Source organism: Mastigoproctus giganteus, chromosome 10 (genome assembly GCF_048544385.1).
Source record: "Mastigoproctus giganteus isolate SK-2022 chromosome 10, ASM4854438v1, whole genome shotgun sequence".
Taxonomy (NCBI): Eukaryota; Metazoa; Arthropoda; class Arachnida; order Uropygi; family Thelyphonidae; genus Mastigoproctus; species Mastigoproctus giganteus.
In genome coordinates this window covers 210,216,747-210,505,104 of record NC_143584.1, presented here as the reverse complement: position 1 = coordinate 210,505,104, position 288,358 = coordinate 210,216,747, and the positions used below count along the sequence as shown (strand labels likewise).

The window sequence follows — 288,358 nt, the reverse complement described above, 5'->3', positions numbered from 1 at the left end:
TTATCCCACTGTGCATTTTGGTTGCAGCCATTCATCTGCTTGCCGTCGAATACACATTTGTCCATTGGCATGATGGAGCTGGAACCTTGATTCATCAAACCAGTCAATTATTTTTTCCAGTCGTCTAATGTCCAGGAACAGTGCTTCTCTGCCCACTGTAGGCAGAGGTGTCAGTTGATGACAGTCAACATGAGCACTCAAACAGTTCACCTACTCCATAAGCCTATCTGCAAAAGCACCTGCTGGATGGTGTGCTCAAAAATATTTCTCTCCTCCCTGGTTGCAGTCTGTCGTTAATTGAAGGATCATGAGCTGTCTGATGTCCCGAACAGTAAGTGCTAACTGCTGTTCACCTCATTTGTTAACCAATACTGCTCTCCCCATGCAGCACATTTGGTGGTTGTGTCCCTCTTTGGACCAACCATTCCTGCCACACCTTCACTAAGGCTGCTCCTTGAACAGCTAACAATGCCTGCAGTTGCTGAGATGTTGGCCCCACCTTCTTAGCATGGCAAATCATTCCTTGTTCCTTTGTCAGGTCCTTCCCTTTCTCCCATTGCACAGGCTTCATACTGACAGGCACTACCTGTGCCGTCATTATGTATGTTGTGCCAGTTGGTGACATACTCCCAGGTGCTGTGGGATGCAGCCACTTGTGGAGATAGGGGTGGTCATAACATTTTTGCTCATGAGTCTAAATTGGTGGAAAGTGTTTCCACGAAAACTGTGCTGTATTATAGGCCAGAGGTGGCTACCCTACTTAATAAAATCTTATCTGTAAACATCTTTTTCTTAGTGTCTCAGTACATTTGGTAACAGTATGGTTTTATTGATATCTGTAACATTTAAAATAATGTGTATAGTAAATTATATTTTAAATTGAATATCATAAGCTTACAATTATCAATTGCAGGACTGAAGAACAAAGAGCAGATATAGATGAGTTGCACAGGATTATTCACCAGCTGCAGTTGAAACTTTATGAAACTCAAGTTATCCGCAGTCAGGAACACAAAACATCGAGTAGAGTGAGCGTATCTCAACAGACTTCTCCAATTCGCATTTCACATCACCAGGTGCCAAAAGATGCAGACAGATATGCTGAAAATACTCCACCTCTTTTTACTCCTACATATTTACATCAAAGATTTACTCAGAAAAGGGACAGGAACGAAGCAGCAAAGTTCATTGCAGAAGCCAAGAAAAGAATTGATTATCTTCAAATTGAGGCAGATGCATTAGGGAAAAAATATGGAGATTGCCTGAAAGCTCATTCAAACCTTGATAGGAATCAAAGAAATATAACTATGTCCACTCACTATGTGCCATCATTGGTAAACAGCAGTCAAAAAACACATTCAGAGTATTTGAAAGACTTACAGAGCAGATCATTTGTGAAATCTAATTATTTTTTGGATCTTGAAATGAAAGCAAATGAATTACCTATATTTGATAAAACCACCGATATTAACAGTAGTAACTGGATGCAGAATGAGACTGCTGGTTTTACAGCTCATAGTTTTGCTAGTATGCCGATAATTTCTGCTGCTTATGAAGAACGTTACCCATTGAAAGGAAGAGTAATGGAACCTTTTCCACATACCAGCACTTTTGTAAATAACAGGCTGACAAGTCACATACTTACAACAATGGCTGAACGTAATGAAAAAGAGTTTAAAGAAAAAATGACGAATACTGATATCATCGTGGCACCAACTGTATGTGGTGGAGATAATCAACTTCTAAAAGAGAAAAATAGTTTTAAAAACAGAGATTCTTTTCTTTCACAGTTTGCAGAAAAAGAAACATTAACTCTCCCTAGTTTAATTGAAAATCTCCATCAACCTCCTGTACAGAACCAGTCCATAAAAGAATGCCCTGCTGAAGAAGAAGAGGAAGAAGAACAGCCTGTCAAGAAATTATTCCGAAAAGTGCCATTAAGTAATTCTGAAATGTTTCTTCCCAGGCCAAGTACGTCTGCAGAGAATCCTAATCCCAAAGTGTCTGTAGCATCAGCTGAAATAAATGATTCATCCAACATACAGAAACCAGTCAGAAGGCCTCTCTTCAACATTGATCTCGATGCCATGTGGAAACAATCTCATCCAAAATCTGCAGTGAGCAAAACCCCCATGAGCAACTTGCCAAAGAATGGGTATGACGAAATGAATCCAGACCCTCTTGTGAACCAAAATGGGATGAAAAGTGTTGAATCAAAATATTTTTTATATGAAATTGATAAAACTCCACCTCAAAAACAGGAAAGTTCACTGAATGCTCTTGATGAATATAAAGATTCTGATTTTATAATTCAGGCAGTAGAACAAAATCATGGTGATGATGAAAAAGCTACTAGAATTGAATCCGCACCTTTCTCAAGTGTATTCAGACAAGGACTGAATGAAGAGAGTTTAAGAAAAGACACCACTGGTAATCAGACAAAAAAAACGAAAACAGATCTTTCTAGGCCCGATAAAGTTTCCGACATCAACAATCCTAATATTGTGATTGATAATTTATCAACTGGTCAACGGGATATCAGACTGCAGACACACATATCTGAGACCATTTCTGTTTCAGGCGATTTAAATGCAGAAGCTGAATCACAAAAACCAGAAATAAATACAAACAATTTGGATATTGAGAAAACTTTGCCATCTGTGGTTCTGGCTTCAGAAATGGTAGTGTCAGAGTCTGATCATTTAAAATCGGGTCCTGGTCCTCTGCAAGTCCCTAATGAACCAGAGTTAGCCACACAATCTAGAACTGGGGAAAAGGACATGTCAGAATTATCCTCCAGTGCACATAATAAAAGTAAAATCACAGGTGAGAAAGACTTGGATGGTAGCAAGAATCAGCTAGAAAAAACTCATAACCAGCCTGGAATACTATTCGACATTATCCAAGAAGAGGTTAAGTACACAAATGAAAGTTACAAAAATCCCAAACTTCCAGATGCTACAGAAGATGAAATCAGTGAACTTAGTGACCTTCATATATCTGCTGGAGTGAGTGGTGTGTCATCATCTCAAAATGAATCAGACTGGTAGCAATTAAACTTTTTATATTTTATAACTATTTTTTAACCTTTTTTTTTGTAAAAAGATATTTAACAGGATAATCTATAAAGAATTTTTTCAGTGTGTAATAGTAAAACTAAAATGTATTTTTTTTTTTAAAGGTTTGAAATGTTTTAACTACAAACAAATTATGATATTTAAGCTAATTTATATGAACCGATTCAAAATTATAAAGATTTTGCTTTGTACATAATGTATTATTTCTGTTTTAGATGTCAATTAAAATTTTATTGTTTTTATATTATAAACGTACCAGACCTGCTTAAGTATATTTACAGCACAAAAATATGTATTAGTCAAATAATATAATATATCCTTCCTGTTTACGAGACACTGATATTTAGAACCTTTACAAATTTTAGTAATAGTAGCAGTGGCAAATGATGCAAGAAAACAAGCTTATATAGCATCGGCAAAAAGAAAAAAAAAAAAAAAACACACTACAAACTTCTCCCATCCATGCCCTCCAAGAATTTGTCTAGTTCTTCCTTGAATTTATTCAACTATCCACTTCTACGACAACAGATGGAAGCCTGTTCCAACAATCAACCACTTGTTTGCTGAAGACAAACTTCTGCACATCTATTCTGCAACCATCCTTTGTCAACTTAAATTTATACTCCCTTGTGTGAAGTCTCAGCAAGAGGAAGAATGCCATTCATATTCAGCTTACTCAATCCATTCAAGGCCTTAAACACCTAAATCAGACTGCACAGAAGCTGCAATTTGCAGAACTTGTTTGTTTATTTGGTTTTTAGGAGCATTAGCAACTAAGGCCATATTGCTCCGGTGATATGTGGTGGTCATTCCCTGACCTTTCCGCATCCTCCGTATTTGGTGGGCATGGGCTCGAACCCTGGTCTAATCAAGAAGAGTGTGCTACGCACTGCTGCGCCTACCCACCTGGCTACGGAGGTGCCTTTTGCAGAATTGAAGCCTTTCTAGTTAGGAGCACCCTTTTGTTCCCTTCACCAATCTGGTTGCCCTTCTCTGCACCCATTCCAGTAGATCTATATCCTTCCTGAAGTGAGGCCTCCAGACCTGTATACAGTACTCAAGATGCGGCCTAACCATGGCCTTGTACAAAAGGATAATCACCTCCTTATCCCTACTAGCAAAGTTTCTGTATATCTTTGACAAAACCCCATGAGCTGTCCTGGCAGCACATCTGCATTGCTCAGAGAATTTCATATCCGAATGCACAATTACCTCCCAGATCTTTTTAATTTTATGCCACCTTGAGTGTAGTACCACACAGTTGATAAGTTATTCTGGGATTACTGCTATGCAGTACTTTGTATTTGCCAATGTAAAACTTCAACTGCCATTTCTCAACTCATTGACCCAATTTTCCTAGATCACCCTAGATTCAGTAGCTCATCCTGATTGTCATTAAATACCTTGCCAACCTTTGTATCATCTGCAAACTTTTTGTCTTTTTTTAGAGCTGTTGCTTTAACAAAGTTATTGAAAACCACAGTAATGGATGTTTTTTTTTTATTAGTGGTAATGTTGGCAAAATGATGTGCAAAAGCAAAGCTTTTACAGCAACCAAAAAAAAAAAAAAAAAGAAACTTAACTTCATTGTGGTCTAATATTATTAGTGGAGTTCCCCAGTGTTTGGTCCATTGTTGTTTTCTGTATTCATTAATGAAGGTATATATCAGGCTTAATGTCTAAGTTTGCAGACAATACAAAGGGTGGCAGGGTTGTTAATGACACTATGCTACTGCAACAGGATCTAGAAAAGTTGAGCAAATGGGCTGCGAGGTGGCAACTGAAGTTTAATATTAATAAATGTAAAGTACTGCATATGGGTAGCAGTAACCCCAGAGTAAAGTATTAACTGTGTGGCTTCATCCTCTACTCAGGGTGGTAGAGAATGAAAAGGACCTGGGGGTAATTGTGCAGGCAGATATGAAGTTCTCTGAGCAGTGCAGACAGGCTGCAAGAGTAGCTCATGGTGTCTTGTCAATGATATACAGGAATTTTTCTAGCAGGGATAAGGAGGTGATCATTCCCTTGTATAAGGCAATGGTCAGGCCACACCTAGAGTACTGTATACAGGTCTGGAGGCCTCATTTTAGGAAGGATGTAGAGCTGCTGGAACAAGTACAGAGAAGGGCAACAAGATTAGTGAATGGAACAAAGGGTTGCTCTTACGAAGAAAGGCTTAAGTTTTGCAAATTACAGTGTCTGGAGCCTAGGCACCTGCAAGGTGATTTGATTGAAGTGCATAAGGCCTTGGTTTGAGCAAGATCAATGCTGATGGGATTTTTCTTGTCCAGATTAATCGCCTGAGGGGACATAAATTCAAATTGAGGAAAGACAATTGTAGAATAGATGTGAAGAATAGATGTGAGGAAATTTGCCTTTAGCCAGGGTGGTTGATTTCTGGAACAAACTTCCATCTGTCATTTTAGAAGTGGACAGCTTAAATAAAATAAAGGCAGAACTAGACAAACATTTGGAGCGAATGGATGGGTGAAATGGGTTTTTTTTTTTTTTGGCTGATTCTGTATAAGCTTGCTTTCTTGCATTATATGCCTCTTCTAATGTTAATCTGCCTATTCCTTCTAATTTATTCAAATTACCCACTTCCACAACATTAGATTCCACAAAAAACCCCTGGCTTGTAGCCGTGAAGGGTATTGTGTATGGCAGGGGTGGCCAAATTAATTTGTGATGCGATCTATTTTTTTTCTTCAAATGTGCCGTGATCTACAGTTTCAAGAACTTCATTACACGTGGTTAAAAAAGTTGATCAACACATCTAAAAATGTTGCTTATAAAAATTAAATACAATTCAGAATTCTTATTTTAAATTCATACGTTTTTAAATTTTTCATTTATGTGAAGTTTGTGTCTTCACGTCATCTGCCAACCTTTCAGAATCGGGGATGTACTGTGATAAGGCCAACAACAAAGAATCTTCTGTATGCAAGTCCATAAGAGTACAGTGATTCTTCGTCTTTGTTTGTTTCAAATAGGAAAAGGTCGATTCACATAGATATGTGGAACCAAAACAGGAATTTAAAAGTTCACTGCATTTTTTTACATTTGAGTACTTTTCTTGGCAAACATATTTCAAAAAGTATTTTTCTGGTGATCTGGCTTTTAGGCAGATGTAATAAAAATATAATTTTCAAGTAATATTTATTCCATGTGAAAAATCTCAGCGATTTTTTCTTCAATATGTTTCGTATCTAAGTCGACATTAAATGGATAAGAAATATATTTAACAATGTCTTCAATTGTTTTAAAATCATTGAATCTGATTTCCACAACTTTCTCAATTTCAGAAACATATTTTTGTCTATTAAATTCAAAAACAGGATATTTTTGCAAATGATTTTGCATATTTGCAAAATGGTCGAATTTTTTTTCTTTGATATCCTTAGCTATTTCCAAAAATTGATATTTATATGCAGAAATACTACTAATCATGTCACACTTTTATTTTTTCCTTATAATTCCAAATTCAGATCACTTAATTTACTGGTAAAATCTGCCAAAAAAAGCCAGATCATGCCACTCTACACACCGTATCTTGTTGCTGCTGATAATCATCTCCCCTTTGATCAACAAATTTTTTAATTTCATTCAGCAAATTTCAAAATCTGTAGAAACATACTCTGACTCAGCCACCTCACATTTGTGTGTAATATCAGATCTGGTTTATTTTCATCGAGTTGCATTTTGAAGTCTCCTTTGAAGAGATTGTCCTCTGATGAAATTCACGATTTTGAAAGCTATGTCCATAACACTTTTAGTATTTAATCTTTTTTTGGCTAACACTTGGTGGATGATACTGTATCATCCACCAACTTGGTAACTCAAAAAATCTGTGAATTCATCATCCTTTTGGGTCAATGTGATGAATCCTTTAAGATGCGCCGTCATTACTTTAGCTCCATCTGTTGTTATTGATACGAGCTTAAATAGTGGTAATTTAATTTTTTCAATAAAATTTTTAAATGCGTTAAATATATGAAGACCTCTAGTTCTTTCTTTTAATGAAACCATACCCAGCAGTTCTTCTCTAGTAGCAGAATCATCGAAAACCATACGAATAAAAGCGAGCAATTGAGCAGTATCACTGACATCTGTAGATTCATCCAGTTGTAAAAAGGACACATAATTAGCAATATGAGCATGCAATTGTTCACTCACATTTTTACTAATTTTTTCAATGCGTTGCATCACCAGTATTTCGAGATAATTGCAGATCTTGAAGAGCACTTCTGTTTTCATTTTTGTTCTTAAAATTTTCAAAAAGAGAATCTGTTATTTTTAAAAATGCATCTTTGATGAATTGACCATAAGAAAATGATTTGCAATTTTTTGCAAGATGACTCATAAATGATGCTACAGTTACTGCTTTAGGTTGTAAATTAGGTGTCATGAAGAAATTTTGTTGTGCGGATAATCTGGATTTAAGTTCTTTTAATTTATTTTTTCTGAGGTTAATTAAGTAGAGGTTAAGTTAATTAAGCAGAAAATCCGATTGATATTTTCCATGGAGTGCGTTGATGTGCCTGTCTAAATTTCCTTTTTTGGATATAGCCATGGAAGCATTGCAAAACAAACATTTTTCTTTTTCATCACAAAAAAGTATTCTAGTTCCCACTCTTCATGAAAATGATACGTTTTATTCTTTTTCGTAGTATTCATTTTAAATCAAAGGGTATTAAATTAACCGTATAAGTACTGTCCAGTTATTAATATTAAGTTAGCTAAATAAGAATTCGACACATGCACTATGCTCTCCACCACAGAGTAGTAGTATCTTACTACTCTGTGCTCTCCACGTGACTGCGTGAATTTTCCCTAGAAAAGCCTAGCGGCTGCGTGGCAACGAGTAGTCACGTGATTCCACGGATTTGTAATAAGCATATGCAGTGAGGTGCATAATAATAATAACATTTAGATTTTGACTAATCTATTTATTATATATATTTAAAATTCGTCATGACGTGATCGACTGAAATTAAAGCCGCGATCAACTTGTTGGTCACCCTGGTGTACGGCATGTGCCTTTTGTATGCAATAAAGAGTTCTTCTAGATGGAAGTATATTCCAACAGTCAGCTGAATGCAAATTTCCACTCTATTCTAAATAAATAAACCTTTAGTGTGAAATACAGAATTACATACAATACAATATTCCATCACAGCAACCAGTGCCAGGGGAAAAGCCTGAAGAAACAGATTACAAAGTACAGCATGCAAAGACAAAAAGCAGCACACAGAAACAAAATGCACCTTAGCAATGAACACATTGAGGAGTAAGAATAACGGAAGAGTAATAAATATCAGTTTGATTTATGTTCATGGAGCCTGGGGATAGGAAATGGGAGCTTCGTAATCATCTTTTAGATCAGAGATCAAAGGCGATGAAAGCCTTGATAAAGTTGAATCTGTCTTTCTTGTTCTTTATCAAGCTCTCAAAGTTAGTGTCTAAACAGTTCAGGATGGCAAGCATCTGCTTGGGGAGGAACCTGTCAGTGCGTACAAGCCTATTGTGGTGAGACATTGTAAGCCTAACAATGTAAGACATTGTAAGCCTAACATTCGTCGGTGAGGGCCACAAGCTTCTGGCGCCTCTGTAGCCAGGTGGGCAGAAGCAGCAGTGCGTAGCACACACTTCTTGATTAGACCAGGGTTCGAGCCCGTGACCACCAAATACGGAGGATGCAGGAAGGTCAGGGAATGACCACTGCATATCCCCGGAGCAATATGGCCTTAGTTGCTAATGCTCCTAAAAACCAAAATAACAATAACAGCCACAAGCTTCCATCTGTCACAGTCGATCACCAGCTTCTGAGCATGTAATATGTATTGGATTTGTTTTTGTGTATTCGTAAAGAAACTAATGTATGAGAATAACTTAAAATTTTTAACGATTATTTGATTGTATATGTTGGGGGATTTTTTTAGTACATCTTTAATTATATTTAATTAATAAGTTATATTTTGTTTGAGATTGGAATTATTTTAGGAATTTAATATCAGCCCTATACTCAGTATAGTATATTGAACAACATGGATAAGTGGGATCCATGTTCTTCAGTAAAAAAAACCAGGATTTTTGAAACGTCAACCCAATTCTAGTTTTTTCATAGATGTAAAGAAACCCTACCCGGTAGGCTGCAGTAAGTAAAGAATGCTTGAAGTGGTCCATGAATGATAAAAAGGTTGAGAAGCACTGATCTAGCAAATGCTTTATTCATATGGAACTGTTGTTGGATGTTCTCCACAGATCTTACACTAATTTGGAGCTTTGCAGCTAGTTTTTTGACACTAATACAGCAATCTTTCAGGAAAAATGCCTGTTTGTTTGTAGCACTCTCTTCTGTAACAGCAGTTGTGGGCATCCTGGGATTTCCACATTTGAATTGTTTCTACTGATGTGCAACAATGCTGTAACCTGGGCAGTCTTCTCCATAAGCTGCGACCATTTCTTCATGGATTGTTTTAGGTGTTTTCCTTTGCAGAAAGAACTGAATCACCAATTTGTATTCCATTTTATCCATTGTTACACTTCATTCATTGCTTCCGAGAAGAAAATGAATTGTCAGATTGAAACCAAAAGTTGTATGGTTGTTAAGATTTTCAGGTATGCAACAAAAATTTTTATCTATCACAACCATTTTTTGGTGAATACAAACCTTTCTTTGTACTCCTGCCCTCGTAGATGGGAGTTCAAACCACATGCTGGCTGAAGGCAAACTTCTACATGTCTGTTCTGCAACTATCCTTCCTCAGTTTGAGTTTATACCCCCCTCACATGGGTAATCTGAACAAAAGGAAGAATGCCATCAAAATTAAGCTTGCTCAATCCATCCAAAGCCTGAAATACACTGAGCAGATCACCTCGGATGTGCCTAGTATACAGATGTTACAATTCGTAGAACTGAAGCCTTTCTTTGGAAAACCACCCTTTTGTTCCCTTTATTAATCTCATTGCCCTTCTCTGCATTCATTCCAACAGATCTACATCCTTCCTAAAATGAAGCCTCCTGAATCCCAGTTCATCACAAATACTTATTTCATCCTATCAAGTTTTATGACATTTATCTGCTAGTTAAGTGCTGGTTCTGGTAAATGTCATTAAGCATTATTGTAAAATCATACATTTTCTCTGTCCAAGTATTGTTTCCTTATAACCATGTTTTCTCTATATCAATACTGTAGAATATAATCTCATATTTCCCGTTTTTTTTTTTTTTTTTTTTTTGACTATCTGTACTAATATAGATATTAAAAAAAGTTATGTAACTTCATCAGCATTAAGTCATTTTAAAGAAAGACAGACAAATAACAACATGATTTTTTTTTATTATTCTTACAAACTAAAATATAAAACACACATGGTCTTCCTGTACACTGTACTGAGCAAATTATTCTTACACATTTTATATTACAATATCTAAATGCAGACTAAAGAGAAACTGAAATGAACTAATAATAAACATCTTTGAGAACACTCTGAAGGCTTGAAATTATAAGCTATGAAACATTTGTGTTACAGTTTTCAATAATTATTCCATCAAAACTTGGATTTAAAATTTCTTGTCACAATTACTAATTTTTCAATTATAACTAAAAGAAAAGCTAAAAATTGGGCAAAAAATAATTATACAGGAGAAACAACTGTTCAGAGAAAGGTTTGGGGAATGCTAATTACCTTTGATTTTCATTACACATACCCAATAATAATTAATGTACTCTGTGTACTATAATTTCTGTAAGATTTTATAAACTAAGACTTCTTCCAAAATTATGTTAAATTAAAAATTTAATCCAAGTCACTTCTCTAGTTTGCAATGAAAATTTCATTTGCTTTAGTTCATCTACCTCAACTGTTTCAGCAATAAATATCAATGGAACATAAAGAAAAAAAAAAAAAATAGTAAACTATTTTAAGTGTAAAAAAAAATAGCTGTGCCAATTGTATCAGTAATGCAATTTGATCAATATTTAAATAAAATTTTATGAAACTTTATTATAAATGAGTTTGTCATAATTATATCCACATTTTCAACAATTTTGTAGCTCTATTTATTTCAACTACTCTAAAAATAATGGCACAAGTTCTGAAAGAGCTTATTGAAGTCAGACTTGCCACATTTTACTTATATTAGAATGCAACATATATTAGGATACATTATTTAACCATCTAGTGGGCACATTGTAGTATCCTGACAACAAAAAGTAAAAGCACTTAAAATATCTATTAAATATCTAATTTCTTGGGAGAAAGACATTATCTGTTACTAGAATATCTATTAAAGTTATGTGAGCATGAATTTTAGTAATTCTGCAGAATGGCCTTTGGTTTCAATTTGCATCACTAATATCTTTTTAATTGAAGAAGTATAGTTAAACAATTCTTTATGATTCCATGTTTGTGTAAAATGTGTACTGTGGCATTGATTTTCCATACAGTTTTGGTTTCTGTTCAATTTTGTCTGCTTTTGGATAACAAGACTGCTGGGACTAAAGATATTTTGTTGTTCTTATCCAATGTAACATCAAAACAAAGAATTTTATCATGCACCATTTTAAACTGTTTCTTGCCCCTCCCCACCAAAGGGATCGGTAAGTAGTAGGTACAATATTTCTGCACTTTTTTTTTATGTGCCTGCTAGATGGTTAATGTTAAAACTGACAAGTTTTCCTTGTAGATGAATACTACAAGTTAATTGGGTCTTAGATACACAGCATTTTCACTGTGACACTGACATTATAAGCCCTGCTGCAAAATAATTTACAGTCCATACTGTTAGCTATATTGTTTACAATAAAAAATAGTTTTGTATCCTATCAACAGTATGAAGCTAAACTGTACATCTCTTTCTGATCAAGTTATTATAATTACAGTATCTGAAGATTAATTAGGTATACATTTAAAAAGAAACCATGCACCAACTTTAAAGAAGGAATGGAAACAGATATACATGAAAAAAAATCTTAAAACTGAATGAAAGCACATTATACATCTAAGAGATCTATGAAATGCATTTAAACAGCAAGAATTTAGTTGTTAACCTAAGTTCTGAATTACGATAGCTATATTTAATAAAATTCTTCAAAATGGAGCAGAGTACTCTAAATTATGAAGACAATCTAAATAATATGGGCACACACTGGTACCTTAAAGATGAAAGTGTAGAACTGACTGCTAACTTCAGATTATATGGAAGCTAAACTAAATTGTATCAAGATCAGGGTTAACATCACATATTACTTAGATGATTAAAATTATTTCTAATTGTATAGAGTTCTATAGCATACCGAGTAAATATTAAGTTGGCACTCTCACACTTACTTTTATCAATCAAGACTACAACTTCAAAGCAAGTTTTCTGGAGCTCAATATCATTCATTGTTCAGGTATCTACAGTTCAAAACAATGCACTGCCTCACTAAATTATTCTGACCCACTTGTTTATACACACAGATGACAAATAATACTGTTTTTTGAGAAAACAAATTAATAATTATGCTTTTAGGCATCTTCATTACAGGCCAAGAGGATATTATGCACAAAACAACCCCGCTGATGATTTCGAATGGAATTAATTTAAAATCTTTCATTTAAAACAATACTTGGAATTTTTTTAATACTGGATCAGGATTCTTATGAACACATACAAAATTCTATACACATAGGTGTATATATAGTGCTTGTAACAATTTATTTTAATAACATCAACTATTTTGAGTGGGGTGGGTGAGGATGATAATACAGAAAAAATAATCTTAAACAAGTAAAAGCAAGCATAAATTGTAGTTTGGCTGAAGGTAATTTAGACTGAAATGCAAATAATTACTTCATGTTATTGCAAGACTATATTTAGATATTAGTTATGCTTCAACCTTTTCCAGTGTATACGGCTTTTATTAAAAATAAAAGGCTTTTTTGAAGAAATTTTCCTGAAAAGTTTCTTTTTATATTAACAAAAGTCAAAACAAGAAACTACTGGAAATCTTTCAGAGAATTTTGCTCACTTGTTTATTATTGTAAATATCCCTCCCTGGTAAAGAACATCTAGAATGAGTGGCAGCCATGTTTTTAATATCATGCTACCCATTCCCCTAACAATGTTTTGAATGCCACACTACAATGATTTAATGCCAAAAGTATATCTTTACAGAACAAAAATTTTATGAAAGTGGCCAGACACAAGATTTATATCACAGTTTAATGACAATATGCTTGTAATAACTTTAATCAGGTTGGAAAAAATGCCCTTGAACTATGATAAACAAAAAAATGTTTTTTTTTTTTTTAATTTTAAATAAAAATTAGAGATAAAATTTGTTTTGTAAGAAAACAAAGTTCAAGATTTTAATGTCATTTTCGAGAAAATAATTAATGAATTAAAAAAAAGTGGTCACACAAGCAAACAATACCATAAAAATTTTACCTATAGAGTATTTTTATAGAGTGCTGAAAAATTAAAAGAAATTACCATGAATCTTACTGGAAAAGTTACATGATGCAATTCTTACAAAATTCAGCCAAGTTAAGAACTGAATTTAAAAGATAATGAAAACTATCTCATTTTATTCTGGATCATGATGGAAATAATCAAAATGTACACATCTGTGGAAACATTGAATAATTTTGTTCTGAAACTGAACTTTGGTATAGATATGAAATAATTTTCTTCTAACTACAGGCACTAACTATGGTGAACAGCTGCCCTCCATGTTCTGCTAACTGAGGGGAAAGAGTGTGTTGTTTAATCCAGTTAGTTCTAAATATATTTTCACTCTGTTTCATCCTTTCCCTCATTAAAAATTCATAAATCTGCATCACAAATAAGCATTGCAAACTGCCATAAAAGCAAAAAAAATAAATAAATAAAAATAATGATAAAATAAAATTATTTTACAACCACCACAGAACAACACATTTTTAGCATTAGTTCTAATGACTCATTTTTTAATGTCAAAAAGAAAAAAAAAATGACTATTATGAATTTTCAATGTGACCTTTATGATTCAATAATCTGAAAGAATTCTCTCAGTGGAAACATCTTAAAAGTAGGTTTATGAATTCCCCTGTAGAATTCACATTCATCCAAACATCTTTCTGGAAGCTAATTTCAAGATATAAAGCTGAAGTTTTAAAATGACACTGTTTTTGACACCAACCATAGATAAATCATGGAAGTACAATAGAACCTCAAAAATCCAGAATGTTTTGAATATTTCTCTGCAGCTGGTCAACCATAAAAGAGCAAAGATAAAAATAGGCTGGCCAGATTTAAAAAGAAAAAGCACAAAATTTATTGCAGTACGTTCCATTAATAATTTCCAAACACCAATTTTTTCTCTGTTTTACATATTTTATAGACTGTAAGCCACTGTTATGTATTTACAACATATAAATTCATTAATTTTGTAAGATATGCAATACTAATTCATAGCATCACAAACTTAAATAATACAGTAGTATGTATTCAGTTTTTAATCATATCGCACGATTTACAGCTGATATTAAAAAAAATTGGCCAACTGAAACACCCATACCAGCAGTCAAATCTGTGACTCTTATTTCTTAGGTAAGCACATTACCCACTGCACAAATCCAGCAGTACAGGTTAACATTTTGGCATAATGCTGGCAACTACTGTTCCGTGTAGATAACAGGGATCAGAGCACTGTATTATATAATAAAAATAATAAATTGCCTCTGAATGTTTAGGTTTATGAGTAAACTTTAAAAAACCAGAATCCTCAAAAATCTGAAACATGCCATGTCCCTGAGGATGCCAAATTTATGAGGTTCTACTGTAACACTTGTTCAACCTAATCTATGCATGTTAAAGGTAACTTCAAAATTTCATGTGTATGATGACTGATATTTTCAATTGTAATGGCAAAAACTGGAACAATCTCGAAGGGAAACCTCATAACTATGGATGAAGCCTACTAACTCAGCTCAGGAAAATGCTGCAGCAAAAATTTCTATGAATGCAGTATGGAATCAAACATTCAACTTTCATCATCAATGGGTAAGATGCGAGAAGAGAGAGCACACTGATAACCATTATGAATATGCAGTCTAAGTTAGTAGATGATAATAACGTTACCTCTGAAGCAAAAATTTTTAAGTAAGGGTCCTCACATTATATTCTATGTTAAGGATGGGATTCTTTTGGATTATCACAAGGCAATTTATGCCACAAGACATTAGTGATGTCACTATTCTCAGAATTTGTAATCTCTTCTTAAAATCCCTTTTACAGCAAAAAAGTGCTATAAAAGGGTTTCAAAGGAAACTGAAATTGAAAAGCTGGAGATAATGATAAAGGAAATAAACACTGGTACAGAAAACTTAGGACTCGAGCATTAATTCCATGTAGAAATTCTAAGTACAAATTACTGAGTAAAAGATGCTTAACTCCATATAAATTGTGGGCTAAAATTGTTAGTCTACCGGGTATTCAACTGTGTCCCCATACACTTTAGTTGCACTGGTGAAATCAACCCTATACTCAACCACTAAACAATTCTGCTCTGTTCTGACAATATTTGAAGAATGTTGGAGTCAAAAAGTTGTTGGGACAGCACAAGATTATCTAATGGATGAGCATGGGGCTAATTTCAATAAAGTCAAAATTTCAGCTCAGGACTGAAATGGAGTTAAGCATCTTTTACTCAGTAATTCATATTTAACACATATAATTAACTGTATGTTCCCACATATCTTTTTCACAATATTTAAAGATTCCAGCTGTATTTTTTTGATCGTATGTCAGACCTTTGTTCACATGAACACTGCAACTAGTAACTAATTATTTGATAAGAAGTCTGTAATCAATTGACACTGTCAACCCTTCCTTTTTCAAGATTGCAAAACTTAGGACATACAGTTGATCACAGCATTGGGCATTTCTAATCTGGAAGTCATCATAGAATCCAGATTCCAGTTTCCATGTTGTATTTGTATTTTGTCGGTACACAATGCTGTGTTGTGTCGCTTCATAAATACAAGAAGCAACTCTGTAAAAATCATGAAAACTCAGAGATGACACTACTTCTGAAAACAGAAACCAGTACCTTTCAATAATCTCTCATAAGAAATTAGTGCCAACAAGGAATGTAAACTTTCATAGTTTGATCTAATGTAAATTAGACTTTTACAGGAAAGTACTGCAAGCGGCATCTGAACTGATCCAAAAAATTTACCAAATGAGCTCTACATGTCAGTCTTAAAAGCTTTATGGTCTCTTCCTTGAGAGCAGCTTATTATATTTCACCCACGTTTAAACTTAAAATATTCCCATATGATTCCATGTTACTGAAAAATGAACTGTGTAAATCTTGAATCAACAATTAATGCCATTAGGAAAAATTTGGTTGGGTCAAAGGCTGATTCAATTCACAAATTCCATTTCAGATCTAATTATTGCATGAAAAGATTATCCATTTCACTTTTTCTTACAATAAAAATTACAATTCACAAAGTTTCAATGATATCTTGTTTCTAAATCAAAAATCTTTAGTTCTATTGACTTGTCATCTAAACATAACAGAACCTTTTCCAGTTATGTGTAATTGCTTCACATTTAAATAATACACAGGTACAGGTTATTAATGAGATAAACTCAGTTATTGGAAAACTGATTCTGAGTTAAGCTATAAGTGTTGTAATAGTTTGCAGTGGCATATTTCAGTTGTTTAATGTTTCAACATAACTTCAATCCCTGTCGAGTAACTGCAGAAAATGTCATTCCTAGTTTTTCTTTTTAACTATATTTTAAAATTTTCTAAATTTAAGAAAAACTCAAAGTGATTAAGCCACATTACAAACTTTGTTTTGGTTCCAGTATACATGTAGCAAAACACATTTTTGCAACAAAGTTCACTGCAACCCACATCAATTACTTTTTCATCCTTCTGAAGTCTGTCTTGTAAAGATGTCATTTAATTCCACATAATATTCTACTTTGAAAAAAATGGTGGTCAAGATGCATCTCCCTCAGCATTTGGTGCCTCTTCTGAAGCAATGGCTGTAGACAGATGCTGAAGGGCTGACTGCAAGGCTGTAGATACTGTTGTTAACTGTTGACGTTTCTCTTTTTCAAGAACCTGCAGGTAAATTTGTCAACCTTTTCAATTTTATGATAGAAAAACAATATTTAAATGTATAAGTAAATTTTAAAATCCAGAAATTTCTTAGATGAAAGATTAACAACTTAATAATTAATCCTTAAAGGAAAAAACAGTGAATACAGAAAGAATCCAAAAGAAGTTACATGATTAATTTAGAAGTGGCTGATTGTTTCAAATTATGAACCAAAATCCTTTACAGTAAGCCAAGCTTATTTAGCACTGGCCTTAAAAAGGTGAGAAGGGAAGCCACCTAGTTTCACTCTACTATATAACTATTCCTTAAATTTATATAAGCTGTCTAAATTATACTGGACTGGACCTGACTAAAAACAAAGAAAAAAAACACTTACTCAAACCTTTTGAAACCTTGGTATAAATACCCCGTGAAGTCTTCAAATGCACGCATTTGTCTTAGACATAACAAAGATAATTATTAACATCATATTATACAGTAAGTGCAGAAAAACCTTGTATAGTCACAGTGTTTATGAGTAAATAAGCTAGAAAAAGTGCCTGTGAAATCTGTCTTGACTGTTTGCCAGAAGGTAGGCCTCAAGGCATGGAAAACAATGTGTAACGGGAACGAGAGAGAGAGAGAGAGAGAGAGAGAGAGAGAGGGAGGGAGAGAGAGAGGGAGGGGGAGGGGGAGAGAGAGAGAGAGAGAGAGAGGGAGGGAGGGAGGGAAGAGGTGAGACTCTCGAAACATTTCTCAGTGTATCACAAAGTACCAGAACAGTATTCAGTTCCTAATATGTGAGTGCACCATGAGTCCCTACAACTTATGCCACAACATATTAAGCAGGCCATAGATAAGTCCAAGGAAGTAGTTCATTGATTCCCAAGGAAGAACAGCCAGAATAGCAAGTTTCCCTTGTATTGAATTACTTTCAAACAAATGACATTGCCAATAGGTTACTCTGCCTTTTACTTAAAAGACTACATGTTGTCTAATGAGGGATCAGTAAATCCTGAATCAGGTTGTCATATTTGTATGTCATATTTTAAATAAATGGCATATTAACCTTTGGCAATGTTATTTGTTCGAAAGTAGTATAATACTAGGCAATTTTAATCCTGATGACCACAAAAACGAAAATATAAAAGGATAAACTAGTCCTCTTAAAAAAAAAGTAAAGTGCAGCCATTATCAACCCACTGCAGGATGGAAGCCTCCTCAACAATTCATGCTGAGGGAAAATGGACCATAATCTGCCACGCTGGTCCAGTGCGGGTTGGCAGATCGACCGTATTCAGCAGTCAGGGGCTTGAACCCCGGTCTACTCAAAGAGCGTGTACTACTGCACTCCCGCTCCTGCCCACTCGGCTACGGAGGTGCCTTAACTTCATATAATTTCAGTAAAGTCAAATAGCATTAGTTATTTCATAATTTTAAAGCTTAAACTCTATACAATTTTAAAATTAAAATGATTCTGTACCATATGATGTGATGCATTTGTATTTTATTATTTTATTGTATAAAATAATATGCTAGATGAAATATAAAATAAATAACATGCATTAAGATTTTTCATTTTCAGTACAACACATAATACAGCCTACAGATGATAGCCTTCCTGAATTTAGAAAGTAGCGAAAGGTTTAGCTAACACAAAGATTAATGAAAACTTAATAAAAATTAATACCAATAAATATTTATTTTCAAATAAAATAAATGTATGGAATCAAAACTGCTGTAACTTATATTGCTGCTACTCAGAGGTTTAGAAATACGAGGCAAAACATTGCTCTTCTGTCAGCAAGTTATCAAAATTTGGAAGACCATGGCAAATTAATTGCAGAAGTTGAAAGTCTGCTCACTGAAAAACATACAATTAGAGTGCAAGCTACCAAATGAGTTTTATTTAACTTAAATATAATTGTATTTGGAAAACTTATTACTCAAAGAACAAGTTTTGCATAAAATCAAGATGGTTTTACACACACCCACAAGCCAGGTGGGAAGGAGCAGTAGTGCTATGCACTACTGCTCCTTCTTGATTAGACCGGGGTTCGAGCCCGTCACCACCAAATATGGAGGATGCGGAAAGGTCAGGGAATGACCACCGCATTTCCCAGAGCAATATGGTCTTAGCTGCTAATGCTCCTAAAAACCAAAATAACAAACAAACAAACACACACCCACACATGGTTTTTAGAAAGCTAGATTTGGGACACTGTAGTGTATATTTACAGTTTAGTATGTTTCTAATGAAAAAAATAATAACATTTGCATATTTGAAAAATAAATTGAACTTGACTAAAAATGAAAAGAAAGCTAAACATATTGGAAAACCGAAAGACACCTGATTGTCAAAAAACTTGACTAAATCAGAAGAGTTGGCAGGTATGTAAGTGTGCATTTGAACTTTCCTATACAGTATATGGAAAGATATCATATAGTACAAATATAATTTTCTACCCCTCCCAAATATACTATAAGTCAAGGCTGGACATAGTACCTAGAGACTATGAAACAATTTTATACTCTAAAAAAATCTCATGATTCAAAAATCAAAATGCACTAAAACCAAACTTAATAATTTGCTCTAATTGAATTACTTTACAGAATGTTTTTATAACAATAATAGTACATTACAAATGTTGAACACATTTGAGTTGAACACATATATAGGCCCCATAATATTATTATGGGGCCTATATATTTCACAACAATGCAAATATATATCCCTTGACATACCTCTGAATGCTCAATCTTTTAACAACTATGAGTGTCCTAGGCCTACAAAGAATTTAACCCGGCATTGGCATAAATAAATGAACCAACACCAAAACCTTCGCAAACACTTCACTAAAGTCCTGCTGTCAAGTTTGTTTAACAATGAAACCTTTTCTATTAGATGACATATTTAATTAGGAATGGATAAAAGTTGCTGTATCTATGGATAAAAGTTGCTTCCAAGCATGACAATCTAAAAATTCAGTGTTCAATGAATGAGTTAATATCAGCCTAATGTTTCATGTAACAATTGTGAGATTGGGAAACTGAGCCACTGGTTTTTTTCATTGATAACACTAGTTTACAAATTTAAGTTTGTTCACTGGGGTTTGAATTTCAATAGGTCCTACTGCGAAATATGTTGCTGTGATTTCAAATATGACTTAGACTTTTTCTGTCACATCCAGATACATCACAATTTAAGAAATAAAAAGGTACTGTTTGTTATGAAAGTATATAACTTTATTGTATTTAGTAATGACAAACTGATAGGATTACATTTTCATATATCAAAAAATACGTAAATATTAACAAGCATTAATTAAAATTCTGAAACTTTCATTAATCAGACCTTCGTCTCTTTGTTTGAAAAGAACATTTAATCGTTTTTCTTTTATGTACAGTGCCAAGTTTCTCTCATTTTAAACACCAGCAGTAGTCAGCCATCATGCTTGTATTCCACGTTCTCTGGTACCTCTGCTCCATTTCCTTTATGTCCTGATGGAATCTCTCCCCTTGTTCTTTGCTCATCTGTGCAAGATTTTCGGGGAAAAAAATCAAGATGGGCATGCAAAAAGTGAATTTTGATGCTCATATTGCAACCCAAATTGCGAAGCTTTTCGAACATATTTTGAACAATTTTCTCATAATCCTGTGATTTATGATTTCCTAGAAAGTTTTCCATTACACTTTTAAAAGCAAATCCAGGCTTCCCTTTCAATGTCAGTCATAGTAGTTTCAAATTGACCATCTAAAACCAATTTTCTAATTTGGGGACCAATGAAGATACCCTCCTTAAGTTTTGGGTCAGATAAACCAGGAAATTTACTGTAAAGGTACTTAAAGCAGTTGCCATCCTTATTCCATGCTTTAACAAATTGCTTTATTATGCCTAACTTGATATGCAGTGGAGGTAAAAGTATTTTATCTGGCTTCACCAAACTTTCGTGCACAATATTTTTTGACCTCGGTGTAAGATTGTGCCTCCGAGGCCATTGCTTCTTTGTCCAATGCAGTGCTTTGGCTCTGCTATCCCATTCACAAATAAAGCATGCCATTTTAGTGTACCCACCCTGTTGCCCCAACAACATACATAACACTTTTAAGTCTCCACATAGTTGCCATTCGTGATCTTGATATTTAATTTTCTCCAGAAGCAACTTTAGATTGTCATAAGTTTCTTTTAAGTAGACTGAATAAGCAACTGGCACAGATGTGTACTTATCTCCATTATACAAGAGAACACCTTTTAAACTAGTCTTAGAAGAGTCTACAAATAGTCTCCATTCACTAGGAACATATGATGGAGCTCCTAAGGCACTTATTAAACCAGCGATATCACTGCAATATACGAGAGGACCTTCTTGTGAAAAATACTGTATAAACTCCCTGTCGTGATTTCTGTACTAGGAAAGTGATGTACCTGGAGCAAGTAAGTTCTTCGCTTGAAGTCTGGATCCCGAATTTCGGCATACTTTGGAAGACCTAAGTCCTTTACTAAATCGTTCAGTTCAACTTGCGTGAATTGCTGTGGCGTTAAAATATTTTCTGGTTGATAACATTCCTCTTCACTAACCTCTTTAGCTTCAGCTTCGGTAGAAGAAGATGTGGACTCCAAAGTTTCTGGTGGAGGTTTTACAGGCAGATTAGGTCCACGTGGAACCAGTCTTATGGCTGACAGTAGATCTGGATATTTGATGCCCCTTTTTATTTTTTGAATTGTAACCTTTAACGTCACATACACAAAAGTAACATTCGGCATGGCTTACTGGCTCGTGTCACACCATAGGAATAGCAAATGGCAAGCACACCTTTTTTCCTTGACTCCATTTTCTAAGATGTTCGACACATGGCATACTTTATGCGGTGCCCACGATTTATCCTGATTGCCTAGTTTTATCTCAAAGTATGCATAATACGATTTTTTTAAAAAATTTGGTAATATTTTGCCTCTGCTTTACAGGAACAAAACAACCACATATGCAACAAAATATGTCGGGACTGTTTATATGCTTTCTGGTTGCCATACTAAAAGAAAACTAACACACAATGAGAGAGCTCACGACGGTTTTTACAGGAGTACTGTGACCCCATAAGAGATGTGCCACTTATATAGGCTCTGTGGTTGGGTGGACTGTACAAACAAATGAGTGCATACTCAGAGAAGTTTAACCCGTAACTACACACAAGAGTCTCCCAGACTCCACTCAGAAAATAAAATTCTGGGAATCACAGATGGGCCGGAAGAGCGGAGTGGGGGCTGTCTACCTTCCTGGGTCAAGGTTGGCTACCTTGCAGTGTGTGTAGTTACGAGTTAATCATGCACAATCTGTTGTATGTGAGGCAAATATTTGATACTGATTACGAATATAGGGGTATAAAACTTGTAAACCATTGCAGAAACTATAGTTATGTACACATTTGCATATAATACCTAGGTAAAAATTTGTTAATGAATTGTGAAAAATCTTTACGTGATAGAAACAAACGGACTTCGGTTTAGTAATCAGTAAACATGCATAAATAACTGCCACATACTTTTACTCAAACCCCAGATACACTGTAAACCAGTGTAATTAATCAATGTTAATTGTCAATAAAAATATTTTAAAAGGTCAGGGAACTGTCTACTGCTGTTTGTGAACAATGGTAGACAATCCCCTGACACATTTTAACAAATATTTATGTGATGCAAGTAGGTGGACAGCAAAACCTTTATGGCTTTCACAGTTGAAATCTCCACACGGCACAATCTACTCTAATACTCTGCTTAGTGAATAACCTTGAGAACTAAATTACCAATTCTCAGGTGGTTTTCTGCATTTGTACATTTTCCTAAAAATAGCTGGTGCCAGATAATGGATTGCCAGAATTGGAAGGGTCAACTGTACAACAGTCCCAACATCAGTAATAAGTTTTATAAATGAAGGTTGTACAAAGAGGCTTCATTTCTATAATAGGCATAACAGAAGCCAATTATAAACAAATATACAAACTGAATACAGACATTTACTAATATGAACTACAGGAAAACCTTGTTAATACAATAGCAGATTTATACAAAGTACAGTTAATATGTATTACAAAGTTAATGTTTGCACCATGGACAGTATATTTATACTCCAGAATGACTACAGGCCAGAGGAGCTTGCACAACATAGAAAGAATACAAGAACACCACATTTTGTAGTCATGTGGGCTTGAACCATGGTCACCAGAAATGAGAGCATCAATACTGGTCACCCCCCCACTATAAAAAAAAAAACCTGATTTTTCACACTGAACCTTGGTAACAGTGATCTCAAGTGTAGCAATGGGTGGCTGCAGAGCTGACAAGGCTAAAACCCTAGATTGGCTGGAGTGTGTACAACCACTTGGCAAATATGAAACAAAAGACATTTTCAACATAGATGAGAAAAGAGCATTTTACAATTTTATTTCCAATAAAGCCTTGTTATTTGTGGTGAAACCTGCCAAGGGGGTTAAATTGAGAAGGAATTGACTGTGTTGTTGCGTATCAATGCAGATGGCAGCATAAAGTCCCCTAGTCATTGGCAAGTCTTTTCAGACAAGATGTTTTAAAGGAATGACCACTCTCCGTTTTGAGTACAAATCAAATAAAAAAGCTTGCCTTAAGGCTAAACTTTTTCAATCATAGAATTTTAAAATTGGATAGAAGAATGCTTCTGCAGAAAGAGAAAATTCTGATGTCCTCGATCACTGTGTTGCATCGTATTGGGCTGTAAAGCTGTCAAACATTAGAATGCTCTTTCTACCTCCAAACATCACAAGTTTCATGTAGCCACTGGATCAGAGTATCATTCATAATCTGAATGAAAGACTACAGATCCTGCCTAATGCATCATCTGATCTATTACCTTGAAAATAAAACAGCACATAAATGGATGTGTTAGGTGCCCTTTGAAACATCATGATTGCTTGGAATAGCATTTCACCTAATGCCATAATAAACTGCTTTGTCAAAAGTGGCTTTATCAAGAAGAATATAGACCCTTTTCCAGAAGATGAATCTGACCATCAAGTGAATGAAATGGGAGAAATTGAGAGTACACATGTACCTCTAGGAAGAATTTCAAGGCAATGTTCATGTGGATTACTCATTACCACTACAGTTATACGATCAGGAAATCCACTAAATGCTCAGTATGTTGACAGCAGTAAATACCATAATAATGAAAAGGTTATAAAGATGATGAAGAAGGACTAGTGCACACATTACCTAACAAATCCAATGCCCAAAATGCATTGAATGTAACTGAAACTGTACTGGCTTTCAGTGACATTAGCAGTGAGGTGCTATTATTAAGAACAATTATAAAACAAAGTGTTCAGAATTAGGTGGATTTTTTTTTAAAGACATTGTAAAATTCTTGAGTTAAGATAACTTAATGTTGAAGCACATAATTTAACCGGCATATTAACCCACGAACAAATACTGGTATGATTTTTTCGTTCATTTCTAAACTGATCTTTATTGTTTAAAATTCAAAATTATAAGAGTACCTTTTACTACTTGTTTAATCCTACATTTCTTATGATTCCTTAATTCTTACTGTACAAAAATTTGACTGTTTTAATTAATAATTGCCTTTAAAATTTTCTTTGATGCAATCTTTGTTAATTGTGAATATTAATTTTAATTTTTTCAAAATTAAGTAGTTTTTCTTCTATTTTTATATTCACGAGTATATTAATTTTATGTAAAAACATGTGTACAATGGCAAATTAAAGTTTAAAGTAAATTACAAAACAAAATTTTAAATTTATTTTGTTCATTTCACAAACCTCATTATTACAAAGTGAGAGAACTTAATTCCCCTTGAAGTTTTGTATTAATGACTTTTTCCTGTATTTTTAGGGGCAGAGTTATGACACAGACAAACAACCAGGTAATGATCCCCCTAACAACACAGAGTACCATAACACAATGGTAACTAATAATTAACTAATAATAACTAAATGGTAACCTAACCTCCCTAGACAACAGATGATCAGGAAGAATCACTACAAAACTCATTTACTTCCTAAGTATTCCAGAACTAGCAATGTCAGTCTCAATAGCACAATCACAAGACCTAATTGGACCATGATGATCTAACCACTTGGTATTAAGGTATTAACAAAAAAGCAAATATGCACATGAAGAAACTATGTTTACCATTTGGCAAAAAGTAGGTTTCATGGTGATGAAAGCACAAATAGTAAATGTGGAATTTCTTATGTAGCTTAACTCTTGGAACTTTTTAAAATAAACTTAATACCTTGTTTGTTTGTTGTTTGGTTTTTAGGAGCATTAGCAACTAAGGCCATATTGATCTGGGGATATGCGGTGGTCATTCCCCGACCTTTCCACACCCCCCGTATTTGGTGGTCACGGGCTCGAACCCCGTCTAATCAAGAAGCATGTGCTATGCACTGCTGCTCCTGCCCACCTGGCTATGGAGGCGCCACTTAATACCTTAATAAATGTTAAATAAAATAAGAGTACATCAAGTATGCTACAATGAACAAATGCTACAACAAACAGTGTTTATCAATAAAATCAGGATGCTACAATGAATGCAGAGGAATACTATCGGCTGATGTAGCATGTGCGTGTGCATGACGTGTTGATTAGAGTGCTTCCATTCTAATTTCCTGCTTTGATTAGAGCATCAGTTATCTTTTTTATCGTTTGTAAAGTTCAGTTATTAGTTTAGTTCAGTTATCTGCTTATTTGCCTTTTAGTATTGAAAATATATTTTTTAATTATTCTGCTAAATAATTTTACCACGAGCTAGCAAAATAAAGTGAGAAAGCTAATTAACTTAGACATTAAGAAAGAAATAATTTCCAAGCGAGAAAGTAGAAAAAGTGTAGGAGATCTAAGTGCTGAATATGGTATGGCTAAATCAACAATCAGTACAATTTTAAAAAACAAGGAAGAAATAAAAAGTGCACAGGTTGCGAAGGGAATCTCTAGGTTAAGCAGTTCACGTTGTAATATCACAGAAAAGATGGAAACTCTTCTATTAGTGTGGATTAATGAAATATAAATGGCAGGTGATAGTGTCAGTGAGGCAATTATTTGTGAAAAGGCCAAACAATTGTTTGAGGAACTTGGTGCTAAGGCTCCTAGTACAAGTACTGGTTCTGTGAAGGAGTTTTTTAGCACCAAGGGGTGGTTTACCGGATTTCGGAAAAGGACTGGATTACAAAGTGTTGTGCAGCATGGTGAGACTGCCAGTGAAGATAGGGGTGCTGCTGAGCAACATCGTGAGAAATTTAAGAAAATATCAATTGATAATGGAGGCTTTCTTTCACAGCAGGTGTTTAACTGCGATGGAACTGGCCTTTTCTGGAAGAGAAGGCCATGCAGAACATATATCACGGAGGAGACCACCTTGCCTGGCCATAAGACAATGAAAGACAGGCTAACATTGCTCTTTTGTGACAATGCTTCGGGTGACTGCAAGGTCAAACCACTGCTTGTGTACCATTCAGAGAACCCCAGAGCTTTTAAAACAATCAGGAAAAACTGCCTTGGAGTTTTGTGGCATTCCAACCACAAGGTTTGGGTGACCAGGAGCCTTTTCTCCGACTGGGTGACTGAGGTGTTTGGCCCCACTGTCCGTGACTACCTTAGGGAGAAGTATCTTCCATTGAAGATTCTTTTGGTCATGGACAATGCTCCAGCCCATCCGCCTAATTTGATGGAAAAATTACCAGATGAGTTCAGTTTTTATCAAGGTTCACTTCTTGCCACCTAATACGATGCCTCTCCTCCAGCCTATGGACCAGCTGTTAGTATTTGGTTTTTAGGAGCATTAGCAACTAAGGCCATATTGCTCCGGGGATATGTGGTGGTCATTCCCTGACCTTTCCACATCCTCCATATTTGGTGGTCACAGGATCGAACCCCGGTCTAATCAAGAAATGTGTGCTACGCACTGCTGCTCCTGCCCACCTGGCTACGATGTGCCCTATGGACCAGCAGGTGAGCACAAATTTTAAAAAACTCTACCCTAAGACAATGTTCAGGAAATGTTTAGAGGCCACTTCTTCCAGTGATGTGACTCTGAAGGACTTTTGGAAGGGTCACTTCAATATAGCGGATGCTATTTTCCTAATTGTAGTTGCTTGAATTCAGCTTGGGGGCCATTGTGGCCTGATGCTGTGGCTCAAAGGGACTTTGAAGGCATTCAACAGTTGGAAGAAAAGCCTGTTATGCAGGAAATTGTGTGTCTGGGCAGTTCCATGGGCCTGCAGATCAATGAGAAGGACGTGGAGGAATTGGTGGAGGACCACAGAAAGGAGCTATCATTTGAGGAGTTATGATAGATATAAGCTGGTCTGTAACCAAGTCACAAAGGAGGTTAGGTAGGCAAAGGCAGATGAGAAATCTTTGGCAAAGGATGCAAAGAAAACTTATGTAAACTCTTGATTTTTTAAGGAGTCCTTATGTGCTGTAATGTAATAACTAGATTGTATGTATAGCTTAGCTTAATTTTCAGCACTCACCTCATAGTAATCCGCTTAGCTGGTGGAGAGTTTTACCACATACATAGTGGTTATAGGATTCTAATAACTTACAGGGATTTTGGGTTTAAAACTAAGTTATGGGCTATAAAAGTTTTCTAAGAAAGGAAAGTGTACCTTCCATTCTATGGTTGCCTAATCAAATTAAATTAAATGAAGAAAAATAGAAGCTAATAGCCGCGCATGAGCGACTTTCGAAAATTCATCCTCAGTTAGCTATAGTGGGGGGGGGGGAAGAGAGCGCGTTTGTGTTAGATACGGGTTTGGTTTCCCGAAATGCTTTTCAGTGCACATGGAAACTTAATACGTGCTAAATTCTAAATGGGGGAGAAATTGGCGGGAATCGTTTTATTTAACACGTTGAGTGATGTATGGCGCTTAAACCATTCAATGACGAGGGCTTCATTTTCAAGGATTTTGTAGCTGGAATTTAATTTAACTACTGTGATGGCTCAATCGATGAGTGGGTTGTGATTTTGAGATTGGATGTGTTGTGTTAGTTCTGTACTAAAACTAACTCAGCAAGTACAGAACTAACATTGAATGGTCATTGAATGATTTAAGCGCCATACATCACTCAACGTGTTAAATAAAAAGATTCCCGGCAATTTCTCCCTCATTTGGAATTTAGCACGTATTAAGTTTCCACGTGCACTGAAATGCATTTCGGGAAACCCAACCCGTATATAACACAAGCGCGCTCTCTTTCCCCCCCACTATAGCTAACTGAGGACGAATTTTCGAAAGTCGCTTGTGCGCGGCTATTAGCTTCTATTTTTCTTCATTTAATTTAATTTAATTAGGCAACCATAGAATGGAAGGTACACTTTCCTTTCTTAGAAAACTTGTATAGCCCATAACTTAGTTTTAAACCCAAAATCCCTGTAAGTTATTAGAATCCTATAACCACTATGTATGTGGTAAAACTCTCCACCAGCTAAGCAGATTACTATGAGGTGAGTGCTGAAAATTAAGCTAAGCTATACATATGATCTAGTTATGTAAACTCTAGAAGGAAAGGGATGAATCAGATTGGTCCACTTGATATCAATGGTTCAACTGTTGATGAGCCTGCTCAGGTAGCTAACAAACTAAATGAGTATTTTGCATCTACATTCACACATGAGGAGTTATTCAGGCAGGAGAATGCCAGAGGTGGATTAAACTCTGGCAGTGAGTGAGATGATTTTGTAATAACTGAGAGCAAAGTGGACGAGAAATTGTTGAAGATAAACATAAGAAAGGCACCTGGGGTGGATGGGATCTATCCAGTTATATTAAAGGAAGCAGCAAAGGAAGTAAGCAAACCCTTAGCCATAATTATGAGAGCTTCCTTGGAATCAGGGGAGGTACCCATGGACTGGAGATATGCAAATGTGACCACAATTCACAAAGGAGGATCAAAGGGCAACACAAGTAATTACAGACCTGTTAGTTTAACTTCTGTTCCAGGGAAATTAATGGAAACACTGGTTAAAGAAGCACTGTAGACTCATCTAGACAAGACTTCAGGTATAGCTCGGACACAAAATGGGTTTGTTAAGGGAAAGTCTTGTCTGACTAATTTGATTGGATACTATGATGTGGTCACAAAGGAACTGGATGCAGGGAATAATTTTGATATCATATATTTGGACCTTAGAAAGGCTTTTGATACCATTGCACATGGAAGGTTGATGCACAAATTGGAGCAGCGTGGCAGTGGAGGCAAATTGCTGCTATGGATAAAGGGATGGTTGAGTAGGAGAAGACAGAGAATGGTAATCAATGGACACTGCTCTTCTTGGACTAATGTTATTAGTGGAGTCACCCAGGTTTCAGTGTTGGGTCCATTGTTGTTTTCTGTATTTATTAATGATATTGATCAGGCTTATCAGGCTTAATGTCCAAGTTTGCAGACGATACAAAGGTTGGCAGGGTTGTTAATGATAGTACGCTGCTGCAACAGGATCTAGAAAAGTTGAGCAGATGGGCTGAGAGGTGGCAACTGAAGTTTAACATTGACAAATGTAAAGTACTGCATATGGGAAGTAGTAACCCCAGAGTAACGTATCAACTCTGTGGTACTACACTGACAGTGGTAGATAATGAAAAGGATCTGGGGCTAAATTGTGCAGGCAAATATTAAACTTTTTGAGCAGTGCAGACAGTCTACAAGAGTAGCTCATGGTGTCTTGTCAATGATATACAGTAATTTTTTTAGCAGGGATAAGGAGGTGAATATCCCCTTGTATAAGGCAATGGTCAGGCCACACCTTGAGTACTGTATACAGGTCTGGAGGCCTCATTTTAAGGAGGATGTAGAGCTGCTGGAATGAGTACATAGAAGGGCAACAAGTTTAGTGAATGGAACAAAGGGTTGCTCTTACAAAGAAAGGCTTAAGTTTTGCAAATTACAGTGTCTGGAGATATAAGCACTTGCGAGGTGATCTGATTGAGGTGTATAGAGCCTTTAATGGTTTGAGCATGCTCAATGCGGATGGGATTCTTCCTCTTGCTCAGAATAATTGCCTGAGAGGGCATAACTTCAAATTAAGGAGAGATAGTTGTAGGATAGATGTGCAGAAGTTTGCCTTTAGCCAGTGGATGATTGATTGCTGGAACAAACTTCCATCTGTCATTGTAGAAGTTGATAGGTTAAATAGATTCAAGGCAGAACTAGACAAACATTTGGAGAGAGTGGATGGGTGAAATGAGTAGGGATTTTTTTTTTTTTTTTATTGGCTGATGCTATATAAGCATGCTTTCTTGCATCATGTGCCTTTACTAATGCTAATACCCCCAATCAAATCAGACCCTCAAAACATCTGATCGAAAACAATGAATATTATTGGTCTCCAACTGAGGCCATAAGGTTCTGTTTAGCAATAAATTTATATGTTAATTATATGCGGTGTTCCTCTAATTTTATTTAGTGTATCTGTGTGATTCAGTAATACCCTTTGAATCTAAGATTAGAAGCTAATAAATGTTTTATTATTTGTGAATAAGAATTACAAATTATTTTAAACCTGTATAATGTAATCAATATCCTAATGCTCACTAAAAAAAGTGATACAGCAAGAAATGTATCATGAAAAGTCTAATATACCAACCTGTTCAATTAATCTCTTTTTAAAAATAAAGGCAGCTTTCAACCTATGCAGGGAGAAGTGCTTCAATTTCTTCAATTATAAAAAGGGTACATTTGTATTTAAAGAAAACTGTAATTATTGAAATTGACTAGTTTCTTCAAATTGAATAATTTTAATACCATATTTTTTTACTTTTAATCAGCTAAATTCTGTGAACCTGCAGTTAATTTGAAGCAAGTGAATTACATTTTAAAGTAACTTTGCTTCCTATTTGGTCTCTACAAGAAGAAAATATCAATTACACACAGAAAAAGTTCCTAAAAGTTGTGAGACTGCTAGTTACCTTTTTTTGCTGAGCTTCATGCCTTTGTAGTTCTGCCCTAATAAGGTCTAATATGTTATCTGCAGGGTAACTATGACAATCGTTATTCTTCTTACAACCATCCTATAAGGAAAAAAATTTCCTCAGACAAGGTCACAATAAAAATTTGATATGAGAATCAACAAATTTTTATTTTAATTCTTCAAAATACATCAGAAAGAATTAACTGTTTATATTCTGAGAAAAACAACCAAAATATCTTTAGTTCATACACTGTTTTTACAAGTGTACTCAAAGTGACTAGTTGTGGAGACAGTCCATGGTTCACAACATGTGACCCACAGACTGTGCCTGACTCCACAGACTAGTTTTATAGTTCCTCCACACAAAACAATATTCTCACTAGTGACATGACAGGAATATTCCACCTGTCTAGTAAGAGACAGATGCATAAAATCATGAGAATAACTGTGTTACAACACAACATTTAGTCTCATGATTTTATGCAATACTGTATACTCATAAAGCAATCTACACAGCGAACCAATTTCTCTATTTCAGATAATGAAAACAGCTAATTCAGTTATGAATAGAGAGCTACTGGGGCCTATTTTATGCAGACAAGCAAAATCAGGCTATGATTCGTCACCAATATTGATGGAAGAAACTAAGTGTGGTTCAGCAGCACACTGAAACAGACCTGATGTAAGAGATATATCTGATATATCTCTTATACTACAAGTATAAGAGGTACTAATTTATTTTCATTTTGTTCTGATTTATGTCAGTTTTAATGCATCATTCTGATGTGCATTTGCTTGTATTTGTGAATGACTTCAAAATTTTTCCAAAGGAAAAAAGTAGTTAAATTCTGAATATTTACTTTTGCAACAAGGCTTAGATATTATGTAAGGCTGGTTATGCACATAATGATAGAATTAATTCATAAATATGTAAGCTGTGTCATTTGATTTTGTCATAATATTTAATAGGAGTCATTCCAGCTCAGTCCCTGAAAAGTCATCAACTTGATTTCCACTGGGAAATATTCAGTTATTATGCACCTGAAAGACATGCCCAACCTCAAATATTATTCAAGACTTTAATATGTCACATATTAATGTATGCCTGTGTGCATTAAAACTGTTTTACTCATATGCTATACTTCTTTGATCACTGCCAATCAATGTCCAAAAACTACAAGCAAGCACAAATTCCTTGAAGCTCACCTTCCTTGTTGTTTTCCCTAAACAGCATCACACAATTGCCACAGAATGGTTTTGCAATATTCCTGGTTCACTGTTTAAACATACAGGACAAATTCATAATGAGCAATGCCTCATAGTTAGAAAATACAACAAGCATGATCTTCAGATTTGATCAATATTTTCTTGTCTTTTTGGGCATTGGAAAAGATGGGTTCTGCCATTAAAAGGAAAGGGCTTTTGTTTCAGGATCACAGCCATATATCCATGATTCGTCACCAATAATGATGGAAGAAACAGTGTGGTTAAGGAGCACACCACAGAAGACCCTGATATAAGAGAACTCGCCACTCTGCAATCAGTGAGGCACAAACTGGGATGAAACAAGTCGCATTCCCAGACCTCATGTTAAAATTAATTGACAAGGTGCTAATGCTAAATTTATATAGATTTCTATGGGGTGGAGGACTAAGAAGTTGTAATTAATCTTAAAAGCTTCTTAGAGACCTGCAAAAACTTATGCTGAAAATTTGGTGTTGATTTAACTTTGGGTAATGCTCAAAAACCATTAACTACTATGAGGTTTCTGTAGTAATGGGCTGAAGATGGTATCAAATCCGAATTCATTCTAGACCCTTTCCAGGGACTGACAAAGGATACACTAAAAATCTAGTGACAATATGACAATCATCTGCTGATTAATGGTCAAACATGTAAAACACACTTCCATTTAAATATAAGAAATATTTCAAAATTTTATGCGGGAAGGGGAGATTAAAAAATTGTCAAATTTCTATCAGAGTCTAATGAAAATGGGATCACTTGATGAAATCTTTCTAAAAGACCCAACTATAAAATTTCACTGAAATCCATCCACTGGGAGTCAAGTTGTTACATTCTGATGGGTAGATATGGCCAAGCTTGTTTAAAATTCATCTATTTGTGAAATGTATAAATTTGAATAATTACCACTAAAAAAGAGAAAAAAAAACTTACTAATAATACACTCGAAACATTACCACACAACTGCTGACAGCACTGCTGCATAGCATTTTCTACGATTTGACCAATTTGATTGCATTCTTCACTTAATTTTTTAGATAATCTGTCTTCTAAATCACTATGCCGCTTTTCAACTTGTCCTTCTAGCCGTTGTACCTACAGAGATCAACCAATTATTAATAATATAATATTCATATAGTCAAATGTAACATCTATATTTAAAAATAGTAAGTAACATATACATTTTAAAAAAAAAAGGCTTAAACTTTATAGAGTTAACACTCTATTACCTTCCAAAAGGCAACAGCATCACTGGGGAATCCTAAATCTAGAAATGTTAAGACAGGCTATCAAGTTGAAGATACATGGGAAGCTATCCAAAGGTGTCCACCTGCTGGCTGACAATGCCAGCAGGTGGACACCTTTGGATAGCTTCCCATGTAAGTGGACTTTGGTGGAAATCTGTGGCAGCCACCTTTTTACTCCTTTAGACTTCTAGCTTTAGACTTCTTCCTCTTCTCTAAAATGAAGAAATCATTATAGAGTTGTCGATTTCACACTGATGCGAGTTATTAATAGTAATTAATGACATTAAAGCTCGGTTTTCTGCTTAAAGTGAGGAGTTCTATTCAAGAGGCCCGGAAGAGCTTATCCATGGAAACCTCTTGCCATTATCTACAGATAGGAAAAATGTGTTATGTTTTCTTATCATTCTGCCAAAATTAAACTTGTAACAAGGAAACACAATAGTTAGAAATATTTTATTATTTTCCCCTATGGTGCATTCTTTCTGGGACATCCTGTATATATATATAGTGTACATTAGTAAATAATATAAGGATTACCCTGATCTCTTTATAGGAAGGCTTCTTATCCAACTCTCCTAGTCCATCATGTAAATTAATTAAAATATAATAAAATTAATAGACTACATTTTAATATGTTCCTTAACGATAGCTACCAAACCGACTTAATAACCCAGAATCACCGCTGAGGCGCCAACCCAACTCCAAAACTATCAACCGAGACGCAACCATCAGTATAGGAAAACATTATGTCAGATTTACTCATAGTAGAAAGAACAAATAAATAAGAAATATGTGAAGACTTCTTCCTCCTTACGTTTGATGGAAACTTTTCGATACGCCATCTTCACAGGACAGAATGAAACTAAAAATGCGCTGATGCGTAAGTATTTTAAAAGAAATTTAGTCCTCGTCACACAAATTCAATTCTTCCTTTCAACAAACGCATGATCTCGTCTATAGCATTTTGTGTAAAGACTGCGACTCGGTTTATGTTGGATCTACTCGAGGGGGGGTTTGGATTTTCACGCTAAACAACATGAGGCTTCTGTACGCGTGTCAAGAGCAAACACTTTAGAGTTGCCATTCCATGCTGTGAATGAGGCACAATCTTTTCTTTTTAATGAAGCCAAAATAATTAATATTCAGCACAATTATAGTAAATTACTTACTGCTGAAACACTTAAAATGAAACTCCATAAAAACTCAATCAATATTCGCAGACCTTTTTTAACATCAGATGATTGGTCCTATAAACGTATGTATGATGAGGATTAAATTTCTTTTAAAATACTTATGAATCAGTGCATTTTTTAGTTTCATTCCGTCCTGTGAACACGAAGTATCGAAAAATTTCCGTCAAACTTAAGAAGGAAGAAATCTGTCTTCACGTATTTCTTATTTATTTGTTCTTTCTACTATAAGTAAATTTGACATAATGTTTTCTTATACTGATGGTTGCATCGCGGTTGATAGTTTTGGAGTTGGGTTGGGGCCTCAGTGGTAATTCCAGGTTATTAAGTTGGTGTTGTAGCTATCGCTATGGAACACATCAAAATGTAGTCTATTAATTTTATTGTATTTTAATTAATTTATGTGATGGACTAGGAGAGTTGGATAAGAAGCCTTCCTATAAAGAGATCAAAGTAATCTGTATTATTTACTAAAAGTAACAAAGAATATAGGAGATATTGAGCAGATAATAGCTCTTATTATACTAAATACAGTGTGCATGCAAGAATACAGACACAGGCAGACAGAAACACCTTCATATATTAAAATAATTAAGCAAGGACAACAAACAATTTTTGGAAATGTGTTATATAAATATATAATTTTTAAAATATCTTCAAAATTATGCTATGATTACTATAAACAGAGAACTATCTCTAGAGGCTTACAGAGTAAATAGACCCAAGTTTTCTACACAGTCATTTCCAAATATTTGGAAATTATACATAAGGCCAGATATTCAAAATTTCCACTACTACATGCACAGCATCTCTTCTCTGCTTGACATACAATGGCAGATATGTCAAATAAAATTTTATTTGTAATTCCTCCCATATTCTTTTCCAAAATTTGGCAGGTTCACAACTATGCACTTCAACTTTAAGTTATTGCCACATAACTAAGCCCAAGTTGTAGGCTCTAGAGACCTTGGAGGATATTTGTGAGTACTGCCCAATGGACTATCCATTGTTTTGGAAATTCAGTATTCAGATAGGCACAAACATTTGTACAAAAGCATGGTGGAGATGCACCATCCTACTGAAAATACACCTGTGAATAGAAACATGTTTCTGTTGCAGACTATATTATTCATAAACATTTCAAGATAACTTTGTCCTGTAATAGTATCACCAGAATTATAAGGTGATTATCCCAAAAGAGGAGATTCCTATTGACAAGAATTCCCAGCAGGTTTCCATCTTTCTGAAGAGAAGTACAGGGGTGTTCATTAGCTAAATAGACATAGCTGGATGATACAAGTGTCCAATTAGTCTTAATGTGTTTAATCCAACAACACAATTGCATTTTCAAAATTACCATCATTACCTTTCTTATAAACAGCCAATAACTGAATTCTATGCAAGAGCTAAAGTATGTAGGGCCCCCTGTCTTCATGACCTTTAAAATTTTAACATTCAACTAACTCATGTAATTTAAGGATACTGCCTTTTTTGACTTTTAAGGTGACTGTCTGTTGTGGGTATCTCTAACAAGCTTGAACATTGTTGGCACTTCTTGATATCCTACTCTTGATATACACATCTGCCTTTATTGATAATATTAATGGTCCTGTGCTCCTCAAAAATTGAGTTATCAGCTGTGTTTGCACATTTGTTCCATGAATGCTAGACACTTCTCAAACTTTTTTTTATACTTCCAGAATCATTTTAAAATTTTTTTCCTATGTGTTCAAATATCAGTCGTTCACTCTCCACTCTGTTCAAACGCTGGTTTACTTGAAATGCATAGGAACATTAAGTACATGACGGCTAGAAATTGCAAACGTTTTTATTCAAAATAATCATGGTATATAAAATGCACACCAATTTAAAAATACTTATACATAATTTTAAATCAACCTGAATACAATTTTTACCTTATTATCTATTTGTTCTTTAAGCTCTGTTACTTCTTGCCTTAAAATCTGTATACCAGCTACTTCAGCTGACCTTACTTCTCTCAGTGTTGTTATCTCTTCCTATTAAAACAGAGAGAGCTTTTATTAAATAACTTAAATATGAAATTTTGATAAATATTTAAAAGATGGAAGACAGAGAGATTTCTAATTTTGAACTATTCTGTACTTAACAGATTAAAAAGGATTTTTTTTCACTCTCTCTGTAATTTTTGAACTGCCACTTTATTATCAAAACTATAAGCAAAAAATTCACTGAATAACAAATAAAATCATTAAAAGGGGACACTTATTTTAATGTGAAGCTACGGCCAAATTGCATCCAGCCACATGGTTAAGATTTGGAATCTCCTCCTTAAGGCATGGGCAGATAAACATCTCTGAAGCTCTGCATTATGCCACTACAGATAGCCACAGATGAAAAAAATTAAATTTAATACAAATGAAAATACCATTAATTGACAGAAAATAGGAATACTGAATGCCTTTTGATAGATGTATCTGCCTTCAGTATTTTTGTGTATATATCACATAACATTCATCATCTGACATTTTCTTCTTTCACAATTTCTAACACTTACTGTTATGTTCCTTCCTATCTAAAAATTTTTCTTTAATGTTTCAAAATTAATTTTAAAAAAACTAAATAAATAAATAAATATCTCCCCAAATTTTGTAGTTAAGCAACCATACATTAGAACCTTTAGTGTCTCTGTTGAACAGAGACACTAAAGGTGTCAACACATCTTCACACTGACTGCATAACACACTCAAAATTAAAATGTTGTGTGATGGGCATACATGAAATACTCTAGATTACTCATTCTGTATATATCCTCAACTTTGTAGTTAGCCAAACCATATCTTGGATGCCTGTAGCTAGAATACTCTTCTTTTTTTTTTTCCAATCAGTCATATCCAATCCTAAGAATTTAAATAAATTTAAGTGTCATTCTTCCAATTCAAGTTTCAATTGGGTGGCTGCAGGACATGAGGCAGGGGGTTGCAGTTAATCATTACTCTTCGGATTCAGTTAACATTAGAAGAGGGTCCCCCAAAAATCAGTAAATGGATCAATGCTGTTTCTGATTTTTTTAAATGACTGATATCAGGCAGTGATATCAAGATTGGTAGACTGGTTAATGATCAACATTCAGCAGCACTCCCTCAGAATGACTTTCATGGGCTTTAAAGACAAACATAAAAGTGGCAGCTATTTTTTTAATGCAGCAAAACACAAGCCCTTACATTTGGGGAATTGCAATCCCAAAAGAACTTACTTGCTGTGGCTGAACTGAAAACAGTAAAGAAAGAGGTTTTTTTGTGGGGTGGCTTATAATAAGGGCAGACAAATTTCTCTGTGGCATAGACAGTTGACAAAAAAAGGCCCTTGGAATGTTGTGTCCAAGTATAGAGACTACACCTAAAAGAAGACACTGAGCATCGTGAAAATGTCCAAAGATTGGCAATGTGCCTGGTGAGCTCAGTAAAAGGCACTCATACAAGGAATGACTGAAGAACATGTGGGATACAAGCATGGTAACCATACAACTTAGAGAGGAGAAGTCAATGAGGTCATTAACGGAACAGCAAAATAAATGAAGATGGAACTCTTCAGTCATACCAAAATGAGTGGCCATAAATACAAATTATGGAGACGTGGTTTAGACCAGATTGTACACAGTTTTCTTTTACCCAGTGAGTTGTTAATTAATTGAATAAGTTACCACTGTGAGTAGCTAAGGCTTGGTGAGTTCAAAAGTCAGCATGACAAGTACCTACATTAGGGAAACACATCAATAAACACTATAAATAATTAAAATAAACTACCTATTTTATTTATTTAATATGCACGCACACTTTTTTTGGCTGGTCCAACAAAAGACTGACTTCATTGTACTGTATTGCTAATATTAATAATGCTTTACCCAAGATCTCTTCTATTCCCTATGGAATTTGAAACTTTTATATTTTAATCTCCCATATTGACTAACAATGGAAAACCATGACAGTCCAGAATTGCACTGGGATGAAATGTCTACAGAAAGCTACATACAGGTCAATATGAAAAAGTAACTTCTTTTTGCAACCCAGTTATATAGGCTGAAAAATAAGTATGGGAGAGTGGCTGCACAATCTTTATTCACTGTTGGAAAAACTTTGTCTACACAAGAATAATCTTTCATCCAGTTGTTTAAGTTGTAATATCACTGAAAGTTTATTAAGCATTGTTAGTTCAATTTTGTGGGTTTTATTTAAAAAAAATTGTGAATTAGGTATGTTTAGAATCAATTAATGTTAGAATAAATGGAATTTTCAAAACGTTTCAGACAGTGTGACAAGGTGAGATTAAAGGAGGTGTTCATCACAAGAGATTTCATACATTCAAACAGAAATATATTCAAGACTTTCAGGAAAGTTCTGTCACAAATAGCATAATAGGCACTGTCACTTGACAGTGCCGATGGTGCTATTTATTGTGACAGGCAACATAATGAAGACTATACTGTGCACAATAAAACTGCACAGGAGATATAATTTATATATATGATGTACACAATAATAGAGCTCCTAAAAAAGAAAGTAACAAATGAGTTTTAAGTGAATGCAGAACCATGGCCATATGGCTTTGTCAAAGATCTACAATTTTATGATGTAACTAGTGAGACTATTATTATTGAAGATACCAGCCCTGAAAGCAGTTGACAAAGTAGCTGTAATCCTCATCAGCAGCCTCTACCAAAAGTCCACTCAAAAAAAGAGGACCAGTTTATCCCCCCCTACCAAATATATATAAGGCTCTAAAAAGTTTTGCAATGGCTGCAACTACAAAGTACAAGACTATCCCTGATAGGGTATATCAGATTGTTTTTTTCATGGAAAAGAGAGTAGGAAAATGAGGGAAGAATAGTAACAAAAATATGTTTATCAAATTCAGAAAGGCAAGAGAAAACAGCATGTCATTACATTACTGACATTTGCAGAATGGCTAAAAAATGCTTCTCGAGGTGAAGTTTTGCTAAATTTTAAAGCACACCATATACATATAGAATCAAGCAAATGTTATTATGGAATATCAGCACAGAAAGTCACAAAGTTCATTTGAAGAAGACAAGTAAAAGTAATCACCATTAAAAAAAAAAAAAAAAAAAAGCTTGGTAATTTGCCCGCCAAATTCAGAATATTTCAAAGAAACCAATATCACTGAATCCTCTGTTTTCAACCCAGATCAGAGCTATTTTGAGTATGAACTCACTTTTAGGCAGACCTTGTTGCAACCTGGTGAGAAGACAACTGAAGCAGTGGTACAGTCTGTGGCTTCTGCTACACATTCTGTTGATATCTATGGATGGGAAACTTGGGAAGAAGTTGTACATTTGCTTTCAAGAATCTGAAAGGAAATTTGGAAAATGTGTTGAGCAATGTGTCATACAGAATGCCCTACCATACATAGTGTATGAATGTGGTCTAGTGATAAAATGTCTACCAACCTTGTTATCCATTTGATGCAACACATTCTTCAACCAGAACTGCAGGTAAGGTCTCTTCTCCTGGTCAATGCATGGTCTGGGAAGCAGAAAGATGCAAGTTTACCATCTACAGCCTTTCCTGAGGAAGACAGATCTTGAGATCAAAATTATACCATCCAAAACAAAATGATATTGTCAACCACTTGATGTATGTTTCTTTTGTCAATACAAATTATTTGCAAGATGTTTTGAAGAATACATTAGATAAGATGGGAGGGGGAGAGTAAAAGAGCACACCCAGAACTTCCACAAAAATCTGTTACACAAATGCATGCTCTTATTTAAAATCAATCAATTTCCCCAATACAATCTGATGCTCCATTATTTGCGATGAGCTTCTAGTTACTGCCAGGTGCAGACAATAGATTTGTGCAATATGTTGGAATTCGACATCCAACAAGTTCAGATTGCATAACCCCAAAATGTGAAGCAGAAACATTCAATAGCATGTTAATGGTGTGGTACTGATCTAGATTTTGAACAGTTTTTTTTATTTACAATGCTACACATTGCGGAATAAACTTACTAAATAAATTGACAGTTCAATATATTTCTTATTTAACCATCTAAAAAGTTTTACATTACCATAATAAAGAGCAAAACATTCTGCATCAACCAATACAGAACAAGTGTTCTGCTGCTTTTTAAAAACCTTTCAGTGACATCACAACTTGAAATACAAATGAACAAAATATTATTATTGTATATCATATTATTGCATAAACACAAAATACATCGCCCAACAATTTACGGTGCCTCTGTAGCCAGGTGGGAAGGAGCAGCAGTGCGTAGCACACGCTTTTTGATTAGACCGGGGTTCGAGCCCGTCACCACGAAATACGGAGGATGCGGAAAGGTCAGGGAATGACCACCGCATATCCCGGAGCAATATGGCCTTAGGCTTCTAAAAAAAAAAAAAAAAAAAAAAACCCAACAATTTACAAACCTCTTTGTAAACAGTGAATAATTAGGATAGTACAACCATTTTCCCATGATCCTGCTTTGACATGTATAACTCTGGTTGCAAATGATTATAAAACAAAGCCCATAACTTTTTCATATTTCTCTATTTGTAACTCATGTATATGTTCACATTGATCTGATTCCAGTCTGACATAGCCTTTCCTCAAATCACAGCACAATGAAAATCAAATCACTTTGCAAGTTGTTGCCCAGTACCTAAGAATCACTAAAGCAGAGAACAGATCATAGCAAAACACAGCTCTCCTTGGAACAAACAAACAGAAACTTACAGATAACAAATGAAACTGAAAATAATAATAATGAATATGGAATAAATAAAAAGATGTAAGGAAATAGATAATAGTTTAGAAAAAGTCAGGTAAGTAGAAGTGTTTGAGAATACAAGGAGAAAATTAGCAAAACTGAATACGGATGATATGGATGGAATCTTCTGAAAGTGGGGCAGGGGGGAAGAAGAGAAGAGACAAAGAGAGAGCACTAAACTGACATATATGCAGAGAGTAAAGTGATGAAGAATAATCTATGTAGTAAAACTTAGTTCGTCCATGGGATGAAAATGCCTAAAAAGAGTTCATCAACCACTGAAGGGCTAAACTTTTTCTCAAATATTAGAACATGGCAGCACACTTAATGAACAAGATGTGGCCTTCTCCATTATCATATACACTATCCTTTAACATATATTGGGACACTTCATTCCCAGGAAGTAATATTTAATTCCAGAGATCATATGACATGTAGATGGCAGTGCCAGTTAAAAGTTCTGATATGATAAAATTTCATAGTGTTGACATAAAAGACAACACTCAATAACAGGCAGATGAAATATAATGGGACAACAAAAGTCAAATGTGAGTCATGAAAAGTGTAATGTGAACATTCATCCCAAGACAGGTAGAGACCAGAGTATGCTGACAGTTGAAGTGGAAAAAAGAGAGGATATCGCAAAGGCACCCTTAATGAACTGACTCAAGAGACAACTGATAGAATAGGCATAAGAATAGGACTATCAGCAGAAAAACACTTTGTAGAGTGGACTGTCATGGTTGCAGAGAAAATGGAAGCACTGGACATTACAGCAGTGGCAGAATGCATTGCAATGTGTTGCAAGTAGCATAGGCCCAAAGAGCAGTTTCACTCAATCTATACTGCACCAGAATGATGTTCAGAGGAGGAGTATTTTGTGATAGCATGGGCCCATTTCACATAGATCAGACTTGGTCCACAGGTTGACATAAATGAAACTGTGAATGTAACTATTTACTTGACACAGCAAAATTCTGCCTTACCTACATTGTGACAATTCTTTGGCAAGAGGAGACATTTATATTAGAATAATACTGCTTCCTGACACAAATGCAGTCAATACAACTGGGAAAAATGTGATGAACATGCCATTTCCAGCCCATAGCCCAGATCTGAGTCCAAATGAACACCGGGATGATCTGGAAAAATAAATGAGCTAGAACAAGGTGTTCTAGTTCAAGCAGAGAATTAACTGCAGCCTTATGGGAAAAATTAAGCAACATTCCAGTCTCTACATACTAGAAACTTGTACAGAGCATCCCTCAGAGGAATATGGGTGTCAATAAAGCCAATGATGGACTCTACATTAAATTTTTTTTTTCTAGCCAGAAGTGTTTTCATTTCACGTTACAATATGCCTTAAGAATTGTGCATATGCTTCATCACACAACAACAAACATTAATAAAAAAAAAAAAACCATATGCACATATATCTGAAATGAAAGCAATTTCTTGTCCTATAAACACTTTCACAACAAGAATTTCTTTTCTTATTACTTACATATTTTACTTCCACAAGAAAAATCTTGTGAATTTTTTTTTCTTTTTTCCCTGAACAGACACTCAAGAATTATATAATGGTGTTTTTTTTTTTTTTTGGAGATAAAAAGCAATATTGATTATCGTTCTGAAATTATTTCTATTATTTTTTCTAGCCAGATGATTTTTCATTTCATGTTGCAATATGCCTTGAGAATTGTGTATGCCTCATTACATAACAACATTAATTTAAAAAAAAACAACATATGGACATAACAAATATTAGAAATGAAAGCAATTTTCTTGCCCTATAGACACCTTTCACAACAAGAATTTCTGTTCTTATTACTTACATATTTTATTTCCACAAGAAAAATCTTGTGAAAATTTTCCCCTGAACGACACTCAAGAATTATATACTGTTTTACCTTTGGAGATAAAAGAGCAATACTGATTGTCATTCTGCAATCACTGAAATTCTGTTTAAAATTAATTTAATATATTTTTTGTAAGTAACTTTATTAATAACAAATAAAGTAACTTCGGTGATTTTCATATAAACTTTAATAAATTTTTACTTTACCTGTAAAGAGTGCAGTATAGTGTTCCATTCCTGATAGTCTGCAGCCCTCATATTTGATATCCTCTCTTCTAAATTATCCTATTTTTTGATGATTTATTTAAGAAATTCAATAACATCTTATGTAATATCTTAAAAAAATTTTTTTTAACCTTTTCTGGTGTCAAGTTTTTGAACTTGTACATGCCTTGAACAGTGAGTTTTCACTAGCAGTGGGTTCTGTGGAGTGAGTTTCTTCAGGAAATTATAAAAATTCATAAAAATGAAAACTCTATGTAAATGCTTTTAAATATTAATCTATTTTTATTTGGATTTGATTGATCAATATTAAAGAGTGAGTTTATTTCAAAAATCAAATAAGAATTTAAAAAAAAAGGGGAAAAAATTGTCATTGCTTCTTTTTTGATGTAATACTATCTTCCGCATCTTTTATGTATCACTTTATTTAATTTCATCAACTTCTGAACCCGAATTTCAGAGAATTTTGGCTTTCATAAGCAAAAATTGGACAGTGACCAACGTGTACAATCTTCTCTAATTTAAATCTATTTTTGTAATGCTTTTTGAAGCAAATAATAATTTACAAAATTAATCATCATTATACCATGTTAAAGGAAATGTTACAACCTCCAATAAATAATACTGAAGAGCTGCTAACTGCTACCTTCATTCAAGAAAAAAAAACTTTAAAAATCAAACTGGCAAATAAAATAAATTAAAAATACAGAACAGATAAAGCAGGGGCCTGAGCTCATCCAGTAAAGCACAGAGACACAGCCTTCTGCTCAAAGAATGGTGCAACTGCTGCCAGAAACAAGCAAGGAAACCTCCTCCCCCAAATTCAATAGGCAAATACAAACACCCACTTAAGAATAAAAATGCAACAAAGTTTAAAGAACCACAGTGACCTCTTCAAGGAGGCATCAGCCCTGTGTAAATTCCCAAGATGCTTGCATTTGGTCATGGCTTGCTTACAACAAAAGAACTATGGATGCCCTATGTGAGTGATCGAGACAGACACAATATAAAATAAGTTCTTAAATATGGTTAACACAAACTAGGAAGCAACATGGAAATTTACATTCTGTCTTTTTGCTTTCTTTGAGTTACTTACTAGCAATTCAGTTAACCAAATATTTAAGATTTATTTCCCATCTATCTCTGTCTTGACTGCTCATAGGGGCATCCATGGTTCCTTTGCTGTTAGGCCATGACAGAAATGTGAATTTTTTTGGAATGTCCACAGGGCCAATACCTCCTTGAAAAAGTGATCACTGTGATTCTTCCAAACATTTTCTTATCAAGTGATGTGTCCACATTCACCTGTTGGGTTAGGTGCAATGTGATTGTTTTCAGCAACAATTTCACCATTTGCTGAGGAGAAGATTGTGTTTCTGTTAATGCTTTGAGTGCAGACCCCTGCTTATCCATTCTGTATTTTTAATTTTATTTATTTAGTAGTTTGATTTTTAATTTTTGCATGAAGGTGGTAGTTGGCACCTCTTCAGCATTACTTGCTGTGGTTTGCAACAATCCCTTTAATGTGATATAATAGTGTTTAGTTTTGCAAATCATTATTTGAAACTACCTTAAAATATATACACACTCCAGAAAAGGTTAATGAAAATAATAAACATGTCATCATAAATTCCATATACAACTCACTCATTACAAATAAATTTACAAGTAGTGAAAACATTTATTTAACAATTATTTCAATTAATCAATAAAATACATTTAAAATCTAGTAATAATAATTCAGTAATAACACTAAAGAAATTTTCAGGACTATATATAAAATTTAAAGGTAAGTGAAACAAAAATCTTCAAACGATTCCACCATTTTTCTCACATTTTCATGAAGTTTTTTGCAAAGAAGGCAATCAAATTGGCAACAATAGTTTAAAATCATGACATAGTCAAGATTCCAAATGTCAAATGCCAGCCAACTGCATTCTTATTATGTATGTAAATTGCTGACAAAAGTTGTTTTGTATCTTATGAAAGGCACACTTTAATTGGGAATCATGATGAAAACTTTAATGTATCACTTTAGGGTAAGGGCGAGTAAGCACTGGCCTACGGGTTTTAATTTTGAATTTAATATTGTTTGTTTTTAAAATGTTAAAAACAAACAATATTAAATTCAAAATTAAAACTTTTAGTAATTAGTTTTACATATTCTTAAACAATATTTCAAATATTGAAAAAAAAAGACAGCAACTTGGTAAGCTTCCTCATCCATTCAAGTAGATTCTATTAAATTTGTAAAAATCATTAACCCTAAAATCTAAAATTATTCAAATATTTATAAATTTTTAATAAATGTTATTTAATATTATTTCTTGTTTTCTTTTTATTTTATTTTTTTTCATTATTATTTTCATTTAATTTTTAGTTCATTTAAAAATTAATGAGATTAAAAAAATATTGGATGGAAATTGAACCTACCCTTCAAAAAGTGATCTTACATTGATTTCATTTTTTTCTAGTGTTGATTAATTACCCAAAAAATGTTTAGAAAAAAAGAAACTGTCTGGAGTAGAACATCAGAAGAGAAAAGTGGAAAACAATGCATTTATGGATAAATACAAAGGCAATCTCACAAATTTTTTTTAAAAAATCAAGTGATGATGAATACAAGCCATCAACAAAACAAGCAGAATTCAACCACGACACTGCAGTTTCTGAAGCTAACAAGCGTCATAAAAATTCTGTAGAAACCGCAAATCTAGAAAGTGAGAAAACAAATGAAAGCAGTGAGAGTTACTAAATAAGTCCAAATTCAAATATTGAAAGTTCAGATAAATTTGAACAAATTTCTATTCAGAAAGCTTCACAGGATTATGAAGATGTTGGAAAATGGCTTGAAAATACAAAATCCATGATGGACTTGCTAATAAGAATTAGTACAAAACAAATAAGAGATTATAGTTTTCACATAAATGTCAAATATGACAGAAACAGAAAATTCAATCTGGCTTACTACTATCAAACGTTTCTCAATGGCGAAAAACATCATCGTGATTGGTTGGTATAGTCCAAATCTAAGGACGCAGTTTACCGCTTTTGCTGAAATAAAAGTTGCACTAACATATGAAGTTCTGAATGACTGGAAAAATATAAACTATAGGTTAAATGCACATGAAACTAATAAAGAACACTTGAGGGCTTATAACACCTGGAAAGAGTTAATAAAAAAAATCGATAGCTCTGCAACAATTGATAGCACTGCAGAAAAAAGATTAATGAAAATACCAAACACTGGAGGTACATTTTAGAAAGGATTATTTCAATCATAAAATTGTATGGAACACAAAATTTAGTATTATGTGGAACATCCAATAGGCTGTATGAAGATAATAACAGAAATTTTTTAAAGACTGTCAAATTGTTAGCTAAATATGGCCCAGTAATGAAAGAACATTTAAGAAAGATAAGTAAAAAAACTCATCAACATTGGGTAAAAACATTCAAAATGAAATTATGGATCTCTCAAACATAGCTATTAAGGAAAGTGTTATAAAGAAGTTGAAAATATGCAAACATTATTCTATAATTGTCAACTGCATGCCTGATCTTTCGCACACTGAGCAAATGACAATAGTAGTGCACTTTGTAAATATACTACCTGCTACAAATCAAGAGGGAAGTTATGTAGAGATTTTTGAGCATTTTTTAAGATTCATAAATATTAACAGTAGCACTGGTAAAAGAATGACAGACAAATATTTGAAGTTTTACAAAATTATGATCTTTCATTGAGTGACTTAAGAGGTCAAGTATACGACAACGGCTCAAACGTGCGTGGAAAGCATATTGGTGTACAGAGTTGCATACTGTCCTCATACCCAAGGGCATTCGTTGTATCACTCTCTTTGCATTCCTTGAATTTAGTAATAAATGATACAAGTTGTTGCATTGAAGCCATCATTTTTTGATAGTGTACAGCATCTTTACACTTTTTTCTTGTGATCTCCACAATGGTGAAAATGTTTTAAAGAAATATGTTAAAGGGTTAATCTTATAAGCACTGCACTTAGTAATACAAGATAGGCCAGTAGTCTGGAAGGATTAAAACCACTGAGGTATCAACTGGAAGAAATAACTGAAGCTTTAGAAAATTTTTTTGAATGTGCAACAACCAATCGCAACATCAACAACAGCAAAAAATAAATCTGAAGGCAAGCACTTTATTAAAGAATATTGCAAATTTTAAATTTATTTGTTCATCAATTATTTGGTATAATGCATTAGTCAACATGAATATAACAAGTAAAGTTTTAGAATAAATCAGTTTAGATTTGACAAATGCAAATTTTCACATTACTAACTCATGATTACAAAGGTGATGAAAAGGTTGAAGATGTCATAAAGGAAGCAGAAAAAATTGCAACCAAATTTTCTATTCTCACAATCATCAGCTCCAGCAATTTGTTACCAAGTGCTCCTAGCCACAATAATTCAGTTCTTAGCTCTAAGTAATATGTTTAAATAATTGGTATTATTATGTGTGTAGGGAAGCAAATAAAATTTGTATTTTCTTATCTACTTGTTTTTTTTTTTTTTTTTTTTTTTAATTCAACACATGTTTTATTAATGCATTTTGTTCTATTTTCCTATACAGGGTGTTTCAAAAATGATGGTCAATAATTTAAAGGTAAAAAGTACAAACTAAAATAAGCAAAAAAGTCCCAGTGAACATCAGGCCGCAAATTAACTGTTTTTGAGATAATGCACATTTTCTGTTAAGATCCGCCACTGACTATAGAAGCACTCTGGGAGGGTAATCTGTATTGCTGACACTCGTACATGCTGAATATGGTAGGGGTACAGTAACTGGCAACCCTCAGAGCAACCGTCCTCGTTGAAATTCCTGGATTTTGTTCTATTCTTTCTAACACCCTTTCCTCAACATCAGGTGTCATGCTTCTGGGCCAACCTGCTTGTACTCCATGTGCAAAGCACCCATGTTCTCTAAGGCATTGATGTACCCTGATGAATGTGCACCTGTTGGGCGGGGAAATGCTTCTTGGGTACAAAAGTGCAGCCTCAAGTGCACTGCCATTGGCTTTACCATACATGAAGTGCACGTCTCCATACTCTTCGTTGCTGTAACCTCTTTCCATGGTGACTATTCTTTGACAAGTACAAGTATGCCTACTATGGCTCAGAGCATTGAGAAAGGGGAAAGGGAGAAAATGAGCATAACCTACCTAAACAAACAAGTCAGTGGCGGATTCCAACTAGAAATGAGCAATATCTCGAAAACAATTCACTTCAAGACCCATGTTTACTAGGCTTTTTTTGTATATTATAGTCTGTACAGTTCATCTTTAAATTATTGACCATCACTTTTGAAACACCCTGTATATCCTTTAGCCTTAGAGGGAAGCAAGGCAGCTCCTGAAATGTCACGTGAGTTTGCCTGACATTTTGGCAGCCACTCCCCCATTAGTACTTCATTAATAATATGAATGAATGACTTTAATAAATAAAGTCATGGTTTTCTGTTCTCTCTTTACACTCATATTAAATAATCCATTTTGATATAATGAAATTCTAAATTTGTGTGCTTTATTATGAAACCCTGCATTTCACTTCCCCCACCACCAACACTAGTCTTAATTCTCATATTTTCAAAATTTAAAACATTTTGTACACCAAACTATTACAGGGGCAGTGTGCAAATGTTTTTCTGAAAATGTTACTCTAAACAAAACCAATGCAATTTAAAATAAAATGATTCTTTAACTATTAAAAATACACACAAAGTATTAACATTCAGACCTGGTTTTCTTGTAATCTCATTGACAAGTCTTGGATCTGGCCCCGACTCTGGCTCAGTTCTAATTCTAGCTGTTCATTTCTTCTTCTTAAATGATCTAACTGTTGCTCAAGTGCCACTCTGTACTGCTGAGTATTCTCTAATTGGTGCATTATGGCAGCTTGAGATCCGCCTTGTCTGAATTCTAATGGTTGGTCTAAAACTGATTGTGCTTGTCCACTATGAGCTGCATCTGCAAAATAATGTATTATTAAAAATATTAAGTAATTAAAAAAGATAAAACATGACAACACAATGAGATTTTTTTTTAACACGAGGAGGATGGTTCAAAAAAGTCTGTGGAATAACTATGAAAAAAAAAATAATAATAATAAAAAAATACAGCTTCCAAAATTTGCAGATGATATCAAGATCAGAAAAGTTGTCAATTGACTAGCAACACGAAGTGTTCCTTTAAGGTAGTTCCAAAAGTGTATACTGCAAAACGTTAGGTCATGTAAGGGAAATAGCAACCATAAAGTAACTTATATATTTGAAGAGGCTGAATTAAGAATTACAATATAAAGTTCTCTGTTCGGTGTACAGACAAGGGGCATGGAAGGGCCCACAGTTTCCTATCCATGACTGATAGCTAACCATGGTGAACTAGGTGCCAAACATTGCTTGTTGAGATAGGAAAGTCATAATTCCAAAGCATAAGGCAACTATGAGACTACATTTGAAATACTGTGTTCAACTATGGAGACCACACCTAAAAAAAGACATGAAGCTTCTTGATGAGGTCTTCACCCCTCTTTAGAGGGATCTGACTGTAGTCTATAAGGTTCTGAGAAGGCTTAGTGGAGAGAGAAAGAAAAAAAAAAAAAAAAAGGTGAAATTTTGGTGGTTGTAAATTATATTAGAACAAGAAGTCAAAAAAAACTAAAATCATGGGGGGGAAGGGTTATATACACTGGGTACCTACATGAGTAGTGAAACAAAGAGTAGTTTTTTTTTTTTTTGTTTGGCTTGTGCGACAAAAGTCTCAAGCTTCCTTGTCCCATATGTTAATACTAATACTAAAATTGCTAGGTGGAAATATTTATAAATAAATGTCTACTAGCAAAATATACTACATTACAGAAAAATAAATTACATCAAAAGCAAAGTAATTTCTATAGTTTAACAGCTAACTTTCATAATATAATAAGAAACACCCTACAATTCCTAAAGTTTAAAATTGGTATATAAAATTCCTGCATATGTAGGAATTCTCTGCACCAATGATCCAAACATTATTTTTGATTACAGAACTTTCAACAGCTAACTATTCAGATAATTATATAAGTAGCTATAGTACAATAAAAGCAAGACAAGTTTTCCACATCTGCAGTGATCTCATACGTATAACATCACCATGACCTTCCTTAATTTACAAATGCCATATTTTTATAGACAATAGTTTCCAAGTTTTTAATTTTAGGAGAAAGTATGCTTTACTAAAGCAAACTTATTTACATTTAATTCAGCATAACAAATGAACATAACTGCTACTATCATTAATGATATTAAACTTTTCTAAGCTCAGCACTTCTTAAGTTGTTTATATTTATACTGTTGCCCCTATCTTTGCCCACAATTTAAAATAACTGAGGGTTGAATCTAATTAACCAGACTAAATTACAATTAACTCACACTTTCAATTTAAGAAACAAAACAAAAAAAACTTTTTAAAAACTGTACCATGCACATTATCTGGAGTAATCCTTCCTTCAGTTCCAAGTGATACATCAGGAGGATTTAATGTCCGAACTGGAACAGCCACCTGATTTACAGATGATTCTGAATGGTCTACATTTAGCCTCCTTGGAATAGCACCTGTTGGTTGCAGCCATAGTTCTCCTTCATGTGTAACAACTCTTCCTGAAGAAGCAGTTTCCGCCTCTTCTGCTGGTGTAGCTGGACTTGTCTGCACTGGAAGGAGATCTAAAATACCCATACATGGAATCAGTATGTGTGTGTGTGTGCGTATATATATATATATATATATATATATATATACACACAAATATGAGATTTATACTAGTATAATTAAAAATGAAACAGTTTTCTTAAATATTACTTAAATTCAAATTGCTTATGAAAATACAGAAAGTATACTTTAATAAGTATTAAAATATAAGCCAGTTGAGTATCCAAAATTTAATTGTCCGGGTGCAAAAAAGGTCCACCAAATGCTCCCCATCTCTGTGTTAGTAACATCCAGGTGTGCCTGTTATACATTTGGATGATATGCTCCTAGAAAATGCATTTTTATTTGATTCAAGAAACAGGAAAAACACTAACTCCATGAAACACTAACCTCTGAATCACTTTTATTTGCACAAATGTTAATTTGCCAGCTAAAGGGCATAATAAAGAGATCACACTTAAAGGAACACTCAGCTACTCCCAGAGGACTTGGAGTAGCTGCCTGAAAAAAGCCTAGATCATAGTATCAACCTAAACTGCTTCTGTAAAATGCTAAACAAGCTAAGCCTAAATGAAATGCAGTAAATAAAAAGGCTTAAATAACATAAATCTATGCTCATATTGAAATTCAGTAAAGGGATCACTGATCATACATAAAAGAAAATTTAATAAAAACAAAAAGAAAGTGATCAATAAACATTTACATTATCAAGAAAATTTTCGGCAGCAGGAATACCCTTCATCCTCTCAGTCAAGTTTAATTCTATCTTATCAGAGAAAGAACATGCAGAACAAATTCTGTCTGATATTCCCTTCCATTATTCTTTCCCTGGAAAAAAAAAACTGATGTAAGGCAGTAATATCCTGGAATAAATAACAGGAATAATACATAGTATCACTAAATTAAAAGTTCAGTTGAAACTTAACATTTTATTCAAGTCATATACTAGTAAACAGGATGTTACACAAAATTGGCCCAATACTCAAGTTTTGTTCACATTTATTCATAAATGCTTTCAAGAGTGATGCAGCACGCATTCCATCTGAAAGAAATCTCTTCCTTTACTATTCAGCACATCTTGACCAACATTTGTTAACTATATTCTACCTCCTTGCAGTTGCTCTAAAGACTGTAGCAAAGGAGGAATACAAACCTTGTCCTAGATGTAGCCCCAGAATTGAAAATCAAGGGTTGTAAGGTCAAGGGACCATGGTGGCCACCTGACTAGTCTACTGCAGCCAACCCACTTGGGGAAATATGTCAAGAAAAGATATCAACATCTTTTCTTGATGGCAGTTGGGTTACTTGTTTCTGGTTGGTTGCAGTTTAGTGGTTTCACCACTTGTCACTCGTTTGGAGAGGTCATGGTTTGATTCCTGTCTATGACTGGAGGAATTTCTAAAGTCCTCTTTGATCAAGGCTGTAGTTAACAGACTTTAGGCAGAGGGACCAGGTTTCTCCCACCCACCTATCTTGTGAGTTATTTTGATTTTTCTTGCCACACAACATGCAAGCTGGCCCCTGAACACACACTTGTACAGATATAACACACATTAGCACAATATGGTTAAATTTGCTGATGTGCCTAAACATAACAACAATCACTGTACTCCACCATAATGAATTAAACTCTCACGGCATCTCTTGTGGGAGAAATGAACTTCTGGCAGTACACTGGTAAATTTTAATGCTGGCACAGTTGTACAGCAATTCATTTGTCAATATATGACCAGAATAAAAAATTACAAGAATTTTCAATTGAACTTAAATTCAGAGACATCCTGTGCAAGACTGACTACTATCTACTTCACATTATTCTCCAATTCGTTAAGTAACAAGTTGTCCCCGCAAGTTACCCTAAATGTCCATTGTTCTGTTCTCAGGTGTCTCGTTAAGTGTGATGAAGTGTCTCTTATCTATTATGAGGCAGAAATGAAGACAGCAACAAACTTCACTTACCAGGAAATGTTGCCCACGGTGAAGGTGCGGCTTGGGCTTGTACTGGCTCAATTCCAGCACCCTACAGATAAAAAAAAAAAGAAAAAAAGAATGAATTAAAATGAATACAAAAAAGCCAAATGTATTAACATTACATAAGGATGCAATATTCCCGAGATAATTCTGTCTGAGATAAGAGATAATATAATATAATAATCACCATTTGTCTTAATATCAGTCAACTAATACATTATGCAGGATGACCAAAAATCAAACAGGCTTAAACTCAAAATCTACATTAATTACAGATATTGGCATTCATGTTCCATGTGCTCAATGTTAAGACTTGCTTAGGTTTTATTATATCATTAGGAACACAACCATATACATAATGAGCCCAGATGCATGATTCCTCCTCTGCTCATAATCAGAGGGAGGAAATATGTTGATCCAATCTCAGTGTTTTGAACACCTGCTAGGCACTTTAATGCATTATATGCTAGCATACTGCAGGTGGTGTAACACAGAGGTGTTAAAAGAAAGGCCAGTAACAGCTATGTTTCTGATACTCACTGCTGTTGTTGTCAGTGCTGCATGCAAAATGTACATAAGCAGTGACACAGTAATAACAAGCAGAGATAATCAGAAAGGAATCGAGACAAATTTCTTAAAAAAAAATAGGCAAAAGACTGTTCTTGAATCAAAAAATACTTTTAGCATTGTTATCAAGGAATATTTTGTTTATAAAATTGCTTGTAATGAACAGGTTGCTTTCCACAAAAATCTGTTAAAATTTTTGCTTGATTTGAAAGTTTTCCATTAATATCTATAACATCAGTTAGTTATATTACAGAGACAGCAATATGCCACTTTCAAGATTCCATGCTAACTATATTCAAGAGTATTTTAAGTATACTTTACATCTTTATTTATGGAGAAACAAAGCACCATGTACAAATGGTGGTGAAAACCATAATTACCCATCACAAATTAAGTTTTTAGTCTGTTCATAGCTTTATTATAGCAATATATAAAACTACATAATGTGTGAAATACACTTAGATAACGTATTTACTCATTGTTAAGTGAAATTGAATTGTATAACTTTACAATAAAGCACCATATATTCTAGCTTATAAGCTAACTGCTATATTTTTGCATTTAAAAGTTATGCTTAATCATATATCTGCCCACCCTTTTTTTTTACAGTTATCTTTTAACATCTTGTGTGGTAGTGTATCACGGTAAAATCTGTATTAAGTTTATCACAGTATTGTATTATGTTTTAATTCAATTATTTCTGCTCTTTCTTTTAACAAGTTTCATTGTGAGATTTTATTACTGCACAGCAAACTAAGAAAGCAGTATGCAGTACTGCTTTCTCTATAGTTGGTTAACAATATATATAGTATAGTACTTCCTTATGTAGAAAGTCAAGAACCAAACCTACAGATAGAGGAGATGACGAGGAATAACTCTTATTGATGGCATACGTGTACATGGTAAGCTTTGATTACATTACTTAGCCATTCTTTGCTGTTTGTTTAATTCTATAAAATTTAATTCCAAATTGGTTTCTCTGTAAATGATACCTCAATATGGAAACACGTCTATTATACAAAACTGAAAATTGTGAATGGTTACCTTTTGAGAATTCAAAAGGTAAACCTGAAAACAACTCCTGATGAAGTTCATGGAATTTCTTTTTGTCTGATGAAGATGAATAAATTATTGTATTTTAAAAAGCAAGAAACAATGTATATTTGTACAAAAATATATATTGTAAATATATATTTGTATTAATTCATGTCTTTCTAACATGCTTTTAATTAAAGGGAAAGATTTATTGTCATAATACCTGACATAAATTGATACTAGAATTTTAGATGATTTTTTGGTGTTTCTAAGGTTGACATATGCTGGAATATGGTATCTTCCTTTCCAGAAACATTATAGGTGCTGCTACTTTAAATAAAGAAACATATCATTAAAGTTAAAAATGAAAATTAAAGAAATTTTAGGGATAGGTGAATATACATCAATATGTTATAGTGCATTGGAGTCCACATAAAGGTTTTTCCCATTTACAATTTCGCTGCTTGTAATGACTCTAAAAACATAACGAGTGTGAAGTTATATATTCGATGTTATACAGATTTTAAAATTGTGTTTTGTGCATAAAATCAGAATATGTGACCTGGACTATGAAAAGTTGGTTAATGTGCGAAAAGAAGTTTTCGAGTAAACAGCCATTAAAGTAAACACAATTCCGTGCGAGGTAGACAACTCTCATGGGCCTCTGCTCGTGGTGGGCAACAACTTCCAGAAACCCCAGCGATATCTGCTTTATTTTATGACATTCACATCGGTCTCTTGTTCTAGCACAAGGAGTAAGACATAGGAAAAGGTCCAAAATGTGTGATGAGTTTGCTGCAACACTACCTGGAAACTTCTTAAGAAGCTGAGACCATTGTCCTATTTGCAGCCAGTTGTGTGGGAAAGAATAAAAATAACACAATGCTTCAATATCTAATGTGGAGAGTGGCAAAGGGATGCAGCAGTGTATTCTCCTCAATTTTCTCCTAACCGGTCATACTAAGTTTAGTCCTGATCGGATGTTTGGAATCTTTAAAGCAACGTATGCTGTCGGTAATATTGATACCCACAATGACTTGATAAATTGTGTTATCACCTCCTCTCCTGGCGATCATAATAAGGCTGTCTCTGCCAAACAAGTGACTTAGTATGAATGAGATGTATACTTGAAGAAATTTTTTAAACAGTTAGCTAGGAATTTGTATAACAACATCAGAAGCCTAGTAACAAATTCTTCCAAAGCAGTTGAAGTGGCCCCACAATCGAATAAAGAATTGAAGGAGAAGAGGGGTTAACGTCCAGAGTGAATGTGTGCTATTTGTTCTTAAACTTGATAATTTTGTATGAATACGTCTACCTTTTTTTACAGTAAAAATTAAGTATGTTCAATTTTTCATTTCTTAAGTTTTCCAGTTTTTATTCTCCATCATTAGGTACAAATTGTGAAGCACTGAATTGAACTTGAGACCTGGAATTGGTTTCATTGGAAAGAGCGTACTTTTTTCTACAAAAATCACCTAAAACCTGATAATTGATATCTTGACACATTAACCACCTTTTCGTAGTCCAGATCACATATGTTTCAAAAATGAATAACATTCAGTCAAATGAATAAAAATTCAGAGTAAATAAATTAACCTTGCATAAAATTACCTCAAAACCTTCAAAGTCCCCAAATTCATCATCATCTATTTCATTTTGTACTCCCTCTTGAAAATTGTTTGGTTCCTAAAATAAAAACAGTGGAATATTTCAACTAAATTTTATCTAATGCCATTTTATTAGTGATCAGCTGTGTTCAAAACAAACCATATTATTAGTAATCATTTGGCAATATGAAGATAAAGTGATCAGGATGGTTAATAGCAGTAATAATGGTATTCTATTTTAACAAGACATTATTTGGATAGACTGAGAGGTAAGCGATGACTGAGGTTTAACACTAAAACAATTTAATTTTTTAATAGTCAAACTGAAGCGAATTGATAATGAAAAGGACTTAGGAGTAACTATGAGTTCTCTGAACAGCATAACCAGGCTGACAGGACAACATGGGGTTCTGTAAATGATATACATGAACTTGAATGACAAATTGAATACATATTTTGCATCAACATTCACACACATGAGGAATTCTTTATGGGGAGGGGGGGATGTCAGAAGTTTATCAAACTCTATATGAGGAGCTAAATGAATTTGTAATAACTGAAAGAAAAGTGGAAGAGAAATTGTTAAAGCTGAACACAGAATGCAATTATACTGAAGTCACAGCATGGATTTATTAAGGGGGTGGTCATGTTTAACCAGTCTGAGTGGTTACTATAAGCAGTGACCAAGGAACTGGACGCAAAAAAATAATTTTGATATAATATGCTTAGATTTTAGGAACACTTTTGATACTGTTGTACAGAAAAGACTGCTGTATAAACTAGAGCAATGTGGCATTAAGGGCAAGTTACTGCTATGAATGTAGGGATGGTTGAGTAGTAAAGACAGTGTTAATCAATGGACATTGCTCTTCGGGGACTAATGTTATCAGTCAGTTCCCCAGGGTTCAGTGCTGTACCTATTGTTGTTTTCAATATTTATTAATAATACTGATGAATGTACACAGTACTGCCATAAATACTGTCACAAAAGTAAGACTCCCGTAAAAATAGAAAATGATATCACAGAGCTTTGGGTTTTGCATAATGTGTAGTACTAATGTATGGTTTTCTTTAACAGATATCAACTAGTAAAGGAAGTCAGTGAAACTGGAATGGGGAGATAAAGAAAGCAGGACTACTGCCATAGGTCTTCATAAGGTATGACGTGATGCACCTACAATTTTCAAACTTCTGAAACCACTTGGAATAAGCAGAAGATTTGTCTACAAGGTAATTGATAGGTACAATGAACAACTGAGAATTGATTACAGGCTCCAGTCCAGCCACCCATGAACTGTGAGGACCCCTGCAGCTATCAAAGCGGTGGAGAACAGAATTCATAGGAGTCCCCTACGAAAACAGAAAATCATACCCGGAGAAATGGGAATATCACCAAGATCGATGTCACACATAATCAAAAGTGATCTAGCACAGGAGAACAGGACAGTTCCTGACTCCAGCTCTGATGGAACGGAGGCGCAAAAGATCAGAGGCACTGCTGTCAGTACACGAATGGTAAGCATCGACAGATGCTCTTCACAGATGAAAAGATTTTTACTATTGAGGAGAGTTACAACCATCAAAATGACAAGGTGTATGCCCATAGCTCTGCAGAGGCATGTCAGGCCATTCAAAGGGTTGAAAGGGGTCATCATCCAGCATCAGTGATGGTTTCGTGGGGAGTCTCCTACGAAGGAGTAACAAAGATGTATTTTTGTATTCAGGGGGGTGAAAATCAGTGCAAGGGTGTACCTGAATGATATTCTGGAGCTGCATGTGAGACCCCTTAATCAGACTCTCTTCAATGTTCAGCACTGGATCTTCCAACAGGACTCCACCTGCCCACAAGGCAAAGATCACCCAAACATGGCTGACTGAGAATGTGCCAAAATTCATTAATCACGACGAATGGCCTCCTGCCAGCTCAGATCTTAATCCACTTGATTACTGTTTGTGAGCTATTTTGGAAGGGATGGTCTGTGGTGAAAGGCATGCCACAATGGAGAGCCTGAAGAGATCACTGGAGCATGCTGTGGCCAATTTCCCGATGGATGTTGTGCATACTTCTATTGATGAATGGCCAGACTGTTTGAGGTCTTGTGTAAAAAACAAGGGGGGCATTTTGAATGAGTGTTGTTTCATTATTTGAGTGTTCAAAAATAAACTCAGGGTTTTGAGTTCCTGTGTCTATTTATTTTGTGGCTACATGCAATAACTCATGTGACAGTATTTATGGCAGTACTATGTATATCAGGTTTAATGTCAAAGTTTGAGGATGATACAAAAGTTGGCAGGGTGGTTAACGACAGTAATGATGGTATGCTACTACAACAAGATTTAGAAAAATTAAGTCATTAGGCTAAGAAATGACAGTTGAAGTTTAACACTGACAAATGCAAGGTACTGCATACGGGTAGAAATAATCTCAGATGAAACATATCATTAAAGTGTGTGGTACTACACACAGGGTGGTATAAAATGAAAAAGATCTGGGGGGTAGTTGTGCATTCAGATATGAAATTCTCTGACAATGCAGATGTGCTGCCAGGACAGCTCACGGGGTTTCGTCAATAATATCCAGAAACTTTGCAAGTAGGGATAAGGAGGCGATTAACCTTTTGTACAAGGCCATGGTTTGGCCACATCCAGAGTACTGTACACAGGTATGGAGACCTCACTTTAGGAAAGACATAAATGTGACAGAACGGGTGCAGAGAAGGACAACCAGATTGGTGAAGGGAACAAACAGGTGCTCTTACCTAGAAAGGTTTCAGCTCTGCAAATTACAGCACCTGGAGACTAGGCACCTGGGGGTGATCTGACTGAGATGTTTAAGGCCTAAGTCTAGACACATGAGGGAGCATAAATTTAAGTTGAGGAAGGATGGTTGCAGGATAGATGTGCAGAAGTTTGCCTTCAGCAAATGAGTGGTTGATTGTTGGAACTTTGGTTGGTTATTTGTTGTTATTTGGTTTTTTTTTAAGGAGCATTAGCAACTAAGGCCATGTTATTCCAGGGATATTCCGTGGTCACGGGCTCGAACCCGGTCTAATCAAGAAGTATGTGCGATTGTTGGAACAGGCTTCCATCTGTTGTCATAGAAGTTGAATAAATTCAAGGAACTAGACAAATTCTTGGAAGGGAACGAGGTGTGTGTGTGTGTGTGTGTGTGTGTGTGTGTGTGTGTGTGTGTGTGTGTGTGTGTGTGTGTGTGTGTGTGTGTGTGTGTGTGTGTTCTTTTGGTTGATGCTATATAAGCTTGCTTTCTTACATCATTGCCAATACTACTACTATGGTTAGATTACATTCTGAATGTTGTTGCATAAAGGCTTTGGAAACCTCCACTCAATGAAAGATGTTGCTCTTCTTACAGAGAAGAGCAACAAAATTAGTTAAGGACACAAATTCATATCCCTTTGTGTCCTTAACCAATCTTGATTGAGAGAGATTTCAGTTCTAAAAGTTACAAGTTTGGAAAACAGGCATTCGTGGGATAACCTGTTCAAGATTTAAACACTTAAAATGGTTGAGTAAACTAAATGCTTAGTGCATCTTTACAATTAATCAGACACAAGGAAGCACAAATTTAAACTGAGTAGGTAACTGCAGAATGTAAGATAAATGTCCAACACTTTTAATTTAGTCAAAGAGTGACTGACTGCTGAAATAAACTTCCACATTCCCTTGAGGGTCTAAGTTTATCTAAACTCAGGAATGGTGGGCAAATACTATATTTTTTAGGCAAAGGCAAATATTAAGAAAAAAATATTTTATTGCATATACATGAAAAATTCACAAGTGCTTACTGAACAATATGTCCAAGTGGAATAAATGTTCTTTTCATAGGATCACAAAAAACCTTCACTGCTTAACTTGCTTAATTGATATCTCTCATTGTTACCAATCTGAACTTTCTTCAAAGGAGCATTATTTTCACTGCTATCAAGAAAGTTGCTGATTCCACATTCCTTGAAAGCCATGAAGTTTCTAGAAGAAAGCAGGATTTTACTGGAAATAAAAATTTTTTTGGAAACAAAGGATGTATTATAGTGTGTGATATATTCACAAAAGGGATTCAAAAGGTGACACAAGTAACTATACACCTGTTAGTTTAACTTGTGTTCCAGGGAAAATAATGGAATCACTGGTTAAAGAAGCATTGCAGGATTATCTAGATAAGACTGCAGTAATATTTAAGACACAGCATGGGTTTGTTAAAGGGAGGTCTTGTCTGACCAATTTGATTGGATACTATGATGTGGTCACAAAGGAACTGAATGTCAAATATAATTTTGATATCATATACTTGGATTTCTGGAAAGCTTTTGATACTGTTGCACATGGAAGATTGCTGTACAAATTGGAGAAGTATGGCATTAAGGGTAAGTTGCTACAATGGATAAAGGGATGGTTGAGTGGGAGATGACAGAGAGTGGTAACCAATGGACACTGCTCTTCATGGACAAATGTTATTAGTGGAGTTCCCCAGGGTTCGGTTTTGGGCCCATTGTTGTTTTCTATATTTATCAATGATATTGATAAATATACAAACTGGTTCCATAATAAGCCTATTTATTGTATCATTTTTCCAACATAGTGAAACCTCCCTTAACATATTCTCTGCTGCTTATATTTACAATGGTCCTTCATGTGTGCCTTGGGGTGCTGGAACAAGTAGGCACTGCTTTTTAGTAACTCTAGGTGTGGCTTGACCATTGCCTTGTACAACGGGATAATGTGTACAGGTCTGGAGGCTTCATTTTAGGAAGAATGTAGAGCTGCTAGAACGAGTACAAAGAAGTGCAACAAGATTGGTGAGGGGAACAAAGGGGTGCTCTTACTAAGAAAGGCTTAAGTTCTGCAAATTGCAGTGCCTGGAGAGTAGGCACCTGCGAGGTGATCTGATTGAGGTGTATAAGGCCTTGAATGGGTTGAGCAAGCTGAATGCTGATAGATGTGTGGAAGTTTGCCTTTAGCCAGCAGGTGGTTAATTGGTGGAACAGACTTCCATCTTTTGTTGTGGCAGTTGATAGCCTAAATAAATTTAATCTGAGCTGGACAGGCATTTGGAACGAATGGAGGGGTGAAATGGGAGGGTTTTTTTTTTTTTTTGGCTGATGCTGCATAAGCTTGCTTTCTTGCATCGCATGCCTCTACTAATGCTAATATCTAAAAAAATATACATCACTGCATACCCCTAGTACACCTTTTGAGCCATAAAGATGCAGAGGAATTTTAGGTAATATTTATAGTCAGAAAAGTACATCTTATGGTTTGGAAAACATGGCATTTACAAGGAAGTGTGTAAATGAAGTAAGGAAAGACGGCACTGATTACTATTTTTTTTTCAAACTGGTTCCATAATAAGCCTATTTATTGTATCATTTTGCCAACATAGTGAAACCTCCCTTAACATATTCTCTTAACATATTTTTTTTTTTTTATTTTGGTTTTTTTTTTAGGAGCATTAGCAACTAAGGCCATATTGCTCCGGGATATTAGCATTAGCATTAGTAGAGGCATTTGATGCAAGAAAGCAAGCTTATGCAGCATCAGCCAAAAAAAAAAAAAAAAGTAACATAAATAAATAAAAATAACCACTTCCACTTCACCCCTCTGTTCGTTCGAAATACCTGTCCAGCTGAGCCTTAAACTTATTTAGGCTATCAACTTCCACGACAAGGGATGGAAGTCTGTTCCACCCACCAACCACCCGCTGGCTAAAGGCAAATTTCCGCACATCTATCCTACATCTGTCTTTCCTCAATTTGAATTTATGCCCCCTCAGGTGATTTTTCTGAGCTAGAGGAAGAATCCCATCAGCATTGGGCATGCTCAAACCATTCAAGGCTTTGTACACCTCTATCAGATCACCCCGCTGGTGCCTAGTTTCCAGACACTGTAATTTGCAAAACTTAAGCCTTTCTTCATAAGAGAACCCCTTTGTCCCATTCACCAATCTAGTTGCCCTTCTCTGTACTCTTTCCAGCAGCTCTACATCCTTCCTGAAATGAGGCCTCCAGGCCTGTATACAGTACTCTAGGTGTGGCCTGACCATTGCCTTATACAAGGGAATAATCACCTCCTTATCCCTGCTAGAAAAATTCCTATATATCATTGACAATACACCATGAGCTACTCTTGCAGTGGTGGTCATTCCCTGACCTTTCCACATCCTCCGTATTTGGTGGTGACGGGCTCGAACCCCGGTCTAATCAAGAAGCGTGTGCTACGCACTGCTGCTCCTTCCCACCTGGCTACGGAGGCGCCCTCTTAACATATAGGGTCCTTCATGTGTGCCTTGGGGTGCTGGAACAAGTAGGCACTGCTTTTTAGTAACTGGATTTCATCTGTAAAGAATCATCACTCCAAGCAATGTTGGTATCTGTTGTTCATAGCATTTAACATCAACAGATGCATTGGAACAAGATTCAGAATCCACATCACTCGAACAGAATTTTATTTCAGTATCAGATGATAAAGAGCTGATTCAATGTCATCAGCTTCAACACACTGTCCATCCCTAATCCTTTTCAGGGTGGTTAACAACAACCACCCTGAAAAGGATTATAACAACCCTTTGGTATAAAATTTGATAGGAAAACACTTTTTACAGAAAACTTTATCAGTAGACACACATACTAAGGATGATGTTTTATTTTTCACAATGTAAAGAATTAAAATGCAGCATGCATAATCTTTTTCAAAAAAATTTTGATTTCTTCTTATAGAAAACACTAAACTAAATAAAATAATTTCAACATAAGCAAAGAACATATGAAACTGAACCAAGTATACAGCTTTTATAGCACTCCACTCTCTAGACAGTGCAATTAATGCTAAGTAAAATCCCAGCAATAGTACATAGTTCAATTAGTGTGCTGATATCACACAGTTATTCATTTCATGTGCCTTTTCTATTACAGTGCTCATTAATTGACCACAATTGAATGGATGCAAGTTTGCATTCTGGAAGTGAACATGTTAATGGACACCTCTTGTGGTGTCCATAAACACTCTGGCTTGGACTTCAACCAGAAGTATTAGAAATTACATGTTAAACTACCTCTCCTAAAACTCTTTAATGTCTTTTTTGTATTTTTGACCTCCACGGACCAGAAACTTGCATTCTCAAAAGGTATCATTTGAAATTAGGTTGGTCCACTGCTGGTGATAAGTGTTTTCATAGGTCAACAGGCATTTTCTATGATGGCAAGCAAAGGTCAAGGTCATTGCAGTAATAGCAGCACTAGTTAAACTTCTGATAGCTATGAATTACTTAAGGAGTAGATCACACAGCATGTCATTAATATGCTCACCACTGCTGATAAGGGCGCCTCCGTAGCCAGGTGGGAAGGAGCAGCAGTGCGTAACACACGCTTCTTGATTAGACCGGGATTCGAGCCTGTCACCACCAAATACGGAGGATGCGGAAAGGTCAGGGAATGATCACCGCATATTCCCGGAGCAATATGGCCTTAGTTGCTAATGCTCCTAAAAACCAAACAACAACAACAACAACTGCTGATAAAGAATGTTTATAAACTTAATTTGGGCTGTTCAATATAGTTCCACTGGCATGCATCATTTAGCAAGGCAACAAAATTGTCACACTGAGAAATGCTAGAATTGAGAGAGAGAGAAAAGAAAGTAATAATGTAGCGAGTAAGTATACATGATTCAATACAGCTGTAATATAATTCTTGCAAAAAAATTACTCTATAAATCACACCACAAAGGTAATTTTGATCAGTAGCTCATAGAATTTTCTGCATACACAAATAAATTTCTATCAAAAATGTTGTGTTGCATAATTACTTTCATAACTGCTTTAGCAACAGCTAAAGCATCCAGCTTTTGACTGAGTGATGAATATTTTCCAGTGTCAACATACCACTTTCACTTGCCAGTGAGAAATGGCAGCTGTCAGCTGCCTGATGTAGCCCATTGGTCATGGGAGTGCAGTAACACACATTTCAGTTGACTGTGGTTTAAGTCCATGTGAGTACTAAATATGGTAAGGATTTTATTCCCATTGAAATAGTTATAAATTCCTGACTTATGTAGTCATGCTGGAGTATAAACAGAACATCTTCAGCTACACACCAATGTTTTATCAAAGTCTGTTTATGCTTTCAGGCAGAACAGCACACAAAAATTTAAAAGAGAAGGATTTGAGCTAAGGGGAGGAAGGGAGGGGATTGTAAACTATTATATTAAAAGAATTCTGTGTGAGCACAAAGAATATAAACTAAAACTAGTGACTGATCTAATTATCCATAATGAAAATGAAATGCTCTGAACAGAGAAATTTATATTGATTTTTTTTTTTTTTTTTTACTAAAAGTTAAGTGTTAGTTAAAGTCAATTAATGAATATACAATAATAATCAATAAAAAAAACTGTTTAAAGCAACCAGTTATAGTGAATTTCATTCATCTGAATTATCAAAACTGGCTATACTGAACGTCTCTATATAGTTGATACTTTCTTCTCCTCCAGTGGTGTCAGCTTTAGAGAGGTTTCACAATACTAACTTTAAATTTTGTGTGAAGAATTACTTTAAAAATTACTAAAATCTCCAAGCATTACAGAAAAATAACTACTAATCAGCATGAAACAAATTAATACAATTAGATTTATGCTTGGCAAGGCAAAATTCTGCTGTCTGAGTACTATAAATATCCTAATATTTAAATTAAATCATGAATAGAAAAACAAAGCAACTTACTCTCAGCAATGCAAATGCATGGTTCCCCACCAAAGGAGATGCAGCCTCACACCCACCAAAGTGCAAGTGCCACTTTCATAAGAAAAATGGACTTAAATAAAGCTGTCCAGCCAAATATCAATAGATTCTTTTTCTATAATAGTATTGGAGACATAACTACATTTGTCTTCATAATTATAATTATTAAAACCTATTACAGTAATTCTGCAATTTATGAGCATTCAATTTTACAAACAAGAATTTCTGACACCACAAATTTGATTTATGAACACAGAGTTTGATCTTATAAACTTTTGCTCTATTTCAGGAACTGCATGGCATACAATTTGAAAGTAAAATCAATGAAAATGAAATACTTTCCAGATTAATGTATTTTAATTGATATGGTACAGATATGTACAACATGACAGACAAGTCTTGTAAAATTGTTTCATATAATATTTTCATATTATGCTACTATATTTTCATCACTCTTCTTAATCTAGCACTAGACATGGTGTGAACTTTTGTGAGATAAGGGCATAAAAATCTGAAAGGTCATAAATAATAATGATTTCAGTATTTATTCAATATTATTTAACAATGCGAGATGATCTGATTGAGATGTATACGGATTCTAATGGTTTGAGCAAGCTCAATGCTGATGGGATTCTTCCTCTAGCCCAGATTAATCGCCTGAGGGGACAAAGTCAAATTGAGGAAAGGCGGTTGTAGAATAGATGTGCAGAAATTTGCCTTTAGCCAGCAAGTGGTCAATTGCTGGAACAAACATCCATCTGTCGTTATAGAAGTTGACAGCTTAAATAAATTCAAGGCAGAACTAGACAAACATTTGGAATGAATGGATGGGTGAAATAGGAAGGTTTTTTTAAATTTTTTTTTTTTGCTGATGCTCTATAAGCTTGCTTTCTTGCATAATATGTCTCTAGTAGTGCTAATGTACACAATTATTTCATCACAAGGCTAGGGTGGGACAGCTGGCAGAATGACTCCATTTCTCAAGTTGTCCTACCAGCTGTCTAGCTCAGAATATGCTTTGTGTGGTATGGTACACCATTATTACAACCCAAACTTTCATCAAAGAAATAAATTTTAAATAAATAAATATAAGTATAAGCTCTTAAATCACACAACCTTTGGCCAGACAATTTTATATATCTTTATAAGAAACCCTATTGGCACTTATACCGCCCTACCTATTATAGCGTAACATAATATATCAATATACTGCACTCTGTTTTAACTGTGATATAATGCTCTACTTTATACAGAAAATAAAGTGCAATGCATGCATTAAATAAAAATTACATTAATTAATAACTTCCTTGCATCATTTATCCATTCACACTAACCATATTGTAACAAAAAAGAAAAAAAAATGTTTTCCCTTTATATCTATGGAAAAATTGCTGCAATTTATGAACTATTTTTTGGGAACATACATACTTAAAAAGCAACTGTGATATAGATTAATCTAGATTAATCTATATCACAGTTGCTATGACCATTAAATTTATTAACTATTAAAAACTATCAAATTGAGATTGATGGATTTTAGGTATCTAGGGCAGGTTTTTACACAGAACATTTCGTGTAAAACAGATTCAAACCAGAATTGCAATGGCAAAACAATCTTTCAAGAGTAAATTGTCATTGATAACACAAAAGATGTCCCAAGAAATCAGGAAGATAATGACATATATCTGGTCAGTGACACTATATGCAGCTGAGACATGGATTCTTACAAAGAGAGACAAAAAAGACTTGAGGCCTTTGATATGTGGTGCAAGATGGAAAAAATTAAATGAACTGTCAAATGAGAAAGTATTAAAATGTGTCACAAGAAAAGTGACATAAGTGCTGTCTCTCCCAAGAAGTTTTTCTCTGTTTCTTCATTTTAAATTCAAGAAATCTCCACTGTATAAGATCAAAATGAATCCTACATGTCCATGGGTTTTTGTGTGAGTACCACAAGGCAAAAACTAAAACCACAAAATGTGCACACCTGATTCATCCGAAAAATAAAATTAACGTGAGTAACACGACAAGAAAACTAATGCGTCCTCAAGTAAACCTATTTGTAAAAAAAATTAAGTACGCAAAAATAATAAAAAAGTCAGGAATAATGAAGAGAGAAATAAAAAGATGGAATTTCACATTATGGAACCTCAAGAACTTCATTTTTACATGCTTCTGTGAATAATCGATACCGTGGTTTAGTAGCAGGTCACTCACAGAAACACTATGACTTGTGGGCATATGATGGCCACAAGTCATAGTGGGCTGTGACAGCCTGTGTCGAGACTTATTAGTCTAGCAGCAGACAGCTAGTAGAATCGATCGGCAACTTTGTGCTGAAAGGTAAATAATGCATAGAGCCTAAACAAGCAGCCAAGCAGTAGTGTAGAAGAAACCTGATTAGTACAGCTAAAAAAAAATACACTCAACTTTCATTATGTATTTGAACAGATTTTTTTTTTTTGTTTTTACTGATTAATAATACTACAGATTTAATAAAAATGAAATAGCTTTATTCTCAATTATAGTAGTTTTTTAAATATATATTAAAAAAAATGTTCAAAATATTCATAACACAGTTGCTGTTAACATTTTCGATTAAATATTTTTAGAGAAAATTTCAATTACCAGCATATCTTAATTTTTTGTAAAATTAAATTTAGTTTTTAAAAAAATTCATTTATTAGACTCCCACAGAACACATTCTCTAGGCTGAGCAGCTATTATTCTATTTCTTGTTTATGGTCTATATAGGAAGTCGAGTACAGAAGATTCATATTACAGAAATCATTGTCCTCTCGAGGTGATGTGAGAAAAATAAATGCACATCACTGGAAATTAAACCATTTATTTAAAGGCCTTAAATTTCTTATTATGAATGTATATGGTTGACAAATAACTGTTCTGTGCAGATATAGCTTAAACTTGTCAGATCAGTAATGTACTCTCTTGTGTTAATTGCAAGAGTGTTGGTTGCAATCCTGGTGTAAAGTAAATAAACACTAGGCTGTTTATTTACTTTACACTTATACCACAAAAAAAAATGTGCATGAGCCATATTTTGGGGGGGGGGCATATTCCCCCTAACTATGCAGGCCATATTTGGGAGGCATATGCCCCCTAACTATGCGTATAAGTGTTCCTAGGTCTATCTAAAAAAAAAAAAAAACACTGAAAAACCTGATGGGCATGCTTCCCCTTACAATGGTAAGGGGAAGCATGCCCATCCTGGATACAATGCAGTGACTGACTGGCTGCAATAAAAGAACTACAGTTTAGTTATAAACTCCTTGCCAATAAATTTTCTTTTATACATTGTATAAAAGGAAATTTATTGTATCTTATTTAATAATGGTATGTCAGCAAAGGGCTAAGCATAAAAACAAAATGAAAAGGAAACAGCAGAGCAGGTAAAGTATTAGTCTTGCAAAACGTGGAAGCATGCTTAGTGAGAGGAGGAATTGGGGGGTGGGGGGAACACTACCAACTTCATTTGCTCATCCCAGGGTCTCACATCTGGTGAGTATGGGCTTGGCCCACCCAGGGTCCTGAGCTGGATATCATCATTTTTTTCTTTCTTGGTGATTCCCCCCCACTCTCTCTCTCTCTCTCAGGGTAACTGGGGAATTTTTTTTTTTTTTTTTGGCTGGTGCAGCATAAGCCTCAGGCTTCCTTGCACCATACAGCTAATAATAATAATCCCTTCTAATAATTTGAATTTGTCCAATCCTTTAAATTCATTAAAACTTCCATATAAACCCACTTCCACAACAGCAGATGCAAATTTGCTCCAACAATCAATTACAGTCCTGCTGAAAGCAAATTTTCACACATCTATTTTGCAACCATCGTTTTCAGATTTAAATGAAAACCTCAAACCTGAAAGGTATTAGAATCTATAGTACTTAGCACAGTGCACAGGTTGAAGGCTGGGAAGACAGCATTAGCATTAGTAGAGGCATTTGATGCAAGAAAGCAAGCTTATGCAGCATCAGCCAAAAAAAAAAAAAAAACCACTTCCACTTCACCCCTCTGGTCGTTCAAAATACCTGTCCAGCTGAGCCTTAAACTTATTTAGGCTATCAACTTCCAAGACAGAAGATACTTTGGACAGATTGAGATTTCCACAGAGTTTAGTAGCTGTTTAAAAGAAAAGTAATGCCAGGGTAGGAACCAGTTATTTTGATGCAGATGGAGCAATATTTCTAATATACTTATGCCAAGAGATATCATAAGTCATTAACATCCCTAATAAGTTATGTGACCGTGCCTAGAGATCTGTGTATTATCAAGGATAAGCATTAGGGGAGGGCAGTACTCATTTTACAAGAAACAGGACAGAGTTTTGGAGCGATTCAAGTTAACCAAGTTTTATTTCCATAAAAATTATCTAGAGATTAGAATTTAAGGAATTAGTGAAGGATATTCAAGAAGTTGAAGCTGTTTGCACAGTTGTTGTTGTTGTTATTTGATTTTTAGGAGCATTAGCAACTAAGGCCATATTGCTCCGGAATATGAGGTGGTCATTCCCTGACCTTTCCGCATCCTCCGTATTTGGTGGTGACGGGCTCGAATCCCGGTCTAATCAAGAAGCGTGTGCTACGCACTGCTGCTCCTTCCCACCTGGCTACGGAGGCGCCTTGTGTGTGTGTTTGTACAGTGCACAGTTTCACAAATCAAGTTTCTCAAAGTAGTATGTAGTGTGCAGTCATCAGCAAAACTATGGAGAGGATTTCCAGTCAGTAGAAGAAATCTTTAATATACAAGAGGAAAAGAGTGGGGGAGATTAGCATCTTGGGCAACACCAGCATTATTTAAGAAGTTAGAAGACCGAGAGCCATTGCCATCGTCTGTAACGAACAGCCAGACAGAAAACTGGCTAACAGTAGTCCATAAGATGGGGACTTGTGTAATAGACCTTTATGCCAAACACAATCAAAAACCTTGAAAATGTCAAGAGTAACTAATTCAGTCTGACCAAACATTTCCCTACAATTTGTCCACAGATGAGTAACACAAGCCAAAATATCACCAGAGATCTGATGAAATCCATACTGATGATCATTAATGAGATGGAAGATTTTAGGAGAGTTTAAGGTATAGCAGATAGAGTTCTCCATTACTTTGGAAAGAGTAGAGATAAGTGCAATGGGACACTAACTAGAAGGGAGGGATTTATTGCCCTTTTTTATGAACTGGCTGGATATGAGAAAATGCCAATACAAAAAAAAAAAAAAAAAAACCAGTGGAATGGTAAGTGAAAGGAGGGGCAATTGCAGGGATACAGGTTTTGGGAACAAGTGGAGAAATGCCATTAGGACTTGAAGTTTTATTGGCATCAGGATTGTTCGGAATTCTTCTAACATCCTTCTGTCAGAAGACCAGAGGAAGCACTGAGTGGAGTGTATTTCATATGGTTGGAGGTGATTTACCAAGATCCTCAATACAAAAATTTGAAGAAAATACTAGTAAACTAATGAGTGGGCTTTATCTTTAGCTTAAGATGCAATAGAGCCATCAGGTTATAATAGAGAAGTGAGAGTATAGATGCTCAAATGTTCTACCCAATAGCTTTGGCAAGAAACTAAAATTCTCAACTACCATTTTGACAAACAGCAAATTTTCTACTCTTAGCCCAATCAAAATGAAGTTTGGATTGATTGATAACCATTTTACGATTGTTGAGAGCTTAATGTAGGCAGAAAATGAAGCTGAAAATTTGGATACAAGCCAATTGCAATGTACTACACTCATTTCTTGAAAATCCTTAGAACATTTATTAAAAAAAACGGAGGTTTAGATAAAGAATGCAGTTGTAGGGTAGAATGTGGAAGAGGAGGATTTCATCGTTAATTTCGATGACATGATCTGAATGAACATTAGGTTTGGAAGATTTAAAATAGAAATTCGACCAAGAAAAAGGGAAATAGAAACCGTTCCTATCATCCCATTTCATATTCCTGAAATGCCAAATCAAAGCATTGGATTGTCTAGTATTCTGATAGGTTAATTAACAAGTTGTGTAAGGTCAAGTTGTGTAAGTAAGAGCAAAATACTTGAACTATAAGGAATACTGTATCTCACTGTGATGCCCATCATAACCTACAAAAAGATGCAATTCATACTGCACTGTAAAACAGAAAAGATGGGGAGATGCCAAGCTTTGCTCTGGAGATTAATCATGAGTTTTACCATTTCAAGGTTCCAATAAGCAAAGTATGCAAAGTGTGTTGTGTGTGATGAGAGTCATCTACCACCTTGTAAATTATTAAACCATTCAAGTAAATATTTAGGCAATGGGCTTACCATGGTCAACTCAAATGCATAAACTACTGTACTCTCACGCTTGACCACTCCATTACTTGGCACCTTAAATTTTCTATTTATCCTCTGAGATTGCCACATAAGGGCAGAGGAGTTCATACAATGTAGAGAATAAAAGAACATTGCCATATTTAGCAGTTATATGGGTGTAAACCAATGTACTCTTGTGGTTGACCATTAAGCAACAGCAGCCATGTTTGGAAGCATTTTTTTTTTCCCTTCTCTCCTGAACTGATTGAAATAATCTGATTAAGTCAGCATACTTAAACCTATTTGAAAGTTAGATTATTTAATTAATCTGTTATTTAATTAACATTTTTCATAAATGAGGCTGAATTTCCATACAGAAATGGAAGTCCTTTTGCATAAGGTGTAAGGTTAAGTTAGATAACTTTTAAGTTATTTAAGAAATTTTTAAGTTAAGTATTTTTGTTTTCTTATGACCACTGACGTAACTTGAAATACCATAAGTCATTTTTTACAGTTCCTATCCTTTCAAAGAAACTATAAACAAGCCATATTCACATACCATGGGGAAAGGGTCCAATTTAGAGAGTAAGTCATATATGTTGTTATTTGGTTTTTTAGGAGCATTAGCAACTAAGGCCCTATTGCTCCGGGGATATGAGGTGGTCATTCCCTGACCTTTCTGCATCCTCCGTTTGGTGGTCATGGGCTCGAACTCTGGTCTAATCAAGAAGCGTGTGCTACGCACTGCTGCTCCTGCCCACCTGGCTACAGAGGCGCCGAGTAAGTCATATATGGAAAATGAAAGCTTGCTCTTGGGTGCACTCAGCAATACTGAATGAATTACAATTCTGTAATTCATTTGGTGCTAGAAACAAGAAGCATGGTGTAAAGTTTTTCATTACAGTACTTTTATATAGTTTTCATCAGGTGCTGCAATTCAAAGCTTTGCATCTACATTTTTATTTTTCATAATGGCATCTAAGAAGAGTGGTGAGAAAAGAAAGCATGCAAATCTGACATTTTCTAATAAACTGAAGTCTAAACTTTTCAAGGTCATCTTCTCTACACAACTGGTAAGCACAATTTTTATTACACGTTGCAATACTAACTGCATTTTTGCAGTAGAGTACTGCAATGTGTAATGGTGTTTTATTTCAAAGTACAGCACTTTTTCCATAACATTCTGGCAATTATATATTTCTTTCAAGTTTAACAGGCCTTCCACTCCTATGCAGCCATTAAATTCATGTTTTACTATATTGCAAGCAGTCTGATTGATAATGAAGTGACTAATTAAATGCTAATGATAAACTGGCTACAGGAAACTTCCTGGAAGTTAAAAGGTAACAACTACCAAAAACAGAATAATCTGAATACATTAAACATGGAGCTTTGAAAGTTTTATAGCGTTTTTATTTTTATACTTCCATATGATAATCCACATTGCTCAAAAAGATTTTGAATAATTTCCTTTAACATTATAACAAACTTCATGAAGTATTCGGTGCTTTGCTACTCAACGCAAAAGCATAGTCAAAACGCTTCTTTATTCTGACAACATCTGTCACATAACAACACTGAACAAAATGACACTGCTAATTGATTCTGAAAGCAGCAGAAATTCTGGCCTAAATGCACTCTGGCAAGTCAGGCGCCTCCGTAGCCAGGTGGGAAGGAGCAGCAGTGCATAGCACACGCTTCTTGATTAGACCGGGATTCGAGCCCGTCACAACCAAATACGGAGGATGTTGAAAGGTCAGGGAATGACCACCGCATATCCCGGAGCAATATGGCCTTAGTTGCTAATGCTCCTAAAAACCAAATAACAACAACAACAATAACTCTGGCAGTCACAATATATATTGCACCAATAATATTCAACAAAAGATGTAAGGAAAAATAAAAAAAAGTCACTTGGATTACAAAAGCATTGGAAATTCTGAAATATGTCAATATTCCTAGTGGATCAACAGTAACGGTAATATCTGATTATGCCAATTATAAGTACGACCCATAAAACACATCAAACTACATTACTATTTCAAAGAGCAATTTTATTTTAACATAAAGCTACATATATAAAGATTAACATCCTAATCATCATAATGCTGTGCAGATAATTTAAACTGTACAAAATAAATTGGAACTATTTAAACATACTGAGTACATCAAAAATTGAGACTCAGAGGCAATCAGCACACCTCCTGACATAAAAATGTTGTAATTTGATGTCTGAACCAGTCAATTGCATTTTAAAAGACCATCAAGCACCTTTGCTCTCCACCTGTCAGTGATGTTAAAAGCCAGCAGGGACACAATGAAGCCTGTAGTAAACAATTTTACCACACAATTCTTCATAAACTTTAAATAATGGCTAAGACCTAGGTCCCTTACAATGCCTGCCCCCCCCCCCCCACCGCTACTGCTCATATACAATTAATATAGATTTTGATACTATATAACAGAGCTATGGTGCTCAATACGTTCTACATTAATATCAATATTTGTAGAAGAATATAGGTATGAAATACTTATGTTTGTTTGTTTGTTTGTTGTTTGGTTTTTAGGAGCATTAGCAACTAAGGCCATATTGCTCTGGGGATACGCGGTGGTCATTCCCTGACCTTTCCGCATCCTCCGTATTTGGTTAAAATATGGTAATGTGCATAAATTTAAGAAATAGCATACATTCATGATTTATATGGGACTGCATATACAGAATTTAATCTTTAGTACTTAATGAGGGGGATGTCAACTTTATGAGCTGCATATCTTATAGTCTGTGCATTTTTCAATAGGGAAACCACGTAATATCTAGAACATTTTCCATGTGAAAATTAGGAAGTTTGCAATGATGTTCCACTGGGACATGCTTGCTAGAAGCAATTTATCTAATATTTACAATTTAAAAAAAAAAATGAAAAAAGTACAAATATTTCTTACTGGATAAAGCTATGGCAGTGACATAACATTAGAACATATAAATAAGCTTAAACATTTATGACTTACAAAAGTATAATTACTGGTTCAACTAATATTCCGAAAGTGTTCATTTTCTCAAGAAGCTGGAATAAGATATATATAAAATATTGTGGACAACTCTACATAAAAGGAAGAAATAAAATGAAGCAATCTCAGATAAGAAATTTTTGTATATATTTATTACAGTGTCACACACAGGCAAATATATCTCACAAATATAATCAGAAATCATATAAACAGATCAAAATATTCACTAATAAATGACACAAAAGGATAGAATTAGGAGATCAAATCACAAAACTGCTTCTAACAACATTGTGATCTGTATAGTGCAACTGCGTAAATATCAACTTGAAAACACGCCTATTCAAAAAGTTTGATAACGCACAAAATGACAACTTACTTCGTTATTCCTACGGTCTGAACTCATCCTTCACCACCTCCACCGAAATTGGATATGAGAGTTTCAGATGTCTCTTTGTCTTTTTTCTTTTAACCACAAATTAGTTAAATATAAATGTTCAAATTTCTAATTACTCCTGCTTCTTTCCATACCTATTGCAGCAACGAGCCATACGATTAAACGCAGTGATAAACAGAAGACTTGCGCACAATTTGTACAAAGCGCCACCTACATTATCTCATGTTTAACATTTAAAAATACAGAATATGAGTACATACTGGATTTTTGTTTTCAGAGTTTAGGATTTATTGATGTTGTTTATATAGGTTTTGAAACTTTTCTGGATTTGATAACTTTAAATAAGGCAGCTGCTTAGTTTAAGACAAATTTTATTAAATAACAAACATAAAATTTCAATTTGCATTGAAACTGCGCTGATTGAGGTGTACTCTTCATGGACTAATGTTATTAGTGGAGTCCCACAGGGTTCGGTGTTGGGTCCACTGTTGTTTTGTGTATTTATCAATGATATTGATGAAGGTATATCAGGCTTAATGTCGAAGTTTGCAGATGACACAAAGGTTGGCAGGGTTGTTAATGACAGTAATGGCAGTGTGCTACTGCAACAGGATCTAGATAATTTGGGCAGATGGGCTAAGAAGTGGCAACTGAAGTTCAACCTTGACAAATGCAAAGTACTGCATATGGGTAGAAGTAACCCCAGAGAAACGTACCAACTGTGTGGTACTACACTTAAGGTGGTAGAAAATGAAAAAGACCTGGGAGTAATTGTGCAGTCAGATATGAAGTTTTCTGAGCAATGCAGACAGGCTGCTAGGGCAGGTCATGGGGTTTTGTCAATGATATATAGGAATTTTGCTAGCAGGGAAAAGGAGGTGATTGTCCCTCTGTATAAGGCAATGGTCAGGCCACGCCTTGAGTACTGCGTACAGGTCTGGAGGCCTCATTTTAGGAAGGATGTAGATTTGCTTGAGCGTGTACAGAGAAGAGCAACACGATTGGTGAGGGGAATGAAGGGATTCTCTTACCAAGAGAGGCTTAAGTTCTGCAAATTGCAGTGGCTGGAGACTAGGCACCTGCGCGGTGATCTGATTGAGGTCTATAAGGCCTTGAATGGGTTGAGCACGCTGAATTCTGATGGGATCCTTCCACTTGTTCAGATTACGAACCTACGGGGACATAAGTTCAAATTAAGAAAGGACAGATGTAGAATAGATGTGCGGAAATTTGCCTTTAGCCAGCGGGTGGTTAATTGCTGGAACAAACTTCCATCTGTTGTTGTGGAAGTTGATAGGTTAAATAAATTTAAGGAGGAACTGGACAGGCATTTGGAGGGAATGGTGTGATGATTTTTTTTTTTTTTTTTTTTTGGCTGATGCTGCATAAGCTCCTACACTTGCTTTCTTGCATCATGTGCCACTACTACTACTACTACTACTACTACCCATGGAAACCAGAGTCCCTAGAGCAAAGAAACCATAACTCTAAAGAAATTGATGAAGATAAACAGCAAACATCAGGGTAGTCTCAGCCTTTACGCGCCATGGTAAAAACTGGGTCGCAGAATTTAAGCGCGGATGAGGCAGTGTTGAATTTGCACTCTGCAGTGAAAGGTGCCTGTACCGCTTCGACACCGGAAATCCGGAAATGTGGAATGCCATTCATGACCTGATCATGCAAGATCGCAAAATAACATTGGAGCACATTGAGACAACATTCAACATCTTCACGATGTTGTGGTGCATTTTTTTATGAATGAAGAAGGTTTCTTCAAGGCATTTCCCTAAAACAGCAAAGAGTTCTTTATTTATGTAAACTCTAGAAGGAAGGGGATGAATCAAATTGGTCCACTTGATATCGATGGTTCAACTGTTGATGATCCTGCTGAGGCAGCTAACAAACTAAATGAGTATTTTGCATCTACATTAACAGATGAGAAGTTAATGAGGGAGGGAAATTGCAGCGGTGAATTAAACTCTGGCAGTGAGCTAGATGGTTTTGTAATAACTGAGAGCAAAGTGGAGGAGAAATTGTTGAAGATAAACATAAGAAAGGCACCTGGGGTATCTATCAGTTATATTAAAGGAGGTAGCAAATGAAGTAAGCAAACCCGTAGCCATAATTATGAGAGCTTGCTTGGACTCAGGGGAGGTACCCATGGACTGGAGATATACAAATGTGAACCCAATTCATAAAGGAGGAACACAAGTAATTACAGACCTGTTAGTTTAACTTCTGTTCCAGTGAAATTAATGGAGGCGCTGGTTAAAGAAGCACTATAGGATCGTCTAGACAAGACTTCATTTATAGTTCGGACACAGCATGGGTTTGTTAAGGGGAGGTCTTGTCTTACCAATTTGATTGGATACTATGATGTGGTCACAAAGGAACTAGATGCAAAGAATAATTTTGATATCATATATTTAGATCTTAGAAAGGCTTTTAATACTGTTGCACATGGAAGCCCTCTTCTCCTGTTCCTAAATAGTTTCGAGTTCAGAAGTCGGCAGTGAAAGCAATGGCATGCATCTTCCGAGATGCAGAGGGAGTGATCATGATTGATTTCCTGGAATAAGGTGCCATTATCAATGCTAAGTATTATTCTAATCCAATGAGATGTTTCCCTGAGGAATTGAAGCTCAAGATTTGATGTGATGAGATGTTTCCGTGTGGAACTGGAGCTCAAGAAGGGAATTGAAGCTTAAATTGGCCAAAAGAGTCGTCTTGAATCAAAACAAGATTGTCCTCTCAGCGTTTGTACCTTATTCTTGACAGTGGATTCGAGCTATTACAGCATCCTTCCTGCTCACCGGAATTGGCTCCATCAGACTATTTTCTATTTCTAAATCTCAAAAAGGGCTTGAAAGGAAGGACAAAAATTCGACATGATAATGTTGTGATGGATACAGTCAACAACGGGTTTTAGTCAAAATCTTCTGAATTTTATTTGAGTGGGTTATGAAATCTAGTGGACAGTGCAGGAACTCGGTTGAGTTGGGGGGGGGGGGGAATTATGTTGAAAAATAAGTGGGGTTTTACAACTTTCCAGCATTCCTTACATGAGAGAATAATAACAACTTCACAACCTCACTCGTATTTGGATTTCAGGAAAGCTTTTCATACTATTGACCATAAAAGACTGCTGTACAAATTGGAGCAGTGTGATATTAAGGGCAAGTTACTACTTGGGATAAAGAGATGGTTGAGTGGGAAATGATAGAGAATAGTTATTAATGAACACTGCTCTTTGTGGACTAGTGGTATTAGCAGAGCCACCAATAGTTCAGTGCTTAATGTCTAAGTTTGAATATAATACAAAGGTCCGAAGGGTGATTATTGACAGTAATCAAGGTAAGCAACAGCAACAATCTCTATAAAAATTAGGCAGATCGGCTGAGAAATGGCAGTTGAAGTTTAACATTAATAAATTTAAGATACTGCATATGCATATGAGCGTCAGTAATCTCAGATTAATGTACCAGCTGTGTGGTACTATTCTCAGGGTATTGAAAAATGAAAAGACCTTGAGGTAACTGTGCAGTCATGTATGAAGTTCTCCGAGCAGTGAAGACAGACTGCCAGGACGGTTCATAGGAATCTGTCAAAGATATATAGGAACTTTGCTAGCAGGGATAAGGAGCTGATTATTTCATTGAACAAGGCAGTGGTTAAATCTCATCTTGAGTACTGCATACAGTTCCGAAGGTCTCATTTTAGGAAGGATGTAGATTTGCTGGAATGAATGCAGAAAAGTAAAAGGAGACTGGTGAGGGAAAAAAAAGGCCTGCCTTTGATGTTTTGAGCAATTCATTGGTGCATTGGTGTATTGGTGTACACGCAAGTATACATGCACCTGTTCCTTTTCTTAGCTATCCTAACACAACCCATGTGTTTACTTGTACCGCAATGACTACCAGCAGTCTCTGAATTATCCTGAATCTTGTTTTTCAGGCTGCTGCTCATTCTAATAGCAGTGCAAGAATCACTTTCACCTCTGTCAATGGCTACTGTTAATCTATTAGTCCTTGTATCCCCCTAAGCTAGCAGTTTTCCGACACACCTAACACTGCCTCGATAGCATCAGCAAATATTCTTGCACCCTTTCTATTTAAGTGTGTCCCATCCCTATAGAAGCAGTCTCTCCTGTTAAGAAGTACAAACCAGGCTGAAAAAAATTCTACCCCTTGAGCCTTGCACAATCTTTCCAGGGCCCAATTGATCGACTGGGTAGAATTGCAGACACTTTCAAATTCAACCCTAATTTTAGCATTAGCATTAGCATTAGTAGAGGCATTTGATGCAAGAAAGCAAGCTTATGCAGCATCAGCCAAAAAAAAAAAAAAAAAAACCACTTCCACTTCACCCCTCTGTTCGTTCAAAATACCTGTCCAGCTGAGCCTTAAACTTATTTAGGCTATCAACCTCCACCACAAGGGATGGAAGTCTGTTCCACCAACCAACCACCCGCTGGCTAAAGGCAAATTTCCGCACGTCTATCCTACATCTGTCTTTCCTCAATTTGAATTTATGCCCTCTCAGGTGATTATTCTGAGCTAGAGGAAGAATCCCATCAGCATTGAGCATGCTTAAACCATTCAAGGCTTTATACACCTCTATCAGATCACCTCGCTGGTGCCTAGTCTCCAGACACTGTAATTTGCAAAACATAAGCCTTTCTTCGTAAGAGCACCCCTTTGTTCCATTCACTAATCTTGTTGCCCTTCTCTGTACTCGTTCCAGCAGCTCTACATCCTTCTTGAAATGAGGCCCCCAGACCTGTATACAGTACTCTAGGTGTGGCCTGACCATCGCCTTATACAATGGAATAATCACCTCCTTATCCCTGCTGGAAAAATTCCTGTATATCATTGACAATACTCCATGAGCTACTCTTGCAGCCCGTCTGCACTGCTCAGAGAACTTCATATCTGCCTGCACAACCACCCCCAAGTCCCTTTCATTCTCTACCACTGTCAGTGTTGTACCATAGAGTTGATACGTTGCTCTGGGGTTGCTGTTTCCCATGTGTAGTACTTTACATTTGTCAATGTTAAACTTCATTTGCCACCTCTCAGCCCATCTGCTCAACCTTTCCAGATCCTGTTGCAGAAGCATAGTGTCAGTAGTGTCCTTGACAACCCTGCCAACCTTTGTATCGTCTGCAAACTTGGACATTAATCCCGATATACCATCATCAATATCATTTATAAATACAGAAAACAATAATGGACCCAACACTGAGCCCTGAGGGACTCCACTAATAACATCAGTCCACGATGAGCAGTGTCCATTGATTACCACTCTCTGTCTCCTCCCCCTCAACCACCCCTTTATCCATAGCAGCAATTTGCCTCCAATGTCACACTGCTCCAATTTGTGTAGCAGTCTTGCATGTGCAACAGTATCAAAAGCCTTTCTAAGATCCAAGTATATAATATCAAAGTTATTCCCTGCATCCAGTTCTTTTGTGACTGCATCATAGTATCCAATCAAGTTGGTCAGGCAAGACTTCCCCTTAACAAAACCATGCTGTGTCTGAGCTATAACTGAAGTCTTGTCTAAATGATCCTGCAGTGCGTCTTTAACCAGTGCCTCCATTAATTTTCCTGGAACAGAAGTCAAGCTCACAGGTCTATAATTACTTGTGTCAGCCTTTGATCCTCCTTTGTGAATTGGGGTCACATTTGCACATTTCCAGTCTATGGGTACCTCCCCTGAGTCCAAGGAAGCTCTCATAATTATGGCTAAGGGTTTGCTTACTTCCTTTGCTGCCTCCTTTAATATAACTGGATAGATCCCATCCACCCCGGGTGCCTTTCTTGTGTTTATCTTCAACAGTTTCTCCTCCACTTTTCTCCCAGTTATTTCAAGATTCTGTAACTTACTGCTAGAGTTGAATACACCTCTGGCATTCCCCTCGCTGAATAACTCCTCATGTGTGAATGTCGATGCAAAATATTCATTTAGTTTGTTAGCCACCTGAGCAGGATCATCAACACTTGACCCATCAATATCAAGTGGACCAATCTGATTCATCCCTTTCCTTCTAGAGTTTACATAAGTAAATGGTGTTGTTTGTTGTTTGTTAGATTTATTGGTGCATCAGCAACTTAGGCTATAATGCACTACATAAGTACAGAACTCTTTGCTGTTTTTCTTTGCATCCCTTGCCAAGGATTTCTCGTAATCTGCCTTCGCCTGCCTAACCTCCTTTGTAACTTGGTTGCATATCAACTTGTATCTATCATAGGCTTCTGTGTCATGTGTTAATTTGTAAGTATCCCATGCATTTTTCTTCTGTGCCATATGCCTCATTAGTTCATCTGACATCCATTTTGGCCTAAACCTTGAACAATATTTCTTAGTTGGTATGTAAAGCCTAGTAGCTTCCAAGATAAGTTCTTTGAATGCTTCCCATTTTGAATTTGCTGTTGGTAACATCATCAGTTGGTCCCACTGTATAGAATTTAAATACTGTCTCAGTCCATCGTAGTCGCCTTTACGGAAGCAATAACCCTTCCCTTTACCCCTAATGGTAGTTACCTCTTTGAGTAAATCCCACTTCAGCACACTGTGATCACTGCCACCTAGTGGTTCATTTATCTGCAGATTCTTAATGCATGAAGAATCACTGCTGATAATCAAATCAAGAGTATTACTCCCTCTAGTTGCCTCCCGAACATGCTGATGTAGAAAACAATCATCCAATAAATCCACAAAAGCCCTGCTAGTGTGTGAGTATCCAGCCCCCAAATTCCAGTCAATATCTGGGAAATTAAAATCTCCCATTATAAGACACTCTGATTTACTGGCCCACTCTATTTCCCTGTACAGTTCCTTATTATACTCATCAGAGTCATTAGGCCTATAGCACACTCCTACTCTCAATTTTGATCTCCCAATGTTTATGTCACACCAAACTGACTCCACACTGCACTGTCCAGCGATGTCGACTGGCTTCACTTCCTTGGTTTTTATGTGTCTCTTAACTAATAGCATAACACCTCCCCCCTTCCTATCCTGTCTATCCTTTCTGTAGACGTTGTACTCCCCAAATTGCCATTCCGCATCCCTTATATCTGTGTGACACCACGTCTCTGATATCCCAACAATATCTGCCTTCGATGTTTTGAGCAATACCTCAAATTCATCAAATTTATTTACTAAACTCCTAGCATTGGTGTACACGCAAGTATACCTGCACCTGTTTCTTTCTCAGCTACCTAACACAACCCATGTGTTTACTTGTACCACAATGGCTCCCAGCAGTCTCTGAAATACCATGCATCTTGTTTTTCAGGCTTCTGCTCATTCTAATAGAAGCAGTGCAAGAATCTCTTTCACCTCTGCCAGTGGCTACTGTCAATCTATTGGTCTTTGTCTCCCCCCAAGCTAGCAGTTTTCCGACCCACCTAACACTGCCTCGATAGCATCAGCAAATATTCTTGCACCCTTTCTATTTAAGTGTATCCCATCCCTGTAGAAGCAATCTCTCCTGTTAACAAGTACAGTCCAGGCTGAAAAAAATTCTACCCCTTGAGCCTTGCACAATCTTTCCAGGGCCGAATTGATCGACAAGGCTCTCATCATATACTCCCTCCTATCGTGTCTGGGCAGAATTGCAGACACTTTCAAATTCAACCCTAATTCTCGGCTTTTGTTCAACAGTGACCTGTACTTGTTAAGTAATTCTGCCGGTCTCCTACTCTTAATATTATTAGTGCCAACGTGTACAACTATATCACCTTTTGTGCCCTTAAAAGATGATATTCGCTCTACAACGTCATCAACCTTTGCCCCTGGCAGACATACCCTTGTCCTGTTCCACCTATCTTTTTTACAAAGCATGTTCCCCGTTTCCCTGACAATAGAGTCACCAACAACTACTAGTTCCTTCGGGACCAGCGCATTCTGCCTTGGGGGTTGTCTCTGTGTCACGCGATGCCCAAGTGCAAGCTCTGGCGTTGATGTGGGCAGCTGAGAGCTTGATGGGCCCCTCAATTTAGTTTCTTCGAGGGCATCCACCCTGTCCTTCAAGCTCTCATATAGGCCCAAAAGAACGCCGAGTTGTTGCCTGATATCGATACACTCCTTGCATCGCGCACACACAAAGACATCCCCCTTGGCAGTATCATGTTCCGTACCCGATTGCTCTGCAAACATCAAGCAAACAGTGCATTTTATAAGGCTGTGAGTCAGAGGACAACTGCCCCCCTCAGTTCTGCTCTGAGCCACAGCACTTCCATTAGCTTGAGCCTTTTGCTTTGCTGCTCTGGTCTGAGTCATGATTCTATTAATTTATTAATTAATTATGTTATGTTATTAATTATATTACGTTTGTAATCTAAGTCGTTATATGTATTTATTTAAACGTACAATTTAACTGCTAACGAAGTTCAACTAACGCTATCTAGTACGGTATATAACCTACGGTATATCTAGTACGGTATCACAATGGCGGGAAAGTTAATAACGGTAGCGGTAGTTACGAACACGTGGAAACCCTTACCGATACCTTTACAAGGCCGAGTAAAGAATAAATACACCAAATTAATCAAAAAATCACAAAATAATGTTATACTACTCAATTTAAATCAAAAGTTTTAGAAAAACAATAATTTCAAATCAATAAATAAGAAAAATCCACTTAGCGGCTTGGAACACGACCGTCACTAGTAGCCTCGTCAGCAGCTTCCTCTTTCACGGGTTTTTTTCAACAGTGACCTGTACTTGTTAAATAATTCTACCGGTCTCCTACTGTTAATATCATTAGTGCCAACGTGTACAACAATATCACCTTTTGTGCCCTTAAAAGATGATATGCCCTACAACGTCATCAACCTTTAACCCTGGCAGACGTACTCTGGTCCTGTTCCACCTATCCTTTTTACAAAGCATGTTCCCCGTTTCCCTGACAATAGAGTCACCAACAACTACTAGTTCCTTTGGGACCAGCGCATTCTGCCTTGGTGGTTGCTGCTGTGTTGCGTGATGACCCAGTGCAAGCTCTGGAGTTGATGTGGGCAGCTGAGAGCTTGATGGGTCCCTCAATTTAGATCCTTCGAGGGCATCCACCCTGTCCTTCACGCTCTCATATAGGCCCATAACAACGCTGGGTTGTCGCCTGATTTCCTTACACTCCTTACATCGCGCACACCCAAAGACATCCCCCATGGCAATATCATATCCCGTACCCGATTGCTCCACAAACATCATGCAAGCAGTGCATTTTAAAAGGCTGTGATTCAGAATGCAACTGCCCTCCTCAGTTCTCTCCTGAGCCACAGCACTCACATTAGCTTTTAAACCCTTATTTAAATTTTGATGCCCTCTTCTTAACCATGGAAGAGGAGGGGGCATCCTCCCCAAGGTTGTAATCATATCTTCATGAATTTCCTTTGGCGTTAATTATGGCGGTAAATGTAATGCTTTAATTAAAGTGGAAATACAATACAATTACGAAAATACACCCTGTTCATTTTGAAAAAGAGGAAAAGCTTTAGTTATATTAATTTTCGAGTATTGTTAGTTTTTAACTCAGTTAATATTTTGATTGTTATAACATCTACCCATTTTCTGCTTGTATTGTTTATGCAAGCAATTAATACAGAATAAAATCAAAGACATCACAAACAGTATTGTTAGTGATTCTAATTTTAATAGAATTTTTTTTCTCCTTCATGATGGCGACTAAGCAAAGCTTGGTATTTAATGAGGGAAGAAATATCAGTTGGTTAGATATCGTTTTCACTGTGTTGCTTTTCAGTGTAGTGATTACATGTGCTAATTCGCCATGTAAGTGGTGTCGGCGTAAAAAGAAGGATCCTTCGGTAAGTTTTCTCTGTACAACTGTTTGATAACTGATGTAACGTATTTTAGTTATTCATACAATCAAGGAGAGAAAAATTGCCCTAAAAGTGTACATACACCAGCGTTTCCTAAACTTCAGTGACATAAGCGTGCCCTTCTAGTTAGAAAAATTTTACACCTACCCCCAGACTTGACAAAATTGTTTCTATGCTGTAAATTCTTCTAGCTTTTTAAATATTTATAAGAAATTTTGTACATAATTCGTAGACACCTGGTGTATCTCTACGGACATACCTTCCCTAGGGATTCTCGGACCATAGTTTGAGAAACGCTAGTGTAGACTGATTTCTGAGCAGGGTGAGGTATTCTCGAGAGGAGCTGAGTGGACATAATCACTGTCTTCCCCACACATGATGGAAAAGTCCAGGGTTCGAATCGCGTCAATAATTCGAGGGACTTTCTCGTCTCAGGCGAGAACAGCAAGTTCTTCCCCCGAAACTCGGGTTTCTTATCCAGCGAAACAAGCCAACCGACCAGAGAACACACGCAGTTTATGAACATAGTACAATAGGTGGATAAGATTGCTCTGTGATAACATAATATCATCATTTATTTTATTATTTTATTTTTTTTCTTTCTTTCTTTCTGCTTTTTTTATGGGCCCTCCCTGGGAAGCTCAGCCTATCCCTGGTGTTGGCCAGCCAGAGTTCTCTTTCTACTGCCCCTGTTCTTGCTTCTCGTGCCAGTGATGGTAACTATCGGTCTGCGATGCTCTAGGCTAAGTGGCCAGATAAACAACGTTACCTACACAAAGCAAACACGAATTTGCGAATATGTCCTTGACAGGCACTGTTGTAGTTATTATTGGACTAGGGTTTTAAGAGCATCGGCAACTAAGGCCATATTGCTCCGCGTATATTGTCTGTAAATTGCGTGTGTTCAGAGGGTGATTTTCTGTTTGCTGGACGAAAAACCCGAGTTTCCAGGTGGAAAAAACCATGCTACCCTCGCCTAAGACCGACTAACTCAGCCACGTTGTAAAAGAGGCCCATAAAAATTCCTCACATCATCGACGGGACTCGAATTCAGGTCTTTTTCGCCTGGTGTGGGAAGGACGGAGATCCTACCAACTGTGAGGGCAACAGAGTACTGTTTTGCTTCACAAGAGTCCAAACGCGGAGTTGTGGAAAACCACTGGTGCCTCTTGTCAAATAACACTACGTGACTATTACAATTGTTTTTTTTGGTATACAAACACATTATATTGCCATTATTGCCAAAGGTAACGGAACATTTGATGTTTCAAAAAACCTTTCATTTATAGAATATTTAATGAGATCTCGGCCCACCTTTCGACTTAAATTACACAATGTATCCTGGTATGTAGACTGCAAACCAATTTATTTTACAGGTCGGTGGTATTTTGGTCCGTTCTTCACAACGCTCAATTTAGCTATAATTACCAGCGTGTTGGCCACATTTCAGTTCATCTCAAAAGCGTTCAATAGCATAAAGGTGGAATATGGACATGCTAATGAAGCATTTGTATGCCTATGTCTTCAAATAAACTCACTACAGGCTGTGCAGTATGACGTAAGGCATTATGATGCTGAAACAGAAAAGGACTGCATTCCATTTCTTCCCTTCTACACTACTAACCATAATGCTGCCACAATGCAGGAAGAAGAGAATTGTCCAGCATGTCAAGTGCAGCATGGCATCTATTCTTCCAGGAACGACAACTAATGGTATAAATCCAAACCAACAGCAACAACTACAGATGATGACAGCACTGTTGCCAAACCCAGAATTGAGACATGTGGTCTACTAAATAGCGATTTCGGCGTGAATTCTACTACAAGTGCGAAAAAAAGATATGGAAGACAACATGGTGGAGTGCCTGTTCTATAATGATGTTTAAATAGACTCCAGGGTCGAGGTACTGATCCCCGGGAATCAAAGGAACTATAGAATGTCGTTAAACAGGACAAGCGATTTGGTTCCCAGATCGCTTGGCATGTCCGCTTGCAATGCTATGGTTATACAAAATGGTTACATGGCTCTATGCTCTTATAATAATAGCATTAGTAACAGCTATAGAGCGCAACAGGCATTTGCTGCAGTGGCCGAAAAAAAAAAAAAAAAACCAAGATATTTGATAAAAAGACTCCAAATATCTGTAGCCCAGATATTTGGAGTCTTCCCTCATATGGTCGCCAATTTGCCGTCACCATGCAAGTTGCTCGTCTTTGGACCCTTTCAAGAAGCTCAATGTCTTTTTTCAGATGAGGTCTCCATACTTGAACACAGTATTCCAAATGTGATCTTACAATTACCTTATACAGTGGGATAGTGATCTCCATATCTCTACAAGACAATATTCAATAAATCATCGATAGGACACAATGAGTTTTCCTGGCTGTCTGTGTACACTGCTCAGAATACTTTATATCTCCTCTTATAATTCCGAGATCCATTTCTTCCTCTACTCAACCCCATTAATGTTTGATGTCTAATTCGACTCCATTAATGTTTAATTTATTTTGTGGTTGCTATTCCCCAAGTGTAATACTTTGCATTTTACTGCATTAAAACATAGATGACTATATCCTAACTCTGTCATCATATCCTAACTCTGTCATTAAAAAACTCCTGTTAGAAGCATAGTTCATCGGATCAGTAGAACCTTTTGCAGTCCCACGTATCCATTTCTGATGTTTTGTAGCTAATTCTAGGCTTTTCTTATTCTCCTTGTTGTGTACACAAAGCGAGAAGCACAGGGAGTACACGACATATGTACTAATGCTGTGTTCCTGAAATGAAACTGGGAAACGAGTGCACAAGCTTTCATGTTCCAAGTATATAAACTTATGGGTGTTCTTGAACGGACTATGGACAATGTATGGACGACGGAAAATGTATAGTTCTAAATTTATTTTATAATTTAGGACAGATTAAAAGTTAATCCTTTATTTTATACATCGGCACTACTAAAATTATTGGATGATGATTTGACTCTTCTTGCTTAAAACTATAATTATTGACAATCTTGCTCAATATTATAATCTTAATTATGTTTATGCAGCACTTTCGCTTTTAAAATTTATCTCGATTTTTTTAATGTGGTATAAGAATTATTAGGGTATTGTTAAGGTTTTATTGTATATCTTTTTTAATTTTAAGCAGTATTCTTTAATGAATAAGTTTTCTTAATTGGGATAAAAACACATTTAACTGTATGCTATAAAAATACTGCTTTCTGCAGAATCCTTGTAATTCTTTTAATTTCAATCTTAAAAAAACGGACCATAATAAACTCTGGAATTTATAGAATTAAAATTTTAAAAATTAGAAAGAAACCAACATGGATTATTTTTTAAATAAAAAACGAACACCATGAAAACAGTGAAACGCGTGTTTTAGGAGACTAGGAGGTTCGAGGATCATGTGCTTTGCATCAATTATATTTCCTTTTTTTTGCACGTCCTTGTCAAATTCTTAAGAAGTATTGCCTGTCTGCAACCCTAGATCATAATAAAGCCACGACCGTTCTTGACTGAGCCACTAAACAACAAGCACCAATTTTTGTTCAGTTGATGGTCTCACATAAACTGTACGCTTATATCCAAAAATTTCAAATTTGGATTCATCTGTCCACCGTACGTTTTTCCACTCCTCAATTTTCCAATGCTGATGGTTCTTAGCCCAAGCCAACTGTTTCTTTCTATTTTACGGTTTTAATAAAGATTTTTGGACCGCTACACGATCATGAAGCCCTGCTTGTTTAAGACGAAGTTTTACAGTGGATCTAGACACAGGAGTTTCTCTGTTCTTATTAAACTCAGCTCGAATTTCAACACCCATTTCCTTATTTCTTGTCATGTTTATCACGAAACACACAAGACTTACACCAAACACTCTTTCCGAATGACGGGTGTTCGATTTTATAAGTTACAGCTCTTACTCCTCAATTTATATTATTGCAAAACACTCTAATAGAAAACATTTCAATAAAAATTGGTAAACAGTTTGGTCCTTTTTTAATAAACACTTTGATAATTAAGAAAAATGAAACGTGATTCCAACCTTTTAGGCAATTGTGTATGTTAGAATTGCACCCTTCTTCACATAGTATCCTATAAACCATAATATTAATAATAATTATTTGTTTATAAATAAGATTAAAACTAATACAACATTCCGTTACGAATTTGGAAATGATTAAAATCAAGGAGGAATGTATCCGGGAAAGCCTGAAAAGGATTGAAAAGCTTTATTTTCACTTGACTATAATCAGAACTTAAGGACCAACTACGATAATGGCATACCCAGAAATTTTGTTTGGGCCTTATTTTCCTCAGTGTATAATTTAAAGAAAAAAAATGTTTAAAATAACATAAACAGTAAAAATCTCGACATACTGTTTATTTTAAAAATAATTGCCTGTTGATAAATCAGTTTTACTGATTTATCAACAGGCAAATTGCAGAAATGACAATTTTTCTTCAAAACAGTTTCAGGAGATTCATATTTTTTTGTTGCTCTATTAACTGACATTTAATTGTACAAGTTAGATTAATTTTCAGGTGCAATAAAGAAGAAATCCATAAAAAATCACCAGAATAAAAAAAGATTTTCTTATTTTTAGCAGAAAGAAAAATCAGAGGACTCCGTGGAATCTCAAGAATCAGAGGAGGATGAAACATCATCTGACATTTCGTTAGATAGAGACCGGTCCATCAGTCCATTGAAATATCCAGTAACTTTCATCAGTTCCTCAATATCCTTCGAGAATGAAGACACCACCAAGGCGAAAGGGGATCAAAGTGATCCACAGAAAGGTGATACCGACGTGGTCAAATCAAGTCGACTGTCTAGCAGTTCTCAGCAGACATTGCCATTCGAAGTTACTAGAGGACCAGCTTTCACTATTTGGGACATCCTTGGGGAAAAATTTATCAATGAACCTTGTCGTGTATGCGATATGGACACGCTCATCTTTGATATCACAGCAAGAGCCAATTTGAGCTTCCAACTTGCCTTAGGAATGATCTACGGGATAGTAATGCAAAATAAGAAGACGGATCACACCTCGATATTGAAGCGAGACTTCCAAGGAAACAAAAGTATAATGAAAATGGAAGCTGTAGGTAATTACATAAGCATCATCCCTAGCAATGGAGAGGACATAGACGCAAAGGCCACAGAACTTTTTAATTCTCTGTATTTAGCAATGCAGAAAATTAAGTATTCTGATATCTGCCCATATTTGCTAGACAAAGCTATGTGGTCAAAGATCGCGAAGTCCTCTGACGAGCAGTTAACCTTAATTCCAAAACAGTATCAATGGCTTCAGATGATGAGTTGGTGGAAGGGAATTAACAACGAATTGTTTTATCTACTGGAAATGGTGAAGGAGTGGAAGCAAAAGATGCGAAATAGCAACACGTTCAATAAAGTCTCGTCAAAAGATGTTCAGACACTTTCTCAGTATGCTACCGAAATAAAATCTACACTGAAATCCCTCCAACTGCAGGACGATGAACTTCTAGAGTCCTTTTTTATCAAATATACGCACAAACAGCTTCCGACGCTCACATGTTACTCCTTGTCGAAAGAAAACAATGAATTAGAAAATAAGAAGCAGCAAAAGTTTGTGGGTGATATGGTACTCTTGTGTCAGTGCATTGTGTATCGAACAGTTGATGCAATGAAGAGAGAAACTATTCCAATAGACATGAAAAATGTGCGGTCATTCGTTCTGGAACAAGCCAAGAAAAACATCACATGGTACTCCAATACTCTACTAGAAGCGGGCTACGTTAATTGTACATTACAAAACTTTAGTGACAATATCGTAAATTCTATGATATCATGTATTTCAGAAACGATAATTGCTGCTTCAGACCTGCTGAAGACAAAATTGGACACCCAAAAATCTATAATCTCCTTAGTGTTTTCTGTGACAGAAAGGCTCTTAAAAAAATCAGCAAATATGGTTGCTACTGAAGTGTTAGAAGGTACGTCGGAGTTCATCAAAGAAACACAAATGTGTCAGATAGATGAACATCTGTCTTATGTGGTTAAAAATGCAATTAGTTATTTTCGTGAGATGTTGAAAGAAAGATTTGACATAATATCAAAGATAAAGGAAATTTTAGAAACGCGACCTTCATATATCGGGACTCATAGCGCTGGAATGGCACTTACCATGGTCACCATCTTGGAAATTCTAGTGAAATATGCGACATATATTCAGACAACTCACCAGATCTTTGTCTTCTATGACACTTTCACAGAATTCGTTCAGACTTTTGAAAGGCCAGACTCCGTGTGGAATGATCAGTTGGGCTACGATTACCGTTTACAACTGTCCACTTTCATGGAACGGATCAAAGCAGATCTGGAGAGTGAACTTGATGACGTTGTGAAAATAAGAGACGAGGCGAAAAATGTGGTAGCAAAAGTAGCAGAGGCCATCAATGACGATTAAAAGTTGCTTGATATTTTTATTTTCCCTCTGGACTAAAAATGGACCAAGCAATGGTTTCTAATCATATTTTAGGTATATTGAAGAGCATATTATAACAACTATCCTTCGAGATGATCTAAAAACTGATGAACCTCAAAATTAAAATTATTAGAATATAGATCTACCAATACTTATAGAAAAAGCTATTCTTATTATCTTAAAACAAATTCTTCTTCCTGCAGTTTTACTTAGATAAAAAGAATAAATCATTTTGAATAAAATAAATATTATATTTTCACAGAGAATAAAAATAAAAAAAGTAAATTTTGTGTGCATTATAAAAAGCTAATACAATTATGTATGTTTTTTTGGAAATAAATTTTTACTAGTGAAAGTAAACGCGACTTATTAACGTTTCTGAATTCCATATTGAATATAGTCATCAGGCCTAACCAGGAAGAATTTGGTGCCTGTTGTTAACTTTTCAGGATAGAAGGTCTACATATGTTCAAGTGGTCAGTACGAAAAAAGATTCAAGTAGGCGTTATTTCATGAGGGCTCTCTTGGTTGATGGGGGAAACCATTGGGTCCGCCACAACAACACATGAGGGCTCTCGTAACGCTATTGGCAGTGATGGAAATGTGCCGGCAACTCGATAGGTAATAATAAGAGAAAAGAAATATGCCTAAATTTTAATGAATAGTAACCAAATATGCCTACCCAAAAATGAGAACCCAGTCCTGTATAATTCAGAAATTTCATAGGGAGTACAATCACCTCTAACAGCCAAACAACTCTCAACACGGTTCATGATAAGGCTTTGCTAATAAATACCACTCCTCCGTAGCCGAGTGGGCAGGAGTGGGAGTGCAGTAGCACACGCTCTTTGAGTAGACCGGGGTTCAAGCCCCTGACTGCTGAATACGGTCGATCTGCCAACCCGCACTGGACCAGCGTGGCAGATTATGGTCCATTTCCCTCAGCATGAATTGTTGAGGAGGCTTCCATGCTGCAGTGGGTTGATAATGGCTGCACTTTACTTTTTTTTTTACAGAGTGTTTCACGTTCTCTTCAGAGGGAACACATTGAGAACAAGTCTCAGAACTGAATTGCTATTAAACAATAGGGAGAACAATAGACTGTTGGTCTTGATTCCAGAGACAGCGTTGTCTGCATCAACCCAAACTGAATTTCCTATCGCAAGGAAGTAAAGAAAACATGGAGCCCCTCTTTTTCTGAAGTTTTCTGTATAACTTTACTTTGAAACTATTGCTTTTAAGACCACAGAGAGGAACACTATATGGTTTTTAAGTGGTAACTCGCTGTACCAGTTTCTGCACCAATGTGAACTAGTGGCATATCAACTTATGATGCAGGCGTTTAGCTGAGTGGTAGGGCGAAAATGATTTTGATGGTCAATAAATAATGATGCACTAGGAATGGTGCAAACTTGTTATGATACGGCCCTGGGTGCACTTTTATATTTACCTGATTTGCATTTTTCAAAGCATGAAATCATACTCTGACATCTCAGCGGGAAGTCAATTTTCATATGAAATTACAAACTAGCTTTTTATTTTCGTATGAAAATAAATAAAGTAGATTCCAAGGGACAGAATAGACCTATTAGAGAGCTCATGGGCGTATTCAGGGGCGGGCAGAGGGGGCATATGTCCCCCTTAACCAAAAATTTTAAATTAAAGAAAAAGAACGCAGGAGGCATTAAAAAAAAACCCTCAAAAGCATGGTCGCCATGCACCCCTTACGATGATACCAAGACCTGGCTCCATGTCCCCCCCCCTTTACGATGTTACCAAGACCTGGTCTCCATGCCCCCCCCCCTTACGATGTTATCTGGTTACGCCACTGAGAGCATTAGCATTAGCATTAGCATTAGTAGAGGCATTTGATGCAAGAAAGCAAGCTTATGCAGCATCAGCCAAAAAAAAAAAAAGTGGTTATTTTTATCTGAAATAAAAATAACCACTTCCACTTCACCCCCCTGTTCGTTCAAAATACCTGTCCAGCTGAGCCTTAAACTTATTTAGGCTATCAACCTCCACCACAAGGGATGGAAGTCTGTTCCACCAACCAACCACCCGCTGGCTAAAGGCAAATTTCCGCACGTCTATCCTACATCTGTCTTACCTCAATTTGAATTTATGCCCTCTCAGGTGATTTTTCTGAGCTAGAGGAAGAATCCCATCAGCATTGAGCATGCTTAAACCATTCAAGGCTTTATACACCTCTATCAGATCACCTCGCTGGTGCCTAGTCTCCAGACACTGTAATTTGCAAAACTTAAGCCTTGCTTCGTAAGAGCACCCCTTCGTTCCATTCACTAATCTTGTTGCCCTTCTCTGTACTCGTTCCAGCAGCTCTACATCCTTCTTGAAATGGGGCCTCCAGACCTGTATACAGTACTCTAGGTGTGGCCTGACCATCGCCTTATACAATGGAATAATCACCTCCTTATCCCTGCTGGAAAAATTCCTGTATATCATTGACAATACTCCATGAGCTACTCTTGCAGCCCGTCTGCACTGCTCAGAGAACTTCATATCTGCCTGCACAACCACCCTCAAGTCCCTTTCATTCTCTACCACTGTCAGTGTTGTACCACAGAGTTGATACGTTGCTCTGGGGTTGCTGTTTCCCATGTGTAGTACTTTACATTTGTCAATGTTAAACTTCATTTGCCACCTCTCAGCCCATCTGCTCAACCTTTCCAGATCCTGTTGCAGCAGCATAGTGTCAGTAGTTTCCTTGACAACCCTGCCAACCTTTGTATCGTCTGCAGACTTGGACATTAAGCCCGATATACCATCATCAATATCATTTATAAATACAGAAAACAATAATGGACCCAACACTGAGCCCTGAGGGACTCCACTAATAACATCAGTCCACCACGATGAGCAGTGTCCATTGATTACCACTCTCTGTCTTCTCCCCCTCAGCCACCCCTTTATCCATAGCAGCAATTTGCCTCCAATGTCACACTGCTCCAATTTGTGTAGCAGTCTTCCATGTGCAACAGTATCAAAAGCCTTTCTAAGATCCAAGTATATAATATCAAAGTTATTCCCTGCATCCAGTTCTTTTGTGACTGCATCATAGTATCCAATCAAGTTGGTCAGGCAAGACTTCCCCTTAACAAAACCATGCTGTGTCTGAGCTATAACTGAAGTCTTGTCAAAATGATCCTGCAGTGCTTCTTTAACCAGTGCCTTCATTAATTTTCCTGGAACAGAAGTTAAGCTCACAGGTCTATAATTACTTGTGTCAGCCTTTGATCCTCCTTTGTGAATTGGGGTCACATTTGCACATTTCCAGTCTATGGGTACCTCCCCTGAGTCCAAGGAAGCTCTCATAATTATGGCTAAGGGTTTGCTTACTTCCTTTGCTGTCTCCTTTAATATAACTGGATAGATCCCGTCCACCCCGGGTGCCTTTCTTGTGTTTATCTTCAACAGTTTCTCCTCCACTTTACTCCCAGTTATTTCAAGATTCTGTAGCTTACTGCTAGAGTTGAATACACCTCTGGCATTCCCCTCGCTGAATACCTCCTCATGTGTGAATGTCGATGCAAAATATTCATTTAGTTTGTTAGCTACCTGAGCAGGATCATCAACACTTGACCCATCAATATCAAGTGGACCAATCTGATTCATCCCCTTCCTTCTAGAGTTTACATAAGTAAAGAACTCTTTGCTGTTTTTCTTTGCATCCCTTGCCAAGGATTTCTCGTAATCTGCCTTCGCCTGCCTAACCTCCTTTGTAACTTGGTTGCATATCAACTTGTATCTATCATAGGCTTCTGTGTGTCATGTGTTAATTTGTATGTATCCCATGCATTTTTCTTCTCTGCCATATGCCTCATTAGTTCATCTGACATCCATTTTGGCCTAAACCTTGAACAATATTTCTTAGTTGGTATGTAAAGCCTAGTAGCTTCCAAGATAAGTTCTTTGAATGCTTCCCATTTTGAATTTGCTGTTGGTAACATCATCAGTTGGTCCCACTGTATAGAATTTAAATACTGTCTCAGTCCATCGTAGTCGCCTTTACGGAAGCAATAACCCTTCCCTTTACCCCTAATGGTAGTTACCTCTTTGAGTAAATCCCACTTCAGCACACTGTGATCACTGCCACCTAGTGGTTCATTTATCTGCAGATTCTTAATGCATGAAGAATCACTGCTGATAATCAAATCAAGAGTATTACTCCCTCTAGTTGCCTCCCGAACATGCTGATGTAGAAAACAATCATCCAATAAATCCACAAAAGCCCTGCTAGTGTGTGAGTAACCAGCCCCCAAATTCCAGTCAATATCTGGGAAATTAAAATCTCCCATTATAAGACTGTCTGATTTACTGGCCCGCTCTATTTCCCTGTACAGTTCCTTATTATACTCATCAGAGTCATGAGGCCTATAGCACACTCCTACTCTCAATTTTGATCTCCCAATGTTTATGTCACACCAAACTGACTCCACACTGCACTGTCCAGCGATGTCGACTGGCTTCACTTCCTTGGTTTTTATGTGTTTCTTAACTAATAGCATAACACCTCCCCCCTTCCTATCCAGTCTATCCTTTCTGTAGACGTTGTACTCCCCAAATTGCAGTTCCGCATCCGTTATATCTGTGTGACACCACGTCTCTGATATCCCAACAATATCTGCGTTTGATGTTTTGAGCAATACCTCAAATTCATCAAATTTATTTACTAAACTCCTAGCATTGGTGTACACGCAAGTATACCTGCACCTGTTTCTATTCTTAGCTACCCTAACACAACCCATGTGTTTACTTGTACCGCAATGACTCCCAGCAGTCTCTGATATACCATGCATCTTGTTTTTTAGGCTTCTGCCCATTCTAATAGAAGCAGTGCAAGAATCTCTTTCACCTCTGCCAGTGGCTACTGTCAATCTATTGGTCTTTGTCTCCCCCCAAGCTAGCAGTTTTCCGACCCACCTAACACTGCCTCGATAGCATCAGCAAATATTCTTGCACCCTTTCTATTTAAGTGTATCCCATCCCTGTAGAAGCAATCTCTCCTGTTAACAAGTACAGTCCAGGCTGAAAAAAATTCTACCCCTTGAGCCTTGCACAATCTTACAAAGAGCGCTCATACAAACTTTGGAAGGACTTGCAAAACTCGTCTGCTGTGATGGTATTTAGTTCTGATCACATTCCTCTGAATGTCATAAACACTATCAAATCGGCTTCCTTTGAATCTTAATTTCAACTTGTTAACAGACAAAAGTCTGCTGGAGCTTAATTCTCTTTAGGAAACCAGGTTCACTATCTGCTGTTTGAACAAAATCTTTGCAAGCATCCAAACGTCAGAGTTTTTTTCTCATTAAGAAAACGGTGTGAAACAAACTTCGCGAAAATTTTTCTTTTTCCCAAGTTTGGTAATTATGGACCTTGTCGATTCCGTATTCACATTTAACTCATTCGCTAGCATTCTCAGTGTTAATCAGCGGTCTCCTCCAGAAACTGGGGTTTTTTCGTCCAGCAAAACAGACAAATCGACCATAGAACACACGCAATTAGCAGCACGGCAGATGAATTTAATTATTCGGGTGGCCTAAATATAATATAATAGTTTGTTAATCAGCGGCCATTTATTAGTAAATTGTGCATTTTGTCTACCGTTTCCGGCCTCTACTTCGAGGATCTGCTACATGTGCTCTGTCCTCATTAAAAGGCTAAAACCATTGAAATATTTATGCTCGGGATAGAGACTCCATATTCGTAACATTTCATGTATTTTAGTGGAACTTTCCCTCAACTTTACACAAAACATGATGCTGATCCGGTTCCATTCTTTGGTTTCTGAGCGTGGCGTTAAATACGATGCACATATATAAATAAATCTGCAGCCATGGTCAATCCATTGCAGGATGGAGGCCTCATCAACAAGTCATGTTGAGGTAAATTGACCATAATTTGATACGTTGGTCCAGTGCGGCTTGGCAAATCGACTGTATTTAGTAATCAGAGGCTTGAACCGCGACCTACTCAAAGGGCGTGTGCTATTGCACTCCCGCTCCTGACCACTCAACTGCACTGGCACACATACATATATAAATAAATATATGTATACATAGGTAGCTGGGATTACAGTGAGTTAGTTTCGCATTAGCAATACCCACTTGTATAGGAACAAAGTGATCTGTGACGCAAAATATAAGATTGTATTTTGCACACATGGCGATCAGTTTTTGAGTATCTCCGAGGACGAATGGATCGACGTTGTGATCTTTCCGACTTTAATGATTGTGGGAAAAGGCGTGCCAGTGCCAGTATGTCGACAACAGCCAACATAGTTAAGTGCTCCCCTTCTGTGGCGTCATGAGTCTGCGGTGACTGGCTCAACAGCGATAGAAGTACCAGTCAAAAGACATACGTGGGTCAGACACGTGTGGTAGTACTGGACACATTGTGCAACGCATGGGTAGCACTGTCACAGGACACCCCGCAATATCTTGTGGAGTCCATGCCAAGACGTGTACACGTGGGTCAGACACGTGTGGTCTATGCCCCTGATGAGCTTCTTGTGTCTCTTCTCGTAACACAGCAGCGACGCAGTACAGTGACTCAGCTAACTATCCCAGAACAACATAGGACTAGCAAGACCAATATCCACATGGACTATGTGCCGGACATTAACCAGTATAGGGTAGTCAGTCGATGGCCATCACTGGTACCTATGCTCACTGCGAGACACAAGAAACTGCACCTTGCTTGGGTATGTCAGCATTAACACTGAACCACCGACATTCGGAAATCTGTCGCCTGGTCTGATGAATCCCGTTTCCAAATCTATCATGCTGATGGGCGTATCTGCATTGGAAGAAAGCAACGTGAGGCCATGGCACCTGAATGCACTGTTTCTGTTCAGCAGGAGGGCTGGATACAATGACGTTATGTTTGGGTACTGTTGTTGTGGTATCGCCTTGGTCCTCTGATCACCGTTAATCAACGGCTCCATGGGAACGCCTACCTTTCTCTATTGTCGCCGACCAAGTACACCCCTTCATGATGATAGTGTATCCTAACAACTCCGGCGTCTATCAACAGCGCGCCATTTCACAATTACTAACTGGTTTCAGGAACACTATAGTGAATTCTCCCTCCTCCCAATACCTCCCAACTCAGCCGATTTCAACGCAAAGGTTGGCAAAGGACTTTTGACGATACGATCATCCCCCTGTCAATGCGCGGGCAGTACTGGACACATTGTGCAACGCATGTGTAGCACTATCACAGGGCACCCCGCAATACCTTGTGGAGTCCATGCCAAGACATGTACGTACTGTATTACGGGCCCCCAAATGGTACAAGGTAGGTGTTGCTAATGCAAAGCCAGCTCAAGTGTGTATTGAAGAAATACTCAGTTTACGTTATGGAATGCATTTTACTTCTTCGAACTTAACAGATAGTATCCAATAAAATAAAAATAATTATCAAAGTTATTCAAGCAAATAGTTCATTCGTGTAGCCATCTTGTTTTCATTACTTTTTTTCCATATCCGAATGGAATAATGGATGGATGTGTGTATTTTAAACATATATAATGAACACACCAAAGTTGCGAATCAAATATCTTTATTTTCACATAAAGGCGGGAAAAACAATTAATCCCCATGAATAATCTTTTTGTTTTTATATCTGTTCTATCACAAGACAAAACAGTGACTAAAGTATAAAAGTATGCGTACCTAAAGGATAGTAATTCACAGCACTATACATGAAACACATAAATCCCATATACATTTGTGCCAAACAGTAGAGTTTGTTCTGTGGTCTTTGTTCTGTAATGAGTTGAGCTTAGATTATATCCAGATATATTTACAGCAGGGTCTTGAGCTTATTGTGATCTTTAAGGCAAAAATAAGGCTATAGATACACGATCTGTTTATTAGTTAGCTAATACCTTGATTAGTGAATGAGCAATTAGTCTGGTGGTGGTATAGAAATGCAATTTAAGAGGTACTTATTTTATTTTTACACGCTAACTAGAAAAGAAATATTTCTTTTAAAATTTTATTTAATAATTAATAACATTAACGTCGACTTATTATTGAAAAAGAAATTCTAGGAGCCTTCTAGCTGGGTACCGTGCAGTTGATCTTTTTTTGTCAATTTGTATGAAATCGATATGCACCTTTAAAAAATGATTTCGATTTCTTTATCCAAACATAAACTTAAATAGAACAATTTTTGGGAATCTGTAAACACGTTTTATTTATTTTCTTTTTAAGCATTCTCATTCGGAACTATTTGTAGTAACACTTTGCTACCATGATCTTAAACTAAGTTATTTCTTAACTATTATATATATTAATACGATTCACTAATTCGGTAGCACACTTAACTGAACGAGAACGAATTGCACTATCTGATCGCATATTTCCAATTTCAGTAAAAGAAATCTCTGTTATCAGGAACTCTGTTCAACAGAAAACAGGAATAAGAGTTCGTAATATGGCAATACGAGTATATGTCTAAAAGGCCTTAGGCTTATTCATTTGCTTTAGATTGTGCCAAGGCAGATAAGGTCAAGAGGCGTCGTGTATGAAGTGTCTGTGCTCGGCATGCCTTTCTGCTAGATGAAAAACCTGAGTTTACGGAGGTGAAACCCTAAAACCATCCATCTAGAACCGCTAATTCAACCAAGATGTAAAAAACAGTTCATAAAATTTCTTCCTCTCATGACAGAACCCCAAACTTGGCCTTTTCCATACTAAAAGAACACAGAACTATCCGTTAGGGCAAACTTTAGACATCCATCTAAATCGATAATGGAAGAATTCACCTTGGCGGTGTGATTTTAATCAATAAATTCTTACCCTCCTATTCCAGTTATGTTTCTTCTGGACATTCTAGTGTGTTCTCGCGAATAGACTGGTGAATAGTGTTACTGTTTTCCTATAAAGAACCATGTGGATATGACCTGGATTTGATTCTCCTCTCAGTCATGATTTTTCCCGTATCTAAGGCTACAATCAAATTTATGGCCTTCTTCATAAGGGAAATTGTAAAAGATCCATAACTGCTTCATGAGATGAATTTTTATCGACTCCTGAAACACCACAACAGGTTAATGGATATCAGGAGAGGTTGGCCTTGATGTAAACTTGAGTTTTTCATCCTGAAAATAAGGGTATTAGTCACAGAATACAGACATGAACTACCAATGCCTGGTGACCTTGGTACAAAAATCTAAAAATCCCAAACTCTCTTTCCTATTTTCTCAGTAACCAACAGTTTCATCTTTAAATGGTAAAGACTGAAAAAAATTTAATTAATAAATAAAACGAACTTCAACATAAACTTTTCTATTACTCCATTACGTTATATTCATTAATTCAAATTACAAATGAACAGTTAATAGGAAAGACATGAACTTCAAAGTATCTATACACATTAAACAGTCTACTTCAAACTGTTTTATGGTCTTTTACAGATTTACTCGCTTAAGTTCAAAGTATTTTTTAAGAAATGTTTTCATGGACCGTATTCTAATAGAAATCACGCAGAACACGCAAAATATAATTCATAATGTGTTCATTATCGGCATTTAAATATACATATAAACAGTATTGCACTATAATAGACAAGGAAATGAAGTTTAGTACAGAATGCAGAGCCTACAGTTGCATGAGAATAATATAGAAGGTGGTTGTGTGCGGGTGTTATTGAGAGAGACTATTGCTAAGGGATAACAAATAAATCGCCATTTTATCTCGAGGAAAAATTTATTCTTACGATTTCATTAAACTAGATTCTACAAAAACAATTTTGAAACCTTTTAAGTGTTAGCAATATTCCTTTCAAAAATAGTGGGCCAAAAGTCGGGAAATATGTTTAAAGTTAAAAATAGAAATATTAAAAAAAAACATTTATAAATTTAGTGTATCTATTGTTTGTTCATTTCTTTTAAGTTTTCTGACAATAACCTCAGGGGCTCACATCTGGTGAGTATGGGTTTGGCACACACCCAGAGTCCTGAGCTGGATATCATCATTCTTCTCTCTTTCTTAGTGATTTCCTTTTACTTCTGACTCTTGTTTTCTCTCTCTCTCTCTCTCTCTCTCTCTCTCTCTCTCTCTCAGGGTACCTCAGAATTTTTTTTTTTTTTTTTTGGCTGGTGCAGCAAAAGCCTCAGCCTTCCTTGCACCATATGATTAATAATAATAATTATAATAACTGATTGACATAGCGATTCTCAACACTACCATGGAGTGATTTGCTTTTAATTGGTGGTCATTCTGGGGTAGCTGCTGTTTTGTAATTTTATTTTAATTGTGTTGATTCATAATTGGTGAATTTTTGCCTTATTGGTTTATGACTTTGCTGGGCTGGCTTCCAAACCGGACACTTCCTATTGCTAATTCAAATACAGTTATTCAGAATATGTAAAATTTGGATTATTAGGGCTTCTTACTATAATGTTTAACTAAATACATTGATAATCCTTTCAAGATCTTGATCCTTCCTGGAATCAGCTATTTCGGGGTCAACTTAAACAATTTTACCATGTGCTTATTTCTGATTTGGGAGCTTCGCTGCTTGTAAAATTTTAAACATTTATAATATAAATTTTACCTATTGTAGTTTTTTTTTTTTTTTTTTCCTTCTTCTGGGATATTAGTTCAATTTTTCCCCTTACTTTTGCTGCCTCCTCGTGGCTAGGGACGAGAGCGGGGGATCGGGGCGCCTCTTTGCCCTCGGTCCCCTGCTGCTAAAGCCAGGTGCCGGCAATACATACAACATTACCAACACATAACTCCACACTAGTAACATATTGCTATCTTATTTCTTTCTTCTTCTTTTTTTTTTTTTTTTTGACAAATTGCCTTATTAATACTGCGGATATAGGGGAAACCCTGGTGGCCGCAATTAACTTAACATGAACACTTGAACACACACTTGAACTACCAATGTACAGAACACACATGAGGAAAAAATTAGAAAGTACACGAACCTGAGACATGAGGTCAAGGAGATGTGGCATATGCAAGAAGTAACGACCATCCCGATCATCGTGTCAACCACCGGTATGGTGCCAAAGACCCTACATAGCAGCCTAGCAGCAATAGGTCTCCCAGAGAACACCTACAACGAATTCCAGCAAGTCTCAATCAGGACCTGAACACCTGTAGGATAGTCAGAGAGTTCCTCGACCAACAGTAACACCAGACATAACAACCACCCTGTGTACTTGGTAGCAGTACCCGTCACGGAGTGGAATTCTCCAATCAGGGAGAAATAATATAAGAGCAACAACAATAACAATAATAATAATGAGTTCCATAACCATGCTAGCAACCGAAGGAAAAAAATTCAAATAATTAAGTAGCGTGCAAAATTCTCATGAGATTAAAAAAGTTTTTAAAATTTAAAATTTAGCATCTCGAATTAATGATTGAGTTAATGGTACAAAAAAGAACGGTTATTAAATTTCACGAACAAATCTCAAAATTCAACCTTTAATTAACGAAGTTGTTCCTGACAACAGATTTGAATTTGAAGAAACATTCAAAGGAAGATGAAAAGAATAGCCTGGAGTGGTTGATCAAATTCGGTGGCTGGTAAATTTCAAATTGTGTACTCAAATTAAATGGGCGAGTGAACCGTAATAACTGTGTTTATTATGCTTTAGAGAATCCATACTAGCAATATCAAAGGAATTTAATGCACTAGGAATAACTGTGTAGGCAGGAATTTGGTAAGGAGTGTTGCTGGACCTCTCCATTCTGCTAACACTGGTGAGTTTTCTGGACGTATAAATAATGTCGCTCAGTAATTGCTAATATCACGAAAAGATTTTTAAATGAAACATCCCTAGATATTGGTCAATCTCCAGGTTCCCATCGAATGTCCACCATGTTTGTCTGCGAATACACACACACACACTGAAAAACCTACAATTTTTTCTTTGATGGATATCAAAATATAGTCTATCATGGTAAGCATGGGATCATGATCATTGCAGATTGTCAGCACGCAATTGTCACAGAATGTGAATCATTATCAGTGGACTTATAAGTGTCTGTTTGTCAAAATGCTGCGAAAAATGACGTCATCTATATCTATTTTTATATTGACACTTTATTTTATTTATTAAAATTTGTATTCTATGTAAACTACTTTATGTGCGATGTTCAAATAAACATGTTTCCTGACTTTTGGCCAAGCCTACTGTCAGAAGCACCAGTTTCTCTTGTTCAGAACCGGTTTTGCAAGCTACAAACGCAGACACAGTAATTGGATCTCGGATTGGAAAAAAAAAATTGAAGTTAACAAAATGAAAAGTAAATTTATCAGCAAAATTTAGCCTACATTTTATAGATTGTTGTACGTACAAACAAAATATATACTTTGTATTATATGTTGGACTTACCTCAATGACTCGCATGGTTGAAGGGACATTAATGTCCCTAGAATACTCTCTTTCGGGTGCGACGTTATAAATGAACTACTATATTTTCGGATTTATGCTCGTACACATTCTTGAGAGAAATAATGAATCGAACAGTCAGTTGGAAAAACTGTAATTGAGAATTGTTTTCGAAATTTTTTTCTCTCTAGATTATTGCGATTTTGTTGAGGGAAAAAAAATCTTACACAAAGCATTATTAGCAATCTGATTAAAAATAATATATATATATATTACACCTTCTTCATGATAGGAAATTTATTTCACTTGCACTATACTATTATATCTTTGACTTTTTACATAATTATTTCTGTAATTTATAAATGCAACTTTTTCTATATACAAATTCCCATTGTCTCTCTCTATATAACTACATAAACTAGGCAATAAATACTGAGGCAAATATATCGGCATCTGATAGTTGATATATCTGTAAATCTGTGTGATTAACAATCGAAAAATTTACATTAAAATATTGGAGAACGATACTTGAAGAATGGATATTAAAGATACTTACAAAAGACAAACACTTAAAAAAAATCTTGCCTTTGTTCTTTTAAGACAGGCGTGATATAGTCGATGATCCTGGTTCGGTCTATTCTAATGCGCGATTCTTTCCATGTCCGTACTTCATAATGGCTATGCACTACACTACTATCAGTTGAATAGTTGGAAAAACGGTAGTTTATTCACAAAGAATGAATTTTATTGTTCATTATAATACTGAAAATCAATGTTCCATAAATGGAAAGGCAACTCTCGCAAGCGAAAAATTCAAAGAAATTTCCTTGACTTTGAAGTCCTTACCACTAAGATTACAAGTAAGGCTAACATGTAAAGTCAGCAAAGGTCTTGTCTTTCAATATTCTTTGAATGATGGCGCTTTTCTTCTCAACTGTGGCCAGATTCACAATTAAGTACGTATTCTATGATTTTGTGTATTCCGAACAAACAAGTCTGAGAATGACACTATTAAGAGTTTCCTTATCTGGCCTAGTTTACAGAGTGATTCAAGGTTCGAAAGTAGCTACAACACCAGAAAATGATACCAAATAAAAAGTAATTTTTGTCTCGCTAAAAGTTACACGAATACTGGAGTACTTTCGAGAAGATTATTTAACTTAGAAGATATAAAATAGTCCTTAAATGCTATGACAAATATGACCTACAGTCATATATACGATATTATTTACCAAATCTGCGTTGGAAACAAAAAACGATTCTGTCGAAGTACACAAGATTTCTTAGTAATGTCAAGGTCTTGTGATTTTTTTTTTAATGATGAAATTAAATTTAATAGCTATGATAATCGAAAATGTGAGGAATTTCTCAATAGTGTTAAATATTCCTCTCTGAAGGCCGACTCATAAATATTAATTTCCTGTTACCAAACGACAATATTCTGGCCGACAGGTGTCTTGGTTGAGTAGTCATGTGGAAAAATAATTCGCTGTTAAAAATATTTTCAAGCAAGTCAGCCTATTAATTATTATTCGTTTGATAGTATGAACAGAATTCTGGTGCTAGTGATTTAAAATATAATTAAAATTAAAACTCTGTTATTCAATATAATTTTTATTATTTTAATTTTGATTTATATTTTTAAATTCGAGTAAATAGAAGAAAGAGGGCGCTACTGATCGTGACATTAATATTAATGGACGTCTGCCAATTTATCAGCAAGAAGATGAATAAAAAGTTTGTATAATAAATAAATGTATTTAATTAATAAGTTTGTATAATAAATAAACGTATTTAATTAATAAGTTTGTATTTATAATAATTGGCGAAATCGGATTCTACGAGTTCTGTAATCAAGGTATTTGGTTTTTAAATATAAATTATTTTTAAATTTACAAACCTTTCTCTAATGGCGATATTATTTTAGTAATTGCCTTACGCAATTTACTTTTCAGATTTGAATAGAATACAATTTCAGCTATTTGCTCAGTTTTATTTATTATTTTATTACTCAGTTTTACTCGTATGTTAAAACGTCAGGTGAAAAGAAAATAGTTTAAAAATACAATTATATTACCTAATTTATTGATGTGTGGCTTAAAGCGCTTTTAATTTGAAATTTAATTATTTTCGGTAAGATTACTCTCTGTGAGATATAAAATAGTGATATTGATAAACTATTTCAATATTTGTACTTTTTTAACATAATTTCCTTACATTTATTAATATGTAAGTAATTTTAGTTGGGCAACATCACGTTTACAAAAAAAACAAAAAAAAAAAAAAAAAGACAGTCTATCTTTGAGCAGTAATAATGGGGGGAAAGGGGGAAAGGATATGCCTAACTGGTTCTAAGATTCGAATTTGTTCGTTTATATTTAACTCTTATAACGATTTCTGCATGAAATACACGAAACAACAGCAACTAAAAAAAAATGAGAGATTATCAACATTTACACATTATGACACAAAAAAAATGAATCAATGATAAGCAGTTGACAGAATGCATGATGAAATATTTGTTCAGGATGTATAGAAAACTAATCCCTTCCCACTTCATAAGTGCTGGTAATGTACAAACTTTATATATATTTATATATATATATGACATGTATATATTGTAAGTGCCATGATTTCCGTTGCAATGAAAGCGAAAATTCAATGCAGACTCATTCTCACGATGCTCACAACCAACGGAATATCATACAATTAAAGCTACCAGCGAATCTTTTAAAGCTAAATTGGCAATTATAGTCTCATTAAGCTGTTAGAATTCATTTTACTGAATAACATACCACTACATGAAGGTCAGTTCCAGTGGGCTACACTAGTGACATCTGGTGAGGATGAAACAACTCATTCCAATTCAAGTTATTAAATAATGCTGTAATTTTACATAATGCTTTTCGTTAGCTTTCATACACATAAACTCTAGTTTCCTTTATATAAAGACGAATAAAATATTCTTAATTATTCAGTCTTAATGCATAATATTTTACGCAGTTTAAATCAAATTTTCCACAGTTCAATTTTCGGATACCAGATGTCACTAGCGTAGTGCATTCTTCACATTTGATTAATTTGGCTTTCTTGAACTAATCCGTTTTTGTTTTTTTTTTATCACAAAATACTGAATGCAATTTACGATCAAAGCTAGAATTCCACTAACAATAAATTATATCAGTCTAAAAAAAAATTTAGAGTATTGTAAATAAGATGTAGATAAAATGGACGGATTTTACAATGGACAAATACATATTTGGACGGTTGCACAATAGCTTTTTAACAGTTTTTTTTTGTTTTGTTTTTTTTTTTACGTCACATTTGCAGTAATAAAAGAGTGTTGGGGAAGCGGATGAATCACAGAGGGGAACATTGCAGCTCGAAATGATTGCACGATATAATGTTTATGTGTGTGTCAATGTGTGACGTGTGCGCGCGGGCCCTCGAAAACAGTGTCCCTGTTTGTTGCGGTATTTGCATACAAGGGAGGGTCACACCCGTTATATTTTTTGAATGTATTGAATAAATCAAATCGCGTCGAAGTTTCAATTGGTTCAAGAATACAACAGGGTGGTTTGGTTATCATCCTACAATAAATGTGCGAAGGCTGGACGGCACAGGCTTCGAAGTTCATCACAAAATCACACGCGAAAAAAAGTTTTTTCCTCCCCTCCCCTCCCCCCTCTACAAATGCATCTAGGCTGATGTGTGCATAATGCACGAACAGTTTCTGTTGCTGGTGTAGAGGATCGTGCCTTATTGGTGCACTTTGGAGTCCATAAATTCGGAACAATTTAGCCATCGCACTTTGCTTAGATTAAAGCCATTTTTTTTTTTTTTTTAGCAAAACAAAAGTAGGCAAACTTGGTCCAAGACACACCCAGAATTGGAGTGTTCATATATTAAAACGTTCAAAAGTCTCGTTCTTACAGATTCTTGTCACTAGAAGAAACTATCACAGTTCGAGGATGATGCAGCTTTGTACTAAACACACACACACACACACAGGTGGTTGCGAACACTTCATTGTAGGGCATTGCACTGGACGGAGAACACCAACCACTTCAAAAAAAGGGATCCTCATTTATCGCACTTCCGATAGAAATCCAGGATGTATTCGGTGACGTCATCAGTCCGCGAACAAAGCTGTAGAATAGATGGTGAAAAACAGATTAGAAACAATACATGTTTTAAAAATTTTATCACTAATGATTTCTTACGATACATTATGAAAAAGCTAATTATCTATTGTAAAGATTATAACTCTGAGCTTATGAGAAATTTTATTGACGTTATTTACACCGTGGCCGAGTTAGACATACTCTGGCGAGGTTGGTTTTTCATCCTGAAAAATATGTCTCATCCTTTGCTTCTATGCAAAACGACCAATTTAATTCTTGAATCTAATGGAAGATTTTCTTTATCAAATGACCTTTGGGAACAGGCAAAGGCAAATTACCAATACTAAACAAATAAAAGTTTATTTTCATAAACGAGTTGAAGTTTGCAATCTCAATATTCATACCAGGAATGAAAACAGCGATGTTCGTGACTATTTTCATTCCTGTTATGAATATTGAATTCCATAGAGGTGGGGCGAGCAAAGGGCCAACGGCCGGACTACAGTGAATACGAACAATTTAAAATGAACATTACCACATAGAGATCTTAAAGAAAGTTCACATCGACACCAAAAAAATCTGTAGAGAGCAAAGCATAGATTTTGCTAAATTAAGTCCTCGTGGGCAGGATCATAGGATCAGTGTCCTCCCACACCGGGTGAGAAAGACTTGATTTCTAGTCCCGTCCATGACGTTAGAAATTTTTAACGGTCATTTCCAAAACATGGCTGAGTTATTCGGTCTCAGGCTAGGGTAGCATGGTTTTTTTTCTCCCGGAAACTCGGGTTTTTCGTCCAGCAAACAGAAAATCGACCACAGAATACACGCAATTTATAGACAGCATATACGGAGTAATATGGCCTTAGCCACTGATGCTCCGAAAACCTAACAACAACAAAAACAACAAAAATGCTAAATTAAGGAAAAATAAGTGGACCGCGAGGTTCGGATAGATATGAAATATCGTTATTACACATAAGTTTGACTGTCCGTGCTGTAAGGGACTCAGGAATTTTTCTTAGATGCTTAATATAAATTTTTCGGTTATTTACACTTGCTAAGCAACTCTCACATTACAGCGGACCTACCGTTTGTGGTCTGGTACAAACATGAACATTTAGTTGTGAACCATCTGTCAGCACACAGTATTTGAACCGTTTTTTTTTTTTTGCTTTTAGAAACTATGGGAATGGATGCTTTTGAGGGTGAAATTACGAATAAAGTAGTGGATATAATTCTCTTTTGTATGCTACTTTCCAAAATCTGGCACTCTTGTTTTCATAGTCCATTGGACCTTCTCAGAAAAACAGTGACTCAGCCGGTATATAAGGAAGGCGTATGAGCCACAAAAGTTAGTTGTTCTCATGAGAAGACGTTACTATCGGATGTCACATTGTTGGTCTGTGTATTCGTTCTTTTGCTGACAATCGACATCGTCTATGCTATACTATAGCACAGTGGTTATAACCTCCTTCCTCTCCACACAGGATCAAAAAACCCAGAGTCGAATCGCGTTGATTACGCTAGGAACGTTTATCGGCCTTGTTCAATTCGTGGCTGAGTTAGTCGGTCTCAGACGTGTATAGTAAGTCCTCCCCCTCAGCCCGGAAACTCTTGCCTTTTTCGTCTATCAAAACAAGCAAATCGATCAGGAACAAACGCAATTTATGAACATAATGCACATGGATTTATCAGTTCAGTCCTAGGTGTTGATAACATGACAGTTTTTTTTTTTTTTGTCAGACAGCACCATCCGAAGTCAACCATCAATGATGTTATAGTGAAATGGAAGCCGTGTGATACTAGCACATCCATCAATGTAGAGGCTACAGATGCAGTTCACGAAACGCGAGGATACTTGGAAGAGTAGTATGAAAACCTTGTCAGACATCCCTGAAAACTGTCAGGATCAAAGTAAGGCGCTCCACAGCCTGGATTTTCGTGGGAGAAGGACCTCGTTGGTATAATCACCGTTCTCCTCCTCATAGCAGTTGGATAAGACCAGAGTTAGAGTCCCGTCAATAACTCGAGAAATGTTATGGGTATTTTTCACAACATGGCAGAGTTAATCGGTTTAAGGGGAGGGTAGAATGATTTCTTCTTCCGGATTCTTCTTCCAGCAAACAGAAAATCGATCACAGAATACACGCAATTTACATAACTACGCTGCAATATGGCCTAAGTAGCCGATGCACCTCAAACCCAACAACAACATGAGAGAGCGACGGAACATAAGCCAAACATCACCAATAGCAATCAGCAAACTCGCCTTGAATGGTGCAACAAACGCCGTAATTTGTTCATAGGTTTGCAAAATATTATTTGGAAAAAAACATCTTAAGGAATTATTTTGGTCTGTCTTGAATTTGTGCGTACAACTCAGGCCAATGTCTGAGTTGTACAGCACATCCTATTTAAAAATTTCAGAGTATAGTTTTTCAAAAAAGACAAATTTTCATGATCGACTTTCACTGTTGGTTAATAAAAAAGGTGAAAATCCTGTAGGAAGTTCGGGTGGTAACTGCTAAACAGAGCCCTGTTTAATGAAATAAACAGATTAGTGTTGTTGTCGTTGTTGTTGTTGTTGCAGGGTTTTAGGCGCAGCGACTTAGACGATATCGTGCCGTATATATTGTCTGTAGTTGCTCGAGTTCTCCAGTCGATTTGCCTCTTAGCTGGATGAAAAACTTGAGTTTCCAAGAGAAAAAGCCAGACTGTCCTCGTCTGAGACCACTAGCTCAGTCACATTGTGAAAAAAGCCTATAAAAATTCCTCGCACCAGAATGCCAACGTTGATTATATATAATAATGATAGCCATAGAAATTATAATTCTCGCAGAAGAGATGATGGACATAGTGCAATCCAATGGAACCACGGATCGTGTCATGAGTACATTTCTTTCAGCTGAAAAAAAAAAAAAAATGAAATCAGCTATGCTCCTGTGGACGCATATCGTGCTTTCAGAATTTACCAAAATCAGATAACTGAATCTGTATTCATAGCTCTGTATTCTTGTACGCTACACCTGATTTAGTGATAACAAAGCTAGTGGGCGGTAAAGAATGTCATTCAACTCTTGTTAGAAAATCTCAGAAAAAGATGAGCGATACTTGGATGGGAAAATCAACGCGGGATCTATAAACAGATGGTAGTTCGGTGTTGATAGCAAGCGCTTAAGGAAGGACTGCTGTTTGCCTCGCGCTATCTCTAGTACCAAGGTTATATACTCTAGACGTACGGGTTTTCCAGAGAAGGATGGCAACAGATTAGCATCTGACTTCATCAGTTACCCGCATGTCATCTAAGCAGATTGCCTTCGGTGATCCATCATGCAAGGAAGGTCAGAGATCTTTCTTGATTAATATATCCACTCTAATTGTGAATCTGCTAGAGAAAAAACATTACCAACTGTTTTATTTAATAGAATTACTTCTTGATTAGCTTGTATATTTAGTCAGAGTACTTTCGTACAAATTTGTCACATATTAGAATTTTTAGTGCTGATTAATGACGATTGGCTTGGTGTGCATTGCAATTGCTATCTGGTGCTTTCGTTGAATTTCAAGGGGATGGTCAAGGTGATGGATGGATCACTTCGCGTAGCCGAATAAAGAAGAGAACAATGCAAGAACCTCGGAATGTCAACAGCTAAGTCGAGGTTTTAATTAATTTGTATTCTCTTATTAATTCAATGTCAACTGAAAGGTGGTGTTTGTTTCGGGAAAAGAGAAAAAATCCACGCCTTGAGAAAGCAAATTATAGGACTGATGATTCACTAAAGTCCTAAATCTTTACTTGAGGTTGAAAAGGAAATCCCGACAAGAAATGTACGTATGCGCATTGTACGCACGCACAGAAATGCCCTTCCCGGTGTCCCCCTAAGACTTAGAGGAACTGTTGTATCACGTTCTAAGAACGTGATGCAATAGTTCAGGATGTCGATACATTCAAATCAAGCTTCTTTCGGACACTAGATGTCACTACTGAAGCGCTTCCTTTAGGACATAGAGTGCACTTTCGCATTTAATTAATTTGGTTTACTTGTACTTAACCGCTTTCATTTATTGTAAATTAGAAGGAACAGAATTCCTCATAAAAGCAGAATTGAGGAAAGAGTGTTAGCGATAACTTATATCCATCTACATTTTTCCTACAGGCATTTATATGCAGGAAACTTTCTTACTGTTATTTTTTCCTTTTCTTTCGTTTGAGTTCTACTGAAAGTGTCTACGCGGAAGAACGTGTTGCTTTGCATGAAAATTGTCTGAGTATGTGTAAAAGTGGTCGCACTTTTTTCCTATCTCAGGGTGTGGTTTGTAAGTTATCAGCAGACTAGGTTGGCAATTTTAATAAAGTGATGAAATGTTTTCACTGATGAAAATATCTATTGTTTCGATTCTGATTGTTCTCGCTGGTTGCACAGCTGAAAAGACTTCAGTTCGAATCCCATCAATGACGCGAGGAATTTTTATTTATTATTTTCACAACGTGGCCGAGTTAGTCGGTCTCAAACGTACGGAGTATAATTTCTTCTCCTGTAAATTTTGTTTTTTTTTTTCTTCTAGAAACAGAAAATTCGACCATTGTCTGTGCATTAAACTGTAAGGGATTTCGAAAACAAACAGATCACCTTTAAAACATCAGATAAAATACAACTGGTACGTACCTGCGTTGGACTGCTGAGATCGGCAGAACCCACACGGAATTGATAGGAACTATGGGAATACACACCTACAGGCAGTTTCCACATGCGGAGAGAATTCTAGAAAGAGTAACGAATTTAAATATAGTATAGATGAAGGTTGACCAATAAAAGTAATGAACAATAAAGCATGAATATCACAATTACCTCTGCAGTGGGGAGTTGGCTAACTTCTGATGACATCGTTGGATGATTACCAGAAGTCAATGGACAAGTCACTATTTGACTATGGGAGCCACAGTATACAATGGATACTGCTCTCTGCAGGCTAAAATAATAAAAACAAAAAAATAAGCATTAAAAATATATACCCCAAATTCAATATTTATTTTGATTTTACGATTTTCCCTAACAAATATTTTCAACTGCTTATTGCAACTTATTACGGCTATGTTCTGTGGCCAAACAAAATTATAAAATAGGAAATACGTACACAAATTCGAGAGTGACGTTTTCTAGGACCATGTACTTGGACAGAGGAACGGTACATGAGTATTGGTTATCATCCACTCGACAATAGCGATGGTCAATTGTGACGTTGAATTCTGTTATCCTTAAAGACTCTACCACACTAGATATATCTGCAATGGGAAAACGAAGAAATTACAGTATAAAATATGAAAAATTAAACGTGCTGTAGTCACTGTTGTATCCAGTTAAGATTACTCCATCAAGGAGGTGCCAACGGGTACCTTCCTACTAAGCAAATATTTAAAAAAAAATCAAACTTCCTGAAATAATTTTAATATTAGCAAAACACGAGCAATCACTTCGAGTTAATAAACGAAACTCAATAGCTCTTACAAAGAGCATATGCTGAACCGTACGATGGACAGAACGATTTACTTCTTGGACTAATATTATTAGCGGAGTCTCTCAGAGTTCACTGTAGGCTCCATGCTGTTATCTGTATTTATTAACGATATTGCTGAAGGCGTAAGCTTAAGTACAAGTTTGAAGAGAATACAAAGATGGGCGGGGTAATTAATGACACTGCAACAAGATCTAGGAAAATTAGGCAGAAGGGCTGAGAAGTGCCAGTTAAGTTTTATTCCAGCGGCAGTAATCCCAGAAAAACATCCCAATTGTGTGGTACCACATTTAGGGTAGTGGAGAATGAAAAATACCTGGGTGTAATTATACAGTCCAACATGAAGTTCCTGAGCGGTGCAAAAAAAGCTGCTAGGACAGCTCATGGGGTTCTGTCAATGATAGAGAAATTTTGTCAGCAGGGACAGGAGGCGAATATCCCGTTGTACAAGGCAGTTATCAGGCCACATCTTGAGTACTGCATGTGGGTCTGGAGGTCTCATTTTAGGAAGGATGTAGATTGTTGGAACGGATGCAGAGATGAGGAAGATTAGTCAAGGGGACCAAAGGGTACTCTACCAGATAAGGGCTTTAGTTCCGCAAATTGCTACGTCTGAAACTAATTAAGGTTTTGTAAGCTTGCTTTCATGCAATATTTGCCAGTAATAATATCAGTCCTCTATATTGCTGTCTAGATGGGGTACTTGGCTTGAAGCTGCTTCAATTCATCATTAGATGTTAACGAAACTGTTTTTCGTTAACATCTAATGATGAATTCTTTCATCATTATCTAATTCATCTAATGATGTTAACGAAATGGTTTTTCACTTTTATAGGATGATGCTGTTTGCATTGGCATGCTCAAACACAATACCAAATTCAAACGTCCACCAAAATCGAACTATTATTCATACTTCTTTTACCTGTTTAGACAATGGTATGAAAAGTCTTGAGGCATGTACTACTCCTCAATATGATCTACATGATCTGTTAGTTGCTATGGGCACTATTCACAACAATCTACGATCATCATCAGGCGAATCATCACCATCATCAGCAAGTGAATCATCATCAGCAGGTGAATCATCATCATCAGCCATTTTCAACCCACTGCAGGATGAGGGCCTCTCCAGTAACTTTCCAGTTCCTCTCCATTGAATGCATACAGCAGGTGAATATGGACTAAATTGCAAGAAAGGATTGTGGGGGGTGACTTCAAACAGTTGTTTCCAGAAAGTGTAGTTATCCAGTATAAGAAGGTCACGGATGGAGGTCTTCCTTTTGGTGTATCCTCCTGTGTTGGCGTCATGCTACAAATGCTATTAGATCATATCTATTAATATTGAGAGATGTTTCTTTGCTTACTATTTGCATCTCATCATTCTGAAAGATACAGACAACTTCTCTTGTGAAAACTTAAAAATTTGTGGTGTGTTACTGTGATGCTAACGTGCGAATCCATTTTAATAATTTTTGAAAAATAACTATTTTCTTGAAAAACACGCTAACTTATTAAATATATTTTGGCATTTTAATGCATATTTATCTCCTTTATGGAGCTTAGCTGCATACATAAGTCTTGATGTTTGATGGATATAAATCCTTTCTGTAGTTGTAATGGATTGAATGCATACAAGGAACTGCTAACTAGTGTTAATAAATGATTTCTCTCAAAGATTGGATTTATAGGTATAATCACCGATTCATTTCTGACAAAAAAAGGTCAGTCTTAGAAAATTCCACTTTAGGCGATTAGATTATCGAAGCGGGTGTCGTTTCTAAATAGTTTGTTCCTAATTAACTAAAATTTGAAAACTACTAGTCAAGTTTCAGTGAACAACATCCACGTTTCCCTACCTTTCTCGATTTGTGGCTTTGGTGATTGTCCTCTCTCAAAATCCTGTTCATCTAAAGCAGCCGATCTTTGAATTCTCTGAACGAACTTCTTTAACAAAGATGTCCTCCCTCTTACTTCTCCTGTTGGCGTATGGTTGGAATTTTGCTGTCCAGTAGAATGTTCTTTATGGCTACTGTTGTGCGTTGTTTGATCTGACGTTGAATTCATGGAGATGGTGGCGTCATCTCCACTGGTCGGGGACCTCACGTTTGAGCTGTAGTCATTGGCTTGTTCTGTTTCTACGAACGCTTTTAATTTCGTTACGTTTGTGCTGTCCGAAGCAGCATTCTCGGAGGACTGAGTCATGGGCTGAAAGACTTTCCTGCCTGCGGAAGGAGAGGAAGGGGAAATATTCTAAATTATTTTTTCCCTTTTCAAAATTCTGCAACTAAATATATTAAAGTTCTCTTTCTTATATCCAAACGCCCATAATATTTTTTCCAAAAAATTAATTTAATGCAAAAACACTGGGTTTTTCTATTACAGAAATCTTTTAAGTATCATTGAGAAAAACATGTATTTTATAATTTTACTCTCAGTTCAATAAATGTAGCAGAAGGACTATTTTAGCAATTTCCTTCTAAAACTCTGAACTTGTTTCGAGTTTTCCAAAGCTACAGGAGTGTTTGTATCCAGGACTGTAGGAGGCTTTATGAGAAGGGTCTCTGTGTACGACTAGCAGCTGTCTGTGTTCCCTTGACAAAGACGTTTGAGGTGCCAGCAGCATGCTAACTGAGCCCAGAAGGACCATGGTGTTTTTCACTAATGAGTTTGATTTTCAACGCACTTTCATTTAGAGGATTTAGAGAATTAAATTCCATCCTCTTAACATCGAGAAAAAGAGATAACATTTGAAAGTATTGGTTTAGCGAAAGGATCGGGATTTCTCTCAATTACTGATCATATATCGATGGGTTCGTGCACAAAACTTTCAGGCTGAAAGTTCTTCGAGATATCTAGATGAAATCTTTGTCCAAATATTAGTCCTTTGCAAGAGAGATTGGTTCAGACTTTTTTAATGGACGATAATGCATAATTTCTCAGAGCTCTCCTAATGAATCAGTCTCTTCAGTGGAAAAGTGAAGCCCGTATGAAATGGCCAACCATATTGCAGACTTCGATTTAGTAGAGCATACTGGGAGAGTTGCCAGTAACAGCCTAGCCACGCAGGAGAGTTGCCAGTAACAGCCTATCCCTTTCCCTACCTCCTGGAAGTTTCACTGAACTGTCATCAACCTCTCCTTAAGAATAAGAATTAATAACTACAGCAATAATTAACTTTATTACCTATCATTTGTTACGTTATAAAAAACTCGTTCCCAACGTGAGGAGTCGATGTCCCCTCCCCCCATAGACTCTATAAATTTATTGCTCTTCTCTTTTAATCGTTGCAAGCATCCTTAAAATTTCTCCAAAATGAACTAAATCTATAGGAGAGTTTGTATCCAGGTCTGTAAAAGGCTTCATAAGAATGAGTGGCCAGTATTCTTTTGGACGGTATGAAATAGTTTTCCCCCTAAAAAAGAAAGGAAAAGAAGTCAACCAGATCCAAATCTGTGAATAGGGATGGTTGAGCTCGATAACTCCTTGTTGAGAAAGCAATCTTCGAACAGTTAACGCGAAATGTGTAGGTGTATTGTCGTGCAATAAAAACAAGTTCTTCTTATAAAAGTTTGCTTCATTCGTCGAATTCTTTGCAAAAGAATTTTAAAAATTAATTTTTAAAATTAAATTTTTTTTAGTTTAAAAAAACTTTTAAAACTTTTTTGAATAGTTTGGTCTATTCAACATTAATTCATCAAAATATTTAGTTTAGTTTTTTTTTTCTTTAATTCAACTTTTTTTATTTAATAAACTAACGTGACATTTTATTAAAGAAAACCTCTTACCTTTAATTTTAACTGCGTTTCCACCCCTCTTGATGTCAGTATGGCGACCCTGGTCCTCTTCAGCATCTTCGGCCATTTCTAACATTCCTCTTGTTGCCTCTCTCGGCCTATGGCAACACGTGACACGGCACGTGTTCAGAGGAGGAACGCTGTCTGTGCACTCAGGAGGAGAACCAATATCCGGCGGTTCACTTTGGGAATCGATGTGCGCATCGCTGGTTGAAGATGGCGAAATACTTTGCACTATTCGCGTGCTAGTAGTGACATCTAACGGAAAAGTAAAAAAAAAAGAAGCACTATTTTTTTTAAATAGTTTTTTCTCAGTCAGAATTGATAAAAGATAAAATTAGCCACTATTATGATTTAATGCAGTAAAATAGTGTAGAAGATTCGTATCTCATAGATAATTATAGATACGTATGAAAAAAATTGCCAAAATTTTATTTGTTCCGATTTTAATGATACTTGGAATGTGGGTGTTTTGGGAAATCTTTCTAAAAGAACCTAATATCAAATATCATGAAATTTCGCTCACTGGGAGTTGAGTTAATATACGTGGACAGACGGACGGGCGTGCTAAAGACAAAAGGCTTTGCAAAAGCACATAAAATTCATTACAATCTAAAATTAAACATATTTTTAATATTAGTTTTACTATTTTAGGGAATAAAAGACCCAGGTGGCCCAAGTTATCAATCGAGAGCAGAAGAAACTGGCATTATTAACATATTTGCGTAAAAGGCCATAGGGAGATATGCAAATTATTCAACAAAAACACACTCTTTGTAATTAAAACGAAGTCGTTGATTCCTCAGAAAAATATTACAACTATAAAAATATCCTGGAAGTGTTGAAAATCTTTGTATCAGTTTTCCCTTGTTCCTTATTCAGATGGCACACACAAACTATGAAAATGTTTTTGAAGTGTGCAAAGCGCCTCCAAATATCAGTTGGAAGAGTTTTAAAAGAAAATCAATGGCACCCAAATAAGGTTACTTTTGTTCAAATTCTTCATGGAGAGGATGTGTATGAAATTTTGTGAGTATATGTTTAAATTTTTCAACAAACATTAATATCTGGCATAATTTTCAGCGATGAAGCACCATTCCACCAAAAAAGGAGAATGAACATCATAATTACGAATGCTAGTTGCAGTGAAATCCTAACTGGATAAAAAAACTCGTACCAAAACGATTTTGAAATCATGGAGGCATGTGCCATTCAGGTGAAGCGTTCTTGGCTTTTACGAAGATGTTATTGTGTAACTTTATTCAAGTATGGAGACCGTATCTGAAAAAAGACATTGAGCTTCTGGAAAGGGTCCAAAGACGGGCAACTCGAATGGTGATATCGGCAAAAGGATGCGTGTAAGAGGAAAGACTCCGATTATGTGGGCCACAGAACTTGGCAACTAGGCACCTCAGAGGTGATCTCATTGAGGGATGAAAGTGGAACTTTCACTGTTATAAAGAATTCCAGAACTAAGGGCCATAAATTCAAATTACAGGGATTGAGGTTTAGATTAGATTGTAGGAAGTTTTCTTTTAGCCAGCGAGACGTTGATTCCTGGAACAAGTCAAGGGTTTGGATAATCGCTTGGTTAATTCCTTGCTTGAAACATAATAAATACTCGATCCTCTCTGGAGTTAGAAAGATTTTTATTGAAACCCATATAAAAATAAAAAGTTAAAACGTAAATTGTGGTGTAAATTGATGAAAATTAAAAAAGTGAAATGTAAAAAATGTCCTCCCAAAGAGAGAGATTAGTTTGCAAAGTTGAATACCTTCATGATATCCTAAAGCAATCAGGTTAGTTAATGGGACGGCTCTTACGTATGCTGCGTTGTATCAGGAAATGTTAAAAGATATTGCCTTTTTAGAAACTTGTTAAATGATATCAGATTGTAGTTTTTAGGTCGTAGAGGTTTTCATTGCTAATTATAATCATTTTCGTGGCGTGCTAAGGAATTGCCTTGAGTTATATTTCCTTGGCGAATAATTTTCTGAAATTGCTATTATTCTGTCTTCATTTCTTACCTTCGCTGAATTCTCGATAACTTTCAGTCAGTAGAAGGGACAGAGTTTGAGGAACTTTAGTTGGCTCGGAATAGGTCATCACCTCGTTGCCATTGGTGATCGACTGTGTGCTGAAATTTTCAATCATTAAAAATTAGATTTTATAAATTGTAATTCACTCAAATAAAAAAAAAGAAAACTTAAAAATTACGATTTAAAAAAAAACAATAAAATAATATAAATATTTATAAAGTCATTTTAAAAATACTGTAATTTAAAATAATACAGTTAAAAAAGCACAAACAGAAGAAGAAAAATTTCAGGAATTTTTTTTCTCTATTTACAAGTGCATGTATTCGAGGTGTGATCAGAAAGTTCTGAGAATGAACTCATATTTGGAAAATGATTATTAGGTTTCTTTTGCAATTGCTAATAGTTCCTGTGTCGCATTGTGAATAATTTTATAAGCTTAAAAACCAAAAAATCAGAAGGCGATAAATCCAGTGAGTATGGTGGATGGGAGACCGCATTGAACGAGTGCTTCTCAAGAAATTCTTGAATGAAAAGCGCCATCTGTGTAGGGGCATTGTCATGGTTCTAGGGCTAATTCCTTGAAGTCCATTTTCCCGGCCATTTTCTGAGAATATTATGGCGTGGTCACCATAGAACTTTTTATAGTATTCCTGGTTTATTTTTTGATTATGCGACACAAATTCACAATGAACCATGCTTTGCAAGTTAAAAAAATACGAAAATTATGATCTTTGAATTTGATTGAGATTATCTTCTTTTCTGGACATTGGAGAAGACAGTCTGCATTGAGAGAATAGAGCCTTTTTTGCCGGGCCGAGGTCATTCACCCACGATTCGTAACCAGTAATGATTGAAGGAACAAAAGTTTGGGTCAGAAGTAGCCAATACAGTTTTGGCTGCTTTAGCTGCGTCTGACCCAAACTTTTGAATCAGAAGCAAACAATGAAATTCCAGCCGAAGCAGACTTTGGCTGGAATTTCATGGTAGAAATGTGGCAGCGTACCATCGTGCTGAAAACAAAGCATATTGTTTTTTCTCTAGCAGTTGAGGAAATCAGTCAGAATCCTTACTTATTGCACCATCTTAATGGTAACAGCACAAGAACACATTAACTTATATGATAAACAGAAGGTTAAACCAACTTTTTTTTTCATATGAAACTTTTAAAAGTACAAACAAATTCAGTACTTACACTATTTCGCTGTGGATTAGGTTTCCTGAGAATATGGCTGATCCGTATCTCTTGTGCCATTCCAAAATATACAAGGTGGCCATAGCGACCAGGCTAGAAAGGAATCATTTGATTAAGACGCATAGATTAACAGAAAGCATGAATTTTCTCTTATCACTATAAGAAATTTTTTCGATAAAATCATTACAATTGCATTTGGAAGCAGTTACTTACCAGAACGTCATGACGAGTATCAAGATGACTATGGTTGTTTGTAGAAAATAGTTGCTGAACAGAGTTGGAGTATTGTGATGACGGGGATAATTCGTGGATTTCTTACTAGTACTCGTTACCGTGCTACTCCGGCTGAAATAAAGGAAATATGAAATTAAAATATTATTAATATTATTAAAAAATCTCAGGAAAATGTGCTTACATGTATTTATGCTTTAATATTTGTTCCTTAGCTTTTGAGTACGAGTGTATATTATTTTTTCCTACTCTTTAGAATCAATAGCACCAAATTACTAAACATTTAGTACCACAAAGACAATATTTGAGAAATTTTTGTACTGAGAAATATGCATAATAAAGCGCATTTTATAAAAGAAATAATTTTAAAATTATTTTTAAATTTTTAATTTTTTAGTTTTAAAATACTTAAGTCTAAAAGGTCTTAAAAATGTATCGAAATGCATTCCTATGTTATTCATGTGTTTTGGTTGATAGATATCAGTTTCTCATGAAACATTAAATGAACCTACAATTTTCTCTAAAAGGTATTTAATTTAATTTAATTTAATTTTAAAATCGATTTGTAGCACAATTGGTGGCCTACTTTTCGGATGAAGGCATTGGTTGATTAACAAAGCAAAATTTATATTTAACAATAAATATTATTGTTAAATATAAATTCACAACTCCTTCACAACGAGTTTCCTTGATATTGCACTACCTCGAATAAGCAACGCCTTCCCAGTAGAAAAAACTAATGTTACTTATTCTAGGTGGATACCACCATCCAGACGGCACCGTTTCGCAGCTTGTTTGCCTCTCATCGGTGGGTGAGTAGATATCCCGGTGATACAATGTGTGACAACCCAGTTATGAAGTTATTAGGATGTCACTCATTGTATCACTGGATTAATTCCAAATATCCTGGAAATATTACGAGAAATTGGATGAATGATGGTGTTGACCAACTCACAGACTGACTTGTATGTAGAACGTGGAATTCATTCGAACTAGAAAATAAAAGCAAAAGAAATGTAGAATGGACTTAATATTAAAAAAATAATAATTGCATGTGCCTTAGATAAGTTCACATCACAGAACTGACAGCGAGTTAGTCGTTATTTTATGAGGAGAATTCAGTGTCATCTGGTATCTGGAACATACACTGAGTGATCACTGAATTATGACCACCCCTATGAAAACTGAATGCGACTCGTTTACCACGTGAGGTACGAGAGTGCGGAGTTAGTCGACCTACGTAGCATAGATAAGGTGTCAGTGGTTCAGTAGGTAGTAAAATTCCGAGCGTGATGGGTAAAAGGAAGGATATCGGACTTTGATAAAGGACAGATTGTGGGTGCTCGACAAGCTGGTGCCTCGATTTCCCAAACGGCTGAACTGGTGAGGTGTTCGAGAGCCGCCGTCGTTAAAGTGTACCAGGACTGGCGTCAAAATGGTCAAACAACGACCCGACGGAAAAACTGCAAAGGTCAGCGAAAGGTTGATGTTAGAAGTGAGCGCCGGATGCGACGACTCGTACAGGCGAACAGGCGGAGCACTGTTGAAGAGTTGACTATCCAATCGACCATGGGCCAACCCGGAACAATATCTGGCATGACCATGCGTCGCACGCTCGCACGTATGGGCTATACCTGCAGACGATCCCTACGGCATCCTCTCCTAACCAAGGTTCATCGGCGTAATAGACTCGCCTGGTGCAAAGAGCGTGCAGGTTGGACGTTAGAAGACTGGAAGAAGGTGTGCTGGTCGGATGAGTCACGTTATTTACTCCACACCGTAGATGATGGTGTACGGATTTGGCGTCAACAACATGAGGCTATTGATCCATCATGCATGGTATCAAAAGTGCAGGCTGGTGGGAGCGGTTTTATGGTGTGCAGCATGCGTCACTTGCAGGAACTTGGACCCCTGGTGCATGTGGAACAATGTATCAATGGTCTCCGCTATCGTCAACTGCTTGCTGACTGTGTACACCCCTCTATGTTACACTTTTCCCCGAATGGCGATGGTGTCTTCCAAGATGACAATGCGCCGAGCCATCGGGCACTTGTTGTGCAGGAATGGTTTGAGGAACACAGTTCTGGCTTCCAGCATATCGATTGGCCTCCGTACTCCACCGATATCAATCCCATAGAGCACTTGTGGGACACTATGGAAAGGCATATCAGGCGTCTGGATACACCAATCACCTCTATACCTGCATTGCTGACTGCATTACACACAGCTTGGTTGGCCATACCTCCCGAACGCTTCCGACATCTTGTTGAATCAATGCCACGTCGGATAGCTACTGTACTGAGGGCAAAGGGAGGACAAACGTAGTATTAGGTAGGTGGTCATAATTCAGTGATCACTTAGTGTATATTCTGAAGACAAATTGGGTTCAGTGATATGTTTCCAACTCATAAAGAACAGGGTGGCAGTCGAGGTTTTTTGCAAGCATTAATCTTCGAGCTGATCGGCCATAATAAGGATCTGTAGCTGCGGAGGTGTTGGTATTTGTGGATAGCCTTCTTCAGAAGCTAGAATTCACGTGCCAATAGTCAACTTACCGCATAGGTTGGTTAGTGTTGGATTTCAGGCGCATCAGCAACTTGGACTATATTGCTGTATACAACCTGTCTGTAAATTGAATGTGTTCTATCACCGATTTGCTGTTTGAAGGACGAAAAACCAGACTATGATACAATGGGGGACTTTCTCTAGAGTTACTAACTCTAATAACAATAAGAGCCACATAATATGTTATGAAATAAATTAACTAATTAAACGTTTCACCAGAAAGTTCTGATGTCCAAATAGCTAAAAGTCCATGTTGTGAACAATCGTTCCCAAAGTACACTTTTTGTAACCTGTACTTTTAGCCACTTGATTAAGCTCCTCAAGTAGGGCTGTCAGAAGGACAGAAACTATTTCCAGGACGTTACTGAAATCAAATTGCTTACTCTTTGACAACCTACGTACTGGAATTGACTATGAATCTGGTGGACTCGCTTTGAGTGAATGCGCGGGGAACTTATTTCATCTTGTTATTCATTAGGCGGGTGGAACAACTTTGTTTGGAATTTGCATTTCTTGGCCTTTATAAATAAAATGTCCCTCCAGAATTAGAAATTAATAACAGAACAGAAATTCATACGTTGTAAAAGACTAGATACGAACCTTGTGACTGTGGCGCCACTTGAAGTAGATTTTACACTGTCTAACCTCTTTAGATGACTGAGCTTTTTGTTAATCCTTTCTAGTTCGTCTATCCTAGTTTCAAGATTATCAGTAACTTTACACAATTCTTTTACCGCTCCTATATTCTCTAGAAAAATGCGATCCTGCAAAAGATTTAATGATAATTTTAGACGTGGTAGTCCTGATCTATAACAGTCAAAAAAATTTAAGTAGGTTCTATATCTACCATAATTTGGGGTGCTATTATGAAAAAAATTCTGCTGAAAGACAGAATTTTTTTTCATATCTAAATTTTTTGTTGGGAAGAACCTTAGACGGGGCGAATAAGCTGAAAGTAGCATTAATGTAAATAAAAAAGCAAACTATATTTTAAATCTAAATCTAATTTAATCGGTGTTTAGCTGTGTTCAAACCCTTCTCCAGTCCGTGTTATATTGGTACTTCTCTAGGTCAAAGGAACCTCTGCCGAGTCCAATGTTGCCCTCTTAATTAACCTTAATGGTTCGATGAACTCTCTCGCTGCATCCATCAAAATTACTAGCTATATGCCATAACTCCAAGAGTCTTACTTGCCTTAGGCTTCAAAGTTTCCCTAATAAACAGTTATCTGAAATTTCAATATCGCTAATGTCATTCTTCTCAGCCTCATTCTCATAATCTCTCCTGACTCGTCTCCAGATGAAATAACGTCTAGAATCCGTTTGTAGGTTAAAACGAGACTCATCAGAGAACAGGACTATACCCCGTTTGTCAGAGTTTCAAGTCACATGTTCATGGCGCCAGTTTCGACAAGCTCTGCTGTGGTTTGAGGTCAGTGGGATACAGATCACTACAGCAATACACATTGCGTAAGTCCACTTGTCCACTTGAATTGAGCCTTCTTAACTCAGTCCGGTTCGAAATGTTTTCACCTGTGGCTGCAGCAACCTCAAGAGACAGTTGATGACAGGACATCGTAGGGTTTCGTCTTGCTGTTAGAGCCTGATAGCGGTCTGTTCTGGTTGACGTAGCCCTCGGGCGACCTTGGCCAGCTCTTCTTGTAATGGTTCCTGTCTCTTGAAGCTGCTTCCATAGTGCCGAGACGATAGTGCGGGACACATTAGGCCAGCGTGTCACTTCTGCGTGCAACTCCCCGGCTTCAAGTCGTCCAAAGGCCCGCCACATCAAAAAGTCATCTAAAGAACGATGACTTAGCATCCTGAGTACTGGAGATGCGGCTTTCCCACTGAGCATGCCAAAAAACGGGAATGAAGTGATGTGGTCGCAACCCGTGTTTTTATAGGCAAGGATAATTTGTATAATGTGTTGCTCTTTAAGGTGATAGATCGATTTCTATCGGATACTCAGAAGTTGCATGCCAGGATGCCTATTACATCAAATATTCGCCTTCGGCGACACTGTTCACAATAAAATTATGAAAAACATTTTGTTCTATTAAATTTGTCGAGCAGTGTTTTACAGGCTTCAATACCTTTCATCACTCTGTAACTTTCTCATGCCACCTTTTTCTTCTCTATTGGACATGGCCATCTTTGTGTTCACCCCAGTATTCTTCTCCTATATGCATTCATAGCTTTTCTAAGTATTGCTTTAAAGATATTCCATAATTCTAATGTATTCACCCCTCCCCCTTCTATCTGCTCAGTTTATAGAGGCAATGTGGCCTTCTGAAATAGCCTTTCCTGAAATTAAAACCATGCATTTACCTTTAACAACTAAACCTGTTTCCTCTTCCAACTAAGGTCTGCGTGGTCACCTCCTGCTAATGGTTCCAGCGAGCCCTGTGATGTCATCTGGTTTGTGAATAATGATCCTAATAATGATCTAGAATATTCTTACACCTAGTATTTTCTCTAAGTTGCTGATGGAAATAATAAGCATCTATTTCATTTAAAAATGTTGCTTCCCACAAAGAGTTTCCTTCCCACTTACTTCAATCATTAAGAGATAAATTGAAGGCACCGATAATAAGGTTTGACATTTTTTAGGCCATTCCATCTGCACTTCATGAAAGACTTTCTCTTCATACTATTCACAATCACTCATTTTACCTTTAAAGGCATCCAACTATGTCACACTTCACAGGTTATACGCCAGCATGCGCAAGTCTTGAATCGGGGAAAGCTTTTGCCGTGTTCAGATCACTCATTTTATTGGCAACACTCCTGCATTACTGTAGACACAGTTAACACTAATTATTCTTATATAATTTATTACCCTAACACACCCCTTTGAAGTTATTTAAGCTTGTATTCCTAGCATTGTTTCTATTCGTTTCACATTTCAGCCCTTAAAATATTCTCAATGATATTGGCAAAGACCCTTGGACATCATTGTTTAAATGAATTCTGTCTCTACAAAATAGATTTCTTTTATCTACAGAGGTGGTCCACGGTCATTAAAAAAATCCCCACAAAACAGTTAAAGAGAAAGAGAAAAAAACAAGGAAAGGAGGAAAAAGAGAGAGAGAGAGAGAGAGAGAGAGAGAGAGAGAGAGAGAGAGAGAGAGATCCAATGTGAATTCGATGTGAAACTTTCTGTACCTTGTTGACCACGAGGAACTTCTCGATCATTTTGCCATCAGCAAGCACCACATTGCCAGTCTCCCTGACAGCATCTGGCAAAATCTGCTGCACCTCTTGAGCTATGACACCAGTGTCGGTAGCCTCATCTTTCGCTAGACCCGCATGGATGGCAAATTCCGGACGATATTCGTACCTCACTATTCGGATGTTGCTCACATTTCTAAGCTGGTCTTTGGTATCAATCTGAAAACGAATGCAGTAATGTATTAAACAAGTTTATTAATTCAGAAAGCAGTTCGTAGACCTTGCAGTTGTAATTTATCATACATTTACCATACCGTATATACCCGAATACGAGCCTGAGTCTATTTCCGATATTTTATAACCTCTCCCCGTATGGATATACCCTGTGTGGTCAATTTATTAGGTAAATACCTAATAAATTATAACTATATCTTCTTGTTTTTTTACTGATAGGATTGGAATCCAGTTCGGTCGTCGAGATTGGGCACTTCAATTAGTGCTACTAGGGTGGTCCATGCTGGATGAAAAATCTTAGCGAATCGAAACTACAAGTTCTTATTCCCGAGATGTTGCAGGACTTTTGAGTTATATGGTGTTTATGTATAAAAACGTAGAGCATGTTTCTAATGAATCTATACAAAGTACAAATAAAATGCTGCAAAATAAATATCTGTTAAAAAATTATGGGTTATTAAGATTGGAATGACTTTTGGGATCTCTAATTTGGCTCATATGCTGGTATATTCGGTAATGTGCAGTTTTCATTTTATGAGGAAAAGGTAAATATGTATGAGTACTATACATTAGCATAGTATTGGACTCACTTCTTCGATGTTAGTCTTTGCTCTGGAGTCTGAAGGCTGAACGATGTGACCCGTGACTTTGACGTTTCCGTGGACAACCAATGTATCTTCTGGCCGGTCAGTGTTGATACCAACTCGTCCCTGGAAGCGTCAGAAATTCTGATAAAATGCACAATTCCAAATGTTACAATATAAAAATAGATGGATACAATTTGTGTATTTGTGATGAAATTTTTTTGAGGCACTGGTACCACGAGAATAAACCATTCATTTATATATCAATAGGTCATATGAGAATTACAGCGATTGGTGAAAAGACAACGACTTACTTAAGTAAGGTCAGGACCGTGCAATGATATCTGGAGTACACGTGCCTGATAGGCGAGTCCCTTTCTTTTGTTGAACTATGTTATTACAATTTAAGAAACGTTTATGAGGTCCTCTTCTAAGTCTACGCCAGGTTGCCTCGCATCCAATACACCCGTCCCCCTTTTGTATAACCTTTAATACAGTTAAAATGAGTTTTGGCTAAGAGTAAATATTAGTTGTACATAGAGATTATCATAGTAACACAGAACAGGTCTTCGCTGTTAGCACAGTGGTTAAAATCATTGTCTTTCCCTACCGGGATGAACAGTCCTGAATTCGAATCCGATCAATTCTAAGAATAACTTTTATTGGTTTGTAACCATGCCTTCTTATTTTATGCTGATAGGTGTGGGATCCGGTTCGGTTTTCGTCTGCAGTACCCCAAGTATGACAAGGTACGAAGAGTAAATTCCTCTTTGGGGACTACTGTTGTACTGGGTTATTGGACTAACTGTAACATTTCCGTTACCCTACACAATTTTTGTCAGCTTCTCGTTTGGCGCTCGCATAAACGAGCTCTTTCCGACTGAAAGATTATTGGGCAACCTCAATCTTGTCTCAATCCTCTATTTCTTTAGTTAAATAATAACGATATGTTTATTAGTCCTTCGAAGTTTTTCTCAAACTAAGATAAAAGTGTATAAATACATTGGCCTATACATTTTTAATGTTCCTGGGTAAACTCTCCTCATTTGAAATGTATACTTCATCTTGTTACCTTCATGGGTGGCACAGTTAGTAGAATCGCCATCTTCCCCACACCGGGTGGACAAGACCAATGTTCGAGCCCGGCCGGTGACGTGAGGAATTTTTATGGGCCTTCTTCACAACGTGGCTGCGTTAGTCGGTCTCAGGGGGGGTAACACGGTTTATTCGTTCAGCAAACAGAAAATCGATCACAGAATACACGCAATTCACAACACACACTATACACGGTGCAATATGGCGTTAGTCGCTGATGCTCCTAAAACTCTACTTCAACAACACAACAACAACAACAACAATTTCGTTTTGTTAAAACCACAAAATAAAACCAATTTAAAACCAATAAAACCATATATTGCAAAGTATTAAAAAGACATAAATTCAACACATTTTAATGTCACGATCTTCGTTTATTTATCCTGTGAACCAAATAGTTCATTCCCTCCTTCAGGCATTGGGGATCTTGATGTTAAATAAGCTATCCTACAGGAATAATAACCCAGAAAATGAACGCCCCACCATGATGTTTGACGATAGTTTATCTTCGGATGTGTTCTTTATTAAAAAAAAAAAAGGAAAAGGTATGCGACAATTTGGTGAATTACAGTTGACAATTTGGTGAATCCCATTTAGCTGCATGTGACAATTTGGTTGACAGTTTGTAGCTACGACAATTCGGTGAGTACAGCACAAAATCCATTAGTCAGGAGCGTTGAGAACTGCCACGGGCCCTGCTGAAAACGATTCACTAATCCAGAACACTTTTCCATGTAGGGGATTTGAACTCCAATTCCCACCCCTACACAAGCTTCGGGAAAGCTTACCCACCTGTCCTTAACCTTTGCACGATACTAGCCTACTATTAGCTTCTTTCAATATATTATACAGTGGGTTGCAAACCGAATGTCAGAAGATACACATAACCCAGCCGGAGTCCACTAATGATCTCTAATTTTGGTTTCTGGAACAAATCCTCTCCCATGTGTTCCTAAAAAAATGCAACTTATAGAAGTGAAAGTAAAGTGCGAACAAGGTTCTCTTGTATTCCAATCTTTAACCTGTTCGTGGCACTTTTTTAATAGGATCTCGAGAAGAAGGTTATAGTGATCACTAAATTTACTATTTACAGCACGACATTTACAGCCGTCTAGCGTCTCTAGACGGCATTCCCTTCTCAGTGGTCGAGATGCATATAGACTTGGGAGTCGTCTTCGACTAAACTGAGCTTCAACCCCCACATTGACAAGCTCATAGAAAAATTCTGCCAAATGCGCTGGACCACAAAACAACAACTGCTCCACGTTAAGGATCTGGATGTGACTCGTCGGTACATATACATCTCAGTATACTCCGTCGTATTGTATGCTTCGGAAATTTGGGGTCAGCGGCCCCTACCAACATCAAGCGCGTGTACTCCGCCGAATACTGGCTCCTTCGTTGGATCACGCAAAAACATCGTCGTCCACCCCAGCAAAGGACAACTGCGATGGCGATGTCACTTAATTTTGCCCGACTTCCAGATCTTGTATTAGAAAAACGCCTTGTTCTCACTGTCAAGATGACAACCGGAATGGTGTCGGAGCCAAGCATCTGGGAACTGTGTGGCTGGAGGATCCCTCTACCCGGACTAAGGTCAGCTCCCACGCTCACAGCTCACTATAACAGACTAGTGCTCAGTGACCGCTTTCTCCCCAGGGAGATGCTCCCCACAATCCATTCAATTGACGGCGACCTCTGTAGGTTTGCGAAGGATCGGTGGTACCGAAGATAGATCCTTAAGAGCCTGACCTTGGCCAGGCAAAGTGCACATTGATAAGGGTAGCATAATATTGCCCAGTATATTGTAAATAATGTTCGAAGCACGATGTCTTTATGAATGTGTTGTAAATAAAGCCAAGAAATATCTTTATGAATATAAATATTAATATAAATGTAAATATGAATATCTTTATTAATTTATTGTAAATACTGTCAAAAGCATATATCCTGTAAACAATCTGACACTGATTCTATTTTATTGTTGGCTCTGGGGGATGAGCCTGAAGTTCGATGTGGGCCCCGTCTCCCCAAGGCCATACAGGTTTTACATTGGCTGTCCACCAGCCAATGTAAAACCCCTGGAATTGCTGCTGTGAAGAGTCTATTGTATATACCACGTTTGTATACACGTTTGTTTTACCATACACCGAATTCTCCCAAAGAATTCACCAAATGGTCGTACTCACCGAATTGTTGTTGAATTACGGTTTTAGGAACACCAGCGACTAAGGCCATCCTCCGTGTATACTGTCTGTAAATTAGGTGTGTTCTGAGGTCGATTTTCTGTTTGCTGGACGAAAAACTTCATTTCTTGGAGGAAAAAACCGTGCTACTCTCGCCTGAGACTGACAAACTTAGCCACGTTTTGAAAAAAGGCCCATAAAAATTCTTCCCTTCATCGACGGGACTCGAACTCAGGTCTTTTCCACCCAGTGTGGGGATGTCTGCAATCCTACTAACTGTAATACCCACGAGGGCCTCACCGATTTATCGTAGCCAACAATTGTTTTTCACCAAATTGTCGCCTACAGTGAATTGTCATGCACCAAATTGTCGTAAAACGAATTGTGTACAACGAATTGGCGTGATCCCGAATTCGTTATCATTAGTTATCGTAATTATAATAACCATGTAGTGCAAGAAAGCCACAGGCTTTTGCTGCACTGGCCAGGAAATAAAAAAAAAACAAAAAAAACTAGTAGATAAGAAAATGCAAATTATTTTCTTCCCTCATCACATAGGTAACTATCCAGTTGACCTTTGAATTAATTCAAACTGTCATCCTCAACTATCTGCGAAGGCAACCTGTTCCAGCAATCAATGACTCACTGGCCAAAAGAAAACCCCCTTCATCTAGTTTAAAATCTCTTCCCCTGTAATTTGAATTTATGCCCCCAATTTCTGGAATTTTTTATAACAGTGAAAATTCCGCCTTCGTTCATTTTACTAACTGCTCTCAGAGCCTTATAAACTCCAATCAGGTCACCCCGAGGTGCCTAGTTGCCAAGCTCTTTAGCTCACATAATCGGAGTCTTTCCCCATGTGGTCGCCGTTTTTCCGATCTCGTCATGCGAGTTGCCCGCCTTTGGACCATTTCAGGGAGTTTAATATCTTTTTTTCAGATGACGTGTCCATATTTGAACACAGTGTTCCAAATGTGGTCTTACAATTGCCTTGTACAGTGGAACTATGACATCTATATCTCTACAGGATGACGTTCGATAAATCATCGACAGGACACCATCGGCTTTCTTGGCTACCTGTTTACACTGCTCAGGAAAAGTCTTATCCGTCTACTTCGTAACCCCCAGATCCCTTTCTTCTTCTTCTTCTTCTTCTTCTTCTTCTTCTTCTTCTTCTCCTGTTTGTAATTCAACTCCACCAAGTGTATAATTTATTTTGGGACTGCTATTCCTCAAGTGTAAGACCTTGCATTTTGCTGCATTAAAACATAGCTTCTACTTTTTTGACTATTCTTGCAGTCTGTTCAAGTCATCTTGAAGGATGGCTTGGTACTGATCATTAATTACTAACCTAGTTAACAAAAATTAAAAAAAAAGAATGTCTGAAAGTTTCAAAATAGCATCGATATAAAGCCTCTGTTGTTTTTCGGTATTAAAATATATAATAATAAATATGAAAGTCAATTGTTAAATGTTCTCAAATGCAAGATTAACCAGTCTTTCTATAATGAAAATAATCATGTGCTTCTCCTTGAGGTCAGGTACAATGGTTACCCATCTAGATAGACTGTTTACACCATCTAGCGGATTAAAAATTAAGTAGAGTTTGATGGTAACAAGACGGTATTAATACAGATAATTCTTATCACGACTAATAGGATGTTAACGCCCCTACAGGGTTTCTAACCTGGGGCTAACTCCACTTGGCCATTTCACGCTACCGCTTGGAGCGTGAAACGTTGAGGGTGAGCCAGCGGCTAACTCTGTGCACTTCCTAATTTGGAAAGCTTCTTGAAAAGATTGTGCTGCGCGTTATCTATCATAGCACAATTTAATTATTTATCACGTCTTTGGAGTACCAAGGAGTGAATGATAAATTGCTTTAATTTAAAGACTGCAAAAAGGCTACTTACAGCATGGTATATGGAATCGGGAGTGTGCCCTTTTTGCCACGAAAGCTCCATGTCATTCTCAAATTGTCCTGGATTAGACGCCTATAAAAAATACAAAAAAAAAAAGATGATTAAGATTTATAGACCTACACCTATCTTTATGACACTTAAGAAAGGTTTAATTTCTTCCGTTGTATCTCTAACCATATAAACACGCTCGAACCCATATTAAATTCCTCCATTAACGCCATTAGATAGTTTATCATATGATCCAGGAAAGTGTCAACGCAAAAGTATTAAATCTCGAATTAGATTTTTAAATCTTTTCATTTTCTCCTAGTTACAAGCTCCACCCTACAATGATTTGAACAATTAGGTCTCCAGAATAAGCTCAAACACCATTTATGGCCAGCTGTTGTTATGTTTAACAATAGCTGGACACAAAAGGTTCGAACTTATTCTTCCACCATATATATTTTAAATCTTTAAAAAAATTAATCTTTTTTAAAGATTTCAACTAGATCAGTGCCACAGTTAGGGTCTTGTTACTTACCCTGACAATGATCTTCTCAGAGGCGTGGGCTACTATTGTGAAAATTTGATCTCCCACGTGTGCACAGAGGCTGATCACCAAATAGAAGTACCTCTGGTCCGGATTCGGTTTGCCTTTCTTTCTCATATTGTTGGATGTTGTTTCACTAAAATGTAGTCTTCCCACTGTGGTTTTTGTGACTTGGTCCGTTTGAAGCTCCACCCTATACGTAAAACATTTCATCAGTTGGTAGTCAAGTATTTTTAATATCTACAATCTTTACATGTAATAATTTACATCTTGACTAGGACATACACTTACATAACGGGGTGAAATGGTTTTTTACTCCTATCAGACTGTGATTGTTCCACTTTGATACATTGACTGGGCGACTCCACCTATTAAAAGAGAAAATAAATGCCACCTGTTAAGATTTTAACTATAACTCAATAACAACTGTCCAAGTTAATGATATTTACTTATGGAAGAGAAAAGAAACGTTTGTGCTTTCACTTTGTTAAACGTTTAAGATTTTAGTGTTTTCATCGGATAATTATAACAATTATCGTTTGCTATACTCATTATCAGGCCTCGACAAATTTGCTGAAAGATTTAGTTGCCACTTTCAAAAGTTATGTTGTTGTTGTTGTTGTCGTTCTTGTGGGGTTTTAGGAACAACGGCCATATTGCTCCGTGTATATTGTCTGTAAAATGCATGTGTTCTGTAGTCAATTTTTTTCTGGAGGAAAAACCCGAGTTTCCGCATGAAAAAACCATGCTACCCTCGTTTGAGACCGACTAACTCAGCTATATTATGAAAAAGGCCCGTAAAATTTCCTCGCGTTGACGGGATTCAAACTCAGGTCTTTTTCATCCGATGTGGGGAGCCATAGCTGTAGTAGGCATGGCAAAAACTAGTTTAATTATTATTCAGCTTCATGTGTTAACAGGAAGTCCCAAGTCCTTTCAAACGAAAGTGAAATCGGGCGAAATTTTTACTAGATGTAGAGCTCAGTATGATGATGAAGGTTTATTATAAGTATACAATATCTTCAGTGAAGATCCGGAAAATGTGGGCAAGTTAATGGTCAGTGTTTTCTGGATTTCAAAAGATATCATTGCATGATTTGACAGATGTCACTGCGTGTATACAACTAAGACCATATTGCTCCGTGTATACTGTCTGTAAATTGCGTGTGTTCCGAGGTCAATTTTCTGTTTGCTGGAAGAAAAACCCGAGTTTTCGGGAGGAAAAACCATCCCACCTTCGTCCGAGGCCGACAAACTCAGCCATGTTGTGAAAAAGACCCATAAAAATTCCTCACATCATCGACGGGTCTCGAACTCAGGTGTTTTCCACCGATGTGGGGAAGACGGCGATTCTACCAACTGTGCTACCCACGAGCATCCATGAGCAAGGTTTAAATTGAGGGTTGCTATCTCCACTCTCGCCGTTTATCTTGACTTGGTACCTTCTAATTTCCCATTTGTTTGGACCATTAAAACAGTTCTTAGACCGTAAAAAATGATTCAGAATTTTTTTTTTTTTTTTTTTTTTATGTGAACCCCAAACACGAGAGGTATTAGAACCTATAGTACTTAGTACCGTGCTTGGGTTGGAGGTTGAGAAGACGAAAGAAGATATTTGTTGACATTGGACTTGAACTTCTGTAGATTGTAATTTTCAGGAAATACGTATGAAGGAAGGTTGTTCCAGAAAACGGCAGTTCAATGAATAAATGAGGAAGATGAAAAGTTGGTTCTGTGGGTTTGAAGTTGGACAGTAAATGGATGTTGGCTGGTGGCGGCACGTGTTCGGACTGTTTTGAAAGAGAGAGCGGGAATTATAGAAGCCAATTCAGAACAGTGCCCATGGAAATATCTGTAGAAGAGGCATGCAGCAGAAACAGAAACAGTACGTCTATGAGAAAGCGAGTGGAGAGACTCTGTTAGAGATGAATTAATTAACCTAACTGCCCTCTTCTGAATGGAATCAAGAAGCCTGAGAGAGGTTTTGGGGGCACCACCCCAGATGTGGGAACAATATTCCATGGCAGGGCGGATTTGCGATTTACACAGAGTGAGCAGCTGTTTGGAAGAAAAGTAACGCCGAGAGCGAAAGAGAAAACCAAGTTTTTTAGATGCAGAGGAAGCAATATTTGTAATGTGCTTGTGCCAAGAGAGATTAGAAGTCAGGGTAATCCTCAAAAGAGATATATCCTTTTGCCTAGAAATTGGAGTGTCACTAAAGATAAGCATAGGAGCAGAAGAATCCTTTTTGCGAGATATAAGACAAGACTGAGTTTTAGAAGGGTTGAAATCAACTAAGTTGTCTTTGCCCCACTGGAGAATTACCTGAAGATCGGCATTTAAGGAATTGGTAGCAGATTTTCGAGAAGTTGAAGCTGATTGAGCAGGGCAAGGTTTCTCAAAATGGAAAGTTGAATGCAATGTGCTATCATCGGCAAAACTATGGATAGGATTTCCAGTCAATGGAAGAAGGTCATTGATATACAAGAGGAAAAGAGTGGGGGAAAGAACTGAACCTTGGGGGAAACCGGCATTAGTGGAGAAGTTAGAAGACAGAGAGCCATCTACCATCACCCTCAGTGAGCGATCAGAGAGAAAACTGGATAACCAATTACTAAAAACAGTTGGCAAACCATAAGATGGAAGCTTGTTTAGAAGACCTTTATGCCAAACACGATCGAAAGCCTTTGAGATGTCAAGAGCAACTGCTTGTGTTTCACCGAACCTTTCCATTGAAGTAGTCCATAAATGGGTAACATAAGCCAGAATATCACCAGTGGATCGACACCGACGGAATCCATACTGGCGATCGTTGATCAGACGGAAGGTTTCTAGGTAGTTTAAGAGTTGGCGGTTAATTGATTTCTCCATTACTTTAGAAAGAGTAGAAGTAATTGCAATGGGACGATAATTGGATGGGAGGGATTTGTCACCCTTTTTAGGAACTGGCTGGATATGAGCAAATTTCCAAGCAGAAGGAAAAACACCTTTGGAATAAGAAAGTGAAAAAAGGCGGCAAAGAATAGGAGTAAGTTCAGGAGCACAGATTTTGAGAACAAGTGGAGAAATACCATCAGGACCTGGAGCTTTCATAGCATCAAGATTCATCAAAATCCTTCTGATATCCTTTTGACGGAAGACCACAGGAGGCATTGAATGGACCGTGTTGGGAATGGTGGGAGGTGTTTTACCAAGTTCATTAATACATGAGCTGGAAGAAAAATGGGATGCTAGCAGGTCAGCTTTATCCTTGGCTGAAGTGACAACAGAACCATCTGGTTTGGACAGAGGTGGAAGCAGAGATGGGCAAAAGTTGCGGCCAATAGCTTTGGCAAGAGACCAGAATGCTCGGCTACCATTAGGGCAAGAAGCAAGTTTTCTACTCTTAGCCTGTTCAAACTCTAGTTTGGACTGATTAATAACTGCTTTACAATTGTTGCGCGCTTTGGTGTAGGCAGAAAATGAAACTGAAGAATTAGAAACAAGCCAATTACGATATGCAACATTCTTCTCTTGAACAGCCTTAGCACATTTATTGGAAAACCAAGGTTTAGATAAAGGACGAGATTTTAAAGTGGAGTGTGGGATAAAGGATTCCATTCCTGCAAGAATAATTTCACTGACACGATCTGAGCAAACGTTGACATCAGGAGTTTTGAAACAGTAATCCGACCAAGGAAAAGAAGAAAAGAAGTCTCGCAGGTCATCCCATTTTGCATTCTTGTAATGCCAAACAATACGAGGTTGGGAATAGCCATGAGATAAAGGTTCCATTGGAGAAGAGACAATCACCAAGTTGTGATCTGAAGTGCCTAAAGGACCTCTCACTTCGACCGTGTACTTAGAAGGGTTGTTTGTGAGAAAAAGATCAAGCGTATTGGCTGTATGATTAGGATTGTCCGGTATTCTTGTAGGTAAATGAACAATCTGTGCTAGGTCATTAGTAATTGCAAAAGCCTCAGCATCTCGACCTGCTGGGTCGGTGTGACTAGAAAACGGAAGCCAGCTGGAGTTGTGAACATTAAAATCACCAAGGAAAATTACCTCACTGTTAGGAAAGTTGGACTGGAGAAAGTCAAGTTGCAACGAGAGGAAGTCAAAGAGCTCCAAGTGATTAGGGGAGTTGGGAGAACGGTAGAGACAACAGATGAATTTGACACAATGAGGTAGAGAGATTTTGAGCCAGAGAAGATCAAAGAGAGGAGATTCCAAATTGCCAAGTCTCTGACAGGGAATATCAGAACGGACATATGCACAAGTACCACCTTTGAGGCGAAAGGAATCATACAGCGAATAATTTGGGCATCTGAGATGAACAGTAGTTGAATCAACCGATAACTGAGATTCTGTCAGAAAAAGTACATGGGGTTTGGCAGACTGCAAGTGGAAATGGACATCGTTGAGATTAGAATTGAGACCACGTATATTTGTGAAATGAATTAGGAAATCCTTGGGAGGTTTAGATCTTTTCGCAGATAAGCTTGTTCTATTAGTTTGACAATTCATGGTGTATTCAATAGTAAGAAAAAGTGAGTGGGACATGCTGTATGAAGTAATGAAATTTTTGGATATGGCGTACATGTGGGAAGAATATACCCAGATCCTTGACATAACGTGGCCTCGACAATGCTCCCCGCATACACACTACTCGGACTCCCTCCAGTCACTATCTGGCAGAGTAGAGGTAGCAAGATTATACACTAGCTGATCCGGAAGCCTCCTAGAGAGTTACCAATAGGTTCGGTCCGGTGTACTAACTAGCGGCCGGCCTGCGAAAACCGTTTTAGAGCTGTACCCTCGAAATGTAAGGAATATTGGATCTCGCCACAACGTTCATCATAACCTCAAAAGTCATCAATCATACTGCATGATGGAAGAGATAGGGAAGGGTTGACCGGAACTTAGCTCTAGAGACTAAACATGGGTTCCACCACTTCAAGCCTCCAATAAGCAAAGTGGTGGTATTTCACCGGTTGATGAGAGTCATCTACCACCTAGTACTGCCTGGTAACATAGAGGGGCGGCATTCCTCCATGTGGTGTGGGCGCCACACCTCGACCCCTGCTTACGTTGGTTCACACCTGGGTGGTCACCCACCATGTGCTTGTGCATGGAGGTTATACCCAGGATTACTAACAGTCCCACCATCATGAAGGTGCAAGCAGAGGATTTGGTTGTCACAGACCGTCCGGACTTCGCCGAAATTGGGTCCACTTGACTTGAGTGTCACCCGAATATCAGTTCCATCAGCGTTTTAGACTCCCAGGTAGCAAGTACAGCTTGTCTGGCATATCTGAGAGAATGTCTGTGACAACCTCAAGGACCAACCTCAAGAATGACCAGAAAGTCATCAAAACCATGGACGTTGTTATTGGATCTAAATAAAAATAAATAAGAACACGTAGAGATCAACTGCCTGACAAACAAATTGGAAATGACAATTACCAAAAATAAATCTGCAAAAAATTAAATCCTCAAAGTCAGCACGGATCTCTACAACCCATAATGCAAAAGTGAATGGATTAGCCATTCAAAGATTCATGTGGTAAATCCGTGTAGTGGGGCTCGTGATCGGAAGTTAGTCATATAAAATACAAGTACATCCAGAAATTTCTCATAAGATATCCTTTACGCATCGACGATATGGTCATCACCTAATCATATAACCAATCAAAACTGTTAGGACCGGAATTGTTGTTATTGGGTTTTAGGAACATCAACGACTAAGGCCATATTGATCCATTTATACTGTCTTTAAATTGCATGTCTTCTGTGGTCGATTTTCTGTTTGCTGGACGGAAAACCAGAGTTTCCGTGAGAAAAAACCATGCTGTTCTCTCCTGAGACCGACTAACTCAGCTACGTTGTGAAAAAGGCCCATAAAATTCCCCTCATCATCGATGGGACTCGAACCCAGGTCTTTTCCACCCGGTGTGGGAAGTATGGCAATTCTACCAACTGCTACCCACAAGGGCTAGGACTGGAATACTGGAAATCAAGATGGGTAAATCGTTCACGGATATAACTGATTACGCAACACAATTTGATTATTTCAACTACCAGAGAATTTTAAAACAATAAACGAACAGTGAGAGACCCTAGGCTTTTTCCAAGCCACCCTACAGACTCAAGATAACTCATGCGTAGCGCCCTTAAAAACATAGAGAAACTCAAACGAACCTATCCAACCAATATATTAAAAATCTATGATTCTTAAAATACTTATCTTTACAAAGTATGTAATTCCTTTTTCTGCCATATAACCTTCGCGAAGCTGGCTTTTCTACGATGGTATCAATCAAAAACAACGTCCAGGACTCACCTTGTAGTTGTAAGTCTGGCAAAGTTCCAACAAAACATTAAGCAGCTGTGCTGAGACAAGGAGGTGTATCCCTTTCACTAATAGGATACGCTTGATATTTCTTACATATCTTTTTTTGCAATTTCTTTTTAGAGGAAGTTCATTTACCGAATAACGTATCTGTACTTTTATTTTGCAATAGATTCTTAAAATTGGTGGGAAGTGAAGGAAGGTATTTCTATTTATTGAGGAAAAATTCAAATGATCTGAAATCTCATTACTCGTTGAGACCAATGAACTCAATTAATGCAGAAAGTAATGTAATGATTTTTTCCTTCTAGCAGCAGTGTTAAATTATCCGTGGTTCTGCAATAAAAGTGCTGCTTTAGCATTACATTAATGCTATTCGAAATATTTCAATTCAACTTGTCCGCGTGGCCTAATGGATAAGGCGTCTGACTTCGGATCAGAAGATTGCAGGTTCGAATCCTGTCGCGGACGAGGGATGAATTTTTGTTATTTGGATAATATGCAGTCGGACATGAAGTTCTCTGAGCAGTGCAGACATGATATGCAGGAATTTTTCCAGCAGGGATAAGAAGGTAACTATTTTAGGGTGGATATGTTGGAAGGTGCAGAGAAGAGTAACAAGATTATTGAGGGGAGTAGAAGTGTACTCTTACCAAGAAAGCCTTCACTTTCGCAAACTAGCGGCTGGAACCTAGGCACCTGCAAGGAGATTTGATTGAAGCGTTGGTTTTTTTTTTTTTTTTTAAACCTTAAACGCGAAAGGTATTAGAACCTATAGTACTTAGTACCATGCATGGGTTGAAGGTTGAGTAGGTGTAAGATTTGTTGACATTAGACTTGAATTTCTGTAGATTATAATTTTCAGGAAATATGATTGGAGGTTGTTCCAAAAAATGAAAGTTGAAGGAATAAATGAGATAGAAGAGAAGTTGGTTCTGTGAGTTTGAAGTTGGACAGTTAAAGGATATTGGCTGACAGGATGTTGATTCAGAACAATGCCCATGGTAGCATCTATAGGAAAGGCATACAGCAGAAACAGAACGCCTATAAGATACAGAGGCGACTCCGTAGCCAGGTGGGAAGGAGCAGCAGTGCATAGCACACGCTTCTTGATTAGACCGGGGTTCGAGCCCGTCACCACCAAATATGGAGGATGCGGAAAGGTCAGGGAATGACCACCGCATATCCCGGAGCAATATGGCCTTAGTTGCTAATGCTCCTAAAAACCACACAACAACATAAGATACAGAGTGGAGAGACGGAGTTAGTTAGGTCATTAATTAACCTAATTTACTCCTTTTGAATAGAATCTAGAAGCCTGAGAGAGGTTATTCGGGCACCATCCCAGATGTAAAAACAAGATTGCATGGCAGGACGGATTTGAAATTTGTACAGAGTGAATAGCTGCTTAGAAAAAGGAAAGCCGAGAGCAAATGAGAAAATCTAGTTTTTTAGATGCAGAGGAAGCAATATTTGTATTGACGAGAGATTTAGAAATCAGGGTAATCCCTAATAGAAATATGTAATGTCTAGAAATCCGAGTGTCATCGAAGATTAGCACAGGAGGCAGAAGAATTCTTTTTTCGAGATATAAGACAGGACTGAGTTTTAGAAGGATGGAAGGATGGGAATCAACAACGTTATCTTTGCCCCATTGGAGAATTACCTGGAGATCAGTTTAAATGGATTGAGTAAGCTAAATGTTGATGACATCTGTATTCTTGCACGGTCAACATACGATGGGACAACAATTCAAATTGAGGAAGGATGGTTTCGAGATATATATTTGGAAATTTGCTTTCAGTCAGAGGGTTGTTGATTGTTAGCATAAACTTCCATCTGGTGTTGTGGAAGTGGGTAGTTTAAATAAATTTAAGGAAGAATTAGACAAATTATTAGTGGGAAAGCGTATTTTGTTTATTTATTTTGGCCGATGCTATTTTAAGTTTGCTTCCGGATGTCAATATTAATACTAATAATAACATCAGAACGTCTTTATCATGCGTGCAAACATTGATGGAATTGATATTCTGGAAGGCCATTCACTGGTACAGCAGCATTGCCCTGAACCACTTGTCCGAAAACACTTCGACTTTTTCGATGAATGCACTGCTCGAAAATTTGAAGGTGGAATGTCTTGTTGCTGTAAGTAGATGAACAAAATTTTAATGAACAATTCCTTTGACACTGAGAAAGACCTTCATTGTTTTGATTTTCAGTTCATATACACTTATTTTGATCTTTCAGACCGTGCTGGCCACGGTAGCTGTTAGCTACCTTCAGTTTCAAGATATTCCTCCACCACTTGAGCTCTATGTGCAGTGGCATTGTCGTGCATGAAAAAAAAAAAAAAAAATCGGGGCCAACCGCACCCCTAAAAAGTCGCAATAGGGTTCGAGGATATATTCTCGGTACCTCTGTGCAGTTACGGTACTCCTATCAAAAATATGGAGGGATGCGGCTCCACACGAGTACACGGCCACCACCATAAGTGTCCCTTTCCCTAACGTTGGAGGGATGGTACTGAATTCCTCATTTTGTCTTCAGATGATATAACGTCTAGAATCTGTTTGTAGGCTAAAACGGGACTGATCAGAGAACAGAACTCACCCCATTTGTTAGGACTCCAAGTCAGTCACATGTTCATGGAACCAGTTTCGACGAGCTCTGTGGTGGTTTGGGGTTAATGGGATACAAACCACCGGCTTCCTTGCGTAGGGTCTACTTGAATTGAGCCTTCTTAACACAGTCCGGTTGAAAATGTGTGACCCTGTGTCACCTTTGGCTTCAGCAACTTCAAGAGACAGTTGATGACAGGACATCGTAGGGTTTCGTCTTTCTGTTAGAACCCGATAGCGATCTCTTCTTGTTGATGTAGCCCTTGGCCAGCTCTTCTTGTAATGGTTTCTGTCTCCTGAAACTGCTACCATAGTGCAGAGACGACACTGCGTGACACATTAAGCCAACGTGTCACCTCCACCTGCGACTGCTCGTCTTCAAGTCCTTCAATGGCTCGCCATCTCAAAGGACCATCTAAACGACGATGCCTTGCCGTCCTGAGTACTTGAGATGTGACTCTCCAACTGGGCCAGCCAAAAAACGGGAATGAAGTGGTTGCAACCCTTGTTTTTATAGGCTTGAATAATTTGCATATTGTGCGACTCTGTAAGGTGGTTAGCAAACTTATAGCATTTTGTAAATATTGGAATTTTTCTACAATTTGATGAAAAAATTCGGGTTCAACAATTTTCGCACTTTTAAGGGCAAGGAAAGAAACACTGCTACCACAAAACAAACTGAATCCAAAGAACTCATATCACAAAGCACTTCCATCCATGCTGTCACGAAATCCAAAAATCACCTTACCACTGTTCCCCAAAATCCGTCTGCTTACTTTATTATCCAACATCATAATATAACTCATTGTAATTAAAAGAAAAATATTACCGTATGGTTTAGAGCTTATGACGTACACGATGGTGGGCCAACCTTGCCATGTGACATTAATAAAGTCATTCTGTTTTTCTTAAGATCGTGCAGCTAACATATCCGTGTAGATAACTACCACTAAGGTATGTGACTCATTTTATTTTTTGGTATAAATGCGCCCTCTCGCTTTTAGGTAGTAAACTACTTAATTTCCATACTTTCTTCGCTACAGGTCATTCCCCCCTTTGTAAGAAATAGGCACTATCTTAATACCATACAACTGCTGGTGATCGTTACCATGATTTGTGCCATAATTGTAGGACAGAATATGGCTACTGTTGCAGTTTGAAATGAGTCCATTTCTAACCTTGTCAACATAAATAGGTATTAAGTTATCAAAGATAATACGTCATCGCTCGTTATCTGCGCTCCCGTATTGTGAGATCCTCTGTTTACGGTTTTGTGGCGAAACCCTTTCGGGATTTCGAACGGCGTCTTATGAAGTATACGAGGTGAAACGGCAGTCGGGGTCCAGTAACTAACCATTCGTGGAGTGTAATGGCAGGTCTGTGGTTTATGATAAGATCACAATTACACTTCCTGACTCCGCTTGAACGCTGGCGATAGGGATGGATACTTACGGGAACGCGTATCTAGATAGTCCCCTTTTTCAACAAGCGACTCTTTCAGAACGGTCAGTCGAACAGATACGACGTATGCTGACGATGCTTGAAGAAAGGGGAGAAATTTTTAGAGATAACTCCATAAAAAAATAACTTCCTTCTCAAAAGTTAACTTACCTTAACACCGTGGAAGTGGAGGTAAAAATGTTCAAGTTCTTTTGGTCCATCCGGTGTCCGTACATAGCGGGCAAGTCCTGATGGCTGGACGTGGACTGTCACCTGGAAGTGGTTTTTTTTCTGGCACACAAATGCGTCGTCTGCGTTACTAAAGTTGAAACCTTTGTCTGCATCCACCCGATAGCTAGGGGTAGGCCTGAAACGAGAAGAGTGGATGTAGCATCATCTCTAAATAATAACAAATTACCCTGGAACATTAGTCTATATACATAACCTTCAAAAACCTGGAATTTTCAATAATTCGGATTAACGAGATGCCGAATTTACGAGGTTCTACTGTTTACAGTTATAATAATTTTGGGAAGGCTCGACAAATTCTGAAAGCTCCAAAAAATTTCGTGTAAATCGTATACTGGGAATCGAGTTATTACGTGCGGACGGACGAATGGACAGAGGAATAATAATTAGTGGATTTCTGGTCGTTTTATGGTAATTAAATTTGGAATGGCTCGACAAATCATTTTAAAAGGTCCGCATATAAAATTTCATATTCTACTGGGAGTTGAGTTGTTACATGCGGACGGACGGACATGGTGAAAACAAAGGCGCATTACGCATATATGCTAACTCGCCTAAAAATATACGTGAAATCCCGAAAACAGCGCTTTTTTTTTTTTTCTGCCTTATGCAATGGAAAGTGTTATCTAGCTTTTAACTTAAAATCCTGATCATATTAATACTGATTAACATTTAGTCACTCATGTTAACACTTTATAAGGAGTAAAGAAAGTTGAAAAATTTTTAAGCGAGAGAGGAATAAGATAGCGAAAGACAGGAGAGAGGAATAAGAGAGAGAAATAAAAGACAGAAAAGGGAAATATGAGAGAGAGAGAGAGAGAGAGAGAGAGAGAGAGAAAGAGAGAGAGAGGACAAGAGAGAGAGATGATAAAGGGAAAATAGAGAAAATAGAAGAGCGAAATAAAGGAGAGAAATGAGGAAGAGAGAGATAGTAGACAAAAATGAGAAAGAAAGGAGAGAGAGAGAGAGAGAGAGAGAGAGAGAGAGAGAGAGAGGACAAAAGAGAGAGAAAGAAAAGAGAGATGAAAAAGGGAAAATAGAGAAAAGTGAAATAAAGGAGAGAAATGAGGAAGAGAGAAAGAGTAGACAAAAATAAGAAAGAAAGGAGAGAGAGAGAGAAAGGACGAAATGAGAGAGAAAACGAAATGAGAAATAAGAGAGACACGATAGAAATTAGAGAGCGAGAAAGAAAAGAGAGATAAGAGAAATAAGAGAGAAAATATGAATAAGAGGGAGAGTGAAGACGAAAATGCAAGAGAGAGAGAGAGAGAACGAAAAGAGAGAGATGAGAGAAATAAGAGGGAGAGTGAAGAAGAAAATGCAAGAGAGAGAGAGAGAGAGGGAGAGAGAGAAAGAAAGAAAAGAGAGATGAGAGAAATAAGAGAAATAAGAGGGAGAGTGAAGACGAAAATGCGAGAGAGAAAACAGAGAAATGAGAGAGAAATAAGAGAGAGAAGAGAAATGAGGTCGCGTGAAGACGAAAATGCAAGAGAGAGAGAGGGGGAGAGAAAAGAGCGAAGATAAAAAGAAGAAAAGAGAGAGAGAGTGAACGATGATAGAAAGAAGAAAAATAAGAGAAAAGAGCGAAGATAGAAAGAAGAAAAGAGAGAGAGAGAAGATGAATAAGATAAAGATAGAAGAGAGAAAGACAGAAGATAGGAATGTGAAAGAAGAGGAATAAAACAGAGAAAAGTGGGAAAGGAGAGAAATGAGAAAGAATAGACAAATGAGGAAGAGAGAAAGAATAGAGAGAAATGACAGAGAAGAGAGGGAAATGCGAAAAAGAGAGAAAAATGAGGGAGAGAAGATGAGAAAAGAGAGAAATGAGGGAGAGAATAGAAAAATACAAGAGTGAAAGAAGAAAAATAGGAGAGAGAAAAAAGAGAAATGACTGAGAGAGAAAGGCGAAATGAGCGAGAAAACGAAATGAGAAAAAAAGAGAGAAATTAGTGATAGAAAGAAAAGAGGAATGAAAGAGGAGAAATATGAGAGAATGAAAAAAGAGAGGAATAAGAGAGAGAGGAAAGTATAAGTGGGGGGGATAATAGGGGGAGAGAGAAGAGAGGGAAGAATGAAAGGGAGAGAGAGTGAGAAGAGAGGGAAGAATGAAAGGGAGAGAGAGAGAGAGAGAGAGAGAGAGAAGAGAGGGAGAATAAGAAAGAGAGAGTGAAGAGGAATAAGTGAAAAGAAGAATGAAACAGAGAGAGGAATAAGAGAGACATATGATGCAAAGTGTGAGGAAAAGTAAGAGAGGAAAATAAGAGAGACATATGATGCAAAGTGTGAGGAAAAGTAAGAGAGGAAAAAAAGAGAGACAGATGAGGAAAAGTAAGAGAAGAGGAATAAGAGAAGAATATGACGGTTGCGTGAGAGAGGGAAATGAGAGAGGGTTCTTACAAGTCCTTCATGTCCTTGTCACATAAAGTATGCCACGTGTTCTGCTGAAAGGGCTGGAACCTGATACACTGATAGGTAGCGTCGAGGAACATGCTGCTGTTCTCTGGTCCTCCAAAGTCGAAACTGTACTCGTCGTCGGTAGGTGGCAGCATCGTACCAGTGCTTCGCGGTTCGGGAGACAGACCTACTGGCAAGAGAAACGAAGTTAAAGCCAACCTTCTTTACAAAGAGGCAAGCCTCAATAGATTTCCAGTTCTTATTTTCATTTAATTAAATGTAAGGGAAGATGCAAAAATGAAATTGGAGTTATTCTAAAAAAGCAGACTTGCTCCAGTACCTGGTTCCTGTTTGATGTGCACCATGCCATTCAGGATGCTGCTGCTCACGTCTGACTTAGGGGAGTCTGACAGCTTCCTCTTTTTACTCGGGTTACTGCCAGGGCTGCTGAGTCCTTCGCACATAAAATCATCGCTGCTGGAAATAAAATAACAAATCCTTTAATAATTAATGCAATTTGTTGCTTTGTTTAAAAGTTCTGTTCATGAACAACCGTACTTCTTGCTATTTCTAGCTGAGCTGCGGAATTCAAGAACAAACCAAACTGTTTCACATAGCAACTGCGTAGTTGACTTGTTCACACGGTGTGGCCTTGGCTGTCGGTCAAATTTTCAGATGTCAACTCAAATATATTCCTCATTCGCCCTACAGCCCTGACCTTGCACCCTACGATTTTTTTTTTATTTCCAAAGTTAAAGAAGGAGCTGCGAGGAAAACCTTTGCAGGCGTCAGAAGTTGTAAAGACATCGGAGGCGATTCGCAAATGCATGTCGAAAAATGACTTCCAACATGTTTTTGAAGAATGGCAGAAACGTTGGAGTAAGTGCATTTCTTCAAATGGGGACTACTTTGAATCCGCATTGTCGGAACATATGACGGTTGCGTGTCCATACACCTCACTTCCCATTCCAAAAAGTTCAACAAGTATTCAACTGGATTGAGGTCAGACGAATTTGGAGGCCAATCATGATGGGAAATATCTTCACTGCATTCCTTGAACCATTCGTGCTCAGAGCGGGCCCAATTACACGTCCTGTTTCTGTCTGGGAAAAATAAACCAGGCAAGGTCCCCTAAGGTTTGAGGAATATATTTTGCCGGTAGGCCTCACCAGTGAAACGTTGGTCCATACGAATCAGGGGTCCTAGTTCTTGATGGGAAAATATACCCCATGTTAAGCAACCACCGCCTAGATAGTGGGCACCATGCACAATGGGTCCATGGACTCGTGTTGCTTGAGCCACACATGAAGGCATAAGTCATGTTGCGCTAGGCATTTGGGCTCATTCGACCAGCACACACGTTCCAGTCCTCCTCCAGCAGTGTCCAACCATCCTGTTGTTGACACCACAGCAATCACCATCGACGATGATCACTTTGACTTACACGACCAGATGGAAATTACCACTGCTCTAGCTTGCGAAGCTGTTCAATGTAGTTGAACAGCTTTGCAACATCCAACTACATTTATCTGTAGTTTTATATTTTTGTAATTAGTTGTTTATGGTAATTTTTTATCGTTAGATGTCGTTTCTGTCACTAGAGATTCTCATTCAGGCGTAAATTGAATGCCACGCCCTCAAACAGGTTGTTTAATATTGGTGGAGATTACCGGAAGTCAATCTTTATTACAAAGTTATTCAATGTTAATACATTATACCTGAGAAGAGATTCTACATTACGTTTAAGTGATTTGTCGTCTGCTCCTTTTCTTTCATATTTCTGCTTACATTTTTGAATTTGTCGTCTGCTCCTTTTCCTTCATATTTCTGCTTAAAGTTTTGAATTTGATGCTAAAATTGAAATAAATGTTGCCGTTTAGATTTTACTTTTCTAAATTTAAATTTTGCATAATCAACCATTTTTTTTTCTTTTTTTTTTTTTTTTGTAGCTCTCTCAATGGGAAAGTTGCTCCCCGTCCTCAGTTTAGTCTGAAATCGTCTTCGGTGAACTTTTCAAACAAATGTAAGCCGATTGAATATGAAATTAAAAAAATAAATTAATGTAATGGTGTTTAGCTTTAGAACATGGCTGTCTGTGCGTACTAGCGCAGTTCTGTTGCGTTGCTCACTCTACAACCACTGTTATTTTATTTTTATAATTTATTTATTATTATTGATGTGAAACATCCTTGGGGGATTCTTCAACGGAGTAAGTAAATCTGATTGTTCACGAAAAATGCGTCACGGAAGTTATTACATCATCGGCGGCTTATGCCAGAGGCGCTTCCCACACTCCCACCGCTAGTCTGTGCCGAGCACTCACTAACTATTATATTTAAGCCACGCGAAATGGAATGTTGGTGAGGGCCACACCAACAGGACCACATCGGTAGCTTAACTGGTCCTGTTTTGCAGGGAGAGGGAATGGAGGAGTATATCCACTGCAGCCTATTTTGCATTGGTGGAAAGCCTACCCAGGAGCGTGGAGTGTCAAAAAGGATCCAACACTTGAAGTCAATGTCTCCAGATAATTCTTGGAGAGTAGTATATACTGTATGTATTTCTTTTGATCTTAAGAGACAATTGATTTTAGCTGACTGTACCCTTGGGGTGACGAATCTCGCTGCACCCAATTCCGATCAGATGGGTGAGTGTGGAGGATTCTTGTAGTGCATTGGGTCAACAATGAATTTTAAAGGAGTAGTAATTATGGTGTGGCATTGCTTCTCATTGTATAACCATTGGTGCTTGTGCAGGGAACCATGAGCGACAGGGCTTACGTTAACATTGTATACAATTATATGCTCTCTACAATGTAGCAGTTCTTTGGTACAGACCCGTGTTTGTATCAAGAGGATTATACTTCATGCCACACCCCCGGTGTTGTTCGAGATTAGTTTATGGATATGAATGTACAAAAGTTAGAATGACCAGCGCAGAGGGCCGATTTGAACCCTATGGAACATGTATGGGATGAACTGGAACTTCGAATAAGGTCTGAACCAACACAATCCAAATCGGTAGCTACAATGGTCATTGTTTTTTGAGAAGATGGAAGACTACCACTACACTACACCCGTTGTAATTTATCGTTCGTTGGTGAAAAGCCTGCCAAGGAAGGTGGAGTGCGCCATAGCGACCAAAGAGGATTCAGGGGACGGTCCTAGAGGTTATTGAATTGAGAGGCAGTGACGCCATGAAAGTGATGTGTCCGGATACTTTTTGGAGAGTAGTGTATGTGATTTGAAATCAATTTCCTCAACCATTGAAATGTCTTATATTTTCAGAAGCCACAAAGGATATAATCTGTAGCAATTCATCGATCCTGTAGACGCCGTTTTATTCCCTTTTTTATCTTCAGTTCACATAAACTATTTTTAATGGTCATGGATACTCACGCTAGGAGTACTAAAAGAACAAACAGAAGCCTAATGCGATTTCATGAGGAAAGTGACTTAAGGAAAACTGTTGTTTGTACAAGGACATCTACATAAATTCTCAGGTGGAACAAGCTCCAGAAAGAGGGAGGAGGGAGCAAATAAGCTTTATTTATATTGAAGCGTAATCTCAGCTTGCTTAACATCTGGGGGAGGTCTGACCAGCCTCCTTAACCTTATCTTTTGATATCCATGGTTATATATGAGTTTTATACGCAAATGAGTTGAGCATTCATAAAAACTAGACCGATCTTCTTGACATAGAACCTGTAAGCCATTGACTTCCGCTGTCCTTGTTGTAAATTGCTTAAATCAATTAAGGGATCGGATCCGTTAAAACTGGTTTACCTTTGGAACCGATGAATTTATTATGATGGTATAAGGCATTAAATATTTGTAGCGCCCAACTTTATCTTTATTCATCGTACAAGATAAAACACTATGTCTAGCCTGGAGAGAGTGAAAAACAAAATTATCTAATATATCAGAAGGAACTTTAAACAGATTTGAAAAACCTGATCACAGGGATTACCAAAAATGTTAACAAGAAACTATAAGTATATCCAATATGATTGCGAAGTTCTTTACAGTTAAATAAATACTTACTTTCCATATAAGCTTCCTAGATGGCCGGTAGGTGTCACTAATGGCGTCGGCTGCTGTAAATTTCCAACTGTTAGCGGTGTGAGTATAGGTTGTGGTAGTTGACCCAATCCGGGAGAACCAGGAGTGCTCAAAGTAAGGAGATGATGTGCAGGAGGGTGACTTACTGAATGAGACGGCAAAGAATTTTGACCACCCTGATGAGGCTGCAAAATTGAAGAAGGTTAAGGACATTGAGTATTTAATACGTATAATATGTCTATTTATTTTCTTCATTTTAATGAAACAATAATCATAAAAAAACTGGAGTAGTTTCATTGTAAGGACTGGAATTTTCACAGCACAACAAACTTGCCTTTGCAACGAGTTGCAAATTTGCATTTGCAACAAATGGCATCTCTAAAATGTTAGTTGGACATTTTTTTAAAAGTTGAGACTACTATTACAGCCTGTTTCAGGACCAACTGGTCCCTCATTAGATACCTAGTGGTCTCTAGTGGGACACATAGAAAAAACAGTTGTAAAGAAATTGTTGGATGTGAGTAGCTATGAGGAATGCGAAATCAAATTTCAAAGTTGTAATATAGCTAAAGCGCTGTTGAATATAATGCAGTAATAGGGCAACTCGTTATAAAGGCAATTTTGTTCTGTTGTGAGAATTAAGACAAGCCCGAGACTTTTGCAACATCGGTCAAAAAATAAAAATAATAACCCACCTATTTGACTTCTTCCTTACGTAGGTATCTATTCAGCTAAGCTTTGAATTTCCCCAAGTTGTCAGACTCAAATACCCATGGAGGCAATTTATTCCAATAATTAACAACTCGATGGCTAAAAGAAAACTTCCTACATTTTCTAAACCTCTTCTCCCCGCATTTTAAATTGATGGCCCTAATTCTGGAATACGCTTTCTCAGAGTCTATTTCCTTCTCAATTTAGTCGCTTCCAAGGTGTCTGGTTTCCAAGCTCTGCAACCACCATATTCGAAGTCTTTTCTCATATGATCGCCTTCTTGCTGATCTTATTAAGTATGTGGCCAATCTCCAGACCCTTTCAAGAAGCCCTATGTTTTGTTTTGGAATTAGAGCCCTCTTGGGTAGCACAGTTCGCATAATCAGCATTCTCCGCACGCCGTTAATGATGAGAAGAATTTTTATGGGCCTTTTCCACAACGTAGTTGAGTTAGTCGGTCTCAGACAAGGGTAGCATGATCTTTTCTCCCAGAAACTCGTGTTTTTCATCCATCAAACAGACCTCGTGGGTAGCACAGTTGGTCGGATCAACGTCCTTCAAACACCGGGTGAAAAAATCCAAGTTCGAGTCGCGTCGATGACGGGAGGAATTTTTATGGACCTTTTTTCACAACGTGGCTGAGTTAGTCGGTCTCAGGAGAGGGTAGCATGGTTTTCCTCCCAGAAACTCGGGTTTTTCGTCCAGCAAACAGAAAATCGACCTCACAATGTACACGGACCAATATGGCCTTAGTCGCCGAAGCTCCTAAAATCCTACTACAACAATTTATTTTATATACACTCAGTGCCCAATGAAATATGACGATCCCTCTAATTATGTTGAGGACGGATGACTTGAACAAACGACGGAATGAGTTCCACCAGATTACGAAACACATCCTGAGAAAAAAATTAAAATATGGGTCTCGAAGGTAACTTTAAAATGTCCTACAATTGCACCACATTGGCTGGTGGAAGAATGTTTTATTAGGGTTGATTGTCCTATATATCCTCAACCGAAATAAATCATTTCCCAGACGATTACATTACTTCCATCAGCCTGGTGGCCATCAGTGTCTAAACTGTACATATTGGGTCCATGGTCCCATAATGTTTTTGCCTACGAGGGTCAATTGTAGGCATGATACAAATAAAAATGTTATTCTTCTGACCGGCACACCTTTTTCGCTTCTGCATTATGCAGTTGAAGTTCTGGATCATATAAGTCACAATTTTGAGTAAGGTAGAGAGTTATTTAAAAGTCTACGCCAACGTCTTTTCTTATATTTCAATAGATGGGAGGGAAGTATATGCCACATTGATTTGAAGGAAGTGAGTCTGGACTGATGACCCTCTTTGTATTCTGAGATGGGTGTCTCTACCATCATTGACCTATTGGTACACACACTAAACGTCCAACTCAACAGTTTGGAATGGTCTATTGTACACCATTGTGAAAGATGGACATATAAACAAGAAAAATAAGAATAAAAGGGAATTGAAGAAAATTGCAGCCCTGCCAAGAAACAGGATGAGGTCAAAGATGAAAGAAGGAATGTGGAACAGCTAGTTAAAAATCTAGATTGTTGTATGAAATTTATTATAGGAATAGCTACACAGTTTCGCACCTGGAGTAAATAAATCTGTTACTCCATAGTGGAGTGCTTTTCCTTCCTTACTACTGCGCAATTAAAGCGAGATTTATCACACCCATAACATAAACAGAAAACCTCCTCGGCCTCAGATCAACGGGAAGTATTTTCCAGACAAAGATTATAGAAAACGAGTCGTGATCAGAAACTTGATGTACTCTTATAACCCGATAGTTAAATTCGCTGAAGAAGGTGACATATGTAAATAAGCTGGAAAGGAGGTGTCGGTAGTCGTGCGTGACTAGAATTCGACCCCACGGCAAACACAGGGGCTAGAGATTAATTAACGCGATATCGTGCAAAAGTGATCTGTATCGGGCTGAGCCACACGGTTGCAAATAAACAGGTTTTTTCACAATTGCGGAATTAATTAAAAGTGAAATAGTGAGTTCCTGCTAAATATTTAGTCGACTATCTTGGTGATTAACTTTCCTTAAAGCTTCTTTTGTGGCATGCTTTCCGAAGACGGGAACTGTGCACACAAAGAGGGCATTCACAGTAGCTTTCAACACCTTCAAACAGCATAAAATGGAATTCGATCCAATTTGCACCTTCTGACATTTAAATATAAATCATCCTGCTGCCAGCGGTGACCTGCACACTTTATAAGAAAACGAAGGAGAAAAGAAATCGGAATATCTCCCTTGTTTCGTGAAACAAATCGAAAGTTATAACGCCCTTGCTTGAAAGCGAGTGTATGACCATCTTGTACCATTTTACCACTCATATAATAAAACATATTATTAAAACATGCTACCTTCGCTTGAGACCGATTAACTTGGCCACGTTGTGAAAAAGCTCTTAAAAATTCCTCACGTCACCGACGGGACTCAGACTAAAGTCATTTCCACTCAGTGGGGGGAGGACGGCGATCCTACCAACTGTGTTACCCACGCGGGCAGGTTTTGGAGCGTTAGGGACTAAGGCCATATTGCACCTTGTGTGTTCTATGGTGGATTTACTGTTTGATGGACGAAAAACCTGAGACCGATAACTCGGCCACGTTGTGAAAAGGGCCCATAAAAATTCCTCACATGATCGACGGTCTCAGGTCTTTCCCACCCGGTGTTGGTAAGATGGCGATTCTACCAACCCACGAGGGCGGTAAACGTATTGATTGTTCATCTGCAGAAATTTTGTAAATTGAAGAAGCAGGTTTTAAAAATTCTTGTTAAAACATATAAAACGGTTTAAGACATTTTCAAAAAAGGTTCTGCTTATCTGCGTTTCTTGATGTTTATGAATTCGGAAAAGCTGATTCTGAATATGATTAGTTTTTGAATGGTATCAATGGCTTGCCAAAAAATGAAAAAAATCTTTTTTGGGCAGCGTGATCATCCGGAATCAAGAACCGGATAGTCGCTCATTATAGCTAGGATCTTGCAGCGGTATCTAGAGGCTCAGGCGCGCGTGGTCGGTTCGTGGGCCCCTCCATTTAATTTTTTATAGCTATGTTATAACCATTTTAAAATAAAACATTACTGGCGAGTAGCGTAGTGGTTTTAATCGCCTTTTTCATATAAGACATAGAGAAAGCCTGAATTCGAAAAATCCTGGAAACGCAGATTCTTTGTCCAGAAAACGAACGGAAAATTATCAAAGAATACATTCAGTTATAGACAAAATATATTGACGCCTAATAGCCTTAGTCGCTTTGGTGCTTAACACACTTATTTAAAATGTTTTTTGAAAGCCTCTTCTGTATCGAGGTTCGGGTGTACTTCGTCCAGTTCACCTCATGGTAACTAAATATGCAAGAACTACCAAATTCTCTCCTATTTGTACGAAATGGACACGTGCTAGTCTCCAAGCCAAATGACCTCGCTTACTTACCGGACGGACCAAGATTACCAACCTGCATCTGCTTCTCATGGAGGCTCAAAGCACGACAAGGTTATTATGTCATTCAGATCCAACAGGATTTAACTAAATGTAACTTGCTATTGGAACCCTAGAGAACTGGCCCCATTCTTGGACTGGATACTTCTTCTACCTCTACCTGACCATCATTGGAGGATTATATGCCACCTGACTTGGTTGGGTAGGATGTTTGCTGACAATGCACCCTTGTATGGTGTTGCTATTTTGCCACAGTTTTCTTAATGGCGATCATACAGGGACCCCTTCTCCTCATAACTTTTCCTACCGGGCTTAACCCAACTACACAAACGACACATTACACGCACTTCTGGCATTCACAGAGTTCTGTTTTCTTAACAAGAGTATTGATGACGCAGTTGTGGGAACCACCAGTGGCGCCTAATCCTCAACACTATTCCACCATGCCCCGTTTTGTACTGCCCTTTTCTGGTCATAGATTCACCTCACATTCCTTGGTACCTCTTTGAAAAAATCTAGGTGAGAGTGCAAGTAATGGAGTTTGATTGAATTACTGCATTTAATTTTTCGATAATTTTCAATCATCTTGTCAATTAGTCCTCTGTAATTTTCACAGTTTATTTAGTTCCTAAGAATTCGCTACTGTCAGGAATTTGCGCACCTCATGGGTAGCACAGGTGGTAGAATCTCCTTCCTCCCCCACACTAGATGGAAAAGGCGCGAATTCGAGTCCCGTTGATTAACGAAGGAATTTTTCTGGACCTTTTCACAACGTGGTTGAGTTAGTCGGTCTAAGGCAAGGGTAGCATGGTTTTTTCCTCTGGGAAATCCGGGTTTTTCGTTCAGCAAACAGAAAATTGTACAGAGTATATAGGGAGCAATATGGCAATAATCGCTGATGCTCCTAAAACCCTACTGCAACAACAGTTTCAGTAGGGTTTTAGGAGCCGTGTTATGTTAGTTCAGTTGTCAACGTGCTGAACTGCTTTGAGGAAGCATTTCATCCTTGGGCAGAACAGTAGGAGTATGTTATAAACCAAATGACTGATTCGTATGATGAACAACTATAGAGGTAAACAGTGTGGACCAGTAAAGCAGCGTGTTTTTTAATGGGGATTTAATTTTCCATATATTTCGAGGAATTTGTACGAGAAGAAATGAGTGGAATTAGTATATTAAGGCACGGAGCCATAAAATAAAAAATAAATAAACAATAATAATAATAATAACTAGGGGGCTTTGCTCACCAATCCTCGCTAACGCTTTTCTATGTAAAATGTAGAGGTATGACAGAGTAAGTCAAATCTTTTCTACGTTAAAGACACACCTGTCGAAACGCACTGATGTTCTTCCTCCCTCTTTTTACTCCCATCCTTCAGCTATCACCCTCACTTGTGCTTTTTTTTTCTTTTGTTCTCTGTCAGGAAGCTCAGGCGACCCCTGATGGAGAGCAGCCAAAGTACTGTGGACAGCCTGACTCACCTCTCAGTGATGGTGGCGGGCAACGTGAAGTCCCACTAGGGGCCCTGTAGCCAAGAAGCCAGCACAAACAACAGAACCCAACACTAAGCTACACATGCAACACAACACTTTTCTGGCTTTTACAGAGGTTCTGTATTCATCACAAGAATACTGATTGTGCAGATGTGGGAAATCACAAGTTGCGCCTTACCCAAACGCTATGCCACTATGATCGATATCTAATCAGGAAATGACCTATGTAATTATTTACCTGTGTATTTGTAGTGATGCAAGTGCCACGCCCATTTGTACCACGTGACCCGCAACCCTCTTCTCCCATTGGCTACCCCACCACACGGCATTCTCAAGGTGGAATAAATATCACTATGTAATTATTTACCTGCGTTTACATAGGTCACTTAGGAAAAGGCCTTTTGCTTCGGGTTCCATAATGCACGAGGAATATTGTTGCATCCGAAAGAGCAGGATTAAATGTTTACAAAATACTACACTATTTACAAATATACAAACTATATCGGGTCCCTTTATCAGGTGACATTACAATAGAACATCAAATGATGTCGTGTGTGGTCATGTATTACAGAGTGAAGCAAGTGCACGAGGTTGGTGAACGTTATAGAGGCATTTATATTTCAATGGAAGACAATCTTTACCTGTGCATTTGTAGTGACGTAATTGTCCCGCCCTCTTCTCCCATTAGCTCGAATAAATATCACTAGGAGGAAAACCTTTTGAATATATAGAGAAATAATAATAATAATAATTTCCAGATTTCTGTTTGTCCGATTTTAAGAAAATTTTGAATGGCTCGACTTCATGAAAATCCATCCATTGGAAGTGAAATTATTACATGCAGACAGACATACAGGCAGACGGACATGGTAAAGACAAATAGGTGCTTTAGGCATATATACTAATGCACCTAAAAAATAGAATGCCCGCTTATTTATTTCATTGGCCAATATCTGTCCGAATCCATACTTCCATAATTGTTGGCAGATGGAGAAAAAGTCTTCTTCCATGCAGCATCTAGATATTGTAATACTAATACTAATAAGTGTTTGGATGTCTAGATGCTAAGACATATTTTAGAATTCTTTTTTTCTTTTTTTTTTTTTTTCAACCCACCGAATGTTGATGAGGAGGAGTGATGGTGAGACTGGTCTCCGGCAGGTGCTTGAGGGGTTGGGTGTTGCCGTAGGTGATAAAATGCTTCAGACTTTCAGCTTGTGACTGCATTATATCCTGGATGGGAGCTCCTCTAGGATTCAGCTTAGGGTCTAGACCAAAAAAGAAATAAAGAAAAAATGATAAAAAACACTTTATCACAAAGATGATATATAAAATACAAAACAAGAACCTAACAAATATTTAAAAAAAAAATGTCAGCAATATTTATTGACTTGCCTTCATCCGGAGGCGAAAATGGTGGTTCAGACCCGGAATCTGGAGGGCTGTCTGGGAGACTATGACTGAAAGATATACAGTGATAAATATCTTTAATATCGGAAAGCATTTCATAACTAGATGAAAAGATAAAATAAATGGACACATTTAGATATTATCATGATCACGATTTAGCCCAGCTTGCGATCATTAAGATCTTCAAAGATGTGATAAAATACCAATACGTAAAGAAGAAGCATATACTTTTATATCACCCTTAGGAAATTCCCATAAATCATGTTACCAGATATCTCCTTGCTGGAATAATTCCCTTCATGTTGAAAGCATGATCAATGTTCTTTTAACAGGCCATTATAATAAGTAATTGGTTGCGTACCAGGACTGAGTATTAATGCGTGGCTTATTGTTAAGTTGGACGTCCCACGGTGTACAGGGAAGATTGATGGAATTTGCGACTATAGAAGTCGTTAATTAATGTTGATAGCACATCCTGCTGGATGTTGGTCTTATTACGTTTTAGACAATCACAAAGGAGAGCTGGATCATATGACACGACCAGAATTCGATCCCCTTCACCCCTACTACTTTAAAAGAAAAATTTCTAATGCCTTTCGTGATTAATTGAGACGTAACAAAATGGACAGTAATGATGTCCATTTGAACAGAAGGGCACAGTAGACAATTTACTGTCTTAGGTGGAAGTCATTGATGCTCGTGCGTACATGGTTGAAAAGCGTGCTTACTGACGCCTCCTCCACAAATATGAATGGTGTATCGAATGGAGATTAATTATTCCAGTTTGTTACTAAGCTTTCCAATGCGAGATGACATGACTGTAAATAATTTGCAATTCTTTATATCTTTATATCTTTTAAGACAAAAAAAATATATTTTTATTCGAAAAGTTGCATGCCAGTACATCGTGATGAGATATGCAAATGATCAGACTATAAGCTGGAAGTGAAAGGAAACAGGATCAGGATATGGAGCGACTGGAAAGATAGGTGCAATGTCCTTGCAAGTAGCACAGTTGGCATAATTACCGTCCTCCCCACACCGGATGGAAAAGACCTGGGTTCGAATCCTGTTGACACGGGGAATTTTTATGGGCCTTTTTCACAACGAGACTGAGTTAGTCGGTCTCAGGAGGGAGTTGCATGGTTTTTCTTCTGGAAACTCGGATTTTTCGCTCTGCAAGTTGACCACAGAACACACTCAATTTACAGACATATTACACTGGGGTGCAAAATTTAAGGACCAGTCAGGTTTCCACCTGTAACTTCTTATAGGAGTGGCCTGGATATGGGAAAAGCATACCAAAGGAACCTCGTGAGGTACAGAAATGATGAAGGAAACAACACCAATATAACAACGGAAACAAAACGGTACAGAGGGACTTTATTCAAAAATAGCAACATAGCACGGCTGCCATGATGCAGATGAATCACTGCCAAAGATGGAACAAAGGGAAGAGGTGGTCCTCAGTAGGAATTATGGCTATCCCTAATGTCGATGCAGGCTTTGCATCGCTTGTCCATACTTGGGACAACTGTTGCTGATAAGTTCTTGCGGTAACATCGTCTGTTCCTCTGTCAGCGCCATCTTCAGCTGGTGAACATTTTCTGGTGGGTGTGGACGTGCCGCTAGGCGTCTCCCCAGAGCGTTCCATATGTGTTCGATGGGAATTAGATCGGCAGAACGGGCAGGCCAATCCATACGAACAATGTCCTCACTTCCCAAAAGCATATCAACAGCTGCAGTGCGATGGTGTGTGCCGTTATCATCCATAAACACGAACTCGGGGCCAACGGCACCTCGGAACAGACGTACACGGGGAAGGATTACCTCAGTACAGTAGCGTGCACCGGTTACAGTACCGCCTTCCAGTATCTGGAGTTGTGTACGTCCATCCAGATAACGCTTCTCCAGACGAGAACACCTCGACCGCCATATCGGTCCCTTTCAGTGATGTTTGCGGGGTGATACTGTGTGCCAACCTCTCGCCAGATTAGCTGGCGTCCAGAATCGTTGATGAGACTGAATCTACTCTCATCAGTCGGGAGTACCTTAAATAAAGATTTTGTGGTTGTAACCTTTAGAAATAGTGTTGGTCCTGAAGTTTTGCACACCAGTGTATATATAGCGAAATATGGCCTGACTTGCCTAAAACCTTTGAAGAACAACTTAACGATAAGTTAACATACTACACTGCTTGGCAAAATTAACAAAACACGTAAAAAACGTGGTGTTACTCGTGGTGTAGTTCTGTTCTCTGACGACTCCCGTTTTAGCCAACAAACAGATTATAAACGTTATTTCATCTGGAGACAACGAGGAATGCGGTACTATCTCTCCAACAGCAGAGGTAGAGACACTTACGTTCTCGTATGGGTTGAATAATGACCAACAGCCCATCACTCTTCATGTTTTTGAAAGGGGTACCATAACTGCGCAGAGGTATCGACAACAGATTCTCGAACCCTATTTGGGACTTTTAAGGTTTACAGTTAGCCCAGATTTTCTTTTCATGCATAACTCCACTGCAAATAGAGCTGAAGTGCTGCAGGAATGTCTTGAAACTGAAGATATTCAGCGACTGCCGTGGCCAGCACGATCAACAGACTTAAATCCGATAGAACATGTAGGACGCCCTTGGGCTTCGCATTGCACGCCGACATCTGGAATACTGTATCCAAAGTATGGAGACTGTACGTAAAAAAATACATCGAGCTTCTTGATAGGGTCCAAATACGGGAACGCACGTGGTGAGATCAGCAAATTGGTGTTTATATGAGGAAAGACTTCGAATATGTGGACTGCAGAACTTGGAAACTAGACACTTTAGAGAAGATCTGATTGAGATGTATCAGACTCTGAGAAGCGAAAGTAAAATGATCGAGGGGAAGATTTTCACTGTTATAAATGATTCCAAAAATATGGACCATGAATTGAAATTACAGAGGAATAAGTTTAGATTTGAGTGCAAGAAGTTTTCTTTAATCGAGCGAGTTGTTAATTATTATGTGTCCTCCATGAGTGTTGAGCCTGATTGTTTGAAGAAATTGAAATCTTAGTTGGATAGATACCTAAGTAAGGAAGAGGATGAGATAGATGGGTTATTATTATTATTATTTATTTATTTATTTATTCTTTTCTCTCTCTCTCTCTCTCTCTCTCTCTCTCTCTCTCTCTCTCTCTCTCTCTCTCTCTCTCTCTCTCTCTCTCTCTCTCTCTGACTGGTGCAACTAAATCGCAGGGCTTCCTTGCACCATCCAGTTGATATTAATGCTATTATGATCTGTTACCTAAAAGACATTCTTATTAAACTAAAGAACTAAAATGGTCTTGGGCAGGACACATAGCTCAAAGTCATGATGACAGATGGATTAAGAAAATAACAGAATGGTACCCAAGAGGAGCTAGAAGAAAACCTGGAAGCCAACGACGGAGATGGACAGATGAAATTCACGAGTTCGTAGGTAATAAATGGATGGCCATTGCACAAAACAGGAGGAACTGGAAAGTTGCTGGAGAGGTCATCATCCTGCAGTGGATTGAAAATGCCTGCTGCTTCTACTACTGATGATGATCCCTTTAAGAGTTCCCTGTTTTTATTCAGTTCCATTTTTTGATATGAATTTGTTTCGTGGTAATTAATATTCCTTTTCCTAAAATAGTCTTAAAAACATAACCGCGTTTGTCTATAATTATAAAAAAGCTTCTTTAAATTATATATACACAGTACAACATTTTGTTGGAGTGTAACTGCTTAAAGCCATCACATGGAGTTCGAATCCCTTCGATGAAGGGGGAATTTTTATGGGTCTTTTTCACGACGCGGCTGAGTTACTCGGTCTCAAGTGAGGTGCGCATTGTTTTTTCTCCCGGAAACTCGGGTTTTTCGTCCTTCTAACAGAAAATCGACCACAGAATAAATGCAATTTACAGACAGTATACATGGCCCTATTCGCTAATTCTCCTGAAACCTTACTACAACAACAACAACAACAAGCTGCGTAAAAAAAAAAAACTGCCTTTAGCAGATGGATCGAAAGTGGCGCTAAATGAGGCAGAATCCTCTCTGGGACTGATTGTAACCCATTATAAGTTCACTTCAATCACGCTATCCTTGGACTCCACATGTAACGATCATTATCTTTGGAACTTTATGTTATCAAATTCTTTAATTCTGTTTAATGAAGGAGAATAACTGACTACAAGAAGCATTTTGATGTTCGCAACTGCTGATTACCAATAACTATTGAAGATCGCACAGTGTTCATTCAGCGTAGAAATCCTTTGTCGATGCGGTTTAGAATAATAGCATTTTTTGAGAATAGAAGCCATGAAGAACAAAACTATAATTTAGCGAATTAATAGTTATCTTTCAGCATTCATTAGAAGAGGCCAAAAACTGCATATCGGCCATGATTAATAGTTCCGGTTACCATGGACACTATCGATTTTCATTGTAGAAAACACTATTTCGCTGATTATGGTACAGTCTGCATAATGATGGCACGAACTACAACATCTGGTATTCTGACGTCACGATGGACAAGCATTCTACCTCTTACGGTCAGAGAAAATCATCCTTGTAGATACGGCAGTCAACAAAGGTCCGAAATAAGGAATTTTAAAAATGTACGAATTAAAATAATTGTTTATTTTTCATTAACCTCGGAGGTAAATAAGACCATGAGAAGATTGTATGATGTCACACCATGGTGCGTATTCTACGTTCGGTTTTCCAGACCAAATAGGGAAAAATAGAGCCCAGAAAAATTTATTCAATTCACATGGAGTTTGAATCTAGGTCTTTTCCACGCAGTGTACTAGAACAGCAATCGTAGTCACTGTGCTAACAGCAAGGGCTTGAAAATAATTGTCAGGTGTTAAGTTGACGCGCGTTATGTTAATTGTTTTTCAACTTTATTCTTGATTTCAAATAGAATATAGTGGTAAAAGTGGCCTCTGCACCCGAGTGGTCAGTAGTGCGAGTGCAATAACATATGCATTTGAGTAGACCGTGATTCAAGCCCTTCACTGCTAAATATGGTCGATCTGCCAACGACGCACTGATACATATCTTATTGCTCTCATATATATCTCCAAGTTTTCTATTTCTAGAATCAAGTTCCATTTAATGATTAACCCAGTCCCTCTGTTGTGAATTCTGAGAGTAGCTTTTTCAGAGAGTATGGCCAGCCATGATCGCTTTAGATTCTTTACCTTTAAAATAAAATGTTTTAGTTGCCTTCACTTCCATCCATCTATTTCTTTTCCTATCCAAGTTTTTAATCCCAAGAATAATTCCATCCAGTCCTTTTACTCTCAACTTTCTTTTCTTTCATAAGTTTCACTTCTGTAGTTCACAAAAATAGGCAAAATAAGCTGATTCATTGTATTATATTTCAAGTATTGTAGTAGATTACTTTTTTTGGAAGACGCTGCACTTTGTGAAGGCCATGCATTATACATTAATCCTTTTCGTAGTTCCTTCTTCATTTTTATACATTTTATTTTTTTATCCACTTTCTATCCATTTGTAGAAGTTAGTATTGTATATTGTTTGTTTGTTTGTTGTAGGGGTTTTGGTACTTCAGTGACTTAGGCCATATTGGGTGTTCGATTTGCCGGTTTGCTGGATGAAAACCCTAAAACTCTGGTTTTTCTTCCAGCAAATAGCCAATTCGGTCATGTTGTGGGATCCGAGCTCATGTCTTCTCCTCCCGTGTGGGAGGGTGGCTAGTCTGCTAAATATGCTACCTCGGGGGCGGTTATATGTAATTATTGTCTTGCAAAATTTGAGTATCCAGTTTCTTGAATGGGTTTCAGCTTTCCAAAGGCACGATGGAAATTGAAATGCATTCGTGTTTTCAGTTATTTGCTTTATGAGTGTTCTGTAATGCAAGAGGTACTCCTAATTCCAGCTTTTCTTGTTGGTCGTTGATTATTCAGAGCCCTCCTTCAGTCTTTTTGTGAAAATATCAAGGAAAAATTTGCACACTTTGGAGAAGAGGCAGATTCGGTAAATCTGGCCAGTAACACTGATATTCACTTTTCTTCCTTTTTGGGCAATAGAACGATGAAGTAGATCTCTGCTCTGATCTGATGAAATTCAAGTAAACAAAATTCTTTAGAACATATTTAAAGGCTATTCAAAAAATTAATTAAAAAACGTATACTTAGTACAGCTATGTGATATACAAATATTTAGTTAACCAGATCAACGTGTGACTTTTCAAAGTCCATATCGGATTGCAGCACTGCACCTCAAGGTAGTGTATTCACCATCTTGAAATACAGTATTGAAACCCCTTCTCTTGTCTCATAATTGAAGAACATGTTCAAAATATGAAGTATTTCTAGTGAATCTGGTCCACCAAAAACACCACCACCGTGTTTGACCTATTGAAGATATGTTCAAAATACTGGTATTTGTTCATTTAAGTTTCTGTATCTATTTCAGTTTATCCATCATTCAATTCGATGTCTTGATAACACTTTTATTAAGCTTGAACCTTTTATAAATAACATTTAATGTCAAATAATTTACTCCCACTAGTGAAAAGGTAAAAAATATACACACATACGCACTTACGGCTTGGTAAATGTGGCCGAGTGGAGGATACCCTTGAACCTTGTTGTTTTACCAGCATCGGGAACGCAACCAGCTGTAATTACGGGGGAATATCCATCTGGTGACGAGATCGCTCCCTGTGCCAGGGAGGTGGAGTCGGGCAAACAGCTAACAATAGGAATACTTGGCGATGTGGAAATGGATGCTGGATGATGATTAGAAGTACCTCCGCGAGAAGATCCTGATATGAGGCTGTATGTACTAGGTGAAAATGTCGTGTCTTTACCTTCGAGTTTCAATTCCCCGCTGACTAAAGCCTCGTGGAAATAACTATTAAAAAGATAGAGAAAAAAACATTAAAATCAATTCAGACTGCTGGGCTGGGCGTTGTGTCATGTTTAGACTGGTGACGCGTATTTAATGACAAGCAGACATAATAAAATAGATGACCTACAAAGATAGCAACGCTTAATTCTATCAACAGGGTTTTTTCGTAGTTTTTTTGAAACTAAAATCGATGCGAAGTGACCTTTGTCGGTGTCGAAAGAAAATAATCTAAAATCTAGCAAACATGAAATGCAAACAGATTGGGGACGAACCTGTTTATTCAGGAATTGAGTACGAAATTTTCAAAAGCGAAAAGTCGAGAGAGAGAGAGAGAGAGAAAGATTAAGAATAGTTCTGAAAAGACCTTGAAAAGTTGAATATTAAACAGAAACATCATCAGACACATGTTTTCAGTTCAACCGGAGAACAGAATGCGTACCTGGCCACTGTAGAGTTGAGACGCAGGTCTAGATAACAGGTCACATGAGCAGTGATGGCCTTAGTATAAAGCCATGAACTCAACAACCTAATCTAATGTGTTCTGACAACCATACATGCGATTATTATCGACTTGAAGAATGACCAGGTCAACGACAGAATTCAAAATGTTTCTAGATTGCAATTGCTTCTTTCAAAATGAGCTAATTTCAGGGAGTAAATCAAGATTTATTAAGCTACAAGAATGCAAAAACTTAGAGTTGGTTAAACCAGGGTAGGGCAATCCGAAGCTCACAGCAAGTGCGATACGGAGTATCTATTATCTCGATTTGAGCCATACTCCAATTAACAATTTCTCCCATTTTAGGGCTTACAATACATTAAAATCGCAGACTAATTGGGAGAAAGTACTATGATTTTTAATAATATTATAAATATGATTAAACAAATCTAGCAACACACGCTAATTTAGATGGTAAAAAGTTACACTGCAGCCATTATCAATTCATTTCAGGATGGAAGACTCCTCAACGATTCATGTTGAGGGAAATTGATCATAATCTACCATCTTGTCCAGTGCAGGTTGGCAGATAGACCGTATTTAGCAGTCAAGGGCTTGAACCCCGGTCTCCTCAAAGAACTGTGCTTCTGCACCCACGCAATTTAGATGGTTTTAGGACACAAATATGACGAAAGGAAAAATAAACCTTTACGACAACCTTTTTAAATCTTTAAATAAACATAAATAAACCTTCATTCAAATTCAAAATTGGATACAGAGTTCAAATGAAATAGAATATGAATAATACAATTTTTTAAACGATAAGTTTTACCTATTGTTTTTGTTTTTTTGAAAGAGTACGACTGTACTAGTTACCTCATTTAAAAGTTTCAAATACCACTTTTTATGTAATAATTTTTAAAATCTGCCACTACTGCTGTGAAAAAAAAAGTATTTAAATAAAATAAATCTGTTCTACATAAATAAAATACATATACAAAAACGCTCACAGAAGTATAGGTTACAATTAGTAAGGTTTCGCCTTAAAGCGCTTTAATTTTGCAGAATAATGAGCATTACTCTAATACACTGCTCAACAAAATTAACAGAACCCGTATGAAACTTGGTGTAACTCGTGCAGCCTGCAATGCAACGGGACAAAATTGGGTACAGTTCTCTTCTCCGATGAATTCCATTTTAGACTACAAATAGAATATAGACGGTATTTTATCTGGTGACAAAGAGAAATGCGGTACCATCCCTCCAACATCAGAGTAAGGAACACTTACGATGGAGGTGGTGTTCTAGAGTTGGGCAGAATAATGATCAACGGGCGCACCTCTCTTCATATTTTTGAGAGGAGGTACTGTAACTGCGCAGAGGTTGCGAGAACAGATCCTTGAACCCTATATGCGACTTTTTAGAGGTGCAGTTGGCCCAGATTTTCTTTATATGCACGACAAAGCCACTGCACGTAGAGCTCAAGTGGTGGAGGAATATCTTGAAATTGAAAATATCCAACGAATGCCGTGGCCAGCACGATTACAAACTTGATCCAATTGAATGTGTGAGACGTCCTTAGGCGTCTCATTGCTTGGTGAGCTAAGGTCTGCACTGGTGGAAGAATGGGATTTGTTGCCACAGAACGTTATAGACATCCTTATATCGAGCATGGGTCACCGTTGTCAGACCTGTTTAACCGTTGGAGGGGATCATACGCCGTGTTGATGTCATGTGACCATATTTTCGAGCATCTTGTATCGACTTCTAATGTGAACTTTTTGGTAATTCTTATATAACCCCTACAAATGTGCCTTATATCTTTTTTTTTTTTTTTTTTTTTTTTATGAAAACCCCAAACACGAAAGGTATCAAAACCTATAGTGCTTAGTACCGTGCATGGGTTGAAAGAGAAGTATGGGGGGAGTTGCCGGAAACTTTGCTCTAGAGACTAAACATGGGTTTCACCACTTCAAGCTTCCAATAAGCAAAGTGGTGGTATTGCACCGGTTGATGAGAGTCATCTACCACCTTAAGACGGAAGTTCCTCGCTGTCTCTTCATTTCATCGTTATTCTATGGTACACCACCATTACAAATTTTGTTCTGCTTCATCTCATCTGCAACAATATTTATTAACAATATTTCACTTCTGTAGAGAACAGTATTTCTGCAAATAAACGACCTAAAAAAATCAAAAATTATAAAAACTGAAAATCTTCTTCAGATTAATCAAAAAAATTCTTATAAATATACATTTGAATATTTTTTAAAGTATTATCAATTAGTTCTTTGTAGTTTTCACTCTTAACATTATCAAGAAAGCCATTCATTACAAGGCGAAGCGATTTCCAGTCTTGGCATCGGTCAATTTGGCTTCCATTTCTTGTGAAACCACATGCGCTTAACTTGTGGACCAATAAAAATATCTACCTTTCACTTTTGTATCAGATAATTTTGAGACCATAGATTGTATATGCTTGAAGGTGCCACCTGGGTGATCCAATACTTCAACAAATTGTCTGACCAGATGATTTTGTTTCTTGGAACTAAGGGATTGTTTACTACACTGTGTGTATGTGCCAGAATTCAACTCAAACCTGGCAAACCATTCCCTTCTCCTGTACGGTGTCTGATGCGGACTCCATACCATAGGGATCCCTATCCCTATGTTCTTTCATTCCTGCCATCTGGAGTGGTTGTGCGTTTCCTTCTCCCACCCTGGATAGCCCCTATTCCATTTTCGCCTGGTGGCTGACCTCACCATCGCACTTTCCCCCTGGACCAGGATGGGCTTCTTGTTCCAGGGAACACTTTACTATCACCCCTTTTCAACCAGGCATGCTCCTTTACCCCCTCTCCTTTTTCGCCCTCTGGTTGAAATTCTCTCCTACTGTCCTGGTCCGCCTCCCCGGTGCGATGACGAAAACTGGGTGTTAGTGGCTCTCCACAGGCGCCCAGGCTAAGTAGTCAGAAGAACACAACCCACACTAATACCTCACAAAACACACCCTGGCCTTATACAAGTATTATATTCTACGCAGAATAACAACGCAGAGTTGGGGGGAACCACCGGTGCTGTCAGACAAAAACACTATGTCACTATGTTCCTTCTCCTGCAGTGTTGATATATTGCTGTGCTCTCCCACTGGTAGAGAAAGCAAAGGAACTTAGTGCAACCACTAAGTTGCTGGGATTCCTACAATGTAGACCCAGAAGGAATCCCAGGGTCTTGACCCCACAGATATACCAACATCGTCTTATCTTATTATTTAGATTTACTCTATATAATATTCAGAAACATAGCAGAACAAGTCTGGAGATAACTTACACCATTGTTTGGTAAGCATCAGAAACTTATTATACGAATACAATAGAGTCATCAATTACTGTCAAAATATTGACACTAGAGAAATCCCAATGAAATCGTTGGATTCAACTCACAAAATCCATGTAAGAAACTATTAAAAATATAAACATAAACATTTTTTTGTACCTAGTGTTATTTAGTTCTTTAGTGTTTTATGCGAATAGCAACTTCTCGGGCTTGAATCAATCATTTCGTTGTACTGAACTTTTGTTCTAATGAATACCACTGGAAATTATTTCAAAGGAATCATTATTTGCATAAAATTTGGATGGATGGCAAGCATTTGGAACGCTTCATTATAGTCTTCAAGCCAATTTGTCTCAAACTAAAAGTTTTTGATCAACATATCCTCCCTCTCCTAACATATGATTGTGAAACTTGGACATTGAATGCCAAAGCTTTACAAAGACTGAGGGTCACACAAAGCGGTATGGAGCACCGAATTTTGAACATAACCAAAAGAGATGGAATTAAAAAACATGTGCATGGATTCGCCAACAAATCAAGGTCTGTGACATCATTGAAAGAACAAAATGCTTAAAAGGGAAATCAGCAGGCCACACATCAAGAACTGACGATAGATGGACCAAACGAATTTTGGAACGGATACTGCTTGAATCTAAACGCCCAAGAAAAAGACAAAAGATGAGGTGGATCGATGAAATCGTGAAATTTTCTGGTGTACAATGGCAACAGAAAGCACAGGACCACAGTTGTTGGAAAATTATTGAGGAGGCCTTCATCCTGGAGTGGATCAACAATGGCTGATGATCATGATGATATTCAGATATATAGTAGCTATAACTTATTATTATATTAGTTTTGGTATTAATTTTTAACCTTTTTCCCCGCATTACCACAAAACAGCCCGCGTGGGTAGCACAGTTGAAGTGGGCTGGAAAAGACCTGAGTTCGAAGGATTTTTATAGGCCTTTTCACAACATGGCTGAGTTAGTCGGTGTCAGGCGAGGGTATCATGGCTTTTTTCTCCAGGAAACCCTGGTTTTTAATTCAGCAAAGAGAAAATCGACCATAGAATACACACAATTTACAGACAGTATACAGAAGCCAGTGCCTTTTTATTTTATTTATTTTTATAGCAGCTGTATTGATTATTGTTTTTTTTATTTATTTTTATTGGTACAATAAATATTACTGAGGAATAAAATCTTCCATATGCATGCTTATAAAAACTAAAAATATACGAAATTAAGATTATAATTTCAGATAAAATTTTCCTTTGTCATAAAAGTGAAAACATGAGAAAAGGGTACGACTGAACAAGAGGTACTCTAAAATTGCTAGTAATCAAGTAAGGAAAAACTAAAAAATGTGGTAATTGGCTTGCACGTGCCCTAATTTCTTTTTATAACTTGTATGTAAAAAGGTTATCGCAGTCTGGCGACATAGGTAGGAAATCAAAACTCGGTCTTGGACAATAATAGAGAGTTGTCGAACTGATTATTAATTATTTTATATTTTATATAAGAATAAAATTCGCTTATGTCTGGTAGGTTGTAAAGAAGGCCATTTTGGAGCAAAATGAGTTCATTCGAACTGATTCAATAAGTGAATTATGATTATAGGAAACTAGGCGATGACCACATCATCCAAAAAAAGGGACAAAAAATGAAGCACAACCAGTCATTAGTATAACTTTTTGCTTGTCCCTTAATAATACCCGACTTAAATGATTCAATACTCATGTCAAACTTACAGATATTTGTAAAAATCGCTTTTGGGTCTTTAAACTTGTACCTGCTATTTCCGCAGTAAGCTTTTACATTTTTATTTTATTATTACAAAAACGAAAGGAACAGGGTATGAAAAACCTCCAAATAAGCTGTTGTTGAAGTAGGGTTTAAGGAGCATCAGTGGCTGAGGCCATATTATTCCGTGTATTGTCTGTAAATTGGGTGTGTTCTGTGGTCGATTTTCTGTTTGCTGGACGAAAAACCCGAACTTCCGGGAGGAAAAAACCATTCTAAAAATTGAGGTCTTTTCCACCCGGTGTAGGGAGGACAGCGATTCTACCAACCATGCTATCCCCGAGGTCTTCCAAATATGCATGCAAACGTTATTTCATGGTTGCATCTCTTAATTATAAATCAGTGAAGCAAATGTAGAGCCATTATAATATAAAATTGTTTATTTGAATGAGATAGAGTTGAATATTAGAGCTATCATCGTTTGTATAATTTATTTTTAACAACATTCGTTGATCAAAAAGTTTTTTTCCAAAAGACTTGATGGAACTTAAAAGTAGTATTAATATTAGCCATATGGTGCAAGGTAGCCCTGGGCTATTATTGCACTGGCCAGCAAAAGAAAAGAAAAAAACTATAAACCACTAATTTCACTTCCTTCGCATGTAGGTCTATCCACCTAAGCTTTGAATTTCCCTAAGCTATCAGCCTCAATGATCTGTACTTGATTGCAAAAAATTTCCTGCAATCCAGTTTAAACCTTTTCCCCCGTAATTTCAATTTTACTGAAATATTTTACTTTCTCCTCTGAGGTGCTTATACACCTCAATCAAATCTACTCTAACTCATCTAATTTTCATGCTCTGCATCCCACATATTCGAAGTCTTGTTTCATATGGGCACCAAGTTCCCTGTCCCTCTTGGGTAGCACAGTTGGTAGAATTTCTGTCCTCTTCACACAGGATGGAAAAGACTCGAGTTCGAATCGCGTCGATGATGTGAGGAATTTCTATAGGTTTTTTCACAATGTGGCTAAGTTAGCTGGGTCTCAGGCGAGATAGCACAGTTTTTTCTCCAGTTTTTCGTCCAGCATATCGACCACAAAACACACACAATTAACAGACAATATATACGGCGCAATATGGCCTAAGTCACTGTATGCTTCTAAAATCTAGCAATCCCAAATATCTTGCTTTCTCTACTGTTTTTAGTTCAATCCCTCACCAATTATTTAAGTTATTTTGGAGTTTCTATTCCCAAAATGTAAGATCTTGCATTTTTCTGCATAAAAAGGTATCTGCCACTTTCCTGACCATCTCTGAAGTTTTAAGTCGTCCTAAAGAAGTTGTGCTTGGCAGTGATCATTAAGTACTCTACCGATCTTGATGTAAACTGAAAATATTGGCATCACGCTCTGTCCCTTCGTCGATGTCAAATAGAACCAAAGGATTCATTACCTGTGATTTATTCCAAGGTTTCCTTTAAAATTTAGCAGCTTTTCCTAAACGATTAAGAAACCGTTTCAGAACCAAATGCAATGAAGAACAATATTTGCAATAATAATAATAATATGTTCATATATTGCAGACCCTTCATACAGTTACCATCAGGGTCTTATAAACAAACAAACAAAAAAAAAACCCAGCAAACACCATACTACAGGATCTTGAGTCTCTTAAAATATAAAATTATCTTCTAATACTACAATGTAAGGTTTGTCATGATTGAGTCAGGACACTCCAGTATCGAGAGCAAAATATTGTTGTCGATACAGAAGTATATTCGAGTAGTCCAGCCACTTCTAATATCTCAGCATATGCCAAGGCCTTAAACTCTTCATCACCACCAAATCAGGACAGGGCATTCTCAGGATTATCATGAGACAAGTAATTTAATGGTAACTATAGTCACCAACCTGCATTCACTTATCTGGCTATAAATGTAAATCGATCAATTAAAATCATTTACTCCTTACATAATAACCCTATTCAAATTTTCATAAGCATCCAGGAACATACAAATCCCAAACGTGGACGCTCACAGAGTTCTTGGTATTGTATTCGACAAGAACTTCTCTTTCAACGACCACTGTATGATTTTTTTCTCAGAAAATCCAAAATGCCAGATGAGTCTCAAGCTGAAAAATGACTGCATCTAAAACAAATCAGCTATCAAAAAACATGTTCAAAGATGCAGATTACCCCAACAGAGAATATGGAGCCGCAATTTGGATGAATCCACTTCATGAGTCCGTTTAAAAACTCCAGGACCCAAAAATGTCCGATAACCTAAAACTTAAACCCTTTGATCTCAAGATAAAATAGGCAAATTTTATATTCGTGTACCAAACTAATTTATGACTGTTGTAAGATCAAGTGACTCAATGATGTAGCACTCAGTTGCTTGATCTTGCAAGTCACAAATGCAGCACCAGCCAGGACAAGTTATGAAGCAAATATCTCTGTGCATCCAAGCTTAGCATGTTACACCAAATGGAGAGAGACTACGTATGTTCTAACAATGCTCTACAATTGAACCACTGTGGTACAGACTCTCAGTGGTACATATCCAGTAAAGCCCACAGGGAAGAATTTGGCAGGCAGCTGTCATTGTGTTTCTTTTCGAAAGTATTCCTAGCGTTAAAAACATCGAGGTCTCTAAGAGATGTCCGCAGGACACTGGGTGGGAATCATTCCGGTCATAAGGGGTATTATTATTATTATTATTAATTATCAAATATATATTATCCCACTAATAATACGAGTTAAAATATAAGAGAGCGCTATGATCGACTGAGCAAAACACAGCAACAGACTAATTAAATTGTTCAATTGGTGAGTTGTGGGGTTTTGAATGAACTCGTGCCAATTTGTGTAATCCAGAATAAAAACTATTTAGACTTCAAACGTTAATTCGTTATCATGTTTTATCCTCATGAAATTATTAATAAATGAATTGAATTATTTTTCGAAATATGGTAAAAACTTCGTGATGGCGTTTAGGCCTAGCGATATCCAGTGCTCTCTTATATTGAACTGTAGAGATTTGATAATTACTTTCTAGCTCTTTAAATGAATTGATGTTAATTAATTTAATCCAGGGGAAAACGTGGGAAGGGATTGTACAGGGGGAAGGGGCTGACGATTTGAAAATCTTGTAACTTTTTTATTCTTGATAAATACTTATTGCAGAACATTTCTTCAGATGTGACGTTTACGAGTAATGTGAAACACATCCCATCTAAAAGAAATTTCATCCCAAACAGTGACATTGATATTGTCCCAAAAATGAAACTAAGGGGTGTAGTGTCAGATGAACAAAGAAGACAACGTACAAGTCCACTTCAGCTAACGCGCATCAGGTAAGTGGTAGAAAAATTTATAGCATGTCCAGTGACTAACACCAAGAGCTCAGGTACTAGTTCAACTTAAATAATTTAGTGTTGCATCTAACTCTCTTTTCCTTTTACAGCTCGATCCTGAGCTCAGGGTTCTGATGGAACTGCACCACCTGCTCCATATGATAATACACCACTGAGCATATTTACATATGACATACTCGTCACCTTTGTGTCCCAAAAAGAGGAATGGTCGATAAAGAGATTTCTCTATGCTTGCCACATAGAGAAATCTCTCACCCTGTCTCGGTTAACTGTGAATGCATTATAATAATTGCCGATCTTCTAGGAGAGACTTCAGCAAACCTCTTTTGAAAACGGTGCTGCACAGCTGTTGCGGAACACGTTCCCTCAAAAGCGAAACTTCAAAATGCTTCACTGCCGCTGAAATCCAGCATTATTATTCTCCCGATCACCACAACTCTAGGAGACTTATGAACCTCCAACGCTAGGGCTGAAAACTTAAGTATTGGGCCATTACTTGCAGTAAATCTTTGTTCGGATGTTTCATGAAAAAAAAATTACATGCTCTTCAAATCGCAAATGATCTTGTCCAAGTACAGAGTTGCCACATTGCATGTTTCAACATGCGATACCACAAAATATGAACTCGAGCATGTGGCGTGTGTAACTTTGTATCTTAGCTGTCCCGACATTTATTCCAAACAGTCGTAACCACCACTTAATTTAGCGTTCCATCATTATTAACGAGTTACAACCCTCCGACCACACAAGAAAATTACTACCGTAATTCACATTTTAGTTTCCTGCCACTGTCAATTCAGTCTTCTGGGTCAGAGATACAAGGTCGGAGAGGTCACCACTCCCAAGCTTCATCCGCTTTTAACTTGCTTAGACAAGGTCAGCTCTCTTAACTTTTGTCATAACAGAGAGCATGCGTTGTAAACCACTTCTTTCTTTAAAATTCAGAGTACAGTCACCCCTTTTCTCAAATAAATAAATAACTTTCGATAGACTGTACGCACTAGATAATCAAAGACAAAATAATATTTAAAAAATGTTCTAAAACAAAATAGAGGGAACATCAGATCAGCCTGCATACAGAAACAAGCCATAAGAAACATTGCCTAGAGCAAACTAATCCGTTATTCATCGCACAAGGTAGGGACAGTTTCTTCTTACCTTTTCCCATCTCCATCAGGGTCATCCGGGAGATGTCCAGGATACCATCGCCATAATTCCTATCATCCTCGTAGTGGTGGTAACTGCCGTATGACCCTGTCTTCGACTGGGACATCCCCCCTGTGGTAACGCGGCACAACGCAAGCTGCCACGAGGAAGCTCGCCTACTGCACACACGGCTTTGCCGTCATTTTTCCCCAAGGATTTTTCGAGCCTCGTCGGAATCAGGCCATTCAGAAGTATCTGGCTTAAAACGCGTCTTGCCACAACTTTTTGGCGGAGGCGCTGGACCGTGTCTGTTACCGGTTCGCCTCCGATTCCCAACCACTTCCGTTTTAAGCTGCCCCAATAATGATAGCGTTAAATACTCAGCAGTGTTCGACAAGTCGTTTTCTCCTTTTTTGGTTTATGAGTAGACATGGAATGGTTACTCACGAAGCTAAAAAAAAAGCAGTTAAGGGACGGATGATATGGAATAAAAGGGGAGGGAGAGAAGGTAGATTATACATACACACGGTGACCTTAATTCGCTTCTTGGAACAAATCTTATATAGGACGAATTCGTTTAACGCGTTGATTAGAGGGTGAACCCTACGCACTTGAGAACACTGAATTTTTTTGTATCCTTCGTAATGCGAGTTTTATGAGTTAAATCGACTCCCCCCCCCCTCCCCGAAGCAAGTTAAAAGTAATGACTGTAGGTTAATGCAAATGAAAGATGCATATTTTAACATGCTTGCCACATAACTCACAATTTAAAATTTTTTAACAGACAAAGGAATTCCAATTCATATTTTCCTTTTTCCTGTCTAATTAACACAGCAAAGACGTTTTTGTTTTATTATTTGCCCTGGTAACTTTTTTTTTACATCTTTCCCAGTTGTCATAGTATAAACTTTTCTTGTCTATTTCTAATTACCATAGTAACTATTTTTATTGTCTATTTCTAATTACCATAGTAACTATTTTTATTGTCTATTTCTAGTCACCATAGCAACTATTTTTTTTTTATTATTTTTTAAAATATCTTTCCTAGTTGCCCTGGTAATTAATCTTTTCTTGTCTATTTCTGCTTACCATAGTAACTATTTTTATCGTCTGTTTCTAGTAACCGTGGCAACTATTTTTATTGTCTGTTTCCAGTTACCATGGCAACTATTTTTATTGTCTATTTCTAGTTACTATAGCAACTATTTTTATTGTCTATTTCTAGTTACCATAGCAACTATTTTATTGTCTTATTCTAGTCACTATAGCAACTATTTTATTTTATTTTAAGTTTTTTTTTTTTTAAATATCTTTCCTAGTTATCATCATAATTAAACTTTTCATGTCTATTTCTGCTTAAAATACTAATTATTTTATTTTAAAATAGTAATTATTTTATTTTTATTGTCTGTTTCCAGTTATCGAGCAATATTTTTTATTAACTGTTTCTAGTTACCACAGCAACTGTTTTATTGTTTATTTCTAGTTACTGTAGCAGCTATTTTATTTTTTTTTTTAATTTGTTTTTTTTAAATATCTATCTTGTTGTCATGTTAATTAAACTTTTCTTGTCTATTTCTGCTTACCATAGTAACTATTTTTATTGTCTGTTTCCAGTTACCGAGCAATATATTTTTATTAACTATTTCTAGTTACCATAGCAACTATTTTTATTGTCTTTTTTCTAGTTACCACAGCAACTATTTTATTGTTTATTTCTAGTCACTATAGCAACTATTTTAACTCTTTTCAGGCACCATATAATGAACTTTATCAGTAACAGTAAATTCTTTACGTTAGATTTAAAATAGAATGAATTGAAATTAGAAGATTTCAATAATCTCAATTAATTTAATAAATGTGAAAGTCTAAGTAAGAAAACTTTATCTTTCTACTGGAAGCCCTGCTAATCAGTTGGTTATGCTTTAATGGAAATTTATTTAGCAATTTAATATTTTATCGAGTGCCAAATCTGTTTATCACCATATCGTGCTGAAGATGCTTTTATCTATTAAATCAACAATAACCTTCAGTTCCGTTATTTCGGTTCCACCATCTCTGGAGAGCAGTAGGAGTTCATATTGTAATGATAGATAGATAACATCTTCAGTTCTCCTTCAACACCTGGAAACAAAATAAGATTAACGCCATCGCCACAAACGAAGTAAGGAGCTGTGGTTTCCTATGCCCGTTGAGGCGTCACACTCCGATTGGAACTATCTTATCTGCAATCGATCATATGAAACTGGTTCTTCTGTAAATGCCTTTGGCATACGTGTATTTTTGTTGTCTCTGATACTCCTGTCCTTGTTTGCTGAATTTTAGTGTTTTTTTTTGACTGCTTCCACCAGTGAAGAAATTTCTGCTCCAATAACCAAACCTGTCCATAGTTTTCGTTGTTCACATAGCATCGCACTGCAAACACGGTTAAAGTTCGTCACATTCGCGTGCCATTTCCTTAATGAGCAACTAATCACAGCATTGGTTTTAAGCTACACTCCAAGCTTCAAACAAAGAGGAAAGGATCATTGAAAAAAAAAAAGACGGGGTTGTTGAAACTGTGCGGTCACTCTTTATGCGGGCAAGGTTTGCATATCTGCTTCTCCATGGGAAAGAGATCTTCTCGCCTCCTCCTCCTTCTTCCCCCGAAAGCAAATGGGATGCGTGTGTGGCTCTTTCTAGATTAGGGCCCGCACGTGACCAGGGCAGGTTCAAAAAAAAAAGGGCTGATGGAAGGATGGTTGATTCCGGCATAGATTGCCCAAAACTTATGATATGAATGGATCACACGACATGTCCTCGTTTATGCTCGTAACATCACGGTTTCAGACGCCGGGTGCGAGAACGTGAGGCTGATTATCACTCGGATCTGTTATTTATCTCTCCCCTCAGCTGAATGCGTGGGTTGTCACGTGAACGCCGTTTCTCCGTTACGCAGCGAGCATGACTGTGAGATGCACTGAGAGACAACAAGAATTTCTTTTCCTTGCTCGTTCTCTCCGTTTTATTTTTTCCTTCTTTTTTTCATATTTTGTACCAAGTTCTTTTCGCTTATCGCTTTATTTTTCTCTTTTCCTTTCTTTTTTTTAATCCCCTTCTCTCTTTGTACGTTTTCTTTTTTATTATTCGTATACCTATTTGGCTTTGCTGAAGCATATCATCGATGAAGGAAAAGTTCCTTTCGAATTCTTGAAATTTGGATTTTAATTGGTTAGTTGTTAACTGCTAAAGCAATTAAGGCTATGAGGTGCTAGTATATTCTGTCTATAATTCCGTGATTCTTCGATCGGTTTGCTTTTTACTCGACGAAAAACCGAAGTTTCCGGTGATTATAACCACTATGCAACTGCGACTGCCTGAAATTTAACTTCCCTACGCGTCACTGATGTATTATAATGCCAAACTTCCCTTTTTAATTATTTAAAAATTTTAAAATTTATTTCTTAAAACTGCTCTTATCAATAATAGTTGTTTAAAATGATAATTTTCGCCAAAATATGGTTATAATTCTCTACATGCTGTTACTGACTGCTTTCCATGTGGTCAGTGGGTTCGAAATGAAGGACGCAAAACCAGATCTCCAAGGTTAATGGTCCAACCAATTTAGCCCCTTGCATAACATACTCCAATACTAATCTAATCCTCATTGTAATTTTGAACGTATCTTATCAGAAGAGTAAATCTGTTTCCTTACAACCAATGAGAATGGCTCAGTTAAAAAAAAAGCTGAAATACTAGTTCAAAGGGAAAAATCATCCGTTTCCCAATTTTCATCTTTATAGCTGAAAGCAGGAAACTGTCTTTAAAAATCTACCAAATGCGTATCTGGATGGTTCTTATTTTAAAGACTTTCCACTTCTTTTAAGAGAGCTTAGACATACATGGTTGGCTTCCACACTCCAGATATTATGTAAGTCTTTGAAAAATAAAAAAAATAAGAAAAAATGCTCCCAATGTACAATAAGTGAGCTTACAGAGACATCTACTGGTAAACAATTTAAAAGCAGCGTTTTCTGCAATTTAGATTGTCTTTGATTTGTATTATTGTAATTACTAGAAATGATAGTTAAAAGATAGCGTGTAATATTTGACATTACAAGTACAATCATACACATTAATATTTTTGGCGATCAGCCATTCCCTTCGGTTGAATTCCAACCCAAACTGCTTTGGGTTGGAATTCAATTCGCCACTGGTAATATACACTGTTTTATCAAACGTTTTGGCACAGAAAGGCATGCCTCTATTTTATGCAAATTGTTAGTTAGGCATAATTATAGAGGGTGGTGCTAGGGCGCAAAGGGTATAAATATAACTTCAGGAAGTAGGCGTTTCAGGAAGTCATATGAGTGGTATTCGAAACCAACTCAATGAATTTGAACGTAGGATGCCATAGAGTATGACGGTGTACCACAAATTTCAAAGCTTCTTCAAAAATGCGCTGATTACTCCAAAAAACAGAATGATAATGAGAAACAATATGTAAATATTAAAAGCTAAAACACATACTCATTAGAGCGTTCCCGACATACTCATCATAAAAATTAATTAAAATGATAGACTAATAAGAATAAAATCATATATACATGAACATGCACCACAATAAACCTTAAATAAAAGAAATGGTAATCAGAAAAGTGAAAAAAGTAACTTTCTGAAAACAAATAATCTATTCGTTATTAAGGTGGGGTAAAGTTTAAGTTAGTATCTTTTTGGGAAATGCCGAAGGAAAAAAACTAACTTAATCTCATTATAAAAAGAGCAAATGTAGCATTTATCTTTGGGGGACATCACAGCACAAGAAGATTCACCTATTCACATAATTAGGCAACATCAGAACATGCTTTTTCTGGGCGGGTGTAATTACGCCATTATCCTGTGGATCTATCGATACATTCTATCGATCCATTCTTCGTTATAAATGGGTTATTTACTAAGCAGATGACTCACAGCGTGTAACTTAACTGTCAGACCATTAATAAAATAAAACACACCAAGGATTTAGAGTTATCTGGGACGATCAGCTTTTCTTCATCCAGCATTTTTTTATGAAAAACAAAAATAAAATCTTAGGTACACTCTGGTATGCTAGAACTTCTCGATGTTAACGATCTGGAACCCATGACCGAATAATATTCGCCTCTGTTGTTTAAAGCCCTTTAAAAGCTTCTTAAGCGTTGAATATTAAACACTTATTATCCAACCAGAGAGGTAGAAAATCTAATGGAAAAAACTTACTAATTTTGGAAAACCTGGACTTCAACTGAATCTATTCAACATTATCATATATCCTCGTAATACACAACCAATGTGTACCATTCCATATAATCTGGATAGACTCAGAAATTTTTGCAGAATACTTCTGTTCACTAACATCTATTAAGAACCTAAGACGACGTTTTAAATAGACTCCAAGGTGAGTGAAGAATTCTGCTCTGGAAGGGCCTATATAACTAGCATCCGCACGAAATTAGTATTTTAGTGAAATATGGACTCTTTTCCCCCTCATTAAAAACTCATCAAACCTTTCCTGCAATATCTTTCAAATTACCTGTTGTTTTTTCTCCTCTACGTTATTCGCTTACCCTGAGGAACCATAAAATTTTTATTAATACCCCTAATTATCAAATTCTTGGGAACATAACGAAATATCATCCGATTAGTGATGTTAATAGTACTTTTAACTTGTAGGATTTTAGGTGCATCAGCAACTTAGGCCATATTGAGCCATACATAATATGTCTGTAAATTGCGTGTATTCTGTGGGCGATCTACTGTTTGCCGGAGGAGGAGAAACCCGAGTTTCCAGGAGAAAAACCATGCTACCCTTGCTTGATATCGACTAAGGCAGCTACTTTCTGAAAAAGACCCATAAAAATTCCTCCCATCGTTGAAGGGATTCGAACTCAGGTCTTTTCCACCCGGTATGGGGAGGATGGTAATTATACCGTCTGTATTACCCACGAGGGCACATTGTGTGGAAGAACAGTGATCAGGACAGTGATCCCAGGGTTGGACTTGTGTGAGGTGTAATACTAGATGATATTAAGTTAATCAATAATTACCAGTTATAAATTATTAATTATTATTCTTATGATAGAGAACCTTCTATGTTTTTTTTAAGATTAAATTATAAGAATTCTTTATTAATCGAAAATATTTCATCGGATATTTTAGCATCAACCCTAGAAAAAGGTTTCCACCACTACAATATACAAGGATGCGTAATCAGTCTTTATTCTTTAATGAAGTGGCATATTACAACATGCTTCTGTCCGTGTGAGTTTATGTCGCTTTGACTCGATCGACCAGTCCTCCAGCGAATGCTAGGAAACCACAACAGACAACAGCGAACACAACAAACAATAAGATACTTTATAAAAAAATCAATGCCAATTACAGCCTGAACTTGCCATTAGCATGACAGAAGGGGCAACTTCAATCATGTTGGATGGTTTCAAATCGATATTGGCTCGTCAAATGAATGATGGCTGTAGGGATGTTCGTGTCCTCAAAATATTACCTGGGGTTCGTGTAAATAGTAGGTCGATTCCAAAAACATGGTAGGCGGAATTAAAGTTTCCTTGGGACAGAAACTGTAAGGGTGTAGGGAACACGCACGAGCGCACACACTACTAAAAAACCGTTTCATTCCCCCTCGTCTATATTATTCATATACAGTAATATCCTCTTGAGACAAGATAGAAAGCTCAGTTATAGTAACACCTTATAGGGCAAAATGTCTTGGCTTAACCCTCTGTTTACTTTGGGCTACACCAATGTATATGATATTAATTTGCATACGAATCAGCCTTTTGCTATTCACTAATACATGATACCATAACTACTGTTGTTTTGTGTCGTGTCACTCATAGGATGGGACTTTGCTGAATTGGCCCACCATATTGGAGTGTTCACAATAGAAGGAGAAAAATCGTAATTTTCTCTTGCATGGATTACAATTAGACGGTTCTCAATTTCCATATTGGTACGGAATAAAACAGCAATATGCAAAATATGCTTCCTCTCACTAGGATGAAAGTGAGGACAGTTATTTGTAGCTGCACATGCACAGTATACAAAATATACGAGGGGTTTCCGAAAAGTAAGGTAACGCATTTTATTTTCTTAATAATGGTGAAAGGGAATGAGATGAAAGGCGGTGGACAGAAAAAACCCGTTAATAACGTTCAAAAAGACTGCCAGTGCAGTGTAGTGTTGCGGTACTGTCACCTCACAGAAGATTCCAGTTGCAAAATGGCGGCTACCGTGCGAGTGTAGTCCAAAACAGGTTTTCCTGAAGTGATTCGCTTTTTGCAAGCAAAAGGATCTTCACCAAGTGATATTCGCCGTGAACTGGTTGCTGTGTATGGCGAAAAGGTAATGACAAAGAAACAGGTGTGTTTTAGTGCAACGAATTTAAAGCGGGCCGTGTTGAAATTGAAGATCAACATCATGGCCACAGTGTTCTGGGATCGCCAAGGCGTTCTCTTGGTGGATTTCTTGCCGAAGGGAGGAACAACCAACGCACAGCTTTACTGTGCAACGTTGGAAAAACTGAAAGCCAACATTCAACGCAAACGACCAGGACTCCTGACAAGCGGCGTGATTTTGTTGCACGACAACACAACTCCACACACACTGCCCACACCACTCGTGAGTGGTTGCGCCGTAATCGTTGGGAAACTCTGTCACATCCCTCCTACAGCCCAGACTTAGCGCCTTCAGACGTCTATTTGTTCGGCCCTCTGAAAAAACACCTTTCAGGAAAGCATTGCACCACGGATGAGGAAGTTTATCAGACGGTGCGATGTTGGTTACTGCATGTGGGCACGGACTTCTTCAGTACTGGTATTGATAAACTGATCCATCGTTGGGACAAGTTCATCAATAAAAACTGGAGACTTTGTGGAGAAGTAGTGCATGTTCACTTATTTCTTGGTGCGTAATTTCAAATTCGTATTATTAAACATCATCGAGAGAAAAAATGTGTTACCTTACTTTTCGGAAACCTCTCGTATATATATATATATATATAGGAACTTTTATAGGCTTTTTTCTTCACTCCATGGCTGAATTAGTCGGTCTCAGGCGTGGACAGCAAAGTTTCACTACTGAAACTCAGGGTTTTCGTTCAGCAAAATAGGTATATCAACCAGAGAATAAATACACGCAAATGCAAATTAAGGACATTTTTACATGAGTAGATGATTTAGTTTTTCGGGTCTCCCTAATATGACAGTTTTTGACCATCAAAAATTTTAACCAGGAGACGACCAGCAATGTCTCCAACGATCCTTCCTCTGTATGAGCCAACTGGAGTAGGCACTTAGTCAAGGTATCCATAATTACTGCCACCCATTGCCAACATCGTCTAAAGTTTTCATCTGAAAAACATTAGACCATTCACGACTGGAAAATAGTTGCCTTTACCGATGAAATTATTCCTGCTATGCCGTGTGGATGGTAGCTGGAGCGTATGGAGAAAAACCTGCTGAGATAAATTGCTCCGATGTCCTGGTCCAACAGAAAGAGGCAAGTGGCGACAGAGTTTTGGGAGATGTTTTCCTAGGAATCTCTTGGAGTCCTCATATCCCTAGACAGCACTCTGAATTTTAAAAACTATCTATCCATTTTTGGCTGATCAGGTACCCCTTCATGGTGACTGCCTTCCCGGATGGCACAGGTGTGCTGCAGACGATAATGCCTTCTGCACGTTCGAGAGCGGTTCGCTGAACACGAAAGTGACTTCCAGGTGCTACCTCGGCAGCCTGATTCGCCAGATATGGATCCCGTATAACATATCTGAGATTACTTGGATCGACAGATCTGGCGGTTGGATCTTCCGCCATCACGATTTCTACGGGACCCAGTACTGGCGATGATACAACATACCGCCTGCAACCTTCAGAGGCCTTGTAAAGTCTATGCCTCACCTTGTGCCGGCAGTACTGGTGGCAAAAGGAGGATATCACCACAATTAGGTATGTGGTCATAATGTTTTCACTGGACAGTGTATATCCAGTATATATATATCCCGGCTGTATGATTATGGTCCATTTCCCTCAACATGAATCACTGAGGAGACTTCTGTCCTGTAGTGGGTTGGTTGATAATGGCTACAATTTATCTTTTTTTTTTGTTTAGTAGTAGTAGTAGTAGTAGTAGTAGTGGCATGTGATGCAATAAAGCAAGTGTATGAGCTTATGCAGCATCAGCCAAAAAAAAAAAATCACACCATTCCCTCCAAATGCCTGTCCAGTTCCTCCTTAAATTTATTTAACCTATCAACTTCCACAACGACAGATGGAAGTTTGTTGCAGCAATTAAACACCCGCTGGCTAAAGGCAAATTTCCGCACATCTATTCTACATCTGTCCTTTCTTAATTTGAATTTATGCCTTCTTAGGTTCGTAATCTGAACAAGTGGAACGATCCCTTCAGAATTTAGCGTGCTCAACCCATTCAAGGCCTTATACACCTCAATCAGATCACCGCGCAGGTGCCTAGTCTCCAGCCACTGCAATTTGCAGAACTTAAGCCTCTCTTGGTAAGAGGATCCCTTCATTCGCCTCACCAATCTTGTTGCCCTTCTCTGTACACGCTCAAGCAAATCTATATCCTTCCTAAAATGAGGCCTCCAGACCTGTACGCAGTACTCAAGGCGTGGCCTGACCATTGCCTTATACAGATGGACAATCACCTCCTTTTCCCTGCTAGCAAAATTCCTATATATCATTGACAAAACCCCATGACCTGCCCTGACAGCCTGTCTGCATTGCTCAGAAAACTTCATATCTGACTGCACAATTACTCCCAGGTCTTTTTCATTTTCTACCACCTTAAGTGTAGTACCACACAGTTGGTACGTTTCTCTGGGGTTACTTCTACCCATATGCAGTACTTTGCATTTGTCAAGGTTAAACTTCAGTTGCCACTTCTTAGCCCATCTGCCCAAATTATCTTGATCCTGTTGCAGTAGCACACTGCCATTACTGTCATTAACAACCCTGCCAACCTTTGTATCATCTGCAAACTTCAACACTAAGCCTGATATACCTTCATCAGTATCATTGATAAATATACAAAACAACAGTGGACCCAACACCGAACCCTGTGGGACTCCACTAATAACATTAGTCCACGAAGAGCAGCCCCAATTGATTACCACCCTCTATCTTCTCCCACTCAACCATCCTTTTATCCATTGTAGCAACTTACCCTTAATACTATTCTGCTCCAATTTGTACAATAGTCTTCCATGCGCAACAGTGTCAAAAGCTTTCCTGAAATCCAAATATAGGATATCAAAATTATTTTTTGCATCCAGTTCCTTTGTAACCACATCATAATATCCTATCAAAATTTTCAGACAAGACTTTTCCTTAACAAACCCATGCTGTGTCTGAATTATTGCTGCAGTCTTGTCTAGATGATCGTGCAATGCATCTTTAACCAGTGACTCCATTATTTTACTCGGAACAGAAGTTAAACTAACTGGTCTGTAATTACTCGTGTCACCCTTCGATCCCCCTTTGTGAATTGGGGATACATTTGCACATCTCCAATCCGTGGGGTCCTCCCCTGAGTTCAAGCATGCTCTCATAATTATGGCTGAGGGTTTGCTTGGTTGCTTTGTCGCCTCCTTTAATATAACTGGATAGATCCCATCCACCCCAGGTGCCTTTCTTATGTTTAACTTCAACAATTTCTCCTCCACTTTGCTCTCAGTTATTACAAAATCATTAAGCACCCTGCTATAATTTTATAACCTTCTGCCATTTTCAAACCTTAATAACTCATCATGTGTGAATGTAGATGCAAAATACTCATTCAGTTTGTTTGCTATCTGAGCAGGATCATCAACAGTCAAACCATTGATATCAAGTGGACCAATCAGATTCATCCCCTTCCTTTTAGAGTTTATATAAGTAAAGAAATCCTTGCAGTTTTTCTTAGCATCTTTTTCCAAAGATTTCTCGTAATCTGCCTTCGCCTGCCTAACCTCCTTTGTGACCTGATTACAGACTAGCCTATATCTGCCATAGGCTTCTGAGTCGCTTAATAATTTATATGCATCCCATGCATTTTTCCTCTCTGTTACGAGTCTCATTAGTTCATTTGATAACCATTTAGGCCTAAACCTTGAACAATATTTCTTAATAGGTATGAAACTTTTAGTAGCATCCACGATTAATTCCTTGAATGCTTCCCACTTAGAATTTACTGTTGGTAACATCGTCAGTTGATCCCACTGTACAGAATTTAAAAACTGTCTGAGACCACTGTACTTACCTTTACGGAAGAAAAACCCTTTCCTTTACCCCTGATGGTAATTATATCTTTAAGTAAATCCCACATCAGTACACTGTGGTCACTGCCACCTAGTGATTCCTTTATCTGCAAATTCTTAATACACGAATGATCACTGCTGATAACCAGATCAAGAGTATTACCCTCTCTGGTTGCCTCTCGAACATGCTGCTGCAGAAAACAATCATCCAATAAATCCAAAAAAGTCTTACTAGTGTGTGAGTGACCAACCCACAGGTTCCAGTCAATATCTGGGAAGTTAAAATCCCCCATTTAAGACATTCTGATTTACTAGCCCACTCTATTTCTCTGTACAATTGTTCATTGTACTCATTCGAGTCATTAGGCCTATAATACACTCCTACTCTTATTTTTCCTTTCGCAGTGCTTATGTCACACCAAACTGATTCAACAGTGCACTGTTCATCTATATGAACTGGATGCACTTGTTTTGATTTTATGTTTTTCTTAATTAACAGCATAACACCTCCTCCCTTCCTATCCTTTCTATACACATTGTACTCCCCAAATTCCAGTTCTGCATTCCTTATATCTGTGTGACACCACGTCTCTGCTGCTATTCCAACAATATCCGCCTTTGATGTCTTGACCAACACTTAAAATTAATCATATTTATTTACTATACTTCAAGCATTAGTATAAATGCAAGTATACATGTACCTATTCTTATTATTAGTTACCCTAACACATCCCATATACCCACCTGTTTCACGATGACTGCCATCCGTCCCTGAAACCCCCAGCACCCCTCGCTCCAGGTCGCTACTTATTCTAATAAAGTTGTGCAAGAATCACCTTCACCTCTGCCTGCGGCTACTTTTAAACTTTTAGTCTGTGAATCCCCCCAAGCTAGCTGTTTTCCGACCCACCTAACACTGCCTCGATGGCATCAGCAAATATTCTTGCACCCTTTCTATTTAAGTGTATCCCATCCCTGTAGAAGCAGTCTCTCCTGTTAACAAGCACAGACCACGCTGAAAAAAATTCTACCCCTTGAGCCTTGCACATTCCCTCCAGGGCCGAATTGATTGACAAGGCTCTCATCATGAATTCCCTCCTATCGTGTCTGGGCAGAATTGCAGACACTTTCAAATTTAAACCTGACTCACGACCGACTTTTTTTGCAACATTGACCTGTACTTAAGTAAATCTGCAGATTCTCTACTCTTAATGTCATTGGTGCCAACGTGTACAACACTATCATCTTTATGTCATAAAACATATATCATCTTTATTTCATAAAACATATGTTATATGTTTTATGAAATAAAACATATAACATATAAATAAAATAGTTTTATGAAAAGTTTTCCCTTTCAAGCTCACACATGGAATTTGTTCCAATACAAAATAATATTGATCTACTTCCATGGAAGTGACTGGGCTATATTTAAAAATGTGAACTTTGGAAGTCTCTACTTGAAATGAAAGTTCATTTCCTTTCCCATTTATAAATTCATGTATTTTCCTTAAGGTTCTTTTATAAAGATTATTGTATGTTTTTTGTTTTTTGTTATTGTATGTTTTTTCATTTATTGTATGAGTTCTTTTATGAAAGATTATTGTATGTTTTTCTTATTTCTTTTCCTATGCCTCCAGGTACGATTGAAATTTGCAATTCAACTTTTTCCATCTCTCCAATTGCGCTGCTCAAAGAAAGTCCACACATTTGAAATTCTGTTATACAACTACGGTAACCAGCTGAAATGGGTGATCTAGCCAAAGAATCAGAAAGCATTTCCTTAGCACTACCAATAGCTCCCGAATGCATACTATCCAAGGAATCAACAAATTCTTTTATAGAATCAAAATATTTAGCATAAACCGATGCTACTTGTAACTATGTTCCCCATCTTGTGAGAACAGGATCAGGTGGGAGGAAGAGTAGGTAGTATATTACGAGTATGTAGTTCAAAGATCAACATTTGAAGAAAATTATCAAATTAATAATATGCAGTATTACTTGTAACATTTGTGTTATATGCTTTTCTTATTTCTTTTCCTATGCCTCCAGGCACGATTGAAATTTGTAATTCAACTTTTTCCATCTCTCCAATTGCGCTGCTCAAAGAAAGTCCACACATTTGAAATTCTGTTATACAACTACGGTAACCAGCTGAAAGTGCATTTGCATATGCACTAACATAGTTAGTGCATTTGCATATGCACTAACGACTACAATGTCCACAATATGCATTTGCATATGCACATATACAATTGCATATAATCCGAAGTCGAGTAATCAGAGTCTCTGTGCTAGCAACATAAGCTCCAGAAATGATGGTGGAGCGTGTGTGTAAAGTGCGAAGGTAGCTAAGGCCGTGAAACGTCACTATCCTAAAGGAGATAAGCCATGCAATGCTCGCCAAAGACCGACTAACTCAGCTCAGCCGCGTTACAAAATAAAAGCCAATAAATGTCCCCCCCCCCACGTCTAAACGGGGTTTGATCCAAAGCTTTTTCCATGTGATGTGGAAAGACGGTGTTCGTAATCACTGTGCTAATTGTAACGACCCCAGAATTAAGGAATGAAATGTATTGACTGACTCCTTAATGAAACCACAATTCTTTCTATTACGTGCCAATAGTGAAAATCTCATATTAATCAAAATAAACAGATTACATTTGAGAAAGTCAAAAGCACCAACAAGGAGAAACATTAAGGCTTAGAGAACCTCAATAATGGAGGAAAAATTATAATCCTATGAGTGGTACGTTAAAAACAATAGAGAGCTAACACAATGAATAAAAATACGCATTAAGATAAAATTCACTTTTACCCTGTACCCAAACTATGTCGCTGTAAGCATATAATTGACGTTGGTAATAGTGAGCTCCCAGTAACCAAATATCTTCCTTGATTTTCTTTTTCCTTATTACTTTCTTATCTTATTCGTCGTACAATTGCTTTTCCGCAACAAGATTAAAATTTTATTACTTTAGGACATTCGTGTTCTAAATATTAGGGTTAAAGCTGCTGTTATTTTGGAGAAAGCGACTAACTTATCATTCTAACCATTTAAAAATATCTTAGAAAGCTTTAAAGTAATTTCGAACAATTAGTTTATTGCTTTACGATCCGCTCTATCGACTTATTTTCTTGAAGCTATGAAATTCCACCACAATTTGATAAAAACCAGCAATTATCCAATATTTTAAACCACTTTTACCTGTCGCTTTCTAAATATTTGACCAAATAATTAGTCACTTCTTACATTAACGGTCTGAAATGCTCCAGATATGGTTGCATAGTTTCGAGGTGACGTTAGTTATGCACTGAAAAAAATATCCGTTTTCCCATTGGCCAAAATGATGTTCGAATTTTAGCTCACCAAACACCAAACTACCAGAGAATCGCAAATTATTGCCTATTATGCGAAAGGATAAATAAAGTAATTTAAAATACAACAGTATATATATATATCAAACACACAACACTTGCTGAATTTATTTATTTTTAGAAAGGAATTTATGCCATTCAACTATTTTCTATGTGCTGATTATCTGAGGGGGCGCTCACATCAACTATACTGCATGAACTGCATAAATTTAAATCGACATTTACTGTGACAATAAACTACAAAACAATCGTTAATTTAGATTTATACTAAATTATAACTAAAGAAATTTAAAATACAAGTGTAAATTCATTTATTTCTTTTATTTTTCGTAAAAAATAATATTATTGAATTAATTTTCATAATGGAACTGTCATTAAATGCACATCAGCATTTAATGACGCACTAAGAAGAAATCTGCAAATAGTTGTTTTATATCAAAACACTTGTTGAATTTATTTATTTATTTTCTATGTGCTGATTTCATGAGGGGGCGCTCACATCAACAATAATACCTGAATTGCGTAAATTTAAATCGACATTTATTTATTCTGACAACAAACTACAAAGATCGGTAATTTACTTTTATGTTAAATCATAACTAAAAACATTTAAAATACAATCCCAAATTTATTTATTTTATTTTCTTAGAAAATAATGTATTATTGAATTAATTTTCAGAACGGAACTGAAATATCGAACTATTTTAAGATTATGTGAGAGGGCGCGCGCATCGGCATTCAATGACGCGTGAACTAAGAAGAAATCTGCATTTAAAACACTCGTTGAATTTATTTATTTTATTTTAACAATTTCCATCTGCTGATTGCATGAGGGGGCGCTCACATCAACAATAATTCATGAACTGCATAAAAATTTAAATCGACATTTATTGTGACAACAAATTACAAAGATCGTTAATTTATGCTAAATTATAAATAAGAAATTTAAAATACAAGCTCAGATATATTTATTTCTTTCATTTTTGTAGAAAATAATATGTTATTGAATAAATTTTCAGAACGGAACTGAAATATTGACTATTTTCAGATTATGTGAGGGGGGGGGGTGCGCTCATCAGCATTCAATCACGCGTGAACTGCAAAGAAATCTCGTTGTTTCACATAAATATATTTACAGGTTTGTTAAATTAATTATCGTACTTAAATCACAGAGAAGGGTGAGGAATGAGAGTGGTTTTTTCTTATAAAAGTTGGATGCACAGAATAATACTAAGTTGAGGACTTGAACATATAGTTATCTTGCCACGCAGAATGCTTAACGAGATCAAGACGCTGTGGTAGCGTTCCTAACCCACTAGTTTCCGAAATCACGTCGCAAGTAAGAAACTCGGTGAAGTGTAAAACTAATTAAAAGTTTAATTCTTTTTTTGTTTTTTTTTTTCTCTCACTCTCTGTGGCGTCTTAGTAATGGGGATGCATTGAACCACAACCTGGTATTACCGTGGGCCAACACCCGAACTTAATGTGGCCGACAAAAATTTACAAGCCCACGAGCCAAAAGAAAAATAAATGTTTAGAAGGTGGGAAAAGTGAGGTGTATGGTTACTGGGGTTGTTTCCAGTAAGTGTGACTGGGATCATTGACTGTGATACAGAATGCGTTCATACGTAACACTTCAGTAAAAAAACAAAAATGGAATATCCGCGACATGCCATATGCTGATAAAGATCTTTACTGTTAAACTGTACTCTATAAATTAATTTTAACAGTTGTGGGAGTTTAATATTTCGTTATAATAAAATTGAATTCGTTTTTCAACGTTTTCAAATAAATGCCCACAAAAAATTAAATATTATTTTGACCTACCGATAGGAGAATTAATCGCAATAACAGACGTTGTTTTTGTGCGTTGCTCTTCGGTTCGGTTATTACAGCATGCTGCAGTTGCTAGACGTTTGAAAGTCCTGTATAGAATTCTGTCTCCAAAATGGAAAGCTAATTCGTTGGGGATTTAACAACATTTTAAAGATAGTGGAAGCGCTGTAGACATCGGACATCCACAGGAGATACAAATGCATCAGCTGTTTTTGCTAACTCATACGAGAAACCTGTATCGATCTTCGAAAAGTCACTTTCGAAAGATGATTTTATCCCTACACATTATGCGTAGTGTCAGAACTTCATGGAGCTGACAATGAAAGAAAAGAAATTTTGAGAGTTGATGTTGTCAATGCAAATACAAACCCCCACTGTTCTTTCAGACATTGTCTCAGTAATGAGGCAGAATTCAGTTTGAATGGAACTGTCAACAAAAGTAATTATCAATACTGGAGCTATGAGGTATTCATTGGTTAGAGGGCAGCATTCTCAATTTTACCCAAAAATTGTAACGTGGACAGAGGATAACACACCAAACTTTTGTGATGAATATGTTAATGGTGAGTCGTATCTGATAAATATTTTGCAACTCGGGCTGGAAAATTACATCGATAAAATGCTTTTAACAGCTATGCAACCTCGTCCAACCACTGTGGTTATATCAGTGAAATGATGGGGACACCATCCCCAACGATGCGGTATGCCCATCACTTCACTGGTGTAACCACAGTGGTTGGACGAGGGAATAATGGACAGGACTAGTGGTGCAGCTGGCTAGAAGCCTCTATTTGTCCATCTGATTTCTTTCTATGGGGACATTTCAAGTCGGTTATCCATCAAAACAAATATCAGTACAACAGAATTTTCGGACTTCTTGGGAAGATGCTTTCATTCCTATTAAAAGATGTGTCGCTTGGACAATTAGAGATGTGGCAGCAGTTTATACAAGAAGGTCAAGGTCCTTACTAAATGAAAATGGCCCTCAGCGATTGAACGGTCGTCAGAGATAGTTAATTGACCTTTCTCCTTTTCCAGTCTAAATCTATTATTTTTTACTTGTGGGAGACACCGGGATGCACGATACCGACACGGCCTAGTTGCATCTCCTATAAGAATCATTTGCTTGTCGATGTAAGATTCAACCAGGTGGACATTTCGAGCACATATGATTTTTGGGATAAAGAAAGAAAGAAAGAAATATAATAAAATATTTTTAAACATTATCAAACGTCTCAGCAAGACGTTTAAGGATCCATGTTCATTAGTTTTTTTTTTTTCTTTATTGCTGATTCCCAGCACGCTCTAAAAGTTTGGTGGGAGAGTATAATCCTGTATAACGTCATAATTACAGTAATTTTGTTGGGTCAAATGAGGATTTTTCAAGCTGGGGCTAAGTTAGTCAGTCCAGGTAGAGACGTAGGCCGTAGGATTTTTCATTTTCTTTATATTCTATAAATATTTGGCAAGTTTAAAGCGTTTGTTTGTATAAAATGCTAAGACCAAAAGCGCAAACATTCAGAGCGATACTTAAATAACCAACCCAAGCATGGTTAATGAAAAGAACCATGGCATAATGAAAAGAAAGGACAGTTTCTGCAGGCTGTATTAATGTTTAGTTAGTGCCTGGACAGTTTTTTGTTTGTACAGTGTTGTTTATATAGATCGAAGTAATTTGTCAAGGGTTTGCGCCCTCGCACACACACACACATTGTGTTGTTTACCCCCATATCGAATATTCACCAACACGATGTTTTCACACGCATACAAGTTAACATTCAAGAAACTAATTAAGTGTGACATTGATGTGGATAAAGTTTCATTGGATAGCATGAAATAATTGCCTTAAAGGTGCATTCCTGCTGATAGCAATGATAATGAAGACTGCTATCAGAGTCATGGGATAAAGAATATAAAAAAAGGACACGTAATGAACTGAATAGAAGACATAAAACAAGCGCAGTAGTCGACAGTTCACCTTGAAATAAATTGCTTAAACAATTAGGCCTAATTGTATGTCAACTCCTTTTTTTAAGTTGAATTTCTCGCTGCGCGGACACGTCATGTAAACAGAAGAAGGGAAAAAAAAGAGGCAAACTAAATGTCATTAAAATAACAAGGAAAAGGTTGGCATAGTGGATACATTTTATTTATTATTTTTTGAGAGAGAAACAGGGGCAGGTCCACCCGCATAGAGTGCTCGATTAATAGTACAATCATTCATCGACCTTGCCATATACATTAGTTTTGAAAATGTTCACTAGATGACGCTGTAACCAAACTGAAATACTGATAAAAAAAAAAAGAATAATTTTTAAGAAAGGATCAATGGTGAGAGATAAATAAAATGTAAACAGCCTGTCGAAGAGATGTTCGTGTGCTCGCAGGGGCATTTTTAAAGCGTTTGAACCGTGAAATTTAAGGGGGGGGGCAAGGTTTAAATAGCACAAGGGATTTCAAATAAAAATCTCACGTACTTAATTTAGCATCCTATTTAATCCCACAACAATTATCGATAGAAAAAAGTGAGAAAAAAAAAAAAAAGGTAACACGATTCTAATAGGAGAATTGGTTATCTGGAAGAGTAGGTTGCTTCATAAATATGGCACTGATCTGTGTCAATACACAACTGTGCCAACAGAGAACTTTAAAGTGGAAGAAGAAGATTCAAAATGGGATGGATTGTATGGAATCAGATCAGCTATCTGCTGTCTTTAACAAGTAAAGTAATAATTAGTGTTGGAGATTTTTATGGGGATGAGTTCGTTAATCAACTTTTCTCCAGTAAATGGAATAGTGAAAAAGACTGATAATTGGCTTCATTGACGAGCTCAGTCATCTGAAGATGAAGAAAAAAAACTTCTTATTGTATAATAGAAATACTTCGAGTGGTGTAGCTTTTATGGGACTACAAGCTACATCATTAGTGTAAGGATTCTTATTGTTTTTGAGCCATTATAGCGTATTGGAGAACATCCTTCCTCCTTCTACCATCGGTTCGGTACGTGTGATGTTACAATTGGCCGCGTACTTCGCCTGAGCTTAAAACCTACACTGAGTCAATCAATCTCAGGAGTAGTTGCAGGTTTTTATCCCAGCTTTTACCTCCATATTTTGCTATTGCCGTACCCAAGACTTATGGTGGTCAGGAGTGTCTTTCAATTGAAGAGTTACCATATATGCGTTGTGTTATCATAAGTATTGAAACACTACAGGATAATCACTTGACATTCGAAATATTGTGTGATTGAGGTAAATGCCATTTTATTAGTGATAGAAATCAAAGAAAGAAATAAAGACGAAGAAATAGAACAAATAAATTAAAAGAGCTAAAGTGGCAAAGGGGAGAGGGTTGTTCTTGCTGGGAGGGGCTTAAATTCTGCAAATTGCAGTGTCTGGACACTGGGCACCTGTGAGGTTGTCTGATTGGGGTATATGGGGTCTTGAATGGTTTGAGCAAGCTCAATCTGCTGGGATTCTTCCTCTTGCTTAGATTACGCGCCTGATGAGCATAAATTCAAGGAGGGTGGTTTGTATAATGGATGTGTGAAAGTTTGCCTTTGGCCAGCGGGTGGTTGATTGCTGGAACAAACTTCCATCTGTCGTGGTGGAAGTTGAAAGTTTAAATATCTTCCTTCCTCATCCAAGTTTAAGAAAATAAGAATTTCAAATAGTTAAAATCATTTAAAAAAATTAATTACTAAAAGTATAGTGATGGTAGACATTGGAACACTTTCTGCCATTTGATGTGCCTTCGTGGGTAGCACAGTTGGTAGAATCGTCGACCTCCCCACACCGGGTGGAAAAGATCCGAATTCGAGTCCCATCGATGACGTGAGGAATTTTAATAGACCTGTTTCACACGTTAGTCTCAAGCGAGGATAGCATGGTTTTTTTTCTCCCAGAAACTGGGGTTTCTTGTCCAGCAAAACAGAAAATCGACCACAGAACACGCGCAAATTACAGACAGTATACACGGAGCAGTATGGCCTTAGTGGCCGATGCTCCTAAAACCCCACGACAACAACAACAACCATTTGATGATACAGGTAGGTACCTAACGAGTTACAAGAGTTCGAGATACTTTTGCATATACGCGAATTGTATTTTTAGGAACATTTTTCACAATAAGCGACATTTCGAGTTAACAGGAATCTAAAATTGACGCTCACCAAGATTTTAAGGAATTTTTACACGAAGTATGATAGAAAAGGACACAGAGTCTTCCAGTGCACTCTGTGGACTGGAAGTGTGCGAATGTATCCCCAGTTCACGAAGGGGATCAAAGGGATACATGACTAATTACATAGCTGTTAATAAACTTCTGTTCCAGGGAAAATAATGGAGTCACTGGTTAAAGAAGTAATGAAGGACCATCTAGACAGGAATGCAGTTATACGGCAGTCGCAACATAGATTTGTTAAGGGCGATCTTGTCTGACCAATTTGATTGGCTATGATGATGTGGTCAGAAGAACCTGGGTGAAAAAAATAATTTTAATATCATATACTTGGATTTCAGGAATTCTTTTGATAATATTACATTTTAAAAGATTGCTGTACAAATTGGAGCAGTATGAATGCGGCAGGCGACTAACCCGCATTAATGGGAGCCTCGGAGATATGAGACGTTCCGTTACAAAATCTAGTTTCGGCAAGTGCTGTGGCATCGGATGATATTTAAAACCATTTGACTTCGATAGAGCCAGAATCACTTTGTTCTTGAGAGATCCACGACAGCTGTTACAGACCGACATTTCACTTCCATCCTCATTTGGAAATGCTGTTTGAAGAAGAGCGTGATCTCGAGCTGCTACCACTTCGCATCGTTCTTGAACTGAAGCCGATCACACAAGGAACAGATTGAAGCGAAATCATTATCCAGGAATGTACGTTTAAACTGTGCGTGGATGCTTCGGTGTTTCTTAAACTCCTGTTGCTGCTCCGGCTGTGTATTAACCTCGATACGTGTTGAACAATTTGGTGAGGTACTTCTGGTAGTCGGTTTTGGCTTCTTCGCTTTTCGTTTACGCCCGGGCTTCGAGGACTCTTTATCGTTTTCATTTGCAGTATCAACTTCCATTACTCCTTCCAAATTCACTTCTAACATTTCTGGGGAGATGTAAGGCTCTGAAGATGTGGATGGATCTTCTCCCGCTTCTTTGTTCAACTTCATCGCGCGCTGTAATTTCTTCCTCTGTCGAAGTAGCTTAGATCTCTCCTTTGTACTCAATGGAGGTGGTTTCGGTGGTCGCATTGCACATATACGTGCTCTATACGCCTTAAAACGCTCACTATTAGTCTTCGCCATGTTGAATTATAAATTTGTTTCGGTCGAATTTTTTTTTTTTTTTTAATACGGTGGATAATAACGAAAGAAGTAGCATGACGCAATCAGTAGGGGGTACTGATTGGGTCAGAATCCCTACTGATAAAGCAGTTTCACTTCAAAAACCTGGCGGTAATTGTTCAGTCTGATATGAAGTTCTCTGAGTAGTGCAGACAGGTTGCAGGACAGCTCATGAGATTTTGCCAATGATATACAAGAATTTGCTAGCAGAGATAAGGAAGTGATTTCCCTTTTGTATAAGGCAATGGTGAGGCCACATCTTGAGTGCTGTATATAGGTCTGAAGCCCTCATGGAAGGATGTTGATCCTTCCTAAAATGAGGCTTTCAGGTAAAGGGTCAAAAGTCTGGGACTCCATCTAGCAGACACTTTACTCATATGCAATTGTTAGTGGTTGATATTCCCTACAGGACCTTCACTAATTTGGAGCTGTGCATCTAGTCCTTTGAAGCTAACACAGCGATCTTCCAGGATTAATGCCTCAATTTTCGTAACATTCTTTTCTGTTACAGCACTTGCTGGACGTCCTGGGATTTCTTCATCATGCACTGAGGCTCTTCCGCATTTCAATTGTTTATAGCAATGTACAAACACTGTAACCTGGGCAGTCTTCTCCACAGACAGTGACTATTTCTTCGCGGAATTACTTTGGGTTTCATCTTGAAGAAAGATGACCCGAATCGCTGATCTGTATTCCACTTTATCTATTGTGACATTTCACTCCATCAGCAGAATCGTCAAATAGAAACCAAAATTTGTATAGTTTCTATAAAGATTTCAAGGTATCAAACAAAAGAAATTCATCTTTCTCTCACAACTACTTCTGGGTGAATACAAATCTTTTTGAACCCCACTTTGCGTCGTAGATTATGCAAAAATATTAAAGAAATTTTCAAAATTAACAATATCGATAAAGAGGCCTGGTTACATTACTGTCAATCTATATGGACCTCAATCATTAATAACCTATAACCTGCAGCAAGTAGCAATCACAAAAGATGCATAACTTCCTCTGCTCAGAATTGAAGAATCCCTTGAACAAAATGCACAAAGCAATAATTGAACAAATACAAAAAAACTAAAAGCAATCCTTATTCTCATACCATAAATCCAATCCATCACCATGGTCAATTTAAAGTATAATTTGACAAAAACATTTGCAAAAAGCAAAATAATAGTCTTTAAGGATAACGATCCAGGAATGAATCATATGAAAAATATACATAAACATTGTAATAACTTTTAGAACGAGTTAAAAGTTTCAGATATTTAAGCTATACTTTAATATACAAAAAAAATTACAAAACCAATCAGTTTATTTGAAGATACAATATTGAGAATTTAGAAGGACAAGATCAATATTTACGGCTGTACCTGAAAGAAAGTAAGAAAAATAAAGTGGAATAATTGCTTGGGATGAACGAAAAAACCAGTTGGAATGAAATGAAGATATAATTACAGACGTAAAACAAGAACTCGTATAATTGGATACCTTGAAAATTAGTGACAAAGATAGAACGAATACTTGGATGGAATGGACAGTGATAAGTTTCCAAACAGGATTGAAAATTACCAACCATACGGAAGAGATTCATGAAGACTACCCTGAAGGTAATGAGAAGTTCTAATAGGCTTCTCAGGCTAATAGTTGTTGGGGAAAAGAAAACAAAAACAAATCCTTCTAAAACATATGAATACGGGTGCAACGTTTGCACCCCTATTCATATTTGCAAGGGAAAATCAAAAATGTGAGGGGCATTAATTTTGAATTTCTCCATCAGATTTTCTTAGTAATTAACTGCAGGAAGCTCCTACTTTAATGACCAATGATATCCATATAATAGTGGAACTACCTCGGATGTTGCCTGAGAAGGAGGAGAAAGATAACGAGTCTTTCTCCAGGCTTCTATAACATTACTCTGCAAGGTTTTGCATACAAGAAAACTTCTTTAAATAGAATCCAAATATTGTGGATACTGTTAATAAGTGATTTAACCTCGTATTTTTAATATCAAGAATTTATTACACGCTTCCCGCAAACCTGTTTTGGTATGTCTTTTATGCAACTGAAGCTTGTTATGGATCTTGGTAATTAGCCTACAATTAAACCTATGAGGAAATTTTGACTCTTTGTTTGTATAACAGGAACTTCCTGATCAACAGTCCTTTCAGCACTGATAAGTCATCACAACGAAGCTCAATTACATCTACACTACACTATACTCCAAAAAGTATTTAGACACCTGCCCATCACTGAAGTTTGTTTCTCCTATCACAGTACAAGAATCTATAAAATCACGGAAGGGCAACGGATAGCGCCCTCGTGGGTAGTACATTTGGTAGGATCACCGACCTCCACACACCGGACCTGAGTTCGAATTCCATCGATGACGGAGGAATTTTTATGGGTCTTTTTCACAACGTGGCCAAGTTAGTCGGTCTCAGGCTTGGGTAACAGTTTTTTCGCCAGGGAAATTCGAATTTTTTGTCTTGCAAACAGAAAATTGTATACACGAAACAACATGTCTTTAATTGCCGATGCTCCTAAAACCCAACAACAGATAGCAGTAGTAGTCAGTATTAATTGCAGTACTAACCTTATAATGTTTTAAAGAAGATGAAGCGATACTTGAGAAACGATCTGTGGCTGAATTAGTTGGTCTTAGGCGCTGTTGCGTGGCTTTTTCTCCCGGAAACTGGTAACACAATACACGATGCAACGTCCTAAGTTGCTGATGAGCGTAAAATCCTAAAACAAACAAACAAGACTACCACATCACGCATCACCATTGATATCTTCCTTGTTTCTTTTAAATATTTTACAGAAGTCAAAAAATATTCTAGCTCCAGACATAGGTGTTTTTAAACCTGTAGATTGCTCCAACTCATGCACAGTTTTGTATTAATTTTGTGCTCTAAAAATTCTCGAATTCCTATTGCACAATGAAACATATTTCTTCCCTTCAGAACGTGTCTTTAAAGATATGATGTTTTTGTTGTTTATTGAACTTACTTGTGATTTCCAGTTTTAGATATTCACAGAACTCCAAATACAGAACATTCTGTGAATGTAAAACAAGATTTTGGTAATTATTTTTGCTGTTAGAGCTTTCTGCAGCACGTGTCCACATATCAATTCATATCTCTAACGTATCATGAATCTTTTCGTAGAGTCATTGTTCTCTACTGGTTGTATAAAAACCACACAATTCTCTTCGGTTTATATTCACGCGAATCAGGTATCCGTCTATCTGTCACGATATCTGCAATAAAGGTGAGTGAATCCATGCATTAGCATGAGGTAGAAAAAAGCATCCATAATGGACTCCTTCCATAGAACATGATAGATAATCATTCAGATTTCGGATCACATATTCACATACCTGACTTACATACAATAATTGATTCATGGTGTATGACCCTGTAGCTGTTAAAATAGGAATTCTGATTATTGTTGATTGTTTGGTTCAGTACACATCCACTCCACATCTGTCTGCTAACCCTGCATAAGAGATGGAAATCAAGCCAAACTCGCCTTGCCCCCCTCTCCTTTCAAGGTTGTTGTAAACGTGATTTAGTTTAATATTAACCAAACCAATGCGCTTATGTCTCTTGTTTTTCTTACTGTCCAGACAGCAGGATTTGTCCAATAACCAGCAACGGCCTTCGTGCTTCTACACCACTCATATTTCCCGGAACTTAATTCTCGATTTAATCAAATATTAAGAATAGTACCACCCTCATTCACCCATCTGGGGATACTGTTTTTTTTTTTTTAACTCATTTGTTCCACAGTTACTCTCTAGGCCATACAAGGTAGTCAAGGGGCAAATGAATACACGCCCACAGACAAACCAGGAGTATTAGAAGCATAACGGACAATAACTGCAAACGGTTTCTGCTCTACTACAAAGAGTCAAGTTAAAAAGAAAGTATAATTAAGACTTCAGCTTGGTCCGTTGCATTACAAATGTTTAGCTCAAGGAGCACTGATAGCTACCTAGAGCGCTTCAGATCTTGACTTTGTAGGTTAAATGGACACAGAACAAAACATCGAAAGAAAAAAAATTCACTTCCTGTAGTTTTTTTAATAATTACATCGCAATTATTAGAAAAACTTCTAAAACCTTCCTACTGTTCATTAACTTCAAACAACAGAGACCTTGAGTTCTTGAGTTTGCGTACCACATCAGTAAATAAGTTGTTTATATCGACAATCCTTCACCAATATTTATTTAGGCATACAGAAGTGAGCATGCGTAGTTAAATAGTTTCTTATTTTAACTGTTCCTGCATTTTACGATGAACTGAACAACAAGATTAAACTTTAGATTATTTCATCTGGAAATTGAATAAATACATCAATAGATTACGAACTGAAAATTATTTGGAGTCTAACAGTAACCGGTGGTGACAGGGGCTCTTTATAATGAAAAGAAAAATAACTCTTTTATATGCTAATGTGGAACAATGGAATTGGTCCAAATGATCCGCGGTCAATCAATATGGTTGAAATATCTTTTTTAGACATGAATCATTTAAGTGTATAGATGCACAAGAACTCCAATAACTGTTCACCTTAATAAGACAGGCCAACTAAAGTATGATAAATAATGATAGAATTCCGAATAGATCGAGAATATTTGAAAAGTTCGAAATCCGTATAAAGAGTACCAGCGGTTAGAATCTAATTGGTAGAGGTTGGTGTGCTAATGGAATTGGGTAAAACGATGCCTGGTACATTTTAGGTACTGTCTCCTAGAGCTGCTCATTTCATTTTCTCCAAAGTAAATGATGTGTCCACTGTTCTGTCTAACCGCAGACAGCTGGGAATGTTGTCCTGAATCCTAACGTGACAATTGGATAATAATGTCTTCGCGGAAAGCTGAATGCCCTTTAGCCATCTTCTTAATAACCTCTTTGTGTGTTGTTGTAGGGTTTTAGACGCATAAGCAATTTAGGCCCTATATTGTCTGTAAATTGCGTTTGTTCTGTGGTCAATTTACTGTTTGTTGAACAAAAAACATCCTACTCTCGCCTCAGACCGTCTAATTTAGCCACGTTCCTCGCGTTGTTGACGGGATTCGAACTCAGGTCTTCTCCACCTGGTATTGGAAGGATGGTGATTATATTAATTATGCTCTTTGCGTTTCCTTGACAACAGCCGTGGTGTTGTTATATTGACGACACCCTGGAACGAGTTGTAGAGTTTTAAGCGCATCAGAAACTTAGGCCATGTACACTTAGTGTTCACTGAATTATGACAGCTCCATCCTTAATAGATTGTGCCACAGTTCTCAGTATAAAAAGTCGAAAGCTTCCTACCCTAGAGCAGTGGTAATTTACATCTATCTATTATATGCTGCGGATCCCTATGGACGTCTTCAGATATGTAGTGGAGTCAATACCTGGGCGAATAGCGACTGTTATCGGTGCGAATGGTGGCCCAACACCAGTGGCGGATTCAGGGTAGGGGCACCGGGGCACGTGTTCCCCTGTCGTTTTTCGGAAAATATTCACCAATCGTTTAAATTCCCTTAGCTACAAAAAAATTTTAGAAAGTCCAGATAGATGCATGCTACTCCAGTCTCTCACGCTAGTAACTCAACGAATTATTAGGAGAGTGCTGTTCAAAGAATGCACTTGCAGAAACTATTAGAACTACCAACAACAAATATAAAATTGACACTCCTTCGCCAGAAGTAATGGACACAGTTGAAGTCTATTCCTCAACTTGTTGACTCAACACCCCTCGTTGTAAATAATTCGAATTGTCCCAATTATATCTGATTCAATAAATTTGTGGGAATTCAAAAACAGAGGCCCAACTAACTGACTGAAGGAAGCACTCAATTAACCAAGCTGTACTGATGCTCGGTGAGGAGGCTTTTTTAATTTTTCAGAAATCAATTTTAAAAAAAAAACTTTAAATGTGTTTTAATTGAGCAACTCCTAAATCTGAATTATTCATGTCTTTTCCTTTCTGTTCACTGTCCTCCCCACACCGGGTGGAAAAGACCTGAATTAGAATTTCGTCAATGACACCAGGAATTTTTATTGGTGTTTTTCAAAACGTGACTAAGTTAATGGGTCTCAGGAGAGGGAGGGTAGCATGGTTTTTTCGCGCAGAAACACAGAAACCACAGAACACAAGAAATTTACAGACAGTATACATGGGACAATATGGCTTTAGTTACTGTTGCTCTTAAAACCCTACAACAACAACAGCAGAACAGATTAATATTTACTATCAGAGTAGATGGGATGCGGACTTCTGATTACTGGTGAGAGTCTGCTCTCCTCTTCCTGCCTCAACTCCCAATGTCTGCTATTCACCTAGTTGATTTGTGTGCTACAAGACTTCCAGTTTGGACTAGTGATTTAGTGATCATACATACTTGATGGACTTCTGATGAGTGCTGGTGGACTTAATTTTATTTATCTGGGCTTGCTATTAACAGTATTTTTAGTCTGCTGAGTTGTACCTCACTTGGACAACACATCTTTGGAAAACCCATCACTTCTTTTGGACTTCATTGAATTAAGTCAACCAAGGGTTCTTCTTTCTGGTGGCATCTTCCTCTGAACACCATATTATTACATCTGTAATTCTTATCATAGATATCTCCATTATTTTGTCCACCACTGCATTATGAATTGTGATGGTTTTATGGTGAAGAAGTTCTCTTTGTATATTGTTATCGTAGTCCCCTATTACGTATTTGGATGATTATCGCATAACAAGCGATTTTACTCCACCTATGTAGAAGAAATCGCATACATGCCATGTACCTTTTTTTTTCGTTTTTGGGACGTGAATGTTGTTAATAATATTAATAAATAAATAAAAAGTTTTATTTTTCTTTCAGCAAATAATTCATGTGCAAGATAGACAAGGGAGAGATGCTTAAATTACATTACGTGGTTCAATGGTATACGTTATTCATATCGCATTCTGGGCATGTGCGTCAGTCACAATAGGGCCATGGAGCACGCACTGCTGGTTTTGCATTGTGGAAATAATTATATAAACATGTCCTTTCGGGGTTTTTTTCCCCTTCGTTTTTATTGCTGAAAAAAAAATGGATGTCCTCAACATAAATACAAAGATAAAAATACAGTAGGTCATATCAGAAAGAGCCATCTTTAATAAATTATGAACAGATATCATCAAAGAATATGACTGTTAAAGGAAAGGTTCGCCAATTACTTTGTTGATTATATACAGAACGCAAAATGGATCAGAATATATTGAAAAACAGGGCGGTAAAACCTACACACTCCCCCAAATGTAAAAGGTACTTGATATCTGAGTTTCTTTAGCCATAAATCATTTCTAAAAATGCAGCCATAAAAGGTAAGAGTCAGGAAAATTCCACCCATCTCTTTGTCAATGAACATCCGGAGACGAAAAGAATATCCTTGGTTGTAATAAACCAGTTTAGCTTTTTCATAAACAAACCTTGCTGGAAACCGATCGTAAATGCGAATAAATTGTATGAAAATGTGAAGAGAACAGTGCCCCAAGAAGGTCTTTGAAACAGGGAGGGAAAACCAGTTATTTCATAATTAATCTTATATTTTAAATTATATATATGTTTGATATATTTTTTACCTGTATTGTATATTTAATTTTAATAAGCTATCTTAATCTAAGATAGCGTAACTAGAAAAAACAGAAAGAAAGAAAAAATGGGACAATTTTTCAAATCAAAATTGGTTAAATGTGAGAGAATTTTTCCCATAAAGTTGAGGTGGAAAAAGTAATACTTAAAACATCTATTCCGAATTTATTTTGACTCAATTCTGTATTCAAATCTTTAATATATGTTTAATCTAACCCAATCCTTTTATGGATGAGGATTTAATTGATGGTAAATGTAAACAAGTCAAGGATATATTGGAATTTAATTCTCAGTTATCTTTCGCGAAAAGGAATTTTTGCAATAATTCTTAAAAATAGATGAATGGTATTCTTGTGATTAAAGAGATGACCCAGAGGGTGTTAGAAAGAGAAAAGGGAGCAGATTCACTTACATATTATTTTCATTATCATCATTAATGTATTCTTCGAGTTGACTAAAATCTAAGGCTTCATTGTCGATGCCTCCAAATTCACCCCGGCCTGTAAGAAATAAAAGATCGTAAGTAAAAATGGACAGTAAGGTCATAGAAGAAAAGAGGTTTGTTTTCTACAATACAAGAGGTCCTTTGAACCTCTTATATACAATACAAAAGTATATAAGAATAATCAATTTTGTTTAAGAGTCTCAAATACACTGCCCTACCATTATTATCCGGACACCTCGTTTAGTTGTTGCAGAAGGGTTTCATGAACATCAGCGACTAAGGCTATATTATTCCCTGTAAATTGTCTTTAAATTTTGTGTTCTGTGGTCGATTTTCGGTTTGCTGGACGAAAAACTCGAGTTTCCTGGAGGGAAAACCATACTACCCACGCCTGAGACCGACTAACTCAGCCAAGTGGTGAAAAAGGCCCATACAAATTCATCACGTCATCGACGGGATTCGAATTCGGATCTTTTCCGCCTGGTGTGGGAAGAAGGGCGATTCTACAAACTGTGCTATCCACGAAGGTCTTATCTGGACACTTGCGTATCTACAAATGGCCTATATCTACATGAAAACTAATAACATGTGCTAAAACCTTCAGGCTTTACAACAGCCTCTAGCCTACATGGAACACTCTTCATCACTTTTTTGTAAATGTACTTCGATATTTTTCACCATTTGGCCTTCAAAGCGGTGACCAGTTCAGCTGTGTTTTTGGGCAGTCTCTCCTCACAAACACTCAATGATCCAATTCATCCAGAGGTTCTCTGTTGGATTGAGGTCAAGGCTCTGGGCTGGCCAGTCCAACTCTTCAGCGCTTATGTTCCAAAATCAATCAGTCGCAATGGGAGTGGTATGACGTGCAGCTTTTTCCTGCTGATACAGGTATAGGCCCTCTACTGGCGTGCTGCCACAACTTAGATAACGCATTATTGGCCAGGTAAACCTCAGCATTCATATTTTTTTTTCAAAAACAACATATGGTGCAGACCATGAAAAGTAACACCACAACGTCACACTGCCTCCACCAAACGTCATTGTCGGGACGATACAGCCCGACAGGTAGCTTTCTCCTGGCATCCACCACATCATACCTTGACTCATCATTCCAAAGCAGTTTTCCACGGTCTATGGTCCAAGAATGGCGGACCATACACAAAGTCAGACGGTGTGTGGCATTAGTCAGATAATTAGTGGCTGCACAATCATGGTGACTCCTATCATGTAGCATCCTGTACTCTGTACTGGTGCTAACGCGGGTCCCAATCGTCTTATAGAGGGCAAAGTTGTGTGGAAATTGGCAGTATCTCGTGCGAATTGACATTCATCGAGTTTTGCTGGCTGCTATTAATATCCGGATAAGTTTAATCCCGATCTGTCTCAAAGTATTCCAAAGAGCATGTTGCGAACGAGGTGAAGTTGCAAAACATTTAAGTAAAAAAATTTTGTTTCTTGAAATATCATTGAATGGTGTTTTCCGTTATCGTCACATGCAATTAAGACAAATGGCTGAGATGGGAGGCAATCTGAAGCAGTTGGAGAGATAATTGTAATCAATTATCTCTGGAATTATCTCTTTAGAAGATCCTCTAAGTTTTCTAAAGAGATCAAATCTTTCGAATTGGGCCATTTCTATGTTGATTATCAAAACAACGCGCGCAGGTTGTTTTAAAAGAACATGTCTGAAATCAGCTTAGTTGTCTTGTGTGTAACCATAGAAACGAGATCATCTCGCGTGCACTCATGCGATGTCCCACAATGGAGTTGTCTGTCACCTTTCTAAGTTTTTCATTGGCACAATTCATTCGCTAATGGAGCTTGGTAGCCACAACTACTCACAGATAGAGGCGAGATTGTTAACAACCAGTAATCGATCGATACCTATTCTCTTTCTTTCCTTCCTCCCCAGAAAAACAGTATGTAGAAGAGCAGAAAAAGACAATATTCTTACAATCTACAGTTATATTTCAAAATAGTAAGTTCTTCATCAAAAAAATTTGGTGAAGACTTGCCCTTTGGTGAAAAACTGTTTTCTTCTGAGATTAATCTTCAGAGCAGTAATTAAGGTTTATAGGAAAACTATGGAAGTCTTGAGTCATGCAGAATTGAGAGAGGGGAGGGAGTTGGTATGTATTTACCATTATGTGAATTATGGCACCGGTACACCCCATAGTGAAAGAGATGGATAGCTTAAAGAAAGAGAGACATGTTTTGCTGTGTCATAGTCGAAGAAACAGCTTGGTGCCCACCATACGTGCAGCAGAAGCTAAGTACCGGTGTGGGGAGGGGGTCAGCAGACGACAGAATTAGGGAGTTCCCGCATTACCGTAAAAAAATTAATCGAAAAATGACAGCCATGTCCGATTGTTTCAAAGCCTTGGAGATAAATAAATGTCTTCAGCAGTGTTTGTCGACCTCATCAGATAAGCAGTCACAAAAATAAAGCATAAGTTGGACCGGGAGTTGATACCGAGAGTATCTACTTGCAAATGGGTGCGCATGTAATTAATAAACTGTCTTTGCCGATCTCATTTGAAGGGTCGTGACCTCCTACCGGCGCCCGATCAAAGCTATGACATCGGAGTGGTCGATAACACCGGCCAATAAGTAGGTCACTAGGCAAACGGCACCACAGCCATGAAGAAATTACCCGATCGTTTCATTCCTTTCAGACCGAATGAGGAAATCTTTTACCGAAGCAAGGGCATTTGGTATTTAAAAGTAAATACTGCAAGGTCACCGGTTACAGGCGTGAGAACTCCACGAAAGTAGATCGGCTTCTTTAAAAATGGTAACCATCACTGAAACGTAGATGTTAATTAAGGGTGCCTTCGAGAAAACAAATAAAAAGGTAGATGAAAGCTGATATTTATTCTTCCGTTTCTACGTCCATCCTTTCTGATGAACATAATGAGGGGTTTCAGTTTGTTTAACGTTAACAAGGAAGCTGACCTCGATAATTTACACGAAATCTATTAATCTTTGTTTGCAATGCCACTGTTGGACAAATATTGTCATAGCAAACAGCCAGTTTCTGGCCTTGAATTCGACCCAAGAAATCTTCCAAAGCATCAACTAAAACCTGACAAAATATCAATCCTCATTGCAATTTGAATCCTGTTTAATTTGAACAGTTAAAGAAATATGCTGGCTGCAGTAGAATCACCATCAAAAAATTGAGGAAGTGAGTGGCATCTAAAATTAGATGTTATTATCTCCATTCTCTTTTGAATAGATCGTAAGAATAAAAATAAAACGTTTTATAATGATTTAAAGTTGTTCTCGGGGTTATAAGCACCAACCTCCCCACGCCATGTAGAAAAGATCTGAGTTCGAATAACGTCAATGGCGCGAAGAACTTTTATGGATCTTCTTCACACCCTGGTTGATGAGTTAGATGGTTTCTGGTAAGGACAGCAAGGTTTTCCCTCCCGGAATGCATGGTTTTAGCGTCCATAAAAACTCTAAAACCGACCAGAGAACACGTGGTGAGTTTTTCCTCTTGGATAATCATTAAAATTTAATGTGGAATATTTGATGATTTAAAGGTAGGAAAACTCATCATTATCCCTCTATATATGATGATCATGTGACCATATTTAGAATATTTACAAAAATTCTGAAGGCTATACCTGAAGAAAGAAAGAGCTTTTAGAAGGCCCAACTAAGAAACGCAACCAGATAGATAAGAGGTGCTAATCGATGCTCTAGATCATATATGAAGTCTTGGGAGTGTAAGAGAAGGCTAGACCTCATGAAGTTTATCCTCGGGCAGCGTCACTGTTCATTCTGAAGTTATCTTGGGAAGTTCAAATAGTTAATCAAACTTATTACTTTGAAATTCATAAATAGTTAAGAGAATCAATTCGAGTCAAAAAGGAAAGACCTTTGGCCAACTGGATGGATTGCTTACTACTTCTGTATGTTAGTTCTGATCAAAAAATGATTTCCGGAAATGTTTTCAACAGTGTTATTGTTGGGTTGGAAATGATGGTTGGAAACATGGCATATATTCAGACGAATCATCAGCCACACTTTTTTCACATCAGCACAGATTAAGTTTGGCGATTGCCAAAGGAAGCGCATCATCCTGACTGTCTTCTGTCACTCGCCAAACAATGAGGATAAAAATGGTTTGGGCAGCAATATCTTGCTGTTCTTTAACTCCTATTATCACCCCAAATCGAGGAATTAGCGTGACTGATTACCTTAATATTCTGAGTGACCAGTTCATCTCATGATGCAAACATTGTTTCCCAAAATGCTCCGATACAGTACATACAGCCAGATGTGTCCTATCTTGGTTTGAGGAGAATGAAGCTACACATCACCCATTGCTTGCACAATCACCAGACTTAAACGTTATGAAGCCACTCTGGGCACATTTGGAGAGGAGAGTGAGAAGCAGATTTCTTCCATCTCCATGAAGAATGGTCCAATATTCCTCTTAACACAGTTCAAGATTCATTTTATTCTATTCCACGAATCACGGATAGCTTAAAGAAAGAGAGACATGTTTTGCTGTGTCATAGTCGAAGAAACAGCAAGCTGTTTTAAAATCAAAGGGTAGCCCAACACCATATTAGTACACATCCTTTGAAGCAAGGTCTGATTCGGGTGAGCAACGTATGAGCGTACGTTTTCATGAAACAAGATAATTCCTGTTGCCACTTTCGACAGTTCTTTTCACCACCCCGCTAAAAACTATCAGATGTTGAATGTTGTAATTGAAACACCCTCATATATCCATAAAGAACATCTTCATGTACAAAAGTAACCAATTGGTCCAATTCTTTGTTTTTATTGGGTCAATGTTCTCTAGATAAATCTGTTGAGGATGAAAGAGAACACATTTGCAATGGATACTTCCGGGTCACTCGCTTAAAGAACAAAATACGGAAACAAGAGTCAAGAATAGGAGGTCACGTGTATGAATCCCTTTCAGTTCTCCCATACCGCTTCTACGAACACCTCCCTTTGCTTATTCTGCCTGTCGTATTGTTCTGCAGGCTCTATAGATTGTTGGGAGAAGGAACAATAGTGGGTGCGCTGAAAACGAGCCTCGAAAAGGATGTAAAGGTTGAAGTTGCAATGCTATAAGTTTTTCCCCCTCCATCTAATCCTTTCTGGGTTAGAGAGTACTGATGCTGGCGGATTTTATTATCATCATTTCTACCGCGTCTTGGAAGTGCTACCTGCCAAACGAACAACGCCTTCGTTAGCCTCCTTAGACACTGACCATTTACCTGAATAGGAACAACCTCCCCCGACCCCCTGTCCCCTTCCCCGCTCTAACCTAATAGTGAGCCACAGAGATGAAGATAACATCTTTCATCTCTCCGGCACTAGTAGCGTGGGAAAGTGCCCCGAGCAACGTCAGCTGACGCCACTCCCTCTCATGTGTGGCAAGAAAATTTCTGCCTCGTCACTGTACTATTAAATTACGGCAGCGCGTTGCTGGGGTGGAGGCAACCCGGCCAATTGTCTACCTCTACAGGGTCTAGCCGAGACTTGAATCTCTCTGATAGATTTATTAAGAGTGTCGCAGATTGACCGGCGGGAGGGGAGTTGCAGCAGACGCACTTTACAACGAACAGTTGTATTTAAACTTGTTATAATGCGATGGTGAAACTCTTTCACCTACTCTTTCAGAGATGGCATATTCAAGTTGATCACAAGTTAGCAGTATTTTAATGGTGATCATGAATACGAAATGGTAAATCTTATAGGAATCTAATACCCTGAAATTTATTAAATCACAACCAAGGTCGATGGACTTAACTCATCGGCGAGGCAGGCGATCAATTTCATCGCATGTTTGTGATGTAATGATGCGCTGACAGTCGCGTTGATGACATTTGCAGAGGCTCAAACCGGTATCCCCAAAGTGACTGTGAACGAACAAAAAGGCCATTGCATGGAGATAAATCCGGTCAATAAAGAGGAGGATGGAAGCATCACACAATTGCAGACCTGCAGCAGTTGTTAAACATTCGGATGGTGATGGAATATTGAATTGTCTTAAGGTTAAATGACCTTTGTTCTAGTTTATTTTGCTTAATATACGCCATTAACATTTGCACCAGATGGTCAAGCAGAAGGAACAAGGAAAGTTCTTTATGGGTAAAGGATGGACGAACAACTTCGGGGGAATCTTGCTATTTACGCCTGAGACCGACTAACTCAGCCACGGAGTGAAAAAAGGCCATAAAAGTTCGGGGCATCATTGACAGGATTCGAACTCATGTCTTTTCCAGCTGGTGTGGGTGACGATACCACTGTGCTACCTGTGTAGACCTTTTCCTAGATAGAGAGAATACAAAACCATCACTGTATTTAGCAGCCACATAGGTCAGAACCACGATCAATGACATGCGTGTAATATAAACCAGTCTTCGTTTGCTTGTTTTTTGTTATTATTTATACAGTGAATTAACATCTAAAGCCATATTCTACTCTACACTTGAGGTCAGTGATCCACTACCCACGCATTAAAGAGGCCTTTAGGAATTCCACCAGTCTTTGACAGGATTCGAACCCAGACCTCTCTAACGAGCGAGAAGTGGCAAAATCATTTTACTCTCACGGAGGGTCTCTAATACCTAATGGAGCCAGAGCAGGATTATATCCTGGATGAAAAATCCAATTTCATCCAGGATTTCTGGATCTACGATTATACCAATTGAATCAATGATCATTATTCGACCCCACACGAGAACACCTCCTTCAATTCCACCTTAAGTGTTCCTTTCTCTGATGTTGGAGGGATGATATCGCATTCTTCCTTCTCTCCAGATGAAATACGTCCAGAACGTTTGCAGACTAAAACGGGACTCATCAGAGAACAGAACTACATCACGAGTTACAGCACGTTTTCTATGTGTTCTGTTAATTTGGTAGAGCAGTGTATTTTTTCTATGAAATTTGTGTGCTCTCAATAGTACTTGAGATATTACTTTATAGTACCGATGAAGATTGTCGAATTAACTGGAACTCATAATTAACCAAATAAATTTACTATTTACTATATAGATATCGATAATTGATAGATAATTCCTCAATAAAGTCGATATAGATGTCCCTGTATCCCCTGAAAGGGCATCGTGTACCCTCAGAGGTACGTGTAACAGCTGGTAAATACCACTGACGTATGTAAGACCCTTTCCAATATCGTGGTATCCGATGTAGTATCATCCATCACAATTAATGAATACTACAGTAAAGTCAGGCGATTGGGGTAGCCACACCATAAATTGTAATACTCCTGTTGTTTAGTTGCTAGAAAATCCTTGCAACTAAATGCAACTGTGGGCAGATGAATCCAAATTTGAATCAAATTTGGATTCATCTGTCCACAGTACGTTTTTCCATCCAATGTTGATGGCTCTTAGCCTGCGTTAACCATTTCTTTCGATTTTCCGGTTTTAATAAGCGTTTTCGGACCGCTACAAGACCATGAAGTCCAACTTGTTTAAGTCGAAGTTTTGCAGTGGATGTAGACAACTGTACACTTTCCTGGTTCTTCTTAATCCATTCCTTCATGGGTAAGGAAGGAAGGTGACCTTTCTGATTTTTAGAAAGGTGTTCTTGTTGGAGCACTTTTAATATGAGCCACAATTGAGAAAACAACTGAAATCGCTGGTGTGTGGAAAGCAGCTATCTCAAAAGTATACAATGAGTAGAAGAACAAAGGAGAGCGCAGATCTAAAAGCAAGAAATACAGGTGGAAATCTGTATTCTAAGAACGAGACTGCAGGAATTTAAAGCGAGTTTAATTTTACATACAAATATTAAGTCCAGTACGCAGCCTGAAAATTTCAATTTGGTCAAAGAAAAACCTATTTCCAACAGAACTCCGCGGGGTAGTTGAAGAATCTTGTGTTTGGTAGTCGTGGGCCTATACGAAAGCAACTTCCTTCTGAAAAAAAAAATTATTGGATCGAATTTTTAAAGAAATGAAAAATTGGATTATTGTTTTAAATCTTCTCATCCCAATGTTTACTCAAATATCGTGTCAGTGAAATTATTCTTGTACCGATGAAATCGTTTATTCTAATTCGATCCTAAAATCCCCTACTTTATCCAAATATTGTTTTCTAATAGATGGTCTAAGGCTGTTCAAGATAAGAATGTAGCATATTGCAATTGGCTTGCATCCAAATCTCCAGTTTCATTTTTTCCCTGCTAAAACTTGCAATATTTTTAAAGCAATTTATCAGTCCAAACTGGATTTGGAACAGGTGCGAGTATTGATAGAAGTGTGGCCAACAGCCAGCTTTGGCAAGAGACCACAGTGCTTGTCCAAATGGTAGTCAAGCTCTGTGGTCTCTTGCCAAAGCTGGCCGTTGGCCACACTTCCATCAATACTCTCACCTCTTTTACCACCGGTTTTATTACATCCTCAGCTAAACGAATCCGACTTACCAGCATCCTAATTTTCTTCTAAGTTGTATCGATGACACTGGTAAATCAACTCCTACCATACCCATGGGAAACCCTATTCCCTCCGCCTGAAATCAGCTAACCACAATCCTGATTAAAGAAGCCTTTAGAAATTCATCCAGTTATCAACTGGATTCGAACCCAGACTTCTCCAAACGAGTGGTGAAACCACTACACTGTCAGAGAGGACGCAATAAAGAGCAAAAACGTCATGATACAAACGAACCATATTTGAACTTCGTTCCTCATCTGCTCTCAAAACTGTGTTGAACCTAGCAACAGTATTTGATTTCTTTTTGTTATAACAATGCCTATTTGTAACCAGACATCAACAGCAATATAATAAACAAAAGAGACCGGATTTGAAAGAAAAATCCGAATGAAAATTTGGATTTTCTTTTCATCTGATTTATCGCTGCTTGCCATTGTATGCAGACGTGCGTTTGCTATAAGATAACGCGCACACGTGACCGATTCGCATATGTAATCAACTCATTTTTCCGTAAGAGTGGATCTATTTTATCCAGACAGGTAGGTAATTGAGCTGGGTCCATCGACAGAATGGTTCTTGTAGTAAGAAAGCCATCTGAAGTTGTGTTTCCTATTGAAGCACGCAATGAATGCTGTCAGAATCACAACCCCCCCCACCCAATCTCTCCCCTTTTGCAATTGTATCATGCACACCAGAAACGCTGAGCCTTGGAGATACACGCAAACAGCAGAATAATAGCGATTAGTTTAATTTTTTCCCATTCGTTTCCCCTTATTGAACAATTTCTGAGGCTTCCACGGACATTGACACACACATACACACGCACTGTTGCGCGAGTGTAGGAGACACAAAGGACACACAGAGGAGCGAAATCTGGCACTTACAATTACAGGTAGTATATCTTGGTAAATATCTGCATGCGTATTGGCTGGTGGTTTTTCATACACTATGAGCATGACTAACAGTCATATGGGCACGATCTTGTCACAGGTTCTGGATACAAGACCCGACTATCGATTTATTCTGTTTCACCATGGAAAAATCTAAAAGGCTTCAACATGGGGGAGGCTGGTGATAAAAAGAATTACCTCCTTTAAATATTCGCTCACCATTTCTTGATAAACTTCTGTTTTTGTTGATAAATAAATTCTTTCTAGTTAGCTGGCAGAATTACGAATCCAATTAGTCTTCGAAATACAAACAAATTTTAGACCAAAGCACATTCTTGGAAGAGTATGGCATTAGTAGCTTGGGGAAACCGATATTCATCAACAGTCGCTTTGATCTTTAATGATTCTTTCCCAATAATCTCACAGATCCTTGAAGGAATTCACAGAAACTACAGAGAGATCAAGAAAGATGTTTGTGTTTTGAGTTCTTGTTAAACCAACTGTGCATTACGACTATCCTGTGCGCGTTGTTGTTCCAGAAACAAAATTAAAAGTTAAATGCATCCCTAGACAACGTTGGTATGCGAGGAGGGTAGAAACACAACCATCATTATCCTAAACACGAAGGTATTCGAATCCACAGTACTTATAATCGCGCATAGGTTGAAGGCCATGAAGACAGAAGATACTTGTTGACAACTAGAACGTCTGTGGTTTATAATTTTCGGGAAATTTATGTGAAGGAAGGTTGTTCCAAAAAACACAAGTAGAAGGGATACATGAATAAGGGGAAAGTTATTTCTGTCAGCTTGGAGTTGGACAATGAATGGATGTTGCCTAGTTGAGGTACATTTGGACTGGTTAGGAGAGAGTTTGTAAGAGAACATGAATAATTAATCTGACTGCTCTTCTTTGGACTGCGTCTGAGTTTTTATTGACTCCCTTTAGAGCTTTATAACTCTATTAGGTTCCCCCTAAGTTTAGAGTAGTGGTTCTCAAACGATGTGCCACGAGATTAGAAAATTAAGTTCAGTGGCAATCACCATTATTTAGGTGTGCCATAAATATGATTCCTTTAACTTCAATCATGACTTAATTGACAAAAGATTAAGAACCACAGGTTTATAGAGTAACGTTGTTTCCAGTGGAATGATAAACATCATCACCAAGCACTGGGGCGAGTACAGGAAAGCCCTTAAGTTGGTAATGGGTGTCAGTTATTCTATTAAGTGATGATGAAAAGCCAATATCCAAGAAGGGCTATGAGTATATTGGTGCGGATGGTCCAAGGTCTGAAGCATAGAGAGCCACTGAACTACTTAAGTTTGAACAGATTTTGTAGAGAGAAAGTAGTACGATTTCATACAACAAATCGCCTCGATAAAGCTAAACCAGGTTTCTTAACCATGACATGTTGAACGTTGGTTGTTCATTTTCAACTGCTAAAGAAGGTTCTAATATTCTCAAAATAGGGGGCGGTCAGGCCCCGTAATTTCTATCTACAACTGCTTATTAGCTTTGTAAGAAACTCGTTCGTGTTGTATGTTAAGATACAGTCTACACATTGTTATACATTAAACAAAAAAACATTCTCGCATTTTGAACAATAGAAAATGCCTATCTACACTTTTACCTACTTTGCAGATAATGGCAGTTGAGAATTGTAAGTTGCATATCGTGATGGTTAGGAGATTTATCTTGGGAAGGACAAAAAGGGTTCTGTGACCGGTGTGTGATTATCTAAAAGCAAAACCGTGCATAAATGTTAGTTCTGTAAACTGCGAATTTGCACAATACTCGTACAAATATGTACACTGCGTGGATAATATTAGGATGGAATTTATAATTACAGATGACCGAACAACTTCCTAAACCTTCATATAAATACAGCACAGTGTTCAATTCGTAATATCTTCCTCGCCATTTTCTAAACCATAATTTCTGTATCTGGATTTATAATCTATTCATTAATCTTCGTGCAGGTAGGGAAATCGGTTCTTTGTATAGTCAGCAGTCTCTTTCTAATCCCAGCGTTCTAATATTTGTTTCTAATCTCAGCTTTTCTAATCCAGGGTTTCGATATTTACCTGTTTCTAATTCAGCGTTTTGACGTCTGTTTCTAATCACAGCATTCCAATATTTCTGTTTCTAATCTGAGAGTCTGTTTCTAATACCAGCGTTTCGATATTTGTCTATATCTTATCCAGTTTCGAAGTTTGTCTGTTTCTAATCCAGCTTTTCTATCTTTGTCTGTTTCTAATCCAGCTTTTCTATCTTTGTCTGTTTCTAATCCAGCTTTTCTATCTTTGTCTGTTTCTAATCCTAGCGTTTCCAATATTTCTATTTCTAATCCAGCGTGTCAATGTTTGTCTATTTGTAATCTCGCGTTTCTATATTTATCTATATCTAATCCATCGTTTCAATATTTGTCTATTTCTAATCCAGCGTTTCGATTTTTGTCTAGTTCCATACCTAGCTTCCATTTCTATTTCTACTCCTAGCTTCCAATATTTCTGTTTCTACTCCTAGCTTCCAATATTTCTGTTTCTAATCCAGCGTTTCAATATTTGATATCCAGCGTTTCAATATTTGAAATCCAACTTTTCTATCTTTGTCTGTTTCTAATCTTAACGTTTCCAATATTTCTATTTCTAATCCAGCGCGTCAACGTTTGTCTATTTGTAATCCAGCGTTTCAATATTTGTCTATTTGTAATCCAGCGTTTCAATATTTATCTATTTGTAATCTAGCGTTTCGATCTTCGTCTGGTTCTACTTCTAGCTTCCAATATTTTTGTTTCTAATCTCAGCGTTCCGATATTTCTCTCTTTATATTTGTCTCTTTCTAATCCAATGTTTCGATATTGGTTTATTGGTAATCCAGCATTTTTATCTCTTTCTAATCCAGGATTCTGTTTCTAATCCCAGAGTTCCGATATTTGTCTGTTTCTAATCATAATTTCCATATTTGTGTGTTTCTAATCCAGCGTTTCGATATTTGTCTATATCTAATCTAGCGTTTCGACTTTTTGTCTATTTCTAATCCAATGTTTCGATGTTGATTTATTTGTAATCCAGCGTTTCAATATTTGTCTATTTGTAATCTAGTGTTTCGATCTTCGTCTGGTTCTACTTCTAGCTTCCAATATTTTTGTTTCTAATCTCAGCGTTCCGATATTTCTCTCTTTATATTTGTCTCTTTCTAATCCAATGTTTCGATGTTGGTTTATTTGTAATCCAGCATTTTTGTCTCTTTCTAATCCCAGCTTTCCGATATTTGTCTATATCTAATCTAGCGTTTCGACTTTTTGTCTATTTCTAATCCAATGTTTCGATGTTGATTTATTTGTAATCCAGCGTTTCGATATTTGTCTATTTCTAATGCAGCGTTTCAATATTTGTCTGTTCTTAATCCCATCGTTCCAATATTTCTGTTTCTAATCCAGTGTTCAATATTAACCCCGGGGGCTCACATCTGGTGAGTATGGGCTTGCCAAACCCAGGGTCCTGAGCTGGATATCATCATTCTTCTCTTTCTTGGTGATTCCTTTTTATTTCTCTCTCTCTCTCTCTCTCTCTCTCTCTCTCTCTCTCTCTCTCTCTCTCTCTCTCTCTCTCTCTCTCTCAGGGTAGCTTGGGAATTTTTTTTTTTTTTTTTGGCTGATGCAGCATAAGCCTCAGGCTTCCTTGTACCATGTGGCTAATAATAATAATAATAATAATAATTTGTCTCTTTCTAATCCAGAGTTTAGATATTTGTCTATTTCTAATCTAGTTTCGATATTTGCTATTTCTAATCCAGCGTTCCAATATTGTTATTTCCAATCTTAGCATTCCGATATTTGTCTCTTTCGATCTGATATTTGTCTCTTTCTAATCCTACTGTTTCGATATTCGTCTGTCTCTAATCCTGGAGTCTGTTTCTAATGTCAGCATTCCGATATTTTGTCCGTTTGTAATCCTGGAGTTCCAATATTTGTCTGTTTCTAATCCTGGAGTCCAATATTTGTCTGTTTCTAATCCTGGAGTTCCAATATCTGTCTCTTCTTGTTCAAATCCTAGAGTTCCAATATCTGTCTCTTCTTGTTCAAATCCTAGTGGTCCACTATTTGTCTCTTCTTGTCCAAATCCTAGAGTTTCAATATTTGTCTCTTCTTGTTCAAATCCCAACATTTCCATATTTGTCTGTTTTTAATGTCAGCATATCGATATTCGTCTGTTTCTAGTCCAGAGTTTCAATATCTGCCTAATTCTAATCCCAGCGTTCTGATATTTATCTGTTTCTAATCTCAGCATTGCGATACTTGTACATTCTAATCTCAGCACTGCGATACTTGTACATTCTAATCTGAGCACTCAATCGATGTTATTTCCAATCTACATTTGAATTAATGCAAGTTTCGAAATAATCAAGCAACTGCCCACTGCTTAATACATTAAACAATTATTCCATATGACCTACCAATGCGTATTGTGTTTATGACAACGCTGGGTGTTACCTGAGTTCTTCCCCCTCTTCTTACCCTCGTTTTCGACACAGATGGCATACGTTTAGAACAGCTTGAACTACCAGTTTCGGACGTACACTTTATGAGCGACCCGGTTAACTAACCTCCTACGTGATTGTACCTTGTAACCCCACTAGCGGGACGCAGCTCGTTTTGCGTGCGTGATCTTGTCTCAATCTACAGCCCATAACCCAGGGAGTGAGCTGGTTGATGTAGCCGGCGAAAGTGTAGTCGGATGCGCGTGCTTTCCAAGCTAACTGCACTTATTTAGGAGCGTTCACGATTTAACACAATGGTAGCCATGTCGAGAGACGCGAAACGCTTAGGGGGAAGGAGGGAGGGGGAAAGGAAAGCGAATGGCTGTCAAGATAATAGATAACTTTACCTATTTTCTACAAGTGCCTCGTCATAGCTCCAAGATTGATCTTTCCCGTAAAGACATTGCCGTATATTCGTAAACAATGCAGTGCGGATGACGACACCAGAAATTTATTACGATCGTTTGGAGTTCGTTTAACATGGCCACGTTTTGTGTGCATTTAAGCAAATAATAATATAAATGCTACCAGAAAGAACTCTTTTTGTAGAATTCCTTCTAGATGTATATAAAAATAAGAAACTAAACGCAAACCCACACGTACTTCAATAGAAGCTTAATGAAATTCTTCACCAATTTCGGTGCTAGCCACCTGTGGACTCGCAAGAAACTGTTTCTTCATGCATGTCTCGTAAGAAGGGACACATTTCCGCTTTCATAACAACAAGTAGATGTAATTTGAGTTCTGTGTGCTAAATAAAGCCAACAGAAAATAAATTTAATTAAAAGAAAAAATAGAATAAAAACATTCCTTCAATCAGCGAAAAGAATTCGCTCTCGTGGATACCATTGTTGGTAGGATCGCCATCCTTCCCACACCGGGTGGAAAAGACCTGAGTTCGATTCCCGTCGATGACGTAAGTAATTTTTATGGGCCTTTTTCACAACGTGGTTGAGTTAGTCGGTCTCAAGCGAGGGTAGTATGGTTTTTCTTCCCAGAAACTCTGGTTTTTCGTCCAGCAAACAGAAAATCGACCTCAGAACTCACCCAGACAATATACAAGGAGCAGTATGGCCTTAGTCGCCTAAAACCCTATCACAACTATAGCTAATTTATGATAGATATGTTTATTACATTCACTGGCCAAAAAATTAGACATCTTTTGCAATTTAGTGTCAACTTCTTCTTCTTCTTCAGGTTCCATGTTCAATTTGAACGTTGGAGGCCAGCGTTTTCCAGCCAACTCTGTCTCTCTCGCTTTGTGAAATTGTTCTTATGTCATAAGAACCCTTGTCTATTCTTCGATGTTATAAAGCCACTTTTTTCTTTTGTCTTCCCTTTGCTCTTTTCCCTTTAATCTTCTTAACCTCTTATAATATGCCCGAGGTAGGCAGTCTTTCTCTTTGCAATTGTAGTTAGTAGTGTTCTTGTGGTCCTGGCCCTCTTAAGGACGCACTCATTGTGATCCGATCTGTCCACGGAATTTTGAGCATTCTTCTGATCGTCCACATCTCGAAGGCTTCCAGTTTTCTGATTTCCGCCTTCTACATGACCCAGGTCTCACATCCATATAGGAGAGTGCTCCATGTGTAGCATTTGGCCATTCGATATCTTTTCCGGAAATCCAGTTTAGTGTGTCACAGAGAAAGTTCTTAAGATTCTCAAATACCTCTTTGGCCATGCCAATTTTGCTTATAATTTCTGTGTATTGGTCATTATTATTTATAAAGTTCTTCCCTAGATATTTAAAGCTATTCGCTTGTTCGATGGGGGGGGGGAATTAACAGATTGGTGTCGACAGATAATTAAAAGTGCTGTGTGCAATTGAAAGTTGTCAGAGAGGTGGTCTTGGTGGAATAAGTTTAGTTGGAGCCACAATTGAGAAAACAAGGGAAATCACTGATGTGTAGAAAGCAGCCATCTCAAAAGTATAAAATGAGTGGAAGAGGAAAGGAGAAAGCAGCACTAAGGAAGAAATACGGTAGAAGGACGGTACTCCAAGAACGAGAACTCGGGAATTTAAAGCGAATTGTGCGTCAGAATAGAAGGTCCAGTGTACAAATGACTGAAAATTTCATTACAGGCAAAGGAAGGTCCATTCCCAACAGAATAATGCAGCAGGAGTTGAAGAATCCGAGATTTGGTAGTCGAGCGCCTATACAAATGGCACTTCTTTCGGTAACAAAATCAAAGATTCGACTGGAGTGGTGCTGCAAACTCTAAGATGGACTATGGAACATCGGAAAAAGATCACATGTGCTGATGAACCTCGATTTACACTTTTTTGCGTAAATGATAGGTTGAAAGTATGACGTGAACCTCCTGAAACCATGTATCTAGACTCTCGTGTCCAGCATTCATGTGACTGGAGGTGGTGTCATGATATGGGGTATGCTCTTTTGGTACTGACTGGGTTCGCCCACACTGTTAGAAGGTCGTGTTACCTATAATAAACTTTCTTCTGTCGCATTGGACCAGCTTCAACTTGCATTTCTTCATTTTTACCCGGATTGCGATGGGTTCTTTCAAGACGACAACGCAACTATCCACCGTACAAAAAATGTATCTAATTGGCTCGAGAAACGCTCCTTAGATTTCCTAACTCTATCCTGGTCGCCTAATTCTGCAGATATGAATCCAATTCAGAATGTCAGGAATATATTGGAAAGGGTAGTTTGGTTTCTCAGTTCTCTACCGACCACAATACGGTAAAATGACAAATATTCCGATGCAATGGTCAATTCAGGACTAGACTCTCTCAGAAACCTAGTGGAATCTATGCCATGATGTATACAGGGCATAATTCGGGAAAAAGGTGGCTCTACTAGATAATGATTAAAGGTTTCTAATATTTTGGCTACTGAACGTATGATTATAATAATTTCAAGAATTCTGTTCCTTTGATTCCATAAGCCATTGAAATGTTCCTTTGTTCCCACAAACCATCGAAATGTCCCGAATGGCAAGAAGAATGTATCTACAGATCACAGATGGTTGAATGTACTTATAGATGTCAATCGCGAGAGAACATATTAATCCAAACATACAGAAAATGTACGAAGTCAAGCTCTCTTTTCCGTGTACAAATTCTACAATCAAGAGAATGTTTCAGTTATTAACAATCTTTGTGGGTTGGAGAAATCATCGATGACCGTTGAAACGAAAAAATGTCTAGTGATAATCTAAAATCCGTGAAGCAGTTTCAATTCCAGTACCTTGCAAGCGTGATGGTGGCATTTTACATTCCTGATTAGTGTTATATTGATACGCATGCGTGTAACACCCGAAATTTCAATTGCTATTCTATCTGCATTTGGTTATTTCTATAAGTGCAAATCGCGCGGCTAGCACGGTGGCTTCGCGACAGTCCTTTCCAAAAACCTGGGTTCGAATCCTGTCGATGACGACATAAAAATTCCTCATCGAATCCCGTCGATGAGGAATTTTTATACGTCTTTTTCACAAACTGGCTGGATTTGTCAGTCTCGGATAGCATGGTTTCTTCTCCTGGAAACTCTGGTTTTCGCAACGTGGCTGAGTTAGTAGGTCTCAGACAAGGGTAGCATGGTCTCCCCACCACCCCGGAAACTCGGGTTTTTCGTCTAGCAAACAGCAAATCGACCACAGAACACAAGCAATTTAGAAGCATATTATATACGGAGAAATATGGCCAAGTTGCTGATACGTAGAAACTCTACAACAATCAAATCTAAACAAGTTGGAGTTTATACAGCAACAGCTTACTTCTAGCGAGAACGTGGGTGCGTGGATGACAGTTATAGTTCATTTTTTCGAAATCTCTGAGGTATTTCCGGTTGCTTTTGGAAATATAGTGTCTCCCATAATAATGCTTTTCTTCAAAAGTTTGATGGAATTCCATAATGTTGATATTTTTCTTGATGTCTCAGGTTTTATGGTTGTATTTTAACTTTTGCCCACTACTCTGTATTCTGTCCCCTACAGAAATCACACTGGTGTGCAAAACTTGTTCGTTTTGCTTGACCAAAACGCTGAGCTTCTGGAAAAAGAAACCATGGTATCCTCTGTCCAGATATACTAAATTACGTGTGTCCCGATCAGACACAAGTATTTTTGAACTGCTGCTTACGATGGGAGTCCGGACCTCTTCCACAAGTTATGATGTACTAGAGGTGCTTGAATTTCATCATGTAATAAACCTACAAGATGAATAGTGTGAATTTTCCTTCTTCAATACTATTTCAGGATCTTTTTTTTCATTGAGAAACTTGGAAGTAGACGGAAATCAGTACCACACATATTGCAGAAAATTAAGTAAAAAATGCATACTTTTCTCTACATAAAAATCACTAGCAAATCTATTAAAAGAACAAATTTTTTTAAGGGTTATCGGTCTTTCAAGGAAAGCTCAATGTAAAAAAAAAAAAAGCTTTAAAACCGTTCTTGATGATCTTTTATCGCATCATCGACCATCGAAATCGTGTCAGTGCTATTTTCCACTACATAATGCGAACATCGAGTTCCTAAGTGTTTACCTAAAGGTTGGGCACTGGTGACTTAATGAAAGAACCAGCAAATTACCTGACAAGGGAAGGTTAAATATATGGTGAAAATAAACCATCCTTATTTTTTTTATTAGGCTATCAAGTGTTCTCACAGCGGAAACTACATATTGATGAATAAAAGTTTTAAAGAAAATGTAAAAGAAATCCTGTATGCGTATATATTTCTGTATTTTGAGGTACCCTTTTGAGACTTTAGAATTGCGGTGTTTTTTAGGTATGATAATTACTACACTAGTTATTCAGCATTTCTTACATAGATGGGAGACTTAAGTAGCGTATTTTCAGAGCCTTCAAACTCCTTTCTAAGCGGATAACGTTACTTCTTATTATCGGATACAAAACCATTATTTCGTTCCTTATAATGATATCACCGTTTTCTGCTAATTGATCCCCTACCTTTATCACCTTGTCATGATTATTAGAATCGCTATTTCGTTGTCCGACATTTCCTACTATAATTGCAACGATTTAACGTAATTTAAAAGCTTCTGACAATACAAAACAACTCTGTCGTTTCCTGCTATTATCTCATCCCTCTGTTCATTTTCCCCCCTCCCATTTTTAATTAAGCACACGACAGTATTGCCAAAACCCAAAATGGTCACGTACAAGTGATTATGTACGTAAAAACAAGACTCCAAACTATAATGGCGACTTATTGCTTCGTTGGATCGCGTGAACATGAAATTATGTTATGTTTATTGCTATGAAAAATGTACAATACAATAAATGACGTAGTGTGGCGCTGCATGTCTTTGTTTGGATCGGCTGCAAATGAAAGTTGTTATACACTTGCGATTCGATAGTTCCGCTTTAAAATATTTTTATTTGTGTTCTTTTTTATTTAGCTTCATCTACATTATATTTATGTTATTATATAAATAAATATTTATCTCTGTATTTATATATTTATGTTTTTAATTTTATTTTTTAACATTTGGAATTTAGATATATTTTATTGGTAAAAAAAAAATTTACAATATAATAAATAACGTAGATGTCGCTGCACGTCTTTGTTTGGATATGGCAGAAGCAAAAATTGTTATATTTTGTGGTGTGAATTTTAGTTTAAATGAACTGCTTAATACAGAAATGAACGAAATCTAATTATCATTTTGGTTTCCTTGAACTTGAAAGGGTAGGTACGCGTAAATACTTTATCAATATCTCAAATAAATTTCCTTTAATCTTTGAAGAAAATAATGCACTTAACAATATCGACAGTTCCGATATAAAACAGTTTATTTTTATTTATGAAGTTCTTTTTTCTTTAGCTTCATCTATATTATATTTATTTATTATATAAATACATATATTTATCTTTGTATTTATATATTTATGTTTTTAATTTTATTTTTTAACATTTGGAATTTAGATATATTTTATTGGTAAAAAAAAAAATTACAATAAAATAAATAACGTAGGTGTCGCTGCACGTCTTTGTTTGGATATGGCAGAAGCAAAAATTGTTATATTTTGTGGTGTGAATTTTAGTTTAAATTAACTGTTCAATATATAAAAGAACGAAATCTAATTATCATTTTGGTTTCCTTGAACTTGAAAGGGTAGGTATGCGTAAATACTTTATTAATATCTCAAATAAATTTCCTTTAATCTTTGAAGAAAATAATGCACTTAACAATATCGACACTTCCGATATAAAACAGTTTATTTTTATTTATGAAGTTCTTTTTTCTTTAGCTTCATCTATATTATATTTATTTATTATATAAATACATATATTTATCTCTGTATTTATGTTTTTAATTTTATTTTTTAACATTTTGAAATTGATATATTTTATAAGAAAATTATCCATATTTTATTATCAATGTAACGTAAGCCATTGTTGTGGGAAGAGTTCATTAAGTGTGCAGGGGAGGACAGTTGTATCATGTTGATGCGATAGACAATGCTGTAAGATTCAAATATAACCGGAAATAAGTGGTATAGACGGAAGTTAGTTACGAGAAGAAAAGCTACACAAAACAAAATGACAATACCGTGAGGCCTTAGGAGATTTCTGGTTTAATAAAGGCGTTTACGTGAAATGCAAAATGTACACTGATTTCAGTAGATAATGGATGAATACTTTCTTTGTGTGTTTACTTTATCGACATCGTCTAATACGAATAACAGGCAAGAATACTAATAAGATCAAACTGAAGGGGTGCGAAGACAAGTACAGAAGTCCACCAAGTGTGACCTCAATAGCAAGAAAACAATGACGGCACACACAACAGCAAAACATGATTAATGAGTACTTCATCACGCACATTTGTTATGTGGCTTTCCATCCAAATGGCGCCCCCTTTAATACACTTTGAATAAAGTTTGAATCTAAGTTTGCCACTAATGCGTGTGATTTGTGAGCGTTGTCATTCCCAGAAGTCTACGAGCGTTTTCTCATTGAACGGAAAAATTAATAATTTCAGACATAGGGGGGTTGTTGAACAACTTTGTGTGATGCAACAGAAGGGTAGAGAGCTTGATTGCTATATAATCTGATCCTTATACCGTTGTAGCAGGTGGTAGCTATCCATCATGCTGCAAATCGCTGTTAGGGTACCGGTCTTTGTTAGAACGCATGACAGCTAGCAATTTAGCCCAATCATTTCTTCTTTTAGCGTTGCAGAAAAAACTATGCACCATGTTTGTAACTTCAGTTGTAAATAAATATTATGGAAAAATAAATAAAAAAAGAAAGAAAGAAAAAGCCTTAATAGTTTGTAGGGAGGGGGAGTTGAATAATATAAAATATATCACAGTTGGAAATTTTGTAGTAAGGTAAGAACCGATTGGTGTAAATGCAGACAATTGAATAAATAAAATTAATTTCAACATTATTAAGTTTTTATTGGCAGATGGCGCTGCGATGTTAAAAATAGGACTTTTAAATTATTCCCTTCCATAGATGATCGAGTGATAGTTAAGAACGGAAGTTGTTATGACATAACTCATAATTAGCGTCCAATTAGTTTCAATTATTAAATTCCATACAATTAAGACGGCCATTATTTGTGACGTCATTTTCACATCTACTTTGACATGCGCAGATACGCGTGCGCTGCTTGTGTACTTCACTCAGATGTACAGTTTTAAACTACGTCATTATCTTGTCACGTGCATAACAGCACATACTTTTGATAAGCGCAAGATCAGTAGACTGGAAAGATGTTAGGATTTCACATGACTGACATATCTTATGCCCCATGAAGCACCAACAAGTATGTGAAACCGGCCATTATCATTTTTGTACTTCCATATACAAATACTAGTAGCTTGCTTTAGAAATATTTAACGCTTGCTTTAAAAAGGGGGACCGGAAAATAAGAGTTTAAACAACTTCATGCTTAACAAAAAGTATACATACATACATTATTAACAGTAGAACCCCTTTTCTATACTAGACTTACCAACCGAAGCATGTATTATAAAATAATAACAAAAAAAACACGATTTCATTTCATTTGCATATTTAATTGCTACCAGTATGATTTTGTGCTAACACTGAAGAAGAGTACGGGAAAACTAACCCGAAACGTTCGCATAATCTGTATTTATTTTTTTTTTTTTTCCCTTTATACTAATTGTATTGATTTTTCGTACAGCAACACTTTCAAACAGTTTGCTGCAAGTTGAGCTACAAACATAGAACTTCCGTTTGAGAAATATTACTGATTTATTTATATAGCTGTGACCACTGTGTTTGTTGAATACATAAAGCAGTGACAGAAGTAAGGCGGTTACGTAAACTACCCCCCCCCCCTGGTTCCTTGCCGTTTTTTACATGTATTAACTGTAAGTTAGGCGTATCCTTTTCCAATATGCAAATCAAGATACGATACACGCGAAGAAAGATGGAGTCTGGGGCAGACAGAAACAGCTGTACCGTTTATCTCGAACTACCTTCTCCATTTTCTTTGTTTTTAAACATAGGTTAGCTTAGAGCCTCTAATACCAGCCATGTAATAGCTTTATATCTGTACTCTACCATTTCCAATTTTAATTAGCAGACATCTGAAAACTAAGTGATGGTGTTGTGGTAGTATAAAACAACGTAAAGGATTTATCGGATTTTATAGTTGTGCATATAGGCACCTGATTCACGAGGGGGAAGTAATAATTCGAATCAAACGCTGTCATTTAGGTAAAAAATAATTCGAACCAAACAACAGAGATGATTTAAAAGCGAAGAAAATCGAAGTTAATCTTCAGAGCTTTTGGCACACACCTCTCAAATGCAAATAAAAGGATCTATTTTTGTCCTCTTGACAGATCATTAATGGGGGAGAGTGGGGGTGGAAAGTTGGACGTCCTTCAGGTTTTTTAACGGTCCAATGAGAGGTTACACTAATGCTCGCGGAAACCAAAAATGCACGTTGAACAGGCAAACCTGTCATGGACAAGTGAACAGCCAATAACAATAAAACAGGACTGTAGTAATAAGTAGTTAAGTTTGCTAGAACTAGTTTTTAAAGTGTGTGGTGTGAATTAAAGAGTTCCACGTTGCGTATTCATTACAATATTCTAAAATGTGCAAGGTTCACTAGGATTAACAGCTGTTATTGCGCCCCCTGCAGGGATTAGATTACATTAAGAGTTAAATATTTATTGCTGCGACTTACCGACGGGTCAAGGTATTATCTTAGATAGATCGACATATTAGATATAACTTAGATAAGCTCCGCCTTAAAACTTTGTTCATAAAAGGTTTCATCTGGACTTAGTTGTCCCAGCACCACTGGAAAATAATAGGCGTTTCTTATTTTGCTATGAGTCTTGGTTTTACAACGATCTTGTCGTTGTTAGCATCATAAAAATCGTTTATTTTTAAATTAAAGTGCTTCATTGGATTAATATTTTTTCCGGATTCAATGGACCACGAGACTTGGCAATAGTAGGGGGTTGTAGCATTTTTTTTAAGGCGCATTAGCAACTTAGTCCATATTGCGCCGTATATGTCTGTAAATTGCTTGTGTTCTGTGGTCGATTACTGGACGAAAAACCCGAGTTTCCAGTTGGAAAAAGCCATTCTATCCTCGCCTGGGACCGACTAACTCAGCCACATTGTGTAAAAGACCCATAGAAGTTCCTCGCGTCATTGACGGGATTCGAACTTAGATCTTTTCCACCCGGTCTGGAGAGGACGGTGATTATACCAACTGTGCTACCCATGAGAACCCTTGGCAATAGAGCAGAGCTTATTTGCTGTACAACAATTCCATTACCTGGGAAGTACAAATATACTTGTAATAACCTAATGTGTACTATATATGCTAAGTACGACTGCATATTATCATATTTAAAATACATTTTCATATATAGTTTAAGTTATATGTATAAATATATATCTACGTATATTTTTATGGTCCATAACTTCTATCTTAAATATAAAAGTGAACTGGTATCTGAGAAAGGTTGAGAAACACTTCCTAGACTAGTATTTCCCCTCCCCCACTCTCGGAGTTGAGAGACACTAATTTAAACAAATTAGTTAATGTACACATTGCGTTACATTTCAGGCGCGTTAGCAAAAAGTAATAATTCATGATTTATAAAAAAAAAAAAAAGAAAAAAAAAAAAATGCGCAGACAGAAAATTTCGTTTCAGCGCATCCTCCATACTATCCATTCATTTCTACATCTATTGTGTTTGTTGCAAGGTCAGGGTAACAAACATAATATCCAGTGCTTCAGCTGCAATATGGTACATGGATAGCCTATATGATATGTATGAAAAAATAAATAATAATTACCAGATTTGTATTGGTCAGATTTTAATGAGATTTGGGAAGGCCTAACAAATCTTTCTAAAAGGCTCAAATATAAAATTTCATGAAAATCCATCCATTGGGAGTCAAGTCATTGCATGAGGACGGATTATAAAGAAATAATAATTGCCAGATTTCTATTGGCCTGATTTTAATGAAATTTGGAATTATTTCTCAACAAAAATATCTTAAAAGGCCCAAATTTAAAATTTCATGAAAATCTGTCCCCTGGAAGTCGAGTTATTACATTCGGATGGAAGGACATGAAGGCAATAGGCACGTTATGCATATATGCTAACCCGCCCAAAAAGGAAATGTGGCCTTAAATAATTGTTTGTTAGCATAAACAGAAAAATGAAGAGAAAAAAAGGTGTTCCTTGAATTTGACTATTTTTGGGATCCAAAACGGAACACCAGATGATTAACCTTTATACCTTTGGATCCAAATTAGTGGTCATTAACTTGTAACGTGTCCATAATCGATTATTATATACCTACAAGGTGTGGTAATAAAGTTCAAGACAGGTGCAATCAAAAAGGAAAGAAGGAAGAAGTCCGCTGGTGCTAGATCGGAAGAGTGGGGTGAAGGGTTGATCTCTCTAATGCCATGTTTCGTCAGAAATGTCTTCACAACAAGCGCAGAATGGGCGGGGGCATTGTCGTATAACAAGAACCAGCTGCCTTTCTCTTGAAATTGCGGCCTCACCCGGGAAATACGCTTCGATAGCCTTTGAAATATCTATACATGGAACGCAGCATTAACTGTTTCCCGTTCAGGTACAAATTCCTTGTGAAATCGCCCTCCTGGGTAGCACACTTGGTAGGATCGCCGTCCTCTCCACACCGGGTGCAAAAAACCCGAGTTCGAATCCCGTCGATGATGGGAGGAATTTTTATGTGTCTTTTCACAACATAGCTGAGTTAGTCGGTCTCAGGCGAGGGTAGCATGATTTTTTCGTCCAGCAAACAGAAAATCGACCTCAGAACACACGCAGTTTACAGACAAATATACACGAAGCAACCATGGCCTTGGTCGCCAATGCTCCTAAAACCCAATAACAATAACAACAACCTTGTGAAATCACACCCTGTTTGTTGAAAAACATGATCAGCATTGCTTGATTGCGAACTTCTTTAACGAAACTTTTTGGGCCTTGGTGATGATTTTGAAGTCCACAACATGGTCGGTTACTATGTTTCTGGGCGTACTGAAACATTCAACACTCATTTCCAGTGACAATACAGTCGAGAAAATTAAAAATTGTCTGCATGAAGTTTTCGCGTGATGACACTCTTCGTTGCTTCTGCTCATCCGTGAGGCTGTGCTACACAAAATTTTCAGCGTTAACGCTACTAACGAAACTGGTTGTTACTTGCAACCTGTTAGCCTGCTGGACAATCTCTGTACCACCATCCGTTGGAGGAAGTTAACTAGAACATATCACTTCCGTTTATTTTCAAACTCATCGAACATGACTGCAACCATTCCAGCAATTTTATTGCCACAACTCATATTTATCCTAGTGATTTGAGACGGTGCGAACTTAAGATTTGTCCATGATAATGTCACTTCGACGCCATCCCTTATCATTTTTGACATACAGTATGTTGTTTTCCATAATGGATTATTTTTTGATTATAGAAATAATCAATTACTAATAATTGAAAATAAGGTTTGAGGGAAAGAAGAAAAAAATGATGCACCGTATTGGGTTGCTAACCTTCTGTGGATAAACTCCATATTTGGCGTTCCATTAATGGTGTTCATATGAGTATTAAGTATGCTCATTAATTTTGGGATCTGACACACACACATACAAAAATGTTTGTGCGCCACTGCTCTATACGTCACGACCCCTGTAGTGATTACAGTGAACTAAAAGCTAGAAAGTACAGGAAGGGAGCTTCCAAATGTCTCGCGATCAGCAGTTCACTTATAGCGATTTGGGATTAGCGTGTGGTGTTGGGTAACAATCATACCATTAGAAACGTATTTAGCAGTAGCCTCCTTAAGGCAAAAAAAGAGGGGAAAGAATAAAAAACTGTCAGTGTTCATCTTAGTTCCTTGCTCCAGTTCGCATGCTCTGGTTTTGGTTAGGTAGTTGTCCAACCAGATGCATTTTACTCATAAATCTTTACGTTCTAGGCGACTTCTCATCTGTTAATCGACGCGCGTTGGTTTCACACTTCGGTGTGTTCAGCGGTTGTAGGGGTTGTACCACCAGGGGAGTGTTAACGGGATGGTCGATGACACCACGCTAGGATACACAAAACATTGAAGCGCGCTGCCCCAGTAATCTCCAGCGGAGGGCAGTGAGACAACTCTCTCCATTAACGGTTTGCGCTGCTGCTAGAAGTGTTCTAAAAAAAAAAAAATTTTTTAAAAGCAGTAGTCGATCCAGTGAATTCTTTAAGACAAATTCTTTAAATTTTAAGTTGGGCGAGCCGAACTAGTAAACCAGACGTTTAAAAAAAAAAAAAAGTTATATACAAAGTATTTGGCTTATGTTCTTCCGGTTAATTTTTTATCAAAAAACAAGAATGGAAAAAAATATTCCAATGGCTTTTCATTTAAAGTAGTGTAAAAGGTTTTTTGAATATACAAGATTCAAGAATGAGTTTATAAGGAAGTTAAAATTGAACTTGTCAATTATTTGTTTTTGTCTCCTTCAAAGTGAGATCTCCATGAAGCTTCTCTTAGAATTAATTCTGGCGCTTGTTAATTGATATGAATTTTTGTGTCCTCGGTGACTGCCGCTGTACTTCCTCCAAAGACCCAAAATGTGTTCCTTTCAGCAAAGTTTTTATACTTGGGAATAGAAATAAGTCAGAAGGAGCCATATCGGATAATAGAGAGGATGTTCCTTCTGAAGTATCCTTTTTTTTTTTTCGTTTGAAATTCTCACTGACAGAGCTCTGACTATTACCATATTATCGGTGAGATAATATCAGGCAGAATATCCTTATTCAATCGACTTAGCTCCGGCCAAATTATTTCTATTTTCAAATGTCAAAACTTCACTGAAAGGGTCATATTTTTGTGGTATTGATGAAGTTAAACAGCTTACGGCGAAAGTACCAAAATCGATATTGGTAAAGGAATTCGTTCATAATTTATCAACCAAAATTACCATAAAGAAATTCCAAAAATACTTCCAATCGTGGAATAGGAATGGCTGAATTAATAATAACAAGAATATCTGTTATACATTATCAAAAAAACATTCTTGAATGATATTGGCGTTATGTTTTGTATCTACGTGGATCTTAAATATTCTTTTAGTGGCATGGTGCGCAGGTATATCAAGAAATGAAAATTGGTGAAATTAAGTAACTGATGTGCATGCGCAAATGACTGCCTGACATTGTAAATCGGGATATTATAAGCCCAACAGTTTAATCAGTAGAATATAAATATATAAATTTTCTGCTTGTACTCCAGGAGAGAGAGAGAGAGTATAAACAGAAAAACGCATGTACAACATAGGGTCAACAAAGTTTACAGGATAGAGAGAATAGAACAGCACCGAATTTAGCAGTCACGAGGGGTTGAAGTAGGGTCAACTCAGACGCGTGTACTACTGTATCCTCGCATTTGACCACTCGTATAAGCTGTCGTAATGGATAAGAGTTAGCTGTGAAAATTCGCTCACAGAATTTTTCTTAAGTAGTGGATCAAACAGCCGACGAGGTTGGTAAATGCCGACCAGCCCTTCTGAAGACAAGGGCGCCGCCGAATTAGAATTGCAATGCAGAGTTTGTTGAAATGAAAACAAGTACAATTTGGATATTATTACTAATTGAAGATTATTAAAAAGCGAATAGGATCATTCCTAATTTGGTCATTTTGCGATGTTTCATTTTTGACTTTTTTTATCGGTTAAATTAGAAATCTTAGGGACGGAATATGGATCCTTATTTTGGTTTGCTGCCTGGCCCCATTTCATCCCCTACTACATACTTTAGATTAAAATAAAATAACTACTTTGAATATACACAGTGTGTTCAAAGAAAGTGCATCACTTAGGAATTTCACATTTCTAATCCTTTTTCGCGACGGTATGTTACATTAATGACTAGCATCACAAAGAGAAATATAAACAAAAGATATTTATTAATAGTTAAGGCAAAGCTAAGTAATATTTGACAGCTGCTCTCAAAATATTCCAAAATGAGCATTTGCAACCTTCATACAACAGTTTTGGTAAACATAGTTATGGCTGAAATGTTTTCGAAAGCCCTCAATTTGCTTCAGTTTATCATTTTAAATGGAAAACAAAATGAAAAGTTCACCAGGTGCAAACTAATATTTAGTTGAACTGCCTCTGGCCCTGATGACAACAGCACACCGTTAAGATCAATTTCTGACGATAATCAACTGATAGTTCGTGGTTCCAAACACGAATTATGAAGATCTTTCTTTGGTTTCTTTCTGGCACCTGCAAATTCCACACGATGCCAACAGTAGTTCTGTATAGGATTCAGGTCCGAGCTATTTCCTGGCCAGCTAAGAGTTGTAATGGACCGTTCTTCCAACCATTTTTTCACCTGTAACAAATGTAAACACATTACTGTCGAACCTCTAATGCAGAAATGAAGCTAAAGTAACTACAGAAGTGCCTACTTACACTTTACGCCCGATGACAAGGAGTAGAGTCGTCCTGAAAGATGCAGTTACTTGGCAGGTTGAGATGGTCTGTAATGGTTGGCAGCAGTTTGCCTTCCAATATAGTCAGGTATCCATTGGCATTTACAGAATCTTTTATAAACTGTAGGTGACCTACTCCGCGATACGAAATGCACCCCCATATCATTTGGCTGGTAGGGAATTTCACTGTAGACACCATACAGTCTGGATGGTATTCTTCACCACATCTACGGCGAATCGTTTGTCTCCCATCAGAGCCATGCAGGTTGAATTTCTTCTCATTCGAGAAAATGATTGACTTCCACTGCTCGGGGGTCCATTTGACATGCTCCTTACACCAAATTAATCGGGCCTTTTTATTTTTATGTGAGGAGGGGCTTCTTAGGAGGACAGGCCACAAGTCCATTTTTGAAGAGGCGTTTTCTGACTGTTACTACACTTGCTACCACTCCTGTATGTTCTTCCCATTCTCTTTTCAGCTTAGACGAAAAAGCTTTACGGATTGTAAGGCATAAGCGCTTCAAAACGCGGTCCTGTTTTGGCGTAGAGACTCGTTTGCGTCCAGTTAATTTTTTCCTATTAGTAGAACCAGTATTAGTATTAGCAGTAGCACACGCTCTTTGAGTAGACCGGGGTTCAAGCCCCTGACTGCTGAATACGGTCGATCTGCCAACCCGCACTGGACCAGCGTGGCAGATTATGGTCCATTTTCCCTCAGCATGAATTGTTGAGGAGGCTTCCATCCTGCAGTGGGTTGATAATGGATGCACTTTACTTTACTTTTAGCAATGGCCACATGGTGCAAGGACGCCTATGGCTTATGCTGCACCAGCCAAAAAAAAAAATAATAATAATAAATAAAATAACAAATAAATAAATAAAATAAAATGATAAGAATAAAATAATAATAAGAGGAAGAAAGTTAAAAAATATATATATAATAATAATTAATAAATAAGAGAAGAGAAAAGAAAATGGGCAACCTAAGCGTTTCCCTCCTCCCGAAGGTAATCCAGCTGACCTTTGAATTTCCCCAAACTGTCAGCCTCTACCACCCGTATAGGTAACTTATTCCAGTAATTTATAACTCGCTGGCTAAAATAAAACTTCCTGCAATCCAGTCTAAACAACTCCCCCCGTAACTTGAAATTATGGCCCCTAGTTCTAGAATCATTTATAACCGTGAATTCGTCCTTATTCATTTTGCTTATGCCTCTCAGAGCCTTAAACACCTCAATCAAGTCTCCTCTAAGGTGCCTAGTTTCCAAGCTCTGCAACCCACATATTCAAAGTCTTTCCTCATATGGACGCCCTTTTGCCGATCTCACCAGGCGTGTTACCCGTCTCTGGACCTTTTTAAGAAGCACAATATCTTTCTTTAGGTGCGGTTTCCATACCTGAACACAGTATTCCAAGTGTGGTCTAACAATGGGATTATGACATTCTTAATTGTTCGATAAATCATCGATAGGACACCATGGGCCTTCCTTGCAACCTGTCTACAATGCTCAGAGAACTTCATGTCTGACCGTATCGTAACACCCAAGTCCCTTTCCTCCACTACCGTCTTTAGTTCAACTCTATCAAGTTTATAAGTTATTTGGGGTTACTGTTCCCCAGGTGCAATACCTTACACTTTGCTGGATTAAAGCATAGCTGCCATTTTTCTGACCATCTCTGAAGTCTGTCTAGTTCATTCTGAAGTATTCTTGAGTTTGGAAAAAAATCTACTCACTCTCGACTGATTACAAGACACTATAAGCAATATGACGGGAAGAACAATGATAAATAAATAAATAAATAAATTTTCTGTTTATACTCCGGGACGACCAAAAGGTCAGAGGAGTTCACAAGATAGACAGAATACAAGACACAGCACCGTATTCAGCAGTCACGGGCTTGAACCCCGGTCACTCAAGGCACGTGTACTTATGCACCCCCGCGACTGACCACTAGGCTACGGTACTTTTTCTTCTTGGCGTCAACTGCACGTAACTCGCCATCCTGACACAAGCAAGGAATGACTGCAACCCCTACAGAGCGTGCTTATATAGCTGAAAATAACAGCTGATGCAATATTACGTCATCACCTACACGTGTCAATCTTATCTGATGCAATCTGTAAGAAATATTGCCATATATTTACGTTATCCGGACGACAATTACAATTTTAAGGGGTGATGCAGTTTTTTTGAACACCAGTGTATGTTGTTGGCGCATATTAAATATATAATCACTGTACTAACTCTTAACGGTAACAATACGCATTCTCAAAATTCATTGAATACAGTCAGTTTACTTTCTAAAAACATTATTTACTAAATATTGTTTCCAACTCAGGTCTTTTTCACCCCCACACTGGGTGAAAAAGACCTGAGTTGGAATCCCGTCAATGATGCGAGGAATTTTTATGGACCTTTTTCACAACATGGCTGAGTTAGTCGGTTTCAAGCGAGGGTAGCATGGTTTTTTCTTCCTAAAACTCTCGTCCAGCAAACCGATCACACACCATACCCGATTTACAGACATGTTACGTACGACTAAATATGATCTAAGTTGCTGTTGCGCCTAAAACCATCTAACAACCAACTTTACCTCAGGGGTAGGCCTTTATTACCGAATTAAAGATACCAGTAAAGATTACAAGGTAGTTCGTTAAATCTTACCCGATGGTACTAGTTTAGGTCAACTTGTTAACTTCTAAAGTGATTCCTGGAAATTTTATGACGGGTGTATATTCAAAACTAGCATATAAACCCGTCGCAAAATGATGGGGAAAATACCATAACTGAGGAGGGAGCTCTTATCAAATTCAAATTCGCATTTTATCACGTTTTATTCATCTCTCCTTTTATGTATAAGATGCGATTCTTATGAATCTTCCTCAATCTCCTTAAATATTCAAACCGTCCTGCCTGATGTCCATTAACTTAAAGCCATTAAGGGAATATTCTGTTCTAAAGTGCTAATTGATTGCCTTTGAAACTCTTCTTTCTGAAGTCATTTAATGCTTCACGTGATATAGCGGTCCGTTGATAATTGCATTTCTCTATAGAGCACCAAGACTTTCAATGATCCTGCCACTAAAACTGCTTATGCCCTATACATTGAAACTGCTTATTAAGTATCGAACTACATTGTAACCGAGCCATAAAAAGTATTACGTTTCGATGTCAACTATTTTAATATAATCAGGATGTTCTGTTTTATTTTCTGTTTAATAATTTCTTGTATTTTCTCTTCTACCCTCAGGAAATTCGGAGTCGTTTTAGATTTGGATAAATACGGTAATCGAATGCAGTCTACTTTAGATTTGTTCAACGTGGAATTGAACATCACACTTTTCCACGATTGTTTTTTCTCTGTTTTTTCATGAAATTTTCTATCACGAGCTCAGTGATAGAAAATTTCATCAATATCTGCTCAATCAGAAGCAATATTGTATTCGTATGGACATGACGAAGCCAACAGGGATTTGTATTCTTTACATGCGCCATCTAAAGGATTAAAATATCAAGTGCTCAAACTAGCACTGTGTACAACCACAGCCATTTATGGGATTAAGACAAATTGGTTACAATGGGAAAATGGAGCATCTGAAGATTGTTTTTGGAAACTTGTAGTCTTCAATGCCAGGTGAGACTGTCTGACCGAATACCTCTCCAAGCATATGTACGACCTACATGTGTAACCTAAGAGTATGCTATCGTAGTGTAGCAGATGCTCGCATTTTATATATATAGAACCTACAAAATAATCATGCGAAGATTCAACTGGATGTTGAACTTGATGGAAACCACGTGCGCGTTAAAAAAATCTGTCGCAAGAAAGAAAAAAATATATATACAGTAAGGTAAAAGTAAAATAAATTGTGAACATTCCATTACAGAGTTAAGAACATTTCCGAATCCATTCGATATACCACAAAATACAATAATATTCTTATAGTCTCTTCCTTATGTATTCTTTGACTCTCTGTGGTGATATGTATAAAAAAAAAAGAAAAAGAAATAACAATTGCTGGTTTCCGTCGGTCCGATTTTAATGAAATTTGGAACGGCTAGACAAATCTTTCTAAAAGGTCCAAATATAAAATTTCTTGAAAATCCTTCCACCGAGTTGTTACGTGCGGACAGACGGACAGATAGACCAATCCAGAGTTTTCAAGAATAAAAATCAGTAGATAGCCATAGTGTCAGTGATATTTTTTTATAAACGAACTGTGTACTCGGTGATGAGGTGGGCCGTATACTTCTTAGAATTAAAGGAAAATTTTCCATTTTGGAACCATTTATACCGAAAGATAACGTTCCAGCTATCAGGATTAAATTAAATTTTGGAGAACCAACGACTATTTCTTGTGTCCACAAGAAATGATCTATTAAAGCGTTGACAAGTGATGATTCTATTACAGTGGATTTAACCGATGTATTATGCTAAGGGTCTCCAACCTTAGAGTACCCAGATCGACTTTTCATTTATAATGTTGCTGAAGATGTACCTTTATTCATTAAATTATTGGACAATTGGAAACCCAACGTTAATTATATGTGTATTTGTACTTTTTTTTTTCAATTTTATGAAATTGTTGAAAACTTCTATCGAAATTTGCACTAACTGTCACCTAAAAAAGACATCGAACTTTTTGAAAGGGTTCAAAGATGGGAATCGCGCCTGGTGAGATCAGAAAAAGGGCGTCCGTGTGAGGAAAGACTTCGTAATATGTAGACAGATTATGTAGGGAATTAGACACCTTAGTGGAGATTTGATTGAGGTGTTGTTTGTTGTAGAGTTATGGACACATCAGCAACTTAGGCCATATTGCGCCGTATATAATATATCTGTAAATTGCGTGTGGTCCGTGGTCGATTTACTCGGCTAGATACCTAGGTGAAGAGGGAGTCAAATAGGTGGTTTATATTTATTTACTTTTTGCCATTGCAGCAAAAGCCCAGGGCTTCCTTATACCATTTAACTAATACTGATTTTTTTAGGCACCCTCCAGAAATCTGTATGGGATGTAAACATTGCAGAAAATACAAGGGATGGTGTCCCACAAAGTGGCTGAAGGTAGAACTCACATTCACTAGTTCTCACTTGTTTCAATAAAAAGCTATAGGGATTGGTCTATGATATGAGATCGATTTTGGAAGTGCCAAAGATCGACCGGTCGATTGCGATCAACTGGATGGAGACTTATGTGTTATACTAAAACGAGAGATGGTACTGAGTATAAGGGACATGATATTGGAGATCATTTATTTATTTATTTGTTTTTGATGTAGAAATACTCAGAATGCATGTTGTAAAAAAAAAGCGAAAAGATGTCCGTGTCATGATCATTCATTATTCATGCATTGTAGATGATGGAGTTCTGTAGAAATAAGTTACAGTGATAGAGTGGAATGTCGAAAGTAACTTGTTAGCATATGGGAGAAATAATAAAGTAATGAGCAAGCAAATAGTGAAGTCGGGCTTAAAATGTAGTATTTCATATAATAATTATTCATGATATGCTCTGACTATTTGCATCTTTACAAAGATGCAGTCATTGAGATGGATACAAAACTGAAGCATTTGTTAAATTTGTGCTAAACATTTTCGCTTGATCATCGCGATCAGTTGATAATCACGAGATGTTGGGTATAAAGTCCCATTTTCCAGAGCTACCACTAGACTGAGGGAGTAACAACTTTTTAAAATCATTTAGACTTCATTAAAAGTACTTTAACAATATCAAATAAAATAGTTTAGAGGATACCATAGTTGAATATATCAGCTGTTATACCGAATATACAAAAACAGACCAATTACTTGTAGTCATTTTAGACTATGGACTTCCTCAAGAAGGTAAAATTTTAAAATAGACTGGCGACCAAAGAATTTTCAGTAAAGACATCTCGAGTGTGTTTTTGTTTGAAGAACATTACGCCATATAGAGTAACTATAGTGTCTCCCTTTCTTCCTCATCCTTAAATACAATATCTGTGTATGGGAACGGAGTATATAAGATAAACTTAACGCGGGAAGGAACACATGTCCTGAGAAATGAAGCATGGAATCAGCTTTCTTACATCGATTGTCATTTTAAAGGAGAAATGTGACTGTAGCTTGGAGTTGACCTACATCAGTACGATATCGAATCAGCAGTCGAGCGAAAGAAGTCAGTGAAGCAAGACATTCGATAGTACTGACTATTTCCTAGGTTGTTTTGAAGAAAATCAACAAATATTCCGGATCGGGTAACTGCACATGAAAATCTTGGCGTTCCAGGAATTGCTAGTGGTCATTTACACTTCCCAGCTGCAATAAAAAAAAATAAAGGAGTGTATACAGTATGATATGCTCTGTGTAATTCGTTAAAAAAAAAGCGAGGGGAAGAGGGGGGGGTTTACAGAGAATACCGTGACCTGACCGCTTTCTATCTGTTCCCCTCCTTCAGGCGATCCTACATTTAAAGAAGCAATAGTTGGTTTTGTTAAGTTCCTTTTTTTAAATCAAAAGCACGTTTTTGTTTTTTGATGTTAGCGCAGTGCTCATTCGAGCTGTTTGTCTTAAGAGCTGAATCCAGGTGGCGCTACATACTGCTGAGATGTACCATAACCATGTTACACTTTCGTGCGAACATAATCAAAATAAAATACTTAAGCGAACTTTTTTTGATTAAGTTACGTTTTGAGGTAATCATTGATCATTCGTCCTCAGGAAAATTTATACCTTAAGATTCCTCCACCCTTTTAGTGATTTAACAATCCTTGTTGATAGATACGAGTCTTTCCTCCGATTATCTCCTTTTTGGATTTATTTAGCCTGTAGCGTTGAGAGAACTGTTTTCTTTTTCTTCTTTTGACTACGCATACATTTTTTTAAAATGTATTTTCTTTTTATAAAATTCTTACGCTGTTGACTGCGACTTTTTGCTTTTAAAGCTTGGGTGAAAAAGGGGTCTGCTGAGATTGGATAAGATTACAGGGACACACTTGAAATCGAGATAGTTATCAACTGCCACAAGGCATGTCTTGGGACAAAAAACTGACTGACTCCCTTAGACAGAAAGGTACTATCTGAGCAGTTATCAATTTTAGACACTTACCAATCTAGAACTCTAAATTATCTTAACTGTGGAGCAGAACGTGTCGGCAATTGAGGCCTGTCTTCTTTAGTTATTTTTAATTTTTAAAAAAAAACAAAGAAGCATTCGCATACATTAAACGCAAAGATGGTTGGTAATGGCCTTTATCTTACTACACCATAACCATACCATATAACCCCGCAACCAGCAAACCATGCTTCCTCTAGAAGTCATAACTGTTGTTTTATGGCCTAATTTCAGAGAAATATGTTAATCGGCCGTGACAGACGTTTATATTACTGATTTCAATCGATGATAGCTATATTAATCAGTGCATAATGATACTGGATTGTTCATTAAAGGAAATATACTCTCGCACCTTATAAAAAAATACACTATATGGACCAAGGATAAGTAATAACTGTGTTAGTTAACGGAAGGGGGAAAATGCCTTGATTGATAAGTCTAACCTGTACATAAACAAGGCGCTAATTTTCTCACCTTGCATATACCTGTGTCTACCACTAAGCATCGGGAGAAAAAGCATAATTAAATGTTTAAAAAAATATTACCTCGAGGGCCACTTGAACTTAATTTCTTTCTTTAAAGCTTTTTTTCCTTTTATACAACATTAGTAATACAAAATTAAGAAATTTAGAATATTTAGTTTATTTTAGATTTCTCTATTGATGAAATACGAATTTGTCACTGACTTAGAGACCAAACTTTCGAAACGCATACCGTTTTCCCTTTCAGAGAAATTTCGTTTCACTTTCCCTGCAGACAGTCTTGCCCACAGTTTTACGATATTTTGAGGGATTTGTGCCTTTCGATTATTTTTCGGAAAGGAATATACCATCACAGATGACTATTACGCATATTTAGTTGGTAAAATAACGTGGTAAATGATGATGTGGTTTTTCATGAGGACAAGGTATCCGTCGTTTCAGATTGTGCTTTCGTTTGGGTTATGAGTCCAGGTCGTGGATCTGTTCTTTTTCCTTCTCTGGAACTTTAAAATAATTTCTAGAACGAGACTTCAATTGCAGACAGTGTAATCCAAGCCTTGCACAAGCAAAAAATCAATCTTGTAATTTTTTTCTTTCGTTAAGCAACTCGAATAACAAACTACAAGAAAAACAAAATCTTGTTTTAAAAACAGTTTAACTCATCCGCTAGCTTTTCCGTCTTGGAATTAGTGGACCAAAGATAAACGATTGGAAACCCCCAACAACACCTACAGAGCAAATTATACAAGCATGAAAACGTAGACAGGTCTTACCTGTCTCCAAAGATGTACATGTGTCATTCAACCGTATCTGTCAGCGTGTTTAACTGTCCCTCATGCACGTTATTTGAATAATCGTAGGATGCTGGCTCTTACCGACTATATAGCACTTTAGAATTAGATGTTGACAGTTTCTGCACTTTCGCTAGGACAACTGTGTCATTGTTTAGGGCTCGTCCTTGGAGGAAGGGGAGGAAGCTGAGGGTGCAACGCACCCGGGCCTCAGTCTCCACAAGGACGACGGGGTAGCCCAAGTAACTTAAACATTAACTGTTGCACTTGAGCCATCTGAACTCTAGGGCCGGCCCTGTAAATGCTACACGTGATTCAGATGTCACTGACAGTCGCTAAAGAGCGCGAGAAGTGCATACCAAAATTTAATGACTCCTTTAAATTTGTTTGAATACCAGGTGCCAGCACCTGACCTTTCCTTTATCAACTAATTGTTTCAAGAAATGGGGAGATCGCATTTTTCTCTACTGATTTCCAAAATATCCTTTTCCAGTAATGTAAACAACCTTACAAAAGTCTTCTACATGAAATCCCTAAATGATATGTTATGATTAGTGGTTCGCAACTTGCTACTTGTGTTTCAGAATGGACACCATGTAAATTGAAATGCGACGTTTAAGTTAGCAAAATTTGCAAAAGTAATTATTAACGGTTTATATAATAATAAAATATAATTACTTGTGGAGGGTACTGATAAGTTCTTAGCCTATAATAAAAGAAACAAAATAATTCAATTATATACCTAGTTTATTCAACATCACTCCAATCACTTTCTGCAAGATATTCCAGTATTTGTAAAACTCTCATCCAGAAATCGAAAGATTACTCCCAAACCACCCATATGTCGTTCGTGTGATGTATCATCTGATCAGTTTGATACCCTTTGAAACTATATTTTTATATCATCCTTCAAATGCTCACCAGATCTTGCACGGAGGATGCAAGACTGGTAAGGATTGGAGAATGATGAAGAAGTTGAAAGCTTAGTTCAGCCAATTTGGCATATGTTTGATGTGTTCTGTGTGTCGAAGCATTGTCTTGCAAAAAACAGCACTTCTCAGGTTAGCTTTCTCCTGCGTTTGGCCTTCAATTCCTCCTACGTTTGTCCAAAAGTGATTAATAATTCTCACCAGTTATCGTTTTGGTGGTCAATAAACAAAATCCCATCCTTGTCCCAAAAAGATAGAGGCCATAACGTTCCCAGCAGACTTCTGGGTATGGCAGTTCTTTGGACGGGCGCATCTATTGTGCCTCCACTCCTTCGATTGTTCTTTAGTCTCAGGATCATAATGAAGCAACCATTCCCAGTATATTTCTAAAAAAAGTTCTATCAGACAGTATCATGATATGAATCACATAAACTTCCTCCCTCTTAAAAAAAAAACAATTGGAATTGTATTTTATTAGGATAACTGTGTCATTGTATTGGGCCAAGGATTTATCAGCACTTCCTTGTATTAAATCATTAAATATCATATTCAGTTACCATTAATTGTATTATTAATCTGTGGTAAATCACTGTCAATATTACAATGAATTATTAAATCCAAGTAACATTAATATTTACATGTGTATAAATGTATAAGTTATTTTTATAATTCATAACCTTAAGCATGGCGAATGAGTAATGGTTTTCAGTTTTGACTATCGCATCCCTTCTGTGGAAATTTTTGTTTTCAGTTCCAGGGTTGAAATCTTTCAAACCAGTGGTTTTCTTCAATTGTGGCCGTTCTAATAATGGTCTAATGGAAGCAGAGTATTATGCATTGGCATAATACTCTGCCTCCATAGACCATTTGCAGAGTATTATCAGAATAATGGAAAAACCGTACGGGCTGCGTTATATGTAAATGATGCGTGCTCCTTCCCATATCGCATGGCCAGAAAGCCAAAACATGCAAAACATAACCCAAAGCTTCTGGATGGTGTGTGTTTATAAAAGCTGGCTCGAACCTTTATTCATCTGTTACGTATATGTCTTGTCACCATGGAAACATGAACGAAATCACATGGTAGCTACTGCGTATCATAGAATGATTATTGCCATTAAAGTGATAATATATTTATACGTGTATGATACTAATGGTATTATTTTGAGGTGTCCCAGTGCATGTATTCTCCATCGATTAGAAATATAAATAAATAAATAACCAGCAAATAAACAATACAAAGTTACTGCAGTGGGCCTGTAGCTAGAAGAAAAAAAGATACTTTAATATAATCTCGTGGATAGACGAGATTATATTAAAGTACGTTGGTTTTTTGCTCCCTCTTTTTTGTCTTTTTTTTTATATCGATTCCAAATAATGCTAAGTTCCGATTTGTTGTATCGGTTTATAGGAAAAACTGTCAGCTGAAGTCTGTATACAGTAAATCGAATACTTAAAGATAGTGGTTAAAATTAGTATATTTATACAATCAGAAGACGTTTGTGGTTTTGGTCCAAGAAGAAACGAATGAAATAACATAACTAATTGAACCTACTATAAAAGTCACGTATTTTGTGTTATTTTTGTGGGAGAATAACTGTTTTTATACTTTCCAGTATAGAATACAAACAGTACTTTTCGTTTTTAACTCGCTTTGATTCATCCTATAGATATATATGGCTGTTTGTTGGGATTTATATATTTAATTGGGATTTTTTTATGCTCACAGCATGCTTGGAAACGCGATTCATGGATGAGAGCTCCGATAATGTATCTTAAAGCACTGTTCTTGAACGTTTCCAAGCTTATGACCTACTTATCTGGAGCTATTCATATAACTTATAGAATATTAAGGTTTATCTCATATTTTCGGCTCTTGATATTTCCTTTTTCTATATTTTTATTCTATATGCGTTTCCAGTATATAAATAAATCGGAAAATGTGGTTTTGAATTAATTTTTTTACGGTAATGTTACTCAAAACTAAAAATACTTTATGCTCGAAACGAAACGAAACAAAAAAGACCGATTGCTCGAATAAGTAAAGGATTGTTGCTGGAAACGAAAAGTACTGTTTGCTCGAAATAAGTAAAGCATTGTTGCCCGAAAAGAGAAGTATTGTTACTCGAAATAATGAAATGATTGTTGCTCGAAATAATGAAACGATTGTTTCTCGAAACGAAATGTACTGTTTGCTCGAAATAAGTAAAGCATTGTTGCTCGAAGGGAAAAGTATTGTTGCTCGAAATAAATGATTGTTACTTGAAACGAAAAGTACTGTTTGCTTGAAATAATTAATACATTGTCTCTCGATACGGAAAGTACAGTTTTCTTGGAAATATTAATGCATCGTTATTTGGAGTTACTTAAGTACTGTTGCTATAAAAACCTTTAGAAGGAGAAACGTTTACACCTGCCTAGGATACAATATGATATAAGGAAACTTACCTGCGGCCGACATATCCCAGCTATACGAAAGGTCACTAAGTTGGCGAGGCCACCTACTCAGAAGCCACAGCAAATTAACACCACGTCCACTAACGGGATTCCGCAAAAATCAAAATGTGTTCGTTTGTCCACCATGAGTCCGTGATGACGTGGAGCAGTTTCGGAGATTTAGTGTCGGTGTCCAGCCAAAATCGTGACCACACTTTTCCTTTACTACTGAGACAATTACGGTCCGCGCGCGTGTCTCTGTTTCACTTCAACGGGCAGGCCGTTACGGTCCAGCAGAAAGTCCTCGATTACTCTCCTTCGTCAAGAACCAGGTTTTTCTTGCCATTTGATCGACGTCAAAAGTGAAACCACCTGTTTCCGACATTGCTGTGAAGTTAAACACCTACCGAGAGAGATGTGTGGTCAGCGATGGGGAGCACAGCAATGTTCGCTCATTAATCCAGCAGTGTCGATGTGCCACTTGTGGAAACCACAAAACCACCTTCTCCTCCCTAACGATTATATTTCTCCCGACCAACATCAGCAACACTGCTTTACTCATATATCCCGGGGCTCCAGTTAGCCTCCAGTAAGGCGGAGCCAACAGCGTCACTGAGGCGTACACGAAACGCCAATAAATGCTAACAGTCGTTATGGAAACGAGCTCAACAGTTGGGCCCACCAAGATCGACACTTCTTCGCGGCCATTCTGGTCATCTCTAACACATGGTAAGGTTAATTTGTGGTGGTTTTTTTTTTTTTCTTTTTCTTTTTCGTTCTTTATGACAACCATTTAACGCAACCCGACATACGAAGAAACCCTTCAGGATTAGCGAGATGCACGTGACCGCACAAGTATATGATGGAGACAGTATTAACTACCCGTGAAAGTTGTGTATCAATCGAGCCACACACGCAACAGGGCGCCCTCTAGTGGACGCGTATGGAAAACCGGTAATACTGTTTTTCCAGCAGCTCTGTGACGTCGTGCAAGAGACGCACATGCGAAGGCAAACTACCGAGATTGTAACGGAACAGAACAATATTAAACATTCCTTTATGAGTCTGCTTCCAATCAGGTGCGGGTGTGTTTGTCAAGGTCCGTAAGGCAGGGGTTTCTTGTTCGCTTTTGAAATGCGAAATGAAATTTCCTTCTGACTTCTCTTGTAAAGATCTCCCTGCTGTGAGATGAGACAAAAGTGTCAGCCAAAGATGAAAAGGAGACTTCTTTTTATATGGGTGTTCTTAACGGTTTTTTTTTTTTTTTGTTTTGTTTCAGTTTTTGTTCTCAAGTTTTGTTTTAGAATTAAGATATCGGTTGTTAACAATGCAAACAGGCCTTGAAAACTGCTACAGGAGCGAGTTTCTCGAGATCAGTATCGAATCTAGATGGCAGGGGGTAGAGGGGGTACTTTCAGCTCAATTAAAAATGAACGTGAAAAAGTCTACAGATTATATGAAACACCCAGGGCCCCATGTAAACTTGTTATGGCCCTAAGCTATAACATGTATGAGGCAGTTCACCTGTGACAATATTAAAAAAAGGATCTTTTAAGATGGGGCGAGGACCCTTGTAATGTGAGGCCCTAAGAAGTTGTAGCTTGTTTAGTTTATATGTACATCCGGCCCTGGAGACACCGCTTGTCTACACCGAAGCTATATAAATTTCTCTTTGTTAGATAGGCCTAAATTCAACATTGAAAAAGGTTCCGGATGACTTGTGCTACTTTTCCTGGAACAAGCAATGAGAAATTGATTCACTGGATTCCAAGAGTTTCTATTTCTTTGCAGCCCCTTCCGGTTGTGTATTGCATAGCCAGAGTACAGTGCATCCACTATACTCTGTCTATCACTGGCTGAAGTTAAGAAATACTTCTCATCAGGATGCGATTAACTCCTGAGTCGTTTTCCTTTCTCACTGCAGACGCTTATGTCTTGGGCGAGGAAACATGTTTTATTTTTCTCCAGTACACATGGGTTTTTCATCCTATATAACAACCAAATTGACCATAGAATACATGGTATTTACAGAAGCATTGTACTGATGCCCTATGTCATTAGTTGCCTCAGCTCATATAAAAAAGATCTAAAATGATCTTCTAGATCTAAAAACGTAAGAGACAGATGGGCTGAGAAATGGCAGTTGAAGTTTAACATTGACAAATGCAAGGTACTGCTTACGAGTAATCCCAGAGTAACGTACTAACTGGGTATTACTACGCTCCGGGTAGTGGAAAATGAAACAGAGCTGGGAGTAAATTTTGAAGTCAGATATGAAGTTCTCTGAGCATTTGTGGACAGCTCATGGGGTTTTGTCAATTATATACAGCAACTATGCTAGTGTATAAGGAGGTGATTTTCCCTTTGTATAAGGTCCAGGCTGCATCTTGAGTATTGTATACAGGGCTGGAGGCCTCATATTAGGACGATGTAGAACTGCTGGCACGGGTGCAGAGAAGGGCAACAAGATTGATAAAAGGAACGATTGGGTGGTCTTACAGAAAGGCTTCAGTTCTGCAGACTGCAGAGGTGATCTGATTGAGGTGTTTAAGACTTTGAATAGATTGGGCAAGCCCAATGTTGATGGCAGTCTTTCTCTTGCTCAGACTATGTACATGAGGGGAAATAAATTCAGATTGAGAAAGGATGGTTGTAGGATAGATGTGCAGAAGTTTGCCTTTGGCCAGCGGGCGGCTGATTCAACAAACCGTTGGAACAAACTTCCATCTGTTGTTGTGGAAGCATGCAGTTTGAATAAATTCAAGTACTAGTCATATTATTGGAGGAGATGAACAAGTGATTTTTTTATTTTGCTGATGTTTTTTAAGCTGATCTAAGATGTTTTATAAAATGACTACTACTACTAATAATAATAATAGTAATCAGCCAATCTCACCCAGCTGAACCCTCCATAACAACAGAATTTTTTTTTTTCGTTTGGCAGTAAGATTCCACCTTCTCATAAAATTTCCTCATTGCTCTCCATCTCACCGAATCTTATAAGTAGCAAGAATCCACCTTCTTATATCAGTATCAATTAGAAAATGCTAAGGAATTCTGCAGACTGTCTGGTACTCAGTATTCAGTAAGCTGTAGTGGAGACAGACCGGAGATAAAACTAAATGTACTCTCTTGTTTGAAACGAACTTTACACACTAACAATGTTACAGGTAGATCTACACTGGTGCTCAAAAGCTAAGGAACAAAATCGCTAATAAATAAAAATAAAAATAAGATAAAATACAGTACAGTAAAAGACCTTTTATCCGGTATCTCTGGAGATTGGGAAGTGCTTGTTTGTTTGTTATTTGGTTTTTAGGAGCATTAGCAACTAAGGCCATATTGCTCCGGGATATGCGGTGGTCATTCCCTGATCTTTCCGCATTCTCCGTATTTGGTGGTGACGGGCTCGAACCCCGGTCTAATCAAGAAGCGTGTGCTACGCACTGCTGCTCCTTCCCACCTGGCTACCGAGGCGCCTGGGAAGTGCTGGTTGCATGATTTTGACGGTTATGCTCATCCAACGGGCATTGCATTGATATAAGTACTTCTTATTTGCTTTGGTTTAATTTTAAACTAACACTTTTTTTTTCACACTTACTGAAAATTTATTATGGATAGATCTTTTATGGCATATATTCTTGAAAAGCCAAGAATAAACTCCTTAAGTACGAGTATATTAATTTTCACCTTTCTCTAGGCTTCTACGAATAACCAGTTTCTGTTTTAAGATAAACAAACATCTCTAAGTTTTAACCACCTTTTTGATCTTTTTTGGATTCTGTAACGGATGAATGGATTGCTGATATGAAAATAGAAATACATTTGCCCGACTAACCGAATACTTTAAGGACAGCAACCGGACAAAGGACAGCCTTCAGTGCATATCGTGATCGAGATTATTTTGTTTCTTATATGAAACAAAATAATCTCGATCTGATCTTAAATAAAGTAAAACAAAATTCGTTCAACCCAAGTATCCAAAATTGAAAGTTATAAATTCTCTTATTATCATATTATGTAATCAGGTAGATATAATAATTGTAATAATAATACGTAATTATAAAAGTTTAATAATTTTCCACTTCTTTTTGGATATAAGGGGTGCCCAAAATATGAAAATCATAGTTTATTAATGGTTATATGACGTATTTATAAACGTGCAATGATATTTTTTTTTGTTTCCTGCATATAGTACTGCGAAGGAAAGACGATAAAAGTTGATGTTTATTTAGAAGTGGTATAAAATGGTACATGAAGAAAATGACAGAACTGTCTAATTCCAAAGATGTCAAATTGTTGGTGCACATTTAGCAGGGGTATCGGTGACTAAAACTGCTGATTTGTTTAATGTATCCAGAGCAACTGTATCGAAAGTGATGTCTGCATTCACCAAGTAAGGAAAAACAAAATCCGATAGGATGAATTGTGGCAGAAAATCGAAGCTGACTGAAAGAGACGGGTCGGACAGTGAAAAGGATTGTAGCCCGAAAATGTAAAATTATTGTCTTGGAACTTAATATGAGTTTCAGCAATCCAGTTTATAGCAAAACAGTTCAACAAATACTTCATAAAGCTGAAAGTTATTGCCAAGCTACTCATTACTGATGGCAATGGTGTACGGAGCACAAAAACAGGCCATTTGATGATTGAAAATACATCATATTTTCAGAAGAACCATTATTCACACTTTTTCCAACATCATAGACAGTTTACGTTTCGTAAATGCCAAAGAAAGCATCATCTTGACTGTCTTGTGTCGACTGTCAAACATGGAGGAGGATCAAAAATGGTTTGGGCAGCAATATCTTAGTATTCTTTAGGTCCTATCATTACCTGAAAGGGCGAAGTATTGCCGCTGATTACCTTGAAGTATTGCCGCTGATTACCACAAATGAAGCTCCTTCATCACAGAAAGAGCTCGAAACGTTCCTCCTTGAAAAATAGTCCATTATCTTTCTTAATACAGTTGAAGATTTATTTGAATTTATTCCACGAAAAATACAAGCTGTTTTAAAAGCAAAGCGTGGCCCACCACTATAGTGCATACCTGTAATTCTTATCACAGATGTTTCCATTATTTTGTCCATCCCCTGTGCATTCAGGTACTCTTTTCATCATATTTTTATACATTTTGCCTTTCAACAACTTCCAGAGATAAGTTCCTGTGGCTAGGGAATATATCATGATGACTATATCAAGAACAAACCGACATAGATGATTTTGTGAAGTTGCAATCTTGCAACCACTGTTGCGGTGGATGTAGTTTTGTAAGAATGAGCACATGGTTACCTAAATGAGGGAAAGTATTTAAAGTTTTGAATCGCAATTTTAAAAGCAGTCGTTGTGCAAAAGGTCTCCCAGAATTAAAAATCGCAGATAGACGATATATGGGAATAGGTGAGAGAGTTAATCATTAAAAAATAAGAGTCGATTAGGATAGGTCATGTCTCTTGAGAAGAAACTAATCAGAAAGCGCAAAAGGAAAACACGAAAATAAGCTTAAAGAGATCGTGGGAAATAATACAGGGAACATGAGTGAAATAGAACAATACAGAATTAATTATCTTTCACAACAGGTAGTGTCAGCGTTCTCTATAGAATAAAAAAAAATAAAACTAAACCGGAGAAACAGAGATAAAGCTATTGGAAGTTAGAGCAGAGATGAAGCTACTCAAGCAAGGAGTACAAAAAAAAAACAAAAAAAAAAAAACGGAAAAATTGATAAAGAATGATTTGAAGAAGTTATGAAGTGAAGACATGAAGATAACTTCTTAAAGATTTTTTTTTTTTTTTTTTTTTTTGTATGTGCGTGTGTTTAGTATAAAAGAGGCTGTGGCTAGGACTAAACGGTATTTGCGTTTAGATAAATATTTAAAAGCACGTTTATTATTTGGGTCACTGATTATCAACGTTTTTTGTACTCATGATGCACACTGCATCTATTTTTGCACCACATTAATTGTCAAATATTTCCTTTTCCCATTACAATTTACAGTTCTGTGACTAAATACCTTAATTCATTTCCTTAATTTGGTTTTCGACCACTCTGATTTGCCATCAGAGCGGTCGAAAACCAAATTAAGGAAATGAATCCCGAGTTAAAAAGGATATATAAAGTAAATATATACATAAGGGAAGCATATACAAAATAGGATGCAAGAACGATGTGGCTACTGTCTTCACTGTGTCTGTTAGTCCGTCCGCCCGCATGTAATAACTTGACTCCTAGTGGATTGATTTTCATGAAATTTTATATTTGGACTTTTTCAAAAGATTTATTGAGCCATCTCAAATTTCATTTAAAGTGGACCAATAAAATTTGGCATTATACTTACCTCTGTTAAAAAAAAGACATGCCGAGTAATTCTAAATTTCATTAAAATTGGACCAATAAAAATCGAATTATTAATTCTCTATACTTCCGAATGTAATAACTGGTACCTAGTTGATGGAATTTCATGAAATGCTCTATTAGAACGATTTGTTGAATCTTCCCAACTTTCATTAAAATTGGATTAAGGAAAATCCGCAATTACTATTGATTTATTTTATTAGTATTTATTTTTTGTTTGTCATACATACCACCTAGGCTATCCATATACCGTATATTGTAGCTGATGCACTGGGTATCAAGTTTATTGTGAGGCGCTGGTTGCAGGAATGAATGGCAATGTGGTGGATGTGCAGAAATGAAATGGTCTCGGTTCGTGCATAAAAGTCTTTGCTCTTTATTCTTCTTCTTTCTTTTTTTTTTTAAGGTGCGTTAGCATTTTATGCATAATACTCTTGTTGTCTTCACCATATCTGTCCATCCGTCCGAATGTAAAAACTCGATTCGCAGTGGATGAACTTCCGTGAAATTTTAAATTTGGGACTTTTAGGAAGATTTGTTGAGCCATCCAAAATTTAATTAAAATGGGACTAACAGAAATCCGACATTTGTTGCTTTTCTGCTCTCTTTATGTTAAAAATCATGAATTATTACTATTAAAACACTAATAATAAACTTATTCATGAACATCCTCTTTATAGCTCATTCGGATCCACATACTCGCTTTTGGACACCAAACATTCGTTAAGGACGTGCTTTTAATACTGAAATTTCTTTATTGAAATGCTAATAATGCTCTCAACCAAGATCATATCACTTCGAACAGTGACACAAAATCGATATTTGTGAATTCACGTAGAAGACTGACTCCCGGTAGTATAGGAGTATCCGTGACCAGAATGAATTCGTGGAGTGCTCGCCCCACGAATCGATAGTGGGCCATTATAAAGACTTATAATATAATTTCAGTTGTGATAAAACATCCCAAGTGCAGTCTATTACACTGTTTTGTTGCACTGATACATCGTCTTTCCTATTTTTGATTTTATTTATTAATTTTTCGATCCGGGAGATTAGGATAAAAGTGAATCTATGCTAAACAAAAACGGAATTGTTGAGAATCCATTTGGCATTATTACGTGTTGATTGTACACTCACTAGCTAAAAAAATTAGAAATGTTTTTCAATTGGCGTCAACAGATAATTAAACATGTGGTATGTAATATACTTTACCACATGGTATGATCACAGTTCCTTGGTATCAAGTAAAGCCTGTACGCTTTCCAAGGGCTTTCGATCCAGTCATGAGGAAGGTATTAATCTTTCCGATTTTCAGAAAGTTGTTATTTTTGGAACACGTTTAGCAGGTACCACAGTTGAGGAAACCAAGGAAGTCATTGGTATGTCGAAAGAAGCTATCTCGAAAGTATACAATGAGTAGAAAACTAAAGTACAATGCAGCTGTAAAAGAAGAAATTTGGCAGAAAGTTAGTACTCCAAGAACGAGACTGCAGGAGTTTAAAGCGAATTGTGCGTCAGAATTTAAGGTTCAGTGTACAGCAAATAACTGAAAAATTTAATACAGGCAAAGAAAGATCCATTTCCAACAGAACTATGCAGCGAGAATTTAAGAATGGGATTTGGTAGTGTACAGCAAATAACTGAAAAATTTAATACAGGCAAAGAAAGATCCATTTCCAACAGAACTATGCAGCGAGAATTTAAGAATGGGATTTGGTAGTGTGTATCTATACGAATGCCACTTCCTTTGGTAAAAAATCAAAGATTCGACTGGCGTGGCGCTGCCAACACTAAGACTGGACTGTGGAACAGTGGAAGAAGATCACGTGGTCTGGTGAGTCTCGATTTCCACTTTTTCATCAATTGTTGGGTGAAAGTGTAGAATGAATCTCATGAAGCCGTGCATCTAGACTGTCTCGTGTCCTCCACTCAAGCGGTTGGAGGTGGTATCATGGTATAGCGTATTTTCTTTTGTTACGGACTGAGTGCGCTCATACCGTCAGAAAGTCGTGTTATCTCCAACCAATATCATTTTGTCGCATTCTTCACCCTGCCGTGCTTCATTTTTACCTGAATTTCGATGGTTCTTTTAAGACGACAAAGGAGATACCACCGTGCAAAAATTCTACCTGGATGGTTCGAGGACCATCCGAGACTTCCAACATCTACCCTGGCCCTCTAATTCTACAAATCCGAATCCACCTGAGAATTTGTGTGGTGTGTTGGTAAGGACAGTTCGGCTTCTGAGTTCTCTACCGACCAAAATACTGGAGCTAGACTTCCTCAAACACCTAGGGCAAAAGGTGGCCCTACTGTAGCTGTGTAATTTTAGTGACAACATCGTTCGTAGTAATTTTTCTGTCATAAAGTTCAAAAACTATCTGTGAACATTCAATTTTTTAATTATTTTTTTTTTAAATTGCATATGATGAAAGAAAGAAGTAAACCGATGGAAACGTATCGATTGGATTGAAAAATGCTCCAGTGGAGAAGGGAAAAAGAAAATATGTTTAAGCATGGAAAGTTAGAATACAAAAAAGTAAACCGATCATAGGAAACAAGAGGACAAGGGTTTTAAGCAACACGGCTAATAAAATTATTCGACCAACGAAAACCATAACAAAATATTGATTACAAAATATTGGTAGTGATTCCTTAAATGGGGCATCGACGAAAAACCACAAAGAATGTGTAAAAAGTACGGTCTTGATGGAATGTTTACAGCCAGTCATGTTTTAAAAGCGTAAGTTTAACACTAGTGAAGCCATACAGAGAAAGGGCTGGGAAGCCCACAAGTAGGAACAACGCGAATTTCCGAATAGCCCAATAGCAATCAACTTAACTGATATAAAAGAATCTAACCAGATTATTATTTTCCTACAAAATGTAAGAAGCATATCGAAGAAGCTGCACACTCTACAAAGCTTATTACGTACTTAATTCGGAGAATGACTGTTTATGCTTAGTAGAAACATGGCTCCAAAATAATAGGTACCTCGACGCCCTCGCGCACTACTCCGGTTATAATTGCATCGCAAATGGAAGAGAAAATAAAAGAGGAGGTGGGGTAGTGATTCTGTTCCAGAATGGATTAACGGTATTCATTGAACACAGGGCGCAATCGGAAAATTTCGAGGCTATCATTGCCACATTCGGTATGGAAACGAGGAGATTTCAACTAGGCTTAATATACCTACCACTGGAGCACACTAAAGAAATCAGAACTGTGCTTCTTACGAGGCTTACCTCAAACCTGAGGTCGAACCCCGATAGAATTATAATGGGCGACCTAAATATGCCACTACCAAAACATCTGGAAGCAAAAAGTGAGTCGGACGTACAATGCAAGCTTTAAATATGAACCAATTGAAAACACCAGCAACAAGAGGATCTCAGTCCTTGGACTTGATTTACTACAGCACTTCAGAGATAAAGCTGAAGAATAACAACATGAAATTTGCTTCAGATCATCAACTACTCACATTTGAAGCCACTTTAGGAAGAAACCGATACATCCCACAAAGAAGCCCGCATTTTGAAAAGTCAGACAAATATAATCTTCTCAACAAAATATATTAAAAACGACGTAATTCTAAAACACCTGATCGAATATAACTGGCAAAACCTATACCTTTTGGACACTGATGACGCCTTATCAGCACTCTCGCAATCACTCGTGCACATAGCTCAAGAAGGAGCATCTAAGGAAGTAAAAGTGTCAGACAGGGAAAAGAGGATCCTTGGTTCAGCCCACAATTAAAAGTAATTTTCAAATATAAACAAAAATTTTATAGTAAATGGAAAAGAATTGGGTATCCAGAGGATCACACCGGTACAAACATGAAAGAACAGGTTTTGTGAATGTTAAGAAGCAAGCACACCTTGATATGGCAAAAGCAAAACTAAAAAAAGGCAAAAGAATTGTCAACAAAAAAAGCTTCATACATAAAGTGACGGAGAAGTCCTTTATAGAATGGACTGAATCCACGTTCGGAACACCTCTCAAGGAGAATCAAATTAACAATGAAGCAAACATTAACAGGATGCAAGACATAATCATGAAAATTAAGGAACTATCAACACTAATCAGATCATGAATAACAATGAAGAATTGAAGGAAAGCAGTATTAGCAGAGAAAACTTAAAAAAGGCAATCAGCAACTTTCCCAATTGGGCCAGATAAATTCCCACTATTTATGATTCAAATCTGTAGCTGTTACATCAATGATTTATTATTACATATATTCCAGAGAATAATGAATGAAGAGGATTTCCCAAAGATGTGGAAAAGCTACTACGTAAAACCTATCCCCAAAATAAAAAATCTTAAATCTGTGAAAGACTTCAGACCAATCGCTGTCGGATGCTCTTTACAAAAAAATCTTTGAAAAAACAATCCTGGACATCATCATCCAACATCCTCTTGAGGTGAATAAACAGAATTTCAGCTAAGTCTTTTACCATCCCAAGAGCTATACAGCTGTGTATTATATTTCAAGCTAGAGGCCACACCCTGGAGACAAATAATCACCTCAAGGAATATAATGACGCTTGCCCAGCTCTTAACGGGACGGATGGATTCACTGAGAGTGGTTAATAACTCCAGGAGAAAAACGAAGATGAGTTGCAGATAAGGAACCTCAACTCATGGCCGCATTTACACAGTTGGATAGTCTAGGAAGATCCTTTCCAGCAAACACTCTAAAGCTGTTCAATACCCTAAATATCAACTCAGCACAAGCAAATCAGAAATGCTTGAACACTCCTACCTGGAACATTCCTACCTTCAGACGAGGGCGTTGTACCTGCAGGACAGCGCCCTCGTCTTCCAGGCATGAGCCGGGGCTTTAGGAATCCCAATCTCATCATGAAATAGATTGTAAGATATGTCCTACTTAGAGCATTCTACTCCCACAGAAGAAACCGGCTGCTGGAACAGTAAAATGAACACTCAAGTTTTTATTTTGAATTAAATTGTATTATATTGTATCATTGTCACACCAGGATTTTCCTTGTGTTCATGCTGCACGTTATACGCTGTTTTCAGCTGTACATATACGACCTTATGTAAATATTGTGAATCTCCCACTGCGTGGGCCAGTTCAAAAGATATGCCTTAAATGCAACAGTATAAAGTTTTACTGGTGTTTATTAAGTGGTAAGCCTTAAGCAGATAACAGGTATTTCTAGCAATGTATAATCCAGATAACAAGTCTCACAAACATTGTATAAATCAGATAAGTATTACATGTATTTTGAAATTGTGTATACACTGCCCTACCATTAATATCTGGACACCCCTCCATGGATGGGGAAACCGGTCCTATGCATGCAACACGTCACAGAACCTGATATAAATACTGCACACGGCTTCGAGCAGACAATTTGAAAAGTGGGTATGCAAGATGACGCGTTCAACAGATTTAACAGACGTCCAACGTGGAATGATAGTAGGATGTCACATAAGCAAGCGTTCTGTACGAGACATCGCAGTCACTCAGGGGATCCCTGGGTCAACGGTTAGTGACATGATATGCAAATAAAAGAGGAATGGGACTGAATCTGCTAAAAAATGGCCTGGTAAACCCCGAAAACTAACAGAACGGGACAAGAGAATTCTGCGAAGAACTGTGCACGAAAATCGTAATTTGCCATTGTCTCAAGTCACACAAACCCTCTGTGAGACTATTGGGACTAATACAATAGTCGTGCAGATGTTCAAAAGCCGTTGATCACCTCAACAAATGCTAGACGCCGATTAACATGGTGTAAGGAGCGCGAATCCTGGACTATAGTGCACTGGAAAACAGTCCTATGGACAGACAAGTCGAGGTTCGCACTCTACCAGTCTGATGGCCGTTCCTGGATGTGGCCAATGCCAGGGGAACAGTTCCTTCCTGATTGTATCCTCCCACCAATGAAGTTTGGTGGAGGCAGCGTCATGGTATGGGGTTCCTTACATAGTTTGGCTTGGGTTCATTAGTCGTTATTGACAAAACCATGAATGCTGTGCAATACCAGGACAACCTGGACAATTATGCACTTCCAACATTATGGCAATACTTCGGGGAAGGCCCATACCTGTATCAGCAAGACAACTTGCCATGCCATACTGCTCGGGTTGTAACAGAGTGGTTTGAGGACATGGGTGTGGAAAAGTTGGATTGGCCAGCCCAGAGTGCTGATCTGAACCCTATAGAGCATCTTTGGGATGTATTGGATCGTCGGGTACATACACGTCGCGATCGCCCAAAGAACAAGGCCCGGAAGATTGAAGACCATCATAAAAGCAAAAGGTTTCATCACAAAATATTGAATGACACAATGAAAGATCTTTTTTTGTCTAAAGGCCAGTGTCCGGATATTAACGATAGGCAGTGTAGTCTGATATTCTGTAGCATACTTGAATATGTAATTCACCCCCTGGCCAGTTGCTGTAACCGGGTGTCTCCTGGGAGAAATAAAAATAAAATAATAATAATCCTCTAATAAATATTTTCATTTAAGCAAGTTTAAATGTACGTCTTTGCTTTTTGGATGTGACTATTGCAATTTTGGGTGAGAGAAGTTTTTCTCAGCTTCGTCTACTCTAGCTAATAGAAGGAATTTATTCTGTAAGCATGGAATTCACCTCTCATTAATTATAGACCCTTCTACTTCTCGTTGAACAGTAGAGGCGCACGAATCTTTATTGATGCCATATAGATGTTTTAATTATTTGACACCCCTTTAAAAGTCTTTGACTGGAAGGTACGTTACGTACTTAGTCTTTAAAGTGCAGCATAAGATTAAATTAAGGTAAACAATTTATAATGGAACTATAACGGATGCCCCCATGGGTAGGACCACCGTAATCCCCACATAGTGACATAGTGTTAATTATGTCACTAGGATATCCGTTATAGTTGCATTATAGGTAGGATCGCCATCCTCCCCAGACCGGGTGGAAAAGACCTGAGTTCGAGTCCCATCGATGACGTGAGGAATTGTTATGGGCCTGTTTCACAACGTGGCTGAGTGGGTGTCTGTACAATGTACAGACAGTATACACTGGAGAATATGGCCTTAGTTGCTGATGCTATTACAACCCTACAAAAACAACTATAAAGGCACTTTTTTAGAGTTTGAAAGTAAAATACAATATTCTTGTTTACACCGACTAGACAGAAAATATAAACGAAAAATTTTTCAAATATTATAAAATAATAACGGAATTTCAATATATTCTCCAAATTTTGTTTCAGTTTGTGATATCTTTTGCCAAGCTGCTGTTGTTATTACGTTTTAGGAGCATCGGCAACTAAGACCACGCTACCCTCTCCTGAGACCGACTAACTCAGCCAATTTGTAAAAAAAGCCATAAAAATTTCACCTGTCATCGACGGGATTCGAACTCGGGTCTTTTTTCACCCGTGTGGGGAGGACGGTGATCCTACCAACTGTGTTACCCATGAAAGCCAATCATGGAGACAATTTGTCTTACTGGTATTTCGGATTTTTCACTTCTGGAAAATTTCTACCATCCACTCTAGTTTTTCATATCTGGAAATTCAGAAATGAAAAACTAGAGTGAATGAAAGAAATATGGTGTTTCACTGGTTTTCTCGCGTTTTCCTTTACTTGTTATTCTCTTTATCAAAATGGGAAAACTTTATTTTACTATTTTAGAAAATTTTCCTCCACGTTTTGTGTCTGGTCTGTGTCAACAAGAATACTTATTGTAAGTTATAATAGCTTTTACTTCTTCTCCCGTCTGAAAGGAAGTTGATTTGTTGGGTATTAATCTTCCCAGACTGCAGAGCTGTGTCACGCTGCACTTGAGCTTTGCTTCTTTGCCAAAGTTTTGTCGCATCGCGCGAGGTCGAGTTACTCGTATCCAGCTCTTATCCACTTTAGTTTATCTGTTAGTAACTGAGATAGATTTAAAAATGAAATGTTTCTTGTCGTTATATCATCCAGTTTAGATGGTAAAGGGTTTCCCAGCAATCACAGGTGCCAATATTCCATGCTTTGGAATGCTACTTTAAGGGGCCGATGACCAAATAATTGATGCATAAAGAGAAATTAGAGTAACACATTTAAAAAAGTAATTTCGTGAATCAATTAGGGTCTTTGAGGCCGGGTAGTCCCTGTCTGGCGATCCAGAATGCTGCTTATTGTTTTCTTTCTTGTGTATTCAAATGAGGCATGAAGGTTAGTTTCTATTTCTTAAGGTTCAGCGAAACTAATTGGTGCGGGGAAGGCAATAGGGAAGTCTCTACTAAAACTCAGATTAAGGGTATCTACCAAAGTTACAGCTTCCTTGAGAGTACTTTGGGATATTTCGTAATTCTTTATATACATGGAAAGACCCGGTGAATTTAACACAACAATCTGTAGCAGTTACATGACAGAGAAAGATTGGGTAACAACTTAAGGATTGTGTTATTAGGGTAGTAAAAAGGGAAAAAATGCAAAACTTAGCTTGTCTGTATAATAATAGGAGTGTTATAAATAAAATGCAGGAACTTGAACTCCAGATCACTTAACGCTGATATCTGTAGGAAGAGCTGAAACATAGTGCCATCCCGAGATAGGGGTTGACGAATTTCACTACGTTGGGTAGAGTATGTTTAGGAGAGATACGGAGGGATAGGGTGAGTGGGGATAGCTGCTTATCAAAAGGTGTTTGATAGCAACAAGACCGTTCCCGGGACCTGGTCAAGTCCAGGCAGATGTTGAGTCCGCATAGCGGTTGGTTGGTTGTTATTGATTTTAAGGCACACCAGAAACTTAGGCCCTATTGCACCGTATATAAATATGTCTGTAAATTGTTCTGTGGTCAATTTTCTGTCTGCTGGGCAAAAAAACCTCAGTTTTCGGGAGAAAAAACCATGCTGTCCTTGTCTAAGGGCGAATAACTCAGCCACCTTGCGAAAAAGACCCATAAAAAAATCAGCGCGTACATTGACGGGATTGAAAACAGGTCTTTGCCACTTGCTGTGGAAAGATGACGATTCTATCAACTGTGCTACTCATGAGGGCGAGTCCGCGGCGTTGCTAATCTCTTTAGAGAACTTGAGTTGGCAAGTAGAAGCTAGTGCATCATTATGGGCGATTTAACTTGCCTCTTATGGATTGGAAATCGTGGACATACGGTGTACATGGCGAGAGTAGATTCTTGAATCAGCCAGATGACTGCTGTTTATTTCAACTGTTGGGGAAAGCACAAGAAGATATAATATCTTTGACATAGTTTTCAGCAAGAATTCATTCCATATCAAAATTTTGTAAGTTCAGAATCCTATATCTGGGAGTGATCATAATGTAATAAAACGGGTGTCCTAGGAAGTTTTTTCGGTGATCAAAGGAAACAGTTAGGACTTCAATTATAGGAAGAAAGGCTACAGTGAACTCAGGTGTTTCTTGAGCTCATTTAACTGGAGTTATTACAGTTCTATATGCTATTTCATGCTAATGCATTATGGGAAGCGTTTAAGGGATTTTTCTCATTGTGGGTAGCATAGTTGGTATAATCACTCCTCTTCACACGGGTGGAAAAAACATGAGTTTGAATTCCGTCAATGACGCTAGGAATTTTTATGGACCTTTTTCACAAAGTGGCTGAATTAATCGGCCTCAGGAGAGAGTAGCAATATTTTTTCTCCCGGAAACTCTAGTTTTACTTCCAGCAAACAGCAAATCGACCACAGAACGCTTGCAAGTTACAGACATATTATGTATGGCACAATAGAGCCTAATTTGCTGATGCAACAACAACAACAACAACCAACCAACCAATATTAAGCTAAAGTTTAATGTTACTAAATGCAAAACATTTCATACGGGGAAGTGAAATCTTTCCTAATATCTAAAGATTAGTTTATAGATTATGGAGAAGAATTAAAGGATATCCAGCAGGAGTACGACTTGGAGGATTACGATTCAGAAGGATACGAAGTTCAACATGCAGTATAAACAGGTGTCATGAAGAGCACAATGGTGTTCTGTCTATGAGTTTTCGGAAGTTTGCAATTAGGCAAAAGTAAGTCATTATCTTTCGCTGTAAAACGCGACCACACTTGGAATATTGTATCTATATCGAAGGGTTTATTGAAGGAAGATGTAGACCTTCTGGAGTAAGTGTAAAGAAAGTTATTAGACTGGTGAAGAGCGCAAACATTATCTTGGTGAAGAACGGCATAGATGTGGTCTTCAGAGCTACCTAGCTAGACACCTTAGAGATGGGGGGGGATTTCATTGAAATGTATAAGGATCCTGAGTGGAGGATAAATAAAATAAATGAAGGAAGAATATTCTCACTAGTGAGTAAGACAAGAACTAGAAAGGTCAGATATGAATTCGGACAGATTGTTCTGGAACACTGGAATAAGTGTAGCCGAGGAGTTTGGCAAATTGCAAGGAAGAATTGGATATCCATTTTTGATGATAGAATATGAGTTTATTATTATCATTATTATTTATTTTCAGGAAAATGCAGAATAAATAATCTTTCTTGCATCATTAGGATATTTTAATACTAATTGCACAAATCAGTACAGTATTTGTAATAACACACGTGCACATGGTAGAACAAAACAAGTTAATTAATGTACGCAAGTGCGTTACGTTTAAGGTACCTTAAATGTAACGGCACTGTGGCACCTTAAATGTAACAAAAAATAATAATAAATAAAAAAATAATATTTCCTGGATTTCTATTAGTCCGATTTGAATGGAATTTTCACAGCTTTACAAATCTTTTTAAAAGGCCCTAATATAAAAATTGCACGCTAATCGAGCCACTGGGAGTCGAGTTACTACATGTGAACGGACGGACGGTAATGGTGAAGAAAATAGGCCCATTATTCATACAGGGTGTTTCAGTTAAACGTTTCAGAACTTCTAAGAGGGGTAGGGTACATCCTGACAACTCGAAATCATATAGCAATGTGGGGTCGGAAATGCTTTCCTGAAGCGGTGTTGTACACAGAAGCACCATAAAGAAAAGAGACCGTAAGTGAGAAATCGTTTTAATAATACATGAAAAGAAGCAAAAGGTACATGGATTAAAGTAAGTGTTCGAAGTTTCTTCCACGGCCTACAATGCACGCCTCACATCTCCGACGCATGGACATCCGAACATTCTGGAATACTCCAGGCGAATTTCGAATTTCTTCGGCAGCTACTGCGATTCTTGCAACCAGCTCCTCAGCATTGTCAACAGGGTGTCATAAACTAGCGATTTCATATGACCCCAGAAATAAAAATCAAGACATGATAGGTCGGATGACCGAGCAGGCCAACGCACGGGACCACCACGTCCGATCCACTGTTGACCAAATGTGACATCCAGGTAGTTACGAACATCTCCGCTATAATGGGCAGGGGCTCCATCGTGTTGGAACCACATTGTGTGTTGTGTCGATGCAGAAATCTGTTCATCTCTCAAAAGTTGTGGCAATACTTTCTGCAGAAAGATCAAGTAGATAGGTCCGGTTAGACGACACGGTAACAGGTAAGGTCCGATGAGGTGATCTCCCATAATACCGGCCCATACATTGACCGAAAATCGAATCTGTGCTGCACGACGTCGTATTGCATTCGGGTTCTCGACCGCCCAGATATGGTCGTTATGCGTGTTGAAAATTCCTTCCCTTGTGAAGGATGCCTCATCGGAAAACAACACTTCAGCAGGAAAAAGGGGATTTGTAGCACATTTTCCAAGGTACCACTGTGCGAAAGCAATACGAGGTGCATAATCCTCCGGTTGCTGTGTCTGGACACGCTGCCTGGAGTATTCCAGAATGTTCGGACGTCCATGCGTCGGAGATGTGAGGCGTGCATTGTAGCCCGTGGAAGAAACTTCGAACACTTACTTTAATCCATGTACCTTTTGCTTCTTTTCATGTATTATTAAAACGATTTCTCACTTACGGTCTCTTTTCTTTATGGTGCTTCTGTGTACAACACCGCTTCAGGAAAGCATTTCCGACCCCACATTGCTATATGATTTCGAGTTGTCAGGATGTACTCTACCCCTCTTAGAAGTTCTGAAACGTTTAACTGAAACACCCTGTATATACTAACGCTCCTAAAAAAAAGAAATATATATGTATACAGTATACACTGAGTTGTCTTTGCATACACATCTTGTCACGGACTCCACAAGGTGTTGCAGGATGTCCTGGTAGTTCATCTATACCTTACACAATAGGTCCAATAATGCTTGCACATTGTCAGGTAGATGGTCGTAGCATCAAATGTCCTTTTCCAGTAGGTCCCGAACAAGCTGGGTTGAGATCGATTGCGTTGAGCAGTCATGGGACGACGGAGAATTCATTGTGATGTTTCTGAAACCAGTTATCAATCTACCGGGCCTTGTTGATAGATGACAGAGTTGTCTTATAGATCGTCATCATAAAGGGGTGTACTTGATCGGCGACAATAGAAAGATAGTTTTTTCCATGGAGCCATTGATTAATGGTGATCAGAGGACCCAGGCATGCCATGGAAACAGTTCCCAAACCATAACACCATGGGATATTGTCTTGGACACCTTTCTTAACATCGATCTCAATGAAGTACAATCTCAGGCATTTGCGGACGACCTCATTCTGACGATACAGGCAAACTCAAGAGCTGCGTTAGAGGTCCTCGCAAATCGGGCCCTGACCACTCTCCAAGAATGGGCAAACCGAAATCAACTCAAAATATCCTCCACAAAAACAAACTCCATCCTACTAAAGGGACGCCTTGATCTTAGGCGGCCTCCGCAAATAAAAATTGGGCAGGAAACAATCAAATTCTCCAACCAACTGAAATACCTAGGCGTGATATTGGACCAAAAACTGTCATTTCAGGACCATCTGAAATATCTCCGTAAAAAAATAAGACGCTACGCAGCCATGGTTGCCAGGGTCACGCGTAAAGAATGGGGCTTAAAAAAGAGAGTCCTCAAACTGTTCTACAAAGCTATCTTCACTCCGATCGTCACCTACGCATCTGGTGCATGGTTTCAAAAAACTACAACAGCAGTAAACAGACGTATCACGGACCAAATTCACAGATCCATCCTCCTAACCATCACTCGCGCTTGCCGCACGGTGAGCACCCACGCCCTGCAAGTGCTCGCAGGCACTCTCCCGCTGGACCTAGAAATCATACAACGCGGCCTACTATACTACCTAGACAAAGGCACCCCACAGACTTTCCTGGGGTTCACTATTGACCTAACCAGCAACAGAAATGTGGAAAAGAAGAGGGTACAAACTCACCTGCAGCAGGCATGGCAGGAAAGGTGGAGCAACTCTCAAAAGGGAGAGATCACAAAGAAATTTCTACCCAATATTGAACAAAACTACCCAACCTCACCCAACTGGTTCTCCCCAGGTCTACAAGCAACGTACCTCTTAACTGGACACGGAGCTATTAATGCCAAACTGTCTCTACTTGGGATTCAGGTTGATCCAACTTGCACTTGCGGGGGGCTGGAGAGCTGGCAGCACCTAATGTATGACTGCAGGCTCTATGAAGACCTACGTGGTGTTTTACTCACCAGAATCCACTACTTACCACAGGGACAAGAACATCACCTCCTAGACACAAAGGAGGAGTATCAAGCCTTCTCGGATTATGCACAGGCACTGTTCACGAGGAGGAGGACGAGGAGAAACCAAATGGCCGCAGCCCACAACCCACTACCATTATAACCGAAGAACATCTGTTCTTCAGCTCACTGGGCTCCCTTGCCTGGTGCCTTTCCACCCCCTCCCCTGCGCCGGTGGTGGGACAGTCCCCCCGGCGCCCCCTACTTTCTCCTGGTGAGGCATGGGCATGCCTCACTGACTTCTGGGGTTGCCTACTCTATCATCCCCATATTTCTGCCTTAACCCCCCCCAGCCTTCAGTCTCCCACCCACTCTATCTTTATGCTAGCGAATGTCCCACACACAAAAACTTAATTATGTAAAAATTCCCGTTCGCCCATTCTTTCGGCCTTTATGCAAGCATTATCCCCCTCACCTAACGATCATCAAACCGACGATGATGGATATGTCTCTGTCTGTACGTACGTGCATATAAAAGAGCGCGCGCGTTTTTTTTTTTTTTTTTTTTTTTTTTAGGTCCTAGCCTCTGAAATCTCAGGAAATTAGGTGGCAGGACCTGCCAGAGTGAAACTAAAACTACTGGGTTCCTGGTCTGCCTCCACGGGGCGAAGGTGGGGCAACGTTGGGCCTCAGCAAGGGTCCAGCGGCTAAACGACCAGATGAACAACGGTACACGACATCACACAGATACAAAGCCCACACACTTTTAAATCTCTGGCATTTCCCAGTGAACTGGTACACCCACAATGAAAGCTACACGGAGATGGGGGAAACCCCTGGTGCCGTCTGACACTAAATACACCTTACACCTTACACCATAACACCACAGTCTCCAGCCTGCCGAACATCACCACTGCATTCAGGAGCCATGACTCCATGTTGCTCTCTCCAATGCGGATGCTCTCATCAGCTTGATAGAGTTGGAGACAAGATTCATCTGACCAGGTGACAGCCGCTCACGACTTTGGGCCTTCACCAGCGTTACAAGCCATTTCATTCCTACACAAGAGGGGAGGGTTGCTCATGCAAAGCCAAATCAGTGTATATTTGATCTATTAATCGCAACAATAGAGAATACAGCATAGGCTTTGCACAAATACATTGTTCTTTCTGCTCATGCCCTCGCTTATCAATTAAGGTATCGCTGTGGCGATATTACTTTCTGTTGTTTACTGCGTGATAAGTTATCCGAGTTTAAAATAATTTGTGTAATTTCTCCCCTCTTTCTCTATTGTGTGTTTTCAATTTTGCGCGGTGCTTGCATTATGCATTTCGAAATGGTGGTACGGGTTTTCGAAAGTGGGATGAGAAATAACAAAAAAATTAAAATAATTGACCCATTTCGCAGGACGCTTGTACTGAAGCCTCAACAAGTTATGAGCTGAAAATACCGATGTTTACTTTTCTCATTAACTTTAAATTTTTATAAGGCCGACTTCCCAAACATATCTGATGCCATTCGACCTCACGCTATGATATTGGATGGTCCATTTAATAATTAAACTCTGTTAAAACTAAAAAGGCTGTATAAATTCTATACTTGATTAACTTTATCTACCACATATATTAAATAATATACATTAACTATCACTAGCCTATCGAAAGAACCTAAATCGAAAAGTGCAAGAGATAACAAATTTCCGAGTCGTGACCATCGTAAATGAGAAAAAAGTTCGAATAGTGAAAAAGTATAGTGTTTTTCCGAATGAACAACCTTTGAATATTTGATTTGTTCCTTGATCAATCAAAAAATGTTGAATAAGAAACTAATTACAAAATGCTCTCCAAGTACTTTTTTTGGGTTGAGGTTCGTGGTGCGAATTTATTACATAAATAAAAGAAGAAATATCGTAGCAGATTGTATCATAGTAGCTGAAAGGGGGTTGGCAGGACAAATTTTGTAGCTTAACGTTTAATTGTTCACTTTCAGTTATAGTGTGATCAGCTCAAATTGTATGGCTTGTCATAAAGGTCTAGATATTCGCGCCCTCGCGGGTAGAACAGTGGATATAACCATCGTCCTTCCAAAACGGGGAGGTAAATGTCCAGGTTGGAAACCGTCAATGACAGGAGGAGTTTTTATGGACTTTTTCACAACGTGGTAGAGTTAGTCGGCCTCAATCGAGGAGTGCATGGATTTTATCTCTCTTAAATTCGGAATTTGTGGTGAATCTTTAGGTATTGTTAAAAGGTTTATTCGCACTTTCAAAATCAGGCAGGTTTCTACTTCCGGTATACAACAAGCAATTTGTTTATTCACTTTCTGATAGTTTCCCCCTCCACCAAAAGCATCTGGTTAATAGACTTGAAACTCTACATAGTCTACAAGTTAATTTCTTGAGCTTGACCTAGTTTCCTTAACCCATCTCCTATTACTGTAGGGAATATGAGCATCATTGCAATCGATTTGGATTACTTTGAAGGGTTCTGAGCAGATAGATACATGGAGTTTCAATTTTTATTATAGTATTTTATTTTGTATTTGTATTTGAATGAAAGCTCAAGTATTTTTTAAACATGGAAATGGGAAACCCATAAGAGATTATAGGAAATTATCCACAGAAATCTTTAATTGGGTACAAAAAAAGGAACTGTCATAGATTTATCTGATCTATCTGTGTGTATTATGTCCGTAAATTGTGTGAGTTTTCTAGTTTTTGCCTGTTTTGCTGCACTAAAATCCAACTTTTTAAAGAAAAAAAACATTTCTATTTCTCCCGAGACCGATTAACTTGGCCACGAAGTGAAAAAAGCTTATAAAAGTTCCTCGCGACATTGATTCAATTCTAACCAAAGCATTTTCCATCCAGTGTGGGGAGGACGGCAGTTATAACAGTTGTGTGCTACCCATGAAGATATTTAACTTGGATAGGAAAGAAGTGAGTAGTTGCTAGGAGATGCTTGAACGATGGTTCTCCATTTGGTGGGAGTAATCTACAGGCGAAAAGGATCTCTAATTAAAGCATGTACATGCAGATAACCGATACAATAAACATCTAGCTTTAGTTTCATTTTAAAATACAAACACTGACATCATTGTCCTCTGTCTCACCCAGTTTTCCCATAACAGCTAAATCTGTTGATCTAGTATAATCACCACCGTGGACACTTTCCATCCCTATTAAAACCACACACACAAAAAAAAAACCTCATACAGTTGTACATTGAGCCGTTTGTTGGAATGTTTATCACCTATACATCCAATATAAAAACCTGCTAAGAATTCAGACTACTCAAGTAAAGTTATATACTAATTAGGGAGGTTTCGTTCACAACGTGCCGGTAGTAGCGTTTTGGTCTATTATTTCCGTGATTTGATCCAGAAATGCGTCATCGACTTTCTTAACTACTTCCTGATAGGCATTGATAGCTGACATGGAAGTGAGGAAAACAATAGTGTATTTACACCTTAACAAATACAGAATTTAATTTTTTTTTCAACAGCTGCACATGCTGACATCATTGTCCACAATGGTATTCTATTTATGCAACTACAGTGCTATAAAAAATAATAAATACAAGTCTACAATGAAGCTATTGATTCTTGAGATAGATTTTATGTTTATATTTGTTGACAATCGACTCTCAGAGCACTGTTCTTGCTTATGATTCATTTCTATTAACTATAAGAAAGTATAAGAAATATTTACAAGTATAAATAGCTCTGTGGTTTGTCAGTAGGCCAATAGAATGAGACAGATCACCTGCTAATCATTGGCGTGCCAAGCTGTATCATCACCACTTGTCTTCCTCCTGTTTTTCGCACTATACCCCCCACTAGATTGGTCAAGCTCTGCTGAAAGAGTACTGGTTTCCGTGTGGTTCACAAGATGCTGATCGGGACGGGATTAGCTAATGACACTTAAAACGTTTATTTGTTAATTAAAATTTTTAAGATTTCTTGAAAGTGGCGACATCTTTTATCAATCGAATTATTTATGGAGTGTTTAGTAACGACTGTTGCCTTGAGTACAATAGAGGCGCATTTCCAGTATGTTTGCATTAGTTCAACTCTACCTTCCCTAGTGGGGGAGTAAAGATGTAGATACAGAGAAACTGGGTTATCTCTGTAGTACAAGGTGTTCCATTTAGAAATAATGTAAATACCGATTTATATGCTAATAACTTGATATAAATGCACACCTCTTACTCAGAAGTCACTTTGAAAATAATGTTCCGTTTTATTTTTCGATGCAGCAATTTGATGGGGAAACCGAATGCTGCTACTTATCGTTTTTACTGAAATAAGAAAACAATTTGTGGACCACGCATCTTTGTATAAAATGGTGCACAAGTTAGATCAACATAAACGGATTTTTAACCACGAGATGTACGAGTTCTGTTCAATAAAGAATGATCATAATTTTTCTTTAACAACCGTACTGCTTGCTATTTCTAGCTGAGCTACTGAATTTAAGACCATACCAAGCTGCATCACACAGCAACTGCGCAGTCGACTCGTGTGCACGGTGTGACCTTGGCGATCCGATCGGTCAAGTTTGTGCTTGTTCAGTTTCGCCATGGACGTGACACGCGAGGAACAGTATGCTGCTCTCAAATTTTGTTTCCTTCTCAAGAAAACATCAGCTGAAGCGTATTTGAAATGTTAAACGTGGCTTATGATGAATCTACGCTTCAGTATAGACAGCTCACAGGTGATTTTGAATGTTTAAAGATAAACATGATTCAATCGCAAAAATCGGTGGTCCTGGAGCTCCAACTTTTTTTTTTTTTTTTGTAGTTGTTGGCGCATCGGCTTTTGTGGCCATAATGCACCTCCCAATGTTTTTTGCAGTACTTTGATCCAAGCCCGAGGCGGGATTGGAACCCGCGACCTTTGGGTTGCCAGGTAGGCACTTTACCTACCCGGCTAGCCTGGTCGGCGAGCTCCAACTACTGCTCTCACCACAGAAACCATAAACACTGCATCTGTAATCGTGCGAGAAGACCATCGTATAAGGCAACTGGCAGAGATGTTGAGAATTTCAGTAGGAAGCGCGCACGGTATTCTCCATGACCATTTGTATATGACACGTGATTGTGCATCCTGGATTCCAAGATTGCTCACAGCTGAGCAACAGCAAGTTCTCATGGAGGTTTGTCGGTAGCTTCCACGGATGGTTACTGAAGATGGTGAGGTTTTGCCCAATGTGATAACGGTGGATGAGAGAGCTTCAACATTTCCACTCAGAGAGTAAGCAAAAAAGCTCTGTTTGGAAGTCTTGCGGGATCACATTCGTCCCAAACGACCACAAATGCACGCAGGTAGGTAGATGTTGCATCACGACAATGCGATACCTCACATTGATCCTACTGTCATCAAGTACTAGCCAGTGTTAATGTCAAATGTGTTTCTCATCCGCCTACAACCCTGACCTTGCACCCTGCGATTTTTATTTAATTCCAAAGTTAAAGGAGCTGTGAGGGAAACGTTTGTTTCCAGTCGTCAGAAATTGTAAAGACATCAGTGGCAATTCTCAAACGCATGTGTCAAAAAATGGCTTCTACCATGTTTTTGAAGAATGGCAGAAACGTTAGAGTCGGGACATTTCATCAAGTGGGGCTACTTTGAAAACTACCATCAAAATATGGATAATTAATAGAGGTATGTTGTGAAAAACAGTGATCATTCTTTATTGAACAGACTACGTACTATTACACTTGTACAGTAAGCGGGACCTGGACCAGGTAGAAAACCTGTTGGTGAAGTGCAGCTGCTTTATTGGAGTTTCTGTACTGTTAGAACTTGATCATCTGTTTTAATCAGATTTTCCCCCACCACTTCAGCGACTATTTTCTATTCCCTAAATTCAAAATTGGGGAGGAAAAAAGCTTTGGTGTCCACTCTTGAAACCGAATAACTCGGCCACGGAGTGAAAAAAGTCCACAAAAGTTCCTCGCGTTATAGACGGGATTCGAACCCGGGCTTTTTCCACCCGGTGTGGGGAGTCCGGTGATTATAACCACTGTGCTACTCATGTGGTGCTGTCCTGACAGCGTGAAAGGTACCCCACGACTTACGCCCACCATCCTTTTTCGTTCAGAAGTTGTTGGATTGAGTTATTTCTTGTCTGCGTTGCCTTTATTAAACAGGAGAATCTTCGGTTACAGGTTATTTCAGTATTATCGCACTCTTGGTGTCCAGAGCCGTCATTGTAATTTCTGTAGTATGTCAGCGTGTGTGTTAAGCCAAGGCAACTAAGGCTATGGGGCGTCGGTGTGCTGCTACTTGCGAGGGCTGGAATATGTCGGCCCTCGATCAACTTAGGCCATATTACGCCGTATGTAATATGTCCGTTGTACTGTTTGTTCTGTGGTCGATTTGCTGTTTTGACAAAACCGAGTTTCCTGGAGGAAAGGAACCATACTGCCCTCTGAGACCGACTAACTTAGCCACATTGTGAAAAAAGACTCATAAAAATTCTTTGCACCATTAACGGGATTCCAATTCGGATCTTTTCCACTTAGGTTTGGGAGGATGGCGATTCTAAACTGTGTTACCCAGTAAAGAGCAATATGTCGGATTACATTCAGATTCTTTAATGGGTTCAAACAAGATGACTTCTTTTTAATCCGATGTTACGTGTGGAGGAATGAAATTAAACTTCTTTGTAGTGTGATGGTTTTCTTATGACGTCACATGGTTAGAAATACTGTACAAACTTGCGTCAATTGTGGCAAGAGTTAAATGAGACGCGCAGTAGGGGTGTTCAAAGAGTTGCCTATTGACTCCGTATTTTAAGCAGTTTGGTTTCGATGTGTGTAGAATTTGATCTTAGATAAACTCATAAAATGTGCAACCCCTTACCTAATGTTAAATCATAACGTATTAAAATTAAGGAAAGAAACCTTTTTATTTACTACTGCTGCTGCCGCCGCTCAGTTTTCATGTATTTACAGCTTTCTTTCCCAAAATGAATGCATCACATCATGTATGACATAAAGATGTGACATTAAGAGGTCACAAGAAAGCAAGTAAATTTCAACGATGGATTTGTTTTTTTTTAAAGAATAATCAGAGATCAGTCAATCCTCGTAAAATATCGAATATGCCTTCTGAATTATGTCCGGGTCCTCCTGAATAAAAATAAAAGTTTAATAAAGGTAATCAACTAAACAATGCAGTGTTGCCAAAGTTTCTGATTTGTAAATGAATGATCGTTGCTACAATGCAGTGTTACCAAGGTTTCCGATTGACTAGTGAATGATAATCCAATTACTACTTAGAAAGAGAGAGAGAGAGAGAGAGAGAGAGAGAGAGAGAGAGAGAGAGAGAGAGAGAGAGAGAGAGAGAGAGAGAGAGAGAGAAGCGGTATGCTGAATGTCTTAATTGCCTAGATACGGAAAGCACAGTTGGATATCCGTCTGTTTACTTCTGATAGGCCTCACAACAGTGGGAAAGAATGCTGATCGAAGATGTTAATGAGAAACTTGATATTCATATGTAAAAGATTCATTACTGAACTTCATCATATGGATTAACAATTTTTCATTTATTAAAATCTGTCAGTCAGAAGTTTAAACATGATATATAGGGTGTCCATAATACGCCTTTGCAAAACTAAAACGTTATTGTATGAATACGGCACATGGTACAAACCTGAAATCATTTAAATCTCGTGCTACCCAAGAGGGATTATTCAGGTGAGCCCTCTTGGGTAGCACAGTTGGTAGAATCACCTGGTGCTTCTACCAATACGTTGGTAGAAACACCGACACCGGCAGGAAACACCTGAGTTCAAATCCCGTCATTGACGCTAGGAATTTTTGTGAGTCTTTTCACAATGTGACTGAGGTAATCAGTCATGGGTTGCATGGTTCCCCTCTGAAACTCTGGTTTTTCATCCAGAAAATCGGCAAATTAACCACAGAAAACAGGCAATTTACTGACGTATATGGCTTAAGTTGCTAATGCACCTAAATCCGTATGACAACCAACCAACATCTAGGTGATAGAGGATGTCTTCAAGTTTTAATTAGAGGTGTTCGGTGTGGACACCTTTAGTTGCTCTGAAGATGTTTCGCATATATAACCCAGAGTCTCCCATATTCAGTCAATATATTCCTGTCAACACTGTCTAATGCGTTACAGTTTCATAATGGTTCTTGGCATAGGTGAAACATACATCAGCTCTTTCACGAAATCCACAGAAATAAAACTCTAAAGATGTCAGATCGAGTGATCGTGGGAGCCACAAAATCAGTCCTCCTCTTCACAGGAAATTCTGTGTTCGGGTGTGCACGAATTCCTTTATGGTAATGTCGTGAAGCTCGGTCTTGTTGGAAAATCAGGTAGGTCCCCATCATTGTCATCCTGTAGTGGGGACATGAGGAAATTCTGTAACATGTCCAGATATACGATGCCCTTGACAGTAGCTTCTCGAAAGAAAGACTCGTACACTTCGTAGCACGCATATTTTTTGGTTGGTGAATGGAAATGCTGTTGCTGTTGTAGTAGGGTTTTAGGAGCATCAGCAACTAAGGCCATAGTGCTCAGTGTATACTGTCTGTAAATTGCGTGTGTTCGGATGTCAATTTTCTGTTTTGCTGGACGAAAAACCCGAGTTTCCGGGAGAAAAAACCATGATACCTGAGACGACTAACTCAATCACATTGTGAAAAAGGCCCATAAAAATTCCGCCCATCATCGATGGGACTCGAACTCAAGTCTTTTCCATCCGGTGTGGGGAGGACGGCGATCCTGCCAACTGTGCTACCCCATGAGGGCATCTGGAAATGGTTTCAGGTTTGAGTTATGTACCATATTCACATAATAACGCTTTAGTTTTCTAAAGTCGGTTTATGGGCACCCTGTATATATTCTAATTAATGTTAGTTTATGATTTAATAAACAATATGAGGTTGCAAGCCATAGCTTATTTGGTTTATACCTGAATCCGGTCTTGAGATTGTTTATTGCGTAAACTCTCGTTTTCTTTCTACCATTCCCTTGCTCTATTCTGTGATCCGCAACGTTATCATTAAATGTAATTCATTATTTATGGGCTCGGGACCAGTGGGGGTATCATTTTCACGTGACCATGATCCATTAATTAAAGTAATAATATGATTTAGTAGAAGGTAAAAGAGAACCTCGTTTATTGTTAGCCACATGTCAGACCTTGGTCGCGTGTTATAGTTTGAAACTTCATGGAAGCTGCTTTTCACAGATCTACTAAATATATATGAGTTAAGAAACAAGATCCCATTAACGATACCTCCTAGTGGCCACGCGCACCAGTGGACTGATCACGTGATGCAATAAAGATGATCAGTTTTCAGATTGGATGTACGTAGCACTTACGTAGAGATTATTATTCAAAACAGCTTCAGCTCAAATGTCACTGTTTTGTTGTTGGGGTGTTCTTTAACACATATAAAACGGCCATTGCAAATTTGACCTCGGAATGAAAGTGCGTGCGGATGTTTCAAAGTATTGTCCCGATATCGATCAACTTTAAAGAAATGAGTTTCCAATCTAGAAAATGCCACTTTGCATATACGAGTATCTTTAATTTCACAAGTGAGAGGGAATTATTCAGTGCTCTCAGCTTATTAACTCTTTCATGAATAAATCTTAAAAGCGAAATCAGTATTTGCAAACCATAATGTACAGTAACAAAGCTTTTACCTCTTTTGAGTTTGCAACTTTCAGAGATTGCAGCATCGATGTACGCATGCGTAGGAACCTGCAGCGACTACGTTACTGTTAGCTGCTAGAAATAAATAATTCAGGTGACATCCACAAATTCTAATCACACGAGACAAGTTTCCGAACAGCAACCCGAGCATCCAACTATCCATACGACGTTGATTAAGTACCTCGGTGCAACTGGTGAGTCAAAAGATAATTAAATATTCAGCATGATTGCCCTCCGATCGGGAAGACAATGGCCGCAAATAGTATATTTTCCCCACAACTCTAAGAGACCGATTAGCAGAACTAAGCAACCGCATTAATTCATCACGAAAGACACGCTCAGTCGGTATCCCAACTTTACCACAGCCATCACAGATTACAAAATTACCAAGCGCAGAGTTTTTGTTTTGGAAAACAATTTAACCTTCGCACGCAGATCATTTATGCTTTCCCATCTGCAGCAAACGCACCTGAGTCTACTGGAAAGGGCGGAGCATGGTGACATATAAGAGAAAAATCGCCGGGTGTCCCTTTTCTCACCACAAAAGGGCACTTCACAATCTCTGACCCTATCACGTTGACCAATCGTTTATGACAGTAGCGATTTCTCATCCATCTATCTGTTGGGATCTTTATCAATCTTAGAAATGTGTTGATAGGTTACCACGACGGATGATTTACCAACGTACTATTTATTCTTTTTTTTTTTTAATTAAATTTATATACGAGGTTTGATGAGAAAGTTCAGTGAAGAATCTTTTAATTATTGAGGGCTTAGAAGTAGGTTGAAGATTGCGAGCGAAACTTACATCTTTGAACGTACATACACCAAGCTTTAAGATGTTATGAACCAGTCTAGTGGAAACTGGTTGTTGGGTGAACACTTGTTATTAATACATTAGCACAAAGAAAAAAAAAGAACACTATCTACCTCACCTGTCCATTCCTTGTAATTTTTCTAGTTCTTTCTTGAATTTATTCAAACTACCCACTTCTACAACAGATGGAAGTTTGTTCCAACAATCAGCCAACCGCTGTCTGAAGACAAACCTGCGCACACCTATCCTGAAACTGCCCTTCTTTGATTTGTATTTATGCCCTCTCGTGTGTGTAGTCTGAGGTAGAAGACCATCAGCATTGGGCTTGCTTAATCTATTAACATCCATTTAATGATTTCTTAACTTTCCTCAGACCTCACTACATTTAAGAAAGAAAGAGCTTACTTCCTAAAAAAAAGAAAAGACAAGGATGAGGATGTTAGACTAGCGTAATCTGAAGCTAGAATGGGTAAAATGCATGATCTATCAGACTTTGAAAAAGGTCTTATCATGGTTTCACGTTTAACAGGAGCCACTATTCAAGAAACGAAAGATAACTGGTTTCTCGGAAGTATCCATCTCAAAAAGATTTCTGATGACTGGAAAGTAAGCAGTTCCTTCACATCTCAAAGGCGCAAATGGACAGAAAAACAATATTTCCAGAGCGAAGCCGTCTTACTCTAACAAGGACTGTTAGGAAAAGCAGGACATCCAGTGGGCAGCAAATAACATCTGAATTCAACCAATCCCAAATGGAACTGCCCTATTTCAACTTGTACTATGCGCAGGATTTTGAAGAAATTGGGTACTGGCTGTTGCCTGCCTATTCGGAAGCCACTTATTTCAGAGAAAAATAGAAAACTCCGTTTTCAGTGGTGCCGAAAACGTTGTGATTGCACAGCGGAACAATGGAAGAAAATCCTGTGGTCAGACGACTCACGGTACATTTTGTTTTGCACTGATGGTGGACAGAGAGTGTTGCTTGAACCGCACAAAGTGATGGACTCCGTTTGCCTTGTTAAGACAACCCAAGCATCTGGAGGTAGTATCATGGTACGGTGAATGTCTTGTTAGCATTAGCATTAATAGTGAAAATGATCCAAGACAGAAAACTTGTACAGCATCAGCCAAAAAAAAAAAAAAAAAACCTCGATGGAAGTTTGTTGCAGCAATCAACCGTTGCGTGAGGAAGTTTGCCTTTAGCCATCCGTTGGCTAAAGGCAAACTTCCGCACATCTATTCTGCAACCGTCCTTCCTCAATTTGAATTTGTGCCTCCTCATGTGTGTAGTCTGAGCAAGAATCCCATCAGCATTGAGCTTGCTCAATCTATTCAAAGCCGTAAACACCTCAATCAGATCGCCTCACAGGAGCTTAGTCTCTAGGTGGTAGATGACTCATCAACCGGTGCAATACCACCACTTTGCTTATTGGAGGCTTGAAGTAGTGAAACCCATGTTTAGTCTCTAGAGCAAAGTTTCCGGCATCCCCTCCCCATACTTCTCCTTCAACCCATGCACGGTACTAAGTACTATAGGTTTTGATATCTTTCGTGTTTGGGGTTTTCATAAAAAAAAAAAAAAGGCGCTGCAATTTGCTGAACTGGGGGTGGTTAATGTTTTGGAACATCCTCCAACATATTCTTCAGTGCACGGGCAGTCATATATAGATTTAACAATTGCAACCCAGGCTATATATAGGAAAATAAGAGATTGGGGGGTAATTGAGAAATGTACCTCGAGTGACCATGGCGGTATCTCCTTTGCTGTTACTAATGATAATAATAGTAGAGTTTATAATGATATGGGAAGATTTAGAGTGAATGAAGCGACATGGCCAAAATTCGATCATCTGTTTATGTTAAGTGGGCAACAAATAGACTGGAAGAACTTAACGGTTGAACAATATATAGATATGTTATCACAAATAATAATAAAATCATGTTGTAATAGTATGAAGAAGAAGAAATGTGTAGATACGCCGTTATTTTGGTGGAACAGTGATTTGTCAAAATTACGAAAAGAAATGTTTAAGTGGAGAAGATTACTTCAAAGATCAAGAAGAAATAGGGATAGTGAACTGAGTGATTTGTATAAGGAATCTAGAAGTGACTTTGTTCGAGCTGTTAATAAAACTAAAATTTTAAAATGGCGAGAATATGTGAGGGAGCAGGGATCACGAGATTCATGGAATTCAATTTTTAAAATTATTAATAATAGGATAATTTTTTCAGATATAATGAGTACTATTGTTAATCAGTCAAGTCAAACAACTACATGGAAGGATTCTGTTGACAGGATACTGGGCGACCTCTTTCCACAGAATTCGGGACAGTTGAGTCCAGATCAGAGGCAAATTGTGGATGGCAATGTCTGGTATAGATCCTTAGAGATTGAAGAAAAGTTTACATTAAATGAAGTAAATGAAGAATGGACCGAGCAAAAGTGGGTAAATCGCCGGGCCTTCATTTAATAGAAGTAAGTGTGATGAAGAGAACATTTAGATTAAAACCAGAGTTATATGTGGAAATGTTTAATAAATGTTTGGAAGCCGGTGCCTTCCCATCAGGTTGGAAGACGGTACAAATAAAGCTTTTAGTAAAGGGTACTGATCGAATAGTGACAAATGGGCCTGGAGTACTGGGGTCCATAGTTTAACAGATATTTATTTAAAGTATACCCAGTAAAATAAAATAAAATAAAATATTTCCAGAAGCTTTCGGAACTCGTGTCCCTTTCTCAACTGACAGAATTCTGTCAGTTGAGAAAAATTCTGTCAGTTGAGAAAGGGACACGAGTTCCGAAAGCTTCTGGAAATATTTTATTTTATTTTATTTTACTGGGTATACTTTAAATAAATATCTGTGGGTACTGATCGTTTAATGAATGAAACTGGTTCATATCGTCCCATTGCTCTCTTGCCGGTGATGGCTAAGATTCACGAAAGGTTAATTGTTAACCGAATAATAATTAGATATGAGGATATGCAGCTGTCGTCGAATAGCCAATTCGGCTTTAAGAAAGGTTGTTCTACAGAAGACGCAGTTTGCAAATTATTCCAAATAGTAGAGAGTAGTTGGTGAGCGGTATGTGCTAGGTATATTTATGGATTTTAAAGGTGCCTTCGACCGACTTTGGCGGGATGCCATTATGGCTAGAATAAGAACTACTAAATGTTCCTTGATGTTATATAATGTTTTTAGGAGTTATTTCAAGGATAGGAAGATAATAGTTAAAACTAAATATACAGAGGTGAAAAAAAAGGATGTACAGAGAGGTTGTCCGCAGGGCTCGGTGGTTGGCCCTTTTGCTTGGAATATTGTGTTAGATGAATTTTTGAATATGAGTGTGCCCGACGTGGTAAAGATTGCATATGCCGATAATTTGGTCTTGATAGTGCAGGGAAATGCCAGATCATTATGCCAGTACAGAAATGCCAGTACATTATGTGGTGTTAATGTATAGATTATTGTACCATACTAAAAATAATGTAAGAAAATCATATCTTGGAATAACATCTTGTCCAGAAGAAAATAGAGAATATGGTCGTGTAGATTTGAAGAGTGAGAAGAAAATAATACTTAAGGAAATATACTTGAAATGGCAGGAGGAATGGGATATGAGTAATAAGGGTAGGCAGACATATCTTTCTGCCTAAAGTGGATATAGTTGATACCAAGAAAAAAGTATGGTTGCAATTTGGTTTGCATGCCGCGGTTTTGTTAACGGGACATGGTCTGGCAATGAGATTGCACCAGTTGGGGCTAAAAGATAATGGTTCGTGTGAGTGTGGAGCTTTAGAGACATCTGATCACATTGTATTTGATTGTCCAAACTATTTTGATATAAGATCTGAATAAGAGAGATCTGCAGGCTGTTTGGAGAGGGGTAGCCTTTGAGTCCTGTTTTCAGACAGAAGACTGTTTACGTATTTTAATGAATTGTGACTAAAGTTTTTAAAAGAAGATGGCGTTTAATGCTGGATAGTAGAGGCCCGCCTCCTAGTGGCAGAGACCGTAACTCCTATGATTAAGATCAGTGAACTAGTAGTTAAGACTGAAATTTTTTTCATAGGAGGCTAAGTGGCCGAATTTTCGTGTGTCGATAAAATTTGTTTTGAGCTAACTTTTTAAATTTATTTAACTAAATTGAAATTTAAAGACGCAGATAAAAATAAATTCATTAAGATCTTAACCATGGATAGGCTGCGGTCTGGGTAATGGTGATTTAATGGATACTTAATTGAAATGCTTATATGCAGTATTGCATTTGTCAATGTTAAACTTCACTTGCCGCTTCTCAGTTCATTTGCCTAATTTACTTAAATCTTGTTGCAGTAGCATACTCTGAGACTGTGATTAACCACCCTACCACCTTTCGTATCATCTGTAAACTTAGTCAATAAGCTTGATATGCCTTCATCAATATCGTTAATAAATATTGAACATAGTAAGCGGGCCCAGTACTGAACTCTGAGGGACTACACTAATTACATTTGTCCAAAAAGAGCAGTGTCCATTTATAATCACCCTCTGTCTTTTCCAGCTGAACCATTCCTATAAATGTAAGTTTTTATTCTCATTTGTTGCGTGTGCTTTAAACGACGAAATTTGTACAATGTGCGAACATTAATGTTATTGTAAACTTGGAACGTCATCCATGGAAACATGAAACACTTGTTACAGTTTACAGAGATGCTTCTATGACAAAACAACAGCTTTTAATTGACGTTTTCGTCGTTTTCCTCAAAACCGGAAGCGATCAAAACATTAATGAAGTCCGCATTATCCGATCTGATCGACTACTGGCCATTTGCGAATTGGTTGAGACATTCAAAGGCGGCATCCAGTCTTCGTTTCATCCTAGTTGTTCTAGCAGGCCGTGCTAAATCCTGAGTCGTTAACAAAACTTATAACAGCTGATGAGTCTTGGATGGATGGATACAACCCAGAGACCAAAGGTTCAAACTTCCCAATGGAAAACAATGTCGTTTTCTATTGATTGCATCTTCTGATAATGAGAGGAATGTGTTATCATATAGTAATTACTTCCGCGAACTACCACCCGTCAGTGCAGTCTTTGTAGAAAGAAGTTGTGAGACGCACTTAGCCATAAACCACCTGAAAAGTTGAGAAATGGTTGGCTCCTTCACCATGACAATGTGCCGTATGACATATTGTCTAGCAATTTTTGACCAACAAAAATAGCATTCCTGCTGTGCCACACTCACCTATTCTCTGATTTGCCATCACGTGACCTTTGACTATTCCCAAAATTAAAACAGGACGTGAAAGAAAAGCGATTTGAATCGATTCAACAAGCCAAATCAAACACAACGGATCTCCTAAAAGCATTCACAGAAGACTTACAAAAATGGTTTGATCAGCATAGTTGCAGAAGATTATAAAGAACAAAGAGTTTCGTGGCGGTATAGTAGTTTCTCCACTTATCACTCGTTTAGAGAGGTCTGAGGTCTTCCAGTCATCCGATAGGATTCGATGACTGGAAGAATTTCTAAAGGTCTCTTTAACCGGGGCTGTAGTTACCCGAACTCAGGTGAAGGATTAAGGTACCCCTTGAATTACTCCTGGTTTTAAAGCCTGCATAATATGTAAATCGACCCGTGAACACACTTGTGTAGACATGTACGGCGCAATATGGTCTAAGACTCTAATGTTCCTAAAACTCAATAATAACATTGAAATGAAATTTAATTTTTGCAACATTCATCGAACGTTTTGAGAGCAAACTTTGTAGACTGTTTCTTATCAAATCATTGAAATCTGTCCAACCACCTAAGAACCCATTAGATCTCCCACAGCTCGGATAACTAACTCTGCTACCCACGGTTGGAAGATTCGCCGTCCTCCCCACACCGGGTGGAAAAGACCTGAGTTCGAGTCTCGTCGATGACGGGAGGAATTTTTATGAGCCTTTTTCACAACGTGGCTGAGTTAGTCGGTCTCAGGTGAGGGTCGAAGTTTTTTCCTCCTAAATTCGAGTTTTTCGTACAGCAAACAGAAAATCGACCACAGAACACACTCCATTTACAAACAGCATACACGGAGAATATGGCCTTAGTCTCTAATGCTCCTAAAACCCAACTACAACAACAACAACAATTCTTTGTGTTCTGATATCAGCAGGAGAAACTGCCAGCCATCGTGAGCCTAACTAACTACGTACCATTGGGAAAATTGTTATAAAAATACTGATAAGCTCATAGTTCCTTGCTCAGCATTACACTATTGTGGCATACTTCCTAATTCATAGGAGTTGGATATCTTTTCATTCTCGATGAACGTAAACTAGCAGTAGATCAAAAATGGCCGGAAAATTCCTTTTTAGTAACATCGCATCAATTCGAAAAGTGAAACATTAGTCACGTGTTGGGAATTCAGTAATCACAGCGTCTGAAGGTTTGATTAAATTCAAATTGTACGATATTAAACCTAATAACATGTACCATTCTCCTTGGTCCTGTTTTGTACTTGGTAACATCAAAACCCGTGTACCACATCTATTAAACTCAAATAATATCACAAACTTGGCAAATATTCCTGACAAAACCCCCAGTCCCCCCCTTTTTTTTTGTATCTCTAACTTATATTAACCTACTACGAGATGGTCCCAATCGATTTTTTCCATTGTTAGCAGAACAAAGCTTCAATCAGATTCTGCGTGAGGGAAAGCTGTTTGAATTTGTGTCTGCAATTTGTCTCACACGTAATGTTTCGTTTAAGGGAGAAATTTAAACAGAACAGGGCGGACAAAACTTTTTCGCTCGTGCAGATCTATCTGACGATCTGCCTGAAGATAGTTAATGCAATAACATCGATTGGTAAATATGTAGTGGGCCACAGCTTCAAATTATCAGATGTGCTTGCAACCATTAGGAAGGGACATATTAATCTTTATGTGCTTTGGTGTTCGCTAATATCTGTTTTGTACAGTTCGTAGGTCTAACTATATTCACTTTAGAGGTGAATTATTATTATTATTATGACTTTATGGGATTTTTTCCACCATGTGATGGTACCCATCACATGGTGGAAAGTGAATGAAGTGGTTGGTTGTGTCTGTTTACTACTATTATTATTATTATTATTATTATTATTAGTAGTAGTAGTAGTAATAGTAGTAGTAGTAGTAGTACTGTTGGTCGAGGAACTCTCTTATTATCATACAAGTGTCCAGGATCGCGGCTTTCTACAGTTTCACGTAAATGTCTCTGGAAGGCCTATTGCTGCCATTTTCTTATGGAGGCTCTTTGGCACTATGCCCTTGATTTACACGGTGATCGAGATGGTCACTACATGTTCCGTATGTTACATTTCCTTGACCTGGTATTTTTGCGTTACTTCTGATATATTATCGTGGCGACCTGGTCGTATCTATGAGTGCACTCCGTCTGGGTGATCACCCTGCATCTCGCGGTGATGTGTTCGATTGTTCCTGGAGCCAGGTGGCGTCGCCGACATGTGTCATCTGTTACTCTGGGGTTCTTTACAATGAATTTCGTCTAGTTCCTGGTGTTGATTACTTGTTCTTGGATGGCGAGCATGAATCCTTCAGTCTCCAAGAAGAGCTTCCCGCTCGTAAGCTATGCGTTGTAATCCATCTTATCTCTAGTCTTGATTAGGTTATTATAGTGTCTGCCATGGAGTGCCTTCTTCGGTCTGTGTTAATGGAGTCTCCTTGTTGAGGTTGAGCGGTGTTGGCCATTTGTCTATCTTCCTTAAGGCTTGGTAGATTGGCGCTGTTTTTCCTGAAGTAATCGCCTTCTTCTGTTGTTCCATGAGGTTCAAATCCCCTCCTTCCTTCTTTCCGGGCTATGGTCAATCGCTCGATGGCCGACTTCGGATGATGTTGGCGGCTCATGGTCATCGTTATCCTGATCGATCTCATAATCTCCTCCAACTCCGTGTTGGTCCAATCTATGATCTGGAAGAGTATGTTAGTACTGGAACTGTGTAAGTGTTTATGGCTCTGACCATGTCCTGTTTGGCTATGGCTCTGTCCAATACGACAGAAAGATATCCATTGGAGGCAACACGGCCTTTGTCCTCGCCAACAGAACATACTCTATACCACAATACCACTTACAGCCGTTTCAGTGGTGGACATGAGACAGTCTGATTGCATGATTTCGTCAAGTTTATGCCACACTTTCACCCTACCATTGGTGCAAAAAAAGTGTAAATCGGAACTCGTTCAAACTTTATATTTTTCCATTGTTCCACAGTCCAATCTTGGAGTTGCACCTCATCAGTCGAATCTTTCAAATTTTTACAGAGATATGTGGCTTTTGTATAGGCACATATAAGCAAACGGCTACCAAACCACAGATTCTTCAACTCCTGCCGCATGGTTCGGTCGAAAATGGATCTTTGTTTGCCTGAATTTTTCAGGCAAACAAATTCTGACGCACAATTTGCTTTAAATTGGTGTGGTCTCGTTCTTCGCGTAATGACCGCATTTCTTCCTTTTGGACCTGCTTTTTCTTCCACTCATTGTATACTTTTTGAGGAATTGCTTTTGCCGCACCAGTGATTTCCTTTGTTTTCTGTATTGTCGAAAATCACCTATCTTCCTTGTGTGCAAACTGACTGAGAAACTCCAGGAAAGCATACAGTATTTTTCTGATACCAAGGAACTTCTATCATACCACGTGACAACTGACATGTGCATATGTACGTTTAATTATCTGTTGACATCAGTTGCAAAAGGTTTCTAATCTTTTGCCAAATGAATGTATATTCACATTACCAGCCAAGTGAGAGTTTGTATTGCCTTGTAAGTTGATGCATTGTCCACAAAGTAAAGCAACCACCCAAAAGTGAAAGCTCGTGGTCAGGAGAGTTGCTCTGAAGGAAGAAATAACTAATTTATAACAGCATGGAAGAAAGCATTATTTGTATTACTTTATTTCCTGTATAATTTTCTTACTTTATTATATAATTCTAGTGCCAAATTTTTGTTGCCACAGGCTTCAACCTGTTGGTGTATTAAGGAAGCCGACCCTTCCTGTTGGGCAATGTCATAATGCTTTTCGAAGTTGCGCAGCTTTGAAGTGTAAATATTCCTTTTTTTTTGTAGTTATCGATTCACATTACCATTAAAGTTCAATTTAATATTAAGCTCTAATTATAGTTAAAGTTTGCAGAATGAATAATTAGTTATATTTTTTAATTTATTTTTAGCTGTTATCGAAATATTAAGTTATTAATAAGAAGCAAAAAACAAAAAAAGTAAGCATTACTTCATAAAATAGAAGATTATTTAGTATCCAAGGCAATAAATATAGTCTGTATCGAAATAAAGTACACGGAAATATAAGCAGATCTATCAACTGTTACCCTTGTAGGTAGCACAGTTGGTAGAATCGCTATTCTATTCCCACCGGGTGGAAATGAACTGAGTTCGAGTCCCGTTGATAACGCGTGAGGATTTTTTATGGGTCATTTTTCCCAATGGCTAGGTTAGTCGCTCTCAGACGAGAGTAGCATGGTTTTTTTTTTTTTTAGTCCAGCAAACAGAAACTCGATCACAGAACACACCCAGTTTACAGACAGTATACACCGAGCAATATGGCCTTAGTTGCTGATGCTCCTAAAAACCTATTACTACTACCAATTCTCTTAATTTAGGAAAGAAAATTTCTCATTAATATAGTTTTTTTACCCTGATTTTTTGCAGAAATATATGGGCTTAATGGTTAAATTGTGATTTTTTAAGTTTCATCGGATGTCTCCAGTTGGAACTGGCCGTCATGTGTCTGTGGTGGTTTATATTGTTGATTCAGTATATACGCTATGTTATCAAAAGTAATAGAACACCAATAGGCATTCATGTAAGTGATTCATTTGCAACAGATTGCCTATGAGATGAACTTTCTAACCAGCAATAATTGGTATATTTTAGTGAAAGTATTTTGCCATTCGCATATCGCTCATTCATTCAACAGATACTCAGTGGCATTAAGATCTGTGCTCAACTGGTCATTCCAGTGGCAGCATGTTCTGTTCAAAACACGTCATCATGCATTGCACTTTCATGGCAGATAGCAGTGTCCTATTGAAGTATGTACGGCCCTTCGCTGTAAAACTTCTTCTGTGCATGAAGTACAGTGTTGTCCAATATATCACAGCAGGACAATCAGTTGATTGTATCTTGAACAGAAATTAAAGGTCTTACTCCATACCACGAAATGCATCTTCGCACGAACATGTTTATGCCCTTTTCTTCAGTTATCAAATTGAAAATTTTCAATTGTTTGCAAGTTACGTTCTCCATCAGAAACGCTATTCACGTTTCTTTTCCTGGTTTGAATAAAGTATTTTGCTTTGTTCTTTTAAATGTTCTATGAGATTTTGAAAATCCAATCCGAGGAGCTTTTGAAAAGTTCGTGGCTGAAGTATGAAGGGTTTACCTGAAGTGTGGTAACATGGTTCCCCTTTAAAATCAACGCACTTTTGTCACCGATGCAGCAATGCGTTGATTCCAGCTACGAAGCAGGTTTTCTCTTTAGCTTCCAGGAAAGCATCCACTGCAGCACTGACGTCATGATCGGTGAGAAGATGAATTCCAACCATGTATTTTTTCAAATTAGGAAATAGGTGAAGCTCCAATTGTGCTATATCTGATGAATAAGGGGGACGATCCAAGATTTCAAAGCCGCAGTCACACAGTACAGCCGAGCGAGTGACTGACTTGTGAGCAGTCGCGTTGTCCTGGTAGAACAAGGCTCCTTTGCTGTGTTTCGCAAAAGGCTCACAAGGTATGTGAAAAATGCGCCCTGTGACTGTCTGGCATTTCTGAAGGTAATCCATTAGGAACACCCCCGTCAGTATCTCAAAAAAAAAAAAAAAACCGATGCCATCACTCTGCCAGCAGAAGATATCGATTTGACTTTATTTGGAAGGGAAGAAGAAATGTGATTCCACTGTTCGAACTGCTCCTTTGTCTCTTGAAAGTGATAGACTCATGGCACATCCATGGTCACAAATCTTGCAAGGAAATTTGCTGGATCTGTTTGAAAACGACTCAAAAGTTCACTTGACTTGACAACTCTTGTGCATTATTGATTTGGTGTCAACAACTTCGGAACCCATTGTGCTGACCCCGTTTTTCATAGCAAGAATTCTGTTATTATGTGGTACAGATGAAATGGCCAAGATGCTCGCAACGTATCGAACTGTTATTCACTCATGCACACTGTCGACAACTTCAGGAATGATGGACGCTACAGGTCTTCCACAGCGTAAGTCATCTTCCAGGCCTTCCTCCGTCCTTCCTATAAATTTTCCTGCCCACTTCTTAACAATAGTATAGGAAGGCATTCTCCCCAGTGTTGTTACCATATCCTCTTGAAGTGCCGTTGGGTAGTTCTTTTTTTTACCCAAATATTGGATGACTGCACGATGACTGACATTCCTCATTCACACAACTTTGTTGACTTCAGGTTCTGTATTTAAAGAAAGATTTGATTGAAACTGCATGAAACTTGTTGGGTTACTATTTGAAGTGTTATACATTAAATATTTTTAGCACTGTACCGTTACCCTTTCATACTCGGGCCACGTACTTTTTAATCCCCGCCCAGGTTATATTGAGATCATTATTGAGCCCCTGATGATTATTTCTTTTTGACGTAACCCCTTTCTACCCATTTTTTAAATACTTCGAAGAAGCCAATCTAAGATACCCTGACTGACGTTTATTAGTGCAGTGAAAGTGGTAACCTTTTAGTTTACACTTGAGTTTAGGAAATATACTGAATTGCCATTTTATTAGGCACACTTCCCTAATAGCGAGTAGAACCCCTTTAGCCATCAGAATCAGCCTGGATTCGTCGTTGGATGGACTTATCCGGTCCACGTTGGCTCAATCACTTCGCACAATTGTTGCAAACTGAATGGTTTCAGATTCGTACTGCGGTGTTCTCCCCAATCATCAGATTCCAATTGGACTGATGTCTGGTGACTGGGGAGGACACCAAAGTTCCTGACACCAGTTCTGTACAGTTGTGGCCTTGTGATATAACGCATTACTATGTTGGAAGAACCCATTCCCAGATAGATACACTGCAGCCACGAATGGATGTGCCTTCGTCCACTGTTGAGTGTTTTGTTCCTGAGTTCACTGTAACCGTATCTTCTTGGCTTTTTTTTTTTTTTTGTGGTTGGGAGTGGAATTCACAATCTTTCAAAATGCTTCTTGCGTTACAGTAACTAATATCCAAGCCATGTTTTACTCTACCAACAGTTACATAAGTTATTGGTGTCGATGGACGTCCTGGGATAGGATCATGTTCTGTTCTGGTCCTTCCATCTTTGAGCCCCTTGCGTCATCTATGTACCGTGGATATAGGTATAGCAGATTCCCCTAGGCTTTTTGCAAACGTTCTATTGTTTCTGTTGGTGTTTTGTTCAATAGGACACAGAATTTTATATTGGCTTGCCATTTATTCATTATTTTCTTTATGGATATGTTATCTTTGTTCAAATTTTATGCTGGCTTTCAGAAATTATTGAGGACCTGCAGGACAAATATATGTTAGACAAAAAATGTGTTGAAGAACACATTTTTGAAAACGTAGTGTCTACATTTGTAAGACGAATAGTGGCATGCCTTTGCAGCTAGCCCTTTAAAAAAAAAAACTGGGAAATATCCAGATTTTTAAAATTTGAAAGTTTGGCAGGTCTCTAAGAGTGTTACGAAACACAGTGAACGAATAAGGGAAACAAACTCGCTGTTAGCTGCATTTCTAATATTTTGGTAGGGTCATTATACGTCTACATTTTGAAAAACGAAGAACACTTCTTTAATGTTTTGATGATATTCGTTTATTCATTTTGAAGCTATCAGATGACGTGATTTCTTCATTTAGCTGGGAAAAAAAATTTTCTTCGCTCTCTCCCTAATGAGCACGACATGCAGCGTTGTTACTGCAGTTACCGCCCATTGATCGTAGGGAGACTCGCTAGGTTGTCTCCTTTCGTCTACGTCAATTGACAGCGTGCCAGAAATCATTGAGATAATTATGTTCACGCATGACCAGTGATTGGAGGGACGGCCCTAAGTCAGAGCAAAATCCAAAGTTGGCCATCCTTTGTTTTCTATTTTTTGTTGTCAAGACGATATTTTGAACAACAAAAGCAAGGTCACAGTTAATTTCGAATGTCAGACAAGCTAAGGAAACCCAAGACATAATTATATTAATCCAGTTGCTACATGCTAACAAGAAATAATTTACAGGAATAGGTATTATCGTGTTCTGATTGTTAATTACGATTGTTTTATTTCTTAATCTTGTGAAACTTCACGGAAATAAGATAAATTATATTCAGATATCCTCGATCATAGATGACGGTAGGCAAATAAAAATAAAACTACTGCTTTGCGGATATAAAAG

General features: G+C 37.4%; 2 protein-coding genes and 1 non-coding gene across 6 annotated transcripts; 1 reads left to right on the top strand and 2 right to left on the bottom strand.

The window, feature by feature from the left end:
• Window positions 1-16,906: 16,906 nt before the first annotated feature.
• Window positions 16,907-75,142, bottom strand: LOC150079840 (uncharacterized). Its single transcript, XM_090382705.1, has 10 exons — window positions 74,996-75,142; window positions 56,572-56,646; window positions 53,344-53,404; window positions 51,156-51,398; window positions 49,436-49,665; window positions 43,649-43,726; window positions 36,728-36,829; window positions 33,308-33,469; window positions 31,128-31,229; window positions 16,907-17,191 (listed from the first exon to the last, which is right to left on the bottom strand). Exons 1-10 carry the CDS (start codon window positions 75,020-75,022, stop codon window positions 17,066-17,068), a joined length of 1,206 nt encoding a protein of 401 aa, XP_090238831.1. The 5' UTR covers window positions 75,023-75,142; the 3' UTR covers window positions 16,907-17,065.
• Window positions 75,143-107,027: 31,885 nt separating this feature from the next.
• LOC150079838 (myelin regulatory factor-like) lies at window positions 107,028-245,058 on the bottom strand. 4 transcript variants are annotated; one of them, XM_090382687.1, is made up of 24 exons: window positions 244,555-245,058; window positions 203,936-204,023; window positions 163,693-164,001; window positions 157,089-157,153; window positions 156,810-156,961; window positions 149,981-150,183; window positions 146,278-146,414; window positions 145,941-146,127; window positions 143,466-143,661; window positions 133,197-133,273; window positions 132,897-133,098; window positions 132,365-132,445; window positions 127,177-127,296; window positions 126,347-126,571; window positions 123,783-123,946; window positions 120,600-120,731; window positions 120,387-120,479; window positions 119,183-119,292; window positions 117,146-117,412; window positions 115,217-115,582; window positions 112,983-113,130; window positions 112,697-112,817; window positions 112,514-112,609; window positions 107,028-107,871 (listed from the first exon to the last, which is right to left on the bottom strand). In XM_090382687.1, exons 1-24 carry the CDS (start codon window positions 244,565-244,567, stop codon window positions 107,806-107,808), a joined length of 3,618 nt encoding a protein of 1,205 aa, XP_090238813.1. In that variant the 5' UTR covers window positions 244,568-245,058; the 3' UTR covers window positions 107,028-107,805. The 4 variants fall into 4 exon arrangements, with proteins under 4 accessions (XP_090238813.1, XP_090238814.1, XP_090238815.1 ...); XM_090382688.1 differs by having other exon boundaries at window positions 145,941-146,124; XM_090382689.1 differs by having other exon boundaries at window positions 146,278-146,411.
• TRNAR-UCG (transfer RNA arginine (anticodon UCG)) lies at window positions 139,635-139,707 on the top strand. Its single transcript has one exon. It is a non-coding gene; the product is annotated as a tRNA-Arg (tRNA).
• Window positions 245,059-288,358: the final 43,300 nt, after the last annotated feature.

What these genes read in the sequence shown, in the direction of transcription:
- LOC150079840 (XM_090382705.1), bottom strand. Translation starts at nt 75,022, where the DNA reads ATGAGTTCAGACCGTAGGAATAACGAA. An exon ending in TGAGATTACAAGAAAACCAG is followed by an intron (nt 43,727 to 49,435) that starts GTCTGAATGTTA and finishes ATCAAAAAATAG; the next exon opens with GATAATTTAGAAGAGAGGAT. An exon ending in AAGAACAAATAGATAATAAG is followed by an intron (nt 33,470 to 36,727) that starts GTAAAAATTGTA and finishes TGATCTCTGTAG; the next exon opens with GTACAACGGCTAGAAGGACA.
- LOC150079838 (XM_090382687.1), bottom strand. An exon ending in GCACATCAAACAGGAACCAG is followed by an intron (nt 146,128 to 146,277) that starts GTACTGGAGCAA and finishes TTCTCTTGCCAG; the next exon opens with TAGGTCTGTCTCCCGAACCG. An exon ending in GACAAGGACATGAAGGACTT is followed by an intron (nt 143,662 to 145,940) that starts GTAAGAACCCTC and finishes TTCTCGTTTCAG; the next exon opens with GCCTACCCCTAGCTATCGGG.